This window comes from Poecilia mexicana, unplaced genomic scaffold (genome assembly GCF_051168715.1).
Source record: "Poecilia mexicana isolate PSO_F unplaced genomic scaffold, ASM5116871v1 scaffold_8, whole genome shotgun sequence".
NCBI lineage: Eukaryota > Metazoa > Chordata > Actinopteri > Cyprinodontiformes > Poeciliidae > Poecilia > Poecilia mexicana.
The window spans coordinates 17,413,440-17,701,797 of NW_028263377.1; the positions used below are offsets into that span (position 1 = coordinate 17,413,440).

The 288,358-nt window shown below is 38.4% G+C and overlaps 11 protein-coding genes and 1 long non-coding RNA gene across 16 annotated transcripts; 4 read left to right on the plus strand and 8 right to left on the minus strand.

The window, feature by feature from the left end:
* Nucleotides 1-21,216: 21,216 nt before the first annotated feature.
* LOC148158040 (uncharacterized) lies at nt 21,217-25,204 on the minus strand. The gene is made up of 3 exons (XR_015764118.1): nt 23,782-25,204; nt 23,460-23,550; nt 21,217-23,131 (listed from the first exon to the last, which is right to left on the minus strand). It is a non-coding gene; the product is annotated as an uncharacterized LOC148158040 (long non-coding RNA).
* A 2,373-nt stretch (nt 25,205-27,577) lies between these two features.
* On the plus strand, nt 27,578-31,406 carry LOC106910924 (G protein-coupled receptor family C group 5 member C-like). Its single transcript, XM_014977641.2, has 3 exons — nt 27,578-28,759; nt 30,194-30,297; nt 30,377-31,406. The coding sequence occupies exons 1-3, from the start codon at nt 27,754-27,756 to the stop codon at nt 30,479-30,481; spliced, it is 1,215 nt and encodes a 404-aa protein (XP_014833127.2). The 5' UTR covers nt 27,578-27,753; the 3' UTR covers nt 30,482-31,406.
* Nucleotides 31,407-34,693: 3,287 nt separating this feature from the next.
* On the minus strand, nt 34,694-37,342 carry ccdc137 (coiled-coil domain containing 137). Its single transcript, XM_014977651.2, has 6 exons — nt 37,162-37,342; nt 36,818-36,963; nt 36,508-36,733; nt 36,176-36,258; nt 35,320-35,399; nt 34,694-35,223 (listed from the first exon to the last, which is right to left on the minus strand). The coding sequence occupies exons 1-6, from the start codon at nt 37,230-37,232 to the stop codon at nt 35,026-35,028; spliced, it is 804 nt and encodes a 267-aa protein (XP_014833137.1). The 5' UTR covers nt 37,233-37,342; the 3' UTR covers nt 34,694-35,025.
* A 1,849-nt stretch (nt 37,343-39,191) lies between these two features.
* Nucleotides 39,192-40,370, plus strand: LOC106910927 (retinal cone rhodopsin-sensitive cGMP 3',5'-cyclic phosphodiesterase subunit gamma-like). The gene is made up of 3 exons (XM_014977644.2): nt 39,192-39,688; nt 39,783-39,823; nt 39,910-40,370. Exons 1-3 carry the CDS (start codon nt 39,408-39,410, stop codon nt 39,984-39,986), a joined length of 399 nt encoding a protein of 132 aa, XP_014833130.1. The 5' UTR covers nt 39,192-39,407; the 3' UTR covers nt 39,987-40,370.
* A 271-nt stretch (nt 40,371-40,641) lies between these two features.
* tspan10 (tetraspanin 10) lies at nt 40,642-42,288 on the minus strand. The gene is made up of 3 exons (XM_014977643.2): nt 42,141-42,288; nt 41,458-42,044; nt 40,642-41,354 (listed from the first exon to the last, which is right to left on the minus strand). Exons 1-3 carry the CDS (start codon nt 42,228-42,230, stop codon nt 41,048-41,050), a joined length of 984 nt encoding a protein of 327 aa, XP_014833129.2. The 5' UTR covers nt 42,231-42,288; the 3' UTR covers nt 40,642-41,047.
* A 3,840-nt stretch (nt 42,289-46,128) lies between these two features.
* On the plus strand, nt 46,129-48,823 carry LOC148158041 (uncharacterized). Its single transcript, XM_088008388.1, has 4 exons — nt 46,129-46,736; nt 46,940-47,038; nt 47,122-47,248; nt 47,776-48,823. Exons 2-4 carry the CDS (start codon nt 46,948-46,950, stop codon nt 48,053-48,055), a joined length of 498 nt encoding a protein of 165 aa, XP_087864514.1. The 5' UTR covers nt 46,129-46,736; nt 46,940-46,947; the 3' UTR covers nt 48,056-48,823.
* A 1,104-nt stretch (nt 48,824-49,927) lies between these two features.
* LOC148158042 (immunoglobulin lambda-1 light chain-like) lies at nt 49,928-56,365 on the minus strand. Its single transcript, XM_088008392.1, has 4 exons — nt 56,243-56,365; nt 55,831-56,153; nt 54,193-54,223; nt 49,928-50,404 (listed from the first exon to the last, which is right to left on the minus strand). The coding sequence occupies exons 1-4, from the start codon at nt 56,280-56,282 to the stop codon at nt 50,079-50,081; spliced, it is 720 nt and encodes a 239-aa protein (XP_087864518.1). The 5' UTR covers nt 56,283-56,365; the 3' UTR covers nt 49,928-50,078.
* Nucleotides 56,366-64,978: 8,613 nt separating this feature from the next.
* On the minus strand, nt 64,979-72,880 carry LOC106910925 (immunoglobulin lambda-1 light chain-like). Of its 4 annotated transcripts, none has more exons than XM_088008389.1 (4): nt 72,117-72,880; nt 71,707-72,036; nt 66,303-66,332; nt 64,979-65,453 (listed from the first exon to the last, which is right to left on the minus strand). In XM_088008389.1, exons 1-4 carry the CDS (start codon nt 72,154-72,156, stop codon nt 65,128-65,130), a joined length of 726 nt encoding a protein of 241 aa, XP_087864515.1. In that variant the 5' UTR covers nt 72,157-72,880; the 3' UTR covers nt 64,979-65,127. The 4 variants fall into 4 exon arrangements, 3 of the variants coding, with proteins under 3 accessions (XP_087864515.1, XP_087864517.1, XP_087864516.1); XM_088008391.1 differs by lacking the exons at nt 71,707-72,036; nt 72,117-72,880 and adding exons at nt 67,999-68,324; nt 68,417-68,533 and having other exon boundaries at nt 66,303-66,333; XM_088008390.1 differs by lacking the exons at nt 71,707-72,036; nt 72,117-72,880 and adding exons at nt 66,625-66,951; nt 67,054-67,174.
* Nucleotides 72,881-82,708: 9,828 nt separating this feature from the next.
* lmtka (lemur tail kinase 1 a) lies at nt 82,709-111,637 on the plus strand. Its single transcript, XM_014987802.2, has 14 exons — nt 82,709-83,753; nt 94,490-94,623; nt 100,061-100,202; nt 103,333-103,412; nt 103,857-103,975; nt 104,065-104,152; nt 104,292-104,425; nt 104,812-104,896; nt 104,986-105,107; nt 105,615-105,764; nt 106,358-109,553; nt 109,636-109,783; nt 110,021-110,224; nt 110,308-111,637. The coding sequence occupies exons 1-14, from the start codon at nt 83,672-83,674 to the stop codon at nt 110,334-110,336; spliced, it is 4,713 nt and encodes a 1,570-aa protein (XP_014843288.2). The 5' UTR covers nt 82,709-83,671; the 3' UTR covers nt 110,337-111,637.
* A 212-nt stretch (nt 111,638-111,849) lies between these two features.
* On the minus strand, nt 111,850-166,180 carry baiap2a (BAR/IMD domain containing adaptor protein 2a). 2 transcript variants are annotated; one of them, XM_014987810.2, is made up of 15 exons: nt 165,899-166,177; nt 149,571-149,646; nt 146,445-146,531; nt 133,669-133,730; nt 132,771-132,842; nt 128,865-129,002; nt 122,309-122,461; nt 120,029-120,271; nt 119,607-119,838; nt 119,195-119,396; nt 118,987-119,055; nt 118,751-118,910; nt 118,484-118,521; nt 114,856-114,898; nt 111,850-113,215 (listed from the first exon to the last, which is right to left on the minus strand). In XM_014987810.2, exons 1-14 carry the CDS (start codon nt 165,968-165,970, stop codon nt 114,871-114,873), a joined length of 1,632 nt encoding a protein of 543 aa, XP_014843296.1. In that variant the 5' UTR covers nt 165,971-166,177; the 3' UTR covers nt 111,850-113,215; nt 114,856-114,870. The 2 variants fall into 2 exon arrangements, with proteins under 2 accessions (XP_014843296.1, XP_014843293.1); XM_014987807.2 differs by lacking the exons at nt 111,850-113,215; nt 114,856-114,898 and adding an exon at nt 115,497-116,599 and having other exon boundaries at nt 165,899-166,180.
* A 779-nt stretch (nt 166,181-166,959) lies between these two features.
* Nucleotides 166,960-172,107, minus strand: LOC106918230 (charged multivesicular body protein 6-like). Its single transcript, XM_014987814.2, has 8 exons — nt 170,986-172,107; nt 170,724-170,833; nt 170,511-170,598; nt 169,754-169,840; nt 169,255-169,320; nt 168,983-169,063; nt 167,367-167,442; nt 166,960-167,285 (listed from the first exon to the last, which is right to left on the minus strand). Exons 1-8 carry the CDS (start codon nt 171,049-171,051, stop codon nt 167,236-167,238), a joined length of 624 nt encoding a protein of 207 aa, XP_014843300.2. The 5' UTR covers nt 171,052-172,107; the 3' UTR covers nt 166,960-167,235.
* Nucleotides 172,108-172,959: 852 nt separating this feature from the next.
* On the minus strand, nt 172,960-203,517 carry LOC106918229 (protein tweety homolog 2-like). Its single transcript, XM_014987812.2, has 14 exons — nt 202,988-203,517; nt 199,515-199,687; nt 194,783-194,894; nt 188,156-188,376; nt 186,424-186,519; nt 185,160-185,232; nt 179,267-179,336; nt 179,128-179,183; nt 177,608-177,700; nt 177,402-177,494; nt 175,353-175,495; nt 174,996-175,184; nt 174,823-174,901; nt 172,960-173,607 (listed from the first exon to the last, which is right to left on the minus strand). Exons 1-14 carry the CDS (start codon nt 203,114-203,116, stop codon nt 173,527-173,529), a joined length of 1,608 nt encoding a protein of 535 aa, XP_014843298.2. The 5' UTR covers nt 203,117-203,517; the 3' UTR covers nt 172,960-173,526.
* Between the last annotated feature and the right edge of the window lie 84,841 nt (nt 203,518-288,358).

Below are 288,358 nucleotides of genomic sequence, written 5' to 3' on the forward strand. Positions count from 1 at the left end.
GAGAAAAACATAATAAAGGCCTGAGAGGAATAGTCAGGCTTTTATTTTGAAATTTTCAGTAAGCTTCATTTTAAATGGCCACACTAATCCCATGTCTAACAGTGGTTGGGTTAAACCAGTTCATATATAATGCCCAGAACATTCTGCCCTGTCTGTAGTTATAACATTCTGCTCACCTTCTTTCTGTAATAAGTCAGAGTTCCACCATTATGTACTTCTTAACTGCCAGCTCAGCCCTCCTTTGTAATGATTGAGGGTTCCACCATGTTGACCTTCCGACCTTCTGCTCAGGCCTCTGTAGTAAAGTGTTCCATCGTGTTTAGAACTACAAAGATGGTGTTTTTGTAGTCCTAAGGAGCAGTTTGGCTTTTGTCTGTGTTCTGTTGCTATAGTGATCAAGCCTCCCCCTGTGTTTCTCCAGACAGGGGGAGAAACAATTCTATGTGTTTGAGCCAGCCAGTTTCACTCCAAAAAGCTGTCCGAACAACTCCTTTCCATTCGGGAACCGTGATACGTATTCGAAAACCGTTTGAAGCGTATGAGAGGGCTATTTGTCGTCTCATTTAGTACCGCGATTCATATCTGTAGCTCATTCACAGTAATTGCAGTGATGAGAGAAAAATGGTGTGCGCTGAGCTCAGAACTTTTTGCAGAAATGTATGTAAAAAGAGCAATTACATGATGTAAAAATTGTCAAGGCTTTTATTTTGAAAATTTTCAATAAGCTTCATTTGAAATTGCCACACTAATTTCATGTGTAATAGTGATCAGGTTAAATCAGTTATATAATGCTCAAAGCACAAGTTGTTTATAATACCAGCCAACTCCTCCTCTGTAATAACTGAGTGTTCCGCCATGTTGTAGTTCTGACATGCTGCTCAGGCCTCTGTTTTAACTGAGTCTTGGCCATAGATAGAACTACAGTTATGGCAGTTATGGCTGCTGGTTTGTAGTCCAAACCAGCAGATTTGCCTTTCTCTGGATTCTGTTGCTATAGCGATTGGCCCTCAGCCAACTGCTGTGTGTGTGAGACAGAAAGCTGGGGAAGGATTTCAATCTTTGAGACAACCATGAAATGCTAATGTTAATGAACTGCCTTGCTGCGCAAGGCAGTTCACTATCCTGAGAAAAAAAACATAAAAAAAAGATTTTCATTTTTGCATCGCCTACGGCGATGCACTTTTGTCAGTGCAATTTTCAGAGTTTTATTTTGAAACTTTCAGTAAACTTAATTTTCATAACCACACTAATCCAATGTGTAACAGTGGTTTGGTTAATCCACCTGTATAATGCCCAAAACAGGAAGTAGTTCTAACTGCCAGCTCAGCCCTCCTCTGTAATCATTGAGTGTTCCGCCATGTTGTAGTTCTGACCTTCTGCTCTGCCCTCAGTATTAAAGTGTTCCGCCATATTTAGAACTACAGAGTCTTTGTAGTCCAAACCCCAGCAGTTCTCCCTCTCTGCATTCTGTTGCTATAGTGATGAAAGTGCCCTGTGTGTGTCAGACTTATCTATCTTTATGAGACACCCAGTCAGTTTTAATGGAAAAAGCAGTCCGAACGACTGCTTCCCGTTCGGGTTCCGTAAGTCCGATCTAAAAACCGTTTGAAGCATATGAGAGGGCTATTTCTCATCTCATCTATTACCGCGATTCATATCTGTAGCTCAATCACAGTAATTGCAGTGATGAGAGAAAAATGGTGTGCGCTGAGCTCAGAGATTTTTCAGAAATGTATGTAAAACACTGGGGAGGAACGTCAGTTATCCTGTCCCAAAACTTTGCTCTGAAGCACCTGGACAGAAAACCGTAAGCCCTAGGGAAATTTTGAAAACATTTTACCAGAGCAGGCATTCGTATCAATGTCATGACCGACTTTCATACCAATAGAGCAATTTTTGCACCCATGAGAGCAATTTCAAAATTATTTTGGGGTCAAAATTCCACTCTTTTTCTCACTCTAAAAAGCGGCAGTTGGTTTCAGTTACACTCTAAGGTTTCGGCAGTTGGAAATTTCGCTCGTTTTTCGCTTTTTACGTCGCCGTCGTAACTCCGATCCCCAATAAAAGTAATAGCTCCAATGCCGGGATCGAGACACACGTTTTGATACCACTTTTGTGGGTGGGCACGCAGCGGTACGAGCCGCATTAACGGTAATGGAAGAAGTTGTTATAATAACTAGAAAATTCCGCAGAAATTTTGAGGGGCATGCCAAAGTGTGCCCGTCGCTTTTTAATCAAGCCTTCTGATGCAAAAAATTAGCATTAATGCTAAAGAAAGCTGCAATGTAGTCAATAACCTGTGGTGAGTCAGAAACATGTTGACTAAACTGTACCTGTACCATTCAGTATGTTGAAATTAATGCATAAGCCAAAATGCTAATATTAGCATGAAGACTAATATTCATGTAGGATGTGTGGCATCACTAGCATGTTTTCTGTCATTGATTTACTCCATTCAGTATACTGAACATCGCTAATAAGTAAGAAAATTATCTAATAGCTACCTTTAGGGAAAAGGCTAATGCTAATGCTAATGCACTGCCTTGCTGCGCAAGGCAGTGCACTAGTGGGGGCAGTAAAATGCTAAACTTGTGCTAATGTTAATGAACTGCCTTGCTGCGCAAGGCAGTTCACTATCCTGAGGAAAAAAAATGCGAAAAAAGCTTAATATTATTGCAACGCCTACGGCGTTGCACTACCATGAGAGGAATATGCAGACTTTTATTTTGAAACTTTCAGTAGGCTTCATTTTAACCACCACACCAATTCAATGTGTAACAGTAGTTTGTTTAAACATTTCACATAAAGCCCAAAGCTGATGTGAAAAATATGAAGGCTTTTATTTTGAAATTTTCATTAAGCTTTATTTTAATTGACCACAGCAATAAAATGTGTAACAGTGGTTGGGTTAATCCAACTATATAATGCCCAAAACAGCAAGTAGTTCTAAATGCCAGTTCAGCCCTAATCTGTGGTATCTGAGAGTTCCGCCATGTTGTAGTTCTGACCTTCAGTCATTGTAGTTCTAAAGAGCAGCTCAACTATCATGTTAGTGAGACACACAGGGAGAGAGAATTCTAACTGTTTGAAGCAGTTAGTTTTTCTGATCAAAGCGGCTTACTGTTCAGCATCCATAAGAGCAATCCGAAAACTTTTTGAAGCATATAAGAGGGCAATTTCTTGTCTCCGATGGAACCGCGATTTAAATCTGTAGTTCTCTCTGCACTAACCTGAGAGAAAAACATTGCTAAAATGCTTATTTTAAGAAAGTTTGATATAAATGTACAGCCTTGCTTCGCAAGGCTGTCAATTAACAAGAGTGAAAGAATTGCTAAAATGCTTATTTTAACAAAGTTTGATGTCAATGTACAGCCTTGCTTCGCAAGGCTGTCCACTAACCTGAGAGGAAAACATTGCTAAAATGCTTATTTTAAGAAAGTTTGATATAAATGTACAGCCTTGCTTCGCAAGGCTGTCAATTAACCTGAGTGAAAGAATTGCTAAAATGCTTATTTTAAGAAAGTTTGATATAAATGTACAGGCTGTCAATTAACCTGAGTGAAAGAATTGCTAAAATGCTTATTTTAAGAAAGTTTGATATAAACGTACAGCCTTGCTTCGCAAGGCTGTACAGTTAGAACAAAAACTGTTTGAAGCATATGAGAGGGCTGTTTGTCGTCTGATGCAGTTCACTATCCTGAGAAAAAAAACATAAAATAAGATTTATATTATTTTATTGCACTCACTTTTGTGAGTGCAATTTTCAGAGTTTTATTTTGAAACTTTCAGTAAACTTAATTTTCATAACCACACTAATCCAATGTGTAACAGTGGTTTGGTTAATCTAGCTGTATAATGCCCAAAACAGGAAGTAGTTCTAACTGCCAGCTGAGGCCTCCTCTGTAATAATTGAGTGTTCCACCATGTTGTAGTTCTGACCTTCTGCTCTGCCCTCTGTATTAAAGTGTTCCGCCATTCTTAGGACTACAGAGTCTTTGTAGTCCAAACCCCAGCAGTTCTCCCTCTCTGCATTCTGTTGCTATAGTGATGAAAGTGCCCTGTGTGTGTCAGACTTATCTATCTTTATGAGACACCCAGTCAGTTTTAATGAAAAAAGCAGTCCGAACAACTGCTTCCCGTTCAGGATCCGTAAGGCCGATCCAAAAACCGTTTGAAGCAAATGAGAGGGCTATTTGTCGTCTCATTTAGTACCGCGATTCATATCTGTAGCTCATTCACAGTAATTGCAGTGTTGAGAGGAAAATGTTGTGCGCTGAGCTCAGAGATTTTTCAGAAATGTATGTAAAACACTGGGGAGGAGCGTCAGTTATCCTGTCCCAAAACTTTGCTCTGAAGCACCTAGACCGAAAACCGTAAGCCCTAGGGAAATTTTGAAAACATTTTACCGGAGCAGGCATTCGTATCAATGTCATGACCGACTTTCATACCAATAGAGCAATTTTTGCACCCATGAGAGCGATTTCAAAATTATTTTGGGGTCAAAATTCCACCCTGTTTCTCACTCTAAAAAAGCGGCAGTTGGTGTCAGTTACACTCTGCGTTTCGGCAGTTGGAAATTTCGCTCGTTTTTCGCTTTTTACGTCGCCATCGTAACTCCGATCCCCAATAAAAATAATAGCTCCCTTCTCGGCATCGAGCCGCACGATTTGATACCACTTTTGTGGGTGGGCACGCAGCGGTACGAGCCGCATTAACGGTAATGGAAGAAAAATAAAGATATATACTAGAAAATTCCTGCAGAAATTTTAAGGGGCCTGCCAACTGTGCCCATCACTTTAAACCCAGCGTTTCAAATTTGACATGAAAAATAGATATATGAAGATCTGACATAATTATCTCACCACTACAACACAGTAACTGTAAATTTTGTCAGATATATTGTGACAATATGAGTCACCATTGAAAAGCAGAGTATTAACCCAAAGTCAGTGAAATTCAATCCGAGACCAACGACTATAAGCTTCGCACATGGTGTTCTCACTCATGGTCCAAAATAAAAAACACGAAGAAAGTTGGTAATAGTTAATTTCTAAAAACTATTTCAATTTTCATAGTAAAGATTTTAATTTACACTCAAAAATTCAGACAAGTAATAATTTTATGTAAGCAAAACATGAATAGTCACAGGAAATATGTATTCTTCCCACAATACATTGTGAGATCTGATTCAGCGCTGTGGGATTACTCACTGCCTCTGTCTAGGACCCGTTGCTATGGTAATTAATGATCTGCACCTGGGCTGGCTCTCTCGTCAGATAGTCAGGTTTCTATACTTGTGAGACACCCAGCGTCGGTCTCCAGGACCCTGACAAAAAACCATAAGCCCTGGGAAAATTTGGAAAACATTTTACAGGAGCAGGCATGTGTATCTATGTCATGACCAACCTTGAGATCAATAGGCCTCTATTTGTGCCTGTGAGGGGGAGTTAAACAGAGTTTTGGAGTCAGACCTCCACTGTCCTGTGTGTGTGTGTTTCAGAGAGAAATCTTAGTGATGCTGTGAGTTCCTCAGATTAAAGCTTTTTCGTTTTTTTTATTTATGTCGTCATTTTATCTCAGAATCCCACTAAAAGTAATAGCTCACTTGCCGGGATCGAGCCGCTCGTTTTGATACCACTTTTGTGGGTGGGCACGCAGCGGTACGAGCCGCATTAACGGTAACGGAAGAATAATAAATTATATTTACTAGAAAATTCCGCAGAAATTTTGAGGGGCATGCCAAAGTGTGCCCGTCGCTTTTTAATCAAGCCTTCTGATGCAAAAAATTAGCATTAATGCTAAAGAAAGCTGCAATGTAGTCAATAACCTGTGGTGAGTCAGAAACATGTTGACTAAACTGTACCTTTACCATTCAGTATGTTGAAATTAATGCATAAGCCAAAATGCTAATATTAGCATGAAGACTAATATTCATGTAGGATGTGTGGCATCACTAGCATGTTTTCTGTCATTGATTTACTCCATTCAGTATACTGAACATCGCTAATAAGTAAGAAAATTATCTAATAGCTACCTTTAGGGAAAAGGCTAATGCTAATGCTATTGCACTGCCTTGCTGCGCAAGGCAGTGCACTAGTGGGGGCAGTAAAATGCTAAACTTGTGCTAATGTTAATGAACTGCCTTGCTGCGCAAGGCAGTTCACTATCCTGAGGAAAAAAAATGCGAAAAAAGCTTAATATTATTGCAACGCCTACGGCGTTGCACTACCATGAGAGGAATATGCAGACTTTTATTTTGAAACTTTCAGTAGGCTTCATTTTAACTACCACACCAATTCAATGTGTAACAGTAGTTTGTTTAAACATTTCACATAAAGCCCAAAGCTGATGTGAAAAATATGAAGGCTTTTATTTTGAAATTTTCATTAAGCTTCATTTTAATTGACCACAGCAATAAAATGTGTAACAGTGGTTGGGTTAATCCAACTATATAATGCCCAAAACAGCAAGTAGTTCTAAATGCCAGTTCAGCCCTAATCTGTGGTATCTGAGAGTTCCGCCATGTTGTAGTTCTGACCTTCAGTCATTGTAGTTCTAAAGAGCAGCTCAACTATCATGTTAGTGAGACACACAGGGAGAGACAGAATTCTAACTGTTTGAAGCAGTTAGTTTTTCTGATCAAAGCGGCTTACTGTTCAGCATCCATAAGAGCAATCCGAAAACTTTTTGAAGCATATAAGAGGGCAATTTCTTGTCTCCGATGGAACCACGATTTAAATCTGTAGTTCTCTCTGCACTAACCTGAGAGAAAAACATAATAAAGGCCTGATAGGAATATTCAGGCTTTTATTTTGAAATTTTCAGTAAGCTTCATTTTAAATGGCCACACTAATCCCATGTCTAACAGTGGTTGGGTTATACCAGTTCATATATAATGCCCAGAACATTCTGCCCTGTCTGTAGTTATAACATTCTGCTCACCTTCTTTCTGTAATAAGTCAGAGTTCCACCATTATGTACTTCTTAACTGCCAGCTCAGCCCTCCTTTGTAATGATTGAGGGTTCCACCATGTTGACCTTCCGACCTTCTGCTCAGGCCTCTGTAGTAAAGTGTTCCATCGTGTTTAGAACTACAAAGATGGTGTTTTTGTAGTCCTAAGGAGCAGTTTGGCTTTTGTCTGTGTTCTGTTGCTATAGTGATCAAGCCTCCCCCAGGGGGAGAAACAATTCTATGTGTTTGAGCCAGCCAGTTTCACTCCAAAAAGCTGTCCGAACAACTCCTTTCCATTCGGGAACCGTGATACGTATTCGAAAACCGTTTGAAGCGTATGAGAGGGCTATTTGTCGTCTCATTTAGTACCGCGATTCATATCTGTAGCTCATTCACAGTAATTGCAGTGATGAGAGAAAAATGGTGTGCGCTGAGCTCAGAACTTTTTGCAGAAATGTATGTAAAAAGAGCAATTACATGATGTAAAAATTGTCAAGGCTTTTATTTTGAAAATTTTCAATAAGCTTCATTTGAAATTGCCACACTAATTTCATGTGTAATAGTGATCAGGTTAAATCAGTTATATAATGCTCAAAGCACAAGTTGTTTATAATACCAGCCAACTCCTCCTCTGTAATAATTGAGTGTTCCGCCATGTTGTAGTTCTGACATGCTGCTCAGGCCTCTGTTTTAACTGAGTCTTGGCCATAGATAGAACTACAGTTATGGCAGTTATGGCTGCTGGTTTGTAGTCCAAACCAGCAGATTTGCCTTTCTCTGGATTCTGTTGCTATAGCGATTGGCCCTCAGCCAACTGCTGTGTGTGTGAGACAGAAAGCTGGGGAAGGATTTCAATCTTTGAGACAACCATGAAATGCTAATGTTAATGAACTGCCTTGCTGCGCAAGGCAGTTCACTATCCTGAGAAAAAAAACATAAAAAAAAGATTTTCATTTTTGCATCGCCTACGGCGATGCACTTTTGTCAGTGCAATTTTCAGAGTTTTATTTTGAAACTTTCAGTAAACTTAATTTTCATAACCACACTAATCCAATGTGTAACAGTGGTTTGGTTAATCCACCTGTATAATGCCCAAAACAGGAAGTAGTTCTAACTGCCAGCTCAGCCCTCCTCTGTAATAATTGAGTGTTCCGCCATGTTGTAGTTCTGACCTTCTGCTCTGCCCTCAGTATTAAAGTGTTCCGCCATATTTAGAACTACAGAGTCTTTGTAGTCCAAACCCCAGCAGTTCTCCCTCTCTGCATTCTGTTGCTATAGTGATGAAAGTGCCCTGTGTGTGTCAGACTTATCTATCTTTATGAGACACCCAGTCAGTTTTAATGGAAAAAGCAGTCCGAACGACTGCTTCCCGTTCGGGTTCCGTAAGTCCGATCTAAAAACCGTTTGAAGCATATGAGAGGGCTATTTCTCATCTCATCTATTACCGCGATTCATATCTGTAGCTCAATCACAGTAATTGCAGTGATGAGAGAAAAATGGTGTGCGCTGAGCTCAGAGATTTTTCAGAAATGTATGTAAAACACTGGGGAGGAACGTCAGTTATCCTGTCCCAAAACTTTGCTCTGAAGCACCTGGACAGAAAACCGTAAGCCCTAGGGAAATTTTGAAAACATTTTACCAGAGCAGGCATTCGTATCAATGTCATGACCGACTTTCATACCAATAGAGCAATTTTTGCACCCATGAGAGCAATTTCAAAATTATTTTGGGGTCAAAATTCCACTCTTTTTCTCACTCTAAAAAGCGGCAGTTGGTTTCAGTTACACTCTAAGGTTTCGGCAGTTGGAAATTTCGCTCGTTTTTCGCTTTTTACGTCGCCGTCGTAACTCCGATCCCCAATAAAAGTAATAGCTCCAATGCCGGGATCGAGACACACGTTTTGATACCACTTTTGTGGGTGGGCACGCAGCGGTACGAGCCGCATTAACGGTAATGGAAGAAGTTGTTATAATAACTAGAAAATTCCGCAGAAATTTTAAGGGGCATGCCAAAGTGTGCCCGTCAGTTTTTAATCAAGCGTTCTGATGCAAAAAATTAGCATTAATGCTAAAGAAAGCTGCAATGTAGTCAATAACCTGTGGTGAGTCAGAAACATGTTGACTAAACTGTACCTGTACCATTCAGTATGTTGAAATTAATGCATAAGCCAAAATGCTAATATTAGCGTGAAGACTAATATTCATGTAGGATGTGTGGCATCATTAGCATGTTTTCTGTCATTGATTTACTCCATTCAGTATACTGAACATCGCTAATAAGTAAGAAAATTATCTAATAGCTACCTTTAGGGAAAAGGCTAATGCTAATGCTAATGCACTGCCTTGCTGCGCAAGGCAGTGCACTAGTGGGGGCAGTAAAATGCTAAACTTGTGCTAATGTTAATGAACTGCCTTGCTGCGCAAGGCAGTTCACTATCCTGAGGAAAAAAATGCGAAAAAAGCTTAATATTATTGCAACGCCTACGGCGTTGCACTAGCATGAGAGGAATATGCAGACTTTTATTTTGAAACTTCCAGTAGGCTTCATTTTAACCACCACACCAATTCAATGTGTAAAAGTAGTTTGTTTAAACCATTCACATAAAGCCCAAACCTGATGTGAAAAATATCAAGGCTTTTATTTTGAAATTTTCATTAAGCTTCATTTTAATTGACCACAGCAATAAAATGTGTAACAGTGGTTGGGTTAATCCAACTATATAATGCCCAAAGTAAAGTGTTCCATCGTGTTTAGAACTACAAAGATGGCGTTTTTGTAGTCCTAAGCAGCAGCTCTGCTTTTCTGTGTTCTGTTGCTATAGTGACCAAGCCTCTTTGTCAGCTGGGAGAGAGACACACAGGGGGAGAAACAATTCTATCTGTTTGAGCCAGCCAGTTTCACTCCAAAAAGCTGTCCGAACAACTCCTTTCCATTCGGGAACCGTGATACGTATTCGAAAATCGTTTGAAGCATATGAGAGGGCTATTTGTCGTCTCATTTAGTACCGCGATTCATATCTGTAGCTCATTCACAGTAATCGCAGTGATGAGAGAAAAATGGTGTGCGCTGAGCTCAGAACTTTTTGCAGAAATGTATGTAAAAAGAGCAATTACATGATGTAAAAATTGTCAAGACTTATATTTTGAAAATTTTCAATAAGCTTCAATAAAGCTTCATTTGAAATTGCCACACTAATTTCATGTGTAATAGTGATCAGGTTAAATCAGTTATATAATGCTCAAAGCACAAGTACTTTATAATACCAGCCAACTCCTCCTCTGTAATAATTGAGTGTTCCGCCATGTTGTAGTTCTGACATGCTGCTCAGGCCTCTGTTTTAACTGAGTCTTGGCCATAGATAGAACTACAGTTATGGCAGTTATGGCTGCTGGTTTGTAGTCCAAACCAGCAGCCTTTCTCTGGATTATGTTGCTATAGCGATTGGCCCTCAGCCAACTGCTGTGTGTGTGAGACAGAAAGCTGGGGAAGGATTTCAATTAACATTAATGCTAATGTTAATGAACTGCCTTGCTGCGCAAGGCAGTTCACTATCCTGAGACAAAAAAACATAAAAAAGCTTAATATTCGTCGTGAGTGGACATTGCAGAGTTTTATTTTGAAACTTTCAGTAAACTTAATTTCCATAACCACACTAATCCAATGTGTAACAGTGGTTTGGTTAATCCACCTGTATAATGCCCAAAACAGGAAGTAGTTCTAACTGCCAGCTCAGCCCTCCTCTGTAATAATTGAGTGTTCCGCCATGTTGTAGTTCTGACCTTCTGCTCTGCCCTCTGTATTAAAGTGTTCCGCCATATTTAGAACTACAGAGTCTTTGTAGTCCAAACCCCAGCAGTTCTCCCTCTCTGCATTCTGTTGCTATAGTGATGAAAGTGCCCTGTGTGTGTCAGACTTATCTATCTTTATGAGACACCCAGTCAGTTTTAATGGAAAAAGCAGTCCGAACGACTGCTTCCCGTTCGGGTTCCGTAAGTCCGATCCAAAAACCGTTTGAAGCATATGAGAGGGCTATTTCTCATCTCATCTATTACCGCGATTCATATCTGTAGCTCAATCACAGTAATTGCAGTGATGAGAGAAAAATGGTGTGCGTTGAGCTCAGAAATTTTTGAGAAAAGTCTGAAAATGAATGGTGGAGTGCCTGAAGGTACCCTGTCACTTGATTTTGCTCTGAAGCACCTTGACAGAAAACCGTCAGCCCTAGAAAAATTTTGAAGACATTTTACCGGAGCAGGCATTCGTATCAATGTCATGACTGACTTTCATACCGATAGACCAATTTTTGCACTCATGAGAGCGATTTCAAAATTATTTTGGGGTCAAAAATCCACTCTTTTTCTCACTCTAAAAAAGCGGCAGTTGGTGTCAGTTACACTCTAAGATTCATCGAAGATTGGCAGTTGGAAATTTTGCTCGTTTTTCGCTTTTTATGTCGCCATCGTAACTCCGATCCCCAATAAAAATAATAGCTCACATCTCGGCACCGAGCCGCACGTTTTGATACCACTTTTGTGGGTGGGCACGCAGCGGTACGAGCCGCATTAACGGTGACGGAAGAATAATAAATAATACTAGAAAAATAGCTGTTCCTAGCGAAACAGCCGTGAGAATGCATATTTGCAGAATGACTGCAGCAGAAATGCAAGAAAAATTTGAGAAAAGCGTAAGAAGTAGGAAAAAGCAGAAAAAACTTGAAATAGTTGAAACAGTGAAACGTAGCAAAGAGCAGAAATTAGCTGAAGCAGAAATCAGAACAAAACCAGAAATATTTGAAGGAGTGAAACTTAACATAAAGGGCCAAAGAAGCATATTTGCAGAATGATTGATGCAAAAAAGAGTAGGAAGTTGGAAAAAAGCATAAAAAAGCTACAGTCATATATTGTAAAAATCCTTTGCCCAGTAGTGGAACTTAGGAAAGGTGTTGCAGAATTCAGCTGAAGACGCAGAAGTTTGTGTGCAACCTGAATTATTTGAAAAAGTCAAAAAGTGAAACAGAGCATAAAAAAGACCATAGTTAGCTAAATTATGGTCTGTATATATATATATATATATATATATATATATATATAGATATAGATATAGATAGATAGATAGATAGATAGATAGATAGATAGATAGATAGATAGATAGATAGATAGATAGATAGATAGATAGATAGATAGATAGATAGATAGATAGAGATATAGATAGATATATAGAGATATAGATAGATATATAGAGATATAGATAGACAGACAGACAGATAGATAGACAGATAGATAGATAGATAGATAGATAGATAGATAGATAGATAGATAGATAGATAGATAGATAGATAGATAGATAGATAGATAGATAGATAGATAGATAGATAGATAGATAGATAGATAGATAGATAGATAGATAGAAAATCAGTGATGTGCTGTCAGATGAGGCAGGAGAGCCAGAGCCGCACCTGTCATCATGGAAAAATAATATATAACAATAAAATCATTTATAAAGATTTTTTCACCCTGTTGTTTTGTCCTATAAAGTCCCTATTTATCATTTGACTGAAGTATCATGATGTTTTTTCTTCAAAATCGCTGAATTTTCCCATTAAAATGCTTGGAAGCGAAGCCGGTGAGGCAGCACCGAGCTGAGCCTCACCTGTGATTGCGCAACCTCTCGCTAAGAGCACCGGTTGCCACTCTATGAGAGCAGCTCCTCCTGTCTGTACGTCGCCAATAAAATGGTTAAAAACATTTAATGTATGAACCTATTTTCCATGATTTAGCTTATGTATTTAATGTACTGTGTTTTTATTTTCACCAACTGTGTGTGTCAACATGTTTCGTGTGCTGAGGAGCGATCATAAATGGCATATTATTTGAGACGGCAAACGCCATACAGATTAGAGGTGAGGCAGGCAGTTCTCATGCCTCATCGCTGGGGGCGCTCATGAACCCAGACATTGTGACTCCACAAGTGCAGAGTAAGAGATGGTAACAGCGAGCCGTCCAGCGAGCTAGCCACACAGTAGTTGTGCTGATACAGAGAGCGAGAAAGACGTGGTTTTGAGTTGCACTTTAACGGTTTCTCCCTTTGCTTTTAAGCACAGCACGAAATTAATAATATCTACATGTCTAAGTTTGATTGAGATCACGGAATCATGAATGGCATGTAAAGGAATAGCCTTTTTGCCCTCCAGCATTGTAGCATGCGAGAAATTTCCTTATGTAAACAATAACATGCAGGGGGTCTAGATTTGTAAATCCGATTATAAATAAGTCGGTGCCTCACCAGGTATGAACCTCACCGCAAGTCACTAATCTATCTATCTATCTATCTATGTATGTATCTATCTATCTATCTATCTATCTATCTATCTATCTATCTATCTATCTATCTATCTATCTATCTATCTATCTATCTATCTATCTATCTATCAAATTAGTACAGATCCAGAAATATTTGAAGGAGTGAAACTTAGTAAAGGTTTTGCAGATTTCAGCTGAAGGAGTAGAAGTTTTTGTGCAACATGAATTATTTGAAAAGTCAAAAAGTGAAACAGCGAAACAGATAGTAAAAACCAGTAGAACCAGAAGGCAAAACAGAAAAGCAGACTTGCAGAATGCATAGAAAGAGATAAAAACAGTGGAAGATGAAGGCATCTTCATCTTGAAAAGCTGAAAGGTAGTAAAACCAGTGGAAGGCAGTAGAAACCAGTAGAACCAGAAAGCAAAATAGAAAAGTACACTTGCAGAATGCATAGAAACAGATTAAAACAGAGCACAAGACAAAAATACATTGAAAGAATAGGAGAAAGTGTGACATGGTTGTACTCCAGAAGAGTTTGACAGAAAACAGTAAGACCTAGAGCAATGATACTAATAATTCCATAAAGTAGACACACGTAGCTACATTTTAATGCATAAATTATTTCTCTACAGTGAAATATGTATGAACAGCATCATTTTGTTTGTCAAAAAGCAGAAAAAGTTCAAAAACGGCATTTTACACTCTAGCAACTGACGTCAGTTAGTGAATTCCACCATAGGAATGAATGGGGCAATAAATTTGCACAAAAGGGCAATTATTTCAAAAAGTGCAATAGTGAAGTTTACCAAAAGTCATAGCTCCATTCTCCTGAAGAAGCTGAACATTTTGATATATGAATTAGTGAAATTAGTGAAAGATAGTGGAAGTAGTTAAACTTTGAAAAAGGTACGGAAGACAGAATAATAATAACTAGAAAAATAGCTGTTCCTAGCGAAACAGCCGTGAGAATGCATATTTGCAGAATGACTGCAGCAGAAATGCAAGAAAAAGTAGAGAAAAGCGTAAGAAGTAGGAAAAAGCAGAAAAATTTGAAATAGTTGAAATAGTTGAACAGAGAAACGTAGCAAAGACCAAAAATTAGATGAAACAGAAATCAGGACAAAACCACAAATACTTGAAACAGATGAACAGTGAAACATAGCAACATAGGAAAATAGCAGAAGCAGTAATTATTACAAAGGCAGAAATATTTGAAGAATTGAAACATAGCAGCACAAAAAACATAAAGGAGCAGAAGAGGCTGAACAGTTTGATATATGAATTGCTAAAATTGATTAAAGATTGCAGAAGACCTTAAACAATATTACAACCAGTGGAAGTTGAAGGCATAGAGAAAAGTTGAAAAGCTAAAAGATAGTAAAAACCAGTAGAAGTTGAAGGCATACACAAAAGTTGAAAAGCTAAGATACGTGATTTGTGTGATGAGGAGCGATCATAAACGACGGAGAACAGATGCGGAGTGAGGCAGGCAGTTCTCGTGTCTCATCGCTGGGGGCGCTCATGAACCCAGACAGTGTGACTGCACAACTGCAGAGTAAGAGACGGTAACAGCGAGTTGGCAATACAGTAGCTGCTCTGATACAGAGAGCGAGAAAGACGTGGTTTGAGTTGTACTCTCACGGTTTCCCCGTGAGAATCTATCTACAATCTACAATCTATCTATCAAATTAGTACAGATCCAGAAATATTTGACGGACTGAAACTTAGTAAAGGTTTTGTAGATTTCAGCTGAAGAAGCAGAAGTTTTTTGTGCAACATGAATTATTTGAAAAGTCAAATAGTGAAACAGCGTAAATATATCATAATTAGCACAAGAGGAAATTAGTGCAAAACCATAAATAGTTGAAACAGTTGAACAGTGAAACAGCAATAAGCTTACATTAAGGGAAGCAGAAAAACCAGAAATATTTGAATTAGTAAAACAGCAAAACCAAAAGCAAAAAGGATCAGAAGAAGCAGAACATTTTCATATATTAATTGCTAATATTGAATAAAAATTGCAGAAGAAATTAGAAGATAGTGAAAACCAGTAGGACCAGAAGGCAAAACAGAAAAGCAGACTTGCAGAATGCATAGAAAGAGATAAAAACAGTGGAAGATGAAGGCATCTTCATCTTGAAAAGGTGAAAGGTAGTAAAACCAGTGGAAGGCAGTAGAAACCAGTAGAACCAGAAGGCAAAACAGACAAGTACACTTGCAGAATGCATAGAAACAGATTAAAACAGGGCACAAGACAAAAATACATTGAAAGAATAGGAGAAAGTGTGACATGGTTGTACTCCAGAGAAATTTGACAGAAAACAGTAAGACCTGTAGCAATAATAGTAATAATTCCATAAAGTAGACACACGTAGCTACATTTTAATGCATAAATTATTTCTCTACAGTGAAATATGTATGAACAGCATCATTTTGTTGTCAAAAAGCAGAAAAAGTTCAAAAACGGCAGTTACTAGAGTGTACACTCTAGCAACTGACGTCAGTTAGTGAATTCCACCATAGGAATGAATGGGGCAATAAATTTGCACAAAAGGGCAATTATTTCAAAAAGTGCAATAGTGAAGTTTACCAAAAGTCATAGCTCAATTCTCCTGAAGAAGCTGAACGTTTTGATATATAAATTAGTGAAATTAGTAAAAGATAGTGGAAGTAGTTAAACTTTGAAAAAGGTACGGAAGACAGAATAATAATAATAATAATAATAATAAAGAAAAACAGAAATGCTATAAGTGAGAATGCATTGAATGCATTCTCACTGATAATAATAATAACTAGAAAAATAGCTGTTCCTAGCGAAACAGCCGTGAGAATGCATATTTGCAGAATGACTGCAGCAGAAATGCAACCAGTGGAAAACCAGTGGAAGTTGAAGGCATACAGAAAAGTTTAAAGGCAAGAAGATATTAAAAACCAGTGGAAGTTGAAGGCATACAGAAAAGTTGAAAAGCTAAAAGAAATTAAAAACCAGTGGAAGTTGAAGGCATACACAAGAGTTGAAAAGCTAAAAGATAGTAAGAACCAGTGGAAGTTGAAGGCATACACAAAAGTTGAATAGCTAAAAGATATTAAAAACCAGTGGAAGTTGAAGGCATACAGAAAAGTTGAAAAGCTAATAGAAATTAAAAACCAGTGGAAGTTGAAGGCATACACAAAAGTTGAACAGTTAAAAGATAGTAAAAACCAGAGGAAGTTGAAAGCATACACAAAAGTTGAACAGTTAAAAGATAGTAAAAACCAGAGGAAGTTGAAAGCATACACAAAAGTTGAATAGCTAATAGATATTAAAAACCAGTGGAAGTTGAAGGCATACACAAAAGTTGAATAGTTAAAAGATAGTAAAAACCAGTGGAAGTTGAAAGCTTACATAAAAGTAGACAAGCAGAATGCACTGAAACATATAAAAACAGAGCACAAGAGAAAAATACATTGAAAGAATAGGAGAAAGTGTGACATGGTTGTACTCCAGAGAAATTTGACAGAAAACAGTAAGACCTGTAGCAATAATAGTAATTATTCCATAAAGTAGACACACATAGCTACATTTTAATGCATAAATTATTTCTCTACAGTGAAATATGTATGAACAGCATCATTTTGTTTGTTAAAAAGCTGAAAAAGTTCAAAAACGGCAGTTACTAGAGTGTACACTCTAGCAACTGACGTCAGTTAGTGAATTCCACCATAGGAATGAATGGGGCAATAAATTTGCACAAAAGGGCAATTATTTCAAAAAGTGCAATAGTGAAGTTTACCAAAAGTCATAGCTCAATTCTCCTGAAGAAGCTGAACGTTTTGATATATAAATTAGTGAAATTAGTAAAAGATAGTGGAAGTAGTTAAACTTTGAAAAAGGTACGGAAGACAGAATAATAATAATAACTAGAAAAATAGCTGTTCCTAGCGAAACAGCCGTGAGAATGCATATTTGCAGAATGACTGCAGCAGAAATGCAAGAAAAAGTAGAGAAAAGCGTAAGAAGTAGGAAAAAGCAGAAAAATTTGAAATAGTTGAAATAGTTGAACAGAGAAACGTAGCAAAGACCAAAAATTAGATGAAACAGAAATCAGGACAAAACCACAAATACTTGAAACAGATGAACAGTGAAACATAGCAACATAGGAAAATAGCAGAAGCAGTAATTATTACAAAGGCAGAAATATTTGAAGAATTGAAACATAGCAGCACAAAAAACATAAAGGAGCAGAAGAGGCTGAACAGTTTGATATATGAATTGCTAAAATTGATTAAAGATTGCAGAAGACCTTAAACAATATTACAACCAGTGGAAGTTGAAGGCATAGAGAAAAGTTGAAAAGCTAAAAGATAGTAAAAACCAGTAGAAGTTGAAGGCATACACAAAAGTTGAAAAGCTAAGATACGTGATTTGTGTGATGAGGAGCGATCATAAACGACGGAGAACAGATGCGGAGTGAGGCAGGCAGTTCTCGTGTCTCATCGCTGGGGGCGCTCATGAACCCAGACAGTGTGACTGCACAACTGCAGAGTAAGAGACGGTAACAGCGAGTTGGCAATACAGTAGCTGCTCTGATACAGAGAGCGAGAAAGACGTGGTTTGAGTTGTACTCTCACGGTTTCCCCGTGAGAATCTATCTACAATCTACAATCTATCTATCAAATTAGTACAGATCCAGAAATATTTGACGGACTGAAACTTAGTAAAGGTTTTGTAGATTTCAGCTGAAGAAGCAGAAGTTTTTTGTGCAACATGAATTATTTGAAAAGTCAAATAGTGAAACAGCGTAAATATATCATAATTAGCACAAGAGGAAATTAGTGCAAAACCATAAATAGTTGAAACAGTTGAACAGTGAAACAGCAATAAGCTTACATTAAGGGAAGCAGAAAAACCAGAAATATTTGAATTAGTAAAACAGCAAAACCAAAAGCAAAAAGGATCAGAAGAAGCAGAACATTTTCATATATTAATTGCTAATATTGAATAAAAATTGCAGAAGAAATTAGAAGATAGTGAAAACCAGTAGGACCAGAAGGCAAAACAGAAAAGCAGACTTGCAGAATGCATAGAAAGAGATAAAAACAGTGGAAGATGAAGGCATCTTCATCTTGAAAAGGTGAAAGGTAGTAAAACCAGTGGAAGGCAGTAGAAACCAGTAGAACCAGAAGGCAAAACAGACAAGTACACTTGCAGAATGCATAGAAACAGATTAAAACAGGGCACAAGACAAAAATACATTGAAAGAATAGGAGAAAGTGTGACATGGTTGTACTCCAGAGAAATTTGACAGAAAACAGTAAGACCTGTAGCAATAATAGTAATAATTCCATAAAGTAGACACACGTAGCTACATTTTAATGCATAAATTATTTCTCTACAGTGAAATATGTATGAACAGCATCATTTTGTTGTCAAAAAGCAGAAAAAGTTCAAAAACGGCAGTTACTAGAGTGTACACTCTAGCAACTGACGTCAGTTAGTGAATTCCACCATAGGAATGAATGGGGCAATAAATTTGCACAAAAGGGCAATTATTTCAAAAAGTGCAATAGTGAAGTTTACCAAAAGTCATAGCTCAATTCTCCTGAAGAAGCTGAACGTTTTGATATATAAATTAGTGAAATTAGTAAAAGATAGTGGAAGTAGTTAAACTTTGAAAAAGGTACGGAAGACAGAATAATAATAATAATAATAACTAGAAAAATAGCTGTTCCTAGCGAAACAGCCGTGAGAATGCATATTTGCAGAATGACTGCAGCAGAAATGCAACCAGTGGAAAACCAGTGGAAGTTGAAGGCATACAGAAAAGTTTAAAGGCAAGAAGATATTAAAAACCAGTGGAAGTTGAAGGCATACAGAAAAGTTGAAAAGCTAAAAGAAATTAAAAACCAGTGGAAGTTGAAGGCATACACAAGAGTTGAAAAGCTAAAAGATAGTAAGAACCAGTGGAAGTTGAAGGCATACACAAAAGTTGAATAGCTAAAAGATATTAAAAACCAGTGGAAGTTGAAGGCATACAGAAAAGTTGAAAAGCTAATAGAAATTAAAAACCAGTGGAAGTTGAAGGCATACACAAAAGTTGAACAGTTAAAAGATAGTAAAAACCAGAGGAAGTTGAAAGCATACACAAAAGTTGAACAGTTAAAAGATAGTAAAAACCAGAGGAAGTTGAAAGCATACACAAAAGTTGAATAGCTAATAGATATTAAAAACCAGTGGAAGTTGAAGGCATACACAAAAGTTGAATAGTTAAAAGATAGTAAAAACCAGTGGAAGTTGAAAGCTTACATAAAAGTAGACAAGCAGAATGCACTGAAACATATAAAAACAGAGCACAAGAGAAAAATACATTGAAAGAATAGGAGAAAGTGTGACATGGTTGTACTCCAGAGAAATTTGACAGAAAACAGTAAGACCTGTAGCAATAATAGTAATTATTCCATAAAGTAGACACACATAGCTACATTTTAATGCATAAATTATTTCTCTACAGTGAAATATGTATGAACAGCATCATTTTGTTTGTTAAAAAGCTGAAAAAGTTCAAAAACGGCAGTTACTAGAGTGTACACTCTAGCAACTGACGTCAGTTAGTGAATTCCACCATAGGAATGAATGGGGCAATAAATTTGCACAAAAGGGCAATTATTTCAAAAAGTGCAATAGTGAAGTTTACCAAAAGTCATAGCTCAATTCTCCTGAAGAAGCTGAACGTTTTGATATATAAATTAGTGAAATTAGTAAAAGATAGTGGAAGTAGTTAAACTTTGAAAAAGGTACGGAAGACAGAATAATAATAATAATAATAATAATAAAGAAAAACAGAAATGCTATAAGTGAGAATGCATTGAATGCATTCTCACTGATAATAAAGAAAAACAGAAATGCTATAAGTGAGAATGCATTGAATGCATTCTCACTGATAATAATAATAAAGAAAAACAGAAATGCTATAAGTGAGAATGCATTGAATGCATTCTCACTGATTAAAGAGACATTCTATTAGGTGAAGAACAATAGGTGCCTGCCATGCAATGCATGGAGGCAGTGACTGACCTGCTTCGCAGGTCAGTCACTGCTCTCCTTATGCATTGCTAATGGCATGCCCCAATAATAATATCCAGGCGTTCTATTGGGTGTAGAACAATAGGTGCCTGCCATGCAATGCATGGAGGCAGTGACTGACCTGCTTCGCAGGTCAGTCACTGCTCTCCTTATGCATTGCTAATGGCATGCCCCAATAATAATATCCAGGCGTTCTATTGGGTGTAGAACAATAGGTGCCTGCCATGCAATGCATGGAGGCAGTGACTGACCTGCTTCGCAGGTCAGTCACTGCTCTCCTTATGCATTGCTAATGGCATGCCCCAATAAATAAAGAGACATTCTATTAGGTGAAGAACAATAGGTGCCTGCCATGCAATGCATGGAGGCAGTGACTGACCTGCTTCGCAGGTCAGTCACTGCTCTCCTTATGCATTGCTAATGGCATGCCCCAATAAACACCCACACTGAAAGAAAAAAGCTGTTCAGTTTACTTAATTTTATTGTGTACATCCGTCCCACACAATGCAAATAAGTAGAACAGACATATTTTCCCTCTTTCCCTCAAATACTTAAAGCTTGTCAAATCAACATATTTTATTTACATTAGATTACTTGAAAATATTAAGTTGAAACTACAAACATTTTATCTCTTACCATAATGTAAATATATTATGTATTATCAATAACTTTTTTTATGTCTTAGCAACACTATTATAATGAGTAACACCAGCTTATTTTTCATTGCCAGTATTACTCAATGAAATTGTGTTGGGCGAACACAATTCTATCATGTTAATGGAACACATGTTACAGCTTTAAATCCTACTTAATTTTTTCAAGTTATCTATATACCTTTCTAATGTAAAAAATTAAATAAAAAAGAAAGATCTTTGACAAGAAAGACAAAGAGTGCAAGTGCTGCTGAACAATTGAACTTTATTTAAATGAACATTTCTAAATCACACCATTTTGTATTTAACATTTTTTACATTTAAGACACAGAACATTTTTAAATTGAGTCTTACCTGAAATACAATTTTTATGAACAAACATGTTATTTAAGATATGAAATGATATCAAGTTTTGATATATTAATATTTAAGATATAAAATGGATAAGAAAATATAATAGTTAAGCTTTATAAAACATATTAAACATGGTATAGAAAAGTATTTCAGATTTTAACTATGTTTTTGAACATGTAACATGACATTAAAGCTGCAGTATGCAAGTAAGCAAATTGTTTTTTTTTTACATGTTTGTCAACATTATAACAATGTCATGTCAGTGGAAGACAGCGCTGGATTTCTTCCACAGATTGTCTTGCTTTCCCTCGTAAAAGACGAGTGAAATTTTATACAACTGTTTTTAAAGAACTTAATTTTTATAAGTTACACACTGCAGGTTTAAAGGTTAATCTGGAACATATTTGTACAAGAGATATACAAGATTATGTAGAAAAGTAAGTCGGATTTCAATAACACTATTTGACAGGGTGCCCATATGGCTGACATGAGATAATATGTAAAATAATTTTTTTTAATAAAAGTTACATTTGGCAGCATACATGCTCAAAAAAGTTGAACATGTATGATGCTGATAATTTTCTAAATCATTTTATCTTTTATAGATATGTTAAAGGTCAACCTTTAAGCTGCTGTATGTTCCACTGAGAAAAAAGTTTTTTTTTGTTTAAACTATCACTATATTATTACATTACAAACAATAAAACATCAGACAGAAAATTGGTGAAAAAAACTGAGCCTCGTCTTATACAGACACAACGTACTGATAGTCCTAACTAATATGTAAAAAGAAAGTTATAAAAGTTACGTACTGCAGCATTAATTTCATATTAATACATGTTCAAACACAGTTTGTAGAAATCTGGCTAAGACTTTATTTGACGGGGGTGCACAAGACTGACATGACACTGTCATGAACATAAAAGAGTCTTTATAAATGTCTATGAATGTTGTTATGAAGTGTCATTTGGTAAACAATGACACTTTTAATGCAAAGTTGCTCCAAAAGTTGCATTAAAAGTGCCAACTTTGCATTAAAGTGTCATTATTTACCAAATGACACTTCATAGCAGTCATAGACATTAGTAAAGACTCCTTCCTGTTCATGACAGATGCTATGCCAGGTTTATGATAGGTTTCTATCAACTTTATGGAACATGTACATGCTGCAAAATGTAACTTTTGTGACAATTCTTTTGTACGTATTTGTTAAAATTATGTCAAGTCTGTATAACACAGCTTATTTTTTATATCATCAGTCTCATGTTTTACTGTTTACTATGCAATATCATAGTGACAGTTTAAACAAATATGTGAAAAACCTATTGCTTATAAATATCACATACTGCAACTTAATAGTTGACCTTGAACATATTTCTGCAGTTAGTCATTAAAAAATAATAAATTTGTGTCCTGCAATGAGGAATACAACAACAGAAAACACAAAAAGTGAACATTAGTTCATTAGTTCACTTTTTGTGAACTAATGGACTAAAATGTCCATTTACTCACTCATAGAGGCAGTTTTTAAGGAATAATGTCTTGTTGGACAGTTAACCTCCATCCAGTTCCATTGTTATCTTCTGTAACACCTCAAAAGTGTAGCAAAGGCCAGCAGGGTAGGCGAGGTTCAGCCCATATATCAGTCCAACAAGTATTACAACAGCTGTTGGCACACTATTCAAATTGGACACCACCCTGATGCCTTCATGGACGATCCCGATGTCTTCATGTGATGAAGTCTTTCAGATGAAAAACGCCGGTGGTGGTGGTTCCAATAGCCTCTTCAATGGTAGCTTCATCCACACCCTATGTGAAGTGATGACAAGTTAATCTCTCTTTCTCTAGACCTAGATGCATCTATATATATAGATAGACAGACATTTCTCTATAAGAGCTATCTCTAAAAGGTTGGACAGATCAATGTAATTTCGATGAATATAGATATATCTCAAGTATATCTAAACGTAGAGATAGACATAGATGGATGTATCTATCCATGTAGAAAGAGATATACATATCTAGAGAAATCTAAATCTAGATAGAAATAATTATGTATGTACAGATCTAAATCTTTCTTTATGTTTAGAGATATATATCTATCTCTAGTTGCGTAAATACACATATACATACATACCACATACTCCTGGATGAGCTTGGCTGGATCTTCTCCCATATACATGCAGACTTCCTTAAGGACACTCCCATGCAGCATCAACATCTTCACACTGAAGGAAATTAATGGAATTAGAATCTTTTTTCAAGCCTTATGCTTGAAGTTTAACAATTTACTTTACACAACTATTTTTAAAGTGAAGACATACAGTAGAGGTTGAAGTGAAAACAAGCAGGTGTAAAAGTTAAAGGTGAGAACATTTAACACAAGGAAAATGTAATTTTCTGCATTAAAAAAGTTTATCCAAAAAGATTGATAGTTGTGTTGTGGCTACATCACTTACCTCCTCCATTTGTGCAACAACTTGTCCTAGCATTTGTCCAAGCTGTCCTCCTCTTCTTTTGAACATCTTCATCAGGTTGTCAAAATGGAGATCCAGCTGAGACAAGAACTTTGACTGAAGTGGTATGGTGGTAATTCTCTTAAACTCAAGAGTTTATCTGAAAAAAAGAGCACAAAGTAATGAGCTTCAAATGTTCAACACTTGTAAGAGCCCAACAATCACTGCTGCAGAAGTGAACAGTCAGGTAAATGTGCCTAGACATCTTAGATTAACATTACATAAAAAAAACTAAAAAAAAAACTTGTATAACATTGTTTAAACAAACATACGTCACCATCAACACTTCTTAGTAGATATTTACAGAGGGCACTTTACACAAGACTTGAGCATCTGGAAGACATTTGGATTCAAATAAGATTCTGAATTTATACTCCATACTGTGCTCCAGCCCAGCGCGCTGGAGCATTGAGCCTTGCCCTCCACATAGCGCCGCTGCCGCGGTAGAACCATTACATCAGCAAAACGAAACATGGAGATGGAGAGAATTATTAACGTAGCGCAGTGCACCACGGATAAGGAAAAATAAGGCAGAAAACAGTCGAAGTACTCAAAATCCCTCTTATTCGTATTTTTGTCGCTCAGTAAGCGACGCTAAATGCAGACCCGTTACCATAACACCAGACAATGGTTCTGTTAGTGTGCTTGGGAGAAAGTAACGAGGCAGTTTTGATAGCTCGATAAGCTAGTGAAAAGCCACTAGCTTGCAAAGTGTTCGTGTTGCTTTTTTCCTCATTGCTACTGAGTCAGTTACTTACAAATTTGATCAGTAACAACTGTTTTTTGTGAACTACTTTGATAAACGATGATGTACTGATCTGTACTAGAGCTAAGCCCCGGTGCTAATAACGGTAGCTAGCAAAGTGAAAACCAAAGAATATGCAGACGGTTTACAAATGACTTCTCATACAGAATGATATTTTTTGTGGAAACATTCCCAACTACAAAAAATAATATTTAGATCACTTACCTAATCGGTCCACCTCCAAAGACTTGTCTTGTGGTCTTGTGGCTGAATAGTCAGAAGAAACTGCGCGGCAATCGCGATATCTTTAAAATTATCTTGTTTGACTTCTTATTGGTTAAGATTCAAAAGCCCGCTCTTATTATTGTCCAATCATATTTAATCCTTGTCTTTGTTATATTGCATCATTTCCGGTAATGATGAAACATGATTACAATGGTTTTAGTAATCTAATTTAATCACGTTAAATCAACATATGAAAAATGTGTAGTTTCATTATTGTTGGTTATTAAGTAAATTGTTCTTTATTCAATTGTGTAAATACAAGAAAGATGACTGAATTGTGTAGTATTAACTTATTTTGTTTGTGCAAATTCAAAAACCCCTCAATTCTCATTTTTTCAGTGCAGCCATAACTCCTCCAACCCCCTTTGTGTCACATGTGACTTTGTCCTTTATATCACATCAGCCAATTTTGTCAGGTTTGCAGGCTGTGTGTGCCATCAAAGCATGCTGCCGCATCAGAGATACAAGAGGCAGGACTCAGAATCTGTTTCAGCAAATTATACAAAACATGCATTGGGAATTTCCCCTGTCTTTTGCTGAACTCTGTGTTGTTGTTGTTGTTGTTGGAGTACTTTAAATAGAAGGAAAGTTTGCGTCATATTATCATTTGTGTCAGAAACTGCTATATGATGTATTTCTCAGAATAGATTAAAATTTAAAGATCATATGGTGGTTCTGCTCTGTGTACATCTTTGTATTTGTGCTGTTGCACAGATACAAAAAAACAAAACAAAACTGTGGAATACTATCTCATAATGTTGACTATATATCATAAATATAATAGCTAAATCCTAATAACCGGGTGCTATCTTGAAATGAACAGGTACAGGCCAGATATTTAAATATTGTGGCAGCAAAAATGGACTTTTATTCCATGCAACACCATTCCCAGTAATAATACTCTCCACTAGGTGGCTCTGGTCAAACACACAGCATCTCTTAAGTGACTGTGCCTCTCAGAGGAGGTAGCAGTAACAGGTGCATCGTTGTTTTACGCTGAAAGTTTGTGCCCTTTATTGCATTAAAACTAAGCTTGAAGTTAATGACAGCAACATATACGTATTTTACAAAAAAATAAATAAATACATAAATAAATAAATAAATAATTAAAGGGTCCTCTCACAACTACTCAAATATCAAATGTTTAACCTTTGGAAGTCAACAACCATCAGCTGTCTGGATGTAAAACAGGCCACAGTTTCCAATCATAGGCCTGCAGCCTGTGAGCATGAGGCGAGAGGTGAGTGGTCCCATTGTTTCGATGTAAGCGGCCTCAAACAAATAAGTAGGCCGTTCCTAATCTCACAGAATATGCAAAGCTGCAAACACCACAGAGGTTGGAGCTTAGTTGCTTGGAAAAAAGTATTGCATTTGCTGAATGCTACTCATTTGGAGCTGCTGCTTCATTGGTACCGGAGGTTAATCGATTATGATATGGATGGCTGATTGAGGAGAGGCAGAGGGATGGATGGGTGGACGGAGAGCAGTGGACAGCCAAGTAAATGAGCACCTGGAATTGAAGAAAGAAGTCAAACTATATATATATATCAGGTAAAACTCCAAAGGAAAACTACCAGAAGCATATTTCTTCTTTCAAGCAAATTTTCCTTTTCTTGTATGAAGCTGGAGAGAGGATAAGCTTTTCTAATACTGGTGAGCATGTAACTTTTTAATTCTGAATTCAGCGTTTTGTTTAAATGTCACAGTTTTATCTAGAAAAAAACCCCATCTTACTTTGGTAGAGACTTGTTCTAGGAGTCTATATTAAGGAATGTTTTGTAGAGTTTTAGTGATAAAAAATAGGACTTTAACTTGGCTATGCTAAATTTCTGGAGATACTATTGAGCTTATGAATTTTCAAGTAACAATTGCTACTAATATTAAACAAGCAGGTTTAGTTAAAATCAGTTTAATTAAACATGCTGTGTGGCAATATTGGAGCAGATATGGGTGGAATGCAATATGACAAATTATTCAAATTGTTTTGACCAGACTAAAAAAGACATAATCCTTAAATTACTTTTTTAAGACAAGCACTTTCATAGACTTATTAAAGGGCATCAAAACATTAATAGCATATTGTCTTTTTCAGTTGTTTTCATGAATTTTGCCCACAAAAATGTTATTTATTTTCACTACAGAGACCAAGACATATTTAAAAAAAGCATTTAAAAAAAAGGCAAGAACGACAGTTTAACGTTCAACATTGGGTTTGGCTTACATGTCATGTATCAAAGTGATGACAAAGTCTCTAGCACCAATTTAATCCTTTCATGCATAGTGGTCACTACAGTGGACAGCTATCTAAAAGCCATTTTCTTGTGCTTTGTTGCAAAACTGCTTACTTCATCTTTTTGTGTGCCCACACATCTGTTAGGTCCATTCTAATTAAAAATATATTTTTTTAATCAAGAAAATAGTCATTGTCTTACGTATAACAATTGCTTATTTGAATCTATGGATTTAGATGACTTTATCCATACATAAAATACATCTCCTGTGTTTGAAAGAGGAATGACTTTGTTGTCAAAATTACCTGCCATAAGAAAGAATGAAATAGCAAGTTATAATTTATTTATGCTTCATATTTTCAATCCCTATGCATTTTTTTGCTTGTAACATGTGACTTTTGCCCTTTAAGGCATGTATGAAGTCAAGTGAACTTGTTTTCTCAGGAAATTTGAATAAATAACACCATGAATGCCTCTTATTGTGCGTAATAACTGAATATGGGTAACAGTGTACGGCAATAATAACCTAGCTTGTTTGAAAAACTACAGCAATTTGTCTGTAATGATAAAGTTATATTTAGGTAATGTGTTTTTTTTTTTTGTATTTCTTTTTCCACTTTTGTTGCAGTGCTGCAAAAACAAACCCCTGGAGAAATGGGTTCAACCAGCGCTCCAAAAGGATGCGGTTCTAACATCAGCTCCATATATTACAACCTGTGTGACCTGACCACGCTGTGGGGTGTCGTGGTCGAGGCTGTGTGTGCTGCTGGTGTGATGACCTCCTTTATTCTGTTCATCATTCTCATGGCATCGTTACCATTTGTCACGGACAAGAAGAGAAAGGGTATGGTTGCTCTACAGGCCAGCATTTTAGTCTTCACATTAGGACTCTTCGGGCTCACCTTTGCCTTTATCGTGGACCAGTACTCTACAAGCTGTGCTGCTCGGAGGTTCTTGTTTGGAGTGCTGTTCTCAGGCTGCCTGGCCTGCTTGGTGATGCATGCACTTTGGCTTTCCCTGCTGAAACGAAGTGGACGAGGGCCAAGGAGCTGGCTGTTATGGCTGGGAGCTCTGAGTCTCTGGCTCGTTGAGGTCATCATCAACACCGAATGGCTTGTCCTCACCGTGGTCTGGAGCCCACCTGGAGAAATAGTGGTCCCTGACCTCTCTTGCAGCATTGCCAACAAGGACTTTGTACTGTCCCTCATTTATGTAATGGTTCTGTTGGTTGGTGTCGTTCTTATGGCTTTTCCCTCATTATCACACAAGCACCAGCAATGGCGCCGAGATGGTGCTTTCATCCTGGCCACGGGAGTCTTTACCATAGCTATCTGGGTAGTCTGGATCACCATGTACATCCATGGAAACAGAGTGGCTGGTAATCCCAGCTGGGATGATCCCACCCTGGCTGTAACTGTGGCATTAAATGCCTGGGTGTTCCTCGCCTTCTACATAATTCCAGAAATCTGCCTTCTGACGACACAAGAAGACCCAGACCTCGAGGAGCCCCATGATGGAGAGCATGTTTATCCCGCCAGGAGCCTCACGTACGACTCCACACTGAAGGAGCCGGAGCCGGAGCTGGAGCCGGAGCCGGAGCCAGCGCCCCAGAACCTCTACATAGAGAATAAGTCTTTCAGTATGGATGAAACACCAGAAGGTAGAGCATGCATGCACAATGACCTGAAAGCAATGTACTTATGTAATGCAAGCACACCCTACAACTACTGATTTAATTGATAGAGAATAAAACTTTCAATAGTGATGAAACACCAGCAGATACAACAGCATACATTTCATAAATTTTACTTTAATGTGATGAGCAACAATGGGTGCAAAACAATCTACAACAAACAAATTATCCAAAGATTTGCATCTGTTTCACACACGGCTTAGGTCGAAAACATACACGGTTGGTTTGATTCCGGTAACAACCTGTTTTGCTATCACAACATACATTTGTAACCCAAAGAAGTCATTAGTACGATTTAGCTGTGCAATAACTATAGCATGTTCACTTCATTTGTGTAATGTTTTTACAGCCCGTTAAATTTGTAACGTGAGGCAACGTTTTACAATGTCTCAAAACACTGATGCCTTCTGCTGAGTCGTGTTGCATGGAACTGTTAAATGACTGGGATTCATTTAGTATTGAGACATGCTTTGTTTTTGAAAAGCCTTTTAATTGAAGCAAATTCGCTGACAGATTTGTAAAAATAGAAACTTAAAATGCACTGACATTTTGTTGTCAGAGAATAATCTTATATTTAATTTGAGTAGCTTTATAAGGCAAATAAAACTCAAATTATAAATCATTAAGAATTTATTGTTTTTTTATATAAAATTGATGATGCCCTGCTTATTGAAATCCCTAACATTTATTTTATGAAGATAATGTCTACCTGAAACATTTATTACATTTATACTTAAGGAAATGGTTAATTAATCCATAATTTTATGTTTTCCTATGATACAAAAATGATCTCAGATTACCCTTTCACTATGAAAAATAGAAAAAAAAATAATTTCCAATGCTCATATTAGAGAATGGCAACAAAGAGTGGCATTTTAGAGTCACTAGTTTGCCATAATAATTATGGTATCTACATCACAGCAAGATGCTGAGGAAAGATGCCAAGAAGTTGTATTTCCTGACCTACCACAACAAACATAAATGTACGAAGTTTGGTAAATGCTTCTGACACTTTAGCACCAAAAATATACCTGATAGACTGAGGTTTTCAACATATCAGGACTCTTTAAAAAAATATGTTTATAGCAATCAACACAGAAACAAAATCAACCTTATTGCAATTTCAGTCAGGTTGAGCTGAAGAAAGTTGTGCTCCAGAGAGAACCTTAGATGCTCACAGTGCAAAAGATCCTATATTTCTATATATTATATTTGTAAAATATTGTAGGGGATAACTCCCATAATGGTAAAAGTGGATTATGCTGCAATAAAATAGAACCATTTTACAAGTCTTTATCAGGAGTTTAATGATTAGGGAGAGTCGTGTGGGTATTAAAACCGTCAGAGATGACTCGAACAACCTGCTTCGACTTATATCTGTGTTCAAATATTGTTTAGCAGAACCGGCAAACTCAACGTCTCCATATGGCATCTACAATGGTCAGCTTCGAAGCGGTGTGTACCAGCCAACAGAAATAGCGCTCATCACCAAAGGTCTCACAATGGTGAGTTCAGTCATGTTTATTACACCTCTTAAAATCCTCATCGATTTTAAAACTGTCACTTCAACATTCGTCTCAACAGATGAACCAAGGCTTGATGATACCTCGGGCCAGAGCCCCATCTTTGAATCCGGGGAGTGGAGCCAGGTCCTTGTCTCGTTCACAGGAATCTTTAGCTTCCCAGTGACTGTCATAGAGTTTATGCTTTTTTTTAATTATTATTATTATTTCCCTTCAAAAGATGCTTTTTAATATTAAGGCAACACTCAGAAGGATAATAACTGGTGTTTTCTATACAGCAGTATAAGAGCGACAGTGACTGAAGATTATTCACGACTAGATGCATGAAACAAATATTTACATATGTAAATATTGTGCCTTTTATATCCGTAGATGTTCTGTGAGACAAAAATAGTTCTCCAGGCTATGAAGAGTACCAGGCAGAAACACGTAGCCTCGGTCGCTGAACATTTTCTCTACCTATAGTTGAAACCAGACATTTACATATATGAATAAAAAGACACAAACACATTTTTTATGTCCGAAATTAAATCAGGTCAATCTCCTCGTTTTAGCAGGTGGAAGGAAACCCAAAATGTTTCACCCAAATCATATATTATAAAATGCAGTTTCTCTGATACTGACCAAAATGTATCTTAAACTTTTGAAGTTGAGGAAAGTTAAAAAAAAAAAATTCTCACTATGTTTTCTGGTATTTAGCAAATAGAAATAATTTTCTTAGTTTTAAATAACTTGAAATAAGAAAAGTTTGGTGTGATTTAATTTAAGACTATTAGAACATTTTTTTTTGTTTTTTTTATTTGGTGTATGTAAATGCAGCTACAAAATTAAAACGTTCTTGTCGTGCCTTTCTTTGCAATCAAACCTTTAAAGAGGAGCAATGACTGAAATATTTTTAGATCAAACTGATCATCTTCCAAGATTAAGGTGGGATGATCGTTGAAAAACACAGTGATTCTAACCACAGGCAAATAGTAATGTATTAATTTTTTTATTCACTAAATGTAGCAATCCTAATTTTGTAGAATGTTGGTTTGTTTAAAAAAAAAATCAATGTTTAAAAATAAATCCTAAGTTATTGAATCACGTCACTGAGTGTCAACTCTTTGTAATGTAAAAATAAAAATGAGCAGGTAATTTATGTGAGATGCTGGAAGAGGAACATTCACCCCGATTACTGCAGACATTTACATCTGCCATTCCCGATAAGGCTTATCTGAAGCCACATGTGCTGTCACAGTGTTGTTGGGCTTTGCAATTGGTAAAAGTGGGGAGCCAAGGGCCAGGAAACATTTGATTTCACACAGAAATTATTAATATATTTATAATAAGGAGTACATTGCTTAATCTATTGATATAGCTGCTCACAATATTTAACGAGCAAGAATCGCATGTAAACAGTCTGAATTTTAAATGAAAATATGCTCCAAACTAATCCCATTTTGCAGGCGCTTTGACTTTCAATGAGTCGGCCACTTTTTCTGCATGGACAACTACAATTATTTACATCTAATTTGTCACCCTTTCACTTACAAGCACACACACACACACACACTGACACACACACTTTTCATACTTCAGAGCTTCTGATGAAGCCGTGGCTGCCTAGCAGCAGGCTGAATCGGCTGAATTTCTACCAATTACTCCCACCTTCTCGTTCTGCGAGCGGCGTTGAGCGCTCGCTCGGAAATTAGATGGATGACAAGCTGGAAGTCACACACTTCCAGCTTTGTACAGGGGAACGTCACGGCAAATGCTGAGAAGTGCTTTTTCCTGTGGTGCTTTGAGCTTGCTTCCCCTGGTGCACAAGAGTGATAAAAGGTTTTGCAAATAGACCTCTTTCACGGCACAGATTTTGAGTTGTCATACCTCAGGAAGCACAGGTTAATGAATGATGGTGAAGGGATATTTCAACATCTTTTGAAAAAAAAAAAAAAGTTTGTGAAGGAAAATATTAGTAATGGTTGTCTTTAGGCATGGGCTAATTATTGGTGATACCATGTTTTATAAAAGTGAACTCCATCATTCCTACAGTTTAAAGTACTTTAAATTCAATGTCAGAAAAAAGTGCTGGAAGGATTCTTCCCAAACAACTGCTGCACACAGCCAATCAGCTGGCTGAAAAAAAGGAGTAATTAAAGGTTGATACTGTCTTATAATATTTAATAAAAGCATGTTTATTTGAAAACATCTATAGATTAAAATTGAATATTAATAATATGCTCAATTTATTTTGAGCTAATATGTATAATTGTTACTTTTGTGTTAAACATAATCAGATGACATTATGTAGTTTTATCTACATAAAACTGGTATTTTTACAGTCTTGTTTATCTGCCAACGCTTAGATCCCTCACCTATAAAACAAAAATTAAACTATCCCTTTAAGGAGGGCTATGTTCCTTTTTGCGACTCAGTAAATCTTGACAGAGAGCCAAATATGCAGAACCGCTCCGCTGTTTCCTCAAGTGGAAAACAGTCTCTACACTAACACATTTTGTGCCATAACCTAGCCAAATGTCAACTTTGGAAAGGGTCCATAACATGCAAAGAAGCACTGTCCACTTTCCAAAACGATCTAGACTAAAAGCCCAAAACAAGGAAAAGGGGTCAGGTTTACAAAAAGCCTTTTCACATACTAGTTTAGCTGTTTGTGTGTGATAATAAAACAACATCTGTTCAATTTGGATTAATGAAAAACATTACAGGGCGTTTCAAAATGCATTAGACGGTAACAAGGAGTTTCTGGGTGTGGTAGGTGTTTTGTACCTGGTCAGTGACCCAGATTGGTGCCCAGAAGCGCAGGAAGCAACTGCAAACTTCCTGATAGCACAAGCGGCGGCCTGACGCGCTGCAGCGGGGGCGGATGTGCTCAGCTGGAGGGAGTCAGCACTCCCATCACGTGCACCGGCCATGCATTTCCTAATTACTGTCAGAGGAACAACATTAAAACAAAAAAAACAAGTTCTGATCTAGAGAAGGCAAGATCTGCTGCATAACCTGGTAGCACTGTTGCTATTGTGTAAATAGAGTCAACCCAGTGTTTGCTTTGCAATCCAGTACGCTTTTGAATGGCTAAGCTCTTAAACAACGCTTCTAGGCTTGTTCCAATGTCTAAACAAAGGTCTTGTTCATGTCAGTAAGTCTTTAAATGGGTTACAAAATTAAAAAGCTGCACCAGCCTGGCAGGTGCTCCACTTTTCCAAAGACTAATGTGATTTATTGTTTTCAGAAAATGTAAAACCTCTTTTTTTTTTCAAACCAGAAATGCCTCTTCCTTACTGAAACAAGAGAGAAAAAAACAAAAAAACAAAACTTGATTTCCAAAGGGTGAAGGCAGATTACTTAAACTTGTAAAACAGCAATCGGCCTGGGAAGGAGATATGCTTAGATTAATCTAGGAAAAATTAGAATTAATCTAGGAAAAATTAGAATTCAATCGTTTTTTAAATGATTAGAAAAAGGTACATGTTCTTCTGCTCATACCATGTGGTAATACATTGTTGAGCTGCTTTTGTCTGCTGCTCCGATTGCTGTTGGACCTACTTCCTTACAAATAGATTAAGCCTCGGGAGAGTTGATGGAGAGTGTCTCTAGAGCTTCTTACTACTGGAGCTTGGATCAATCCAACAAATTCTTTTGTTTTACCTCTGGAGGTGTATTATTTTTCATTTAACATGCAGACCAGAACGCTTAATTTTGATCAGACTGGACCGAAGCACCGTCTTCCGCATATTTTCTTTGTCAACAACATAATTTGTGGCAAAACTTTTAGACTTTCTTTTGACAATGTCTTTTCTTATTCCATAAAGGTCGGTTTTGTGGGGTGCTTAATTGATATGTTTTCAATCGAATCTGATCTCTGCAGCTCCTTTGGTTAATGTAGGACTCTTAGCTGCTTATCTTGATAACTTTCTTCATCATAGGTGGAAGGTGTGTTGGTCATTTTCCGGTGAGGACCCTGACTGGTCTGTTGTTGGCTCACTGAAGTCCTAACTGCTTACATACTTTGTTTGGGTCTTTCATGTTATAAAGTTGGTGGTGATGATCAAACCAAATGTAAAATGTTCATTTTTTGCTCTTACCAACTCAAGATAGAGTCAAGGTCAGTGGCTACAAAAATCAGCACAAGATCCAAAAGTTGACTACATGAGGTCATACAAGAAGAAAAAAATGTTCCACTGAAAATGCTTTTTTCTCCATCTAGGTCAACTGTAGACCAGTTTTCAACAAGGGGAATGTTATCCTCAAATAAGCAAATGGAAAAAAAAGAAAACAACAACTATGATTTATGAATTTATGGTGATTATGACGCCACTGGGTTTGCCTGAAGATGGAATATTTGCATGGTGAAGTGAACTTACGCAGACACCTGATGGGAAGTGTAAATGCAAACAAGCATTTATGAGGAAACAACCAACACAATTAACCCATTGAGTAATCCAATGTTTACTCATTTACATGTTTTCCAGTAATTATACATGTTCAATCTCTCTATTTTTTTAATGTCCTAATACCAACTAAACCAACTTTATGAAAGTAGGTGAATCCTGCATATTTTTAAAAATGCGGTGTAAAGTGTTTGCAAGTAGAGTCTCTAAGGAATCCAGAGGAGATTATCATTCTGTCAAGTCTGTATATCAAGGCCTGCTGAAGCCCATCACACCAACTAGAGATGAGCAGTTATATTGATTTTAGTGACGCTAGACGTCACTCAAGGTTCAAGAGTTTTCCCAGGCTGGCATTTCTGGTCTGTTGCTCCTGTTGTTTCTGTTTCTTCAGCAGGCGATAGGCCTCCACTGCTCGCTGCCTCTCCTCCTCCATCATCCTCTGTCTGGCCATGGAGGGCTTCGCTGTGGAGGCCATGCTGTGGCCGAGCAGAGAGTTGAGGAGCAACTCCTTTGACGCCTGTTTTTTAAATAGGGGTGGAAAAAGAATTAGTTAACTACTTTACAAGCACTGAAAGTGGTAGGACAGCAGGTGTTCAACGCAAAGTATGAATACCTGAGTTTTGACTGGAGCTTTCTTTGGTTTGGTGCCCAGAGATGGTGGAGCCATGGAAACTTCACCAAATGGAACGTTATCTACAAAATGAAGCAAATTATTAGAGCTTCACGGAGTTCAAACATATAAAATATTTTTTTTTTCAGATTTAAATCTGATGCAAAACTCTAAACGGTTTCTGTAAAATTTATTCAGATGTTTGTGTGGTGATTGAGTTTTATTATCTATATTAGGCCCACTAAGGACATTTTATTTTTAACCAATTAATCTATCAACACAATTAGTCGATTCATCTAAAAAGTATTCTCAAGAAAAATAAACAGTTTTCCTTTTCAGAAATGAATTTTTGTATTTTACATACCACAATTGTAATGTAAACCAAGAATTGCATTATAAAAGCAGAACTCTGAGGGGCATAAGTAGAACATCCTGGCAGTTCAAAGTGAATTTTACATGTAAAGAGAAAATCAAACGTCATCAATCAATTCTTAATTGCGTCTAAGCCTTCTGAATTGTAATGAAATCAATTTGCCAAAATATAAAAAAAAATAAATAAAAAATTACAATTTACTGAAAGCAGTTTAATAATGCAGAATTAAAGCTAGTAATATAACACAATATGTAGTTATTTAGGTTGTCATATTGTGACTAGATCTTTCTTCGTTGACGAGTATGGTCAGTCTTGACTGACTTTTACTTTTGTTTGATTTATTCTTAATTGTGTCAGTTTGTAAATTATTAAAAGTCTAATTGGTAAATCATTTCTTCGACGTTCAACCACTGGCATAAAACACCATAAATAAGCAGGTGTGGGAGATAATTTAACAGCAGCATAATGTGTACCTCCATTTCTTACCTACAAACAACTCTTTCTCTATTTTGTCCTCTTGTTTATCCAACTTCTTCTGCTGAAGTTTGCTCAGTCTCATTTTCGCATACCTACAGCACCACACAGTAGAACATAGGTGCACAGTTAAAACACACCGATAATATATGAATTAAAGAGATTTAATTTTAGAGTAAAATGTGTGAAAAATAAATCAGCAGAAAGTAACCCAAACCTGCTTTGGGTTACTAGAAAGTCATTTTTACCAGCTGTTTTACTTACAGTAGATATGACAAGAACAAGGCTTTATAAAGGCAGTGCAACATATTACAAATTTCCATGACATGGCATCGTTTACTCACTCCTTCTTCTTTTCTGACTTCCCCTTGGCTGCAGCCTTCTCCTGTTTGTCCGGCTCAAGCTCAGGTTTTCTCTCCACTTGGTTATTTGTGAGGAACAGCACATGTTGCGTCTCATTTTCCATGCGCCTAACATAGGCACCGACACTTTCTGTCTTCCCCTTCCTGAATCGAGGAACAGCTATGTCTCCATCTAGGGCATCGTTTGGTTTAGACTGCAACGAGAGGGCTAAAGAGACACAAGTGCAAATAATTTAAACACATTTAAAAAGCTAAGTGAATTATTATAGACATACAGACTTTAACTGCTCACCTTTTTTTAGCTTTTTGCCCCCCAAAGATTCGTTTTTCATTTTATCCTTGCTCTTCATTATTTCTCGGAGCCTGAAGGGAATGTGTTGGAGGTGGTCCTCCTGTGTGGTTTTCTTAGGTTTGCCATCTCCTTTAATTTTCTTTTTGCTGAAATATGACAGCATATTTTATATTTTAGTTATTAAAGGAACAGGGTGCACTGTGATCGATTATGGCCACTGATTTAACATCTTCTGCCGCAGTTACAGGCTCCAAACTAGATTGAGAGAGCTAAAAACAATTAGCTTAGTTTGCTAGCTAGCTTGCACATTGTTGTTGTTTTAAACGCCAGCTTTCTGGGCTTACCTCAGATTTTGTCCGGTTTTCTCAGCTTGTCTTTTTGACTCCTTGGTTTTACCTGTTTTATTCTTCCCCATGATAATATTATAAATCACTTAGTATCATTATCACACGTGGGACAGCATGTTAAGCCAGGAAACTCTCCAAGCAACCTTCCTGATACAAAGAAAAAAAAAGTTAGGAGATCTCCCTCTAATATTTTTTCCAGTTAGTTAATGTCTAAAAATACTATTGCCTTTTTTCGTAGGCTCAAAGAATATTGAAAAATAATCTCACAAATCTTACTTTTGGGTGGTGGGAAATGATAAATAACTAAATAATGCACTAAGTAAAACGAATCTTAACGTCCATTTAAGTTGCGAAGTGATATACTATAACAACAGACGAGCTTTGATAAAAGTCCACCCTCATTGGCTGAAGAGGTTGTTATGAATTTATCTCACCGCTAGAGGTCAACAAAACATCAGCTTTGAGTTAAAAGGGTTCTTGCTTGGCAAATCTTTTCTGCTTTTAGTTTCTTACCTAACATTTACAAAATGCAGGAAGATTAGATGAAGCCTCATTCAGTTGTAATTACCTCTACTGCTGCTATTACTACTACTACTACCAATTACATTTGATATTATTATTATTAATTATATAATAAAGAGAAAACAATGTAAAGAGCATTATAATTAAAATGTTCAATGCATGGATACCTTGTTGAAGCCACATGTGTAAATATATTGGCACAGAATATATTCTGGACACTAGACTGTTTGGAGGAGAAACTGAACTTCCTCAAATCTCATTGAGAATAAAGAGTAAGGGAAGTTATTAACTGCATAGTTTTTCAATGCAGTATATGTACATGAGTTTGACTCCAGATTAAGAAGCTGCAGCCAATCACATGAATGAACCAGGTATGTGTTTATTCTGGTGGGAGGGAGGATGGAATGGATTATCATGTATAATGCAACCCAATCTGGAAGAATGCTGATGAGAGTGAAATGTCCAGAGATCACACTCGCGTGTTCTTGACGTTGGGTGTTATGTAATGCTTGCTGAGGAGTGGGAAGATAGTGAGCATCGTAGCACATTTCACATATTCATAAGTAATAATAACTGTTCCTTACACGGCACACTTCTGGAAGGTTGTGGAGATATACAAATTATTCCCATTGTTCCTGATTATGACTTGCATGTGTCTCTACTGTTGAGTGTCTCTCTGGGGCAGAAAAGGTGTCCTTAAATGCCCCATGGCTTCCCCCAATGTTCTGCACCCATATGGAATACAAATGACGTGTGTACAGTTTATTGGCTTGTCGCATGTTAATCTCCTCAGAATTTGAAGTGTATAAAAGGACAGAGTGAAGCGCGAGAGTTATTTGACATAAAGAGAGATATCTGTCGGATTATCTGGGAAAATACAGAAGAAGTGGTAAGTATATGAATTAACAACGCAGCTTGTTTTCTGTGGGCTATTTAGACACACATCTATATAGTTAATGTTATATCTAAGCAATTTTAGCATTCTGGAATTTCAAATGAAATCTTGGAAGTTTGCTTGACGTCATTTTTTTTCTATTTATTTGGACATTCTTCCATTTAATTTGAATTCACTTAATTACATTCAGTAATTTTTCTCTACAGTCTGTAAACTAGCTCTCTGTGTGCTCTATTAGGATGCAACAGAATCTGTCCTTAGCTAAAACGGAAACATTTTAAATTTTATTTATGAAACTCAAGATAAAGATGTTTCTTCTGTACTGGCTATACAGAAGAGACAATACATATCCATATTTTTCAAACTTTAGCGATGATGTTAAGGTTACAGATGTGGTAATCATCTGATCATCAGAATAATATAGCTGTGCTCAGTATTCTACCCTCATACATCTTTATTGTACCCTTTAGTCCTGCACTTAAACAAATGCAATCAACACAGTCTATAACATAAAATGAATTAAGTCTTTATGTAAACAAATTACGTATTTGTGTAATATTTCAGTTGTAATAAAAAAAATGTAATTTTGTATTACTTTCACAACAGAAGCTTTCATTAAGAAACAAATCGTTGTGCTTTTTATGATACACTGGGTTCGGCAGTAAATTCAGCATGTCCTCAGAGTAATCTGATTATGAGGGAGCTTTATAGATTAGAGTCATCATGTAGTGTTGATTAAAAACGTGACCATCAGATTACAGGAGCCTCTGCAACCCGTGGTTAAGCACATTGTCTTTATTTGTTTCGACGTGTTCAGCAGAAAGTAATGTGGATAATTCTAGCTTTCCCACAGTCTTATAAAGAGGACTACTTATTTGTCTCAGTTTTTTTATTTTTTTATTTTCATTGGTATTCCCTTTTTGTAGCATTGCAGTTGTCTCAAAACAGAGGCATGAATGTGGACATAGCCAAACCTGAAGCGAAGACTGGCGGCAAAGCCCCTCTCAGAGCAACCGCTCCCGGTTCCCCACGAAAGGGCCCGCCCAAGTTCAAGCAGAGAAACACTCGTCAGTTCAAGAGCAAGCCCCCGAAGAGGGGAGTCATTGGGTAAGACCTCCACAAATATGTTCGTGATTGTCAATAAAGTTTATTGGGAACCAAATAAAAGTAATTAAAGATTATCATTTATGTTTAACTCTAGCTTTGGAGAGGAGATTCCGGGAATGGAGGGACTTGGCACTGGTGAGCACAGTTAAAACATTCACGTCATCTCTAATATGTACTTATTTTTGAATGTTTTTTATTATTAAATACTATTTCCCTTTCAGATATCACAGTGATCTGTCCCTGGGAAGCGTACAGCCATCTAGAGCTACATGAACTCGCTCAGTACGGCATCATTTGAGTTTCTTCACTGTTAAACAGCTTTTTTTTTTTTTTTTTTTTACTAAAAAGAGGATTTAATTCAAAATGATATCCAGAGATTATTTTAAGCATTCATGAATATGGATAACTTCTGTATGGCAAACATAAAGCTAGAAATATGTTAGGATTTTATGTAATACACACGTCTGCATATTGTGTATGCTGTTTTTTTTTTGTATGACAAATGTATTTCCTGAGACTCTCAAGCTGCCATTTTCACGCTCTACAACACCACTGCTGTTCTTGTGTCATTGCCTGTGGCTGCAGACGGAGATGCAGCTGATAGCTTAGTTACTGGCCAGCAGGAGATTCGGTCAGCACTGTGTTTTTATACTCAAAATAAAGCTTTGACTTTTTAACATGATTCGGAGAGTTTGCTTTGTTATCATTACCAAACAGCAGGATTTATCATTAAACAATATTTTTTTTTGTATTACAAAACATGAAATCCAATAATTACTATTTAATTATCAGTTTATAATTTAATAATTTAGTATCTCAGGATTTATTTAAACAACTTGTGCCATTAAGCATAACTTCACAACTCTAATAGTTAACATAAAGCCCAGATCCCACCATCACAGACCTCAGTATAAGCTATTGTGTATTTTTTGGCTGTAAAATACCATTCATACTGCTTCCTGATATATTTAATAATTTATATTTTGTGAAACAATAAATACATAAAAATAATAAAAACTGTTCATGTGCCAAAGGTTGATGAAGGTTAATGACTTTGCCGTATGGATGCAGAGTCAGAAGAAAAAAAGTGAAAAAATAAAAAAGTGTAACCCTTGAGCTCCAAATCTTTCCATAACAAATAATCACATATTTTTAGTGACATCCTTCCTACATCCTTTTATGTAGGAAGAGGAACATATTTACAGTACATTAGATGTGTTTCTATTTCGTTTCCAACTTATAAACCCTGTTTATGCAATCTGAATATAAAACGTGTCTAACTATGGAGCCCAGAGCTGAAAAAAAGAACAAAATACCAGGAAACAGCCAGGACTCTGATGACTTCATGCCATATTTACGTCATGCGTGAACTTTATGCCTGTGAATGTTTTCCAACAGTCTTGTTGCGACGAGCACAGCAAGAATCTGAACCCCAACGACGACGACCCCGACTGTCCCGATCAGGCCCTCATGCTGCTCGATCCAACGAGAGATTCCGCCCAGACAACCCCCCAGAAAGATCACACTCTGAGCCGTAAACTCGTCCAGGAGCTGTGCTCCCACGCCGCACTGTGAGTTCCACACCGTCCCGTTCTCCAAAGGGTCCACGCAGCACGTTGCAGGGACGCCACACGCCAAAACTCCCGGAGCTGAGCAGTTGTAATATCTGAAAGAAAAGAAAAAAAGAGAAAAAAAGAAAAGTTTTAAAATAGATGGTCAACTGAGAATTTACTGAAATAACAAATAAACATAGGTCATACTCCACTCACATGTTCACCTCCCAGTCCCGGTAGGTGTCGACCCCGCAGCACTGCAGACCCAACTGGATCTCATCTGTGATGAACCTCAGGTCCAGATCGTCTTGATAGCCCGCCATGGCGGCTAGCATCCCTGACCGCAGATATCCTTCGATCTGATCCTGCACAGTGTAGGCCACGATTGCAAACAGCACCTCGAACGTGATGAGCACCAGCACTATAACAGAGAACATCTTCAGCAAGCAGCAGTTCTCTCTTAAAGCACCAACACACCCCGTCAGACAGAGCAGAGTGAGCAGAAAGCCCAGCGTCAAAAGTATCAGCATCGGATCCGTGCCGATAGCTCCGATCTTCTCCTGGGCAAACGATTCTTTGCTGGCGAGGCCCCAGATCCCCAAACCAAGAACCACCAGACCCAAGACTGTGAAGAGCAGGTTGCACAGGAACAGGAAGTATTTTAGGAAATAATCCATCAAAGAATAACTGTAATGAGGTCGGATTCTTGTAGGACTGTTCCGATCCTGATCGCTGGGCGTCCCTGTTTGATATTCACTGTCAACATGGCCGAGCTCCTCATCCTCCACTTTTGCAGCACCTGACTTCAGACATAGAAATGAAGTTTTTAATGAGGGCTAAGGCTAACTGTAGAAAAGCACAACATTCTTAAAAAAACGATAAATTATTGAAAGGCCTACCTTTGGAATAAGTGGGCTGGACTCATTCTGCCCATCGTCTCTCCTGGACCAGAGCCACACAAACTTCTTTACGGGTAAATATCGTCGCATATTGTCATCCAGTTGGAGACAACCGACCCTGTGGTTTTAGCTCCTCAGAGTAGCTCAAGTTGAAATGAAACATGAGAATATTTGCTGCAGCGGAAAAAAAACAGAGCGCTGATACTGAGAGACCCTGCTGTGTTCAGCCTCAAAGTGCTGTGAGGCCTGAAATTTTTTTCATCATGTGAGAGTCACAATGAGGGGATTAGTGAGCTATCAGACCCCCAAAACAAGGAGCTTTTCATATCAGGCTATTTCTAAAAAAACTGACTCGAACTGAAAAATTGAAAGGTCAGAGACAATAAGTATCTAGTCTCTCCAACAATACAATATACCAGGAATGAAATGTAATCATAAAAAAACAAGTTTTAGTCATGTTTTTATGCTATGTATAACAAACATTATCATACATATTTGAATGTATGTTTCCAGACAACGACCACACATGCCTAAATATTGTTTGCCGCCTCACTGACCCTAAGAATTATTGTCTCTATGTTGATTTGATTACAAGACTTTGTAACCTTCACCTCAAAACTTTGTCATTTTTTAAATAAATTAAGAAATAAGAATTTTATAAACACTAATAATTCTGAAATTACTTCCTCTCAAACTTATTTAAGCAGAATATCTCACTGTAGATATTCAGTAAATTATTTTATGAATAAATATTATTTTCTTCATTTACTCAACCACCTCAGCTACTCGAATACTCCTCTGTTTTTCCTTTGTTGGGAATGAAAAACAACATGGGCAAAAGTTGTTTTATTCATCCAAGTGAAATAGAAATAATGTTAACACTTTAAAATTGATTTAAAGTATAATCTTTTGGAGTAGTTCTTGGTTTCAAACAAATTTAAATTATGAATCTCAGATTGCTTATCAGATTTCGTTATTTTGCATCATGAAAAAATAAAATAAAACAATGGAAAATATGTCTTTAATGCAACAAATTTCAATGAGCTTTCTCAGAAAGAGTAGAATTTGAAAATATATTTTTTTGTAGAACATACGGGATTTGAGTTAAAAAGCAGCTCATGTCAAAGGTCAAGGCAAATGTTCTTTCACCCAAGTGTAGATTGGAGCCGAAATCAGAGAAAGGCATCCAAATTGACCAAAGTCTATAAAACTCAGAAAAAGAGAGAAAGCTACATAAATAATAATTTCTTTCACTGCGTTACAGATGGATAAAATATTAATGTTTATGTCTATTGAAACTGTGGTTTAGTGAAAAAAAAAGATGGCAGCATTTTCACAAAATATTATTTTTTCATTTTGCATCCTATGTTTATATCTGCTTCGTTATTTCTGATTTTATACACTTTCATTAGTGTATGAAAGGAACCATTAAAATGATGCTGTCTGAATAAAACTCCAGTCCGGACACACTTCTGCAGTACCTCACTGTGACCACTGGATGTCATCAAAGAGTATAAACACACCAAAGTCAACTAGTCAACCACTAACTGCATTAAAAAAAGTTTTAAATGAGATTGTATTATTAATGCGAGGTTTTATAAACCTCGCATTAAATACATGACTGTGACTGTTTCCAGAGCTGTGCTTGACTGAAAAAAAATATTCACAATCTATCAATAAAGGTAAAAAAATAAAGCAAAAATACAACAGATTTTTTTTAACTAGGATAAATTATTTATATTGATTTCCCAGTCTAGTCATATTGTTTTATTGGACAAGTGAGAGTATAGAAAGAACCGAGGTCACAAGAAAAAATAAAGATGATAGTAAAATAAAGCATATAAATATATTAGACTGACAAACTTCCCCAGGATTTCCCTCAGCAGCTTTGAGGGAAAAACATTCATGTATAGTTTGGGGTGATATTTTATAAAAAAAAAATAATGCACTTATTTCTTTGGGAGCAGAAAAAAAACCCTCATAAAAATATTGTTTTTAATCTTTGCTACAATCAACATTTAGCTTTTCTCTGAATTTGGAAGCTGATCAATTCCAGCTGTAACCGTCCTCCACAAGTCCTCAAATAAAGTGTCTTGCGGTCATGTGCTTCCAAGAGACAAGCAGCATCTGATAAAGCTGATGTGACTGAGCTGAAAAACAGAAAGTATGAGGCCTGACTATTTTCCTCTGTGGATCTGTAGCTCCACTGGACTCATTCTTTCCCCTGCCTACTGGACTGAGCTGCAAGGAGCTGGAAGCCAATCAGTGTGTTACTTCAGGCAGACGCCTGGCTGCCTCTCAGTTCCTCAGTACATCTGGAAACATATTTCTATGCAATAGTAAAAACTCACTGTAAAACTAAATATTTTGGAGAGCAATTACACTGGAATATTTACAGCTTCACAGTTACATTTTCAGTAGTATATTTTCAGTAATATGTGTTAAATGAAATATATTTCAATCATGTATTAAGAATCAAGACCAATAAGCAAACATGAAATATACTTGACTTGGAGAAGATGAGTGATTCAAATTGCTGCTAAATATTTATCTTTATCAAATGGTCTTGGTATCTGATAGTTAGTCATTTTCTTTTTTTTTTTTTTTCCACACTGCATTGGGATTTTCTATATACTTGTCTTAACCTCAGGGAAAGTTTGTAAAGCAAACTGGATAAATAAATTCTAAGTCAGCCACCTGTGGTGCAACCGCTCTGGAGAATCGTTGCAAGGACCGGAAGAACAATGCCGCTGATTTTGATGTTCAGTTTAGTTGATCTTGCCCCGACTTCTTGATTCTGTGGGTTGTCTGGTCAGTTTCTCTCCCTTCTCTTCTCTCTCTGCGCTCTTTGCATTCATAAGTTGGAGTAGTGTGTTTCACAAATCTCTGCATATAGTTTTCGAACGGTCTCAAGAGCAGAGTGTGTGATGTAAAGGGTTGTCATCACAAGTCTTGGTCAAGTACATTCACATTGTGGCTTAGATAAAACATTAACATTGGATTCTAACATTCTAACAATGTCTTTATTGAAACCCTGGGACCCAAAAGTACATCAAATATAGAAGTATTTAGAAAATTTTACATTAAAACTTATAAAACTACAGAAATGAGAGCATAAGTGGGAGCAAAAAAAAAAAAGAAGAAAACTGCGGTGAAAGAAAAAAAAAAGAGTGAGTTATTGTTTCTGAGATCCTTTCTAATTCTCTAGTATGGGTTTCTTGGAGATAGATTGATTCAAAACAGGTAACATCTTTGTATTTGGATTGATTTAAACAACATGTAAGCCGTACTATCCCGTCTCTTGCATTGCTGTCAGCACCTAAGATGAAAATCCAGCAAAAAAAAGGAAGGACATATTGCGTAAAGCATTTGAGAGGGTAGATTTCAATTGTGGTTTATGATCTTGTCTGCAGTAATAGATACTAGAGTTCTTTTTAAAGATATTCGAACAAGCACATAAACTTTTGTTAAATCCAACCATGAACTGTTCTAAAGACTTATGTCTTAAATTCTCCTTACACTAAGCTGCAACAACTGTAATGTCTCTGAGTTCAAAGACGGTCCAGATGTTTGGGACTATTACCCAGTTAGCAGAAATGGTCTCATCCAGTTGGCTGCAGATATTAGTAGAATCCCCCAAATGTACTAAAGAATGATCATTTCTGGACAAGAACAAACAAAAGATTTATATTTTCTATTTGCAGTGATTTATATCTTCTTGTCTCTGAAATAACCATCCTATCTCACCTACCCAGATGTTGGAATGCCTTGGAGCATTTGGACTGTAGAGAACAAGTTGCCTCATCCTCCATCAGAAGTTAGATTATCACCACATAAATAATCGTGAATTATAAAGGATGGATAAATGTCAAACTCAGCGAATTTGGTGGAATAAATCACTCAGCAGCTCATTTCGATAAGGGGTGGAAGCAGTTTACGGATGAGAGAGTTTCTCGGAAGTTGTGTGTTTTTGTCTTTAATTCTAACTCACAGATGGATAGAAACGTAAAACCGACCGTTTGATGTAACCGATTTAAAGTTTTCATTCACTTCGTTCTAATGAGTGCTCTTGAGTCAGCAGGTTTCTATCATCCGTGGCGGCTGCAAAAGCCTGATGCTGACTGTGCCTGTCAGCCCAGATGGTTAACAGATTGTATTACAGTAGGCAGTAAGAATGTTAGTTTGGAGCCATAATACTCCATCTAACACCTCCTCAGGATCAGAGCCCACAGGGAGCGCTGTTGCAGGTTGATATGGGGGGAAAAAGTCACAAGATTCCAACAAAAAAAAAAAATAATAATAATAATTATGTGTAGGTCAATTAGCAGTGTAAGAGACGCACAGAATTCAAGAACTTGTGAGGAATCTAAAGTGGAAGGGATTTCTCTGTTTTTCGCTCGGTGCATATGAACCCAGCCCTGTGAACACATGCTGAAATATCAGACTCTGTCACCACCCTTCATCACTGACGTCGGGAGGAGCAGGTGGAGGAAAAGCTCAGAGAGGTTGGAGAGGCAGTAAGAAGAGAGTTCATTTTTCATCTGTGTGATTCCTGAAGGATTTTACTCTGGCCTTTGGAAAGTGCCTCACACAAAGGTAAACCGCAAAAGATACGTGTCATTTTCATCTACTGTAAAGCTAATCAAAGTTGAAATATATGACAGTTTAACATTTATACCTAACTCTGTAATAATGAAGTTAATGTCTTTAATTTGCTTAAACTTAAGAGGTTTATATAGAAAATTGTAAAAAAAAAAAGTGTTTTTCTTTTATAAGTTTAACCTTTTTTTCTGTCTAAGTTAAAACGATGGCGTTGAAGGTTCTGGTTCTGTTCTGCATGCTGTCAACATCTGCAACTCAAAAATGGAAACATGAAACCTCCCCTTGGGATCCAAAAGGCAGGGAATGACCTCTTGTTCTCGTAAACAATTACTAAATGCATTGGGTCAAACACGCTTACACACATTTCTGTGTTCACCAGAACACACCAGCAGAAAGGCTTGCTCCAACCTGACTCAAGTGCTGGACAACTGGAAATTTGCTATAGTAACCCAAGTGAAAGAGCTGCTGATCCATGACCATGCCTCTGTTCTCCCTGAATACACCAGGTGAGTCGCGCCGAACCAAGGCAGCGGGAACGAGCTCTGACAGATAAAGTTTACACTCTGAGTCATCCATTAAAACACTCTCGACAAACCCCTCGTCCTCTTGCAACATTAGAATATTATGCAACATGTTTCTGCTCATTAAATGACCTCAATGCAGGGAGTGCGCCAAATGGAAGAGAGAGAAATGTTTCAGCAACGTGGTCTGCTATGTCTAGAGTTCCTGAAACTCTCCAAGTCATTCCTCCAGAGACAGGGCTTATGACACATCAGAGCAAACAGCTATTTGTTGCTCAACTTTTTTTAAAATCTAAAGAGACGTTTGTTCTTGTGATTCCATGTGTTCTTGCTGATTGTGTGGCTGTTTCTGCTCAGCAGCATGTTATGGCTTACACACTGTTGCCATTTTGTCTTGGCTGTGTTCTTCTCATTCCCTGATATAGTTTAAAAGTGTAATAAAGCCAACAGTCTTGGGCCGCTTATTGAAACAGTGAGATCATTTTCATTAATCCATGTCTCCGTGTGCCTAGGATCCAGCCTCTCTCCGAGGCTCTGGGAGACCTCTACCTGCAGTTTAACTCGCTGAAAGATGAGCTGGGGAAGCTCACCTCAAAGTTTGATGGAGTGGAGGCTTTTGTGGATGATATTAAAGAAGGCAGATTCACCGCGCCTCATTGGTCAGTGTCCAGGACTCCTCCCGGCTTTGGTCTGAGGTCTCCACTTGGAGCGCAGCGGCGGGCTCTGGACAGGAGGCTCATCAATCAGCCAACACTGCTCAGAGCAAGGAGGAGAGGCACTCAGAGACAGTAAAATTGTTGATTGCTAACTATTGTCTGATGCTAACAATAACTATTGTTCTATGCTTTTAGAGTGCTGGATGTAATGGGAAAGGGTTTTCTGGGCTGATCACAAATTACCCGGTATATGAACCACGACATGCAGTGATGGTTGTTCCACTTTTCCTGGTCATATTCTGCCACTAGGTGGCATCATCCACCTGGTTGTTCATTATTCAACTGGTTTGTGTGCCTGCACATTGCTGAAGTATAAATACAAAGAATGTTTCTTGTAATATAATCAATAATCAGAAACCTTTATAGCATACTTTAGACAAATGGAGTTTGCTTTAGATGCAGCATTTTAAAATGCTCATTCTTAATAAGGAGGCAAAATGAAACTATGTGTCAGCACAATTTGACATACCAGTAGCAGCTAGTAAAGAGGAACATAGTGAAACAAAATATCGTCAATCTTGGATGGAACACCTTTACACTAATGGATTGGGACAATCCTTCTATCCTTCAAACTTTTAGCTGCTAATGAGAAGTCTGATTTGTCATAATCCTTTTTCTATGCATATTGATATAGTATTTTTGATTCTGATTCTCAGCATGTATCGTATAAACCCTGCTAAAAGAAATATAAAATGATGTTTATCTGTTCTGGCCTACTACCCTGTAACATGTCTTACAAGACTGTTCCATAACACATGCTTATTTCTGCACAAAGTATTTATAACTCTCATTGGTTTGCACATCATGTTTCTGCTAAAATAAGTATTAAAAACATACAACAGCATGTGGTGTGGTGATTAGCAGTGTTAACCAGTAAAAACCTGGCTGAACATGTGTGGTATAAACACACATGCTAACAAGGCACAGGCTGTTCTGCGTGTCGTTTGGCTGTACTCCTGCCCAGAGTTATGGATGGACTGATGATCTGTGCAGATTGTGACTACTAGAATACATCCTAACCTCGTTTTAACGGTCGCTTTGGGGGGGATCAGAACCCAGCTTTTCCTCAAAAACCAGAGATGACAAGATTTACAAGACTGAGAAAACAAGCTGCTGTTGCCTGATGAAAACAACGTAGAACATGCTTTTATCAGCCTTACAGTTGCTGCATTTAAACAAAAAAAAAGAATATTGTGATTTACAACATCTTCCCTTTTTTTTTTTTATTACAAGTAACCAAGGACATACAAACACTCGAAAAAAGTACAACTAAAAAAGTCAAAGAGGTTGGATGCATCGCTTTTCCTCATAAGATAGATTCATTTTGAAGAGCTGGATTATGAGCTATTTGTTCAGTGCTATGATAAAGGATTAAGTCTTCATTTTTACCAATTGAAGATAATTTTTTTTCGACAATTCCAACATAAAAAAAATATATACACACTGTTAAATTGGTATTAGATGTGTATTTGTTAAACAAGAAGAATTAAAACCTCAGTGTATCTGGGATTGTTCCCTCTGAAACTAGATTTCATTATTTGCTTATAATTTAAAAAAAGCACAGCAGGGCTGCAGGTGTATCCTGTAAAAGAAGAGACAGCGAGAAGCAAAGTGATGCTTCACTGGCTGTAAAAAAAAAAAGGCTCAGTTTTGCTTGTTCATCTCCATCAGACATTATTACTTACTCAGACTCCGTCTTTTATGTCTTTAGGCCCACCAAACTAAGTACTTGAAACTTTACAGAGCATATATGTTTTTTAGGAGTTATACCAGTGGTGGTAAACAATAAACTGTGAAAACATTTAAGGTAATAAATAAATAAACATGATGTATTGACATTTCTTTTAGCTTCTCTGACACCAAACTTCACAAACATCGCATTGTAAGCAAACTCTTTTACTTGGGCACAACTACTCTCAATAATAAATAACGAAACACACATGAACACTTATTTCCAATGTAACAATGATTTATTAATGAAAAATAAAGCCAAGAGAACAATAGTTGTCAAATAAACACCAAATAAGGAAGCAAATTTCCTAAATCATTTAAGAAGCAAATAGAAAGAAGCAGATAAAAATGATGATTATGATCTTCTGCTATTCTTCAGCAGGACATCCTGACTTGTTGATGGTTTTCTCTGCAGCCTGGGAGCCCAGAGACACTTTACAGGCGTAAACCTTGTTCATGTTCCAGTCTGACGTCTGGATGGACAGAGAACTGCTGATGTGGAAAGTCTGGCCTGGTCTCTGAACAGCAGTGCTGGTAGAGATCCCACTGCTCACTGGACTCCCATCAACCAACCAGCTGACATCAGCAAAAGGTCCAGACTGAGTGGACAGACAGAGCAGAGTGGCTTTGTTGGACTGGAGCTCAGCCTTGGATGGAGGGAAGACGGTCAGGACAGGAGGAGGGAGACTGGAACCTGGAAGGAAATGAAGATAATTATATAAATACATGATTAAATCAACAACAAAGCACTACTTGGTCAAAACGGAGAATAAAACTAACTTCAGGCATAGTCATAGTAATCAACTGGCAAATACATTATTTAAGAACAAAAAGAAATATTCATGCAGATGAAAATGTAAGTAATTCTAAAAAGGTTTCTGAACATGTAAATGAATAATAAGAGCAAAACACAGCATATAAAAACTTACATTATAAATGACTGATCTGAAGTTCATTCATTTCAATTATTCATTTCACTATTTATTCATTATTTCTTTGCTCGTTATTAATTTGTTGATCATTTTGCAGGCAGCTTTCTCTTTCTAAATATTATCTCATTTGTTTTATTTAAATACTAAAAACATTTTACAAATACATATATATATATATATATATATATATATATATATATATATATATATATATATATATATATATATATATATATATATATATATATATATATATATACAGTCAGAGTGAAGTACCATCAGAAAGTCTCATTGAAGATGTGAATGCAGCATTGAGAACAATCCCTACCAACACCATAACAGAAACCAATGAGCTGATATACAACTCAGCATCAGTGATCCTTGAAATGCTCGGCTATAAGAGCAACCATGAGACCCAATATCCATCATGGAAAAGACGGTTAGAGGCTAAGATCAAGATAACAAGGAGGGAAGTGAGCCAGCTGTCAGAGCTCCTAAGGGGTGCAATGAAAAGATCAGTACCCAAGAAGTACAGCCAGATGCCCATACCTGAAGCACTCGAAACTGCCAAACAAAGGCTCCAAGCCTTGGCCAGCCGCCTAAAGAGATACACAAGAGAGAATGAAGCCAGGAGGATCAACCGGCTCTTCTCCACCCAACCAGCTAAAGTGTACTCTCAATGGCAGGGTACTAACAGAGCAGACCCACCAAGGCTGGAGACTGAACAATACTGGAAAGGCATATGGGAAAGGGAGGCGTCCCACAACAGCAAGGCACAGTGGCTAACCTCTCTACGAGAGGACCACAGCAACCTCCCTGAACAAGCCCCGGTAACCATCACTGTGGCAGATGTCCAAGAAAGAGTCTCGGGTATGAAAAACTGGACAGCACCAGGGCCTGACATGATCCATGCCTACTGGCTAAAGAAACTCACTGCCCTCCATGAGCGACTGGCAGCTCAACTGAACCAGCTGCTACAAAATGGGACTCACCCTGAATGGTTAACTGAAGGGCGCACAATCCTGATCCAGAAGGATCCCTCAAAGGGTTCAGTCCCATCCAACTATCGGCCAATAACCTGTCTCTCTACAACATGGAAGCTCATGTCAGGCATCATAGCGGCTAAGATAAGCGGACACATGGATAAATACATGAGCACGGCACAGAAGGGCATCGGCATAAATAGTAGAGGAGCCAAACACCAACTCCTTGTAGACCACACAGTCGCCCGAGACTGCAAAACCCGACACACCAACCTGTGCACCGCTTGGATTGATTACAAGAAAGCCTATGACTCAATGCCACACACCTGGATCATTGAATGCTTAGAGATGTACAACATCAATAGGACTCTAAGAGCCTTCATTGCAAACTCGATGGGGCTGTGGAAAACCACCCTTGAAGCCAACTGCAAACCACTTGCACAAGTGTCCATCAAATGTGGCATATACCAAGGAGATGCTCTGTCCCCACTGCTGTTCTGCATAGGCCTGAACCCCCTCAGCCAAATCATCAACAAGACTGGCTACGGATACCGACTTAAGAATGGGGCCACAATCAGTCACCTCCTCTACATGGATGACATCAAGCTGTACGCCAAGAGCGAGCGAGACATCGACTCACTGATCCACACCACCAGGATCTACAGCACTGACATTGGGATGTCATTCGGACTAGAGAAGTGTGGCCGGATGGTTACAAAGAGAGGGAAGGTCGTCCGCACAGAAGGGGTCTCACTCCCAGAGGGAACGATAGCAGACATAGAGCACAGCTACAAGTACCTGGGAATACCACAAGCAAATGGCAACCTCGATGAGGTCACAAGGAAAGGAGCCACAGCCAAATACCTCCAACGAATAAGGCAAGTCCTGAGAAGCCAGCTCAATGGCAAGAACAAGATCCGTGCAATAAACAGCTATGCCTTACCAGTAATCAGATACCCTGCCGGAATAATTAGCTGGCCAATGGAAGAGATGAAGGCCACGGATGTTAAGACTCGGAAGCTACTAACCATGCATGGAGGGTTCCACCCCAAATCCAGCACCCTGAGACTGTACACGAGCCGTAAGGAAGGAGGCAGAGGACTAGTGAGTGTGAGAGCCACTGTCCAGGATGAAACATCTAAGATCCATAAATACATCAAGGACAAAGCCTCAACGGACGATGTGCTCAGCGAATGTCTCAGGCAATGGGGAACAGAGGACGAGGTGCTGGAGGAACCATCATGGGAAGACAAGCCCCTACATGGGATGTACCACCGACAAATAACTGAAGTGGCTGATATCAGGAAATCCTACCAATGGCTGGAGAAAGCTGGACTCAAGGACAGCACAGAGGCCCTCATCCTGGCCGCCCAGGAACAGGCCCTAAACACCAGAGCAATAGAAGCTCAGATCTACCACACCAGACAAGACCCAAGGTGTAGGTTGTGCAAGGAGGCCTCTGAGACAGTCCAGCACATAACAGCAGGGTGCAAGATGCTGGCAGGGAAAGCGTACATGGAACGACATAACCAAGTGGCGGGCATAGTGTACAGGAACATCTGTGCAGAATATGGACTGGAAGCCCCGAGGTCAAAATGGGGGACACCCCCAAAGGTGGTGGAGAATGACCGAGCTAAGATCCTGTGGGACTTCCAGATCCAGACAGACAAGATGGTAATGGCGAACCAACCGGACATTGTGGTGGTGGATAAAGAACAGAGGAAAGCCGTTGTGGTGGATGTAGCAATACCAAGTGACCACAACATCAGGAAAAAGGAGCATGAGAAACTGGAGAAATACCAGGGCCTCAGAGAGGAACTGGAGAAGGCCTGGAAGGTGAAGACCACAGTGGTGCCTGTGGTCATCGGGGCCCTCGGGGCAGTCACCCCCAAACTGGAGCAGTGGCTCAAACAGATCCCAGGAACAACATCAGACATCTCAGTCCAGAAATGTGCAGTTCTAGGCACAGCCAAGATACTGCGCAGAACCCTCAAGCTCCCAGGCCTCTGGTAGAGGACCCGAGCTCAGAGGATGAAAGAGACCACCCACGGAGGGTGAGAGGGGAATTTTTTTATTTTTTTTTTATATATAAATGTAAATTAATATAATAAAATTTTATTTCCATGTATTTACAAGAAAGATCAAATAAAACATGGATCCTGCTGAGATTTCATTGCAAACAACAAACCTAAGAGCAGATTGTATTTGAATCCTTTGTTATTTTATCAGTAACTAGTTTTGGTTCAAAGATGAGAACAACTGTCTTAGACACAGCATGAAGATGAGATCAAGTACAAAAGCAAAATATTTGACAAATAGTGATTTTCTTAATTCACTTTTGACACAAAATATTTTACATCATGACGTTAAATTACTATTATTTACTTAATCTGTGGTGTAACTTGATATTTCTTGTGAAAGGAAAATACAAATGTGATAAGAACATGAAAATAGCTTATTTTAAATCTTTTAGCAACACAAAAGTACACAAAGACAAAAAAAAGAAGTGTAATGAAATCTAAAAATGAAAAAAGTCTCATTTTAAAGTATTTAAATCAAATCCTTACCTGTGACAATCAGCTTGGTTCCCGGTCCGAATACCACAGTGATTCAGTTTGTATACATCGTCGTACAAAAACCTCCTCATTGTTTCTGATGACAGAGTGGAAGTGAAACATCCTGCTGTGAGCAACTTTCACTGAAAACATCTCAGTCTCTCCATCATTCTGCTTTTATTAGAAAACACACAAACTCACTTTGGTCTCTGTGGACACATTTACACAGTGGCAGTTCTGCTTATAGTAACAAATGTGTGTTTTGAACTGTTTAATATTCAGAGATTTGATCAGTTGGATGTTTGGGTTTTTATCACACTGTGTATCACTGTGATACAGCTTCATTTGGTTCATTTTGTCCCATGTCTGACAGAAATACAGACCAGAGTCTCCTGTGTCTCCCTGTATAATGACGTGAAAATCTATCTCTGATGAAGATTTAGAGCTAAATCGATCTGAAGAGAATCCTGTTCCAAACTTGAGTGAACTTTCATGGTGCCAAAAACTCAGAACATACTGAGGAACTCCACCAGGAAATTGTTTGTACCAGCTGACAGAATATCCATCATAACTCTGAATGTTGCAGTTTAGGACAACTTGTTGTCTTGCTGAGACTTTCTTGACATGAGGCGTCTGGGTCAATGTTATCGCTGCATCAACACCTGACAACAAATGGAGAAAAACAGTTGAATTAAAAAGGTTTGCATGTATCATCTTGAAGAGTCTGAGAAGAATCTTACATGTTACAGCAGTGATGAGACTGCAGATGATCCCTAGCATGTTGTCAGTTTGTGGTATAAATGTTTGGTTCTGTCCAGCTGAACGGTGAGCAGGTTGGACTGAAAGGAGGAGAGAAACAGAGACTTTTAAGGACTTTGAGGAGACAAAAAGCAGATTAGAAGATTCATGAATCCAATATTTAGAGTCAGCTTCTGAAAGCTCCATAAGTTTTCTAAAATGCTTGTTTAGTTATTTGAAGTGTGTATGTTATTAATGTTTACTGGTAAATTGATTTGAATTCATAATTGAATTTCAACTGTTGTTTGTCATTATTCTGGCCCTTTACTGGTCAGGTTATTTTTCTACCTTCAAATGGAAACAAAAGTGAACTGAACTGATGGCGAGCTGCATGGACCTTTTTACCTTTTTTTCCATTCCCTTTTGATTATTTCCAGATTGTACTGAGAGGACACAACTGAGCCTTCAACAACACAGAGAACCACAAGAAACTTTGAAAACAAATGAAACCCCAAAGAGATCTGTTACAAAGTCTTGTGCAGATTTTTTCTAATTTAAATTTGGAAGTCCACATAAAATGCTCTGAACATGTATTATTTTAAATGTATATATATATGACTAAGAAAGAAAGTTGTGTTAAGCAAATTGTATCAAAAAAGATCTGCAGCAGCAAAGTCTTGTAAACCATTTTCTTCATGTCACTTTGAAATCTGTCATGAGTGGTTTATGTTTTATATTTTAAGGGCAATCAATAAATAAGGGAGTTCACAATTTGAAGAAATGTATCATAAAGACTGAAACTGTAAAAATATGGAAAGGATTCCTTTATTATTCTTCACTCCAGCAGTTCACCATTTGTCAAAAAGCAGAAGTGTTTGTGTCGAGGTTTTTGTCATGGTATAAATCACTGTGTACGTATTCATCGACAGAGCTGTCGAATGTTTTACAGTAATAAACTGCAGAGTCTCGCTCTTCTACATTGTTGATTGTTAAACGATAATTTGTTGATGACTGATGAGTTGATGTGAACTTTGGAGATGAAAACCCAGAACCATAGTCAGGTGAACTCCAGCCGTGGTAGAAAGAAATCACCCACTGAGGAACTCCTCCTGGAATCCGTTTGTACCAATTAGCAGCATTGTCAGTCCCCAGGTTACAGTCCATGGTGGCTGTCTCTCCTTTCCTCACTGTTACAACAGGAGGCGTCTGGGTCACCACCGTCACACCACTCACACCTGCAAACAACAAGATGACATGAAGTCACAAGAAACACAGACTGATAAATCCAGCTAAGCTTCAGTCTGCAGTAAGTCATCCTCCTTACATGTTAGAGCAGTGATGAGAGCGCAGAGGGTCCCCAGCATGTTGTCAGGCTGTTCTGAGAACGATCTTGAAATGTGTAAAGTGACCTTACTGCTGACAGATGAGAGAGATTAGAGGATGAGGAGAGGATGTGCTGTAAGGAGGCTTTTAATACAACACAAACTGAGAGTGACTGACAGGAGGAGGAGCTCTGAAGCTCAGAGTTTGAAAGACATTTTTGAATCAAGTACATTGTAGCCAATATTATATTTAACATATAGGTGAAATTTTGTCATGTCTTTCGTACAACAAACTGATACATTTTTACGCTCCTTTTGTTAAAATGTCTTGTAAAGTGTTTTACTCCCATTTTTACATTGTCATAAATAGATTGTAATTTTCTAAAATGTGTTAATACAAGTAACAAAATATAACTTTATAGACTTTTATTACTGTAAATTATATTCTTTTGTAATATTTTTTTTAGATTTTCAAATCATACTGCTGAAAGAAAAATACTTGTTTGTTCATTGCTGTACTTTTTAAGTTTTCTTGAAGACACAAAGATCGCTGTGAAAGATGTTGAGACACCACAATCTGTACATGAATAAACAAAATTAGTCAGAATTAGTCTGATAAATACTTACACCATAGTACATGTACCCAGATTAATACTTAATATCATTCAATGTTTTTGCCATGATAAACATTACTAAATTAATTTTATTTGTGCAGTTTTCACAATTTATAGGAAACTAAAGCCTAAGGCTGCAGGTTCGCTGTGCCTCATGTTAACTGAGCTCTGCAGTGAACGGCTTTAATTGAGACTGAGAGTTTCCAACATACAGTTTGATTTCCTTTCATAGGTGACTTTATAACACATTATATAGCAGAAAGTAAACATGTTTAATAAACCTTTCTGCTAGTGTTTTGCTAAAATTAATTATTTCATCTATGTTTTATATTTGCTATTTTTTGCTACATCATTGTAGCCACATAATTGATATTTTTAAAAATCTGAATAATTTAAGACTTGAAGGAAATATTTATACAACATAATAAAAAATAAAAATAATATGGCATGGTTGCATTTAATTTTGCCAAATTAATGAAATAGCAAAGTCGTCTCTTCATTAAGGACTGCCACAAACTAAATAATTTATTTTAAACAAGATTCTTATCCATAAACAAACTTTAAACAAATGTTTGGACATTGCAGGGACTTGAGCCATTTTTCAAAGAAAACTTTGAATTCTCCCTGTTTTCTGCAAACAACATAACATGAAAATTAAGAAAACAAATATTGTGACTCAAATATACAAGTAAACAACACAACCATCAGGAAGACAGATTTTCCTTTCAAACTCGGAATTAAAAAAATACAGGATGGAAAAATAGATTGTCCAGAACATCAAAATAGGACTTACAGGACTTTAAGCTTTTTCTTAAATTGAATTAGAAATGTGAATATAAAGCTAAAATTAAAATCTTAAAAAAAGTAAAGCTTATTTGAACAGTACAGTCCTTTCTCATCAATTTATGTAAATTAGTGAATCAACATATTACAGAATCCTCTCCTCCCTGTTTTCTCCCCTCAGACTCTTTATAAGTCTCAGTCTGTCTTCTTCTTTCACTTAAACAGGTTCGTCTCACAGTGTCACCATAAACAAGATTAAAGTCACAAACTGACAACATGCTGTGGACTCTCTGTACTGTCATCTCTGCTCTAACATGTAAGTGGCTCTTTTGCCTTATTTTTTATTCTTTATTTTCAAACACACATTTATCACTCATGCCTTTCTCTTTGTACGTTTACAGATGCTGATGCAGCCAAAGTTTTGACCCAGACTCCTGCTGTTCACTCAGTTTCTACAGGACAACAGGTTGTTCTCAACTGCAACATTCAGATAGATCAAGGTCAATATGTCAGTTGGTACAAACAGGTGCCTGGTGGGACTCCTCAGTACATTCTGAGGTTTCATCGTTCTAATAGTTCCCCTAATTTCGGAGCAGGTTTCTCCTCTGACAGATTTAACTCTAAAGCCACATCAGGAATTGACTACCAGTTTATTATAAAGCAGGCAGAAACAGGAGACTCAGCAGTGTATTACTGTAGCACATGGGATGGCTCTGCTAGTGAAGCTGTACCACAGTGATTCACACCATGACAAAAACCTCTGACTGATTCACTTCTGCTTTCTGAGACCTACATTTAGCACAATATAAACACTATTATCACACAATAACATTTTAATGTGTATAAATTCTTTCTAGTTTAAAATGTTATAATCCATAAAACATTTTAATCACTAATTTAAAATAAAATTAAAGGATGTTACAGTACTTGAAAAATATCAGTGCTTAATGAAATAATGTTTTATACTGAAATTACAGCTGTATCAATATAATGATTAATAGTAATATTAGCAGTCATATTTAATATATCAATTTCATGTTATTTAAATCAGTTAGTTCTCTAAAGTAATTTTATTTTCTCCTCCCATGAATCTCCTCTGTCCAAACTGCCATCAGTTATTAGTCAGATTTAGTCTGATATATACTTACACCGTTACACCTGTATGCAGATTAAAACTTACTATCATTCACTCTTTCGCCATTATAAACATTCGTAGATTGGTTTGATTTTTGCAGTTTTCACCATTCATAATAAACTAAAGCCTAAGGCTGCAGGTTCTCTGTGCCTCATGTTAACTGAGCTCTGCAGTGAACGACTTTAACTGAGATTGAGAGTTTCCAACATACAGTTTGATTTCCTTTCATAGATGACTTTATAACACATTGAGAGTAAACATGTTTAATAAACCTGTTACAACCCCACCCTAAAATTCCTAAAGTAAATTCTGGCACTGGGCTTTAACATAAAACTAGAAAGTAATCCGAACAGTTGAGTAGCAAAAATATAATTTATTTTACAATCCAGATAAATAAAACAACTACAGGAGAAAGAAAGAACACACAGGGGAGCTTAAGACTTCAGGGTCTCCAAGGCCAAAATAATAAACAAAACACCCCCTTATAACTATAAAATAAAACAACCACTTGCTAAAGGAGAACTAAAAGAAAATACAAAACCTAAACTCCCTTACTAACAAAAAACAGGAGAAAACAGGTTATAACAAAAATGGCAGAGAACCCCTACCAGCTTCCACCTCTGGATAATTGTACAAAAACTGCTCACAGCAAACTTAAGACAGTTCTCTCACACACACAGCTCTCAAACACAGCTCATGGCCCAGGTCAAACAAAAAGGAGAGGCTCTGGCATCTCCAGCTTGCTGCTTATATATGGCGGCTGACGAGCCCCAACACACTTCACCTGCAGCAATCAGGCAGAGCTGAAACAGAAAACACGGAGCTCTCTCAAAAAAAAGAGAGCCCCTAGAGGTCAGTGACCGTAACACCCTCCCCCATAAAATCCTTCATGAAATGAAGACATTTCTTTAGGTTACAAGATCTGTAATACAGTGAGCTAAACAGTCTTATATTCTGGAAAGTACATCAGCAATTATGTTTTCAGCCCCTTTCTTATGCCTGATGTCCAGGTTATATTCTTGGGCCAACAAAGCCCACCGCATTAACCGCTGGTTGTGGTTATACATGCGATTCAGGAAGACTAGTGGGTTATGGTCTGTATAGACTACAACAGGACTTGTTGAATACACATAAACTTCAAAATGCTGCAAAGCTAGTAGCATGGCTAATGTTTCCTTTTCAATTGTAGAATAATTTAATTGATGAGGCTTGAACTTAACTGAGTAGTAGGAAACTGGGTGACTGATGTCATCTGTTCCATCTTGGAGCAACACCGCTCCAGCCCCAGTGGCGCTTGCATCCACTTCCAACTTGAAGGGCTTGTTGAAATCCGGAGCTGCTAATACAGGAGCACTGCATAAAAAGGACTTTGCACAGTCAAATGCATGTTGGCATTCAGTAGTCCACACAAAAGGTTCCTTCGGACTACACAGATTTGTCAAAGGGGCCACCACCACTGAGAAGTTCCGGCAGAAACACCTGTAGTAGCCAACCAAACCCAAAAAACGTCGGAGCTCACGCCTGGTGGTGGGCACAGGGTAGTTTAAGATAGCCTCCACCTTAGCATTCACTGGTCGTACCTGGCCATGGCCCACTTCCTTTCCGAGGTAGGTCACCACTGCTTTGGCAAACTCACATTTTGCCAGATTCAAGGTGACCTACCTCGGAAAGGAAGTGGGCCATGGCCAGGTACGACCAGTGAATGCTAAGGTGGAGGCTATCTTAAACTACCCTGTGCCCACCACCAGGCGTGAGCTCCGACGTTTTTTGGGTTTGGTTGGCTACTACAGGTGTTTCTGCCGGAACTTCTCAGTGGTGGTGGCCCCTTTGACAAATCTGTGTAGTCCGAAGGAACCTTTTGTGTGGACTACTGAATGCCAACATGCATTTGACTGTGCAAAGTCCTTTTTATGCAGTGCTCCTGTATTAGCAGCTCCGGATTTCAACAAGCCCTTCAAGTTGGAAGTGGATGCAAGCGCCACTGGGGCTGGAGCGGTGTTGCTCCAAGATGGAACAGATGACATCAGTCACCCAGTTTCCTACTACTCAGTTAAGTTCAAGCCTCATCAATTAAATTATTCTACAATTGAAAAGGAAACATTAGCCATGCTACTAGCTTTGCAGCATTTTGAAGTTTATGTGTATTCAACAAGTCCTGTTGTAGTCTATACAGACCATAACCCACTAGTCTTCCTGAATCGCATGTATAACCACAACCAGCGGTTAATGCGGTGGGCTTTGTTGGCCCAAGAATATAACCTGGACATCAGGCATAAGAAAGGGGCTGAAAACATAATTGCTGATGTACTTTCCAGAATATAAGACTGTTTAGCTCACTGTATTACAGATCTTGTAACCTAAAGAAATGTCTTCATTTCATGAAGGATTTTATGGGGGAGGGTGTTACGGTCACTGACCTCTAGGGGCTCTCTTTTTTTATCCACTGCGAGTATTCCTTTTTCAACTAAGCTACTAAAGACAACAGATTTTAATTCACGTTTGAGCAGAGACTTAGACACATGGATACCCAAGTATGAAGCAATTTCATATAAATCATCTTTTCTACAGACATCAAACTGTTCCACAGTAGGATTACTTAAAAATTCTTCCAAATTAAATTGTGCCATGTTCAAAAATAATCCCGGACGAGCCCCCACTTATGTTACAACCCCACCCTAAAATTCCTAAAGTAAATTCTGGCACTGGGCTTTAACATAAAACTAGAAAGTAATCCGAACAGTTGAGTAGCAAAAATATAATTTATTTTACAATCCAGATAAATAAAACAACTACAGGAGAAAGAAAGAACACACAGGGGAGCTTAAGACTTCAGGGTCTCCAAGGCCAAAATAATAAACAAAACACCCCCTTATAACTATAAAATAAAACAACCACTTGCTAAAGGAGAACTAAAAGAAAATACAAAACCTAAACTCCCTTACTAACAAAAAACAGGAGAAAACAGGTTATAACAAAAATGGCAGAGAACCCCTACCAGCTTCCACCTCTGGATAATTGTACAAAAACTGCTCACAGCAAACTTAAGACAGTTCTCTCACACACACAGCTCTCAAACACAGCTCATGGCCCAGGTCAAACAAAAAGGAGAGGCTCTGGCATCTCCAGCTTGCTGCTTATATATGGCGGCTGACGAGCCCCAACACACTTCACCTGCAGCAATCAGGCAGAGCTGAAACAGAAAACACGGAGCTCTCTCAAAAAAAAGAGAGCCCCTAGAGGTCAGTGACCGTAACAAAACCTTTCTGCTAGTGTTTTGTTAAAATTAATTATTTCATCTATGTTTTATATTTGCTATTTTCAACATCACTGTAGCCACTTTGTTATTATTGTTATTTTTTATCTGAATAATGTAAGACTTGAAGGAAATATGTTTACAAAATATTAAAAAATAAAAATAATATGGCATGGTTGCATTTAATTCTGCCTAATTAATTAAATAGCATAGTCGTCCCTTCAGTAAGGACTGCCACAAACTAAATAACTGATTTTAAACAAAATTCTTATCCACTGACAAACTTTAAACAAATGTTTGGATATCGCAGGGACTTTAGCCATTTTTCAAAGAAAACTGTGATTTCTGCCTGTTTTCTGTGAATAGCATAACAAGAAAAATAAGAAAACAAATTGTGGTGACCCAAATACACAAGTAAACAACACAAACATCAGGAAGACAGGGAATCCATTCACACTCAAATTTACAGAATTACAGGATAGAAACTTAGGACGTCCAGGAATGTAAGAATAGGACTTTGCTGGAGTCTTTCTATTTCTGAGTCTGAGTTATTGACTGCTTTTCTTAAATTGAATTAGAAATGTAAAGATAAAGTTAAAACAAAAAAAACTTAAAAAAAAGTAAAGCTTGTCTGAACATCACAGTCCCTTCTCATCAATGTATGTAAATTAGTGAATCAACATATTACAGAATCCTCTCCTCCCTGTTTTCTCCCCTCAGACTCTTTATAAGTCTCAGTCTGTCTTCTTCTTTCACTTAGACAGGTTCGTCTCACAGTGTCACCATAAACAAGATTAAAGTCACAAACTGACAACATGCTGTGGACTCTCTGTACTGTCATCTCTGCTCTAACATGTAAGTGGCTCTTTTGCCTTATTTTTTATTCTTTATTTTCAAACACACATTTATCACTCATGCCTTTCTCTTTGTACGTTTACAGATGCTGATGCAGCCAAAGTTTTGACCCAGACTCCTGCAGTTCACTCAGTTTCTACAGGACAACAGGTTGTTCTCAACTGCAACATTCAGATAGATCATGGCAATTATGTCAGTTGGTACAAACAGGTGCCTGGTGGGACTCCTCAGTACATTCTGAGGTTTCATCGTTCTAATAGTTCCCCTAATTTCGGAGCAGGTTTCTCCTCTGACAGATTTAACTCTAAAGCCACATCAGGAATTGACTTCCAGTTTATTATAAAGCAGGCAGAAACAGGAGACTCAGCAGTGTATTACTGTAGCACATGGGATGACTCTGCTAGTGAAGCTGTACCACAGTGATTCACACCATGACAAAAACCTCTGACTGATTCACTTCTGCTTTCTGAGACTTACATTTTGCACAATATAAACACTATTATCACACAATGACATTTTAATGTGTATAAATTCTGTCCAGTTTAAAATGTTATAATCCATAAAATATTTTAATCACTAATTTAAAAAAATAACACCAAAAAGGATGCTTAATGAAATAATGTTTTATTCTGAAATTACAGCTGTATCAATATAATGATTAATAGTTATATTAGCAGTCATATTTAGTGTTTTTATATCATGTTATTTAAATCAGTTAATTTTATTTTCTCCTCCCATGAATCTCCTATGTCCAAATTGCCATCAGGTTTCCTCCAAATGACCTTAAGATATCTTGGCTGTCAGGATTTATTTTGTTTGTTACTGGAGTAAGAAATGTGAATCCATTAGGGGGCCTGGTCACTGATCCCAATGAATTTACTGTTGTTTCAAGACCAACTGTGTGAGATAACTGAGGATCTGGCTTCTGGATATCTTTTTTTTATCATGCATCAAATTTTGCTCACTTTGAAAACTGTTGGCAGCCATTTGACAAACTGTCTATTTGAATGCTTTACTTCTCTCAATTGTTGATAATTATAATGTGAGCTCTCAGCAAGGAGAACTGAGTATAGTTACAGATTTAATTTAATAAATCCCTTTTTTTTTAACTTTAAACATATTTAATACATACCTTATGATGGCACCAGTTTTACTGAGTCATATAAACAATGATAGCAGATTAGAAATGCATTTTTAATCTCCTGTCTTCTATCTACTCCTCCCTATTTGCTCTCAAAGGATGCAGCTCCAGACCTCTCCTCCATTTTCATTATTTGATGTAAGTCAAGAGTTCAAGTTTCAGCTTCTGTGGAACTGTAAACATTTATTTTATGCTTAAATCATCATTTGTGAAGTTTTCTGTGGGTCAAAAACACAAACAAAAATACAACAAATGTGTAGGAGAATGAGGAGAGGAGGAGCTGCAGGAGGTGTCCAACATGAGGCTGAATCTGGAGTGACTGACAGGAGGAGGAGCTGTGATGTCATCTGATCAAATTGTTTTAACATTACAGATTGTTGTTGGTTGCATGTTTATTTTTTGTATTTAAGTTTCAAATATTTCTTTCACCAATTTGCTTCAGTGTGAAGTTAGAACTTGTGATTCATTAAGTTCTTATGTTAAGATTAAAACCTCAGGGAGTGTTCCCTCTGAGACTTGAGTCCAACATTTCCATATTGGGGAGAAAAGCAGAGGAGGCCTGCAGGTGCTTCCTGTAAAAGAAGAGACTGAGTCGTAATGCTTCACTGGGTCTGGAAGAAAACAACCTGTTTCACATGTTCATCTTCTTTCAGACTTTTCTCATCATTATGTGACATTGACACTATGTTTAATATATTGGACTGTTAGATTGCTGTTTTAGGAAACTCAAAATATTTGAAACTCCACAATGTAGAAATGTATTTCTATATTTTATAATATTTAAGTAAAAAACATACAGTGTAAAAGTATAAAAATAGATTAAAGAACATGGTGTATGGACACGTTTTAGTATCTTTGACAGCTGACTGCACAAACATCCCATAACAGGGAATTTTTATTTTTTATTTTGGCACAGCTTCTCTCATTAATGTATGGAAAAATACACATGAACTCACATTTCCACTGTAACTATAGTTTATTAATGAAAAAGAAAGCCAAGAGAACAATAGTTGTTAAGCACACTAAATAGAGAAGCAAGTTTTCTAAGTCTTGTAAAGAATAAACTGAATAAAAAGCAGATTATAAATGATGATAATGATCTTCTGCTATTCTTCAGCAGGACATCCTGACTTGTTGATGGTTTTCTCTGCAGCCTGGGAGCCCAGAGACACTTTACAGGCGTAAACCTTGTTCATGTTCCAGTCTGACGTCTGGATGGACAGAGAACTGCTGATGTGGAAAGTCTGGTCTGGTCTCTGAACAGCAGTGCTGGTAGAGATCCCACTGCTCACTGGACTCCCATCAACCAACCAGCTGACATCAGCAAAAGGTCCAGACTGAGTGGACAGACAGAGCAGAGTGGCTTTGTTGGACTGGAGCTCAGCCTTGGATGGAGGGAAGACGGTCAGGACAGGAGGAGGGAGACTGGAACCTGGAAGGAAATGAAGATAATTATATAAATACATGATTAAATCAACAACAAAGCACTACTTGGTCAAAACAGAGAATAAAACTAACTTCAGGCATAGTCATAGTAATCAATTGACAAATTTGATTTGTTTTTGTTCTTTTATTTAAGAACAAAAAGAAATATTCATGCAGATGAAAAAGTAAGTAATTCTAAAAAGGTTTCTGAAGTGGATTGGCATGACAATGAATAATAAACAAGAGCAAAATACAGCATATAAAAGTGTGCATATTTATGACTGTTCTCAAGTTTATTCATTTCAGATATTCATTTCATAATTTGTTCATTATTTTTATGCTCATTATTAATTTGTAGGCAGCTTTCTCTTTCTAAATACTATCTCATTTTTTCATTTAGAAAGTAATGAAATTTAAAAGCACATTTAAAAAAATTAATCTGATTAACTTTTTACTTTCATTTATTTACAAGAAAGATGAAATAAAGCACGGATCCTGCTGAAATTTCATTGCAAACAACAAACTTATGAGCAGATTGTATGTGAATCCTTTGTTAGTTTGTCAGTAACTACATTTGGTTCAAAGGTGAGTACAACTGTCTTAGACACAACAGGAAGATGAGATCAAGTACAAAAGCAAAATATTTAACAGATTTTGATTTTGATAATTAACTTTTGAAACCACTGAACCTCTGGCATAACTTGATATTTTTGTGAGAGGAAAATACAAATGTGATAAAAACATGAAAATTGCTTTTTTAAAACTTTAAGCAACACAAAAGTACACAAAAAGAAAAAAAAAAGAAATATAAATATGAAAAAAGGCTTATTTTAAAGTATTTAAATCAAATCCTTACCTGTGACAATCAGCTTGGTTCCCGGTCCGAATACCACAGTGATTCAGTTTGTATACATCGTCGTACAAAAACCTCCTCATTGTTTCTGATGACAGAGTGGAAGTGAAACATCCTGCTGTGAGCAACTTTCACTGAAAACATCTCAGTCTCTCCATCATTCTGCTTTTATTAGAAAACACACAAACTCACTTTGGTCTCTGTGGACACATTTACACAGTGGCAGTTCCGCTTATAGTAACAAATGTGTGTTTTGAACTGTTTAATAATCAGATATTTGATCAGTTTGGATGTTTGGGTTTTTGTCACACTGTTTGTCACTGTGATACAGCTTCATCATCAGAGTCATCCCATGTCTGACAGAAATACAGAGCAGAGTCTCCTCTCTCTGCCTGCTTAATAATGAACTGATAATCAATGTCTGATGAAGATTTAGAGTTGAATCGATCTGAAGAGAATCCTGTTCCAAACTCGAGTGAACTGTCATGGTGCCGAAAACGCAGAACATACTGAGGAACTCCACCAGGAACTTGTTTGTACCATCTGACATAATTTCTGTCACATCTCTGAATGTTGCAGTTTAGAACAACTTGTTGTCCTGCTGAGACTGTCTTGATAGGCTCCTGGGTCAACGTTATCGCTGCATCAACACCTGACGACATGCAAAGAAGCACATGAATTAAAAATAAACACATGAATTAAAAGGTTTACGTTTTAAAATATGTTCTTTTAAAGTGTCTGTAAAGAATCTTACATGTTAAAGCTGTGATGAGACTGCAGATGGTCCACATCATTTTGTCAGTTTGTGGTGTAAATGTTTGGTTCTGTTCAGCTGAATGATGAGCAGGTTGGACTGATTGAAGGAGAGAACAGAGGTTTATAAAGACCCCGAGGAGACAAAAAGCGGAGGAGGAGGAGATTCATGAATCTAATATTTAGAGTCAGCTTCTGAAAGCTCCATATGTTTTCTGAAATGTTTGTTTAATCATTTGAAGTGTGCATGTTATGAGTGTTTACTGGTAAATTGATTTGATTTCATAATTGAATTTCAATTGTTGTTTGTCTTTGTTCTGGCCCTTCACTGGTCAGGTTGTTTTCCAACATTCAAATGGAAACTGACCAGAAGTGAACCGAAGTGATGGTGAGCTGCAAGGACCTTTTTCTTTTTTATTCCATTTTGATTTTTTCCAGATTATTCTGGGAGGACACAACTGAACCTTCAAAAACACAGAGAGCCACAAGAAACTTTGAAAACAAATGAAACCACAAAGATCTCTGACATAAAGTATTGAACAGACTTTTCAAACTTAAATCTGGAAGTCCACATAAAACTCTCTGAACATGTATTATTTTATACATATGATAAAGAAACAAAACTGCTTAAAGCAAATTTTACCAAAAAAAATCTGCAACATCAAAATACATTTTCTTCGTGCCACCTTAATATCTGTTATGAGTGGTTATTTATGATTTTTATATTAAAAAAATAAAATCATAAATATTTGATTCATAAACAATTTGTTTTTGAATCAAACTGTGAACAAGGGAGTTCACAATTTGAAAAAAAATACATCATAAAGACTCCAACTGTAAAAATATGGAATGGATTCCTTTATTGTTCTTCGTTCCAGCTGTTCACCATTTGTCAAAAAGCAGAAGTGTTTGTGTCGAGGTTTTTGTCATGGTATAAATCACTGTGTACGTACTCATTCACAGAGCCATCCCATGTTTTACAGAAATAAACTGCAGAGTCTCGCTCTTCTACATTGTTGATGATTAAACGATAGCCTGTTGATGACTGATGAGTTGATGTGAACTTTGGAGATGAAAACCCAGAACCATAGGTTGGTGAACTCCAGCTCTCATAGAAATACAGCACCCACTGAGGAACTCCTCCTGGAATCTGTTTATACCAGTAAGCGTTATAATCAACAGTCCCCAGGTTACAGTCCATGGTGGCTGTCTCTCCTTTCCTCACTGTCACAACAGGAGGCGTCTGTGTCACCAAAGTCGCACCGCTCACACCTGGAAACAACAAGATGACATGAAGTCAAGAGAAGCACACAGATTGATTAATCTAGCATTAACTCCAATCTACAGTAAGTCATCCTCCTTACATGTTAGAGCAGTAATGAGAGTGCAGAGAGTCCCCAGCATCTTGTCAGTGTTATTTGAACTTGTAAAATGACCTTACTGCTGACAGATGAGAGTTCACAGGATGAGGAGAGGAGTTGCTGAAGGAGTCCTTTAATACAGTGAGACGGACTGACAGGAGGAGGAGACTGTTAAATTCTGTAGAGTTCTTCACTTTACAGCTTCAGTAAACAGAAGTACTTTCACTGCTGACAGTGTTTTAGGACTTCTGGAATTAAATCAATTGGTCCATACTGGTCTTGTAGAAGTGGAGCCGTCTGCAATATCTTAATGGTTTCAACTTGCCTCACATGTGTGTGTTTAGACTTTAAGCATATTGGAGTGATGTGATGAAAGATTGAAAGTGACAATTCACTGCTTGCTCAGGTTTGTTTGATTGTCAGCATCTTTTGTGTACAGTTTTATTTTTAAACGGAATTAAATCCATAACTTAAATTTAAATTACTGACAACAAATATTGCAATAATTATGCATATATGAGAATGTGTAGAATTCATTCATCCTATCCCTTTCTAAGTTATTTCTTATTTTGTTGATGAACTGATGATATTTCCATATGTAATTTTCCTAACATATGATAAGTTATTGAAGCTGGCAGAAAAATTGAGGATGAAATCCACGTTCATCTGAGCATAAATAGCCTACTTTTAGTCATTTCTGTGTATTTTAGAATTTACCAAAAAAAAAAAAAAAGTTTGTCAAACACAACATTAATGATCTCTAATTTTGGATGAGACATTTTAACTTGACTCAATTATGAAAGTTGCAAAATTCCACACTGTCACAGTAAGAGATATATTTTCATGCTGAGAAACATATTAGTATAACCTGTACATACCTAAAGCTCCTCCTCCCTCCTGTCATTGTGACATTAAATACCTCCTCCAACACCTCCTCATCTTCTAAACTCTCATCTGTCAGCAGTAAAGTCACTTTACAAGCTCCAAGATCATTCTCTCAACACACACTGACATCATGCTGGTGACCCTCTGCGCTCTCATCACTGCTCTAACGTGTAAGACTGGAGCTCATGATGGAGTCATCAGACTTTGTCAATATTTTGACTGTTTTTTTTTATTGTTTACAGGTGTGAGTGGTGTGACGGTGGTGACCCAGACGCCTCCTGTTGTGACAGTGAGGAAAGGAGAGACAGCCACCATGGACTGTAACCTGGGAAGTGTTACTGACATGAGTGCCTGGTGGTACAGACAAATCCCAGGAGAAGTTCCTCTATATATGCTCAGGTTTTATCATGGCTTGAGTGCTCCCAAATATGAGACTGGCTTCCCTTCTGCAAGACACACGTCCACTCATCAGTCAACATCAGATTACCGTTTGCATATCAGCAGTGTGGAGGAAGGAGATTCTGCAGTTTATTACTGTAAAACATGGGGTAAATCTGCTAAAGAGTGGGTGTCACAGTGATTCACACTGTGACAAAAACCTCCTCATTACCACTTCTGCTTTTTCTCTCCCTAATACATAAACCAGGTGGAGCCACCAGCAATAGCTTCATCCAACACACAGCATATATTTTTTCAGTATTTACAGTTTTTAAAGTTTTTTTTTTATTAATAAATAAAACCAGCAAGTACTGCATGATGTCTACAAGATTAAATACGTAATCTTACATAAACGGTACAATAACAAATATCTCTTAGAGGTCACAAGTATCAAAACATAGATATTGCACAAATCTTAACCTCATATGAAAACTGACTAATGCTAGATATTAACTAATAAACTAAACAGACAAATGTGTAAAAGGCCAAGAAAAAAAAAATAGGCTAAAATATGATTTATACAGATTTTATCAAAACTCCTTAATGGTAATTTAATATCTGGAGCAGACATTATGTTATCATAAAGTTATGTGTTGAAAGTTCCAGATAGAGATGAAACTTAAGTTCTTAATTTACATGACAGTTTAATCATGGAGATGACGTCTGCAGCTGCATCCTGTGAGAACAGAGAATGAAGGTGATGCTTCACTGACAGAGGATGAAAATTCAGTTTCATCTTTTCTTTAAAGTATTTTACACCACTAAACCAGATTCTTATTAATTAATATTTCCCTGTGCTTACAATACACAATTTAAGACTATACTCTACTCTGTTACAAAAACGTTTTAGATTACAATGAGTTAAATTGTGCTTTTTGTTTCTTTAAATAATGAAATCAAAAATAAATATTTGATTTATGATTGAGACAGTTGTGTTTAGCTTCAATCAGCTACATCACATGGCAAAAATTTAAAGCTGTTTCACAATTTGTTTGTCTTTTTTACTATTTTTTTTTCTTTTATATGTTTAGATATTTTCAATAACCTCCACTTCTACATTGCTTTTTAATAAACACTTTTATATAAAGTTCAAATGCTCTGCCTGCTCATCTCCCTTGGTTTACAGATCTAAGACAATGAGAAGTTTCTCCACTCGCAAAATGTACTTGTTTTGTCATCTGCTTATAATGATAATTGTTTATTACATTACTTCCATGATAATTATGTGTTTAAAAATGGTCATAACATTACATAACTTAGAATGAAAACATTTGTAACTTGTTCAAAACAATGTTTAGTTACCAACATCACATTTATGTGAATGACATCAGATTACTTTTTCTAGCAATGAAGTCATAACACTTGGGAACACACATTTCATGGAATTGCCTTTGATAATAAGCACAGTATTAATAAGTTGAATTTAATTATTGTTTGAATGTTTTGTTTTTGTTTGTTTGTTTTTTTACATTTGGTGATGTAAAATCTGAAAAACCAGTTTTGGGATTATTAAAATTGTTACTATTTAATTCAAGATGTCCCTAGTTTAAAATACAAGTGTTTTTGTTGAGTGTATGAATCACTTCAATTCTCATAGACAGAGGTGTCCTCAGTTTTTCAGTAGTAAATTTCCTTCTTCTGTACTTCTGATAATCAAACAATAATCTGGTGTTGACCGATATTGGATGTGTGTCCTTGAGATGGGAACCAGTATCATATTTGGGTGAAACGCAGACAGACACTTTGCCTGTACAAACAAGGGTAATTGGTGTTAACCTTATTGTAAACAAATTGTAATATCTGCTAGTTTTATTCATTTATAGAAAAACGATTAAAGTGTAAATACTGACAAATAACGATGTGTTGACTGAAACTCTTGCTGGTGGCTACATTGTCAGTTCGTGCATCTCAGTGAGAGCAAAAGCAGAAGTGTTATTGAGGAGGTTTTTGTCACAGTGTGAATCACTGTGATACCCACTCTTTAGCAGAGTCATCCCATGTACAACAGTAATAAACTGCAGAATCTCCTTCCTCCACACTGCTGATATGCAAACGGTAATCTGATGTTGACTGATGAGTTCCTGTGTGTCTTGAAGAGGGGAACCCAGTGTCATATTTGGGTGCACTCCAGTCATGACGAACTCTAAGCATATATAGAGGAACTTCTCCTGGGATCTGTCTGTACCATCGGGCACTCTCATCAGTAACACTCCCCAGGTTACAGTCCATGGTGGCTGTCTCTCCTTTCCTCACTGTCACAACAGGAGGCGTCTGTGTCACCACAGTTGCTCCACTCACACCTGGAAACAACAAGATGACATGAAGTCAACAGTAACACAGTCTGATGGCTCAAACATGAGCAGTAATTCATCCTCCTTACATGTTAGAGCAGTGATGAGAGTGCAGAGGGTCCCCAGCATCTTGTCAGTGTGTGCTGAGAATGATCTTGAAACTTGTAAATTGACCTGACTGCTGACGGATGAGAGACTCTAAAGGTTGAAGAGAGAAGGTGATGGAGGAGGCATTTAATATAACACTGACACTCAGAAGGACTGGCAGGAGGAGGAGCTTTCATCAAATCTACATTATAGTTTTTTTTTGCTTTTGTTTTTTTTTTTTTTGTTTTTTTTTACTTTTTAGCATCTTTGAAGAAAATTACATACATTTATTTTGAACACTGTAAGAGAGGGACTGACAGGAAGAGGGACTTTAGCTGTACATTTATTAAATGTAATATCTGGTCCAACTCCAAACTCATTCAGTATTATGTTCCCCTCTTCACATCTATCTATTGCTAGATCATACTATTGTTCCATTTCCAGGCTTCTATTCTTGTTTTTTTTTTTTTTTTTGTCTTTTCTCATTAATTGCTTCATTTTTGGATTTTTGACTATGTCCAGATTGTCTTCTAAACGTTTTCAGACTTGGATTTACTCTGCCTGCAGTCTGACTGACTGACTAGGGATCAGTGAAAACAGCATGTTAAGGACGCAACAGAACTGAGACTGGGTCAGATAAAGACCCTAAACTAAGAAAGTATTTCAGTTTATTCATGTGTTACAATGTCCCAGTTATAATCAAGCCCTGAATTGAAAATGTGTGGCAAGACTTGATAATTGAATAGGGTGAGCTCTTTTAGACAGAACAATGGACCAATATTCTCTAGAAATATGAAGTTTGTAAATTTTTCAGTTTACACTTTTCTGGTTTGTACTTGGAAATATTTCGTAAACCATATATAAGTTGCCTCCCACCTCACAGTGATGTACTACTTTCTGTTGGTCAATCATATTGATTCCCAGCAAAGAATGTCATAAATTGTAACAAAATGAATAAATGTTTGGAAAATATCTCGACATTATAAATTGCCACCATTTATTTTTTATTTTTTTCAAATATTAATCTTAGAGACTGAACATCTAGTATACTGCTGGCTAATGAACACAGAATAAATTCTTTCAGTTAAAATTCAGCTTGCAAGCTTTCACTTTTTGACATTTGTTATGTATATTTATGATATGAACCATTCTGAAAATTTTAGGGTGAATGCATTAACATAACTAATTTATGTTTTTATTTCAAACAGACCACTTTTTACATTATCTGTTCGAAAAGGAGCAGGTAGAAGATACAAGAGCTTATGATTTCCTACTCCTCTCATACTAAATCTTCAAACTCCAGATAAACTTAAATTATTTCCACATTACATGACACAAACATTTCACATTCTCATCTTTAAATGTACAATTATTTATAATTCTTTTTTTATATCATCAATAGCATTTTTGGTCTTTGAAACACTAATCTTATGCAGCATATTTCCCAATAAGCTCCTTTTGAAACATATTTTTAAGCTGGTTTATATTTGTAATTTTTTTGAACTCATCATTTAATCCATTCCATAAATCTAGTCCACAACCCTGGTGAACAAAGCTCTTTTTGGTTGTACTAATACAGTTTTTTTATGTGTCCTTCTCTTAAATTATAACCCCCCTCTTTGTCACAAAACATTTTTTTGTATATTGTGTGGAAGTTGATGGTTTCTTACTTTAAACATGAACACGAATTATACAGTTTTAAATGTCACAAAGTCCCAAAATTTCAGTATATTTGATTTTAAAAAAATAACCGGTTTGTATGTTCCCAATATCAAATTTTATGTATTATGTGGATTGATTTTTTTTTTTTTTTGCATTGACGTACAACAGCTGTAAAATTGTTATCTATGTATTGTTTCAAACTTCAACATAATATGTCAAATGTGGTACAATGACTGCATTATACAGAATAAACAAAGATTTGTAATCCAGGACAAATCTTATTCCCTTCAGAACAGCAGCACTTTTGGGTAGTATTTTCTTTCTTTTTTTTTTTTTTTTTTTTGGTTGAGTGAGAGAAACAAAAAGCTGAGTCTGCTTTTGCTTCACCTGCAGCATAGGCCGTACAGAAAGCAGAAGTTTCTGTGGGAAGGTTTTTGTCATGGTGTGAATTGATGTGATACCCACTCATTAGCAGAGCCATCCCATGTGCTACAGTAATAAACTGCAGAGTCTCCTTCTTCAACATTGCTGATTCTAATACGATAATCTGCGTTTGATTCATGATTAGCTGTAAATTTTGGAGAGGAGAAACCAGAACCAAACTCTGGAGCGCTCCAGCCCTTATAAAAATTTAGAACAAACTGAGGAATTCCTCCTGGGATCTGTTTGTAGAGACGTGGTCCACTAACAGCTGAGTTACACTCCATGGTGGCTGTCTCTCCTTTCCTCACCGTCATGACAGGAGGCTTCTGTATCACCACCGTTACAGCACTCACGCCTGGAACAAATTGACATGTAGTCGACGACAACAACAACAAAACACATAATGATAAACCCAGCATGAACTTCGATCTGCTGTAAGTCATCCTCCTCACATGTTAGAGCAGTGATGAGAGTGAAGAGGGTCCTCAGCATGTTGTCAGTGTGTTCTGAGAATGATCTTGGAATGTGTGAAGTGACCTTAGAGAGTTTAGAGTATGAGGAGAAGGTGCTGGAGGAGGCATTTAATACGACGCTGGTATTTTGAGGAAGAGACAAGAAGGAGGAGCTTTAGACTTCCATGGTTAGGAAGATTTTCTTGACACTAGTGATCTGTTAAAAAAAATATATATTTCTGCTGCTTTTTTAAACTACTAGCAGATTAACTCTTGTCTTCATTCCAATATTTTATGATCACAACTTTTATGGTGACATTTGACAAAATGAAGTTCTTGTCATGTAGAGAACATTGAATTGCCTGTTGCTGAAATGTTTTATATAAATAAACTTTCCTTCCCTTGCAAAAAAGATACAGAAAAATGTAAATATTCCTCAAATTAAAAGTGTTAGAACGAAAAGCAATTGTGCTTTTCAACTGCTTGCTTTGATTTGAGTTAAAATGTTATTGTTCATAGTAAATAGGACCAGAAACAGCAATGTTTTCAATTTTAAAAAATATATATTTTTATATATGATTTTTTTTTTTTTTTTCAAATAGTTTTTAAAAACAACGAAAATAAGTACCCATTATTAGGACAAGAGAAAACAAAACCTAGGACAAAATAATTAGCTTCCAATCACTTTTCTGTGTGAAAAGGAGCAGGGAGAAGTGAACACTTGTTTTGGACTGCTGCACAGCTCCAAAAATAATGTTGAGAGGACAAAATGAAGGTCTGAGTCAGTGATTCAAAAGTATGAAAAAAATTAAAAATTTAACAAGTGAAACCGAGGTTTTTATCCACAGTTAGTGAAGCACCACATCTCTGTTCTCACAGGGTCCACCTGCAGGCCTCTTTTTCTTCTAAAATGCAGGGTCATGTTTCTGAGGTTCTTGAAACGTTGAGGTTTTTTCTGTCAGTTTCTTAACATTTAACATGTTAAAAGTCAACTTGTGAAGAGCCTGAACTAAATAAATTGACAGATATTAGGTCAAGTTAAGGTAAAATGTAATTTTTAACATATAAGGTCAAAAACAAATAGTACTAAAAGATGATTTATTCAGATTCGATCGCAACCCCTCCTTCTGTCAGTCAGATCAGATCAGATTTGGCATTATAACTCCTCCAGAACTTCATACATTCATTCTCCAACACATGAGAGATTATTTTAACTCACTGAAATTTAAATGAATGACGTTGAACCAATTTGATTAATAAACTGATCTCGGGATCAATTGAAATGGTCCGATTGAAATGTCTTTTTTTGTAATGTCTTTTGAGATGAGTTGTGAATTGGCACTATACTGAATTGATTTGAAATGAATGGTTTGAAACTGTTTGCAGTTCCGCAAACGGTTGAGACTTGAGCCCCTCTTTTGCATTAAGGTATCAAAATGAAGGCGACGTCTGCAGCTGCATCCTGTGAGAACAGAGGGAGGCGTAGGTAGGTGATGCTTCACTGACAGAGAATGAAAATTCAGTTTAATCTGCCGTCAAACTACCAAAAGGTTGTCCTCGTTTTACACAAATACTTTTCTCACTTCTGTTTTCCCTCCGATTGTGTTACCAGTTTGAATGCATGTAATCAAATGCCATCCAGAAAGTTTTTATATTTGTGATCTTACTTGATATTTCATATGTGTTTCTTTTTGCAATGCAAAGGAAGAAACTATTACTTTATTTGAGATGGAATTAAAAACATAGTCACAAGTTTACCTCATAACTAAAAGGTCTATGAGTGACATCATTACTACAGATATTTAAAGTGTCGCAGAGGAGCTTTCTGTAACATATTCAGGGTTTATAATACGATAAAATAAGTAAAATGAAATCCTTTTCCCAATGAAGTGATTATAATTTCACTGTTAATAAAATATATTTTAGGATTAAACATTGCTAATCTTTGAAGCTGTAATGATACAAAATTGCACATAATCAGATAAAAGGTGCCACCTTGTGGTAGAAAGTTATAATACTATGAATTGTGGACATTCTGATAAATATGGAACATGTAATGTTGGGTTACAATGCTCTTCATAATCAGGATTTGATTGGTTGTCATATTCTTACACTAAGCTGTAAATAAATCATTTTCACAACAGAAAAAAAGTCAGTAGGCAACAGTTTTACTGTCTCTGAATGCCTCTCCTCCTCAATCTGACCAGCTTGATGATCCTCCCATCTAGAGTCCTCCTCTGGGCTCCGAACAGAGACCTCAGACCAAAGCTGGGAGGAATCGGGGAGATCGGCCACCGAGGTACGGTTAATCCACCGTCTTAAATATCATCCACTAAAGCCTCCACTTTATCAAAGGTGAGCTTCCTGCTGGTAGAGGTCTCTTAGCTTCAGACAGAGGCTGGATCTTAAACACATGGAGACATGAATTAATTATCATGGTCTCAAAAAAATATATATTTCAAAGAACTTCGGCTCTGTTGTGCTTAATCTACCAGGAAAAGAGAGAAATAGAACCAAATCTTAAAGTAGATGAAAGCTGCTAAGCAGGAACAGCCCCAAATTCAATGACGAACATCAGACCAAAGGGTAAATGAGGCTCAAACATGTTCCTCATTTCATTTTGGCTGAGTCTCCACAATGAGATCATTTAAAGAGCAATAACAAGTTACATAATTGTCTCAAGTTGTTACAGGACTTGGAAAATGTGGAAACTTTATTGACAGAAGGAATTTTTAATTAAACATTCCCTTCTCTCAAAAGGAAATATTTTTTTCTATCCATTATGTAAGTTTGTAGATAAGTTCACACTTTTAGATTATTATCTGTTAGAATTTGTTCCTGCTGCCTTGGTGTATCCAGGGAGAACAGAGGCATGGTCATGGATCAGCAGCTCTTTCACTTGGGTTACTATAGCAAACGTCCAGTTGTCCAGCACTTGAGTCAGGTTAGATCAAGTCTTCCTGCTGAACACAGAAATCTGAGTGTTTGATTCAATGCATTTAGTGAATGTTTATAAGATCATGAGGTTATGTCTCTAACTTTAGCCTCTTGACAGGTTTTTAAAGTTTTTGCATCTTTTACAGTCGGAAATAAACAGGACATAGTAATTTTTTTATGAAATGACCTCTCCTGACTTTTTCCTATTCATGAATATACACTGGTTGGTTTGGAGGAAACAGCGCCCCCTGTGGGCTCTGACAGAGGTGTCAAAATAATAACTACTCTCTACTGTAATCCAGTCTGTTAACCACCTGGGCTGAAAGACACAGAAAGCTTTGTCACTGCCAGAGGTGATAGAAACAACAAACAGTCGGTTTAAAGTCTCTATCCATCTTTAAGTTGGCATTAAAGATAAAAAAAAAATCACTACAAGAACCAGCATAAACAAACATCCATCCATTAACTGGCTCCACCCTTTATTGAAATAAGCTGCTTAGTGATCAGCACCAGCTCACTAGCTTTGATATTTATCCTTTCTTTGTAATTTCAGATTATTTATCTGGTGTCTTGACTTCTGATGGATGATAATGAGATTTGTTCTCTTAAGCCTAAATCCTGAAGGAGATTCCAACATCTGCTTAGTTTAAGTAGGACTGTTACTTCAGAGCCAGAGAAATATAAATCACTGCTACATTTGTTTTTCCTTTCTGAATTGAAGAAAAGTTTGGTCCTTTCAAGAAAATAAATTATGCTTTATTATGAATATTCTAAAAATATCCTCCTTCAAATTACTATTTTTTGATTTGTAGGAATCTTGCAAATATCAGCAAATAGACAACTGTAGAGATAAATGGATTCATATGAAACAATCTCTGCTTAACAGGAGCTTAACTGGGCAACAGACCTGAACATCTGTGTCATCTTTGAACCTGCAGACATTACAGCTGCAGCTGAAGGAAGTGATGGCTGCTTTGACTTTTGAACCGATTAATAAACGTGTTGTTCTTGATTACAAAACATGTATAAACTACAAAGTTATGTTACCAATTAGAATAAAGTTAACTGTCTTTCCTCACATGTCAGAAGGGTTATTATTATTATTATTATTATTATTATTATTATTATTATTATTATTATTATTATTATTATTATTATTATTATTATTATTATTATTATTATTATTATTATTATTATTATTATCCCCCAGTAAATGCTAATTTCTGCCGCCATGACTGAAATCTGACATTTTCACAGGGGAAGTTCAAATAGTATTGTTTCTACCAAACAAAACTTATAATTGTAGTATTAAGTTTAGTTTTACCAACAATGGATAGAAACGTGTCACCAGCTGTAAAGAGAGACTGAGGGGCAGCCAGCAGTCAGACTCTGGTTCTGCCTGCAGCAACACACTCATTTGTGTCCAGCTCCTTGCAGCTCCGTCCAGCACAGCCAGAGGAAAGAATGACTCCAGCGGAGCTGCAGAGCCACAGAGGAAGGTAATCAGGCCTCCAGCTTTCTGTTTTTCAGCTCAGAGTCACATCAGCTCCTGAGCTCCTGATGTTATTTTCTCTCAGTATCACATCACTGCGCAAAGACTTTATCAGAGTGGTTTTAAAGAATGTTTCTACTGAACTATATAGATTCATAGACTCAGATTTTGAAGCCAATTATGATGGTAGGGGAGAATGGCTAAGCAGTTCCTTAAGCTTCAAAGAACTATTTCTGACTAAAATTTATCATCATACGTTTAACATATGGTCAAAAACAGTACACTGTCTTTCTTGAAAATGCTGCTCTGAAGGAGGTAAAGATTTGCCTCAGTTTTCCCTGAAGTCAGTGCTTCTGTTTTCATTTTTTTTTCAAATGTTAAAAATACTCTTGTGACAGTCATTCTTTGTTGTTCGTGATATTTCTTCATGATATTTATTAGAGATTTTTGTTTTATACAATTTGTGTGTCAGAACAATGCCAAAAGTAGTATTGATGTACTAATCTTTTAGTTATCAAAGTAAAAATGTACTTTGTATGTACTGGTAGCTGCTCACTTTAAGTAATTCACAGAAAAACAGTCTTCTATCTCCACTATAAGAGCAACATCACAGTAAAGTGCATATTTAAATGTTTATTCAAGTAAAATTATGATGATGTAGCATTTTCTATTTTCTGCTTTGTTTTGAAAAGTTGTATTTAAAGCAAATAATATCAATGGGCTGCTCATTTTATAATGGAGCATGTTACGAGTGACATCTGTTAAACTGGCTCAAGTTTGCAGTTTTATCAATTTGAAATTAAAAATGGTTAAACAATGATCAAATGTATTCATTGCTATCATTATTCTGATTAATTTAAAAGTGTAAATGTGTTAAAAAACAAAAAGATCTCTTTTGATAGTTGCGTTTGATGACAAAGTAAATCATGACATTTTAATGCCCTCTAGTGGTCGCCGTGGAGAACTGCAAGGGTATGTTTCAGGTCTTATTTTAGATGCCATCGTTTTAATGATGACTAAACGCCACATAAATATATAAATTATATACAGAGAAATACACAGAAATATAATATAGTAAGATTAGTTATTGTTGCATTAATGCTGTGAAATGGAGTGGGGAACATTTTTGGGATATTTTGCCATTTTTTACACTAAAAGCATATGAAGCGTGAAGCACATGGGCATGAAATAATTTATGAAATAGCAAAAGAATTGAAAAGAAAAAGATATATATATATATATATATATATATATATATATATATATATATATATATATATATATATATATATATATATATATATATATATATATATATATATATATATATATATATATAAAGAAATATGTCATAAAGCAAACCAACAATGTTATGTTTATTTTTGGCAAATTTAAAGAATTGTATATTTAATTTAGTTCTAAATTTAGTGCTAAATTAAATATATTTTATTCATTTCAAATAGTATTTCATTAATTATGGAGTTAAATAATCACTTCATGATATTTATTTATTGAAATTTGCCACTCTTCACCCTCTCTTGCATTGGAGTTTAGTTTATGCCAAAAAGTGTTGCCCAGCTAGATTAATGATGCATGGAGTGCCACATTTGGCAGGCAGCGTGCCCGCTGCTCCCTCCACTAATAGGCTTTGGACAGGCCTGTGGAGGCTAGCAGTTTCTAGATGTACATTTATTAGCACAGGATTTAACCTCGTACTCGTGTTTCATGTAGGCCAACAAGTGTGATTTAAAATGTAAACTGAGTAAGATGTTTTTGCTAAAACTACTTAAAAAGTCAAAACATAAGAAATTGTACTTATTTATGGTGCAAGAGGAAAGCTTTTTAGTTACTTTCCACCACTGTGCTGTTTACACTGTGGAGAGTATTTCCTCAGTGTTCCATTAAAATGGTAAGCATTGATTTGACCTGAGTAGTTATCAGAGATTTTTATTTTTTTTTCCCCTTTGGCTGAAGTCAACAATACCATAAAATTATATGTTAAATTGTTTAAAGGTGTGTAAAAAGATTGGTTAAGGTCAATACTTCCTGATTTCTTCCCAAATTCTTTAGTTGTGGAGCTCAGTGAGAAGAAAAGCATGAAAATAACTCTCATTGATGAAAAATGCAACATCATACATAATCCCAGTGGTGCCAACCAGACAAAAGAAAAATAGAGCAATCTTATATTACAACATGAAAAAGTCAGTATTCTAATAATGTACAACATGTTTATACAAATTAATATCACATTATTACAATACAAATATTTATCATGTTCTTCCAAAAAAAAAGAACTCCTTCTACTTACAATATATTGTTTTGGCTTGTATGAACGTAATACTTCAAAGTGTAAACCTCAAAAAGAAATTGCTAAACCATGTTTCCTTTTCAGAACAAAAAAAAAAAACATTTCCTGATCAGAAAAATTACAGATATTCCAGTGAGTGTTTCATGGCACTCTGCTAGAAAACATAGTAGTTTTTTTTATCCATGCAGGCTCCCTATGGCTCATCGATGAGAAACGCTGCCACCTCAATCGGATCAGACTCATTCTTCCTCCTGTGCACCCCGATGTGTTGAATGTTCACTCTCATTGTTCGCATGACCTCTTCACAACAATTCAAACTGCTTAAAACCACCAAACAAGTGGTTGCAAGATGTCCTCATAAAGTTTTGTGTTGTTTTGTACATGTTTATATCTTATGTCATGGTATACTTTGTCATGGTATTTTATTCACCTGCTGAGGCCATAAGCCTCCTGTAAGCAAGTCTTAAAAGTTTCATTTCATGTTAAAATAAACGCCAATCAATAAACCCACTAGAAACTAAAGTGATTTTTCTGTGCGCTTTAGTACACTTTGGTATTTTTATGTAGCTGTCATTAGAATGGAAGAGTGAGACCTCTCTCTCTGAGGAAAGCAGCGGAGCGGTCTCTTGTGTGTATTCACTCGCATCAAACCTCTGTCCTGCCATCCCTTTTGCCTCAGGAAATCTTTATAGGTCTGTGGTCAAAGTTGACGAGCTACTGCCGTCAACCTCGAGATCTGAGGCCAAAAACCAGCAAGATGCAGCCAGGGACTGTAAATAGCCAGAGACTGTCTGTACTGGCCTGAGAAGAGGAAAAAAAAAAAACCTGAAGGGTTTATTTGACTATCATTTCAAAAGTCTTTACCAGCTGCTGAAATCCACATTATTTTTTTTTTACAATCTACTTCTGATGGTTCAGACAGACTGAACCGAAGAAAACTTTTCTTTCTAAAATAATTGATCAACAACATGAGTTCAGTCCATGAGATGCATCTGAACAAATTGTGCTTTGTTGCTATTTGCACCAAACTTTGAATATTGGAGCTGAAATAAGGAAATAGGCTATTCAACAATGTTAACTTTAGAGGCCTGTGCAAATTGTAGCTTCAGTTTTATCAGTTATTTTTAACTGTAACTTTTTTGCTTACAAAAATTAAAACAAAAACATGTTTTAATCGAATCACTGGGTTATTACATTCAAAAACAAACAAACAAAAATGCATACTTTTCTTTAACTTTAAAGGAAAGTTAACTCATACTACAAATAAAGAGTTAAAGCCAAATTAATTTTAATTTTTGACCAGAAAAATCTACGTTTTTTTTTGTTTTGTTTTTTGTTTGTTTGTTTGTTTTTTACTGGCTGACAGTAGTGTTGTAGTTACAGTTTTAATCCTCCTGTAGCCTGACTCATCAGCAACACTTATGTAAAATAATACTTAAAGAAAGGTTGAAATGCAGAGCAGTACTTCAAATGTCAAAATGATCCAACGAGGATCCGGAGTGAGGAGTGTTTGGTTGGTCAGTAGCTTGTTAAAGCAAGTCGGAAACAAAAGGAGACAATTTTCAGCGTAAACGAAGCGCGGATCAGTTTGCTTACAAGACGAAATATTTTGAAAGGAATAAACGGAAGCGCGCGTTCTTTAAGCTTCTGCCCATTTGCTGCTCGGTTCGTCTGGACCGAACTGAAACCCAAATACGCAACGGTGACGGTCACATCTCCAAGCGACCCGGCTGTCCAGTCAGAAAGCGGGAGGCAGCAGCTTGTTTGGGCCAACATGTAAACAGAGATTTATTCTAAAAAAAAAACAAAACAAAAAAAAAGAAAACAAAGAGGCGCAATCAGAGATGTGACTGAATCTTTGGATACGGCAGGGATTTTACTCAGAGAACTGATTTAAAAAAAAAAAAAAAAACAGCGGATCGTCGTTTCACCTGGTAACCGACTACGTGCTCTGAATGAAGAAGATGCGCTGAACTGGACGCCGTTGTCAAAGACATAGATGCGATTGAAAATAACGATAGTAATGATGACAACCGCTGTCAACATCTGTCTAAAAACGTGCCGGAGCTGAAGGCGAAGCGGAGCTCTCTCTCTGCGAGGTGCGATGGAAGAAAAAATGCGGCGTTTTAGAGCTTCCTGTTCTTCCTCTTCTTGTTCTTCTTATTCTTCTGCAGGTCATTTGAATCTCCAAAGCCCCTGAGTCAGGAATTTATCCTTCACATCTTCCCCCCCTTTTCTTTTTTCGTTTATAGACTTGTTGTCTTCTGCAGCGCAGTGAGGAGGATGGTGTTTGTCCTTCAAGTGATTGTCATGTCTTCGGCGTTTTTCAATCCCAGCTTCGCTTTCAGTTCCCACTTTGATACAGGTAGGAACCGAATAATAAATAAGGGCGTTTATCAATCTGCCGATGCATGCGTCTCCCCAGTTTCACGCACTGATGGATGTCATATGTTGACTGATGCGACATATTTGTTTTTGAGTTGTTGTTGTTGTTGGTTTATTTTTCCGTCACTGGTGTGACATTGCTGCCTCATCATGATTATGAAGCACCCCAGTCCGCCTGCATAATTAAGATGATTTCAGATACTCTCGTTTTACCTTCTGTCAGGCCTTCAAACCCCGGTGACAAGAGGGTTAAAAGTTGTGTCTGCACGGAATTTGCACAGTCCCCACACAGTTGTGCAGCTGTGCACACGCGTTTCGTGCACAACGCATACGCTATGCAGGATTGTGCATGCTAAGTGACGTGCAGGGTTCAACTGTCTGAGGTGGCTGCTCCCCGCGCTCCCCAGAATGCAGCATTTAATCATCCCCCAGGACGTCAGGGTGATGGGATCTTTGGCAGACACGAGCCCAGGTGGTGCTGCTGCAGTGCTTTGGGACTGCTGAGCAGGTAGATGAGCTCTGACACACAGGCTGTGAAGGGGCTCAGGCTTGAATGGCCGTGTGCACATGTAAACAGGGCGAGAGAGAGTCCTTGCCCTGGCCGCAGTGTGCTGAGCATACAAATGACAGTGAGCTCAGCTGGCTCTCAAGTTTCAAGCTTTATCTGTCCTTCCCAAACTATCCTCTCTGGGTGATCTCTTATCCCCTTTAGTCCAATTATTCCTCTCTCTTCTACCTGCCTGTCCATTTTTCTGCCTTCTTTCTTTAGAAGTCGCAAGGGCTCCAATTAAATCCAATTGCCTGCTGAATTTTTTTGGTCAGTGTGCTTACGGAGCGTCTTTGCTGCATTAATTGTACTGAATACCTATATAAAACTTACATCAAAATCTGATCCATTTTCTTTTCATTTGGAAACTTTGAATCAGAACAAATGGTTGGCTGTTGGTTTCCTGTTTAAAAGAGCAGGTTGTGGATGCTGAGCTGGCTGTCACTGCCTATGAGGAGAGTCCCATGCGAAACAGACCTACTGCAGAAGTGGTTCTTAATTGAATTACAGATAAAACACCAGCTAACCATGACTCTCCTGGGTTGTTTTCAATTTAATTTCCCTTTTGTTGTCTTCCTGAATGAGTTCATAGGTCTGGAAAAATTCCAGCCAGGATATGCAGCGATTTATCTCACTCAGATAGAGGAAAGTTTTTTTTTTTTTTTTTTTACTAGGCTAGAAGGAATGGGTGACCGCAAATAAGACGGTGCATAATTCTTGGTTATAAGAAAGTAATAATCTAGATTTCTAAGAAGAGCAGCGCCTCAGTGGATCCTGAGGCTGTGCGTACTGTTTAGACTTAAAATCAATGTTGCTAAGGAGATTGAGGGGGTGTGTGCGAGAGGGCCGGCCCCTCCTGAGGGGAAGGAAGAGGACAGAGAAACGCTCAGGTCCGTTGGAGAGGCTGAGATGCATTCATATAAACTGAAGGAGTTTGACCTAAAGTGGCACTGTCAAATTTGGTAAAAAAAAAAAAAAAAATGGACATATAAACACAACACAGGTGTTTACTCATTTCTCATCTCAATGAGGAAAAACTCCCCGGCAGTGTTTTGTTCAACTGCGTGTTTTGCACATTTTCACATGAACTCGGGGTTGATTCGATTTCAAAAGCCCACATTCAGACGGGCGGCTCTTGAACTTTTGCGCCCCTCCAGCTAACCTCCACAGCTGCAGTTCCTCCCCGCGCCGCAGGCTGTGTGAGGACAGAGTGTGCTGCACCTCTCTGCACGTTACTTCTGGAAATGTGGGGAAACAACAGTGAGGAAAGGTCCTCGACACACTTCGGGGCATTATGTAAGCTGGCAGGGACGGGGATTTGCTGACTTCGCCAGCATTCACAGGATCGAAATTGGATTTGATGTCTGTGGAATCTGCACCCTCCTCAGCCAGCACCTGGCTCACCATTACTTCAGCACCATGGAGAGCTCATACACATGTTGCGAAGAAGCTTACCTAAAAACCTAGCTCACACTGTGATGGATATTAACACAGATTGCTGTCAAGACAAAACCAACAGCAGAGTGACCTGTAAAAGAACTGTGCTACAGCAGAAAGCGGACAGTGGAGCACCATGGGAGTCCATCTTTCAGCACTCCCCTGCGATGCCTGGAGGTGGCAGTGGTGTCATGTGTGGATTTTACATTGATGCAGTCAAGAAAATATTAAACACGTTTCCTGTCAATCATTCCGTAAGCAAGGAAGACCTGTACGTGGGTTCGGCGATATGGAAACACCGCTGCAGGTTCTACCAAAGGTTGCAAGCAACATCCCAAAAAGAGAAAAGATGTTTAACATGGGAAGCTCCTCCCACTGACTCGGTCAGCCAGTGCATCCACCGCTGACTGTTTGATTATTCATCTATCCATGTGTAACACGAAGCACTTCGGTTGCGTAAGCCTGCCTCTGGGGAGAACTGGGATAAGAATGAAGTGGATTTAGGCAGTGAGGGGGGAACCTTCAGTGTTTCCTCCCTGTGCTGTCTGTGTAACGATGTGGTGGCTGTTGGTTTCATTGGTGCTGCAGATGTTGGAGCCTGGCTGTTCCTTTCTCAAGCAAGAGGATGAGCACACACAATGTTTTGATTCTCCAGACCTGTATCATCTAGTGTTGGTTTAAAATTTTAAGCACCTCAAAAATAATTTTAAGATTTCTCACCGTCATGACGCCTGAATGGTTAGCGTGCTCGGATGTATTATTGATGGATCTTTGGTAGGTTTAACGATGAGAAGAAATGATCTCCGAAACACAGAGTGGTTAGAAAAGCAGAAGACATTTGGACATGTAGTATCGATTGGTAGGAGCGGGATCAGAACAGGCAGTCACATCCTAATGGCTTGCAGCTAATGAAAACCCACAATTTATTTTCTCAGAATATCACAGTACTATATTCGATCAATAAAAACGGAATTTTAATTTAGACACACCCCACGCAGGGTTGGGCGATGTGGACTTAAAGTTTTATCAAAATATTTTGTGGTCTAATTGTGATAACAATGAAAGTGACGATACAAACTATTTATTGCTTCCTACTTTAGGTAACTGTAAAATAAAAACAAACAAAAAAAAAATAATTATCACTCCACATGAAATGAATCTATATGCACACATATCCGCCATACTACGCCTTTTTATGCATCATGTGTATTTTGCTTGTCTTTTCAACACTCACAGGCATGCATCTCCACATTTAAACGCAAACTGGCTCTGTTTGCATCATGTGAGTCTCACCAAAATGTCGTCCTGAGTTCATCTCAAGTGCATATTTGCAGAAATGCTTCTGTCATCTGCAGACCAGTGCCTGCACATGCATCTAATTTATGTTTATCCGCCTGGGGTATAAACAGAGTTCTGGAATGTCATTTCAGAGCCGTGCTCTGTCAAATATGTGAGTGAATACTGATTATTTAGGCAAACTTTGTACATCCGTGACTGTGAGACATGCCTTGTAGGTCCTCTACTTTCACATAAATGGTCACATGAAAAACAAAAAGTGCAATTTTTAACCACTCAAACTTAAATCTTCATTAGACGATAGACTTTGGTTTAAATCTAGTTTTAGTTTTGAGTTGAGGCCTGGAAAGCAGATATATGTTTAGATCCTTGACATTCAGGCGCAAAAACGCATTACAACTCAATATTGATTGCTTCTAAGCTAATAACGCAACATTAACTGGTTAATTTATGCCGATGTTAACTGTCGTTTAAATCAAGAGATTAAATTAGATTTATGCCAAGCAGTAATTCAATGTGTTATCTGTTCACAAACGTTTAATCTGAGCTAATTCTTCATTTACTGTTGCTTAAAAGGGCTGTTTTCCATACTAACTGCATAAATATTAAGTAAGACTTGATTTTCATTAGGTAGATAGTTGATTTTTATTTTTTTTGTACATTTGAGTGTTTTTCACCCGACTTAAGGAGATGACAAAACAATGATGAAAGAAAGCATATCTTTTGTAGATTTTATTTTATTTTTATATAAGGGCCACTGGCAACCTTGACTACTATTCTTTAATCTCATCATTTAAATAACCATTTTCTACAGTCTTTGTTTGCATTTGGTTTTGATTTAAAATGATACCAGAGAAGTCCTTTGAATATAAGGGTCTTAACAGTTTGAAAGTGACTTTTTTTTAGCCTACAAATTGCCATAAAAGTGCAGACTGAGTTCATATTCTTATCCCTTCTTTCCACCAGCATGCCCTGCCTGAACATGTACATGACAGTCCTGTGATGCTGGTAATCCTGAGCTCTCACTCCCAGTTAATGACAGTCATCATAGCTGTCTGCAGGCGAGGACATCCCTCTGCCATCTGCAGTCCTCTACAGAGTGCCTGAGATTCGCAAAAGAGGAAGTGAGCTGGTGGAGAATGCCATATCCTGCCATTAATCATGTCATTCTGCTCCCCTTGGTCACTGAGTGCCCCATGAGTGTGATGTCTCTGAACATGTGTTTGTGCTTGCGGGCTTTGCTGTGACACAACAGTCCTATCATCCTTCTGATTTCTCTATTTCATTTATGTCCTCCTAGGTCTCGCTGTGTTTTTCTACAATTCCGGATGTCTTTTTTTTTTTTTTTTTTTTTTTGTCTTCGTGCATCAACTGCACCACTCATCAAGTATTGTAGTTGCTCTGAACAGAGCATTCCCACTCTGTTTTCATCTCATTTCTACTGTAAGCTAACCACGTTTCCCCAGTCTTTCTCTAACTTCACTATATCATGTATTTGTTTGCCCAGTTAAGGCAGATGGAGCAGCATGTTTGCCCCTAAAGCACTGTCCCAAATGTAAAAGCCTGCTTGGAGTGATGAATAGAGCCTATGCCTCTGCTAAGCTCTTTCTTAGTTTCTGGGTCTCTCTGACATTTATACAGCAGCATTTACAATGTGCTTGCATTTGTGTTAACCCTAACCACAAATTTCCATGCATGTCCTTGTAGTATTGAGCAAGTTTAGGAACTAGACCGTGTGGGTGTGTTGTATAACATGATTTGAGGTGGTTTGTGAGCTAAGATGCGCTGTGCATGTCTGAATTTGCATCCTGTTCACCAAACCCTTAATATGCATCTGGAATTGCGTTCCCATCCTCACCATTTTTCTTCGCCTGACTATTTCTCACAGCAGTTTGTTTGATTGCCGTTGTGTCTAAACTGGCACGGTGCCCACTCTGCAGGTCCCTCCGTCAAAACCGAGAACAGCCCTGTGTGTCGGTGCGTTTATGCGTACACAGGAAGCATACAAAAGCAAAAGCAATTTAAAGGTATAAAAGAGGGCGTACGGTCAGGCCAACGCAGTATATCATTCTTTCTGTTTGGCTTTATGTTGGTGTATACACACATGCGCTCAGGTCTCTACACTGGCTTTGATGTGTGTGTGTGTGTGTGTGTGTGTGTGTGTGTGTGGGGTGGGGGTGTGTGTGTGGGTGTGTGTGTGTGTGTGTGTGTGTGTGTGTGTGTGTGTGTGTGTGTGTGTGTGTGTGAAAGTGTCCTAATCTCTTCTTTCTGCTAAGTGTAAACCTCCTATGTTCAAAGTCCTCTTGTCCTCTTTGCCTAATGTTTGCATTTATTAGGAACATATTTGATTAATACATCACATTTATGCATTTTAGGAGCAGAAGAAGATCCACTTTTGAACAACTTTAGTTGCACAGAAATGCTTTATTCATAAAGTAATATGAATAGCTCATGCTTGAATAGATTATTAGTGCATTTTTTTCTGCTCTTATAACCTTATTTATGCATAAATATGATCAAAATGAAGCCATGCATTCTGCTATTTTTTTTTACCAATTCACATTCATGTGCTATTTTTTGTTTTTGTTTGTTTTGTTTTTCACTCTCTCCTGTCAGTCAGTTCTTTAAAGAAGCAGCATTACACGATGGACTTTTGGTATTTTCACTCGGATTTATATCTAGAGCTTAGAAACTCCCTCCACAGCCTCGTGAACTTGTTCCCATTTTGTCTTGTCACCAACACAAGTTTGTACTTGCATAGAGCTTTATCAAGTCCAGAGGACCCCAGAGCGCTTCCCAGATTCTCCATTGGGTTTGAGTCTGGAATTGGACTGGGCCACTCTAACACATGAGTAAGGTCACTATCCTGATGGAAGTTTCCACCATGTTTTCGATGGTTTCTACCCTGCATTTAACTCAATCCATCTGCCTATTAGCTCTGACTGGCATCCCCCTCCCCTGCTGAAGAATATCATCCATCACTGCATGATGGTGGAACCACAGTTCACCATGGCATGTGTGGTTTCTAACAAACCTCTGAAGACCGTCACAGAGCAGCTGTAGTTTTACTGAGAGCAACTTAAACACACAGGGAACTATTTACTGATTAAATAACTTCTGGAGGAATCGTGTTTGCAGTACATTTTATTCTGTGAGAGAGCAAACAAAGACGAGGAAGAGATTTTTGGAACCTCTTTTCGATTCATAATTACAAATTGCGTTGTGCTCTAAATCCTGATGAAATGCATTAAAGTTTGTTGTTGTAGCATCACAAAAACTGGAAAAGTTCAAAAGAAGTGCTCGTCTTTCTTTCTTTCTTTATTTTTTTTTATATCCTTTGGTGCTTTCTTTACCGAAGCCGGCAAGTTTAACCTTTCGTCATCCATCCGTTTGCCCCACAGCCTCCCCCTAATTGTCAGCCTGAAATGTGGAGGTGGCAGGGTGTTTCCATTGCTCCTGCCCTCCTCTCTGCCAGGACATTACTCATCTCTCTCTCCACAGTCCCAGAGACAGCATTTTAATAAAGCTGGAATGAACCGAGCTTTAAGTGCTTTATTTTCATTTCTCTGTGCGGCTGGTAATGTAACGCGCGCTTCTCGGATATTGATGGAGGAGCCAGGGTCGTCACTCTCTTCACAAAGCCCGAGAGAGGAGGAGAAGCAGCGAGGGAGTGGGGAAGGGAGGGAGAAAGATGGATTCTTCAAATGTCACACTTATGAAAACGATTCCCCTAGAATTCCCCCCTGCACAACCTGCACAGAGGTTTCCTGTGGTGATCTAAGAGTCAATATGCTGTTCCATCTGTTGGAACTTTAACATGCAAAACAGGCTGATGTATATTTCTGAGGGCATGCATGCCTAGCTTGCACCAATAAGCATGACATCAAGAGCACGTGATTAGGGTTCTTGCATACTGTCCCCATTTTCAGACTTTTTGTTCTGATGTACAGAGAATCATAAAACAAATTCAGGTCTGCACCATTTTTCTTTCTGTACCTGGGGAAGCTATAGGTCTTCAGGGTCTTAGAACCTTCAAACATCTGCTTATTTTATTGGCAAGAGGTAAAAAAAAAAAATGAGGTCAGAAGTTATTTTCTTGCTGTAACTATGCTAAAACCTATCCCTAGGGCTAAGATTAAAAGATTTACAAGACTTACTTCTAAAGATATTTTGAAAAATCAAGGAGGAAATTTTCTGTTACAAGTAAGTGACACAAAAAAGATCATTATCGACTAAAATTTTATATCATTTCAAAAGGTTTTTATTTTTGTTATACGTCTCTCAAATGTACGTAGTGGTGGAAGAATATATAAGAATATATAAGCTCTTCAAAGAACAAGACATATTAAACACATACAGAGATAACTTTAAACATGCAATTAAAAGCATTGGAATCACTTACAAAATAAAAAAAACAACAACAAGAACATCATTTACTAATCAGTTTGGTTAATACTTATCTGTCCTCTCATCGAGTTTTGTAATTACATTAATTTATTGTCAGTTTCATTTAACTCAATTTCTCAATTTTCCCAAGTTTAACATGTCAACATGCTAATACCGGAAACTGAAAAAAGCTGAAGTTTGGGTTAGCTGCCGATTTCCACAGATCTCAATTATCTAATTCTGTATTTGAACCTTTCTTTCATTGATGGATTCAGTCTCACTGAAGAGCTGTAACAGTTAATGTTACGTTAAATCAGGGTTGACAACATTTCACGGTGGATGACTTCTTCAAGCCAATACCTTCTTTGTGGGAATGTAATCAGCAGAGGAAAAATAGAACAATGTCTTATGTATATCTGTCTTGCTTAAGTGTATTTTTCAACAGGATAGTAATTTATTAGCTGTAGCTCTTACAGGCCACATCAACCAACCTTAACAGCCATTTCCATATGTATGCTGTATGTTGTGTCCTGGAGTACGCACTGCCTCCCCCATGTGCGGCATGTTTTATTGAAGCTTTTACACCAGCTGCACCATACACACCCTCCTTATTCCCTCCACCATCCACTAATAAATGTATAGCTTCAGTGTTTTACTATCAACAGACAAAATAGTGTTTGTGAACTTGGAAATAAATTACGCAAATTGTTGAAACTTCAAAAGATAGTTGTGCTGAAAGGGTTTAAGATTAGGAACCTTTTTTTGTTTTTTTCCATCAAGCTGCTTGGTTAAGTGAAGAATGCAAGGCGCCCTCTTTGCATCATGCCGTCTCATTACATACTCTCACTTTGCGGAAGGGCTTGCATTGGGTCTAGAAAGAAAACTGCTGGCTTTAGTTTCACTTTTCCGTCTTACAGGCACTCGCACTTGCGGAAAAAAACCTAATCTGTGTCAAGCTCCCACTGCAACCAGAGTGAAACAAGAGGGAACGAGAACAGGCAAAATGTTAGCTGTCTTTTATTGGCGATGAAAGAAAGATGGGAGGGAGGAGGGAAGAGTAGAGGGAGGGGGGTGGGGTGAAGTTTATCGCACAGTTACAGCCAATCAATTTCCTGGCCATCTGTATGTTACCATGGTGATAGGTTATCTGATCATTGCCCACATGTGCAACACTTTCAGGTAGGAGCACGTTTTTGTCTGTCAGCATTCAGTTTTTTTTGTGTTTTTTTTTTTTTTTTGTGTATGCCAGTCTCACACATAACAGGCTTTGTGGCAGTGACCTTTGGGTCAGGCTTGGGCTGAAGCTGTGCTGATTGGGCTGTGGGAGCTGTCAGGTCTGGAACAGTGTGTTCCCTGCAGCCAAATGGGCCAGGACCACAGGGGTCTCAGCCACCGAGCTGGAAACAACCCACTCACATGCCTCACAGACTATTGTCGCCGTGGTACATGGTGGAGATCTGGGCTTGTTTTCTTTCCGTCTCTGTATGCGTTTGGTTTTCACACATAAAAACGTGGTCTGCAGTCAGCAACAGGGCAGTTCAAAGTGTTTAGCATCATAACAAGCTTAACATGTTACTTGGGATTTTATGTGTTGGACAAACACAAAATATTCCATAAAGGTTTAAGGAAGTGTGCTGTGCATTTGTACAAGTAACTGAATCAGTGCTTTGCAGTGTCACCATCTTTTGCTGCAGTCTCAGATGCAAAGTTTTTTGGGCGACTGAACCTCTTCTAGTTTTACACCTAAAATTCTCCTGTGCATATGTTTTGATCTGTTGTAGTTCTGACTGTACTTTTAGGTTCATCGCCCTGCTGGTGCACCTCCTGCCTCAGTCTCAAGTCTTTTGCAGCCTTAGCAAGTTTTCTTTAAATAATTTCCCTCTGTTTAGTTTTTATTCACCTTCTGAGTAGCTTCAACCAGATCCTATGTCCCAGCTAAAGAGAAGCATTTCCACAGCCTGTTGCTCCACCATGTTTTATCATAGGGGCGGTGTGTTCAGGATGATGTTAAGTTTTCAACTAATCTTTTCCTCTTGTCTCTTTATTTTTGCTGTGGTACCTACAGGACTTCAAAACTTTAAAAAAAAGGAGGGTTTTTTTATGAATTTCTTTTGCTCTTGCAACTCTTACATAAAGCCCGAAATCATAGTTAAAGAATAGTTCTTGCCTGATCCTATCAGTTTAAGTGAAGGACCGTGTGTTTGTAGGCTTTGAGTTGTTTCGTAATCTTTCTGCTTTCACATGATGAACTGCAACCATTAAACTGTGGGCTGTGAGACGCCCAACCTGACGATGCGTTTTCAACATTACAAAATAAGAGAAAAGGTCAGAGAGTATAAAACCTTGCAATGCACTGCAGTGAGTAGTCTCCTCTTTGCTTGGTTTTAGTCGGTTTTTATGTGAAAATGCATATGGTTTCTAACCGAAGCAGAGTTTGTCTGTGTGCTGTAAATTCAGACATCTGGCCTCATAGTCTGGCTGGATGACAATCCGACACACATGTGTCTCACATGTCTTAGATAGTTGGAAATTATATATGGTAAGGACCGTGAAGCAACGAAAATGATTAAAGACGCACAATAGGCTGACTGTGAATGGGAGATTCTTAAAAAATACAGTCCGTTCAAACATATGTGAACGGGCGACTTTATGTGGATTGCAGCGAAAAGCAGTTGCCTCATATTAGATTTTCGTTTATTGCCGCGAGGAAAATGAAAATCGGAACGCAAAAGCTACATTCATCACACTAAAGCAAAATGAACTACTCTTTTATTAAATATTAGGCTTCAATTGAATTTCTGGGTTACTTTAATAGTTTTTTTTTTTTCTACATGGCTCAGACTGCAGTGACTGTTACAAGAACAAGAACCTGAATCCATATTACTGACGAGTGATTATTCTTTTATCAAGCTGGCACATTTCATCTCTGCTTATCCAAATCAGCTTTATCTCTACTTAGCTTTTAATTTCCTGCGTGGCTTTTCTGTTTGCCATCTGATCTCCAGATGCTTCGAACCCATTAACACTTGCATGTCTCTCCGATGTTGCAGACGGGACGCCGCTGAGCGAGCTGTCCTGGCCCTCGTCTCTGGCAGTTGTCGCCATCTCCTTCTCCGGCCTCTTCACGTTTGTGTTCCTCATGTTGGCTTGCCTCTGCTGCAAGAAGGGAGACATGGGCTTTAAGGTGAGCTCTCTGCTGCCCCCCGCTGGAAGCATGGATATAAAATGATGCCTTTTGTTAGTTTTTTTTAGTTTTTTTTTTTTTTTGTTGCTTGTTTTCACAAATTTAATGAAAAGCATGTGAAAAAGTTTAAGTAAAGTGATAATTAATGTGTTCAATAAATTTAAAACAGAAGATACACAGAGGGGGGCAAAAGGAAGAAAGAGAGAGAGAAGCAGTTGATTTTTAAAGAGATTTAAGAGAAGAATAAATTATTGATTTGCAGCATTCAGAAACAGCCAACCTTCTAAATCTTTTACAACGCTTCCTTCTTTCAGTGTAAGCGATGTAAGCAAGTCCCTCCACCCCACTCACACACACACACACACACACACACACACACACACACACACACACACACACACACCCCCACACACCCCCACACACACACACGCACACACACACACCCCCACACACACACACACACACACACATGCACACACACACACACCCCCACACACACACACACACACACACACAGCCATCCCAGACTGCCATACATTGTTTCTGTCACCTTTGACAGCCAGCATGAGCGACTCACAGTGTGTCAAACACGTTCACCAAACCAAGCAGTAGATCAGGCCTAGTAGTAATCTACACTGTTAAATACAGAGAAGTCTCCAGAGCAGAATCTCTCAACATGCTGCATGTATGAAGAATTTCAAATGTCCCCCTTCAACGTGCTGCTCCTACCGAGAATGACCATTTAGATATCTTTTAATTTTGTCAAGTCCATTTCCTCATGCATTTTAATGGAGCTTAGAGTGGATGACTTACATTCACAACCCATAGCAGTGCCGACTTAGTTTGAGATTGCTAACACAAATCAGCTTGCAGTCGGAAATACAGGATTAAAAATTTTCGTCGGGGAGAAGACAAATGTCTCGGCTGACTTTTTTCATGGAACGCTGTGCGCAACAGCAAAATTGTTTTTCAGCACAATATGCAAAACTATGTAGCTGTTTCCATTGGTGCCCGGCTGTATTTCAAAAACAGGGGCGGCCAATTAAGGGGAACGCTTAGCATTCATTTTGTTCCCAGCCCCTGAAAAAAACCTTAAGATAGAAGTCTCTGTTTTATGTGTATGTTCCTCTCCAGATGCAATCCTGTAATCTAACACCTCATGAAAGAACATTGATGTTTTTTCTATTAATATGGTCCCAGTGTATTTATGAATACATGGCTCCTCCAGAGACTGTTGCCTTATGCAGGAGATCACGAGTTCAATCCTCACAGAACACTTATTTTGGCACTTTGTTGTTGCCTCGGCAATATGCCAGTTTGTTATGCGTGTCTCATGAAATTACAGCTGGATAAAGTTTGAAAGTAATCTCTACAAAAGAGGTGAGGAGTTTCACATGTAAGAAAAACTTAAATCTTAAATCATTATAGTGACATATAAACACATTATATACAAAAAAATTAATCAAATATTGTTTTAACTGTAACCTGATTCACACTTTAATCCATGAATCTCTGTTTTCCTGAGTCATTAACATGGCATGACACGGATCCGAGTTTATTTCACTCTCTGGCCCTTAGGCTGGACGAATGTTAAACCGAAAGATGAGTGGAGACCTTGGAGCCATTGATTGAAGAGACTTTTTTCAAAATATCAGGGGTATTATTCAAAAAAGCTGGTCAGCAAATAAAACATCAATGCTTCAAAACTGTTTTTATCTTTTGAGAGACATGTGGTTCACTTCACACTAGAAGCAAACTTCTTGACTGAATAAAACTATGTTTTTAGTCCAGATGTCCCACTGGTGTCAACAGTACAGGGGTCAGCTTTGTTCATTTGGTAAAATGGCACTGTTGATTCTTCCGGTGATATTATCTTCCAGTCTTTAAAGTGAACATTTGGCCACCAAACATTTGTTTGTGACTCAGTGTTTTGCTCACGGACACCTCAGGAGAAATGAGTCAAAGCTTCAAACCGCATTTACTACAAGCAGACCTACTGGTGAGTCTAAAATGCACCAAATTAGCAGCAGGAATTAAAGAGAAATACTCCAATAGCTCCAACACTTCATCTTCCTTTCTCCAAAAGCTTATTTGCTTGTGGGACCGGACTGTGGTAAAAAGCTTCATTATTCTTCTCCATCGCTGTGTTCCTACCGGAGCGTGCAGTGTGTGGCTGGGTATTAAGTGCTTTCTAAACTGAAGACTCTCCTGGGATCTACGCACTGCTGACTCACAGCCAGGTGCTCGCTTTCACACTTCACTCAGAGGAGAGTGGCAGATGGTCGTCTTGAATGAGAAGCGCACATACACACATTCCCATGCGCGCACGTTTAGCCACTCAGACACACGCCGAGCAATCCAGATATCCCATCGTGGTCCAACTCGCTCTTATCCCGTTTTCCCTTTTACTTTCCCTGCTTATCTTTAAATCTGCCGATGCTTCAAGTTTTACTTTATGATTGCACATAGTTAGCCGCAGACAAAATGGGCGACTTCACATGATTGAATGCAGCCCTGCAGCTTGATTTCGAAAACCAACCCCCTTCTAAATTAAATATACTAACAATATGTGCTGTAATTTTGAGGGGATCATGTGGTTTAGGTATTTTGGGACATCATGAGTGGCACTGACTCTGAGGGAAAATGTTAAAGATAAATGTCTCCACTCAGCTAAACAGTGCTAGCTCCAGGTTCTGATAAGATTCAAGTACTTATCAATACTGTTTTTAAATAATTTCACTGTAAAACACGAGGAATCAGAATAGTATTTCTAAGCCATTTAATTCCAGAAACATTTGGATGGTTAATTCCTTTGATTGATTTACGTAAGATATGACACATTGATTGCAATTAAATATGTTTGAATAAATAAACCACTTTTAATTGTCATTTCTGGTTGTTATTTATATATGAATAGATACAAATGAAAAGTCCCTTAGTTACTATCACTGGGTGATCACTGCAGGTTTTCTTTAAGAGTGCAACTTATTGAGGCAAAGATTCATTAGGATCATGTGGCATGATGAGCTGATATTTAAATGTGCTTTTTTTTTTTTTTTTTATTAACACCTGGACATGATGAAGTCAATTCAGTTCTGAATATAAAACTAAACTCAAACAGTGTTTTCATTATGTATTTTTACCTTATAGAAATTATTAATAATAATGCCTATGACATTTCGCCCTTCTTTTCAAAGCCTGCAGCTATTCTTTTTTTTTTTCCTTTTGTTTCTATGCCTTTGTTGCAAACACTACCGGCTTTCAGCAAATGGTAAATATTTCACACTGGCTATGTCTACGCACTTAGCAGTGGTCTTTGAGAATTGGATGCATTTTGGACTTACTGTATCTTGCATGAATTTGCATAAAAACGGCTATGTTCTGCCTCTAACTGCATCGATGACACCTCGTTTAAACTTAGAAAAACTACATCAGCACGAAGAGATGCTGTTTACTTGACACCGTAATTTGAGAAGCAAAGGGATAACTTAGTAATTTATACAGACAAAATTGCAAGATATCTTTTTGTGGAAAAACAGCCAAAGTCCTGCTGTGAATCAGCTTGTTAGTGTACCTTGAGAACTTTCTGCTTGAAGCTGTAACCATGAATTTAGTGTTGCTGATACCCTCAGCTTGGGCGCCACAAAGCTGCACATATCCAAATGTAAGTGAGGTTCAACTGCGTTATTTGTTCAAATAAAACAAGATTTATCAGACCAAAAATATATTTAATCTTGATAATGTGGTTCCTTTAACAAAGCTGTTACCTAATGAGACACATCATGCATTCATAATAAAATCAAAAGTGGCTGAAATGACAAAAACATATTTAGTAAATTATAAAAAAGAAAGTGTAGTTCCATCTCTCTAATAGGACTTTGAAAAAAAAAAAAAATCATTAGCATCTACCACAGCCGTAGAGAAAAGTGGAAAATGAACAAACGATGTCGCTGTATTTCTTCTAAATGTGAGGCATATGACAAAAGCCTGAGTTCATCTGTGCAGTGTGACATAATATCGAACAGTGAAGCTGACGTAGCAAATAAGAACCTTCTGGTTTGAGAAAGATTATGATGGGATTGCTGCACAACGGTTAGCGAACAAGGACACTGCAGTGGACCGAGCGGCAGGAAGATTGGTTGTAGAAATAAATCAGACAAAGAGCAAAGAGAAATAGGTGGGATGTGGGGCAAGAGAGCCTCGCAGCTTTTCTACGCTACTGCTGCATATGTGTGTGTTGAAAGTGGAGGGGAGATGTGCAGTAGGGGACAGGCCATTTTTCTACCATGGCTAAATATAGCTCACACTCTTTACCTTCTCCTAATGTAGAGTAGACAGTTAACCTTTTCTTTTTAAAGGTTAGTCATGCTTTATGTAATGCACAGTAAAAGATTTAACTGCAGTCTTGGTTTGGCATGATGTCATACTCGGGGTCTTGTAAAAGTATTCACACTGCCTGAACTTTTGTCATGTTACAACCACAAAACTCAATTCCTTTCAGTGGGATTTTATGTGAAAAACAAAAACAAATGTAACATGAAATTGTAAAGTGCAGGAACATTTTTCCAAAAAAAAATCTGAAACGTGTGGTGTGCACCTTAATTCCTTTTACTCCAACACCACCGCATAAAATCCAGACCAAATGCCTTCAAAAATCACATAATAGTGTTAATTACAGTCCAGTCAATTAAAAAAAATCTTTAGTTATCCCCAAGGAGGCAATTAAAATATAGACTTTTCAAAATATATCACATTTTGAAAATTCAAGCATTATCTGTTTATACATTTTTGGGTGTCCAGACTTAATGTCCTGCCTAGATGGCAGTCAGATTTACTGCTCCGTCACTAGATAAAACATATGTTTTATTTTTTATGCTTTATGTGTGTCAGTTGTTGATCTTCTCAACAAGCGTTTACATTACATAATCTGCCATTTCCTGACTGCACTGCACCTCTTCATTAGTAAATATCAGTAAACCACTTTGATACTTAGTTTTGCACTGTGAAGGTCTTATGTGATGCAGCCCACAGTATTAGCAACGAGGAAGCCAAGTTGCCTGGATCTGTCCATGACTCTCATATTCTGCACTTTTCATGAGTCCACATTGAGTGCTATCAATATTTATTAACGAAATCTTGAAAATCCTTTAAGAAAAGCATCAAAATAGTTGATAAAATACAGGCCAGTATATTTTTCGTTGAACTTCTAATGAAATTAAAGAAAGTCTTTCTTTACACAGTTTCAATAATCATTTGCATTAGTATGTGAGCATACTAATGCATAATCATGTAGATTGTGCACCACAATCTACATGACTAATGTATATGGGTAGGTGAATGTGCCTCAGTGTATTTTAATGCCCAGACAGTTGAGCCATTGTCTCCCACTCGCTAGTTGGGAGCAGATGACTAATCCGAGTGTCTGTCCTCGCAACAGGAATTTGAAAACACAGAGGGAGAAGAGTACCAGGCAGACCTCGCCGCTCTGGCCTCGTCTTCCTCCCAGAACGGGCCCGAGGTTTACATCCTGCCCCTCACTGAGGTCTCCCTGCCTGTCTCCAAGCAGCCAGGCAGATCAAGTAAGAAACTACACCACAGTCACAGCATTTTTTTTTTTTTCTGAATGTGATTACCACATATTAGCTAAGCCTTCTTGACATTAATTTCTAATGGAGGGGTTCATTTCCTCTCAACAGAACATCCTTACACATACAGTTGAAACTAGACATTTATATACAGTACATGAATATATAAGTCCCATACATTTTCTGCTTCAAGTCAGTTAGTGTCACCGACTTTATTTTAATTTGCTAAATGCCAGAATAATTAGAGAAATATCATTTTCAAAAAAATATATACATATTTAATAATAGATCCAAGGTTTTGATTCAAACTCGGTACCATGACCCTACGCATACGGACAGATGAGTTACAAAGTGGCTTAGGAACAACCAGGTCAGTACTTTGGCGGGGCTATCCAAAAGCCTGATCTCAGTCCAATAGAAAATGTGAGGGCAGAGGTGAAAAGACCACAACGGTGCCGTCAGGAGAAATAGGCCGAAACTCGAGCACACTATTGTTCGAAGTTTGTGGAAGGACTCTCGTAGTATTTGTCTCAAGTCAAACAGTTGAAGAAGCAATTCTGCCATTGCTCAATCTTGAATTCTGAAAGTGAACTCTGAATTTGTTTTTAATGTATTTTTCCATCTATGATTATTATTGTTACAAATGTCCAGCAAATTAAACTATCAATATATACAAGCATCTGCTGGTGTAAATGATTCTACTTTATCTTTTTTCTTTTTTTTTTTTTTCTTTTTTTTGCGTAATGTAATGACGTAGTTTTATCTGGGGTTTTTTTCCCCCCCATTTCATCTGTTTATATTTCGTCAGGTCATCCTGTCTCACGTTAAAACGTGCACGTTCATTTCTGTGTCAGCATGTGGCACATCCTCGATTTGTCTCGCCCCTGCATGACTCACGGGCTGTCTGCGCCGAGCTGGGCTCGGTTAGAAAGGATGGCTGTAGCTTGCTGCTCTTCGGCATCCCAGGATGAGAGCGCGAGGAACGATTGGACAAGGCAGCCTCGGGCTCGCAGCCAATCCACGGCCTTGCCTCTGTCCCTCGTAGCGACGGCTGTGTGATTGGTGCAGGTGTTGCAGGGCGAGGAATGAGCAAATGGTGAAAGGAGAGATTGTGAAAGAAAGATTGTTTTAGCCTCAGAAAAAGGAGAAGGAAGGTGATTGTGTAAACACAGTGAAACTTAGTGCTACTTCTAGATTCTTGGAGGATTAATACAAAAGGAAATGTATGTCATGTTTAGGCATTTCAAGTGATTCAGACAAATCTATACATATAAAGTGAATGATTCTAGTTTAGTTAGCCACACATAATTAGTAAAACCATATTAGCAATGTTTAAGGTGTTATTCACCACAGTTACACCAACATGTGCAATAAATTAATAGCTGTCGTAATTACTATTAAAAAATGCTTGTTGAACAGTTTGTACAAATATATATGAATGCTGCTTGCTGCAAAGATCAATTATGAGTCAGAATGGATACACAGCTCAGTGTTTCACATTGATCTGACATCCCTGCTTTCCAATTTGTTGCTTTTATCTTTTATTCACGAGATCAAATTATGCTTTTCGACAGACGCTTCAAAGTGTGCGTGTGAGCTCGTTTCATTCCACCATCCCACAGACCTTACAAGGCTCAATTGTACCATCTTCGTTGGGAATGCAGCGAGCAGGACACAAATGCACAATCAGCGTCGTGCTGTCCAAGTTAGGAATAATACAGCATTTTAATTATTTTGCTCTTCAACTCTTTCGTGAAGGAGTGACGCATCAGTAAGCCGAGGTGGTTGTGAAGTGAGGTGTCAAGTCTGTTATGGCTGTGACAACCTCCATCCAGCGTTGTAGCAGAGAATGGGCCTTGTGTATGTGTATGTGTGTGTGCGTGTGTCTGCTTGGAGGACTAGGTACCAGGAGACACAGCGTGAGCGTATGAGTGAGCGAACTGAACAATAGCACTGCTTTAAGCCGGCTGGCCAGTGGGGGAGCGCAAGGCTGGGCTAAAACGTCCGCGGAACGCACCAGTGGAGGACTGGCATTGTAGGGTGAATACAGTGAGGGGTCTGTGACAGAATGAAGAGAGGCAGGGAAAGGTTGGTGGCATGCACCAGGGCCTAAGAGCAGGGGTAGAGGGCGGGGGGGGGCGAGATAGGGGTGGTGAATGTGTATGACAGAGATCTTTTTTTTGCATTGGACAGAGCAGTGTTTGTTTCATCTTCGGTTGAGGAATGCTGCTGTCCTTGGTTGACAGGGGGGCATTATGTGGACTTTATGTCATTACTGGGTGACTTGAAGCTGCACACAGAGCTTCTGCGTCAAACGGCATACAACCGACATGTGTGACCGTCACACCGGGGTTGATGCACATCCAGAAAAATCTGCGTGCGGGGACAAAGGAGCCATCGGTAGATTGGTTTGGAGGTTCTTCTTTTTCCGTGACGCTTTACAGTAGATTCAGTATAGCACTGTGTCGGAATCGAGGATTTCAGTATTTGCTCAACAGCTGGAAAGCCCTAGAGGGGGACACTGTGCATGTTTGTGTGTACATCCCAGTTGGAGGATGAGCGCGCTACAGATGGAGCGAGGCCGAGTGGTGAGCTTGTTCAGCTGTCGGAGGGCCCGGCGGGTTAAGTCCTGCCGAGGCTGTCTCACACACACTGAGACTGTTGGGCTCTCTGTCACATACACACAAAGGGGGTTGAGATGCCCTGGGGCAGGAGCCGGGGCCTCGGGCTCTTGGTTCTCACACTCTGAACCGGCGCGCCATTTCAGTCGGGGTCATGGACTCAGACCCCGTCACGGTACTGAGAGCGGCTGGCCACTCCGTCTCGCTGTCATTATCGTCTCGACACTCAACCTTGGACATCTCCGTTTCCTGAACCATGAGGATTCAAGGAGGTAATTCGTTTCACCAGAAATGTGAATGTGCTAAACCGTGCTTCCCGTGTAGCGATTTTACCCAAGATGCTGGATGTTGATTTTATTTTTGTGCAGATCAACTTTTTTGTGAATGCTTTATTTCGTCATTCAATTCTTTTGAGACAATTTATTTCTTATCACGTCAAATCAAGTACGCAGTTCTGTCCAGTCCAATAGTAGTTTTGTGTGTTGTTTGTTATTCCTTTTCAGTACAGCTGTTGAAATCTTCTGACATTGGCCGCCACAGTCTGCTGTATCTGAAAGAGATTGGACATGGCTGGTTTGGAAAGGTAATTTGCTTCTATTTTTTTTATTTTATTTTATTTTAACAAAGTTTTCTAATAGAGTCTAGATAAACTGATTCACCGGCCTGATCATAATTAATTGCTACAACTTCTTATCTGTACTATTCTTACTACATTTGATGTTTTTACTCTCTGGAATGTGAAGTTAATGGTATGAAGCGCTGAAGGCCGAGGAAAAATCTTTGGCACTTCTGTCAGGGTGTCAGTTCTGTGGGAGAAAGGAGAAGAAACTCACAGTTACAGTGGATTTCTTGTAGTTTAACACGTTACTGCAGCTCTCGAATTTCTCCTCACACCACTCCCTCTTCCAGCTTTAAACTTTGCAGCTTTATATCGATGTTGTTTCTACTTAATAGTCCCCAGTGCCAGTTTGTCTCTGAAAAAAGAAACTGCTTGGCTGTTCTGTTCTTTCTTTCCATAATCCCACAGGTTTTGTTGGGGGAGGTCACTGCAGGCATCAGCGCCACCCAGGTGGTGGTGAAGGAGCTGAAAGCCAGCGCAAGCGTCCAGGACCAGATCCAATTCCTAGAAGAGGCCCAGTCATATCGGTCAGTGCCATGAAAAGTAACAAACTTCAGTCTAATGTTATTTTTCATTCTTAGAACGGGTGCTATTTAAGTGTTTGTTGTTGTGCCAGAACCCTTCAGCATCCTGCCCTCCTACAATGCCTGGCGCAGTGTTCAGAGGTCACTCCCTATCTGCTGGTCATGGAGTTTTGTCCTCTGGTATGAAAACAATTTAGTGTAAAATGTTGTTTGCTCCCCTCATAAATACCTCCTTATGTCTATTCTTGGCCCTGCATCACTTGTAATCATACACAGTCTGGACACTTAAAACCCTCATTTCCTTTCTTCCTCCTCTCAGGGAGATCTTAAGAATTACCTCAGCAGTTGTCGGGCTACTGACTCCGAGACTCCAGACGCCTTGATCCTGCAGAGAATGGCTTGTGACATTGCTTCAGGACTCCTGCACCTACATAAATACAATTTTATCCACAGGTACATAACAATGGCCTCAGTCTCTTTGCAATTAAACCTGCTTTCACTGCACTAAATGAGCAACGTCAAATCAAAGGCTTTGTGTGCCCCCTGTTGGTCTCTTCCTGCAACAACATCCTGGTGCTGCCTGAGTACTTGACACAAACTCCAGCATCAGTGATTTTGTTGCTGGGGGCGAACCTCTTTCTGTTGCCATGACCGCCATGCTGAAAAACTCAAGATATAAACGAGGTGAGGTGAGATGAAAACTGAATGTTTCATTCCTTGCACAACCAGGTTTAAAAAAAATCAACAACAAAGGAACAGTAGACTTCTACAAAAGATTTTTATCAACACTTGATGCATTGTTTTTTAAAGTTCATCTCAGTATTTCTTTGACACAACAGTGACCTGGCCCTGCGAAACTGCCTTCTTACATCAGAAATGTCTGTGAAGATCGGCGACTACGGGCTGTCTCACAGCCGATATAAGGTCAGCTCTATAATAAAATGTACATGTTTTCTTTTGCATTTTGCCCCCTTTCCATTGATAAACCTCATGCTCTATGTTTGCTCATGCAGGATGACTATTTCATAACTCAAGACCAGATTTGGGTGCCTCTGCGCTGGATCGCACCAGAACTCATAGATGAAGTCCACGGAAACCTGCTGGTTGTTGATCAAACCAAAAGTAGCAACATATGGTGAGAATTTTGAAGGAAGGTTGTAAAATTTGGTCACAGATGTAGCTGCATTAAGGCTATGCAACATCCTTAGATATTTTTTTTTCCTTCTAATATTGTTTAATTTATTGTCAGGACAATTTTTTTTTATTTACAATGCTTTGAAAATGTATTTGCAAGCTTAAAACTTTCTTGTAGGTTTGCTTATTTGTCTCAAAATTTTCAATAGCTCCCTTAATAAATAAAAGAATCATCTGTAAGTGTGATAAAAAAGGAAAAACTGATGATCTCTACAACTAAGAACATACGTTTTGTGGCAGTATGTTGCTATTGATTTTGTCCTTGTTTATATATATATATATATATGTATATATATATATATATATATATATATATATATATATATATATATATATATATATATATATATATATATATATATATATATATATATATATATATATCTTTTCTTTTTTTTTCATTTTGTAGCATCAAGCATCTTGACTTCCATTTCCTCCATTCCTCCAGGTCTTTGGGTGTGACTTTATGGGAGCTGTATGAGCTGGGAAACCAGCCGTACAAACATTACTCTGACAGACAGGTGCTGACATATGCTGTGAAGGAGCAGCAGCTCAAGCTACCGAAACCTCAGCTGCAGTTCCCCTTGGATGACCGCTGGTGAGACATGCTTTCCATGTTTACCCACTTAGGGGAACTACGACATTGATCCCTAGACATGTTAGGACTTTAGATATTCAACATCACCAGGCTTTAGGCCTAACTGGCCAATTGTTTCATTAATAGCCAATGTTTTGTTTCATCCGACCGTTGCAGTGATATTTCCCATTGCAAGTGAGAGCAACTGATCAATAGTCTTCCTCTTCTTTATGGCCCTCCTGGCATAAAGCAGAGTTAAAACACCTCATCCATCTTTACCTGCAAGACAGCTGAACATTGTTTATGCCTATTAATTTTTCACTGTTGTTGTTCAATGAGAAAGACATTTGGCACTAAGCTACACTGACACACAAAGAGAATATTTCAACTGAGTCAGCAGCCATACTGCACCCTCCTCATGTACCCTGCAAGTTATTGGCCAGAGCTGTAAATAAATGCCAGGTGTAGCTGCAAAGTGCTAACCTTTGAGGTTTCTCTTTAAATTGCTTAGCTGTTTATCTAGGATCAATTCTTTAACGTCTCCTCCTCGTCCGGAATACCATTAATTTTGTCAGAGCTGGTAAGAAAGTGAAATATTTTTGCACCTTTTTCAGGTATGAAGTTATGCAGTTCTGCTGGCTGCAGCCAGAGCTCAGGCCCAGCAGTGAGGAAGTGCACCTTCTGGTCACATACCTGTGTGCCAAAGGCTCAAGTGAAGCCGAGGAAGACTTCGAGCAACGCTGGAATGCCTTGAAACCCAATTTGCTTGGCAGCACATCGCACACGGCTGCATCCGCATCCCTGGTCTTCACTCCCACCCCTGCTGACATCCCCAGTGCAGAACAAACTCAGGCAGCGGAGCTGGCCTCTTCTGCCTCTTCCTCCTTCCCCCTCCTCGAGCATTTCTCTGACAGCTTTCACTCTGACACGGGGGATGACCTCCTGACCGTCACCGAGACGAGCCATGGACTCAATTTCGAGTATAAGTGGGAGCCGGCCCGAGCTGAGCAGCCTTATTGCTCTTCCTCCACCAGCGGGCAACTGGGTCAGGAGAACCCACACTACCAGGATATTTACTATTCTAACACAGGGAGTACCTCAGTGGGTTGCAAGGCTGACAGTCTGACATCAAGCAAGTCCCCATCCTATTATGAATCCGAACACACCAGTGTGGTTCCAGTGCTGAGTGCCCACAGTCCCTCTATCAGCAGCGAGTATTACATTCGTATAGAAGAACCTGTCCAGTGCAACATCAAGATCGATGATGACATTGGCGACTATTGCTCAGAACTAGAATCTGCTACCAGAAGGTTGTCATCCGAAAACAAAGCTAGTTCTTACTGGTCCACCACTGACAATACCAGATCAAATGATTCAAGTCCCACCATTCAACTACACACACACCCACTGCTGAGCCCTTCATCTAACAACAGCCCAGTAAAGTCAGGTTGCTCTTACAATTCACTTCCGTCTTATAGCAGTAATGCAATCTACTGTGATGACTCACCTCCACCTAAGACACAGAAGCAATCCTCTCCCCTCGAAAAGACACCAGAGATTCAAACAAACCATCTTCGTGCAGACGGTGTGTTGGAAAACCCACGCAGTTTATCCCAGGCTGTCAGCAGCCCCAGTTTAGGATTCTGCGATCCGTACCTTGAGCCACACACAGGCCACAGCACAGTCAACGAAAGCTGCCATAACATGTTGGGCCCCCTCAGAAAGACGCTACCCATTATAAACCACTTTGATACAGATGTAGGAGAGGATGACGGCGATCTGCAATCCGGTCGACGGAAAAATAGAGAAGTTGAGGATAAAACCAACTGGATCTCAAACCGTTCAGCAAACAACAACAGCTTTGACAGCAGACACGCAGACGGCGGGAATGACAATTGCGAGGCTGTTCGATCTGACACAACAGATGGGTGGGCTTTGACCAAGGACACCACGAGAACCTTCCAAAGTTTTAAGCCTTGTGGCACCTTGGGGGGCAACGAAGAAGGCCCTGAATGGAGTGCATTGTGCATGTCTGTTGGTTTAGACTCTTACATTCAGATATGCCACAAAGAGTCGGCTCAAGAGGAGAAGCCTGCGAGTTTGGATATTTTTCAAAGCAGCAATGCTCTTATCAGCCCAAGAGAGAATAGCAGTGGTGCAGGTGGAGAAAATATTGACCCTCAGACTGATCAAACAGGGATCTTGTCTGATATGCAGAGAAGCAACATCTGGCAGGGAGTTTCAGCTGGAACATCTGTTGGTCTGAGTGGCTTACGGCTGAATTATTCAGAGCCGTCCAAAAGCAGCAGAAACCAGCAACATGCAGTAAACATTAGGGACTCCAGCAGCTGCCTGGTTGAACTCGGTGACTACAGTGAGGATGAGGAAGATGACATGGCCGATATCACATCGGGGATCTTTGCTGACTTCAACCTTGACCTCAGTGAGGTTGAGGAGGAGGACCTCAGCCCAAAAAAGATTTCAGAGGTGAATTCAGATTCTTTGGGTGCCATTAATGTAGTCTCATCTGTGGCAAGCTCCTGCGACCAGGCCTTCAGCCCCGATCCCTACAACACACCCATCCTGCCCAAATCTCTGGACAGTGGCTATGACACAGAAAATAATGAATCTCCAGAGTTTATGTTCAAAGAGCTTGGAGATCCACTGGGTGGTGAAAGTTGCCCTGGGTTGGGTGGAGAATCCGAAATTGCGCTGCATGTTGGTTTAGGGCCAGGTGTCTGCACTTCAACAATCACCTCAGAGCTACATGTGAAGAGCCTTGTTGATAATCAATATAGGGATTCAGCCTACTTCTCGGACTTAGACGTAGAAAGTGACAAGAGTCCCAAAGAGGAAGACAATGGGTTCTTTGCAGAATCGAAGAAACATGGTTCTGACAATACTTTTAACTCTGCAGTTGAACATTCTCTGGTAAACAGTCTAAACTGTGGAAGGAATTTAACAAAACTGAGACAACGCAAAAGTTGTGTTTTGGCAAATCTGTCAGAGGCCAGTTCCTACTTAGCCAACAATATTCATACACCCGAGTTGTCCATGCTGTCACCATTTCCTCCGCAGATGGGTGGGTGCCTCACCAAAGAAGCTGCTCCTGCTGATGACCTGGGGTTGGACACTGAGCATTCAGGGAACGAGCCTGCATCTGAGCTGAACTCCTTCAGTGGGTCAGAACCCTCCTCTTCTCTCCTGGAAGTCTCTGCAAACCATGAAGAGGCTAGCAGGGGAGCAGAAAGCTGCTCATCTGTCCATTCATCCGTCGCTCATTGCTCCCACTCCGAATGCAGAGAAAAACCCCGTGAAGAAAAGGAAAATTTCGAGGAATCCACAGAGGAGGAGGAGGTGCCTGAACAGAGTCACGCCAATGAAGGAAACCAAAGGGAGGGCGGGAGAATAAACGATGAGGATTTTGAGGACATCGACGCAGAGGAGTGCGACAGCCTGTGTGAGGAATCCAACAGCCCTCGGAACCTTTCCACCTCCTCGTCGTTGTTGGAGCTTTGCGGAGAAGACGTACGAGCTCCGCTGGAAGAGGCTGAGGACGAAGACGATTCAGACGAAAGCGAGTCTGACGAAGAGCTGAGAACCTACAACATCCAGGATGAAGAGAGCGAGGAGAGCGAAGAGGATTTCAGGACAGTGCCGGTGGTGGTGAGCGACTGCAGCAGGGCGAGACACCTCCGCAGCCTCCTGAAAATGCCCTCCATGCTTACCCAGTCCTTCTGTGAGGAGCTGGAGAGGAAGAAGAAAGCAGTATCCTTTTTTGACAACGTGACGGTGTTTCTGTTTGACCAGGTATATGGCACATTCACTTACATCAAATTTTGCACCATATTGGCTTCTGAGAGTTTTATGAATGAAACAAGGTACTTTTCAGGAGAGTCCCACTGGAGAACTGGCTGACTGCTCGTTTCCTACTGGAGAGGAGCCCAGTGAGCAAGAAACGTCAAACGCAGATCTCGAAGCTCAATCCGACGACGCTCACTGTTTTTCTAAAGAAACAGAGGGAAACAACTCCGCAGAGGGTACGCACTAAGAATGGCATTATGTTGGTTTGTTTATCCCAAACTTTTAGCTAAGGCTCTGACTGTAAACACCAGTTTCTCTTTGAATAGAATCTCCAGTAAATAACTCAGCTTTATGAGCTTTTGACTTGCTGGCCAACAGTCAGGGCCACTCTAGCTAAAAGGTGTCGTCTTCATGTTACTAATTGATGCTCATCAGTGTAGCTCTAAAATGTACTATGTTTCACCATTACGCAGATGAAAATTACAAATGGGAAGATGAGGACTCTGTGGAGACCTGTCCACCCTCACTCGACACCGTTCCCGATCCCGAGTTCTCACAAACCTCTATCACTGATACACCTGAAGTTCCGAAACCCGTTGCTGTTCCGGTTAACCGTTTCATGGTCTCTCGATTCTCCATCACACACGTATCCGACTCCCACACAGACACAGCAACAGGTATGTAGCAAACACCCACTTACACACTTTGGGGTGCTTCGTCATACACTGCTCTGCATTCAAAAATCTCTTGTGTCCAACAGGGAATACCGAAGAAAACCCAAAACACTGATTCTTAAAGGAGAGACCAGAGGAGGCGGAGACAGAAAAGCAGCATTATTATATTCAAGATGATATACAGAGTTTTATTTTTATTAGTGTTTTGGGACATCTGATTTCGAGAACCTTTATGAGACATTGCCTCATATTGTGGTCAGATACTTTATTGATTTGCACAAACCTTTTATTTCTTGACATAAGTGCAATAGCAGTACGAGTGGAAATTTGATTTTAAGAACTGCAGAATGTGGACACAAATTTGTATAATATAGTTTGGGGTAAAAAAAATAAATAAATAAAAAATCCTGTTTCTGCAGATCTAACATAATTTTGCTTTATGAAGCTGCCGTTCCTTTTTGGCAACAGTTTTTCCGTTTAAAACATAGATGGAAAAATAAGCAAGGCTTCTTAGCTGCTTCTCCCATTGGCTGCCTTTTCACATCCGCTTGGAAACTAGTTCTGGCAACCTTAAGACTGTTATTGATTATTTAATCAAAAGCAGAAAACAGTACTTGACAGTTTCTTCATAGAAAGCCATAAAAGTTGGGGGGTATTTTAAATTGAAATCACATAATATTCACTTCGTGGCACTTTGAGCGAAAATTCAACCGATTGAAACGTAAACGCCCAAGTCAGCATTACCAGTCCTTTTGGTTTACATTGCACTTTGTGTAGCCTTAGTTACTCTTCATCTTCCCAAACTGGAAGAAAATGGGCAAACACAAGATATTCTGTTTTCATTCACTGTGCCAGCTGCAGGTTTGTTTACTCTTGTTTATATTTTTTTTCTTTTTGTTTTCTTCTCAATAGAATCAGATGGATTGAGAGGTGTTTCCACAGAACTTTGTGGTGTCACTGTAAACATCCCAGTCATAAATGTGGAATGTCACTTGTCATGTTAATTTATCTTTTCTAAGAAAATAACTAAAAAAAATGTCTTGTCTACAAATGAGCTGTTACACTTTCGGTGAATGCCTGAGCCTGAGGTGAAACCAAGACATTCAGAAAAGGACATATCTGGTATATTGTATGAATATTATATCAACATGTAGCAGGTAGCTTGAGTATTATTATTAATGCTGTATCAACTGCTGTATTCCCTCCCTTTCTGTCCTCCTGTAGCTCCAAGATTCAATGCCTTTCCCTCTCCTCTCACTTTGCCTTTTAAGTTGTGCAAGTTTAAGAAAAAAATGTTGCCAGTATTTTTGTATGAGCATTTCAAAAATGCAATTCAGGACGAGCGTTTATTGAATTCGCCAAAGAAAATTTGCAAAGCCCATTGGCTTTTAAGCGGCAGATGCCTTTGGGGAAGGTGAGGTTGCTCTATGCACCAGAAGTGACGTCGTTGCGGTTTCCATTCGTTTCTCAGTAATCGCTGTTGTACTCTCCACCCCCCTTCCGAAAATATGAATAAATCCAAGTACGTTTTCCCCCTTCTTGTATTTGTGGTATATTTTATTTGGTTTACATCGCTGGGCTTTTGTGAAACCCTACAGTCAAATGTGAGAGCACAAAGACAAAGTATGACAACTGTGTAAGTTTAAATTTATTTGACAAGATAATTTAAACACATTTTCTTTACAGTATAGATATAGTACAAACTGGGAGAGAAGATAGAAATAAAGACAAGGACAGCTATGTTTAATTAAAAATAATAAAAAAAGAAATTTAATTGTGACGCAAGTATGATCATTTCAGTGTAAATGACTCATGTTAAAAACAAACTCATAATTCGCAGGGCATTGCCTTATTGGAAAGCATTGCAGCTCATTCATCCAAACAATATTTCTTTCTTTGATTTTAACCTCTTTAGTCTTCATCTTCACACATCCTTATTTATATAAAACATGTCAGTGTCTTAGATCAGAGTGCCCTGTAATACTGAGAATGAAAGATTTGAAAAGATAATACTGGAGCTTATCTGAGTATCTACCACTCCCTCAATGCTAAAAAAGAAAAAAAAAAAGAAGAAAAAAGACAGTATTAGGATCTTCCCCATATTCTTGTCATTTACAGAATTAGACATTAATAAAATTAAAATAAGGAAAACAATTGCAATTAAAAAATATTTTAGGGTATTACTGTGAAATTGTAGCTGGACAGAAGCTTGCCCACTTAAAATAAAAATAAAAAAACAGAAACTGAAATATTCCTATTAATATTGGCAGGATTAAAAAAAACAACAACAAAAAAAACAGGCAGAACTTCACTCCACATAATTACCCTTAAACCAATTTAATAGAACAATACAAACAACATTTTTTGTTAACAAAACCAGCAAAGAAGCAGAGAAGGCACAGGAGATTGAAAGTCTGGGTGTCCTGCATCACCACTAAAATATAATCATCTAAATGACCTAACAGAAGCAAAATTGAAGCGTAGTGACAAACTGGGCTGTGGCCCTGCTTTCAGATCCCACTCCTCTGGAAGTATTTACAGTATTAAAGAAAAACTAAGACGGAACTAAGAAGAAAAACTAATATATTCTTTTTTTTAACAGAAAAGCAGATAAAGGAAAATCTCCCTAGCCTTACCTTATCCAGAACAGCTGTGACCTAAATAACTTAATAAATCTATAAACCATCACCTTTAAAAGTTCAGGCAGAGACATTTCATTGTGGTTGAAGCTGTTGGTTTCTAAGAAGTTCAAAGAAAATTTTCAATAAAAGAAGAAACCAAATTTTGAAGTTGAGCAAGCCATCTGTTGAGACGGTCCCACCTCTGGGCCCTCTTGTGGCAAATATAAAACATGCACGTCATGGCTGCTTTTCTCCTCTCACAGAGCAGGTGCCCGTCAGTGGAAAGAAGGCGGCGGCAGGTTGCTAGTAGTAGATGGGTGCAGACCGGTCGTCAGAGAAGTTGGGCCTGAGGAAGAGTTCAAGGGACCGGTCACTGCAGAGAGATGAGGGAGGAGACAAGGAACACTCTCAGTTATTAGTCAGCACGATCCCAATTTTATCTATACACACACACACACACACACACACACACACACACACACACACACACACACACGGAAACACGGTTAGACATTTTAACCACACCCAAGGATAGTTTACTTTTACTGTCTAAGAGTGATCAAAAAAAGTTGCTGTTTTGTGAGATCAAGCATGAGATGAAAAACTTTTCAAACATTATTAATGAAAAACAGTTTGTGATACAGAAGAGGAAAAATGTGTTGGCATCCTAGTTAAATGTGTGTAAACAGCACCCAATCCAACTTTTAATTTCAGCACATTTATCAAGTAGGGGGGGGGGGGGGATTACCAGGTATATATTCAATTTCAGATTTTTTTTTTTTTTTTAGCCAAAGATAAATAAATAAATAGGTATTTCTGCTGTGATTACTTTTGACAAACTAATTTTGCTAGTGGAACAGTACTAGGTTTTCAACTGCAAGATTTTACAAGGTTGGAGCATGCAGAGGGATCTTTTAACCACTCCTCCTCGGTGCTCTTTTTCCCAGCCGTGGATGACATGGAGGGCTACAACAGGAAAAATTTGGGTTTAACAATTTCTGTGTAATTTAGACAAATGTTCAAGATCATAACCCATGCCATCTTAAGTTTAGAAGTACAGTCAACTAACTTCCAGTTTGAAGACGTGACTATGGCATTCCCACTAAAGGTTCTTGCGGTGTTTGAAAGAGAAATAGGTCAACAAAATTACTAATCCTTCATGTTTAAAAGTGTTTATCAAATACTTTTCCACATATCATTTGTTGGCTGTTGCATATATAATGCATCATGAGCATAAATGTTACGTCTACATGTCATTCTGTTTTTTTCCATGTTAAAAGGACTAACTGACCATTGGTGAATTTAATTTCAAGGCTAAGGAGTGGTATCCCAAGTGGTCAGACAGTGATTAACCTAATAAATCAGAAAGTAGGTCAAGCCATCAGTTTCGAGCATAAATTATTCTGAGGAGAATGAACAGTCTGAATAAAAACAGCACGAGATTAAGAATTATTATTGGGTCAGTGCTGCAATGTCAGAGTCGCAGTTAATACGATTCCGTACAACTACCTACTGAATCATATTTGGACATGTTCAAATAAATCTTTGTCAAAATAAAACTCAAGAATGCTTTCTTTCATTTATTTTAAATGTATTTGTTAATGTTATTAAGAGTTGTACAACTGGTGATTTAGTAAATAATGATTTTAAGATCTCCCTCCCCCACCCCCAAAATCAAATGCAATAAAATTAAAGCTTGGACTTTTCCTGAGAGATAAGGATAATGTATTTTAAGGCTTTTTACCCATTCTTACCAGGTGTACAAACACATTTGTCAGAGTCTGTATGTCAGCATGCATGGTTAGTGTCTTATCTGGATGATATTGAAAGAAAAATAAATAAATAGCCCAACCCATGGCCTGTCAGATTGCCAAAACCAAAAAGACCAGTAATTTCCAATATCCTATTCCAGCAGACGTTTAGCAAAAAGAGATGAGACCAAGCGTTCATAAAGAGAAGTAAAACAAAGGTGATTAGTTTGTTGAGAGGCGATGGAGACTGGGGGGGACTTACGGCGGTCCTGTTCCCTCAGAACCGGGACAATTCTGGACCCAAACTGGAAGGTAAAGAGAACCTTGGGGTTTGAATGGTTCATACCTCAAATCATGCATGGAACAACAACTTGTAAGGACAATTGTTAGTCTGATGCAAGACAAACATACTGTACGTTGGTAAGATTTAAATGAAAAACGCATATCAGGAGTGCAACACTTCATGCTCTACATGCCGTCTCAATTCAACACGACCTCAATGGAGACAGATCATTACCATGAACGGACCAAAATCAACTGCGAGAAACGAATCATCTCTTTTAAACCAAGTACAACTCTCACAAGAAAAAATAAAACAAAAAAAACAAGGAATGTGTGCAGGCAAGAAAAGTTCAGTTCCCCACAATACGAATACTGAAAACACAACACCACCTTCACTTACTTCTTCTTTTCCCCCACAAGGACAGAAGGTAGTGCAGATGTAATATGGGTGTTGGGAGGAGGCAGGGATGAAACATGCATGGGACACAGCCGTGACGGAACTACTCACAAAATGTTACTTTTTAGTATGAAAAGAAAAAAATAAAAAAAGCAGAAAGAAACGCTGAAACAAGGAAAATGCCTCGTCAGTGGCAGAACAGATTCCTCGTCAGACCAGAACAGTTTATTAATATATAGAGATGTGTTTTATTTAGAATACCTTTGTAAAAAGTCACCATACATTCAAGGTCAATTTTTAGTGTCACATTTTTCTGGTTTCCCCCTCCACGGCATGCATAAGATAAACGCTTCAACTCATCAGTATGTTTACTATTTTTTCTGGAAATATGTTACAAGGACAGTGTTTATTATTACCTTTTTTTTGTTTTTCCTTAAAAAGAAAAGACCAAAACTGCACAGCCACTCAAGGAATACAATCAGAAGAAAACAAAACAAAAACAAACAAACAAAAAAAAAAATAACAGGGAAAATTGCAGAAAGCTGTGTTAAGTAAATCTCAAGTTATTCACAGCTGTAATTTAAGAATAGTCAACAAAAATTCACTGGAACAGCTTTAAGTGGGGAAAAAAGGAAACAGTATTTTTAATTTAACCAAGATATCTGGCAGTAAGTAAGCCAGGAAAGCAAAAAAAAAAAAAAAAGCAAAGAAATAAACAAGTATGCCTGAGGGTGTGAAGTTTAACCAAGCACACATTTACTTTAGATGGACTGGGAAGAAAACAAAATAATTTATATGTTTGTGTTTATTCAAAAAAAAACAAACAAAAAAAAAAACAAGCTAAGTAAGGCAGATATGACACACCCTCCGGACAGAAAGATCTAGCACTGACACAAGGAAGCACAGCAGGACCTGTGGGAGTTCTCAAAACAGAAACACGGCAAGCTGCTGGACAGCGTTTGTTGAAACAAAGCTTTTTCAGCCTGTCTTTTTTGGTGGGAACTCAACAGTATTGGGGCCCCATGGTGCTTTAAAAAAAAAAAAAAAAAAAAAAGGCCATTCAGTCAGTGGCTTTAAGTACAACGACATTGAAGTCTTTTGGCACTTGAACAGTACATGAACATGTCTTTCAGTTTCTGACAAAATGACACAACCATGTACATGCATGAAAGACGAGCAGTAGCAAAGGCAGTCTCTTGAGAGGACAGTCCGAGATGTGCGGACTGTGATCAGAGAGAGTGTTCAGAGTCCGTATCGCTGCATGCCGAGCAGGTAGGCCCCGCTCGGGATCTCGCGCTCAACGCAATCCTCCACCCACCAGCCGCTACTGTCCACACCAACGCCAGAAGCAGCAGCAGCACCCAGGACGGACAGGAGTAGGAAAAGGAGGGACCCGGGGAGGAAGAGAGGACAGAAAGGAGGGATGAAATTGGCCTCTTCCATTCGGAGAAGGGGTGTGAGTGGAGGCAGAGGTGCAGACAAGTGGACAGGAGGGGGAGGGGAAGAGGAAGGAAAAGATGGGGGAGGAGGAGGAGGAAGAGGAGGAGGAGGCCCCTGTGCTATCCGGAGCTGTCTGTGTCTGTCTGTATGTCTGTTCTCACACAGTCGAAATCAATTTGCCATCAGGACTGTCACTGTGGAACAAAGAGAGAAGGAAGCTTGCCAGGTCGGACACACTCAGAGAGAAATGGAGAGAGACAAGACAGGCACAAGGAGGCACGGTGGCGTTCAGAGGTAATGTAGATGGGGGAGGGGGGGAGGCTCAGGAAAGCTGCTGTTGACCCCACCTACAAAACTCTGAGCACACCTGCCAAAATCATGAAAGACTGGAGCTTCAATTCCATCATCAACACCTCTAAACAGAAATCAAAATCCATTCCCCAAATCAAAGTTTTACAGTTTATGTTTGCTTCTAAGACACAAAACGGTGACACAAGAAAGGAGCTGCTGTTGATGAGGAAATTACAGAGCGACCTCCACAGCTGGAGGGATGTAATATTCATCTGTGAGGGTAAATACACCCTGGAAGATGGTAATACCGGTACAGAATAAATAAACACACACTTAGAGCAGACAGGATTGTGAAAAGCAGCTAAACGTTTGGTGCCAAAAGGCTCCAGGCAGGAATGGTCGAGATGATGTCAGCATGACGTACACTGTCACAACACGTACGTCATAAACACCTGTACAGATACACATCCATCTCAGGACACGGTCCTCTCTCTTAAGCGCACACCACCTGACACACATTTAAGAAGGATGTGCTGGCTGATTAGACAGGAACAAGCACTTCTGTTACCCTAAAACAAACCTAAAGTGGATCAAGAACTTGATTTGAATAAAATTCTAATCGACTTGCCCAACAGCTATTGGGCCATAAACTGGTAAACTGATCCTGCCTGAATGTATTCAGTAAAATAGATTTTGCTTTTTTGTAACACCGGAAAGAGACAAAAATCTAAAAAGGAAGAAAAAAAAACCTAAGTATCCAATTTCAAAGGGTGTTTTATATTCAGTTTTGATCTTCTGACAGGCATAAGAAGAAATACCAGTCGCTTATTGTTGCTGCTGATGGAAGATTTTCTACCAAATAAAAAAAAATTGTTGTCCACCCCAATTTTCATATTATGATATAAAATGTATTTTAAGTAAAAACACTGATTTTCTGACATATAGCCATCTTGAAAGTAAAATACAAAAAATGGCCTTGAAACCAGATAAGTGTCACAATTCCTCCAACACACACGTTAACAAAAAACACAAAGGTTTCCTGCCAAAAAGAAAGACTTACAAATCTTCATTACTACAAAATCTAAATAGTGGTGCTGAAAATACAGATGTTCCTTTTTTGTTTATTGCAGGGAAAACATCGTCCAGCTATTTTTGTAGGCTCTATTGTCTGTTTCATAGCTACTCACAATGGGCAATCACATGACAATGGTGCAAATCAACTGCACAAATGAAACCCTAATAAATTCTAAGATGTGTACAATTTGTTTTATGACACACAGTAATCATATTTTGCTGATTAACTTTATTCCTGCTTGGAAATTAGTAAAAGTGACATTTAACTGGGACAATGTGATCCAAGGATTCTTCCATTAAGAATCTATTTACCATAACTCAAAATCACTAATGTATTATTTACTTTAAAGAAAAAAAAACAAAACATGGACTATAAATTCACGGGAATGCAAAATGGGTTACATACCTTGTGGCAAAGCGGCTGTCATAATCCTCAATGGCAGGCTGGAAATTAAAAGGAATTATTTGTTATTCTGGTAAAGCCCTGTTGTTTTAAAACACAGACACTAGGTGGCAGCAAAAAACTATGCAGAAGTAACTTTTCACATACTGCAGGATTACTCATAACCAATTATGCAACAAAGCCTTAACTCAGATGGATGCTGCAAATTAAGCACACAAGTGCAACAGTCGTACAGTCTGCACATTTCATGGATGTTACGTTTAGTAATACCTGTGGAGCGAACCCTGCCATGCTGTAGGGCCGTGGGCGGGTCTGTGCTAAGCTCTGTGCCAACAGTCGGGCAGTGAGGCCGTAGTCAGGTGTGGGCAGTGATGCGTCGCTCTCCAGCAGGTTCCCAGTGCTGCTGCTTTTACCATGATGGAGACTGGAACTGCAGAAAGACATCAGCCTTAACACTGGAACTCGTTTGAGCTTTTAGAACCGTTCACGAAAGACGCAAGACGTACTTCACTTTGAGCTTGTCGCCATCGCTTTCAGGCAGCACACGTGTGTAGGAGAATGGGAACCAGCCACGCCTGGTGAAAATGAAATCATTTCAAATATGTGACGCACATTAATAAGTGGGTAAGTCCTTGAAAATCTATTTTTACAACCCATAAATTATGATATATATGTTTTTATGGTATGCATTGAGAGAAAATGGATCAGACATACATCTTGTTCTTCTCATTTTCTCCATAGTGCCAGCCATCACGAGCCTCAGGCACTAGCAGGGTGATGACATCTCCCTCGGAGAAGCTTAGCAGGGTACTGTTGTCGCCTGCGGCATGGGAGAAGATGGCCTGGACGCGCGAGCGCCCGTTCTTTTCCAGTCCGGCTGCCATGGAACTGGACCTGGGCAGAGTCCGTGTCTCTCCTGAGGAAAGTTGAATTTTAAATAAAGCAGGATTGGCGAGTAGACAGCTACCACATGGTACGTGACAATCTATTAACGCATTTCAATAATGAAAAAAAAAAAAGAAAAAAAGAAAGATTTGGTAGTCAAACATTTTTGCACGGTTTTGCTTCAATTGTCACAGATCGATGACGGTGTGATACAGTCCAAGGTGTGTCCATGGCAGCTTACCCACTGGGTTTTTATTCTTGGCAGGAGCAGGCCTACGCACAGGGAGGGTGTTGGAGTAGACGTCGCTGACCTGTCTCTGGGGCTGGACCTGGGACTGGCCCTGTGCCTGAGTCTGAGGGGATGCTGGCCTAACTTGAGACACAGACATTGAACCCCCATCTGTCCAGTATTCCTCGCCGTGGACTCCTGTTGTCCCATTGACCATTGACATGCCATCCGGGCCCATCAGCCTCTGGACCAATCAGAAAATAAAATCAGAAGAATTCTGACAATATTTCGATTTTAAATCACAGTAATCACAGATTCATTGCACCGATAAAAACAGAAAGAACGACTCGAGATGCTAATGTGGCTCTAAGCTAAAGTCAGTGCTGTTCAGACAATAAATGAAATATCAGCCATTTTTCTTTTCATTTTCTCACCGCTGGGTGTCCGAGACCGCTCCCCATAAAAACAGCCAGCTCCGGGGGAACAGGAAGAGGCTGAGCCCCCGGTATGGGGTCTGAGATGACCAGATTGGATTTGGAGGAGTGGAGGGGACTTGTGCCTCCAAGAGCAGCAGAACCCATCTGCTGGGCCAGCAGCATGGCTCTGTCTGGCAGTTTGTTGGGATCTGAGCAGGCCTGCTGCCACACCGGGATCTTCTGGGTCAAAAGGTCTTTTCCCTGAGAGAACATAGACAAGAATGTGGAAACGAATACAGAGAAAAAAAAAGCAGGATTAGAAGAAGATGGGCTCAATGTAAATACCGGAAAAGGCATTTTTATTCAGTACTATCCTTCCATATCCAGTCCATATAAATGTTTCTCTGTGTGTATCCTTGACCACTGCCCTTTGTGCAGCTTTGATGATGTGCTGCGTGGGTAAAGCAGACCATCACACAGCCAAGCTGCCCACTGCAGTATTTCCCAGCCTGTGGACACAGCTGTTCTTTTTACTAATGCAGAAATACTGTTTAATGTTTAACAGAAAAGAGTGTATGCAAATAACACACGCACAAGAACAAAATGGGCTTTGTGCTTTTGCATACAATGAAATTAAACTCCCATTTCCTTGGTAACACAGATATCTTGCACATAAGGAACTCTGGGAGAGTGTTCATGAGTTTGGTGAAGGTGAACACTTCCCACATGCACCCCCATGCTGATTAATGACTAGACTTCATGTTGGGAGAGGGGAGGGAAAAAAAAAAAAAATGTGGTCGACACACACCGTCCTCCTGCAGCCACATCTTCAGGCTAGCAGCTCTCACCCACCCATAATCCCAGGTGACTGATGCACTCCATTACCCGTGGATTTAAAATTGCTGAGGAACAGAGAGGCATGCATTTGAAGCATGCGCACCCACACAATAACAAGAACACATATGTAAATGGATTACATTCTTCTTTAACAATACCTTATTTTTCTGGGTCGTAAAACGAGGAAGTAAGTTCGTTAGAATTTCAGAGCTCTTTGCTTCAAATATCAGCATTAATGTAAAAATGATATACAGGGATGAAAACAAGGGTTGTGTACAGGTAGCAGATTTAGTCCAGCCCATAAGATTGTCAGTTTTCAGGCTAAATAGTCTTGAAAAACCATTCAAAACAAACACACAATCTTTATTGTCTTTTATAGGGACTTTATGTAATTAAAAGTACTTCATAACTGACCACGGGAAGTTTATGTGGTTTTCACAATTCCCTGGCCAAACCAATATTGTAGCTTTAGCTGCAGGTGTAGGGTGGTTATTGTGCTGGAGGGTGAACCTTTGCCCCACTCTTTTGCAGTTTCTAATAGTTTTCTTGCAGTATGACCCTGAATTTAGCTCCATCAATCTCCTCCGACTCTTACCAGCTTACTTGTCCGTGTTGAAGAAAAGCATCGCTACAGCAAGATGCTGACACAAACATATTTTGCTGAGAAAAGTGTGCTTAAGGTGACATGCTCTGTTAGATATCTGCCTCCAATAGCATTCTCAAGAGATTTGCTTAGCCTCATCTGACCAGCCATCTTGGTCCATGTGTTCTCTATATTCCCTAATTGATGAATGCAAAACTGAAAATATTCATTCTAATGGATTTCAACAATAGCTTCCCAAAAGGGCAAGAGAGGCAACAGTGGCATAAAAAGGGATAGTGGTCTAAATTTTCTCTGTTGCCTGCTTATTTATCATCCACATGCGTTTGTTTATTTGGATCTCCATTATCTGTTGCCGTAGCAATGGCTACTCTTCCTGGGGACCACATATAACTAAATATTGAATTATTCATTCCATTTGTTCTCAAATCCATTTCCTAGAGAATTTTACAGGGAAATTAGATCAAACAGGCAGAAATCTAAATTGTGAATTTCTCCAGTTAACTTAGGTCTCACATTTACAAATAAATTGCCAAAGCCATTAACCGCATCGCTCATGTCATTCACAGTTAAAAACTCTGCATAATTTGTTCCATTTACCATTTTTAATGATCTCATTTAACATTTTCAACATTCATTGGATGGAAAACAATGTAAAATAGCAACTGTGATGCATTAATTTAAACCAATTTAGATGAAGGCATCGGCTCCTCTGTTTTTAATCTATACTAAAAGAAATTTGTAAATTATGTGTAGAAAACGTTCAGAATTTGTTCTTTTCATTCTCTATCATAAATGATTCACTTCTAAATGGAAATAAAACCAAATGAAATCAAGATTCAAGGAGCATTTTGACTTACCTTTCCATGGTAGGCGCTGCTGTTTTTGGCCACAGCACACTGTCGGTCCACGAGGAAGCAGTATCTGCGGCGTTCCTCTGACAAGGCCGTCTTGTAGCCCTCAGCTATGAAGGTGTCTAGCTCTGTCTGCTTATTGCTAATGGTCTCCACAAACTGAAGGGGAACACACAGTAATATGCAGGCATTAGCATCATTTGCTTTCATATTCAGGTCTTGCTCGTTTATTCTTTTAGTTTTTTTTTAGCACTTTGCCCATAAGAGTTGTTTTTTTTATTAAGGTGCTTAAAATGGCTTATAAATGCATGTATTTGCTATGACTATTTTCAATCATATACAAATGAATAAAAGTCTGAAGCAGCTATGGAAATTCATTTTGTGAATTTGTTCAGCCAGCTTTTCCAAGCCATTAAGCAAACACATTTACAAAGACCAATCGTCTGGTGTGTGGAGGGTGCAGATAAGAGGAAATGTCGAAAAATGCTGAATAAAGAATAAATTAGAATGCTGTCAAAATATATTTACTTCGTTTAAAGTAGCTGCTCATCTCAGAATCTTCAACAGAAATTATCATTTTAAGTACATCACTCTGCATGTCATTTCTCTGCACAGGTTTCACTTTTTGAACCAATTAACTGAGATCAGTTAACTTGTATAGCAATCTCTACAGATGCACTTGTGGGTTGTGTGTTGATGTCTGCACAGGATAATAAAGTAAATGATTCATTTTGTCTTAGGGCAGGCCCAAAAACTATAGACACCATTTCAGGCTCACTGACTATTAACATAGCCAAGCATAGTGAAAAAAGGGTGTGCACAAGAACATGGCCCTGAACAAAACGTACATATTTCAGACACAAAGAACAGGAAAAAATTACTGATATTTGAGACAGACGCTCTTCCCTTATATTCATGTCTGACACACAAGCTCTGCATGACGTGGTGCTCTAAGCTGGATAGCCAATTAAGCACAAAGCGAAAGGGACAGAAGGATTTAGAAAACTTCACCATATTAACTAAATTTATCAAAACAACAAATGTACATACAAGGTTCCTGTCTGGAGTTTGCATATCTTCAGGTCAGTTGTAGATTCTGTATTTAAAAAATAGGTCAAGTGAGTTCTGATTTATGTATAACCGTATGTTAACATGAGTGATCATGTTGGTGAAGATTTTTCAATATTTTGATTAAGTTTTTAAAGTTAAGATTTCTTCCTGTTTTTAAAGAAAAAAATGTGTGTGACCCCAGTCCAAGTGTTGTTTCATTTAGTGACCAGCAGGGCACACTCTTTCCCACTTTTAAGCAACCCAGAGTTGGGTCTTTCATTAGCCAAGTGGTGGTGAGAATCTTCTAATTCCAGATGACACTAATTCAACCATTTTGAGTGGAAGATGCTGCTTATTTTTCCTCAAAAGAAAGCTGCTATAGTTAAGGTCTTTGGACACCATTAGTCAAATGAAGTGGGATAGATAAAATCATGAATAAGAATAATCATATCTTTGTGCTTTTTCTAACGTTTTACTGCATTTCTGTGCCAAAGAAAACAGAAGTGTGCAACTCTTTGTGTTACACTTCTACTATATCGTCTTATAACACATTATCATGTCTGAGTGATTTCTTTACTTTTTTAGCCTTTGCACTTTTTTTAGTGCAAAGGCTAAAAAAATGCGTCAGACAGATTCAAGCTGGTTTAATTAGTGGCTGCAGTTCTTTAATAAATGTTTGGTTAAAACATGAGCATCATGTCAGCAAGAGTGGTTTATATGGCTGCCAAAATATACTAAAAGGTGGAAAGAAGACTTTCATTCCTTCTAATCGTCTCTAAGAACAAAAGGATAGTGATTTTGTTGTGGAATGAGTCATAGTCTATGCAGTAGCTGCAAAGAGAATAAAAAGAGAGGGAGAAAGATGGAAGAGCCCATTATATGCATTAAGTTTGGGGAAAATACATCTGGATGCAACACCTACATGCATTTGTGAACCGATTCTTGGGAACGTCAGAGAAGTTGTCCACTGCAAGGACCCTTTAAAAGATCACAGTCAAAGCGACTGCCCCTCTGTCTCTCTGGTGGAGTGACCCTTTTCGTATTTGCAGTCTGTGACTCACAAGCTGCTAGCCGCTGAAACACCTCTAACCAGAGCTAATAGGAGCGGCTCAGGCAGTGTGTGCTCGCCTTTTGTCAAATCAACATGGCCCCATTCTCCAGCCATTCAAAAGGTCACGAAAGTAACCCAAGACAATGAGTGCAGTGGGAAAAGCACATGCAGACACCTGGCACCATTATTTCCCAGTGACCTCAAGTTACATCAAGGCAAGAATGACTTGTTCTGCGCAGGTTATGGATGGAAACGAAAACTGTGACATGTCAGTGCAGCGTTAACACCCAGGCTTTAAGTAGTCAGTGTTGCAGGTTTTTCTTTGCATGTCTCATTACGTCGACATATTCAGGACGAAATCCCAACACTTCAGCACTTCATTACTCTGCACTCCCAACACATTTTCCAATAATTACAGCCACTGGGATGGATGCTCTCAAAGCATTTCAAAAGTGAAGAATACACCTGGGTTCACAACAACAACACTGCAGAATGCTGTAGTACTGGGAAAATTTCAAAGCCTCCTCCAGCTCCGTTTTAAGCTACTTAGAGCTTCCATTTTGTTCTGGTGCTACATTAGCACTACTCTTTCGAATAAACAAAGAAATACACTTGAGACTTCTAAATGCAAAAACACCTTGAGCATATTCTCATTGCTTTAATGCAGGCACCCTAAAAAAAAGACTATACTGTGGATGTGCAAGTCTATATATGCCACATATCAGAAACTGCTATATTGTGTGAAGAAAGGTGCAGCAGGTCAAACATCAGTGTTATGATAGGAATTCTTAGCTTGGAGTTCCGTCTCCCTCTCCGTTTCATCTTAATAAAATCCTTTGCAGCACAAAAGAGTTTATCTTGATAGAATCCCTTTATATTGTTCCTTGGTACTCTGCATTGTCTACATAATGAAATAATTAGCATTTCATCAGACTTCACCTATTGATGGTGCTTTGGAAGTGTTTAAAGGCAAGAAAGATCAGAAGACAGGGAGAGACAAAAAGACGGTCAAAAGTCGATAGTCGCCTTATTGTCGTCAGTCTCTTTTTCACTGCTAGACTGCACCAAGACACCGACTTGTAAAAAAAAGTAGTCTCTCTCATCTTCCAAAGCATCACAAATGTGGTGGAGGAGGATGAAATGCTGCCCTCATCTCTGCAGCATTTACTCGTCTTTTTCTTGCCTGCCTCCTGCTGATTTTCTATCCGCACAAATTAAACCATCCAATCTGTCACAAGACTGAACTATTTTTCAAGGTGGACACTTGTAATTGTGAAGCACAGGTCTTGTGGGAGTGCAGGGCTCTCGCTCTCTTATTTGCGAGCTTTGCTTCTTGTGGGCTCAGGCACCAACGAGTTGACTTTTCTCTCACACGCCCACAGCTGTGATATGATCAGTGAAAGTGAGCAGACTGAAAATGAGAAAGGGAGATTGATTTTTCTTCTCTCCTGCAAAGTTGCTGTAAATTACGAGTCCACAATATGATGAGCCCTTCACTTTGCACAGATGGGCCTAATTGATCAGTCATGCAGGCTCAGTCCATAAACTCTAATTTATGTTTTAAAATGCAAAGAAATAAATGTTATTCTACTTTTCTTCTCTCTTTGGTTTGAGTGATTCGGCCGAAGTGAGATGTTAGTCTAATAGCTGTTTTCATTTTCCCAGTCATTTACACTCCAAGAGAGATTCTATTTTATTATAATATATTATGTTTTAGTATTACTATTCTATAAATTCCTAAGATTTTATGAGAGAAATATTTAAAGGCTTTTTGGCTTTTGTAAACTTAATTAAAGAAACATCTAACAATTTACAGATAAAATAAAATTGATGTACATTATTGTTAACATTATAAAACTGTGGACTAGTGTTGCCCTTCTTAATTCTATGATTTTTTTTATTTATTTCTATTTATTTATTTATTTTTTACTTCTTTTACTTACCCTTGCATCTATGGTTGTGATGGTAACTTGTGTGTGAACTAAATAGCCATGACAGCAGGATATGGGGGAAGCAATGGAATAATCCCAACTGGGGAAGAATCAATACTTAGAGAGTGAACCATTTTTTTTTTTTTTTGTTCAAGTTAAAATGTAAGATTTATTAATTTATCATAAGAGCAGAGTAAATGAAAACAGAGAGAAAAATCTGCCATTTAACTCGGGTGTGTTGATGAAGAGATGTGTCTAAAAGTAGCAGAATAATGGATCCTGAGGACTTTGGTATCCATGCTTTAGTCTGTAGAAGCAAATGAGACATTATCTTGTTTACTTCTTAAATACTTGTGTTTGTTATGATTTTGCTTGATATTTAAGCAGTGGTGCATAGCAATCGCTAAAGTAGATTTTTCTTTTGGATTACTGCCTCTTCATTATTCTTTTTTGAATCTTTATTTGAAGGCTTTTATTTATGTGCATTGATGCAAAAACGCTCTACTTTAAATTCTGAGAAACGCAAAGATGACTCATTCTTTTCTTGATATATACGAGTACTTCCTCACATGGCAAACAATTTATGCTTCTGATTGATTTCTAATTGATACTGAATGACAAAAACCATAAAAAGTAACATGGCTTAATGTTAAAATTCTATAAATGGGAACATTTATAGAATGGAAACATTTATAGATTGGTATTCCCCTGTTGGGAAATACCAAACAAACAGAGTAAAGGAAGATGATGAGAAAAATCTGACATTTGACTCAGGTGTCAAATATTTCAGGGGAAATATTTCCCCTGTAGAAAATATACAATCTTATAGTCCCCATGCATCTCAAGTGTGTGGAACAACAACTGAATAAGTGTGCACATTATACAATTTAATGCATAAAAAGAACTTAATGAATCAAATTGAAATCAAAAACTCTGCAAATAATTATACTTAAAAGGCTATTCAATCACTAAAGGAAAGAAAAGCACCACTTAAACAGAGAGGCTTCATGGTGCATGTTGGATCTCTGCTCTTTACAGATTTACCGATTCGGGGGCCACAATCAATGCTCCCACTTCAAGCTGTGCTTCATGCTTGACCGCACTGTTGAGCGCATTCTGACGCCTGATGTCTTATGATGACACTTAATACATCATCTCTTCAAGACAGACCTGACACAATGGAACAAACATGACGTGACAATTGAGTCAGATCAATCCAGCTCTTCCACACCACCGGAGACAAGACGGTAGTAGATGCGTGTGTGTGTGTGCAGCTGTGTTTGTGACAGCATGAAAACTGAGTGGACAGAGTGCAGAACTTTTTGGAGAAACTTTAGGAAAGTTTGTATCTGAAAGATATGCTTTACCTGACTGATGACTCCACTTCACAGCAAGGCCACTAGCGGCTCAGTAACTCCGCGAGCCGTGACCTGTTGGTCTGACATCTGTGCCCCCATCCTTTAAAGCAATCTAAATTCCTGCTTCCCAGGTAATGTATTGACCTTTCCTGTCCTCGCATGTGGGTTTTTCTCCCCTGCTTTCCCTCTTGCTACAAGACTTAACAATGAAGCAATAAGAAAACATCACAAGCGATGATGTCTGGTGCAGAGGAATGTTGTCAGGGCTGTTTGTTGTCCATGCTGCAGCTGAACCCTTTCCCCCTGTCATGTAAGCGATCGGGTGAAGGAAAAAAAAAAATAAATGTGACATTATTCAATAAGCAATGTCACACAGTCAATGTTCACTTCGAATCAATCAACATTTGTTGCACATGCAACAATCCAGTGCAGGTTGCCTTGTCATGCATAAAGTTTGTTGAATTGTTGCAAATTGTTGTCTGACAGTCTAAATTATGTTTTAATATTTATCAGAAGGTCCAAACATCTTTGTAGAACACAGAAGTGCAAAGGAGCAAACTGTGCAGACATAATTTCTCAATTACGTGTTGATGTATAAAACGGGTTTATTTCTTGTTGCGCATGTAGACACTGTTAAAATTAATTGGCTCAACTGTCAGTACTTCAGTTACTGTAGCTTGTTTTTAGCTTTTTTATTCCCCTGCTGCCTGGATGAGTGTCAGTGTTTCTGCTTATATGTGTTCAAATGTAATAAGGGTTTCCAAGGGCACACAATTCATAATCAAACCTTCGCCATTTGCCTTCCCACTCAGGACACCATGCCACCTCTTGCCTCCGCCTGGCTGCATTCTCTTTACTTAAAAAGAATATTCAAGTCCTTTTCACTGTTGTTCATAAACCTTGAATCTAATTCTCCCCCACATCAATGCAAACTGCAGAAATTAGAACATTTAGCTTAGCAGAGCAACAAACTGACCTGAGAGTGCATGTCATTTTCATTGATGTTAGTGATTTACCGCCATCTTAGCCATTTCTTCTTCTCAACACGAACAGCGCACATTTTTAATTAAAATGTTACGTTTAGAGTTTCATACTTTCATACAGTTTTGTGAAATTGTATGAAAGGGAATTAATGCAATGTGATCTGAGCTGGAACTCAGCAGGGGGCTCACCTGCATCTCCTTCTCGCCGTACTTTGAAGGGTTCTTACTGCCTTGACTCTTCCTTCGAAGCTTCTTCAGTTCACCCTGGCATTTTTCCAGACTCTCCCCTTTGCTCTTGTGTTCCAGCTGGTATTTTTTCAAGGCAGCCTAAGTAGAGCAACAAGAAGTAAAAATAACATGAAATCACACCTCTTCCAAAGTCAAATCTTTTTAAAAGTTGTAACCAAAGAGACCAAAGGGATAATTTGATATGTTTTAGAGGGACATTTTCAGGCAAACACATTAAATAAATACACATTAAATCTGTCAGTATGTCGTGACAGTAAAACACGAGAAAGACAATCTGTGAAAAGAAAAAGAAAAAAAAAAAACACACAAAGCACCTCTGCTTCCTGTGCAATGCCACTCGGAAAAAAAATCTCACTTCCAGCACAATCTGGAAGTGAGTTAAGGGCTCTCTCCCCTTAACTCGGATCGTTTCCGATAGATTTTTGACAAGTTCAATCAGAGAACACAAGGAGAACTTGTGACCAATTACATTAATTTTAGTTTCTGTGTAGTTTTGGCAAAGGCAGCCGAGAAAGCAAACAAAGCCGTTAGCAAATGGGTAAACTTTTAATCTCAACACAGTCCAAGTATCTAGGAAGCAATTGTTTCTCAACAGCCGAGAGCCCAGACCCTCTCAGCCGATATGGAGCGAAGTGCAGTACAAGCGGCTGGTTTTTAACCAGGCTAGTTTTTACCATTCGCAGAAATACATCACTCCTGGTCAGAAACAGCCAATTAAAGCCAGAAGGAAGGGATTACCCGTTTCAAATATACTTTATACTGTATTTTATAGAATGATGGGTACAAATTTCAACCGCAGAATGTATAGTACAGATATGCAATTAGATCGAAATGTGGTTCTATGAAGTACTGATTATGGAACAGAAAGATATGCACAAAAGTTTCATTTGAAAAAAAGAAAATAAAACATCTTTTGTCATATACCTTCTGTGGTTAGGTTTCTTTTTATTGAGAACCAATAACAAGTGAGAAGTTTTCCCTGATTATTTTCTCACAGAGATTGTAATATCTGGTGCGACAACCATACCACCTATCCCCTTGTAGTGGGCAATATCCACGATATAAGCACCCGGTCTCATGAGAAACCCACAAAGCTCTCCTACTGGTCGTGATGCTCTCTGTTGTACATATAGAGGCATCCGTTTGTGGTGACCTTCACTCTCCGTTTCGACTGACTGTCACCGTCAGCCGCTCCACTCATGATGTCACCACTCAAGCCCCCTGGTGCTTGCTAGACAGGCCAGCTCCTTGAAAACAAACTATTCACTTAGCCATAACTGGTCTACATTTCCACCAAACTCAAACTGACTTATTCGTCTTGGTGATGAGTTGTTTTTTTTATTTATTTTTTTATATACTAGGTAAAAAAAAAAAAAAAAAGAAGAAAAACACTTTTTCTCCCATTTTAAACTGACATTTCAGCCCAACATAGAGGTATTAGTTTGCTTACTTTTAACATGAACCAAAAGATTTAGTGGGACATTTCCAGAGGCAGACAGTATTCCCTTTGAGGCCTGGTGTCTCCGCCCTTCTGAATCAAAGCATTTAAATATTAAACACTTATTGTTCTGGATGACAAGCACACATCATCATTACGTGGCAAAGAGGGTACACGTTGGGATCCTTTCATCTCTTGTTACATTCAAAAAGGCTAAGATACTGCTTTCATGATTAAAGAATCTGCTGAAATCATTTGGCTCCTAAACTCCAAGTCCTCTTAATCTCCTGTGGGTTTTGTTTTGAAATCAACAACGCCTGTGATCATATCTCTGTGAGCATCCACTGCAATCGTCTGTCCCTCTTGTTAGGGAGGATTTTCATCAAATATGAACAATCAGATGTCACTGACTGCCTGGAACAAACAATGACAAGATTGTCAACAAACCCTTAATGAGCCCAGCATTTGTTTAATTTCGATCATTTGGTTTCTTTTACTATTGATTTAATAATAATTTAAAAAAAAACAACAACTTTGTTTTCTTGGCTTTAGCAGCTCTGTTGCTATAGTAACAATGTGTGGTGTGAGAAAGCTCGTGTGGTCTCCCAGTTTGAAAAATTGGAAGAGAAAAGCTTATGAACGGGGGTTCAACAACCGCATTTGCATACTGCATGAAAATGAGCACATATGCAGGTATTCTCGAGGTACTCTGAAAAAGGAGCAGAGAAGGAGCCTCTATTGTCGCACACCTGCAGAAAGACGTGGAGTGTTTGCTCTGCATTGCAGCAAACTTTTAAATAATCACAGATTTGTTCAATACGTTTCAACAGAATGGACCAAATGAGGCCTTTGGACCTTTATCAGCTTTCTAAAGCAATAACAATGAAATTGAATGAGTCATCTGCTCATTTGCTCCTGTTGTTTGAGGTAAAGTGATACAGCCAACACTGGCTGCCTCACTGCTGACATTCAGGATTCATCTCCCAGAAACTAAGACTTATGCTGGAAATAAAAAAAAATAAAAAAAAATCTTAGCTCAAAAGAGGAGTATTAAATACCTATTGTGAAAAAAATTGCTGTTAGTCAGCTGGGTCTTATTGCATAAAAAGTCAAACATGCCTTTTCTTTTTTTCTCTCCATTGTTCCTTGTACTGAAAAAGCAAACGCCAGTCAAGTTTGGTCCAGTTATGAAATATAGCAGTTATTGGTAAAATAACCTCTGTTTAGAAACAGAGGGGTCAGCTGTTGGTTCATGGCCACATACTGACCCCTCCGTGTTTTTAGATCTCAACTAAATCATTTACCATGACAAAATGGCTCTCTTTAGCAGTTCTAGCGTTAAATCACCTAATGAGCAAACGGAGTTAGCCTATGTGAAATACGATGTTGGGATAACGCCAGCTGTTCTGTGATGGGCTCACTTGCTTGTTAGAGAACATTAGCGAACAAACAGAATCACAAAGAACATGCCATGAAGGGCAGGGATGAAGTTGTGCAGAAGATTAAATTATTATTAGGTCTCAAAAAATAATAAACTAAGCTTGAAACATCTCGTGCAACTATATCCAACACATCATACACAAATGGAAACGATATGGAAACTGGTTCGGCACACAAAGTTTTTCTTTTTATTAAAAAAATAAAGCATCCGTCAGTCTCTCCAACTTTACAAATATGCACTATTTTATGTTTGGTCTTTCACATAATATCCTAAAAAAATTTATCAAAGGTTGCGGTGGTAACATGAAAAACTGTGAAAAAAAAAAAAAAAAAGAAAGAGTTCATTCTTATGAATACTTTTTCCCAATGCTCTCCAAGTATTTATTTGCATGAATGAATTAAAGAAATTTATGCAAACAAGCAAAACTCGTCTGGCGTGTCAGCGGTTGCAGTGGGTTTACCCTAGGACGAGAAGCAGTGTGCTTACTTCATTTTTGTGTGTTGAATACAAATTAAATTTTAAAATGGCATTCAAATTGCATAAGCAAGGAGCTGTGAGCTAATGCAGCTCATGACAGGATTCTTCCAACAATACATCACAAAAATGAAAACGTTATCCCATCCCCCAAAACGACGCACAGCGGTATTGCTGTACACTTCGGCTGCTACCCACTCATTCTAAAGATATCACAAGTAGACCCACTCCGCAGCACTTACACACACTCCATGAGGGGCTTATTATAATCCGTGTACCCCCAATAGCTTAGTAGACATAAAATATTACAGAAGTAGACTTGAAACCCAAACTTAAGATAAGCAGCCTGCAAATCTGTTATCACTTCATTTGAATTAGGCATTGTCTGCACCATCGGTACAACATTGCGTGGCTTTCTAAAAATAAACTACTGCAGTGTACGTTTTAGCACCAATCTGATTTAGGAAACTGAGCGACAAATTCAGATACTCACAGTCAAGTACCGAGCATCTAGATCCACCTTCTTCTCAAGCTCAGATAGCAGCTCATTGTGGAAGCATTTAAGCTGAGGAAGACAACAACGAATGATTAAATAAACTGTTAACATTTAACATGATAGTTATAAATGACTAAATAAACAGTTAACAATGCTTAGAAAATCCTTGATGAAAATCTGTGGTTTATATGTTTTTAAATGGCATAGGCAGCAGTGATTGTTACTGATAGAAATCTTTGAGTATACAAAATATTTTCCTCTTTCAGGTGTGGAGCTTAGATCAGCCACTTGGCATGCAAAAAAAAAACAAAAAACAGAACAGCATACAAGCAGTAAATGTAACAAAAATTCTGTTTTAGTTCAACCTGGAATAATATAAAAGTAAAATGTTAAAATTACCTACATTAAAAAAAATCCGTCTGTAAAAATATTTTGCAATTATTTTACAATTTCAAAAGAATTTTTACAAATTTATGGATGCATTTTTGTCCACCCAGCTTCTTTCAAGAACATTCATTTTTATAGATGTACTGGAAGTTAAATTAATACATGGATATCAGCTAATCTTCTTTGTTTCTATGCTGTGATATTATTTCTGATGTTTTCTTGTAGATGATGTATGGTGGACAGTCCTGTCCAAGGTGTTTGAAGTGATAGAAAGGCTGCAGTATTAATTCAAACATAATTTCCCTCCCATGTTGAATATCTGACATTTTATAACATCGGTTTGAGGTGAGAGTGATTTACCAAAGAGCTCACGTATTGATTTGTGTTAACATGAATCAACTTAATTGCATGTCATTGTAGTAATATGTTCTTCTTTTATATGTTTGTTCTTAAAGCATTCCAATATATGAAGTCATTGTAAAGACACACAATCGCTTGAAATACCAACCATTTCCTCTAGCTGCACTTGGATCTGTCTGTGGACCTCAGCCATCTGGAACAGAACGTCCCCTTCACACAAAGAAACAGAGACATGGAGAAAATACATAAATACCTTTTAATATGAACAGAAAAAGGAATGAGGAAGAAACTAGGAGAAAAAAATATATATAAAAGAAACCAAGAGAGGAACAGAAACCCCGTGCACAAACAAGCTACAAACATACACAAGAAGAGACTTAACTGGGGCAATGAGCAACACAATGGAGGCCTGTTACAAGATGAAAGAGACTGAAACAACCTCATGTACAACTGAATCAAAAAAATTTAAAAAAAGGAAACAAGCTGGAGATTAAAACTTGTGTTTTTCTAAAGACATCAAGATGTCTTCTGGACCGTTAACATAAAAAAAATGTAGCCTGTGACAATAAATCAAATGAAATACTAAATAATAAAGGGTTCATGCAGCTAGTGTTATCTTTTTGTATACCTACAGTCTCCCTCTTCTGAAATTGCAGTGCATTGTCAAGAAAAAAACAAGAAGCACATTGAGCAAAGGACACATACAAAACAGAGACCTGGTGGATAGACAGTGATAAATCCAAATGTACAGACAAAAGATGAGGCTGACATTCTCCTGAGTAGAAGACCCAAAACCTCTTTGACATTGTCTGAAATTTTAAAGAGTGTGTATAAACCCTTTAAGGTGAAGATGAAAAGCTCAGAGTCTTGATAGTGGTGTAGCTTTAAATAAATGAGTGGCATGCGAATCTTTTTTAGTCTTAAAAGTCTTATTGTTTCATCATATCTGTGCAATTTCATACCATAATTTTACCTTCAGCCATTCTACTTAGGGGGTTACATTAAAAATGTCCCTGCCAAAGTAAAAATATCTGTCACTTTATGTCAGTATCCATTCAGAAAAAAGGATCATTATAGACCTTAGCAGAAACTGCAAGCTTATGCTTTATGTCAAAAAATTTTTTCTGGCTCATTTCACGTTTTCCTGGTGTGTCCTCTTGTGAAGGATGACCTATTAACAGCACATGTCAGCCCATCTCACAGAGCTTTGTAAGTAAAGTCAGAACTCCTGCAGAAGAGGTTTCAGTGCAAACTTTAATTCTGCAACAGAAGGCTTTGGATATGTCTCCATGTCAGCAGACAGCAAGAGGAGGAGAACATAGGACACTGAAGCGACAAGGACGGAGGGACTTAAAAAAAAATACAGGGAAGTATGACTTTTTTTTAACTTTCAGCAATACAAAAAAAATGCAATATTTAGAAAATGACATATTAGGTATTTAGAGACACACATTAAATCACAAATGTATCATTGCAATATCTGCGTGTGCAATAATCGTATCACAAAGGATCGTTTGGAGTGGAATAATTGTTGGCTAAAGTGGTATGAACTTGCATTTTGTCTTCTCATGTAATGTTAAGTCATTTGGACAGCATCTTGTGGCAGAAGGGGCTCATATCCGACACATGCCCAACATGCAGAAAGTCAAAAAGTGATAGAAGCACTGATGAGAACAGGAGGAAAAAAAAATATAGGCATGTATTACGACTGATATTAATACTCTTGGTATTTTACAGATCCACTTCAGGTCAGATACTAGAGCAAATATCCTAAGTTATAAAATAGTCACTGTTAACTTAGTCACAATACCACATATGTATTTTTATTAGTAATGCAATCAGCCAAAGTCAGCCATGTTTCCTTCATTTCCATTTTTGTATCCACCAATAAATACCATGGTGCCTGATATGCTTTTTATCACTTGGAAAAAAAAAAAGATTATCCAGTGCATGCTTTTTATTCCATGGGTGCTAATTTTATAACTTCATTTTCTATTAGAATCACAACTACTTAGAGAGGAGAACCAGCTGATTAATTCCCTGTTTTATGCCTCATGGTGATTAGAGAGAGCATAGCAGGGAGTTGGAATCAGTCATCTGGATTCAAAGTCGGATTCCAAAAACAAATGGAAATCTGCATCTACTGGGAAAAAACTTGATCGATGCATTTCTAATAATTTTACATTAAAAATAAATTGCATTGTGCCATGTTTGAATGTTTTCAAATTATTCTTTGAAAATGCATAAGTTTTCTCAAGGCCATTGTGACATCACACAGCCCAGCAGCCATTAGGCAGGTGCTACACAAAGACCATCTTTATTCATTCTGATGACATATATTACAACTAAAAGCATGTAATTATTTTCTGAAAAATTAAGGATCTTTACTGTACCTACTTCACTTGATAAAACTAAGGGATTCAGTGACTGTCCCCAATAGTCTCATCTCCCTGTAGCCAAACATGGATAAACATTTTTGCCCATGCTGCAACCTGTCAGCTGATCTTCTGTCTCACAGAAGCACAGAAAGAGGCTAAGGCATCCAGTCATTTCCCAGCAGGCCTTTAAGCAGCTTACACTTCCCTGATCAGAGCCCTGTGAGCTTAGAAACTCTGCCATTCTGTTGGCTTCAACTAGCTGGATCAATTAACTAATGAGCATCATCACTGGACTGCAAAAACAAAAGCAAGAAGATGCATATGTCATCTAAAAATGCAGCAGGACAGGATATTAAAAGGAAGCCAGAAGGCTGAAGAGTGACTGCATCTGTATTTGTCTTCTCTGGTTTCATCACTACAGACTGCACACAGCCAAAGCTTAGAGAAAAGAAAAGATACAGAATATCACACTCTGGCAATGCAAATGGTTGCCATGGCAATTTTAATATCAGAGCACACAACAACAGGAAAATTACGCTGCGACCAACAAGTGAATTTCAGCATCTGATACTCCAATCAGTAATTTGCGCTGAGGCATAATTAGAAGAATTTAAATGCGACGTGCCACTTTAATGTTGTTCCTACAAAAAGTTCTGGCAAATATGACATAACCCACAAGACTCAGTGTAAGAGCTGTTAGCTTGAAATCTACAAAACATGTCAGTGTATCCTGTTAGTTTGATAAGCACAACGATAACACAAAATAAACCTGAGCCATTGCTCCATTAATATTTCCGAGCTCGCTTGAACCCTCGCCTGTTTCTATGGCTGACGGAAAACAATAGTTTCTTTGTTTGAAGGTGAGCTCAGGCTGATCTGCACCTGCAGCTATGCAACAAGCAGCCACATGCCTGCTAGCTTAAAACACTGAGTCAGGTAGGGACGCATGCCTGCAGGATTTGTGTGCATATGGACAGACTCTACCCTGAAGTGTGACATCAGCTTGTGTACTGTGGATGTATTTATTGACTGCTTGTGTAACAGCAGCGATGTTGCACCCACACAGGTGGAGCGAAACAAAAAAAAAAAAAAGACAGAGTGTAACAGAATGTGGGCTATTGAGTAGAAAAAAAAAAGTGGACGTTTGCAATGCTGAACAGGGAGAATCAGAGAGAAGAATGGAGGTGGATGGAGAGACACTGAATCACTAGTGAAGGTCAAACCAGATTCACCAGGGGTTGTCATGGAAGCAGGATAATACTAGGGTTGTTGCCATGGGAGAAGCCATAAAATGAGGAGCAGCGCTTGAAAATGTTGCTACAAAACCCCGTTTAGAAAGCTCCACCCTTACTATCGGCTCTCGTTACATAATACACACCACGCTTCTGATGGAGAAGAATGGTGTGTGTACCCCCACATGCTGAGTCTGTCTTCGGCACTGTGCATGCCTGCGTGCACAGTATGCGTGGCTTAACAGGGATGTTAATACCCGCCTTCCTCGCATTCCAAGAACTAGGGGAAACAAACAAGTGGGCAAATATAATGGCGATGCAGGAAAACGTGTGAGACGAAGGTAATAGCTGAGACTCCAGGTGGGCATGCGAGTGTGACTATACTTTCTGTGACATTACATCATCTAAGTGTAGTTCATCTAGATGTGAGGGGCGTTGAGAGTATATCATTTCTTCTTCACATAAACACAAACAGATCCAGTTTCATAGCCTGAAAGCTAAATTCCGTTTGAACCCTTTCCTCACTCTCCTCTCATAGGAGAAAACTACTGATATTTAAATGACACATTGCTAAAATTGGAAGCTCTGCTACCACAGCTGTTGCTATTTTTTTTTTTTTTTTTTTTTAAACTAGCAATGGTGTCACGCATTCAGGCCACAATGAAGGTTAAGCAACATCTGTGCAGATGCCAAACAGAAGTAGGCCATAGTGCAGTTACAAGTACACTAATTCTGAGGAGATCTGAGGGAATGTGCAGCACATTTAAACAATTTGGGATTAGAGGGTGAAAATTGTGACCCCTTTTAAAACTGACCAAAACCAACGATGCATTTATAATACCAATAAAGTCGCATAGAAATTCATATTGAAGATTTGTGATTTTTTTAAAAATGCATTTCAAATGTTAAAATCTAATAATTTACAATCAAATTATTTTAATACTGGAGATGTTATGTAAGCATTCAACATTTAAACATTTATTTAAATGAAGAAAAACTTAATAAATAAACAAACACATGGATGCTGCTCTTTTTGTGTGGTAAATACTGTTGAGTCATATCAAGAATCCATACCTACTGTTTACAATTTTAGCATGCCAATCAGTCATTTGGATACTCTACAGTTGCTGAAAAGATGTACCACAAATAATTTGCTTACAACTTTCACTTACGACTAGCCAGCTTTCCTTCGTCATTACATGTGCTAATGACTCAAGTCCCAGAGAGAGTTGAAGCTTTTGTCCTTGAAAAACAAAAGTCTCTGTTTTAGTGACGTGAGTGCATTTCAAGTTCAGGATGCAGACTCTGTTGATCATTTATTTGTCTTAGATACTAAATGAGAGGGTCGAGAAGTTTCCAGTTTTAGGATGTAATTTCAAATACTGGAGAAAGCAGTGATGTAGTCTTCAAATAACATTTAAGACATGGTGATAGGTAACCTTTGTATTTTAACCTAACTGACTTCTTTTAAGTCATCTCCTTAGGCAATAAATAAGTGGTTAACACTAGAATGTAGCAACACACTGGTTATGGTGAATGCAGCACATGTCGCCAAAATGGTCGAGGTGCTGTTCGTACAATTGGTGAAGTGGTAGGTTTATTATTATTTTTTTTGTCAGACAATATTAATTTATGTCCATAATGTCTGACTGCCCAACATGTTTTTACAAATGCTGTGTTTGCTGAAAGAAATAGATGTGTAGTAATAAGAAACAATAGGGGGTTGCAAGTAACATCTCCAACGTATAATATAAAACCAAAGTCAATTTATTTCTCTCACATTTTAAGTTTGCGTATCATCTCCAGAGCTATAACTATGCAGTTCCTTGCAGCTGAGTGCAGCTAATAAATAAAACAGTGTAGTCATGTTGATATGTTTAGATTCAGAGAGGAGCTGAGGGAATACAGAAACTGGGCTCCCTCACTGAAAATATCTGAGTGTTTTACCCAGCCACATCACTCACAAATAATTCAGCGACTTTAAACATACATAGAAGGCATTGGTTTCTAATACGCAAAACTGACGAGAAGCCATTCCAAACAAGTTTAAAATTCCAAAAAAAAAAAAAAAAAAAAAAAAAAAACACACACACTTTTGGTTTAAGCCTCTATGGTTGATGCATTTAATCCTGAAATATATTCAGTTAAAACAATGCCAAGGTACTACTTGTCATCTTAACTTTGAGTTCAAGTAAAATAATACGTACACTAGAAACAGCTCTGCAGTCCATTATAAGAACAGCAGACTGACATTAGTTATAAATGTAGTTATAACTATGGAGGTCTAGGTTTCATGTTCAAGGTTGAGTAATATAATATACAGCATATACAGTACAACATCTGTATGTTGACCATCAGGTGCCAGAAGACAAGACTTTAGGAGAAATGGGGGTGTAGTAGATGTAACCTCTGCCTATGGCTTTAAAGTCATTTTTATAAGTCAGTAATTCAGGACTTAGATAATGGATACAAAGCTGAATAATCACAATTTTGTCTAAATATCACTATAATATTAGCATTGCAAAGAACTGATTGGCTAATATTTATCATAACCCAATTCAGTAAGTAAATCATGTTCAGGCTTCCTATGCTAGAGATGCATTTGGTGATGCTTGTTGTTTAATAAACCAACAAATATCCAAGCAGGGCAATATGATGCTCTGATAAAAGTGTTAATCAAAAATATAACTTATTTGCCAAAAGAGCTTTCATAACCAAATTCTACATTTTTAATAAAAGTATACAGTTGTAATCAAGGTAATGAATTTATTTTCCACCCAGGTTAGATTGCTTTCTATCTGGGGTCAATAAACCATAAGGAGAATGATGATGACATTGTTTAATTCCATATGTATTTATTGCCAGCTATATCACTGCATCATTCACAATTCATATTGTGCATTTTCTTAAGGTTGTGCAGCTCTATCAGATACTCATTTAGATCACCAACTACTAAACATTACATTCAAACATTGCTTTCCGATTCTAGTATAATGCACAATACAAATGTAATACGTGATGTTGGATATAGTGTACAGCTTTAGGTAAATGAGTTAATATGCTGTCCTTTGAGCAAACAGTGAAAAAGGACAAAATCTGCTGCAAAATTCAGGTTTATTTCCCTCGCCAACAATCAAGAGCCACCGAGTTGCTTAGCAACATAGTGTTTTGTCTGTTATAACTTACGTCATTTTCAGCCACAGACAGCAAGCAGTTTCTCGTGTTTATACATACCTATATCTGTGCCGCAACCTGAGAATGCCTTAACAGTCAACTTTCCAGATTGTATTTTATTTGACTCAGAAAGTTAAATATTGCAACACCAGCTGATCCACCTGTTTTAGTTCAAATGTTCCAGCATGAAGACTGAAGGGCAAAGTGACTGTGTTAGGCTGGAGAGTGTAGGGGCCACTGGTTTCCCATCATGCACTGTGTGCCTCAGAAATGGAGCACGAGAAAGCAGGGACTCCAGGGAGGGTGGCGCAGAGCTAAGAAAAGAGCTCCTCTGCTCTCATTTAAACAGGGACAGGTGCTAGAGGATGAGCGAGGTAGGCCACACTGAAGATGGAGTGACAGAAAGAAGAGACAGGGAGAGCTGAGGTGTGCACACTCCTGGGTGTTCACTCAAACGCAGCATGTCAGAGTCAACACCTCATCTGCAAGCACTAACCCTTGCTCCAGGTTATTAATTTTTTTTTTTAAGCACCAGCAGAAAATACATGTGAACGTCCCAGACCCATTAACCTAGAAACACATTACTGCGTCATCAATTTGCAGCCCAACTTTCCTTGTGTAACCCTCTTTTATTCCTTTAGATAATAACTGGGAGTGTGTTTAAACCTCTAAGACTGGGAGGGGGGCAATTACTTCAATGTTTTAATATAGTTTCAGTTTTGTTTTTTTTTTTTGTTTTTTTTATTAAAATATTATTTCCCCAGCCACAAATTATTGCTGAAGAATATATTATCTGTTATTGAGATGCGGTGATTAGTGAGGTTCAAAGAGGCAATAAGAGGAGAGAGAGAGAATAGGGAAAATGTATCCACTTTAAATTCTTGTTTGGGTTTCTGAGAAGAGACTGACAAGTTTGTTATTCAAGGAAAGGTTCAAGAAATAGAACAAAAAAAAGCATAACATAGTAAAATATATATATATATATTATGTTTAGGTGCATTTAAATTAACTTTAATGATATTCTATAAGTTAAATATTTCACTAGCAAAGTATTTAATTTCACTATTACATAAAAATATTTGTAATGCAGATATGCTATGACCTACACAACGATGGTAAAGACTGGTTACTTTCAAGCAGTCACTTACAAGCTTGTCAAGGCATGAAAGTCACAAAAGGTCATTGCAAAAGATGCTGACAGTTCAAAGAGTGCTGCATCCAAGCATGGTAATAAAATGGAGTGGAAGGAAAAGTGTATTCGGAAAGGGTGCACTAGAACCAGGTATAGCTTAGCTTTGAGAGGCAAAACTCATTTCCAGTTTGGGGTGATCAAATTGTACTTCCTACCGGGAACTGAAAAATATCCATCATCCAAGTACAAGTAGAGCTCACCACTGCTTCTTGCAAGGTGAACAGTTATCTTACTGATCAATTATTGCTCCTTCTACCAATGTTAGATTGTGGGAACTAGCGACTCCATTCCAACTGACAGTTATGGGACACAACTGAAAAGTTGCACCAATATTTCAAGAGTACTCATGATACTAAAAACTGATATTTTCTATTTAAAACAAAACTCTTTGATGCAGCAGCCAGATGCATAGTTGTCCTTGAAACATAAAACAGATGTCTTGCCATACAGCTTCTGCTGCTCTAACCAACAAATAAAACCATGTGCGTCATTGAGATGCACAGTATGGAACGTCACCCATTTGAGATTGTGATGTTGAACAGCAGTGACAATAAATATATTTTCAATATAATGTCCTAACCTAAGAGGTACTTCCACTTGCTTTTTATAAGTTCAATTAGTATTAGTAATAAAATGTAAGATTTGAAAATGTAAAATTTAGTAGCAAAAGGTAAAGATGTGTAAAAACATTTGACTAGAGTTTAGTCAGATGGGAAGAATTGTCTATTTGGATGACTTCAACCAGTGGTCAAATCAGTGTTTAGACTCTTTAATTAGTGACACCTATGACATTACATTCTGTTGCAAGGCCTGCAATAAAATAGAAGAACTTCTCTAAAACTACACACTCAGCAAAAATGTTTGTAAACTGGCACACTGAACAGCAAGTCCTATTAGAAACTAACATTCTGCTATATTGTGCATTTTTAAATGCCAAAACTAACCAAGTGTCAAACAATGTTGCAGAGACAAATGTATTATAACTGTTCATAAAGCAAGAGAAATAAAACATTTATGCATTTAAAGGCTTGTTTTTTCTGACCCTCCTGCTTTGCCAGCTCCAGTGAGAGCTACCAGCAATTTTGCAAACATAGTTTAACAACCATAAAGGTGTCATTAGTGTGATGATATATAAAATGACTAAGAATTAAAGCAGAAATATATGTCTGCAAATGAATTTGGCTGGAGTTCATAGCTATCCCTTTTCATACCCCATGAAGATATAAAGAGTGACTGGTTTAAACTATCATAAACATTCTCTGCCTAACCAAAAACAAAAAAAAAAAAAAAAAAACATTTCCTTTAAAGGCTCAGAAAGTCATAACTGCCACTGAAGGAGTTGGAGCTCAGATCTTCTACAGGAAAAATACAAGAGAGGAGGGCAGGAGAAACAGTGGAATCGAGTGGGAAATGGAGAGAAAGAGAGAGAGAGAGAGAGAGACTGTGTTTGTATGTGTTAGCATGCATGTGCATGCATGAGTGTGTGGGTGGCAAAGTGACAGGCGATGATTAGCACAACCAGCGGAGGATATGTGGGCGGGAGAGTGTGGGAGTAGTGGGACTGGTGGGAGAAATAGAGACTGTCTCTTAAGGCTGAGATATGTACAAGTGGATTCTAGGAGCACTCAAACAAATAGTTGATGACACATGGTTTATGCACAGAAAACGCACATAAATATAACCATTATTCATGACATGCATGGACTACAGTTCGGCAGGATGGATTCCGGTTGGAACACGTAAGACTTGGATGTCGATGAGTTGAGAATAACCAGCAAAGGAAATTGGTTCACAAGGTAATTCAAGTCCTTGTTTTATGTGTGTCAATGACTAGTAAACAAAAGAAATGGATGAGAAGTGAAGGAGGAGTTGAAAGGTGTGTAGGTGGGACCATTTGTGTTCCGTTTCTTACAGAGCTGCTGTGGCATTAACAAGCTTTTAAAAATAGGTGCGACAAGGGTACAATATTTTACATGCAGCTTTATTTGTGAACATGTATAAATGTGACGCAAGGGATGTTTACTTTAAGCAATCTGTCATGCAATAATGATGTGAATGATGAAGCCAAGCATAGACAATGTGAGTAAATATGGAGGTAAATTAATTTAGGTTCATAGTACATCTGTAAAACCTGAATATACTCACTTGGTAAAGACAAAAGTGAGAGCTAAAACAACATTCATGTATCCTCTTTGAGGACATGTACCTTTTGGATTCATCCTCAAGTCTGAAATGTCAGTTTTGTTAGTTGTGGTGTGATGAGCAAATCTTGATATTTTCCTCTAATCTGGGAATCTCTCTTTACCCTCCTGTCAGTCAAACAGGAAACTGAGCTTTATCCTAACAGGAGGTCATGATGATGCAGCTGACCTCTGGGTGGAGGCTACAAAACGTCCTACGCTACTGACTGGAAAATAAAATACCAACTTTTCCCCCTGGGACACAGTCTACCGTGTAGAGAATTGTTGGCTTTAGGCAGTGCATTGTACAAGTGATGAAAAGGGGCAAACCACAAACCTAAGACCTTCTATTTCTCTTTTTTTTCAAACTGCAGTCTATGAGACATGAGATTCTCCTAAAGAAAACAATACCTTGATTTTTGTAATGGGTTGCTGGATGGATTTGTGTAACATATGGCTTGTGGCTAATTTAGTAAGCGTCTAACAAAAACCAAGCTGCTGCCTCACACTCAGCCCTTTTCAAACAATTATAGCACACAAGCGTTTGGGAAACAGGTGTAATAAAGCACACTTTTCATAAAAAAAAAATATGTGACAATAGGTGCAGTGGAATTGCATATCGTAAAGAAGGAAAATAAATCTTCAACGCATTCAAGAAACAGAATTAAGTTTCTAAAAAAAAATCTTATCCTGACTACCAGGCCAGTTGGCAGCCTCCCACGAGTCCTAGTCAAGATTGTCCAAGATTTATTTCTCAATGCAATATGTGAAGCTAATCAAAGTTTGAATCAAATGTATGATAAATCATATGTAATGCAAGTTTGTTTTAAAAGATGTGTTTTGCTTCATGTGCTAAGGTTCTTCACAATGTAATATAAACAGCTGCTGTGTTACCAAGTAAACCCTCGCATCTGAATGCTTAACATGCACAGTAACTTGGCTGCAGACTTTTGAATTGAAAAATTAGGCCCCTTATATTCAAAAGCATATCAAAGAAAATCTTCATGCCCATATTTCAACATTTGGAGGGCCCTTCCTCCATCAAGGACAACTGACCAGGTGGTCTTCCCCTCTCTCAGCTCGTGCAGGCTACAGCACCACAATGTGGCTAATTCCCAAATTCACCAGGGAGCATTGAAGAATAAGAGTCAACCCAAGATAATGTAGAAAATTAAATAGAAAATTTGCATTAAATTACACATTTTACATGACACAAGTATCATATAAATATTAGAAACAACAGAAATCCTCACAGATGCTGCAAGACAGTGAGATTGGGTCACACACTGAATAAAACATTCTGCAAGCACTTTCATGTCAGTCCCTGGTGGCTGGGCGGGAAGAAACCCAAAGTGAAACTCGGCTCCACTGAAACAAAGGCCCCGTCAAATCAACAGCTACCTCTAAGCAGATCAAGCAGTTAAAAGAACAATCGGTGCAAAGGGAATCTCTTTAACGTGAGCTGATTTCCTATGTGCTGAGGACAACGAGAGCCAATACAGAGTCACTAATCAGCTACAAAGATACTCATATGAGAGGGCGAGGCGTTACTTTTAAAATGACGTGACGATTTCTAGAACATAGACATCCATCTGCTATGTTGTACAGTGCTGTGAACAAGTACTGTGTTCATAACTATACAAGTTTCTTCAATTTCTACCTTTTTTATCAAACTTAAAAGTTTCAGATCAAGCACCTTATGATAGAAAAAGATAATCTGGTTAAATTAAATACTTTCAAGCAATTCCATTTAGGTGAAACAAATCTATTCTAACCAACATGACTGTACATGAAACATGAATTGCGTCTGCTGTCGCAGTATGATCAAAGTGAAAATGGTCAAATATTTTGGTTAAATTTTACTAGCCACATGAAGTATTTTAGATCAGAACACTTCTCTTTTCAGTATATGACATGACCTCTCCTACCAGGGTTCTCCGCTCGCTCCCTTCCTGTATCCTCTATTTTGCTTTTACAAATGGCTACGGAAACACACCACGCTTTTCTGCAGACAGCTTCCTCAGTGGACAAAGACCTTGCAATTTCCATCCAAAACTTTTTAGCCATTCAACAGTTTTTGTAGTTATTTAGTGAAGAATCATGCTAATTTCAAAAGGTTTTGACCACATCAGATAAACATTCCTCAAAAGTAACTAGACAATGGATATGGACTTGTTGAAGAAAACAACATTGCTGTGCGAGCGCATTTCTGCATAAGAAATCGCAGCCATCGTGTCAAATAACACAACACTTTGAACAGAGCTTTGTCAAATTCGTTTGAAGTGGGCCTGGTGTCGAGTTTGGCAGGTGAATGCCTCCGTACAAACAAAGTGACACAATTTCCTCATGCACCTATGTCAATGAGAAGCAATTTCCCACTACAGATTTACTTTGTTTTACATGAAACATTAGCTTAGACGAAAATATATGTCCTCCACTTATGAACATAAAATCATGTTCAACCCACACCTTACTCATTGTTGTTAGAAATGTTATTTTCTGGTTAGCGCTTTGATTGGTATTGAATCAAAGCATAAACAGGTTTAGAACAGAAACCATTCTGGAGAAATTCTAGTTAAGAAAGAAGAAAGACTTCCTTCATTCCACTGACATTTGATTTTGAATGCCATCACAAACAGAAAGCAAACAAAAACGTACACTGATGCAGGTTTATAAAGAGGCAACGCTAATGCAAGCAAGACTAGCACAGAGAGTAAGACAAAGTGCCAACAAAAACTGAGTTCTTCTAAACGATCTCCGTTACTTACCCAAATCTTTGGATCCTTGACTCTCACTGGCCAGCTCACCCATTCGTACCAGGGCATCAAAGTAGCCTTTTGCAGCAAATGTCACATCTGAAGACACGAAGAGTAAATCAGCAGTTAGTTTAAAGGTTGAAAGAAGTATATATAGTTGGTTCAATTTATTTTACAAATAGATTTACTAAGTTTCTGTGTAGGACATCAGTAAAGAATGTATCCATGTATCTGTGTAGATATTTTTTTCCCTTTTTCTTGGTAGTTAGGTATTTTGATAAGTTAAAGAGATAACCTTAATTTCAGATTTCATACTACACCCAGTTCCATTGTTGATATATGAAATATGACCTCTGATTAAACCCAATTCTGAGCAGCTCCCAAAATCAAATAATGGGACTATACAAAATGGCAGTTGAAGACTGAACTATGCAATTGTGTTTCAAAATAACTTGAATATATTATATGGATTCATATGATCTCCACATGTCTGTTAAAAAGACCCACAGCATGAGCTCTTTTGCTAAATTTTGAGAAGTCAATCTTGAAAAGATTAACAAAAAAAGCTAGATTGCAGTAAATCGATTTGGCTAGTCTCAGTCAAAAATCAAATATTAATCAATCATTGCGAGTCAAAAATCAAGCCAAGCATTTTTCCTATGGAGGCTCATTTCAATGTGAGAGCAACGGGTAACAAAGAAATCAATAATGGCTCTAAGAAAACATTATAGCTCTATTAAGGAAGCAGCAATAGTGACTGTTAGCCACATGCTGTTCCCTGGCATTTTTATGTCTTCCTTTTCGTTTAATCTCTTTTGTGAAAAGGCAGACACCCTTACTGGTGGGAGACCACTGATTGAAGAATGAATTACAGCTCATAGAGTTCCTTACAAAGATTCCAGCTGAGGATGGTGAAGATGTGAGTGTAGGGATTTGCCAACTCTGTGGCAAAGCCCCTTCAATATGCTAGACTGAAGGGACTTGTATATGAAAAATGATTTTCTTCTCTGGTACTGATTAAAGTCAGAGACAGATGTGTTCTGCAAATGATTTATCTCCACTTCTGATTTGTGTTTTATCAAATCATATAGAAGCACAGAATTTTACAAACATTTTCAATGAAAATGTCTCAGCAGTGTCTAAAAGTGCAACAAGCTACAAAATATTCATATTAGCTTGTGTTGCTCATAGTAAGTAGCTTGGTCACTGAGCAGTAAATCCCATTGTTTTTCTGACAATCAATTGCAACTTGTTGAGGTGGATCTTGTGCACTTCCCAGATGAAAGCTCAAGAAGGAAGCCAACAGCACTTAATTCTGATTCTGTGTTTTCTGCTTCAGTTTGTAACAGTGACAATACTGGTAGAAGTTTGTTCTGTAACCGACTGGTTGTTGGTCAGTCCATCTCAGTCACCCTGTTCTTGGGCAAGACAACTCATCTGCCTCCAGCAAATATTGAGCAAATGCTGCTCAACTTTTGTTCAAGATTTTACACAAATATATATATATATATTTTTTTTTTTTTTTTTTTTTTTTTCCAGGACAAAATAAAGAATCAGCAAGGTTCCAAAGAACAATAACCAGTTGAATCCCCTTGTTGAAAATGTTCGTGTACTGCCAAAAAGGTCGTGTCGGGTGGATGCAAGTTCCCGTCCAGCTGCCCAAGGGGCTTCTCCAATCTCTGGGAAATAATGACTGCTGCTTTTGAAGGTGAATTCAGCAGCAGTACAGTTGACAGATTGGACCTAAGCCTGGAAACAGCTGTCAGGTGTAAGACACATTTACAACAATAGAATGACAGGGACAGGCTAATTCTAACAGACAGATGTAGACACTCCACCACAGAAGAAGTCTTCTAAGCTGATGGACATATGCTAATGTTGGTACCAGTTACAGCTGGACCAGCTGTAGAGGACGGTATGCCTGCTTCCACCTTTGTTGCACAAGGCTATTTTTTAAAGCCACACAGTTCCTGGGCTGGCCTTGTTGTGGAATGTGTGTATGAATGCATGACAGCTTATAGTGGTATACACTTGCATGCCACAGAGTTAAAACAGATTTTCCAGCAACAGACACTCTTGCTGATGCCTCAACGCCTGAAGAATGTGGAATATCAAGTGTACAATTAAAAGAAAGGCTTCACACAAAGCTTGGACCTATATTAACAGCACCAGCAAAAAGCATGGTGAGGGGTCCAAAACAACAGATGGACAGATGGGATTACCAGACAGTATGAACAGAGCTTGTTTCAAAGACCCATCACTAAACCTTCACTCTGAAGAACTGTAAACAACATTTCAGTCAGGACACAGGCCATCCTTGTCTGGTCACTTCAATATATATTTGAGTATGTGCTTTAGTGCACAGTTTAATGTGTTTTTTAGACATGTTAAGGACTATGTAATTAGTTGACTTTCTGTGGGTTGTAAAAAAAAAAAAAAAAGTAGAATACACCCACCTTCAGATCCTGAAAGCCTACAAATGAAACTCTTTTGGCATTGGCAGTGTTAAATAATTTCAGAGATTGCACCATATGGATAGAAATGTGTCCTCCCAGAGCTGCTAAGTCCCTTGGGTTGAATCAGTTCTGCAAAGTGGGTCTTTAATGGCTCAGCGAACCCCTACCAGTCTGTTCCCATGGCACATAACGGTCAGGATTATTTATTGTACGTGTAAGGGAATAGGAATGCTGGCCTGGGAATGGAGGAAATTCTCTAATGCTTTGGCCAGTTTAACTCGTGAGGGCTGGGGTTGTGTTAAGGTTCAGGGGTGTTTAGAAGGAAAACTCTTGTAGCACTGTAATCCAAGTACAAATCACAGATCTCAAAAGACTATTGCAGAAAGTCTATTGGCACAAATCTGGCTGCTAACAGAGAGCTGTCCTTTCTTTAGCATTTTGTACTTTTTTTCCCCCTTCCAAATTAAAGGACACAAGAAGTGGTAGAGTATAGTGCAACTCATTATAAGGCCTGGCCATAGTGTATGAGGACAAAGATAATCTAGCTTTCATGAAAAACATGAAGACAGGTAGATGAAGTACAGGTACATGAAGAGAGAATGCTAGTGCTGTCTTGGCTGAGTGCCTAAACCTGCAGTGAAGTGCAGAAAAAAAAATGAATGAAGGAAAAGAAAGGACTCACTGGCGAGGGCCTTCTCATAGTTCTTCCCCATGGCAACAAAGTTCCGTAAGCAGGGGTTGAACTGCTCCATGATGGTCTGAAAGAAAAAAAAAAAAAACACCACATTGTTGGAGGATGAAAGCCTCACTTATCACTACAACAGGGTCAAGAGCACAGAGGACGTTTGCCTCGCTCTGCTCGCTTTGTTTCTTTCACTAGCCTCCTTCCTTAAAGCCCACAAAAATCAGTTTTACAAAGAATAAAAGCATTTAAACCACACAAAAGCTGGATCTTTACAGGCTGCATATTAAAAAGGCAATTTCCAACTTGAAAGTATGCTATGGTTTCAAACACTGTCAAATCCTCAAACATTTCCAATAACTTTTTCAGGATTTAAAATTCCTTTTAAAAGCAAAGAATTGGGATTTCTCAAGTTTAATATAGTATCAAGTAAGACTCTCCTCGTCCAACTACAGCTGCATGCTGTCAGGCAAATGTGTTTTTACTGGGTGAGGGTAATCTTCCCAACAACTATGTACTTCTTCTGTGTTCTGGTTGAAACAGAGATTTCAGGTTTGTACTTGAAACATAAACTTATGGTGTTAATGCATTTACCTTTTAAATTTAAATGAAATCTTCATGTACTCTCGTTTTTGTCTTTGAGACACCTTAAATTGTTTAAACTCCATAAAAAGTATGAAACATGGCCTTCCTCAGAGCATGACACCAACTGGTTTTCAACCTTAAGTTTAGAACCATAGACACATAAAACCATTGGCATGAGAACTTAAAATGGCTGATAATGGTCATGCAGCTTAAAAGCCAACACATCTTTATCAGTTCTACATGAAATTAAAACCTACAGGTAAATGTATTGTAATTTTATTTTACAACAGTGACATATTTAATGTTATTTTAACAACAATGATAATAATGCCTGTATTATCATATAAATGAAATGCAATTTAAAATCACAATGCATGTTTGTGGTTATACGTCAGAGCATTATTCCATTCCATGCCTATTCACAAGGACATACAAGCTGTGCTAGAGTCTGAGAGTCAAGTGTACAGGGCTCTGTAATGGTATCCACACCCTTTGTCATTTTTCTATTCTTGAACTCTCAACTATGAAATTAAAATGCAACTGCAAAGAAAATAAGTACAGCACCTTAAATTGGGTATCATGTAGCATAGTGTGTTGTTTTGGTGAAGCAGGATCAACATATTTTTTTCTGAGGTGTTTAATGTGTTGACTCATCAGCGTTTCTTGATGCGATTGCAATTAGCAATAAATAAAACCTATTTAAAGCAGGAGTGGTACACTGCATTGCTGCAGATAAACTGAACTGCAAAAGAAGACAGTCTTGATCCCCGAGAAAGGAGAATACCTGACTCTCACCGCAATAGTTTCCTGTGCTTCTCATCTACCTCTCCTCTCCTTCCTTCTCCTGCGCTCCTCCAGGACTTCTTCCAATTAGTTGGTCCCTAGTCAAACACTCAAGAATAACCCGAGGACAGAAAGACAACCACAATAGTGCTGCAGCAGTAACAGCACCAACACAAACCATCAATACTGTGGGAGAAAGCTTAATCATCTACTTCTTGCCCTGAATCCAGACAATGGCAAAAAGAATATGCAATGTGTCGTCGTTGACAACCTGAAACAACCTCATAAGTTCATCCTCCTTCCTCAGTTAGCTTCAGCACTTTGTTTGTTCCTTTGTTTTTCCTGTCCCCTTTGTTTTTAATGAGAGGCAAGAGTTTGATAAAACCACATGTTTCAGTGTATGCCCACTGTACTGTAAAGAGCTGCAGTTCAGGTGGCCTGAGTGCTGCATAACCCACCTACAAAATAAATATCAATGACTCACACTTTAACAACTCAACAGCTTTCATTAACAGTAAATTGCCAACAGTAACTTCTGTTATGCAGGACCCGATTGTGCTCACATCGAAAGTCCGGACAACACAGGCAGATTAAACTGGTTCACAGAAAGGGGAAGACAATGACCAAAAGAGGCAAAAAAATGAATATGTAGTAACTGAAATAAAACAAATGGACTGGAAGGATAATCAAGTAACCATGTTACCTTCAGTTACAAAAATGGGTAACACTTTATTTGAAGGGGTGTGCATAACACTGACATGACACCGTCATAAACATGACAGTGTTTACCTGTCATGAACATAAAGAAGCCTTTATGAATGTTTATGACAGCTGTCCTGAAGTGTCATTCGGTAAATAATGACACTCTTAATGCAAAGTTGCTCTAAAAGTTGCATTGAAAGTCCATTAAAAATGCCAACTTTGAATGATATTGTAAATAATGACAATTTAATGCAAAGTTGGCATTTTTAATGGACTTTCAATGCAACTTTTAGAGCAACTTTGATTTAAAAGTGTCAATATTTACTAAATGACACTTAATGACAACTGTCATAAACATTCATAAAGGCTTCTTTATGTTCATGGCAGGTGTTATGTCATGTTTTTGACAGTGTCATGTCAGTCTTATGCACACCCCTTCAAATAAAGTGTTACCCAAAAATGTTGTATACATCTTAATGTAACAATTTGATACCTTGAAATTGATTTCTGTCTCTTTGAGAAGCTCCTGTTCTTAAAGACTCTCTGCCTTCATCACGTCATCATAACAGTGCTTCTCATTATGCATTTTTCCATTAATTTATATGATAACCTCAACAGACTCCCAGTTCCACCAACTGTTAGCTAATTGCTGCTGCTGCCTGTCTGGAAGAGCTGAGTGGAGAAGACGTGGGGGAAGGGTGCTGGAGACTTAATTTTGTCCAAAAGTGAATAACAAACAGCTCTGAGATGTGCTACAAGACAAACTATCAGTAATCCACATCATATTAGAAAGTAAATGTAGCTAAAGCTAAAGTTTGCCTAGCATTTCAGCAAATGGCTCTGAATTAAAACATATTTTGGTGTTGTCAATATGTGGATTATTTTAAGCGGTACATATCAGACGTGCTTAGAAACCAAAAACTCTTCTGCAGAAACTCCTGCGGGGACAAAACATCTGTGGCTGCCAAGAAAACTGGCAAACAGAAACTTGAGGATTTAGAACGTCACTGGTAGGCAACTTAATGTTGATGAAACCTATCCTGTATGGGACATCCTTAACAGGAAAGGCAGCATTTTTTCTGTAAAGACAGTGTCACAATTAGAACAACCGTTTCTGCACTCAATGAATATTTTACCGTTTCATATCATGTTTTTTTCTGTTTTGTTTTGAGGCCTTTTGTTATTGTGAGTTTGCTTTAAATGGCCTAATTGTATTTGAGCATCTGTGATTCAAAATCTAAAGAACTTAGATTTAATAAAATCTGAGCTGGATAATTGTATACTATGGAAAAAAAAACAAAAAAACAAACATTTACCATTTGAGCTTTCGCTATGTTTGTGAAACCAGTGAAAGGGGCAATTTTTGACAGTCCTTACAGGGGATAAGAACTACATCAAACTTGAACAGATTATGTTTTTTTTTAAAACACAATGTGCGAAAACAAATAATCTCCAAAAACGTAAGGACATAGCAAAACTCTTGATGAAAGCAATAAAATAATTTTAAAAGGTGGTGTATTTCAATTTAAAAAATGGGGAAAAAAACAAAAACAAAAAGCCTTCAGTTAGGACTCCACATACATCCCATTTATTATCACTATATTATTATCACTTCTATGCAATATTAATATTCCATAGAAGTGCCATAACTCCGACACTATTTATGCAAGTACTACGCATCCAGGCTCTCTATGCCAGTAAAATATGAAAAAAAGGTTTTAGGATAATCTCGCAAAATCTGAATTACAACCCATTTTTCATTTTTAGTAGTTGTCGCCTGATAAAACACTGTCATTAAAACAATGTGGTTCAGATAGAAGTAATACATTCATGTTTTTGCTCAGTAATTTAATAAATTCCTGCCTGGGGTCTACTTTTCAAACAAAAGCATAACATTGAGACAGTAAAGTTGTTATTTATTTATTGCAAGTTATATCGTCATTGCAGGATTTGTATGTATTCGTATCGTGCAGGCACACTTCCACTCTTGATCACAAAATATTAGCAGATGAAGTCAAGTCATCTTTTACTTTGGTAAGAAGTTAGAAATCCAAACATTTGTAATGTACCAGTTGTAATTGTAAAATGTCAGTGTTGATTGCAAAGATCACTATGAAACAACTTGCATTTGAACACATCTCCTCACTCATCTATAGGGGATTTGTGCATCATATTCTGAAACAATCGGAGGACTCCAACTCAGTGGTTAAATGTGCTTGTATAAATAGTAAAACTGATCACAAAAAGAAAAAGACATCCCTTAAAAAAACTTGATAGGATTTTTTTTTTCTTTTTCAAACAAACTCAATGAGTAGGAAGAGACAAAACAGCGCGTGTGCAACACAAATGCACTTATTTAGGCACCTACATTAATACAGAAACTATATAATAGAATGATGTTTTAAATGGGTGGGAGGATTACATAAAAACGCAAGTCCCAGTGAGCCATCATTACAGCACTCTCTCCCACTGAAGAGGTTAAAGGTAGCTGACACGAGCCTTGCTGCCTTTCTTGTGCAAACTGCAAACAGGCTTCCTGATCCTCAACCAGGGAACAAAAAAAAGCACTAATAAATGCAACTACAGGACAAGCCTAATCATACAATTACACGATGGCTGACAGATAAAAAGTATTATATAAGAGACAAAATTACGATGCGTTTTCACATGCCATGCAGTAGAGAAAGGACAAGGAGGCAATCAGTCTTCATTTCCTGTCATTGTTGCTAAATTTGTCATCCCAGTTCTCCTGTACTACATTGTTACTCTAATTGTAGACGCTAATTGGGAAAATGGGGCCAGGAGACACTTGAGGTTGTATGACATGGTGGAAAGAGGAAAGGAAGTGGGAAAAATTAAGAAATAATGTGGAGTATATCCACTTCCACGTCCTTTTGTATCATCTGTCAGTTTAAAAAGAAAAGAAAAAAAAAATAATTATGGCATCCTCCATCATTCCCGAGGATGAAATTCACTTATTAGAACTAAGGTCAAAAATTAAAGCAGACAATTGAAAGAGGGCAAAGAAATGTGTTCTGCAAAATTAATCAAATGATTGTCTCAGTGCTGAGACGTAAAAGAAAAAAAAAGAAAGACATTTCAACTAGAAAGGCTGTAGATACATGAAACGTTAGGGATGAAGCAATTTTACCCTCACATTCAAACTAAATTAATTTGTAAGAAGCAGCTGAAACAAGGTCAAAACATCTTAAGTCAACGACAAATTCAGTCTATGGAGCAGTCACTCCTCTCCGCTCAGTCTTTCTGCTCTCCCCTGTCACACATTTACACCTTCACACACACACAAATATAATGACATGCTAAGGGGGCAATTTGAAAGTAACACCAGCTGATTAAAACCAGGGGCACTCACACACTCAAACAAGCCTAGATCACATCATCTGTTCAGTTGTGCCCTTCCCTCGCTCCTTTTTTTTTTTTGCACCACAGCCCTGCCTGCAGGGCCTGAAAAACCCCCTGATCAGGTGAAGAAAACACTCCTGACTAATATATTTGTCAGACTGCAGAGACCTGTCATGCGGTGAACGGTAAAAAAGGCAGCAGAGGCTAATGAGGTAATTTACAGAGAATGTAAAGAAAGACATTGACTTGCAAATTCACAAACATACAGATCATTTTTAGCGACAGAAAAGAAATGAAAGATCAGAACACGCCTTAAAAGGAAGAGCTGCATTTCCAAGTGACCTAGTCAGCCTTCTTGGCAAAGTGCATTGAATCAAGATCAGACATGTCAGGGCTGCTATTACCATTCAGCAAGACGGTTTGAGGGAAAACCTCGTGTTGCCCGAGCAACTGAATCCAAGAGTAAACACCTCCAATAAAACAGCCACATAACGACAATTTTGATGATGGAGTCTACCAAAATCTGTAGGGCGATATGCAGTTATAAACAAGTATTTAGATACAAAATAAAAGGATTGATTTACATTACATCAACCTAAACTTTTACCGTCTCAGGTCTGTTGGGCTTAACTAAGTTATTTTAATTTTCTTAAATATCAGAATAATGAGAGATTTTTTCTTCCTTTGTTACTTTCTTCAAAGTCAAAAATGTCCATACATTAATTAGATTACTAAGCCCTTAAACAATTTGGGAAACAAATTACAGATTTGTAAGCTTGTGATAAGTGAATACACAACATTGAAGGATTCCAAAAAAAAAAAAAAAACTGTTTAGAAGCCTACAGGAAAATACTATGATGGTTTGTGACAAACAGGTTGAAAATGTAATCCTACCAAAATCTAAGAAAATGCAGGTACATTTCTTACTTAAACAAGTTATATAGATAGTCTTGACAGATAATGAGGAAAAGAACAATTATAAAGGGTAAGTTAAGCTCAAATTATTTACTAAAAAAAAAAAAAACAATAGCAACCCAACTTAAGTGAGCCTAATAAATACTTTAGAGAACTAAAATGTTTAATGCAATTATTACAACCTCGGGAAAGCCGGACAGGCATTTAAAATCTTGCATCAAACACAAAAAGATTCCTCAAGTTAAAGAGAAGGGGAAAATGTAAATATTTTCTAAATTACCACAGAAATCAAGAAAACCAAAAGGAATTCATGATTCTAATGCCTGAAAATCATTCTCTCTGCACCGACAGAGTGCAAGTAACAATGTGGTAATTTAGTCTTGAATAATCTAATAGTCTCAGATGTCTGAACAGGATATGAACTAATTGCTGCATGACACTGTGATTGGATTAAACGGGTTTTAGTGTCCTTCGGGAGGCAGAACGGCTGACTTCAAACTGATAAGAGTGTGGTGGGAAAGGGGAGCAGGGGGGGTAATAAAGTTTAAAAAAAGAAAACCTGACCAGCAACATCTGGAAAGTCCATCACAGAAACTATTTAGAAAAGGAAAGGCATATTGAAAGACAGGAAGCAGGTGATCACACAGAGCATTTATCTGCCACAAGTGAAGTTCAGCTGATCAGATGAACCACAACAAACCACACAGAAGCACTCAGTGAATTAAGACTCCCTTGCTGATTGGTATCAAGTTTAAATATGTTGTTTACAACCAGAATGGGGTACAGATTTTTTTTTTCTTTTTTTTCCAGCTTCCTTGGAGCTTGGAATTCTTTCACGATTTAGGTAATTGATTTCCTACTAATCCAGCTACTTCTATCAAGAAAAGAACAACAATATGAAATGCCAAATGAACATTTCCACTCATTTCAGCATGCACAAATATCAAGCTTGTGGATATCTTTTGCAGTCAAGTTATTTAGCAACTTAGAAATGAACTGAGGGGTTAAAATATAGTTAATTGTCATGCTATTTTAACAACAAGCTGCCCTGAAGAAAAGCAGACAATATGTATAGAGTATATTTGGACTTTGCTAGAGGCTTCTCTGTGCCAAACTTTACAGTTATTTATTTCCATCTCTTTCTTTACCCAAGGGAATTTATTTGGTGCTATGGCCAATACCAGCTGATCACAAATAGTTTTCCCCTCGCTGTCACAACTGATAACGCCAGACTTGTTGCCATATTGGAAAGATGGAACACAGTTTGGAATGGCTGCATTCCTTATTACATTTTGCCTGAGAAAGGATAATTTAATATCAGGACCAGCTCAAAAATAGACAAGTTGCTGCTGAGTTTTCCTTTTATATACGAGCAAATCGCTGAGGCAGCCAATCCAACGATCCAAGATTTACAGGAAGGTTTTTCAGCGATATATTGGAATTTTCAATCAATTATTAACGAGAGAAGGTAGAAGGAATGTGGTGAACAATATGTCTGTTTGCAAACTTAGATTACTCCGAATGGTTTTAGGTACTTGCATTTATCCTGACTAAAGCACACGCAGTTTGCAGTTATTTCACACCAAAGTGGACTATGCACGGTGTTTGATCTGAAAGCAAACATCATGTGAATACGTTGCTTCTTCAACAAATTCAGTCAAGGGACCACATTTTAACGCTGTGAACAGAGAGAAGACATTCCTTCAGAATCACGTGCGTTTTCTTTTGCAGTGGAAAACTACAGAATCTTTCATTGTGTGACAAATTAGTCATGTCAAACGCAGACAGCCACGCGGAAGGTAGACCAAAGACTTTCAGATCTTTAAAGGGGGAAATCTTTAGTCTTATTACCTTACACCTATATCTATGCACATCAAGAAAAGACAAAATGTCAATGTTCATTCAAATCAGTAACTCACTGAGTTTTACTGTGTGCAATATTCATTACACTCAGTAAAACATTTGAAGCACGTTTCTGATAATTTTATTATGATCTATAGAATTCAACTTCTCAGGAAATTTGATTGAAAGATGAAACCAATTTTAAACATATATGTAAAAATTGGATGTTATGGCCAAGAAAATCTTGTGAAAGACTGCTGACTTGACTTGTCCATCAGACACACCTGACAGTAAGAACAAACCACTAAAGGTCATTGCTGCGTCCAGGCATGTTCATGGAAAGTTGAGTGTAGTAAAAGTTGCACAAGAAAAATTGATAACTTCAGTATTGAGAGGATTGTGAAACAAAGTCACATCAATAGACTGGTGGATGTTCAGAAGTTGTCTACTGTGGTTGTTATTCAAGAATCATCAAATTCATATGTGTCTCAAATTCATTCCTCATTCCCTTGTATTAAGTAATTCCTGAGCCAGAGAAAAACCCAGTGTAACAAATAGTCATGTAGCCGTGCCCAACTTGTTGCTGCACTTCATCAGCTGGCTGAAATAAATCTTCCACTCTTCCCTGGTTTACTTAAAACGTCAAATTGTAAATCTGTACAGCAGGGTCATGAAAAACACAAATGATCATGGTGTTGCAACAAGGGAATGGCACAGCACTCTCACAGCTTTAACTTCCTTCATAAGAACACAGAAAGTTGTCATTTCACTAGGAAACAATTCTTCCCAGATGACGATGTGTTATGTCAGGAACAAGTTGCAAGAACTCCCAAATCTAGGCTTCAGGAACCAAATTATTTTTATTCCTGTTGCCCCAAGAGTGAGGTCAAGTTTCTGTTCTTTCCTCAAAGGCCACTATTTATTAAGTGGCCTTTGAGGAAACAGTTTTTTAAACCACAGTTGGCAAGCTACACGTGGCATGACTTGTCAATAGTTGCAAACAGCTGTTAAGCAGCTAGTTACCACACACCCCACTGAGCATACAATTAATATGTATTTTGTTTAATTTTTAACTAGATGCAATTAGTTACGTATGCTTATGTTACTGTACTAACAACATGCCAAAGCTAGTATAATGGGAACGTTCACTTGAAAACTTTGACTTAAATTAATTTATATATTAACTTATTTATTGTTACAGATACATAATCTTAGCTGTTGTGGATAGAAGAAATCACCTCATGCTTCTTGTTAACTTTTGTTTAGGTACTGTAACACCGTGAATCGGTGATATTTTTGTCACGTTTGTCATATGGTGAGCATTTCATACCAGCCCATGACTAGTATTTATAAATTAATAGTTTATTAAAGCTGTTTGCACAAAAGAAGATGTATAAATATTGCTACTTTATACTTCCAGGTCTTTCAGAAATTACACTAGTTGTTCCAATTTGAACATAAATAGAATTAAGATACTGCTTTCACATCAGTTGAGTCTAGCATGACTCTGTGTGCAATAAAAGAGCAAAGAAAACCCCAATGTTGCAAAACAAAGAACAATCTACATCAAAATAGGTTTTGAATAATTTCTTAAAAACATCCAATCTTCTCTTTCTCTGGCAAATTAATTAGCACCTTACACACTAGTTTTTAGACTGTAGAAATGCTGTCTATGCAATCATCTCAGTCACCTCATGACCAGGCAGAATATGCTGAGTTATCACTTTTGACTATCTTTGGTTTACTTTCACTGCAGATTGGTAGCTCCATCTATAAACCGCTCCTAGTGTGCAATAGATCAGTAGTTATGATTTCTGTGGATAAGCAAAACTGTCGTGTTAAAACTGCCTCCCACTCTAAATAGCCCTAAAACTTTCAGCCCTTTTCCTTTTATCACTGTGGAAAAAGCTAAAAGGTACAATTTTAGCTGATTCAGTCACAACTTGACAAAACATTAAACTTTATAAGTGTGTTTGGCCCCAGTAGTCTCAGAGGCCTCAAGTTGAGGAAAAATCAAGTTGCCTTAAAATTTACTTCTATTGTTCCTTCTTCACCTCTTCACCTTTTGGTGCCACTGCACAACAAATTATTTACCCATAAGACCTGCCATTTACTTTTTTCACTGCCTTCCAAAGACAGAGTGACCCCAAAAAACACCTTAGCATCACTCAGCTAACCTAATACAGAAAGGCTGGTATCTATAGCAACCAAGATCCATACTTACTTTAGAGCTTTAGTTCTTTATCCAGAAAAATAAAAAGTCTATTCTGTAGAGGAGATCACAGGATCTCTCTGTAATTCTCTCAAAATTGAATCACCTGACCACTGTTTTTAAACTTCAAAGAAAAAAATGTGGTTCATAATTGATGACTAAGTTTTAATTGTGTCATAGGCAAGACAAAAGATATCAGCATATTTTATTTAGTATGGCAATTTCAAAGTTTTTAGAAAAAAGGTTCCTGTTAACTATGGATGATATTTAAGTCCTTGTAATTTTTTATTTATTTTTATCACAATGCAAGGTGGACAGAAAACGGTTCTAATATTTAACAAAAATTAACTATAAAAACATGAGGGGCTTTCAAGCTAGGCTTCTTGAAGATCAGTCTTTTTAATCAACTGTTCAGTACACTTTAAGACAGCATGAGGTTTATCTAATCCTCAACAACCATCTTTTCTGCAGGTTTTTAATTGTCAGCGTGCAAGACTTATGAAATATTTAAATGTAGTTTCAATTAAAAAAAAAATGCCATAGTGTTTGCGTGGGTATGCATGCAGAATTACCTCCTTTGTGGAGAGTAGCAAGGCTTTTGTTGCTTACTCCACTTGCAAAATGCGTGTAAAATAGTGTGGTCAGTGTTGCCCAAAGTGGCAGCCTCCGTCTCAGACATGGACACAGTTGCCACAGGCATGTTGACGTTCAGTTTATGACCCTTTCCATGAAAGGCCATTGTCCACTGCACTTACTAGAATTTTCCGTCTCTGTTCCTCCTTCAGTCTATAATTATAGTTTCTCCCTCTTCAGTAATTAGGGACTTCAACAAGGATCTGGACTGTCTCCATCTATTTTCCCCCTCTCTAACTTTTTCTCCCACCCACAGAAAAGTGTTATTTTTTTTCAAGCACAGCAACATTCATGTTCGTTATAGTGTCATTTCAGACAACAGCCACATTCACAACGTGACTCCGAATCAACTGCATGCATCGTGATGGTTATGAGGCTTCTTTGCAGCCTGTACACAGTTAGTACTGCCAGTCTCTGCCCTTGAAAAAGCAACGCTGAGTAAAAGAAAAAGAGAAATGTCTCTAAACCATCCGCCCCCAGACGTGCAGAGAAGGGTGGGTGTGTAGAGCAATAGTCCTCTCTGCATCGCAGTCAAAGGCACAGAACAAAATCTGCTCTTCCACAAGCAATGAAGATTATGAAGCCTCCTGCAGTGGATAATGCAATCATCTCAAAGCCCCAGGCTTCAGCAAGCATCAACTTGTTGAAGCACTATATTCTGGAAGCAGATGTTATGGAGCTCGAGTCGCTTCAGACTCTTTTAAATCTTGTATTATTAAACAAGCAGTGTCTGATGTGAGCATACTCTGCCAGAGCAAAAAGCTCTGGGTTACGTCTTCATGCAAGCAACTCCAAACAACTTCTTCATGAGAGTCCACAGGATCAGCACTGTATTTATACAACAGGCCAGCCCTGTTTATATCAGACCCATTTGGGAGCTTTCACGAGGAATTTTAGCATCCTCATGAAATGTCTTCAAATGAAGATGTGCATGTTTGTAAAAGATCAAGTGGTGGCTCCCCAGCACCCCTTCCAAAACAAAGAGTTCTTTGACAGGACAGAAACACACAAGAATAATGGCACATTGTTGCCAAGAGACCGCCTGTTTCGATGTAGTTCTCTTATCAACAAAGTATGGTTGATGTGACAATAGTGAAACTCATGACAATTTTGCAATCAAGACCCAAACTATTACATAATACAGTAATTGTTCACTTCATTAGTAACACCGTGTTGGACCCCCTCTTGGTTACAAAACTCCCTTAATTCTTCATGACAGGTTAAGAAAGGTGGTGGAAACATTCCTAAGATTATGGACCCGTATTGACATCATAGTAACAGCATTACTCGGGTTCTACAAATTGTTGGCTGCACATTCATGATGATTCCACCACATCTAAAAGGGTTCTTACTGGATTCAGATTCTGGTAACTGTGGAGGCCACTGGAGTAAAGCAAACTCATTGCCTTGATCAAGAACCCAGCTAAGATGAGCTGAACCTTGTGACAATGTTATTCTGCTAGAAGTAGACGTGTGAAGCTGGTCGTGAAGGGATGGACATGATCAGCAACAATACTCAGGTGGGCTTTGGTGTTTAGGCAATCCTCAGCTGGTGTTAAAGAGTCCAAAGTGTGGCAAGAAAATATCTTACAAACCCTCACACCACCATTAGCTCATACAAGGCAAAATAGATTAAAACATTCATAGATATATTTGACAAAACTATCCACTGTTTTCCAGGTTGTGTTGACAATCAGGGTGTGGTAATGCATGGGAAAATGTGAGCTGTCCCGAGGGTTGCTAGAAGCGAGTCGCACCCTTCTATTGCCTCACCTGCCGAGGGTGTGTTTAAATCCTGCACTGCATGTATTGGGGATGGAAAACAATGTTTCTTCTGACAAACACTGAGTAAATACAAGAAAAAAAAAATCCTCTACAGAGCGTGTTGGGTCACTTTGCCTCAGTGTAGCCTTCCGTTTGGCTCACCGTAATAAAAGTTTGTGAACCCACACTCAGCCCTATTCTCCCTCCTGAGATTCTGCTTTAATTAATCTGTTTGCTCACTTTAAGCAAGCCAGGTCATCGCTCAGACTTCATCCGTCCGCTTCGTAAGAGGCTTGACCTGAAGCACCACCCTATGCAGACATGACCAGCTGGTGGAGATGACAGTAGTGCAGACACACACCAACAGAGTGTCAGTCCTAAGTATCCGTCTCACCAAGTCAGCATGGGGATAACTAGATGCAAGCCGCCATGTCTGGGGCTGCCTGCCTGCCTACAGGAAGGAGGGGAACTCAAGTCAATAAAGGATCATGCAAAAATTGCTGGGTTTCCCGTGCCAACTCCCTTGCTGATCAAGATCATCTCAGAAAGCTTAGGTGTGCCCAGTGCCTTTACCGAAAGCACAACGCTTGCAGGGAGATTCAAAATCCCTAGTCTCACCCTACTAAACACACACACACACAAACACACACACACACACTGTAAACCGGGCTAAGATGAGACACATCAGCATTTACCCCCCTCATTACCCTGGCGATTACTCAGTATCTTGCCAGCTGCTTGCTGCAACTGCTTCACAGTCACCGCATGTTTTAACAGCTCTCGTTCCTCAAGAGATCTTTGCTTGCATCCTATAGAATGAAAAATTACAGACATACTCAGAATGCCTACATGGCAGAGAAACTGCAAGAAAGCAGAGTTGAAGAACTAATCATTACTTCTTCACAAAATCAATGGTTTTCCACTGTGACTGATTTAATAAAAATTAGGGACTGACTTAGAAAACATTATACAATAAACATTGAATAATTATCAACCTAAAGTGCCTTATGAGACTGAGGATACATCTTCTCCAACATTTAATATAATATATATATATCAAGAAATAACTTTTTGAAAATAAAAAGATATATATAATTCTGCTTGAAATTGTCTTTTAAAAATTTTTCACATTGGATTAAACTGTTTTGAAATTATGGTGATGTACTAAACTAATTGTATAGCTATTTCATTTCAGTGAGAAACTTAACTTTTTCAATTGACTTTTGTCATTTTTGATTTGCAATGAAAGAAATGCAATAATAAAGCCTTTATTCAGGTTTTGCTTCTCCACTTTGTGTTGATCACATCATTGGAAGAACAGGCTCCAAAGATTTCCCTCACAAATTAGGATTTTTTTTTTCTATTTTTAAGACATACCCCAAAATGCAAAATTATGAATGGAATAAATATCAAATAATGCGTTATTTACTCACAATACCCAATACATACTTCCAATTAAATTTTTCCTCCAAAGACTTTATAGAATTAAACAGAGTGGTTTACTACTAAACAAACAAACAAAAGAAAACAGGGTGAAGTAGACACATTTTTATTAAACGCATTTGGTGGCAGTTCTTAGTTACGATGCATGCAGTAAATATGTTGAGTCTGATGTTTTCAGTATTTGACTTGCTGAACACAATCCCAAATGGTCAATTTCTGATCTATGACTAATTGACTAATATATCTCAAATATTTACATTTCTGCTTTGCATAGTTTAGATTTACAGTTTTAGCAACACCAAAAAAAACAAAAAAAGTGCCATGTTTTTTAAAGATTAATCTTAGGGTATCGGTCAGTTTTCTTCAACTATTTGTATCACTGATTATATCTAGAATTCCCTCTTTACTCATTTACTTCCCAAATCAAATTATTTTAAAAAGTTAAATACATTTAACAAGCAGAAAAAACAATGAAAATTAATAATTTAAAAAAAATTGAATCTCACTATTTTATGTTTTTAAATTGAAAAAAATTTTTTTTTTTTAAATCTTGCAAGGGTGTTATTTGCCACTGGGTCAGGTCCCCAGAGTAGGAGAGGGACTGCCTTACCACTCCGCTGCCCCACAGAGTTCCTGCCTGTCAGGGCTCTGACGGGGTGCCTCCTCCCCAGTGACAAAGGTTCACTGCTGCGTTTGCACTTGAATGAACAAAATTTACACAAAACCTCAACTGACCCTAAGAGGAAGACCTATCATAGTCCTCGATAAACCCACATCACTACAAGTAAAGGAATAATCCTTCCAACTCTGGAAGACTGTACGCTAATCAAAGCTTCCAGTCATCAGTCTCAATACCAACATTTGCCATACGTTTCAGCCATTTTTGTTTAATGGATCAGGTTTTAAATGTGCAACAAAAACAGAAAAATTGAAGACAAGGAAGGATGTAGAGCTATATTAAAAATAAAATTGTGATATCTGTTTCGATGGGATCGTTAGTACCTTTTGAAAATAACCTCTACGCAGGTATTACACATGCATTTCACTAAGCCCATATTTCTTAAAATTGTTTTGTTATTCATCTGATGTAAATTCCTAGTCCATAACTGTCCTGTTTTCAATAGATGTAAGGAGAAATTATCATAATTAACAAAACTAAAGGCTTGAAAATGTCAGTGTGTAATTAATCTGCATAATGTGTTTCATAGAGAGCTAAATTGCTGGAATAAATTAACTTTGCAGCAAAAATCATTTGTCTGAAATGATGGATTCAGCCAATAGGACTGGAATAAAGTTTGGACATCTTAAAAAAAATAATAAATGAAAGATACAGGACTTGAATCAAGAACCAGACTTGCTTGGAGCCAAGTCTATGTATATATATATATACACACACACACACACACGATTGTATCAGCCGTTTATACAACTACTCATCAGGTGTCATTCCATGCTGGTTCAAAGATCAGATAGCATACATCAGATAAATTAACTTACTTGACAGGACTTTTATCCTCAAGTCAAATACAAACAACTTTTTAACCTCATTCCTGTGTTTTAGAATTAAACGGTGGCGGTCACCAAGTCCACACAGGTCTTTGTATGAAAATCAGGTTTGAGAGGAAGAGAACAAATGTTTACTTGTTGCAACAGAGACTCAACCCTCCCTGCCAAACACAGTCCTCTGGAATGCAGACTGTTCCCATTTCAAAGAACTAGGCTTCTATAAATCCACCGGTTTACAGGGACTAGCCTAACCGAACCTAAACTGTCATGAGCACAGAGGCGGACTAATTCAACAGGCCTTCATGTAACGAGACGGTGACCCTGATTTTGCAGGTTCGTGAGCAGTTTTGGCTGGAAGGTGTCGCCCTAATTAACCTGAGAAACATGGCTGGACGTCACGAAAATTACTTTTTTTTTTCTTTAAAGACTGTGAATTTGGAATATTGCAACCAACTCAGCTTTTGCGCTTTTTTGGTAGATGTTAACAAGAAAATTACCAGTGCACGTCTACGCATTTTGAATGGCCAAACAAATAAGCACAATGTACGTCTCCAAACTTTGTTCATTAGTTCAGCCTTACCTTATAAACATTTTCCGTCACGCGATGAACCTCGTCAGTGCGAGACATGGTGAAATCTTCAGCCAGGACCATAAACGGTTTTTATCGCAAAAGCGTTTATCCGAGTAAAAAAAAAAAAAAAAAGAATAAACGAGTGAATGTACAGGTAGAAAAAGCAGGCTTGAGCTCACAGGGAGCGACACAAACGCCACCGCAGGAATATGGTTGCGCTCCCGAAACCTACAAACTAAACACACCTTCCTTCTCCGACGCTTGACAGCCCGCTGTTGCATTCACGGACCGAACCCGAATGTCGTGTTTTTCACAATCTCGAAGATATTGGGTGGTATTCAAATACTGTGCGAAGTTATTCTTAACATGACATACATATAGCACATAGAGAGAGTTATGGCTTAACCCAAGGAAATAGCCACATAGCGAATAATAAGTTTAATTTCATTGCAAGTACATCGAAAGCAAAATCCCTACAGTCGTGAATGTAGCATTATCTTGTCAAATTGTAGATTTGGTGACCGCCTCCCACACCTATGACCAAGTGGAGACTGATCAATACACAGAAATTACAAATTTTGATTATATATATTTGATTTGTACTATGAAGTAATTGATTTATGTAATTGTCAAAAAGTTTTCAGTTGGGCTATATGTCTGATTTATGTTCATTGGGTCATTTGGAACAATGTGTTTTAGATCTCGGTATATGGGTAGTTTATCCACCGTTATTAGGCGGCTTCTCCGGTTCCAATATAACATTTCATGTGCAAACGCTGCAAGTCAAAGAGGCTTTACGAAACACCACTGGAATCTTTTTGTGCTGAACTTCACATAAAGTTCAGCACAAATCTGAATCTAGTGCTGTACATACCGTATCCCTCTCCCAAGTAACTCCCACTTTCAGCAAGCTTTTTATTTTTTTGACAATAAACACCTTCACTGCACTGATGACATTATAAAGGGGACGTAGTATATTGTCAAAATGTATTACCACAGAAAAGAAAGCAAACAATGCCCCCTTCTGGATAAATGCATGCTCTACAACTTGATAGAAAAAGTCCAAACTGTTATTTTTTACAGCTTAGTTTATTATGTAAAACGATTTTATTTTTTATTATTTCATGGTCATTTTAAAATCTAAAATCCTATTTTTTTTTCTACATGCCTTAACCAGCACAGTGACTATGAAACAACTCCAAATTGAACAGACAGAAATGCAATATTTCACTTTATGCTCCTGTAAACTGTGTGAAAAGTCTATGTTGGATACAAATCCTCCCCTTGTTACAAAACTAAAGGGGCTTTATTTGCAGATCAGTGCTGGGTATCGCCCAGAAATCCTCTTAGGCTGCCAGCATCTCTCTATCCTCCTGCTTCCTTGCTTCTTTCCTCTCTAAAAACAAACAAAAACAAATAAGAACAAAATTAAGTTTGAAACATTTTGAGATGAGCAGAATAAAAAGATAAAGTCTACCTGTTTCAACATTAGCAGCTTCTAGTATCTCTGGTACAAGGTCAGTGGGAACCTCTGGCAGTGCTACATCTTCTCCCTGAATAAAAAGAAGAAAAACAAAACAAAGCAAAATAAAACCATCTGGAGGTTTAAAGGAATGTTTCATTCACAAGCTAAAAAAAACAAAAAGGTATTTACAGACTTCATGAACACCCAGTTGTTGCTCATCTTTATTCTATTTATTAATAGCTTGAGGCTGAGATAAAAAACTGCTTCATTGAAAATGCTATCATAAGAATCAACCCTCAAGCATCTTGAAGTCATTAGCATAAAAAATAAACCGGTGTGGTATTCCTCAAGTAAAGCCAAAAAGGTCCATATTTTACTCATCCATCCAGAACATCTTCTTCCACAAAACCTGTTTTTATTATTTTCACGGTTCACTGCAGAATGTAGCTGAGCTTGAAAGGTGTGCATTTAAGCTGTTTTGTTTTTTTTCCCTCCTTTTTTGCAGAAGCTGATGTAAAACTATCTCAACTGGAGACAGTGAGATTCTAAATCATACATAAAAGGGTACATGTTTTGGGGATTTTATTTTATTTTTTTTTTTATTTTCAAGCCAAATAATTCCTGAAGTTTGGCTCTTCTTTCAAGAGATAAACTCTCATCTCGGATTGTATCTCCTGATATCTAGTTTAAATCCAGACATTTATGACCAAATCGAGTATAAGAAAAAAAAAAAAAATGATGGGAATATATGATTCTAAGATCTGGACAGAAGATGTTTTTATTGTACTAGATGTAAGCAAATCAAAAGTGCAAGGCAAGTTAAGCAACAGTTTAGGTTTCAGTCAGCATTAACAATTACTATTGCTGAAATTAACCCTGTGTGTGCCATAGAAATTACACCTGCCTGAATGTTTCAGTGTTTTGTTGCTTTTCTTTCCTGGAAAAAGCCTCTGATGCGGCTGTTTAAAACTGAATTTAACTGGATTTATAACTGAAGTTAGGCAATACATGAACTTGTGTGTGTAATTCAAAGCAAAACATCCACAATCAAATAAAACACAGTTTTTGTCAGATATTTCACTCTAACAAAGATGTACTTTGATAACAGATAAGACATTTGTAGGTGATCAAATATGAGGGAAATGTGCTGCTCTTCTCCGGTAAGATGAACTCTACCCTAAATACAGTTATTTTCAATCCACTGAAATCTTTGAGTTTTATTTATATAATAAGAATAAATGCAGTCATTGAACCAGTGTCAACACTCAATTATGAAACATAGTCTTTTTTTTTACAGTCTGACAGAGTGTATCATTAAAAACAATTAGAGCACAATACATACTTTAATCCCCACAAATCTGCATAATTCATGAGCACAATTGTTTCGGTTACAACTTGTAATTAGATTCCTACACGGCTGTGACTTGCTGAAAATCCCTCGGAAACCTATTAAAAATCTGAAATAAAATATGTAAATTAAGATGAATCAGCTCTTCTCCAGAAGACGCAACCAACAGTTCAGGATCGACGTTATGGACGAATTTAGGTGGAGCGGCGAAGGGAGATGTGTGGTCGATGAGACATTTTTTAGAACAAATATAAAGTTTAACATCCATCTTAGAACCCACCTGAGTGATGGCTTCTAATTCTGCTAAAACTGCTTCTTCATCCTCGTGTGTCATGGCTCCAGCCAACATTTCATCTATGTGCTGCAAATGCAAAATGTAGGACTTGTTGATGCATATATGCAGTTAATTACAGACTATCTGCAATATTTGAAGTAAAAAAAAAATAAAATAAAATAAAAAAAAAGGTCATTTAAAAGCAGTAAACAAATAAAACTATCCAGGAAGTGGAATCATTTGCATATAGGTTACTCTGAAGTGATTTTTTTTTTTACCCTTTGATACTCAATTGATTCTTGGGTCTCATCCAGGATTTTTTCCACATCTTCTATTGACATGATCTGTGAAAAAAAAAAAAAAAAACACATTGAATTTTGTTTTAAATTTCAAACTAAAATATTTGTTTTTTTTCACATTCTGTCAGACTTGTGAATCCCCTAAAGCAAGGTCTAAGTATCTAAGCATGTGCAGCATTCAGAGTGATGTCGCCGAGGCTTTTCTTTAATCCTTTAATCTTAAAGCCATGTGCAACAGCTATGTTGTTGTACCACGATCCAAAAGCCTTCTGCGCTGCTCAGACCGTTTTTTTTTTTTTTTTTTTTTTTTTTGCAGGGATCACATTATAGAAAGCATTCCTATCAGATAAAACTCTGACACAGTTACAGTGTACACTGATGGACAGACAGCTTAAGGGTGCATGAATACAACGAATGTGCAAAGGCACATTTCTAAACAGAGAACAGAAAGAAAAGAAAAAAAAAACTAAATGTGTACCTCGTGCATGCTTTTCAGGCATTCATTGCCAATTTTAAGCCCCTCGACGACTTTCACCTCGATTTGCATGAACTCAATGTCTTGAACCTGTTGACAAATAATATATTTTTCAAAATGTAGTTACAGAGTAACTGACAAGCACACCGACAAAACAAAACGGTCAAATCAAAAATGGTGAATCGAGTTGTTTTGTCACATTTAAGTCATTTGTCAAGATTTAACAATTAGCTTAATGTTGCACAAAGATGGGGACAGAATCTGATCATTTTAAGTATGACTTTATATCCTAATAAGTCACTAACATTAGAAAACATAGCTATTTTTCAATATCACTGAGATGTTTAAAACGAAAAATAAATTTAGGATGTTAATTTCAGAGTGTGAAACTTAAAATACCTAAAAGCTAAATACTACAGCAAAGCTGGTCTATTTTGAAGAATTTGACTATCTGTCACAGATCAGGTCATGCTGGATTAGGAAATGGTTTGGAAATCTCACAATTGAACAAAAACTCACTTCACTCAAGGAAATACAGACAGAAAATGAAGTCTACACCTAGTAAAGCTAACTGCATCAAATACGCCAACTGTGTAAAAGTTAAATAAAATGCCAAACATAGTATAAACTGTGACCTTTGTTATGATTTTGTCTTTGTTTTAAAGTGAGGATAAAATCCTGTTTGACTGTCGATAGATTTCACCTCAGCGTAATCAGACAGATGTTAATATATTTTTATACAAGAAAAAAAAAAACTCACCATACGCTCTAGGTTTGAAATCTGACTCTCAGTTTTCTCTAGTAGCTGATCCTGGTAGCGTTTCTTCTTAAGCAACAGCAGTGCTTTTCTGCAACAAGTTAAAACACAAAACGCTCAGCTGTAAACGGCGGAAATAGAGGGAACACAGCAAGTGATGCCACTGGTTGGGATCCGCTACAAACTGCTGTCATTTGCATCTCGAAGTCTGCTTACTCTTTCTTGCCATCCTTTAACAGCTGCTTAGCCAGAAGACTCTCCTTCTCCAGCTGCAAGGTGATTCTCTTTTGATACTGCTTCAGTTTATCTCTCTGCTGCTTCAGTTGCTGCAAAAGTGAGCACAAACTCAGAAAGATATGTAATGGATATAATGTAGCAAGCGGTATTCCGTTTAATAAAGCCCAGATAATTTTTTGTTTAATTTTGTCCGACGATAATAGCCTTGTGCTCATCTTACGGAGCTCCCTCCTCAGCTTACCAAAATGGCTTTGTCTTGCTCCGTTACACGAGAGGATCGGCTCTTTCTCCCAAAGACGTTTCCCATTATTTAGCCACATCCTCCCTTATCGACACACAAAATGTGACTTGTTATAGAGCATTTTGTTATAGTAATAAGCAGCCTCAAATGGCTAGCAGGCTAGCTGCTTACGCCATGCCCGCACGATTTTCGTCTTGTTTCCTACGGCAGGCGAGGAAGGACAAGGCGTCCGAGGTATGACTACGCTTCGGGATTTAAGTTTAAAATTTTTAGGTACCACTTAATCGTATGCTAAGATAATTTCTTACATAGAATATAACAGCAGCCATATGACGGCATCAGTTTTCATAAAGCTAAAGAAAAAAAAAAAAACTGCAATGTTATATTTCAAACGACAGCACCCCCTACTGATTGATGGCTAGCACCCTGGACAGCTCCTTCTTTAATTTTTATTTATTTATTCATTCATTCATTTATTTATTTATTTTTATTTATTTTTTCTTAATGACTATAAAGCATGTTGTGGAGGAAATGACTAGTAGTTCTCCTGTCGAGAGAATAAATTTGTGATTTTAGGTTTGTGACAAAAATTGAAATGGTTCATATGAAAATACATGTTTTTGCAAGTTTTGGTGTAACAGTGTGAAATTGCTGGTGATAAAAGCAAGAAATGGACTATTGTTTTAGGGTTTGTTTGTTTTTTAGTGCCATTAAGAGCAATCATCTTTGCACAAAAAAAATTACCCATCAGTGGTATCCTGATTCCAGTATGGTATTATGTTCAAAACAATCAAGGCATAATTAGAAAGTGCTTCAAAGTGTTTTTTTTTTTTGTTGTTGTTTTTTTAGACCTGGCAGATGTGTCAGAGCTGCAAATCTGTGTTCAACCGTGGTACAAAATCTGGAACTTCTGATTTTACCACATCTTTCTGTTGTTTCTGGCTATCTTTTGTTAAAAAAAAACATGATTACAGGAACAAATCATTGTCTTTACTGTGACTAGAGCTGCTAAAAAAAGCTTCACTATTTCTAAGTCTACACTATCGAAATAGAAAAGTAGCACTATTTGCTGTTGATGCAGCAAATAGTGTATTGACTATTTATTAATTGATAATCAGAAGGTGTAGGCACCTCCATGGAAGCAGGGCTTTGAGTTTCAGTAGACTCTTGAAACTTTGTCTTAGGACCAATGGTTGATCACAGCGAACAAAGCAACGTTTGGAGAAAACAGAACATAGCAGATCAGCACAAACACATCTTGTTAACTTTTAAAGATATTCATGAGGCTTATATATGGGCTTGCTTTGTAGACTTTGGACCTTGATGGATCCTGAAAGAGGTGAGTAGAAACCTTAATGATATGGTGGTATAAAGAAGCGTAAGCTAATGATGCTAATGATGACTACATGACGACATTACGCTGTTGCTGTTGAAGACGGTTCTTCTTTTATAAGAAGGGCGAGAATGTTGTTTTTAAATATATTTTTTAAATGTATTATTGAGAAGTGTATAAATAATTTGATGTATCCTTTTCTCTTAAGCTATAAATGCAAATAGATAATTTTGCATGGAAAGCAGATACTATTTTTCACAATGATTTGTAATCACTCATCTTATTCCCTTTTAGAAGCAAAACATTTTGGCTGATGAAAATAATGTAAATCTTCCAGGTGAATGAATAGTTTTGTCTTCAGCATATATTAAATGGATCATGTCACACTGAATTCTTTTGAAACCAATATTATTACAACTATAGGCACTGACTTAAAATCTGCTGTATTTTTTTTTCTGTAGCTTGAAACATTAGTCAGCATTAAAACAAATAATAAAATTTACAGAAATATCTTTAAAAAATTGTTTCCTTTTAGTAAATTGCATTTATATAAGCCACAATATTATGAGAAACCATTTATTTGTACTGATGCACATATTTTTTTTTCTCACTTGTGACATAATTGAAAAAGATAAAAATAATTAAAGACTTAAATGTCAATTTTATTTCACACATGCGTCTACATCCTCATATGTTGCATAAAACACCTGTGGTATGTCAGTTAAGACTTATTGTAAAAAGGCATCCTTGGCTCTTCTGAGCAAAATTACAAGCTATGATAAAGTTTTCATTACATATGCAAGTAATATTTAGAAAAGTTGATGTTATGTTTTGTGTTGCACCACAGGTCACATTGTCAAAAGTTTTCACATGATACTTAAAAAAAAAAAAAAAAAAAAAAAGATTGGATTATTTCAGTTAAAAATTCTGAATTTGACTGACCGAAATGTCTCAATTTGAGTTTAAGGATTTCCATAAAAGAAACAGATGTCTTTGAGGCCATCTCTTTTCAAAACTGCATTCAGGCGTCTTCAAACACTGCACTGACGTCTTACTGAAGTAACTGTCTCATATGGCCTGCTTTCATGCTTGAGATCGGACAAGAGTCTGTTGTTCCCGTAAATGGGATTATGTCATGAAGACAGCTTTCTCAGCAGGAACTCAGTTGCTCTGACTGATGCACGGAGAAGGGGTCAGCAGGCAGCAGCTTACACCTGGAAGTCAGTCCTCAAGTGTCTGATTTGGGCATCATTCATGGACAGGTATGTGGTCCTCATACTGGGCGAATACTGCAAGTAAGAGACATATGAAGTTAGCTTTAAAGTGCTGTTGATGCAGCTTGGTTATCACATATGTATAAATAATGTAATGTAGATTCAATTTGGGAAGTCATTTTCAGTTCTTCCCTGTTTTTCAGTCTTAAACTCGCATAGTTTGGAGGTAGGTAAACAAAATGTAAAAAGCAGGTAAAATAGAGCATAAGCAAAAGGTAGAGTTACACTCACATGCAACAGTCGGACAGTGCTAGGAGGTCAGAGTTGGGGTAACTGAGTGTCGTTGGGTCAAAGTTACAATGTCTAAGGAGTCTAAGGTGTGTGTTAAAAATATGGAATGAAGATGAATGAAAGTGAAGAGAATGAACATCAATAGAAACTTACAGTTATCAAAGTCTGAGTTGGGGAGTAAAAAAGAAAAGTTTTTCACAGAGCTGTTAGACATGTCACTGACAGACTGCTTGCATGAAAAACAAAAAAGCAAAATGCAGAAAAGCTGACACAGTAAAACCAAAGAGAAAAAAAAATCCAAACCATAACTACAAATGTAGGCAAACTCAAGTTTTTTTTTATTTAGCATGTGTTTTATTAAAGCTTCCAACTTCTCTGTTATGAGCAGACAGAAAGCAAAGATATCTGTAACTGATAAAAAAAATGTGCCTCGCATAGCAACATTTCAGACAATGATTCAGATTCTCGCTTGCCTTCACCCACACAAAAGGTGTTTTTAGTCTTTGGTATGCTGTGAAAGCTGCTCAAGCCACAGAAGCAAGAAATCTTCGCAGGAAGAAAACATCACAGAGCCGAGATGTGGACTGTGGATTTATCTGTCTTCCATCTTTTATCTATTATTTATCACTGAGCTCTGGAGACAAAACACACACTACGCTACAATTAAGTGGGCTTTACTAAACTGAAGCAAAACATATGGTGCTCAACCAGCTCGCACATGAGCGAATGTTTTGTATTAACTAGAGAACAATTCATTATCTTGTAATAAAAAATAAAAACATACTAATAGCAAACAAGAAGGAATATGCACAGATGAGATGCACTTCTACATGTGGCCATCAGATGTCACTCTTCAGTCACTTGAATTGGAACAGAAGTTCCTTGAGTATATTCCGACCCTGTGAGGTTGTGTGCGTTGTACTAGCATTATAACGTTCTGCATGCTGTTGCATATCATTATCAGACTACGGTCACTAGAGCCTCATAAGGCCAACGAACCGAAGGAGGCGGAGATCCTCCCCCTATGAGCGGAACGTTTTCATACCGAGGGGTTCCTCCGAACAGCATGGACTGATTCCTGTTAAGCAAAGAGGGGGAAAAAAAATATAAAAAAAATCTCAGAGGCTAAATATGTAGATTCAAAAACGCAGTCATCCGCTGCTGAGCCTTACATATATTCAGGAGGCTGTATGGTGGAATTAGACTGAGACTGAGGAGGTGGATGAAGGCTGGCCTGGCTGCCAAGGCTGCTGATGTAGCTGCAGAAACTATGCGTGTTGGACCTTCTGGGGTTAAACGACAGCCGGCGCGCCTGTGGGTTGAACGGGTCTTCCTCATCGATGTCGTTGTACTCCTTCTCCCTGGATGAGAGTTAAAGAACCACACAACGAGACAGAAGTACAGAGACAAAACGGAGGGTGAACATTTTGCAAACGTACACGCTGGGCAGTACGCAATGAGGTGGTGGGGGGGGTGTGTGTGGAGGGTGCGGGTGGTGTGGGGGAGGGGGGAGTTCACTCAGTTCTGACCTGCTGCCCATTAATGTCCACAGTCGGAAAATTACACACAGCATGGCAGAGAGTGCGCAGGCAGCCAGAAGAGAACACAAAGAGAGATAGAGGAGCCCCTCCACGCCGTCATAGCACACACCCATGAGGGCATCCAGGTAGTCCTGACAGAGTCCATTTTTAGTTTTCAGAAGAAAAAAAAAACATAACATCGTATCATTTAATGTTCTAAAAGCCATTTTTACTTGTATTAATAAATTGTGTAGCTTTTTGTCAGGCAAGCAAACCTTGAGTGCACAATTTACCCTCACAGATACCAGTCTGAGCAAGGAAGGCTGGCTTTGCATGCTTGATTTGATATGAATCCTGTTGCATTCTTACTTTTTTTTTTTAATTATAAAGCAGCTTAAACACATTTGCAACTAGTGAAGTCCCTGAGCAATGTCGAAACCAGGCTTTTGAACGCAGAAGGCCGTGAGTTGTTTTGTTGATGGACAATAAGCAGTTCCAGTCTTCCACTGCAGAGATAGTAGTCGAGATACAAATCTCAAGAGAAATTCTGATGATATGCATGTTAAGGATGCGTTGCTGCTTAGATGTGCTTGTTAAATCTGCCTGAGAAAAATAAAGTCTTGCTTTAATGTCCAGCATGTGCTGTCAGGGCTGCAGAATTCTCAAACTTTTTTTAGATATAATTTGTCACTAGTGGAGCAACATTTTAGGATATAAACTGTTTTCTTCGTTATGCTATGCTATTTTGCTGTAAATGTACATTTAATTAAGATCAAATCAACCAGACTGAAAGCATGCACATTCCTGTGGTGACATTACAAAACAATTAACCATATATTCTGAGCACAGCCATTTCACATGTAAATACCGAATCATTTCAGGAAACCTTGCCAAAAATAAAACGCACGACCCTGGTTTTAGAAAGCCACCAGGGAAGGAAGGGAAAGACAGAGCTCCCACAGATTTTTGGAGATTATTTTGAGCCAAGCTATGATGAAAACCTTATTGTGTCCTCAGTACAGTCCATTAAGATGATTCTCCAGTCAAAACAATGTCTCTGCAGAACCGCTGCATCAGCCGAAACGATCACCAGGCAAACAGACCGATAATGAGCACAGTTCTATCTGTTAGTCACACACCATGCATGCACCTGCAGTACAGTTATATCATCACTATCATTCCAGTCAACACTGGTGTGAAGAAATAAAAAAAATAAAAATAAAAAAATCCCATCACTTGGCAGTCGGAAGGAGAGATACTGTTTGGGTAAGCTAAAGTGGTATGATTACAGAATGCATGCGGCGCCGAATGAATGGACTGCCAGTTCATGCAACCATGCACAGGGGACACAACCGGAATACGTTTTCTCATTTTGTGAGTGCTGAATATGCAAAAAAAAAGAAAAAAAAGAAAAGGAATCAAATGGAGAAATTCAAGTAGAATCATAAATGGATTGGTACAACTTAGAGTTCTGAGGATGATAGGTGAACACCTTGCAGATAAATGCACTCAAATCGTTGTCAAAATCTGTTAAGTTACTGGCCGGTCAAAGCCACTTTTAAAAATCAGCCAGATTCTTGTACATTTTGTTAAATCGACTTAGTTCAACGTAGATTTAGCTTCTTTTTAATAGTTCAGTTTCCCCAGGTGTGCATTATCAGCGTGCATTTGTTAGTGAGTAACAAATCTACGTTATATGTAACTTAACTGGTGTGAATTTCCGGAAAGCCGGCCTTTCGGTTCAGCATTCTAAAATCCAGCTGACATTTGAATGCGGTCCTCCGTCCAATTTTGATATATGCAAAGCCATTCTTATCTTAAATGAAAACAGGTGAGATAAGTCGAAACTTGTTGGTCTTTTATTATCAGAAGACCGAAATTGGCGAGCAGAGCCTGCCTCTCCCCAACACACATCGTGCAAACTGGCAAAGTGGTGTCAGTACACAGAAGTACACAGAGATAAGGTCAAAAATCAGCCAAGCTGGGCCTCTAAGTAGCTTTGAGCTCTGTTTCAAAGAATTTCTATTAAAAAGTGTCCTAGTCAGACTCTGACCTTACCTTATGTATCCCGCGGCAGTCAAGCAAGGCTGTTAACTGGTGAACATTGAACTCTGTGGAGTTTAGCAACCTCTGGATCCCTAATAGGTCTCTCTGTAAAAGAAAATAAATAAATAAATAAATAAAAAGGTGCACAAGGGGAGACAATGATATGCAACCTTCCACAGCCTGGGGTAATGGTGGGCTGTTGGGGCCACCACTTATACCTGAGCTGTGGGAAAAATGGGCATGGAGAACTGCAGCAGGCCCTGGATCTGGATTTGCATTGTGGTCAGAGAGCGCTGGCAGATCGTAAGTGACTGTTGGGGAGGAAAAAAAAAACAAAAAAAGCACAATCAGTCCTTATGTCATATAGGTAAATATAAAAAACAAAGAAAGAGGATCGTATTAAGTAGAGCAGTGTTTATGCAGATTTAGCCTGTAAACAAATTTGGCTTAACGAAGACCTTAAATAGATAGGCCTACAATATCTTACCACATCAATTATCTTTCGCACTAATAATCTTAAGCAGAAACAAAAGAGCAATATTTATATCAACTGGGACATCAGATTAGGGATTATCTCTTCAGACAAAGCAGGCATCACTTTGCTGCAGAAATGGGCGCCATGATGACAACTAAACATCCAGGATTTTTAAATAATTATAGGTCACGGGTTTATCCTCTCAGAGAGACGTATATTATATGTCTCATGAATGCAGAGCCACTTGAGACCACACCATCTGTCACTGAAAATTTTCTGAAATAGTTATTATAATCCTCCCTCATGTTAGGCACGGACGCGTAAAAAAAAATGGGTTAGTGTTTATTTGACGAGGCTTTGTGACTCAGTCTGGTTTGCCTTGAAAATTATCAGCTTCTGAATAGCAGTTCTGTTTCAAACCTGCAATATTGAACCCGCTTTAATCTGAATGCTCAGCAGCTGTGGCATTTCTGCTGTTATTATTTGGAAGGAGGATGTTAGTGGATCAGCATTTCAAACACAGACAGTTACCTTCTTTTTAGGGACGTGAAAGGAATACAAATGTTCCATTAAAAAGTCATTTAAGAGAAAGTGATAAGGAAACACACTTCAAACACTCAAAAACCCACTGCATTAACACATTAGAACACCATGGAAATGCTATTTCAAAAATTTATTTAACATTATAAAAATACGTTGAAAATGTTTTCATTTGATTTTGTTTGTGAAACAAAATTGGTTATATACAGAATTGCTTAAACAGAGATATATCGTAAGGATTGAGGGCTATTTGTTTTTTACGATTGAAACTTGTACTAATATACCTAAAATGTAGTCTTTTGAGAAATTAAAATACTACAGAAGACAAATTAAACAAAAGGTTTTTAAGACTAAAATGTCAGCTAACTGAAAATCCATGTATTGCACAATGTAAGCACTCCATCTTTGATTACTTTCGGGCTTAACTGTAACCCCAAACAGGTAAAAGCACCAGAAGTATGGGTCATACACAGGAAATACACACACAAATTCTATTGAAACTGGAAACCTAAAATAAGTAATGCGGTAATAATCAATCTTCTGTGACCTGCATTTCTTTTTTTGTTTTTTGTTTTTTTTTTCCCCACAAGTAGGGATTTGCAATAAATTAGCTACATCTAACAAGAAAATTCACACCTTTTAAACCGTAATCTATTTACTAGTGTGTGATTTATTGCGAATGACTACACAGATAAGAAGACAGCCAGTACATTTGGTCAATACCTGCTGGAAGGGGTTTTGCAGATTCGGACTGCAGAACAAATAATAGTGTGCAACGTCTGCAAGGTGAGAGAAACAGGAAGGTTAGTATCATGCCTTAATGTTCAGAGACAAGAGCTGGTGTCTGTGCAAGATAAATTACCCGCAGTGAGGAAATCCTTAGTTTGGTTAACAATGAATTTATTTGGAGACACACAGAAGTCGCTTGTGCCCTAGGAGAAAACAATAACACATTACCGCCATGCAAGACTGAAGTAAATGCATTACAAATTGCATAACGTGCAAACCCAAATTTATGTGAAGCAACAGAATAAAACTTCACTCGGATGGGGGGAGTTACAGATGATGTCTCTGCAAGAGAAACATCTTGGTTTTCAGGATTTTATCCCCTTTAAAGTGATTTGTCATAGTGCATCAGTTTGCAGTAAACTATTTTAACCCAGATCTCTCCAGATATAGAGATGCATACATTTCTAGAAATGATTAAAAAAAAACCGTCAGTGTGCCGGAATACGCTTTGGGAATTGCTGACCCTACAGAAAAGTGCCACGCTTTGCTAATCATGAAAGAAAAGTACTTAAGTTTTCCAACCGTCTCTGATCCATCAGCGTAGAATCGCAAATGTGCACACACACGCACGCACACGCACACACACATACACACACAGACTGACGGCATTTTTCTGTTTATCCTCATGAGACAGGATGGTTTCCTATATGATATCTAGAACCCCCTCCATCACACACATATTTTAAAGATGGACCTCAGTTGACACCAATAAAGCTCAAAGGCAACCAGGAACCTGTTATCGTTCCAGATCAAACGCCCATCTATTTCAAATATGTCCACTGTTGTAAATGTCAGTCACCATCAAGAGGTGTCTTTTTCCAACTTGTCACTGTGAAGTAGGCTCAAAAGGACATGACAGGGAGCAGACTTGCTTTGATTCTACCAACAAGTGATGCAACACACAGACACACAGATATATATATATAGAAAGAGAGTGAGAGTTAAAGAGAAAAAGAGGCGAAAACAAAGCGTAAACCAACAAAATAAGTAAAAGAATGATGTGAGGTCAAACTTAATGGATCGAAATAATGGAACAAAATAATTTTATTTTGTCCTGTAAGATAAATGTAAATAACATCTGACTGTTTTAAGCATTTTAAAGTACACTTTTTATTTACTTTTTTTTTTTTTTTTTTTATCTACTAATGATTAATCAAAAACAAGCCCATCAAATTAAACATTGGCAATACTATGTACAGTAAAAGAAAGTATACTCTTAAATATTTCTAGGATCTATAGGAAGAATTCAGTCTTCAGTAGTTCTTCAGTATTAGAACTTCAGTAAATTCTTAAATGTTAACCTGAAATGCAAAAAAACACAAAAAGAGAAAGGAAGAAACAAACAAACAGCAAAAGCAACAGAAATAAGTATACTCCAAAATCCCCCAGAAGTTACTGGGTGTGTACTTTCTGTTCACCTTGCCCATGAGTGTGTGAATCAGTCTTTTAATCACTTTATAGCAAGATTGTGGTGGAAAATGCTCAGCTTGTTATCCATGTACTAGCATCATTTTAGCTACTCGCTACACTTGTTGATTTCAACATGCAAAAACGTCTACGTTTGTTAGGAAACTGTTGAGAGGACTGTTATTTTATATCTACATTTTTCATCCCTCTTCCATACACTGTTCACAAACGGCTTTGTAACTGTACTATGAAGCAGGATTAGTGGCTCAGGGAGGTAACTTCAGGTTCACATCGGGATTTGGAGTATTACAAAGCAAGTTCTCCTCTTACCTTAATCTATCTCTGTAGTAACTTATCTGGAAACCTCGCCTGAGGTTTGTAGTGGCAGTGCCCTCTTTCTGTTCCGTTATTGCACATATTAAATATTACATCACTGACTATTCCAAGGTTTGTTTTCATTACATTTAAAATGTTTATTTTCTATCTCTTTCAATCTCCTTGGAACTAAACAAATTTCACACATTGTATATTCTATTGTGATTCCTATACTACCTCATAATATGCCTGTAAATCTTCTTATTAACACCTACCTGATATAGGTTTAAAAAATAAATAAAACTATCATATTGACTTTTGAAATGTTTTAATTATCTAACTAATTTTACCTTGTATGCATAGCTCAAATACAGTATTGCAAACTTTTGCTCCTTGATAGATCGTGAGTTTACAGCATTGTTAAGCTTATACTTAAACTTAGACTCAGTTTAAGGGTCGGCAACCTTTAATAAACTATACTGAGAATTTTAGAAGTTACAATCTTAGAACTGCTAAAAAAAATCATTACTCATTACTACACAGTGTAAAAAGGTTCCTCACCCTTCCCCTCACATGAAGAAACAACCTGAGCAGTTTGCATATGTTTCTGTTTATACAAAACACAGGGCACCACTCATTACATTTACCAAGACAACATTTTCTTAACTACAGTACTTTATAATGGTAACATGTTTATGAATTAGCCAGTCATGCAGTTGGCATAATGAATTAACTCGTAATAGTCTCATAATTTCCATAAAGCTGAATGCCAACTGTGTTTATTATGTAATAGTTAAATTTACTTGAAAATGAACATTAAATTTTGTGGGCGATAAGTTGAAACATTCCGCTTACTTTGTATCAACATCAAGGCAACTTTACATAAATGTTACAGACTAAAAGTTCAGTAACACTTTATTTGAAGGGGTGTGCTGACATGACACTGTCATAAACATGACGTAACATCTGTCATGAACATGAAGAAGTCTTTATGAAGGTTTATGACAGTTGTCATGAAGTGTCATTCGGTAAATAATGACACTTTTAATGCAAAGTTGCTCTAAAAGTTGCATTAAAAGTCCATTAAAAATGCCAACTTTCCATGATTTTGTAAATAATGACAATTTAATGCAACATTGGCACTTTTAATGGACTTTTAATGCAACTTTTAGAGCAACTTTGCATTAAAAGTGTCATTATTTACTGAATGACATGTCATGGCATCAGTCATAAACATTCATAAAGACTCCTTTATGTTCATGACAGGTGTTATGTCATGTTTATGACGGTGTCATGTCAGTCTTATGCACACCCCTTCAAATAAAGTGTTACCAAAGGTTCTAACTGTAGTAATTCATGTTATGTTATTTTTAAGCAGCATGATTAATTTGCTTCTTCTCTGTTTTAGATTAAACTAATTAGATAATGCTATATGTTCTGGTTTTACAGCAATACCGTGGTAATTGTAGTGAAGGTTATTGTATTGTGAGAATCTCATCGTGTTTACGGTACAAAACTACAGAAGACCCATATGAGACTCAGCAGGCTCATTACAGTCTGAAGCAACTGGCTCATTAGTATTAGTCTGACACAAATAGCGTTAGTCTTTGAAAGTGAAATCAGTGTCAGAATACCACCAACCTATGCTTTGCCGAACCAGAGACCTTAAACGCTGATCACCACCGTGTAACCTGACTGTAACTTGGCATAATGAGACACTAAAAGGCACTGTTGTAAATGCATGCACATTTCACAGACATTCGTTTCAAAGTGCTGAATCCGAGAAAGTTGATCAAACATGCAAACTCCTGCGTGAAGCACACGCTTGTCCCGATCACATGACGCTGTGTTTTCAACCCAGGACTGCCTGGATGTTGCTCTCCATCTCTGTCTCATTATACTTGTAGGGACATTTTGTTTATGCTCCTTCTCATCAAATATGTATAAATCTGAGGATTTTCTAGGACACCACCATCATCATGCCTCATCTGGGAAAAAAAAAACAAAAAAAAACATGTTTTTTTTAACTAATGATGTGCAGGTGCAACAAGTTTATTTGCTTGTTTTGCATACTGTCCCACATTTAGGAACATGATTTTTTACATATGAGTTGATCTTGCTACCAAAAAAAAAAAAAAAAAAACAACATTAGGACTCTTCTGATCCATCTGAATATTGTATATGGAAGAATGCTAGAAGGTTGGCTGTCTGATGAGGATAATTGTTTGGTAAATTTACCCCAGTTCACCTGTTATTCCACAACGAGATGGATGAAGGAACTTAACACAAACAAACTCTACCCAAGTATTCTAGATAATCTGAGCTTGACATCTCGGAGGTTTCATTGCAGAGACATTTTAAAAAAATATCTGCAGTGCATTGCTAATGGCTCAGCGGATGAGAATCGACAAAAGTCAAAGTAGATGCTTCCAGCTTCTACCCATGGGAAATAGTAAGCCCTCAGCAGTGCTATTGAGAAGCGTTTATTCTTCCATGGTTTTTGTTTGTATGTTTGTTTTAGATTTTTGCTAAATTAATTGCCTTCTTGGAAATCGGAAGAACAGCGAAGACGCAACAAACATTACACAGGCATTAAGGGTGGTGAAAATCTATGAGTTTTAAAGGTTGCAAAAACAAAACAAAAAACAAACAAACAAGGGAAAAATGCTCCACAGAGCCCCCTAAGCTGCAGTTCCACTAAGCAGTTTTACAATTTGCATATACATCCATATTTCTGCAGGGCAAAAAAAGAGAAAAACTTCCAATCAAAACAGGATTCGAAGTTATCAAGACAGTGGATTTGATTTAAATCCCCTATCTTGATATTTTACACATGAGCTCCTTCTAACAACTTTGAACTTGATCAGCTTTAAACTTGATCATCAAAGGGTCGGACCTCAAAATGACATGATTTTGTAGCTTCCTGATAGAAGGTCAGTCACATCAAACGTGGCCAAAGCAATTTCGCCTGCAAAAAGGAAGTCATGTTTTAGGTTGAACATATCTACTGCACCCCTTAGAATATTCAAAAAGTACTTTTGGATCAAAGATGATATGTTGTAGACTTTTCACACAACACACTCTGACAACATATGTTGATCTTGCACCGTGAAATGAAATCAATATGTACTCCCGACACTGGCCAGGCTTCAAAAACGCCTCACCATAAAACACAAGAGTCTTTGAAAAATATCATCTTCAAATTCTGTCAAATAACAGACAACTTTAGGGAAGGTAAGCCTTTTTTTATTTTGTAGCCCTAAAAACAATCCTTCATCAAACAGGAAGTTATTATTTTTGGAATGATGAAGAGTCGGCACACAGCCTCAGTTATTATAGCTAGAAATGAATGATCAGGGCTGAAATCCTGCTGTAGTGATGGACCCAGACCCAGACTTTCAAATATGCATAAAGACAATGACAAAGTCAGCCTTCCGACACCTGATAGACATTTCTAGGAATACAGAACTAATGTCCCAGCAAGATCTATAGAAATGTATCCATGCCTTTATCTGCAGCCGAATTGATTACTGCAGCAGTAGTGTCTTCACAGGTCTGCCTTCAACTTTGGTTTGAAACTTTTGCACGCTCTCTTCCTTTTGTCTTCCTTGAAACTCTGACAAGACGTCAAATCCTTAGGGACAACACACAGATGTGAGGTTTTGTCTGTCGTGGACATGAGGTTATGGGGGAAGGCTGGAAGCATGGGGTTATCTTCTAAACCCCCAACAGCGTTCCTAATGCGAGCACCATTAACCACATAAAACCTAGATGTGCTGAACACATGGTGAAGAGCTCCTAAGACAGAGCAAGCTCTCAAAAATAAGGAACCTTAAAAGAAGCGGGAGAAAAACAAGCTTTCTTTAATATCTCTGTCTTTAAGAACGAGATCTTAAAGAAAGAGATTTTAAAGAAAGCAGAAGCCGCAATTAAAGCTAGAAAGCTCCTTTGTTTGCACCGTGGTTAAAGACTCTTGGATCTAAAAGACTTGGGAGGCGTAATCAGCTTTACTGCGTGGCTGACCTTAGTAAAGAGCTTAATATAAACTACACAGACTCCTATAAAGAAACCAACATGTTTGTTAGTTGGTCCAGAAGTTTATTGGCAGATACCCTCTTAGGAGGAGCTGCATGAGACAAATATAAGAAAGTAAATAAAAAGCCTCTATAATCAACATAATGGGAAACTTTTTTTTTTTTTTTTTTTTTAGGCTGTTTCATAACAGATGTGCCTATTTTACTCACCACAGCTGTCGCGGTGCCACTTCCTAGCGCAGCCCAGCTTAGAACCAAGGATAGTATCACAAAACCAATGATCCTAGAGAAAATAAGAGCATTATGGAGACTGACAGAGTTAAAGGGAGATACAGACATTATAAAAGGATTTTCACAAAAATCTACAAAATACTTTCTCTCCATAAGAATCTACCCCAATTCCAGAACATAAATGTGCTTTTTTCCTCTTGTCCACTGACTGAAGATTTACTCTTATGCTTATAAGCGTAACCCACAATGCTGTGGTGCATTATAGATTAAAGTCAACAAGAAACTGTGGTAACTTTCTACTTAACTAAACTTCAGGAATAGTTTCACAGTCTCCAGTCGGAATCTGCCGGCTTCCAACCCGCCATTAAGGATTGGAGAGACGGATGGTGGTCTAGTTTTATTTAGCCTTAAAGGACTGACAACTGACAGGGCTTTAAAGTTGAGGAGTTGCAAAAAGACACTATTGCACAAAATCTTCCAAGTATTATCAAGATTTTTAAAGTGTCTGCTGGCATGAAGCTTGAGAAAGCGCTCCGAGTGTGGGCTAGATAAGCGGTGTAAAAGGAGGAAAAAATGGCCCTGTGATGGATATAAAAAGGCAGAGGAGGGCTCCGCTGCACTGACTCACTCTTCGGACCCTCTTGAAAGCACCAATAAAGCAGCCTGAGAGCACTTAATAATTAGTTAAGGGAGCAGTCTTATCCTTCTCAGCCGATCAATAGGCATTAGTGGGGCCCCATTAGAGAGGGATGTGAGTAGCGATCCTGAGCATCATCTGGTAACACTGACACGTAGGTTGCACTAAATTGGGCAAATGGGATAGGGAGCCTGAAATGTGGATTTGCCTGTCAGACATCATTGCTGGTTTGAATCACGGCCGCAAATTTAAAGAACCGAGCGTTACTGCGCCGTCTCTGTCGATTTCCTTTAGGATTTTTTTTTTTATATTTGAAGCTTTTTTCAATCAGCTGCTTTGACTAAGGGTTTGGTAGATTAAGCCTGCTGTAATTGTATTTGCAGATGAAGGAGATGCCACTCAGGAGATGAATAAGAGCTTTTTGAAGATCTAATGCTATCTTGTGTTCTGTTAATGGAGGGGGGGTCATTTTTTATGGTACCAGTGAGGCTGGCTGGAGCCCATCCTTACTGTGATCTCTCAATCAGAACAACAAACACACAGAAAACTGAGTCTTATACTGATATAAGAGGCAGACTCCTTTAAGTTCGCATTCATGGTACCTACGTGATCAGCAGACATTGAGACTGTTTTGCTATTCCCAAGCACATGACCAAGCAGATGACCAGGTCAAGGATCAGCAGCAGGAGATAAGTCAGCCATCTGCAAAACGGAAGAGTGCTGCATCAAGAAAAAAGCTTCACTGTTACCTTTCATACACAAACAGCATTCGGTATGCATACGTACAAGCACCAGCGCGTGCTGGCCCGACATTTGTTCACGAATGAGGTGTGAGATGTCTGTATGCCTCGTCTACCAGCACCCTTGTCTCCTACTTAGAGCCTGTCTGTAGCAGGTAATTTCCATCTTGTTGGGCTTAATAATTCAACACAGCCAATCCATGGACATTAATTTTTCATTTTCCACTGAAAATGTCCTTCACAAAAATGGCTGACGGTGAGCTTCGGCTTGAAGTGTGAGCGTGCATATATGTGATCTGGGACCAGCCAAGCAAGTTCCTATGAGTAAGTCTCAGCACCCAGTGGCTCAACAGCACGATCCATTCGGGGTATGTTCGCAGCGTTATTCAAACAGGCAAATTTTCACGACACTATGAACGCACCGTTCACTAGACCGTTCTTTCTGTGCTATATAATTAGTGGCGAATATGACTCCCTCCTGCTCGCAAAGAAGTGCAGAGGTACTCTTGACACAATAAATAATTACTTCACTCACAGAAGACCGTAAATGAATGGAGGCGGTGGACTTTTACTTCGCCTGTGAAAGGAGAACCGCCGAAGTCCTAGACGTAAGTGAATTCAAAGTGAGAGTAGAGAAAACTATAATGCTGGAAAAACAGAATAGTGTCATTTTATTTTATTTTATTTTTTTCCAAGTAGCACTGGATTGCTGTAACATTTTCTGTTCAATAAAACTCTGCTGCAGGCTGTTCAATAGCCACATAAAATCCAATCAAGACCCAGGGGATCAGTGTCAGATAACTGTGGTCCAAAGGAAAATCCGGTGTTGGTGGACAAAGTACACACCATGTGGAGTCATCCTGGGTGGTGTATGAAATTGATATTGGGAGGTTTTAGTACTAATAGTACAATGTGTATTTGTGGATGGTTGTGCCTTGCTTATTTTATGTATATATATATATATATATATATATATATATATATATATATATATATATATATATATATATATATATATATATATATATAGAGAGAGAGAGAGAGAGAGAGAGAGAGAGAGAGAGATATCTCTATATATATAGAGATATATAGAGATATATAGAGATATATATATATATATATATATATAGAGATATATATGTGAGATATATATAATCCCACACATTATATATATATATATATATATATATATATATATATATATATATATATATATATATAAATAAGCAAGGCACAACCATCCACAAATTATATATACATATATATATTCGGATATGGAGATCATTTATGCCACTTTGATCATTTATGACCAAATAGGCACTCTGCCATGCATAATTATCTGGGCAGGGAATATGTGTAAGAACTCAACTGTATGATGGAAAATGAGCTCAATTTCAGCTTCCATTTATTTAGCAATCAGGACAAATAGCTTTTCCGGGTTGAATTTCTCAGGAGAGATCAATAAAATCCCATCTGCTCTGTGTCTCAGTTGTATCTCTACTACTGCTCCATTCGAAGCAGCATGTTTGCCCCATCTGCATGCACATAAAATGAAATCATCTCCATCAAGTCAGTGGAGTTGCTAAAGCCCCACCTACCTGTAATACTCAACGAAAGCAGTCTGGTCTGCAACGGCTGCCAAGTCAATCTTGGACTTGTTGATGTCTGGCAGAGCCGTCAGCTCGCGGATAATGTTGTTGACCATTAGCTGCAGGAAGCGCAGAGCCTGGAGATACTCAAGCTTAGTGGCAAAGATCTCATCCAGCCTTTCTAGGTGCTGTTTAAGTCCAGCTTCCATGTTGCTTTGAGCTCCTTCAACCTAAACAAGCACAAAAATATATGTGTTTCAAAGATATAGGTGAAAACAAAATCATAATACAAACAGATGAAATACACTATAGGAGATACAAAAGCTTATATACATAACATATCTCCCTAACTGTGTTTTACTGGAGTAAATAATGTCAGAATGTAAAAACTAATAATTCTTTGAAGACATGTTATTGCACAAGTCTTTGATTACAGGAGGAGATTTACGAGAAGCATAACTAAAAAGAGCAAATAGATTTTGCATTGAATTTTGAATGAATACAAAGGAAATGAGTTACTGCTCTTTTAATTCACTGACAGATTTAAGACCTCAGGACTCTGAACAAGTGACAGGGAAGAAAATAATAAATGTTTCAATATAGGAATCGTTTCTATGCAATATGAAAAAAAAAAAATGTTTGTCTTTACAGCCATTTTCCTACAACATTAATGGCAAAACATGTCATAAACAGGACCTCAAAGTTTCCCTTTGGTTACAACAGGAAAATGCAGAGGCAGCTCAGAGTCCTATGAATCCTTCCATTATGCCAGTTCTTCCTCAAATGCAAGGAACATCAGGAAACATATCTGTTGTGGCCAAATGTGTGTCCTTACTGCCAACACAAAGGCACATCTGCACTATAAGCTTCAATCCTTTATTCTGTCTGTTGCACCACAGAGATGCATCTGTTCTAGAGATGCAACGAGAAGCTGAATGGTGGCCGACACCGAATGAAGGAACAGTTGACACGATTGCCGGTCAGAAACTAAAAATCATTTTCTCTGTCAGTCAGTAAGCATCTCATATCCAATCTCGAAGAGGTTGCTTCAACAACAACACCCTTTGTTGTGGGAGCTGTTACTAAGGGAAGAAGGCTCAGCTATGTGTTTTCAGTACGGGTGAGATATTTTAAGCACATGTCAAAACAAAAAGCCTCAAGAACAGAAACTGCATTTCCTACTGAAGAATGGTGACACTGCTCTGTTTTATGTTTTGTAAGAGTCCATTTCTATCGGTGGTGGTGCATGCTGGATTTCTAAATGCTGGCAGTCTTTTGGAGATCTTAAGTTGAGTGTCTACTCACTATAGAGAGACTACTGTTTTGTTAGCTGTGGTTGTTATTTAAAAAAAAAAAAAAGTTTAAATTATTACCTCTGCCTTTATTTTGTCTTGTTTTGATGATATTAAAATCCTGTTTTACTGCATAGTTAGGTTTTAACTATGGGTGTTTTTGCCCAATAACCTGGGAAATTTCACTGTAGATATAGATTTCCAATAATGCAGAGAACAACTATGTAATCTGGTCCTGTTTTTGTTTGCTTATACATTATGTGAAGACAGTAATATTTAATTTTTTTTATTTTCCCCACAAAGTAGAAAACATTCAACTTTTCAATGTAAATTATTTGAATTTTTAGAGAAGCCAGAATCAGATCAAATCTACATCAACGGATCGGATGTTTAAAAGCAATCAGGAATCGGAAGTCAGCCACAAAATCTCTGATCAATACTTCTCTCTACTTCTCTAACCCTCTAATTAAACATAGAGGAGTTGTGCACTGAGGCCATCAAGTTGAGGTATACGATTCAGTCGAAACTCAGCTCTGCTAGATTACAGTTTCTCACCAATTGGTATCGAGCCAGCAGGGGATCTTATATTTATTCTCATTTCCCTTATTGGAATCTCTTCCTGAATAAATTTGAGTATATTCTTCCTGTATTTTTCTATATCCAAGTGCCCTCCTTTGTCTGCAATTCGCATCTGCTATTTTCGAACACCCACCATCTTTCTTTTCTGCTTTGTTCGGATTACAAATACGGCATCTTTTTATGTTCACTTTTGAATGCTTTCTATTACCTGTGAATAACATGATTTTTTTTTTCAAAATTCTATCCTAACCAGTGTTTGCGCTCAGTAAAAGAAGTTAGCAGTTTGCTGCACTGAATAAAACTGGCATACTTCTTGGATTTCGTAATTGCAAAAAAATGTTCAGATCCTTGAGAATTTTTAGAACAGGCTGATTAAGAACAGTATTTTCTGCTAATTTTATTGCATTTTTCAAACGTCCTTCTAGTTGGAAGTAGTCGCTGTGTCCACCATGTCCCATGTCCAGCTCATAACAAGTTCTCAGCAGCCTTCTGTCACACGTTCACTTATTTTAACAAAGAACCATGTGTGCAATAAAGTGTCAAGAGCAGCTGATGGCTGCCGGAGGGCAGATATTTGTTCAATTCAGCATTCAAAGTCAGTATTTGTGTTGGCATTGATCTTTGTAAGGTCGCACAGGTATTTATTCCTGATTACTTTAATTTAGTTTCTATTACGTTTAGCAAACCATTTGTTAAAATTAACTTTGCAAAAGTTTGACTCAAGTAAACCTTGACTAATGTCTGAATTATTAAGTAGTTGAAGGGATTTGTTGTGTCTATGATATTACGTAGAAAAGCGTAGCTAGACTGTCCCTTTAAATCACTGCAAACTTCACAACTGTATGGCATTTTATAAAAGATATGTCTTTGAGAGATTTGACTATTATAAGCAAAAACTTGAAGAAAAGAGCAAGGATTTACGTGTTAAAAAAAAGCATGTGTACAGGGTTTGTTAATAATCATGCAATTAGCTTAAATGTTAAACTGTTTGGGATTTTTTATCTTCAAAGACATAAAGAAAATAAACATCAAAGCAATTCAGTTTGAGTTCTAAACTACAACAAATAAAAAAATGATGGTTCGAAGTTATTCTGAACAGATGTTAAATTCTGCAACCCATCATCAGTGAGCAGAAGCTTAAAGTTCTTTCTTTGCATTTTCTCACCATAACTTTTTTCCCCCATTTCTTTAACTCATTAGATAAACTTAGCCGAGACATTGCAGTCCTTCACCATGAAAACGTATCTCAAGGAAGATAGTTTATCAGTCTCCTCAACACTGCAGAAACATCATAACCCTGATTACGTTTTGCTGAGAGATGCCAAGAATGATTCCTAAGTAGGTCCACAGAATGAGTACTGATGTGGAGATGCTGCACAGATTCAGGCCCCTCTTCTACTCAAGCAGTCCCAAAGGGTAGAGTGTTACGATTGCCAGTAACCTGCTCTCACTCCCCACCCCTATGTTCATCATCCCTCACAGTTCCTGCCAGAACGCCTCGGATCTTATCCACACGCCTTCTGCCTGACTGTGAAAAATGGAATCCATCAGCGAGTTGCTGGGGGTGGTCCACATTTCCCTAATCTGGACTGCCCTGTCTCCCTTTAAAAATGGATTATAGCTCTTTTTTTTCCCCCCCACTCAGAAAAGCGGGTCATAAGGAAGATTCTCCATACTGGACACGGCTGTAACTGAGACTCAGCAGCTGCTCTGCCTAAAATGCCAGTTTTAAATCCACGGCTCAACGGTATCCCTTTAATTCTTTTATTTTTGGGGTGACACATCCAATATTTGCTATAAAAAATTAACCGCAGAATTTTAAAGTCAACAAAGGTCAAAGACTTGGAATCAGGTTCCAGAAGAAAGACATTTAATAGAATACGTTTATGAGGAAAAAAGTAGCAATCATTTGGTTGCAAAAAAATCACAAAGAAGCTTTTAACTTTAAAAAGGAAGCAGCACGTAAAAGAGTGTGCGCTCCCTTAAATTGGAAATGCACATTTCGATATTGTGTGATTGCAATGTTCTCTCACCCATTATTTCCTGGCAGCTGTGAAGAGCCCTTAATATTGCAAGCTGAGCATGAGAAACAAGACTGAATTATAGAAAGCGTGTGAACAATCAAAGGCCCCGTTCAATAGCAAAAAGGAGAACGGTCTGTATCTAATCTTTCTCACTATGAGACATCGCAGGCGGCCTGTCAATTTCATTATAGGAACACCCTTAAAAGCCATGAGCAGCGTCAACGCTTCTTAGAGAAAATCACTAACCTAGGTAAAGAACTGTGAAGCAGATATGAAAACAGAAAGGATGACTACGATTAAATTACTTGACAATACATAAAAAAATAAATTACCAAAATGCTTCAAAATAGAGGAAAAACAAAACCGCTCAAACTAGAAAAAAAAAAAACAAACAAACAAAAAATTGTCTTTTTACTCTAAATTGTAAGACTAAACACTACCGAAATCAGCTTCAGCCTTACAGGACAATTCAATGCCCAGGTCATCGGCTCTGTAAGCAGAGTAAGTTGCATCAGCCTACAATTTTGCACACAAGAAAGCCTTTGTATCTCTGGGGAGCATTAATTCTTTGTATGCAGCCATGATATATATCATGCTTTAGGACTGAATCAATAAGAGGAACCTGAGAGGAAGTCGACTGAAAGGGTGTAGATAGAACAATCAAAGTTGCGTCCACCTCTACAGTTATTGTTACACCAAGCACTGAATAATGTAGTTTAAAAAAAACTTTTCCAAAATTGGCTTGCTGTTTTTCTGTGGCTTTGTAAGAAAATGTTATAACTATTATAATCTTTTACTGACCTTTTTTTTTTTTTTTCTTTTTTTTTTTTTTACAAATTTACTTCTCAGTTATATTCCGGATTGTAGCTCAGGGTAGTTATATTAATTGCCACGACTGAAATGTAGAAATACGGAAGCAAAAAAGGAAACAGAAAAAGAGCAAGGTCAAGGCAACAGAGAATAAGGCTGAAAGTTGTTGAAAACCAATGATGTTACCAATCTCAGACAACAATGTACACCCAAAGCAAAGGTGTACATAAAACCCAAAGCAAAGATAGTAAAAGAAAAACACCTACAGCTTTTATTTGAGTTCATAAAATGAAGATTCAAATGATGAAATGTCCAGGGAGGCGGGTAGGAGCCCGAATGAAACAAAGTCTGAGAGCGGTATAGCTTGGAGACAAAAACAATCATTTCAATGCAAAAAAAACTAGGAGTGGTGGAGACATAAAAACGAAAGCATGCTGTAAAGATGATTTTTAACTGACAAACATTATGCTCACAAACAATGACTCTGACCATCTTCTTGGAACATTTGTTTACTCATTTCTCATGCTATTTGTCCAAGCCACATCATAACCTGTATGTATCATGTTTTCCTTGCTAAGTTTTTGGTTTTTCCTTCCCTTGAATTCAAGATTCCAGCTGTAGGGAAAAAGCATTTTGTATAAAAAGTGCTTTTTGTGAGTGAGGGAAAGTGTGTCTGCTTCACTTCCACGGAGGTCGTCCACATTTTCTGCATAAGACGATATCTGTAGCAAAAGTGCTCACTCAATCCTTTACCTATCTTGGCAATAAACAACCACTTTCCCACTTTTCCCTTTCACACCTTCCCATCACGATCATCTTTTTTTAATGAAGAAAACAATATTTTCTGATATTACTGGGAGAGATTTCCAGATGGTGCCATTACACGCTCTCTGCTGCTATCCATATATGGTAATAGGTTTCTCTTTTTAGTTAATTAAAAGACGTTAGCTTCTGAAAAGTGCTTAAAACGTACTTATCTACTTAAAAAAAAGTGAAAATTGCACAGTGTTAAAAATGTGTGTCCTTTAACAAAGCAAATAACATTAGAACAATGATGATCTCAATTTCCTGTTTTCACACCCAGTTTAAAGTGTCATGCAAATCTAAATAATTTTAGACAGAAATAGCAATCTAGTTTTGGATGCTAATTTGTCTCGACGGTGATAAAATATGTGATATGTGAGCACTTCAAGCGGATATATGATACTGACATGTTCAAGAATACGCACGTTCGCCATAGATAGCGGGACTGCAGGAGATGGAGAGACGAGCGGCTTAGCATCCATTAATGCACAGCAGATGGGAGTTAATCCTCTTCTTTCTCATTGTGATTATTGCTTCTTGCGAGGCTGCTTTCTTACTCTCCTACCTCTTTCCTATTCCTCCTGCCCCTAAGCCTCCCAAAATAACTTCCCTGAATGCGGGTCAGGAGTTGCATGGAAATAATCCCCATTTACACATCCTCCAACAGAAGTCACCTAAATTCCCCTGGTGTGACAAAAACAGTGGATACATTCCCACTGCAGTGAGGTGCTGCTCTGAACAGAGTGGGCTCTGTTGTTTACCGGCTGTAATGCCGCGCTTCCAACACGCCACGCAAAGGATCACTCATTTGCTGTTTTCTAAATTATTAATAATGAGAAAAGCATTCACAGCACATCTTAAGAGATCATGTTTTCTAGCTACACTGTTATTGCTTGGTCAGCTTCTTGACTTTGTATTGCAGGTAAACAACCTGCTTTCCTAAACCAAACTACGTATGAAGCTGGCAAAGCATGAAACAGAAGTTCGTTTTCACCTTATAAGACCGATTCTTTTACTTCCAAGGAAAAGCAAACACTTTTAGCAGAGGTGATATACTGATCCGATCAACATGACATTTTCAATATTCATGATGTTGTAAATTGCAGAGGTTGGAGGACTTCTCTCACCAGACTGTTGATGCTATCCAGAGTGTGATTGGCATGGTAGAGGGAGTAGGTCAGTTGGTAGACCCCATCGTTGGTCTCGCTGTTCCCATAGAAACCCACTCCTACAGCAGAACTGCACGATGGAGAATTTTAGAAAAAGGAAATTATTTGATTTCATTATGTGTTACATTTAAACTACAAAGCAAACAGTGCGAATTTGGTGTAGCAAAACAGTAAATACACACCTTGGTGACGCCTTTTCATCGCAGTTTTATGTCTGAATAAATTTACCAACAAGAGTTCGTATCACTTGTCTCTCTGCACTCTGCCGACATATGGGCTAGGATCACACAAAACCTCAGCAGAATGGCAATTCTTAATTTTCAATAGGATGTCTCTCTATCCATTATCCATGTGTTCTGTGCATTACAGTTTAATTTTTCTTACCAAAACATTCTCTCACAGGAGTTAGTGATGGCTGAATCCGTGCCTGCATTCAAACTAGCAAGAGACAAGCTACCTCGGTGAGATACTACACCCAATCCATTATTCTCACTTTCCTGGGCCTCCCGGGACTGAGCACCAGCCTCCACAGTAGGGAGGGTTAGACCAGTTGGTGAAACCCTACTTCTGCTGGTCTGCACTGAAATGAGCAGTAATAACTCAAACATGTTTAATCTTTTAGACAAAACTTCTCCTTTCATTTCCATGATTTAAACGACATTAGGCGTCACAGTTAGAATTGATGGAGGTTATTTAGATTTGCGCATAAAACGGAAAACCTGCTTCGTTTCTCTCTTTTAGTTCTGAAAAGGGTCGAGGGGAGCGCATTAAGAACAATCAAATCTAACCAAAAACAGATGCAATTAGAGTGGTCTGTATAAGTTCAGCTGCACGGTCGTGTTTAAAAAAAAAAAAAAAAAAAAAAATACTAAATTGAGTTTGGTTAAGAAGCCGCACAACGTAGACGTGCTTTATGCTTTTCAAAGCTTCTGTGTTGGAGCTGATATGTGTTGGCCTTCACAATAAGCTCTTCATTAACCCTGCTGCCAAGATGACACATCAGCAACAATGAGGTGCACCTAATGACTCAGTAATGAAACAATAATGAGGCACACTGAACATCATGGGGCAGTTTAGCCTCAAGGGAAGCATTAGGAATTTTGCGGCAGTGCAAAACCTCTCCCCGTAGCAACCAGAGGATATAAAAGGAAAGGAAAGCAATAAAGAACCGGAACAAAGCACAGGATATGTAGATGCCGGGATGTTTTGTTGTGTGAACGAGTAAACAAGAAATTTTGTTTGTCTTCTATGCATGGAGCTAAACAATGCAGCCTCCAGTGAGGGGAGAAAAAAAATACTCCAAACTACATTAGAGGCAACTGAAACTAAATCAAGGGGGGATTTTAAAAAAAAATTAAATTTAATAACTAAATTGAATTTACCCCAATCATTTTGTAAGAATGATGTAAGGGATGTGCTTTGTCTATTATAGCTGTAAATCTAATAAAATGTGCTGACTGTAAAGCTGCATGTAGTGAATAGCACATAAACGGAATTTGGGCTTTGTCCAAGTAGAAAGACATATCCAGTATATCTAACAAACATCCCACCATCTGGCAGCTGTAAAGTTAAGCGTTTTTAACATCTGGGGTTCTCTCCTAACTTATTCATCTTCTTTCTATTTTTTGCTTTTATTAATATTCCTATTTTTATGTGTATCTGCATGCTGCCATTTGCTGCTAGCTTGGCTGTCATTACACAGGAACATCCCGCGTGTTCTTACGGGCCCACTGACAACCAGATGACTTGTGCTGATCTGATAACACTATCAGCCACAGGACCTTATGTAATGAGGCACGTCCTTGTTTAATTATACGTAATCAATTCTGTGAGGTCAAATCGGAATCCAATAATCTACGATTATCTCAACAGCATCAATTAAAGGACGTTTCTGACGTAGATCGGCTTTAAAATCCCATTGATTTGTGGAGTATTGTGTTCAGATGTAGGACAAATATCGCACAGTGTGCACTTCTTTAAAAAAAAAAAAAAAAAATCAAAACCTTACAAGATTTGTGCTGCAATCAAAGCACATTCTACTGCAGTTTTGTAAAGTTCTTCTATTTTGTCTAAGATGTAAAATTTTAACAATGGTCACCACAGCAAACATGGCATAGTAAGGTCAAGAACGACCTTGCATAACAACATCATGCCCTCTTACTTAGCATTGCAGCCGGTCTCATGTGCTGTAGTAGTTGTTAGGTATAGATAAAGGGAGCTAACGAAGTTAAAGCCCAGTTCTGTCACAAGCTTAACTGGATCAGTGCGGCAATTAAATTAAGGTCTTTTTAGACCCAATTTTTTTTTTTTTGTTTTAATTTAGGTGCCTTTCGACAATAAACCGTATGCAAATGTACATTCATATCTTCGATGCAACTCCAAAGCTTCACACCTTTCAAAACATACGGAAATTACCCATAAAACCCAACTATCTCATCTTGATTCCAATACTCTTCTTTTTTTTTCCTCTCTTCAGTTAAGAGCCACAGAGTCATTACCAAATCACACAAGTCACACACCGATATCTTACCCAATTATCCTTATAATACAAAGGTAAATATGCTAAAATAAAGTAGCATATTTAACAACAATTTTGCCAAATGTGTCCTTTGGTATTGTTGAAAGATAAGCCAGCTGCTTAAACAATCCCTTAGTAAAATGATTGCCATAGCGTTAAGCTTTGTGCAGTCAGTTCCCGGAGAACAATTGATAACTAAGGATGTATTGTTCAGAAGTGTGAGTTAATTTATTTGATGAAACACTATCATGCACATCCACTTTAGTGATCAAAGTTGCTGCATAGATCTGAAAGTTTTACGAGATAAGTATTTTTATTGAAGCAAAGTAACATTGCAGATGTATACTATAAAGGAAGATGAATACAGCCGAGCTGTCTTTGTGTTACATGATGCTCCACTCAGAAATAATAGCTAAAAAGAAAATGTTTGCAAGCGTTCTTTCTTATTTCAAGCAATGCACTCAGTGTCCTTTTACATAAAAGGGATGGAAGGTCTTCTTTATATAGTTTGATACTTTTTCCTGCTCAAAAGGTAGTGAATTCATTTATTAAAAGAGCTGATTGATATAAATTGAGTATCGTGTTTCAATTTTGATGCTCTGAATTTTATTTTTGTCTCGGAAAACTGCTAAATAAATAAAGCTCACTCACTCACTTTTACAGTGCTCTACAAGGGCACATAGATTTGTCAGGGAACATTAGTGAACATACAGCATCATCAAATCTAAGGGTCGCAGCAAACAAGTCGGAGAGAAAGTTCTGGAAAGTTCTTTACGCTAAACTGACAGGCTGGGCAAGACGAACATTAATCAGAGAAGCAGCAAATGCAGCCACTCTATTTCTAGAAGTGCCGTGAAGATCTACAGGTTACTTGAGATCTGTTGAGATGAAAACTATTAGTCAAGCATTCTATAAATCTCAGTTTTATAGAACACAGCCAAGTAAGAAAGAGATGCTTGTTTTGTGTAAGAAACAACACACGTAGGGAACACAGTGAAACATGTGGAATGAGGAACTCTGGTCAGATAAGAGCAACTCTGACCTTCCTGGCTAACAAAAGGCTATGCGCACGAACGAAAGCTAATGCCGCACATTGTTGTCCACACATCGTCCTAACTGGAAACATCACAGTGGTCTTTTACAGCAGGTACTGGGAAGCTGGTCAAAGTTAAAGGGACAACAGGGTAAAATACAGGACAATTCTGGAAAAAAAAAACCTGTTAGAGGATATAAAATACTTTAGATTGCACTGTGAAAAAAAAAAACAACTTAATTTTTTTGGAAAGAAAAACTATTTTCAATTGAAAAAACTAAACGTGTCATAGAGGAACAATAAGTTAAGAAGACTCGAGCAATCAAGGTAGTTGCAACCCTAAACTGTATTTTGTGAGGTTTTCAGTACTTATCTCTTTAAGTTATAGGTCATTGCAACAGGTGATTCTGCTGACTTTTGTGTTTTTGTTGTAAAAAGTGAGAAAACCAACCTTTGGAGATGATTTTTGAGTTTGAGGCTGAGAGTGCTACTTACTTGCGGAGGTAGGATTTGCTCTTATTTAAATAGATTAAAATAGTTTTGGAATTTCTTATAAGATATTTGTATATTAGGTAAAGCTACCAAACTAAAAGCCACCTAACATTAGGACACTGACAAACTGATACAGAGCAGACTGCGCGCTCTTACAGTGGGAATCTTTCTCAAAAAAAAAGAAAGATTTTTTTGTAAGCCATTAATCCTGCTTGATGGCACACCTGTCAGGAGATGACAAGCTGAGCACTGTGAGATTTTCAAGTAGTCTCGGCTGCTCTAATAGCACTCCCTATCCACACGGACCGACGTGCACAGAGCAACACATTCTGTGAGGTGGAGGAGTTTAAAACAACAGAAGACACAAAGAAATGAGAAGCAACTGCATCCAAGGTCGTCACAAAAAAGCTTTAAATTTAATGAAGACAACTGTAGACTTCGTTACAAATGTTTACTGGATTTTTGTTCTCAGGCATCAATGACGGTTTAAGAAAGAATTAGATTAGAGGCATTAGTAAATGCTAATCCAGACGAAACCTATCGTGACCTGGTTCATTTGGTGACTGCATTGACCGACATCCTCATCTCTGTGCAGTTCCGGAAAAAAAGACCACGCCCAACAGGATTATTTAAATACGTTTACTTACCATATTATGAGACCTGTAATAACTGCCACCCACGTGACACAACAGGTGTCGGGCCGTTTGGTTTCTTCATCCAGGCTCCGACGGCAGCAGAATAAACACACCAGGTACACGGCCAGAGCTAGGAGGCTCAGACCGAGGCCGACGGCACCAGCACAAGCCAAAACTATCAGAGACTGAGAAAAGTAGGAAAACACAAAAAGATGCCATCAGGGAAATTAATGGCTGTCATGGTCTGAGTCAAGTTTGTCGACAAATCTGGTAACACTTTATTTGAAGGGGGTTGAATAAGACTGACATGACACTGTCATAAACACCTGTCATGAACATCAATAAGTCTTCATAAATATTTATGACTGTTGTCATAAAGTGTCATTCGGTAAATTATGACACTTTTAATACAAAGTTGACGTTATTCAAAATGTCTTTGTTATGACAACTTGACATTAACCAAGAAATCATTACTGATATAAATTTGTTATAAAAGTATTACTGATTGCACTTTAAAAATTAGATAACTTTATGTTATTAAAGGTAAAGTTTAAACAGTAATTATTTCCTGGTTAATGTCAAGTTGTCATAACAAAGACATTTTGAATAATGTCAACTTTGTATTAAAAGTGTCATAATTTACCGAATGACGCTTTATGACAACAGTCATAAATATTCATGAAGACTTATTCATGTTCATGACAGGTGTTATGTCATGTTTATGACAGTGTCATGACAGTCTTATTCACCCCCCCCCCCCTTCAAATAAAGTGTTACCACAAATCTTATGTAAGTGCTGACCCCATCGACCTTGTGGTTGATTCACTGAGTCAACCCCCCCCAGTCAGGTTCAAAGATGTTACTGAGGTTAGAGAGCCGACGTGTCACGCTTGTCATCAGCATTATTACTGCTGACTGTTGACCACAGAAAATTAGGAACAAAAAGAAAAAAAACAGCACAGCTCTTTGCCGTCTTAGGGAAAGTACATCTTAAAAATAATCTCTGACTGCGGCTGAGAGAGAAGGAAAAAAATGATCAGGGCTGTAGGAGGGGAGGGTCATGTGACTTGGTGTCTTTCCTTCGGTCTTGTGATTTCTGAATGTGCTAAGTATTTGAAGCTTGAAGGCTGAGCACACACTGGGGGAAAAAACAAAAAAAAAAACACTGTTCCAGAAAAAAAAAAGAAACAGGAAATTATTCACTTGAAAATGCCTTTTGTTAAAAAAAACTAATAAAACAATGCACATGAAACACATTTCATTACTGGGATCATTTAAGGACTTGAAACTCATATTATCGTAGCACTCGATTAGGTTCAAAGACATGACAAAAGCATGACCCTAATTGTACTTGCAAATAATTTGCTCTGCAAATATCAATGCTGAGAAGTTCAAAGTGGATGTCTGGCTGACTGACAAAATGATTTTACACCTTCATCTCTGACTAATCATTACATTCGGATTCAGTTGGCACTGCGGCTGAATTTAAATTTGCGTAATATGTTTTAGACTCTAACAAAAATATTGGATGGATTCTAACAAAACCACGAAAACAGCAGGCTGCTGCACATGTTTATGTCAAAATTATACGTTTATTCAAACTCAGATCTATGGAAATCTATGGAAGGAAGGAGGGAGGGAAAGAAGGTCGTGAGACAATGAATGAGGAAATAAAATCTGGAAATACATCCCCCCCCCCTCCCCCATGCAATGCTTAAACATTTTTCCCCCCATTTTAATCCAGGTGTTCTTTTTAAAAAAAGACCAAACATTTAAGTTTAAACGCACAAGCTTACACCGACCCAAACAATGAGTAGAGGACAACTGGTCTCATCTTAACTTCAATCAAGGCCAAACTGCTAATCCACCGATTTGCTAACGGTTTAGTGGAGGTCACTGCTGATGAGCCAGAAGTGAGCCCATGAGAGGTTCAAACTGGTTGGATTTTCTGTCACAACAACTCAGTTCGGGCTCTTTACAACAGCGATGCCGCCTCTACTTGCTTCTCTAATTTTCCACTCAATTGTTTGGTAATTACACATGTTGACACTTCAATTTCCACTGCATGCCAGGCCCATAACAAGGGAACAGATGCATGACGGGGGGAGAGAGAAGGAAGACAAACACTAAAGAACAACAACTGAACTGACATTAACCAGAAAATGTCGATCATCTGCGGTGGCAAACGGATGTTAGTATGAAACTGGCTTAAGTGTGTAAGCTTAATTGAATTAAATCGCAAAAGGCAACCACTGATTTATATGTCAGTGAGGTTCTTCTCAACATTTTTTTGTACGTTTCACAAAGATAACTTATAGTTGTGAGAGACACACAAGTTTCACAGAGATTGAGAAGGTGCTACGTTTTCTTAAAGTAACGCAGATTTAAGAAACAACCTTATATAAAACAAGGAATGTTACTTTCATACCGGAAAAAAGAAGGTGTTTGACTGTTTGGAGCAGAAAACTACACTTCTTGAAAGAAAACAGCATGTAATTTTAGGTGCTATATGTATGCTTTGACTCTTAAAGTACTGAGATATTGCAACGTATTCCTGTATGGAAGCAAACATATCAGAGAACAAATTGAAATTGGAGTACAAAACAGATAAACACTACTAAATATATCTTGTGGATTGCAGGTGGAAAACTGACTTCAACTGAGCATGACTTTTGCAATATTTGTTCCATTACAGAGCCCATTTTAACCACAGGAACTGAGCCCCGCGATGGATTGTATAAAGCAATTTATTTTATTTTCTCCAGTGCAACTTATGTTTAAAATGTCGGTTTTAATACTTCACATCTGATTGGATATGAATTACAGGAATTTTTGGGGGTGGGTGGTGGTATTCTCCAAAGCAGTTGTTGGAATTGAAAAATAGAGTAAAAAGAGAAGTTTAGATTTTAGAAATAATAATAAGAATAATAAAAAAAAAACTTGACAGAAATATTTATTGCTGATGTCCAGAATGTTAAGTATAGATTAGCGGAAGAATTGGCATTTTATGAATGAAATAGTAAGTCTGATATGCATGACTACTAAACATAATTTCTCCTGTGGAAATAAAGCTATGACAGTTTCTGATACTTGAAGTGCGAGTGGCATTAAATGTTAAAAGTGCACTTAAAAACAATTTAATTTGTTTAAATTTGAGGATATTTGACGTAAGGGTACAGAAGCACATCATAACCAACATTCCTAATACAAGTCATGAGTTATCTTGGGGAAAATGGCAGTACAGCATGATTCCCCACTTCCTTAAATTAGGACCAAAAATTTTAAAGCGCTACACACAAAAATCCTCGTGAGGGTAGATGAAAAAGATGGAAAGTGCGTGTGAGAGAGAGTCCTTTATTTCTCAACACAGCAGTTTAAACCGCTCTCCACCTAAATATAGGCTGTCTGGATGCAGCATTTACATATGAAAGTCGGTGTTCAGCAATAAAATACGTGCGCTTCTACGCACAAGTACAGTTACCAACCTGCTGATAGCTCGCTTCCTCCGGTCTGAAAGTGTTGTCGACCGACTGGAAAAGAAAATTGAAGTGTGGGAAATTGTGCAGCCAGTATGTCCACCACGGAGCCACATAATCAAGCCGGGCAATGGCCATTACTGCTTGAAGAGTCAATCCAACAAAGCTGTGAAACAAGTTTCTCTCTCTGGGACGCTCAGATGTTCCTTGGTTTGGGAAATAGGAGGGGGGAAGAAAGAAGGAAAGAAAGAAAAGAAAAACTAGGTTTGTTGAAAAGCTGTCGCAGAGAATTAGGAGGAAATTATTCTATTTGCTACAACTTTAAAAAGTGTAGATAAACATGTCTGAATCCTACTGCTGTCCCCATGGCTGCAAAGCATCAATATAAACAGTACATTTACATCCCGAGATCGCGGGTTGTGTGAACCTGCCTCCTTGTCCGTGGAAGGCGTGACAACAACTTCAGTCCTGTGGCCGAGCTGTCTTTACTCCACTCGTTAAAAAAAAAAAAAAAAAAAAAAAACAGGAAGACCATAGCAAACCAACCCTGCTAACATCTTGCCCTTTTAAAACGAAGGGAGGGGGGGGGGGAGTGAATTTCAGCCACAATTTAGAGAAAATTTAAAGCGATACAAAAAATTTCACAACATCTTTATCAAGCTTTGTATGCTTGGCCTGGTCTGCTTTATCTCTCCACTGTCTTCACACCGGGGAAACTCGACTGGGCTCGTCTAAGAGCGAGTTATGAAAAGAAATGAAGCGTTCTGCTCTAACCGGCCTGGAAAACTTTTGTCTGCAGGGAAACGTGCGCAGATAAGTCTTACTGCTATTTATGACTTATGCTGTTTATGTCTGACCTCTTGTGGACAATGAGGTGAACGGTAATGAGTATGTTAATGAGCTTCTCTTTATTTTTTTTTCCCCCATTGTCTTCACTTGCAGTTATATTTGGCCCAAAAGCCTTTGCGCGAAAGTAAAATGAATTTTGAGCTCAGTGCTGCTTGTCATATCGTGGCAAGATACAATAAACAATCCATAAATATGGTTTGGCACATGGCCTAATTCTCTAAGCCACTCGTCAAAGTAGGAAAGACAAGACAACATACCGGTACACTTCAATCGGATGTGTGTTTTTCTACATAAGTGAAGAAATGGCTGCAAGAACATAGATGCTTGCTATATAGTCATAGCGGTAATTATAATGGAATTGTGACTAACAAGTCACAAGGATCCAATTATATTTTACTATGAAGTTAACTAAAAGAAAAGCCTTAAAAAAGCATTTAGTAAATATTTTTATTAGTGAATAATTTTTTATTAGTAGTAAAAAAATAACATAAATCGATGTGCATATATTTTGTGTCCACATATGCAAACATACAGCTACATTTGATATTGACAGAATGTTCCTGGGATTGCAATTCACTCTTAACATGCTACCCACTGTGACAAACCCTGAGTTAATATTATGGTTTTTGTTCCTATTTTCAGCCTCAAAGTCCTTGGAACAGCTTTGAAGGCTGCTGACAGGAAAAAAAAAAAAGAGAGAAAGGAAATCTGAAACTGGCGCAATTACGATTGTGAAATAAATTGGTCTGGACACAGCAGGCAAACATGAATAAATTCAATGTGCCTAATTAAAATGTATTTCCTAAAACCAAAACACTGATATACTTGTTGGAAAAAGACAAAAAAAAAAAAAAAACGCAGGTGTTGAATATTTTACTTGTTGTTGAATTACTTTCTTATTTGAGTTACCGGACGCTGCTTCACCTCTGTTATCGATGAATGCGTCTAAAAGACCTGCATTGTGTGCAATACCTTCACTCTCTGAGCTAAAGTAAACAACCAAACAATGGAAATGTGCCAATTGAAACAGTCCATTGGCAGATAAAAGGGAAGATGAAAAATATGTTGCGGAAATTGTTCTCTGAGGAAAAGTTGTTTTATCTCAAATGGAACATAGGGTGGGTTCGTTTTCAAGCTAAATCATCTATCTTGTGGCAACTGTTTTTTTATTTTATTTTTATTATTATTGGGATGCTTTGATGCACCTCCATGGCCCGAATAGCTTGGAAGTGTGCTTTGGGGCTGAATACTAGTAGGTGACACTTGAAATGTGCCGCATGAATATGAATTTATTTGACTGTGCTCCGCATGTACAAGTAGGTGAATTTGGTTCCAGATAAATCTCTTGTGATTCCCATGCCATTCACTCTCAGTGTTGAAAGTATCAGAGTGGGATCAATGCAAAACAAAGGAAGGAAATGAATCAAAGCTCCTCTGCACGTGCCTGTCCTCTGAAAGGTGCAACATTTGGATCAATTTTCCTCTTATTTGTTTTTGCAGATAAACATGTAATTCCCACACATCACAGATTACATCAAGGGATGTGTACCTTCAGCAAAGCACAGGGATGCCATAATGTCATACAAAGTACTGGATGTCTCCATATAATGCTTATTAATACACTTTATATGGGCTACTTAAGCTATGTTTAAAAACTTTTATAGAAGTGTCATAGCATAGACGCCACTGTATAAAAAGACAGTATGGCACTGCATGTCATACGAGGAAGCACTGTGTGTGTGCTTTCACGTATTTACCTCCAATATGTTTTTAGAGTCATACTAACGTTAATGAAATTAAATTGATCAATTTGAAGGAAACAATAAAAAAAATTTAAAAAAAATAGAGAATCCCTCTCAATATTTTTGGCATTTAGCAAATGGAAATTATTTACAAAATATTTCCTAAACAGAAAAATTTTCCCCGATCTAATCTAACACATTTAAGGAAAAATGTTTATTTTTCTTTTGTGTATGTAAATATCTGGTCAAATAAACTCCTATTAATGGTGAACCATTAGGTGGCAGCCCAACACTTTTCTGTTATGGGTGCACGGACCCCCTCACCCCCTTTTTTCTACTCTGTTAATATCTGTGACGAAGTAGCCTATCATTAGACAGATCTCCTTTGTGCATAATTTTGGCAAAAGAGTCATAATCACAGACTAATAAAGTTTCTGTTTTAATGAACAGCAGTTTACAGATCAGATCCTTTGCTTTCTTGGGCCTTTCATCAAAATCTCAGGGGATCAGCAATTTGGGGCACGATGTTACAGGAGATCCATATCAAAGAGCACTTTGAAGTCACGTTACTGCGCAGTAAATGAAAAAAAAGGGGGAAAAAAACAGTATTGAAGGAATTAAACCATATAGTGGAAGATAAAACTGATGGTCAGTGCTACTCTGACAACTGTATGGAAATTGTGAACCAAATATTCCAGCAGGTTATGCTCAGTCTGCACTTAATTCTGCTGGAAGGATCCCATATGCCAGGCTCCAAATTCAAAAAGCAGGGTGCAAATATCATGCAAACAAGAATTACCTGTAATCCTATAGCACCACATTTTTTTCACGCTACAACCACAAACTTTAAAGCATTTCATTGGCATTCTGTGCGATAAACCGAAACAAAGCTGAACAACATCGGGAAATGGAAGCAGCAGGTCGCACTGTTGTCTTCACCTTTTCTCGATCTGTGGAGTGAAATTATGGAACAAATTAGACATTCAGTTCAAACTGATGATTTCATTCAGTTCAAAAGTGCACACAAGAAGCATGTGTTCCACAGGGAGGAAGTCAGGTTACATTAGGTTGCAGAATATATTAATTATTAATATGTATATGTGTGTGTGTGAAGGTGAATGTAGGCACATTGTTTAATATGTCTTCAGTATAGAGCTTGGTAATGTACATTTCTATTGCAATCATTTATTAGCCAATTGGATATCTATTTCAATGTTGACAGTGTGTAATTATATACCATACATATTGATGCAGTTTAGTGATTCTATATCAATGCATATTAAGGCTATTTCTTTGTATACGGAAACATGTAATATGGCAATAAATTGTAAGGTAGAAAGTGGGTGGGAGTTAATAATTTTATACTTTTTCCTGCTCCTTTTTAAACTGACCTTCATAGATCTAGTTATTTTCATTTTCTCTTTTTCATTTATCCGTGTTTTCTTTTTCCGTTGTTCAAAATGTTGTTAGAAACAGATAACAAGCATTCATTCATTAATTCATTAATTCATTCATTAATTCATTCATTCATTCATTAATTCATTCATTCATTCATTCATTCATTCATTCATTTTTCTATAACACTATTTCATGCATGTGCAATCAACCTCCCGAGTCGACGCTTTGTAGAGTCACCTCTTACTTCAACTATTGCTGCAAGTATTAGGAATATGTGGCTTTTCCAGTTTTGCACAGAGAATTTGTTGCTTGAAAATAGTTCAAGCTCAGTTGGTTTGCGGGAGTAGCATCTACAAACAGCTTTTTTAAAAATTATTTTTAGAAGAAAAGATTTTCAGTTGCATCAAGCTTTGACTTAGATTCTAACACGTGTGCATGCTTTGATCTCGCTCTGGTTGTAGTTTTGGGATTGTCATTCTGCTGGAAGGCGAACCTCCATCCCAGTCTCAAGTCGTTTGCAGCTTTTAGGAGGTTTTCTTCCAGGCGTGTCCTGTTTTGGTCCCCGTGCATCCTCACATTGTCTCTGACCAGATTCCCACTGCCTGCTGTGGAAAAGCATCCCCACTGCACGATGCCACCCCCACTTGTTTTTTTTTTTTTTTTAGGCCCCATGAAGCTGTTGGTTCACTGAGGTTCTCTATACTAGTTTTGAGGCCTTCAGAGAACAGCTGTATGTGTGGAAAATAAATTTACAAACTATATTTATTATTATTGTAGTTTGTGTAGGTATTAGATAACATGACAAAAATGTGAAAATGTTCAATAGGTAAGAATGCGTTCCGAAGACATCGTCATGTTTTGCGGTTGTACAGTTGAGGCTTTCTGCTCATCACATGCTGAAGTGTACTTAACCAGCACTGGATTCACTTCCTGATTGACCGTCTCCATAACAATCACTGGGATGATTGGTTTATTCAAAAGTGTATTGGACAGTCTTGTGCCCTATCACTAACTTCCTACACTGCTGGGATTCTTCCAAGTCTTCACGGCTCAGTGAACGTGGAAAATGCCTTGTATTGGACTTCTTCTTCCCCATGTGGTTATTGCTTTTTTTAGGATTTGTAACTCAAATCCTCTTGCTCTATTTTTGAGTGATTTATACATGAATGAAGATTTATGCCTGAGAGCTTGGCGTGCCGGTATTATCCAATCAAACCGAGGCTGCTCAGAGGCTCCTGAGATTGCATTAAAGTGCAATATCAATGTTGCAATCCTGTGGTTATTGCCACTTTGAAATGCCTGTGGTCCCTCTGATACCATAGCCACATGTAATAATTGTGTCTGTTGAGATAGTGTTTCAAAGGAGATTGCTGAAGTGAAAGAGTGAAAAGTGACCTTGTTTAATTTGCATTATCCGTGATTGGATGGAAAGGACAAGGATTGGAATGCATACCGATGACATCAAAATTGTAAAGTAAAGGCTGAAAAATCAAATTCTGCAACAAAGTAACTCATGATAATTAATTTTTTTCTTTTATTTTCCATTTAATTAAATTGATCTAATGTGATGCTGCACCAGTTCTAGGTGTTCAAAATGACATTTTATCTTTTGGTCTAGAGTTTTTTGCTGTTTGCGCAAAATCTTACTAAAAAGCACCAAGAAATTAAAAGAGAATTCTTCTTAATTTTTAAAGCTTAAGTGTCAGTAAGAGGAGACAAAAACATTTCACCTTTTTTTTTTTTTTTTTTTTTGCTGCCGACACAAGCTTTCAATATAAAACTGTTTTATTTTAAACAAGGGTTGACTTCCTAATTCCAAACTGTCTGGTATATATAGCAAAAGACAAATTTACCGACTCGTAAAACAAAACTTTCATTCTTGGCCATTATTTGATGTAGGTGCCCAGCGCTACAAGAGCTATTCCGCACAATAATGATTTTTTTGAGAGGAGAAAAACCTGAACTGACATCAGCACCCCTCCTCCCCCTTCCATCTCCCCACTGGGAAGTGGCTTTCTTGCTCGCAATTTATCCAATTACGGATTTACAGCAGTGCAAAGTCGACCATACGATACAGCCTAAGTCTATTTTTCAGCCTTTGGAGCAAATCCAATCATTCCAAATGGTTGCTGATGGTAATAATTGCAACAGCATTCCATTGATCTAGTGAGTCCATGGAGTGGAAACAAACAAAGCTGAAGGGGGGACACGCTCTTTGCATGTAAAAATATTTAGTTTGTTTATTGGGCCTTCATGGAAATATAATATAGGGGCATTAGGAAACAGGCCTTAATTCTTTGTTCCTTAAAAAAATAAAAAATCTCCAAAGTGCTGACCTTATTTGCTTTATTAAGTCTTTCACTCTAGTAAATGTGAAGACTGACCCGGAATCTCTGAATTTGAAAAGCTGGAAGATTTGGGAAATCACAAAAACGGATCACATCCAGTCGTATGCTACTTCTACTCCACACAATATGCTCTCAGGTAATTACCAACAGAAAACACCAATAAGACTGCTTTTCGATATCAATTTCACCACTTTATAAATCACCTCTGAAGCGCATTTAAAAATCATCCATTAAAAATAGCAAACGATACTTCACAACCATCTGTGAAGGGTTTATTTGTTTCCACTTATTAGTTTATGGCCAGTAAAGACTTTACCAGTTTGTCAGTTACAATAAAGTAGTAGATGTTAGTTCAGCGTAGAAAGCTGAATTTTATTTTTCCACTTATTTATTCTGTCTTGTACGTGTTTATTTGCTGCATCTATTTCTATGCATTCACTCATTACATTCACCTGATGTTTTGCTGTAAAGCTTTTCATCATTCAGTTTACCGTGTTGATGTGAGGCATTGCATCAGTATTGTTTTATATTGTTTGTCTGGTAGTGAAACATGTAAAAAAATAAAATAAAAAAATATTTTTAAGAAGATTTCTGCCGTCAAAACGACTCTGTTTATTTCAGTCCTGTTATGTTTTTTTTTTTTTTAGAGTATTGCTACGGTGTTAGTTCTCTTAAATTCAACTTCAAGTTTTCTACATCTGTAAAAGTTTTAAAACCATCTCAAATCGAAGCAACATGGCACATAATTTTCTTTACTGTTTTATTTCACATATTTACATATTAACCAAAATGAAGTTGAAGTAATGCTTTTTCTAAAGTTTTAAACTTATGTCATCATTTGTTACTTGCTACACAAAAGCAATATTATGTTGAAATAGCTTATATGCTGTTTTTTTTATTGAGAATTCACAGATGAATCTTTTAAATCATTTGCCGCATTTGTCAAAAGTTATGTCACAGCTGTTGTGTACACTTGTTTAATTTTTCCGTTTTTTTTTTTTCCTTTTTGAAAACAAATGTCAATCGTTCACATTCGTCTCACTTACTGTACAAAGACACTTACACATTTGATTTAAAAAGCATTTCCGCATGGACAGCCCCCCCTCACAGCTTATCTGATTGGAGAACCGCTAATGGAAAGACAGAAGGAAATTGCCACTCGTGAAAATAAAGCGCAGCGAGATTTCTGGCAAAAGTGCCACCCTTGTTGACACTGGTAATGAGTCCGCTTCCGAGAAACCGGCCAAGCATCATGCATGGCTGACTGGTGAGGACTTAAACAGATATCACCCTCATCTTTATGTCAGTGATGCCTCTTAAGCTCAGCTGTTTTGTTCCATGTTGTTGCCAAAGAGATCCTTCAGGCCTGGCACGATTTTCCAGCGCCCTCGACTAAATAGGCGAACACTCTGAAGTTAAATCAGACAAGAGTACAAATGGGAACGTTCACATAGTGATGCATTTCAAACAGTGGACAAGCATTACACGTAACGGCTCCTAGTAAGGATTGGCTATCAGATTCCTTCTTATATTAAGTGCCCTGTCTGAGTGACAGATAGGAAAACACAAGAAAGTGGGTTGTGGTCCAAGTTATAAGAACAACGTAAGTCGCAACTCACTGTAGAGAATGCAGTGCGAGAGTAAACATGCTCAGATATGAATGAGGGGAGATGCCATGTGTTGAAATGAGTGATTGGGAACTGTGGATATGAATTATTCCATGGTAGATATGTGCTCTCAAAACTGCTGACATACTTCAATGAGCCTAATCTTTGAATTTTAAGTAGTTTTTGTCTTTGTTTAAAGCACAATGCATTGTATAATTTGAAAAGCTAAGAACCCAAATCAATGGAGTGTAAAGTCAGTAGGTAATTAGACAGATAGGGATTCTGGCAGAATAATGTCCAATTGTTTGCAGGATGTGGAGGGAATCTATGAAGCTGAAGTCAAATGAATGGATAAAAGCAATGTCATTTTAAGGAAATCTATTTTCATATTTTAAAACAATACCAAGAACGGAATGGAGACAGCAATGTCCCAGGTGGCAAATTATAATTTGAGTTTTTTTTTTTTTTTCCTTTTCTCACTAAAAGGTTGTAGCTTTTATTTGTCCATGTGAGAGAGAGAGAGAGAGAGAGAGAGAGAGAGAGAGAGAGAGAGAGAGAGAGAGAGAGAGAGAGAGAGACTGATTTCATTTCAGCTACATGTCCTGTTTTTGTCTCTGGAGTTGCAATTTAGATTTAGGAGGGGCGTGGGTGAGGGGGCTGCAATCAGAAAGAGGTGGTAATCAATTTATCTTGTTTATGTGCGAACGTGCATCTACAGCTGCAGAGAGGAGACCCAAAGCTGCTGGCAAATGCGAGCAGCTTGTGATAGCCGGTCTGCTTTTACTCACTGGTGCACAGGCACCAACCCGTGCTCTCCACATCCCTCTGCTGCTTTTATTGCAAGCTGTAGATTTTTATTTCGTCTTTCGCCCTTACCATCCATCATAACCATAATTAATTTGCCATGCTTAAATGTATCTACTATATAAAGCGAGCTTTTATCTTGAGCCTTCTGTGTTAACTACCTGTTAACACTCGCTTTTTATGTGCATTCCTTTTCGTTACATGTGATTTGTTTCTGTAAAGCAGGCAACACTAATCAGAACGTGTTGTTTTGTTGTTGTTTTTTTTATAACACTTTGAGGACAGTTGAGCTAATTGGGTCTTCATTAGTTTCAAACAACAGAATTGTTTCCTACTTTTTGACAGGTAATGCGCACAGGAAACCCTTAGCACCACGATCGCGTGCACTGGCAGGTTTTGATATGCGAGTTATCGCTCACTCCCTTGATTGCTGTTGTGTGTGGTGTGCACTACGTACAGCTTTTTCTATTTTATTTCTTTTGTTGTTTTGCTTCCATCTTGCCATATTCTTGTAAACCCCAAAAGGATGGACGTGGCAGTGGGCGGCGTTTATGCTGGAGCCACCAGTGATCTTGTAAATGAGAGAGTGAAGACAGATAGGCATACAGTCAAGAGTTAGTTTTCACCTTGAGCACACCATCAGTCTTCTTGACTAATTGAGCCTGTACATTGGGGTTAAAGCACTAGTGCTTGACAGAGTAGAACATAGCACGTCTGGCATGCAGCTAAAAGATCAATCAGTAAATCACTTTACTATATGCAGCGTCTCAGGGAACCGTAGATGGTTTCTCTGCACTTGTGGGGCTGGGCGACGCTTTAACGCCTACAGTAAAACTTAAACAGAAACAGATAATTAAAACCTTGGAAAGCTGATTCTCTGTACTTCAAAAACAAATATGAGAAAATGTGTTGATTTAATTCCTTGCTTGACCTGAATTAATTGAGCTGTAATGAGTTCAAATGCTGGACGGACATGTTTGCTGGAAGATATGCTGTGGGGGCGGGGGTTGGGGGGGTGGAATAAGCCAAAACCTGTGGCTGCTGGCAACCAGGCGCACTACCAGTCTCCACAGTGAGCAAAGTTTGAGGTTACACTACGAGCCCCAAGTCTGCAATTAATTTCTGCAACTGTCTGGCAGATGAGCTGTGCAGCAAGTGAGAGGACGCTTCTTCCATCCTAACAGCTGCATGTAAAACGGAGGTAGCAAGCAAACAGCTGGAGAATGAGTTCTCATTAAAGATTTCGCAGCGACGTGACACACGGCTTTATGCATTTCTCTAAAAGATCGCCGTGCTGCTTGTTTACTCTGCTGGGCTTGATCACGCTGCCAATGTCCAGTCTAATAAGACGGGCCGAGCTAAAACCGAGATAAGCCGTCAGAGGAAGTAAAATGGAGAGACAATAATGCGAGTCCCAGATGTCAGGCATCCCTTTTCCGCCTCTCATTAGAGCAGCTGTGTGGTCCACGCTGGGACAGATTAGGGCGGCCGTTTTGCACACAGCAGATAAACTGGACAGTGGAATAGGCAGGCTGCCTGCAGACTGTGGTTTGGGAAGGGTAGATGTAGATTACTGTGTGTGGGGATGCGATTGGGCAAACTGATTTTCATTTAATGGCCAGCTGTGTGATGTGGACTCATGTGGGCGCCATCTAAAAGCACTGGCTTCTACCCAGTGGTGGAAGGAGTTAGGGATGGAGGGCTAGGTCTACGATGAGAATGTCCGCACTCAGCCTGGAGGGATAATTAACTGTGGTGTGTCTCACGCTGACTTGAATTGGAATATTAGGCGAGTGGGTGTGTGGGAGCCTCCTTTTGGAGAGAGGAAATTATTCCGCTGTAAAATATGCCTCTGCGGCTTCTCAGCATCACCACATAAAGTTTTGATTTTGATCAATAAAAATTCATACAGATGTACTTGCAGTGGAAAAAGTAGTTAGCATTAAACTAAATGATTTAAAAAAAAAAGCACCAATAATTCACTGTAAGCTTTGTTCGGGTTACCTGATCACAATATCAAGTTGATGGAACCGCCAAAACTAAACTGGAAACTTGCTGAAACACAAGAGAGGCAGGTTTCACCTCATACAGAGAGTGCCGATCCAAAACCAATACGTTCTAAATACGCTGCACTTTTTGGCTCCCGGCAAGCCAAATACCTTCACAAGCACCTTTTAAGTTTTATGTTCAAACAAGACAAAGTTTGTAAGTTTTTGACCATCATGAGAAGAAGTCTGCTTGGACGAGACGAGGTGAGGCTTTGAAATGAATTAGTACTATAGCAAAGTCAAGCAGTGGAAACATCGTGCTGTGAAGTTGCTCTGCTGCTCGTGGTGCACTAACACAAAGCAGACAAAAACGTCAAGGAGTTTTAAACAATATATCGTGTTCCGATGTGACACAAGTAAAGTCATGTGTACCTCCCAAACACGCACCAAAACTGGTTTTGGTGAGTTTACGTCACCATCAGTAAACTCACCGATGGTTACGAAAGCACGAGGCGGTTTAATCAGTCGAGAATGTGTTGATCTGAGTATGTACTTAAGAGGATTAGAGAATCCCAACATTTATCCCAAACTGGCTTTGAAAGTTCAGCAAAGATGTGTGCTGCCTCGTATTTTTACATTTAAAAAATGAAAAGTTCAAACAAACTCATAAAGCACAAACTTGAGGACGTTCAATGTCAGGGTGAGTGTATGTAAACTTTTGAATCAGCAGTATAATTTTTACCCAGATTTGACAAGCAGCAGCAGCAGAAATGTTTTCTATTATTTCTGATCCCCAACTCACAGCAGGTTAAAGAACCATAATATGCTGTTTGTTTGCTTAACTTGGGAAGGTTTCACCTGACTTGCATCTGCTCAGATTACCTGCCCCAAAATATGAATTTGATCTATTTGCGTACATCAGATTAGGCCATTAGGCTAATCTAACGGCCATTAGACAATTCTAATGCCCTTCTCGGACCATTAGACTTGTCTTTATAATACTTTATGACCAACACAAGTGCAGAAAGTCATAAACCTCCATCAGGTATGCAGTACAACACCCTCACAGTCTAATTATGAGTGCAATAGAATAAAATATTCATTTTAACAATGCAATCTACAAAAAACAAATACAAAAATAGTTCTTACAACACAATCTAATCTAAATAAACAAACCTCTATATGTGTAATTAGCATAAATTAACTTGACAAGCTAACTCTTGCTTACTAATGAGCTAACATATAATCCTCCGATGCTTAAAGCAATTTAGACAATTAGGGTTTGCATACTTGCGTACTGTACTGCCAGTTGGTATTGAATCAGCTGTCAGGAGAAAATTAAAAGTAATTTATTCTTCTCTGCAAAAAAAAAAAAAAAACAGAAAAGAAAACCTTTTTACAGCTGTTAACACGAACATAGCTCAGCAAAGGAAAAAGTCAATCATGAAATACTAGTAAAACCAGTTGAAAATATCTTGTTTTTGTAAGCGGTTGCATTCTTAACCTTAGAGAACATTGCAGACAAAGAACTTCACAGGTAAACACGAGGCATCCTTTGAATGAAAGAGTATTAAAGGATTTTATAGACCAATAAAAGAGGCAATAAAAAGTGAACTCAGTCAAGTACTGATAGCAGAGGCAGAATATCTTCCATAAATCTAAATATAAAAACATTAGGCTGGTAAGAGGAACGAGGAACTTGTTAGCCACCTGGCACAATTAGAAGTTATGAAGAAGAGACACTCATAAACCTTTTTTTTTTTTAGAAAAAAAAATATATATATCTGGATTCATCCTTTTAAATGTATCATATCAATTTTTGGGATATTTGTCTTCTTTTCTTTTGGTCACTCCACTCCACAACTAAAATGTTTTCTGTAAGCTGTATGGGGTAAGAGCTTCCATCATTCAGCAGACATTCCACAACAGTGCACCTAAAAATCTATATCCAGACTACACCCACACTTGCACACGCAAACGGTTAGAAAAAAAAAAAGTTAGATTCTTTTAACACTCTAATTTCCTTCATCTGCTGCTTGACTGAAAGATTGATATTTTATGCTCGCTCTCTTTGTGAGTCATGGTATTTACACATGCAGAGCAGCACACAGCAGAGTTACATACATTGTGTCTTTCAGAGCTTGGCATAACCGACTCAATACTTCACTAATTCAATATAAGAAGTGAAAGAGATTAATTTATTACAGAAAGTGTAACGTGTTCAGAGCATTTATTTCAGTTAACTTTTGAAGGTTAACACTAACATCAGTTTCTCAGAAAATTAGATTATATTCGACCACTTAAACCACAAGTAAGATTTTAAGGCAGATATCTCCTCCTAATTATGAACCGTATACGCATTCAATACCTGGTGAGACCTCTTTCTATGTGAATAACTAGTGCAGCAGCGTGAGGGACATATGAGACGTTAAGGGAATCCAGACTGATTTATTAGCTTCTCCTGGGTACATCTGTGTGGTGGATTTTGGAAAACTTACTTTCTCCAGAACTCAAATTCTATAATTGGCTTTGTTTAGGGAACCACACACAGATGCCATTATTGCTGTCTGTAGACACCTGTTTCCATCACAATTTATCCTTCCCCTCAACTTTCCATAAATGTACTTGTATATAGCACTTTATGAACATCCAACATCTTTAGCAATGATCTTTTGTGGCTTAACTTTCTTGAGAAGGACTTTAATGTTCACTGGACAACTCTTAACTCACTGCTATACACATAACTGTGTTGGCAACAGCACGGGCTTCATGTAATTTTTTTATTTTTTGAATTTAAAACCCTATATATATACATTTTATTTTATTTTATTTTATTTTTTTTAAATATGACAGTAGCCTGACCAGCTTACTGTCATATAGAAGCCATGAATTTTACTACGGGCTGCTCATAAGCAAATTAGACCCTACAATCTAACAATGGTTAAATAAATTGTTTTATTTCAATAGATACATTAAAATAAGAAAGCCTAAAAACCCATTTCTGACCATTTCTTTTGAAAACAAAAATACAATATTTGCCAAAGATGGCCAGGGTGTTTTGTTGTTGTTGTTGCTGCTGCTGCGAATAAGACCTTTGTAAACCTCTAGCTTCAACTGTATCCATTTTACCTTCTTTGGCATTACATAATGTTTTCTGATACACCAAAAATGCAAAGCGAAGGTTTCTCAGTGCTGTAACTGTGACAGCAAAGAAACATCACAGAGTCAGCTGGGTGATATTAACACCGCTGGTTAGAGTGATGCGCAGCATTCACCGCCTGCCACTTTACAAATGCATGCCATTTCCACTCTGACTCCCTCCGAGGCGCATCAGAGATGGATCAACCTCAACCCCCCCCCCATTCTGTTGCTGAACTCAAACACAAAACATCAGTCTGAGTAAAACATATCGGATCCCGCTTGATATGTTCTACGTGAAAAGATCTATGGACAGAACAGTTTTTTTTAAAAAATTGCTGCTTTTCACACGGAATTTTAAACACAGCGCAACAATATCAGCAGAAAGATGGAGCTTTGGTAACAATTCCCTTTTTTAAAACCAAAGAAATGTTTCTTATTCTCGTGAAGATCGCATATGTCCGTCTGCAACCCTTTATCTTGAGATTGCGTTATCTCTTTAAAATACAACACTTTGTCTTCATCTATAAAAACATTTTATTACTGCTAAAAAAAAAAAAAATCAATTAAATGGCCTTTTCTATACCCATCTTCGTTTATATGTTTGCTGTCACGCCAACAAAGAAAACAAGACAGTCCTTTTGGAGCAAATTGCTTCAAGTTAGCTTGACAACTATTATTTTTGACAGTCTCTGAAAGGTGGTTCACTCTTCACATCCCACCCATCTTCATTTTTATCATCTTATGAGCGTTACGTTCAGTACATTAGACCGCCTGCCACCAGGTGGTGGCCGACTGTCAGTACAGAGTGACACTCTCTTGACCAGACCGATTCCTTCTGGTGTCAAATCTTCCGGGTCTTCCCGGCGGGAGTGGCGATGGTGGGGTACTATGCAAAGAATTGCTGGAGGTGGAGGAGTCTTGCAGTACCTCTGCTCATTTTGATTAATGGACCTCTCTCTGCCCCTGAGTGAGCAATTATCAGAGGGTAGGCAAAGTCGTTCATCACTGTAACCAAGCAGCAGGTTTCCACCACTGTCGAAAGTTACACCTGCAGGGCAAAGCGTCTACCTCATGCGATATCTTGTTCTCCTCCTCACCCTCCTACTTCTCCTCATCAGCCATGCAACTGCTCCTTGTCTGACCACCAGGATTTGTTGACAGAAGGTCAGACAGGTAGATGCTTAAAGGTGCTGTGCCGCACACCCCGTGCTGTTTACGGGCAGATCAGATTTCCCAGAGGTAATGTAGTAGCTGCTGTCTTTATTCCCCTCACCTTTATGAAATCCAGGCATGCTTGTTTTCGTGAGGTCCTCCGAGTCCTGGTGCAATGTCCCTAAAATTTAGTCTGCAACATGATGGAAACGTGCAAACAGCTATTGTTTGCCGTTTGTTTTACATGCAGCTCCTTGCGAAAGTATTCACACACTTCAAACTAATTTATATTTGATCACATCACAACCCCAAACTTCAATGTATTTTAGTAACAAACCATAGATTGGGATGTTATGTGATACGGCAACAGATAGTAGCATACATCTGTGAAATAAAAGGAAAATGATACGCTTTTCACAGTTTTATCTCTTTTTTTTGTATTTATTTATTTATTTACTATATTATATTATGGGCTGCACAGTGGCACAGTTGGTAGAGCTGTTACCTTACAGCAAGAAGGTTTTGGGTTCAATTCCCAGCCCTGGTCTTTCTGCATGTAGCTTGCATGTTCTCCCTGTGCATGTGTGTGCTCTCTCCAGGTACTCCAGTTTCCTCCCACAGTCCAAAAAACATGTCAGGTTAATTGGCCTCTCCAAATTTGTGGACATGTATAAAAGAAAGCCATAAGAAATTCTCTTTGCAGATTACCTGGTCAACTGAGAATAAAACTGAACTTTTTGACCAACAGTACATCATACAGAGTCCTGAATGGAAAATGGGAAAAAAAACAAAACAAAAAAACTCATATTGAAGATCACCCTCAGTACATCATGCAAATGATGAAATGTGATGGAAGTATCATGGTGTGGTTTAGCTTTTTTCAGTAGAACTAGAGTAGCTGACTAGAATAGACTTAATACAGGGGAAATCCCAAGGAAATAAAACTGTTAAAGCCTGCAAAAAAAAAAAGAACTGACAGAAGTTCTCCTTCTGCCGGGACAAGAACATACAGCCAGATATACAATGGGAAGTTGAGATCTCTAAGCACTGCTGCATGCAACAATGTGAATTTGTTTTTGTGCATTTATACCGTTATATGAAGAAACCATTGTAGTTCTATATACCTAATGAATGCAAATGAATCAGATATCAGGAAAATACAGGAGAGCTGAGATTTTACAACACAAACAGATTCACTAAATCTGATGAGAGGAGTGAACTTAAAAAAAAAATACTGAACCGGAATCAAGAGTTGTTTCAACACAGTATTGTCTTAAGGGTTTAAGATTTATTCTTAAAACTAGTTTACTTCTATCCAAGTATTTGTCACTTGAACTGGGCAGGATGAAAGTCATATGAGAATAATAAAAATGATTTTTCAAAGCCTCATTTTTACATTACAAAATCTGATATTTTAATGGGAGTGTGAACACCTGTTAAATCCATAAGGCCAAAAACCAAAAGACTCTGTGAAGAAAGAATGAAATCAATTCATTGATGTAATCTGACTGACCTTTCTTTCATTTTTGTCCTATCTGATCAACCCGAATCCTTTAATCACGCACATTCCGCTTTTTAAACATCATTAACAAAGCGCCATCTCTGTTTTTGTTATTCTACACCCTCCGTAGGGCTTTCAGCTTTTCCTGTTGCAACAATTCAGTACTCAAGGTAATGTGCCTGATGTGCAGTTGAGAGCTGGGAGGGCATGTTCTAAGAGAAAATGGCAGTAATAGGACAGGTCGATTGCTGGACCAGTCTCAGTGCTGTCATTTCTGTTACACACCTGTAATCCCTTTGCGCACTTTTAAAAATGCAATTAACAAAACTGTTGCTTTTCCCAGAGACCAACAATTTTCCTAAATCAATCGGTCAATTACCAGGTTGTCTTCAGGTTGACCCCATCAGCTAATGGCTTTTGGGGGGAGGCCAGAATCTGATTTTGTTTTAACAGGGCCTAATGGGCTGTCAACCCATATATTATGAATGCAGACCAACAGCACAAACACACGTTCCACCAGACTATTAGGCTTCGGTTCTATTCATTGATTTCACTCTTTACTTTTAGCTAACGATTTCGCCCTCCTTTTTATGCATGCTGTTCAATCAGTTAAATACTCCATTGTTGGAAGAGCACTGGAGATGCATTTGAAGTACAGACATTTTTGTTTGACTGTGCCGTTATTAAATTGCTGTGTGCAATGAATCAAAATGAGCAATGGCATTGTCGTAGTTTTGTTCTGTCCACCTGAGAGGACGAAGAGGAAGAGGAGGAGGAGGAGGAGGAGGAGGAGGAGGAGGAGGAGGAGGAGAGCTGGGCTATGGAGGCTGGCTTTGTTTCAGCTCTGCCCTGTTTTGAATTCTAAGTGGATCCAAAAAGATTTTATCATGTTTTTGGACTGTTTTTGGCATTTTTTTTTTTTTTTTTTTCATCTGTCTAAACACTTTCTTTATAAACCGCTAGGTGATGCATACGTATCCAGTATTTGGAAGTAAACTGTAGTTTCTCGTCACGTGAGGGAAAGCTATCACAGGTAGATCTAGGTGAGACATCTGCAGCCCTGAAAATGGTGAAATCAGTGTGCTGCCACCATGTCCCTCTCCATCTCACACTCTCCCCAGTATCTCACCGTCTGAATCTTCAGCCGTTCCCTTGCCCTCTTTTTTTTTTTTTTCCCGCGATCTTAGACGGCCTTCTCCATCAGAAGCTCACATCTTTATATCGGTCCAATTTTCACATGGTGGGATGGAAATTGAGTGGGAGGACTGGGTTGCAGGATAAGATGGCGGTTTCTGAGTGGTCAAAAAATAAAAATCCAATTTAAAAAAAAAAAAATAAAAAAAAACATCATACACTCTTCCCCATCCTTTTTAAGTCTCACCTATACATCTTCAGAGTCGTAAAAACCCAACACGTTACAGGAAAGCACCATGTTCCAATCCATCTCCACTCTCTGACAGATGATTTCACTTGTTTCGCAGGTGGTTATTATATAGGGGAAATGTGCTCAAAAATACAAAGATTCCAGAAGTGAAGCCTTTAAATAACTAAACAATATCAAGGATGGAAATAAGAAAACAATCCCTCCAGGGCTTTCTGCTGCCTTTGTTTTTCCAAATTATTTTGTAGTAGTTTGATTTGGACATAAAGGAAGCAAAAAAAAGAAAAGACAAACCCTCAGACAGTCTCACTTGAGATCACCGTTGATGTGGTAAGTCTTGTGCATCTTTAATCCTAAAGGAGTCTTCTTTCTGCAATAATATTAATTTCCCTGTCACAGACGAGCTCGTTCCATTTCTCTGCGGGGAGAGCGATGTATATCACACAAAGCAATGTCTATCTAAACTGTCAGGCGAGTGAGGGTGTTGACAAGTGAGGAGAGGATGCTGTTTGATGCTAAACAAATACAGTGGAAATGGTTTGAATAGCATCTATTTGATTTCCTTTTGCTCATTAGATCAGAAGATATTTGCGAGCTCAAGATCAACATGTGCATGGAATCAGAAAAGGGAGCTTTGCAGGATCTAATCTAATTTTATCTTTAGATTTTCTCGTTTTGTTTTGTTTTTTTGATATCACAAACCCCCGGAGTGACAAAAAAGGAAGACATCTTTAGACATATCTGGCCAGGAAGTTGGGAGCCATCTACTTATTTTTGGAGAATGAACAATAAAGACCCTCCCTGTGCTGTAATCTAGTTGACTGACAGCAGCACACAATGCATAGCATCACTCCAAACTCCAAACCAAGAAGACGTTCAATGAAGGCAATGAAATTCATGAGAGGAGATCGCAGATAGAAAAAAAAAAAAAAAGAGGTGAGAGGAATCTGCTCAAACACTGAGAGATAAGAGAGAGGCAGGAAGATGAAAGACGGCGAAGTCAGGTAAAAAAAAAAATTCCCCACTGGATCAGAAATTTTCTTCCTACTGCATGTTTTTGAGGTACATTTGGAGTCATTTGGGGCCTGCCTCACCGTGACTTTTTTGTTACTGTTACCACTCTGTGCAGATACATTCTGCTGGCTGTGAATGAACACGTGTGTGTGATTTTTTTCCCCCCCCCCTTCTTGTTGAAGTACACTTGATACAGAAAGAATTATCTCTCAGCTGTTAGCAAAAGACAACATGCAGATTAGTTTGCCACAAATATGAAGCAGTATGTATTTGTTTCTTCCTCTTCAGCATTTGTTAACCAGATGACATTCCTACTCTAGACAAATCAATCCTCAGATTTACTGGTTTAATCCCCAGTTTTCATGTTTCACTCTGTCCTTTATCTGGATCCTATTTTAATTTTGCTACACGAGGACAACACAAAGTAGTCCATAGTGTTGAAGTAAATTAGCATAATGTATAGTTTTCCGGAAAATGTAACCTGTATTTGTGTTTGGCCCACTTTATGCTGTTATTGATGAATAAACCCCAGTGCAACGTTACAGCATCTTTGGAAGTCAACTAAATAAATCAGTAAAAGAGTCAACCTCTCTGTAAAATAGTAACCTACAGGTAAAATGCTGCGTCGCAAAGAACGCTGAACATAACGGTCAACACACCTTTATTATGACGAAATGTGGCAACATCATGCCATCGTCCTTTCGTTAGCAAGATTGGTCACCATTCATGAACGGAAGCGACTAAAAGTGAATCCCAGAAAAGAAATGTCTCCAAGCTTCCAAAAAGTTGGAGATTTGGGCAAAGATTCACCTTCCAGCCAAGCAACAACCGTAAAGTTAGAGCCAAAGAACCAAGTGCATGGTTTAGATCAAATCATATTCAAGAATGACGCAGTTAATGTTTAATTAAAGACATGTGGAAAATCTTAAAAAGCAATGCTATTTTCCAAAGAATAATGTCAGAATGGTTCTAGATGTGCTATGCACAAAAAGATTTGTAGCTGGGATTGTGATGAAATACTTTGACCCTGTCAGTCAACAATCAAATAATGCACTATTTTGACTTGATATATAAAATACAGTTACAAACCACTGGCGATTGTGGTTGTAACAAGACAGAATGCGAAAATATGTTTATTAGTATTTTTGCAAGGTATTTGCTTATTAACTATGAAATACATTTGCCGCTTAACTATAGACAAGAGAATGCTGTTTTAGGCTTATGGTCCCATTTTAAATGACTAAATTTAAGGTAATAATGCTCATATGCAAGGCTATGTATGTAGCCTACTACACTTACGAAACCTGCTTTGAAAAGTGATTCCTAAAAACTAGTAAAAAAAAAAATCTCAATTCAAGATTTCTTTCATCTGCCAGCTACTAAAAATGCAAAATACACAAGGTCACTTCAAGGAAGGAGCAGGCCATGTGGTGAATCTGATGAATTTTAAAGGGACCCTTACTTAGCACTGGACCAGACCAACTGCACTTCAAAGCCCAAAGGAACAAGAAAGAGGAGAAAACAGGTGGATGCGTGAGGACTATTGAGGACACAATCCAGTCTTATATATATATATATATATATATATATATATATATATATATATATATATATATATATATATATATATATATATATATATATATATATATATATATATATATATATATATATATATATATATATATCACTCTGTGTATGTTAGATTTTCCTCAGTCCCTGCCTCTTTTGATGCTCGGGGCATGGCTCACCCAATCAGCGAAATTACCATAAACTAGCTATTTTGTGAAGGATAATAAAAAGGTTTAGTTCAGAGGAAGAGAAATGGTGCCTCGTGGCCTGGGGCACTCTTTCCTCTTTAAAAGATATAATATTGTGTGAGTGTGAAACCAAATTATGTTTTTGTTTTCTTCAAAGTGCTGCTCACTCCAGCTGAAATTTGAGTGCTCTGAAGTAGAATATGGGTAAAAACCTCAGTCTGTTTACACACTTTAAACTCCCTTATGAAAAAAACAAACACCACATATGCACTCTATATTAAGTAGCATATTTATAATAGTATGTTAGTTTTGAAACAAAAGTAAGAATGTATTCATAATACAAAAGCTCCGATTTAAATCCTTTTTCCAAACAAGATTTTACAGTGATGAGGTGGAAACAAAGAGATAAAAGTCCAACATCCAGTCTCTGCCATCACTTGGGTATGATTCGGGAAAAGAATGTCATTTTCATCAGATAAGGAAAATCTCACTTCTGTTCAGCAGCTTTTTGTTCGGCCATGATGACAACAATAATCCTGAGCTCATCGCAAGGACCACTGATCTGGAAAGACAAAGCAAAAAGACATTTATAATACCACTTTCATTCCATCATATCATGGCACCAAGCTGCGAATTTCACTCTGCAGAAAGACAGAAAGTGGTTATAAGACTCTCGCCGTGACACATGGGATCATGTGAAGTTGCAAATTCGCACGTGTACGCACTCCCCGGCACTGGGAAGACAGCTATTTTTACACATGTTGTCAAATCTTCTGGCCTTCTCATCTCCGACCTCATCAGACCTGCAGCTCATGCCTCGTCTTCGCAGTCTCTGTGAGAGGAAGCGGTGAGACTCTCTTCAATACACACTTGTCAGTCAGCCTGAGCGACAGGGGAGATAAACATCCCACTGACCATTTTGTTATGTGCAGGTCGTCTGCGGGTCATGCTAACTTTGAGTTCGTGCTCTCCCTTTTTGCTTACAACTCGTAATTCACCCCGTTTAAGGTGAAAAAATAAAGAGTAAGAAAAACGGGAAGCTGTCAATCTGTATGACACATGGCACTGGCCAGGAGGCATATATTATTAAATCGCTCTGCTTGACTTTGTGAAACATGGCAGCAGTCTTTGGGAATACTGAGCTACCAATCTAAGGATTAGAAACCTCTGCACTGAGAGACAGAGCAATAAAAATCCAATATAACAGCAGTGTTTTGTTAATTTGCACAGATGCAGTTGTTGCTGGTGCCACTGATAACCTCAGGTCATACAGGACCGGTTCTAAATGAACCAGCTCGCAAGCTAAAACAGGAAACAGGAAAGCAAACTTAGCACAAAAAGATCCCTCATTATTAGTGCACAAGCCAAGTATTTCCGAATTTCAAACAAGACCACAACTGCAGAAATGAACAAAAAATTTGGATGACTAGCTTCCTCGTATTTTTTTCACAAGATGTTAAGACTTTCTTATTTTTTAGAATGGTAATGCTCAATAGTTCTTATGGCTTTCTGAAGTTCTTTCAGTGTGTTTCTTGAGATTTTGTCTGGGTATTCATTGATTTTTGTTGTTGTTTTTTTTTTATCTGGACATAGCATCTACCAATATATGGAGAATTATGGGCTTGAAAATTTTCAGATAAGGGAGTATCAAATATACAGTCTAAAACCTACTGTGTAAAAAAGCAATCCAATTCAAGATATTTTGATAACCCAGCACTATGTCAGATACGGCGTGATCAAGGTCTGAGTTGATGAATACAATTGGGTTGAGTTATCTGTTTATTTTTTTAAACCTCCCAAAAAGGGGGTAATATGACCAATGTATAAATATCATTGAATGTCAAGTTGTTGGAGAGTCTCCATAAGAGGAAGTGAGATTCATGATGGGGATGAGTTTGACCAAGAAAACCAAAGTACGGACAGGACAGATTGCATCAGATACACATTCTTGATGGAAAACAACAAAAGCATCAGACACAGACGCAACTTAAATCCTGGGAAACCTGAATAATTGCATACAAAATAGCTGAGAAAGAAGCAGGGAGGTAAAAATATTACCAAGTGAGTTTTAAGTGAGGGGTGGATGAAGTTACACAGAGAAATACCAGAAATAACTAAACAGTCACTCTGCAGACCAAAAGTGACTCAAAAGGCTAATGCAAAAGGATGACAAAGAACCCCAGAAAAAAGAAAGTCAAGCAGAGCAGAAAGTAAACTAAAGCACAGTGCACAGAATGAACCAAACTATATTAAAGAGAAACAGTAACTACAAACTCCCACACAGCTTAGGTACTAGAACGTGCTGTAAGGACATGTATTAGTTCCACAAATCTGGGTGTAATGTCACAAAGGGAAGAATATAGGCCACTGTCGATAGAAAGATAGAAGTTATGTTTACTGTTTGCCACCTCAACATATGGATCAAAGAAAAAAACAAGTATAAGAAGCTGTTTTGGTCAAATGAAAATTGGACTTTTTGACCTATATTCAAAATGTAAGGTGTTGTAGAAAACTACCACTGCACATTGCCTTAAGAAAAATGGTGGTGGCAGCTTCATGCTATCTATGTAGCAGGGACAGGAAAACTGATGAGAGTTTATGTGAAGGTTGATGCAGCTGAATACAGGGACATTTTCTTTAAAATCATAACAGCGGCACAAACGAGATAGTGGGGCAAAGGTTCCCTTTCCAGCACAACCCTAAACATCCATACAGATCTACCGCCAAATAATCTAATCACTCCCATATTCATGTCAGCATCCTGATCCAAACCAAATAAGAATCTGTTTGTGGATTCAGAAATTCACAGGAAGTTTCCTTCTGATTTGATTGACCTTGAGCTCTTTTGCAAAATCTGGTAATGATAGAATTTCATGAGTTATTCTACAAAACATTGATTCAGTGAGTCTACACAGAAATGGATGCCAAACTTTTCTTTGTGAAATCATCTTCTTCCATTTCATGACTATATATTTGTGACGCTATCATGCGAAATCTCAGAAGTCACTGCATGTTGTGGTTGTAAATTCACAAAATTAAAATGCTCAAAGGGTTGAACTATTAGAAAGTTTTAACACGTATTTCGCAAATTACTAAATCTATTGTCATAATAACACATTTGTGTTAAAAGCTTTACAAGACCGTTTTCTTTTTCTTTAACTTGTGAACTTACTGATTCTTTTAAGAAATGTAATAAATAAATAAAAAGCTAGGATCTGTAATGACTTCGGCAAACAACAAAAATAAAATGATACGCCAAAGCTGTAGTTCACTTCTGATGGAATTCACGCAAGTTACGCATTTACAATGGACGTCAAGGAAGGTAAAAAAGAAAAAAAAAAACCAGCAGTACCTTCATAGCACCTCAGAAGTCTATCAGCATCCCTCCTAGTTGGGAGTCTAAACTCGGACTGACTCCCTGCGGTGCAGAGCCCTCTTTAATAGTCACAATATCCGCCCAAAAGAAGAAAAACAAACACACACACAAACAAAAAAAATGAAACAATTACTTCTAACTTGAGTAAACTCTTATCAAAGTATACAAAATAAATAAAAGCAATCATAACACAAAAAAACACCCCTCAATTTAATAGAAAAAAACTAAATCAATAGGACGTTCTGATGACGGCATCGCGTCGTCACGTGACTCCCTCCCCGCGCGCTTTAGTCCGGAAGTAGTCTTGTTTGAACATCTGAGCCGGGAAAATGTTTGACGCTGAAAGTTTACAAGCCAGGATGGACATGACAACTGAAGCAGGAACACCGCGTGTGCACCCACGACGAGCCACGCCAGTTGGTGCTGAAATTAAAAAGTAAGTTATGTTGGGTGTGTTTATCTGTGGGTGCTTTTAGTTTGGCACGGACATGCGTCCCGGCTCGTGATGGCTCCTCCTTCAAACTCACTTAATTGATTTCTCCGCTTTTATATTTTCTTCCATTTATGGTTACCTGGAGTTGCTGTCAGGTCTAACAGGTGGCTCACTGCCTTCAGTATGAATATAGTGATCAAAGAGTAACTTTGACTTTCAAAACATTTCACATTTAAACACAGCACCCTGTGTGAGTACATGAGAGTATTTTAATATTGATGTGTTGGTGATTGTTTAGACAATGACTTGAGTGTCATTCTTGGACTACATTAATGACTTAAGACCATAAATGCAGCTTATTTGAAGTATACATGTTGGGGTAAAAATAAAAAAGAGCATTTTATTTACTCTCACTCTGGAACTTTTCTGTGAATCAGGCTTCCCAACTTTTTCTTGATGTTAGCATTTGCCCGCTATTTTTATTGACAAATTTGTTATGTGTAAACAGCGTCGAAAGCCTCTGGAGTGCAGGATCCGGTTATGTGCATATAAGCACAACAGTGGTCCTCCAAGGCAGAGCGTGATGTGCATTTGCTTTCAGCCAAGCATAAAAAGAGAAGAAAAGTCATTTTGTACACATCCACAAAACCTCAGTGGGTTTGCCACGAACAATGAACTGCGATCAAAACCTTGACACTGCATTGCTCTTTTTGCTTCACTTTCTATTGATTCAACCTTCTACAAGTCTGTCAGGAAGCAAATTTCAGGTGTTTTCTTCCTGCGGGTCATCTCGGTATTGCTGAGGACTTTCTGCTGTTCAGGTACAGATAAAACCTAATCTTTCTATGCAGTGTAAAATAACACAATCACATTCTGTATTCCCACTCAATTTCTTGTTTTAAGCCATTTAGAGGGTTGACAATATCATTTCTGTTTGCAAAATGCCAGAATAACGAAAGTGAGAATCTGCTGAGAATTTTATTTTTACTTCTTTCATAATCAGAAGTTTAGATGGGCACATATTTTAAGCCTTTTCAATAACAATATTTCACAAGAAATAAGTTAATATGTCAAGAAGAGGTAACCATTTCCTCCTTACAGTGTAATGTTGATCTGTCCAACATGTTTTACATGCAAGTGTAAACATCATGGGGATGTCTAGGTTTGTGTCCTAGAGATGCACAGGTTTTAGTCTGAAATGTGTATTTCAACCTCTGAACAAAAGGAAAAGGTCTTGTGAAGATGCTGGCTGAAACTAATTAAAGATTCATTATTCAGAGTAAAACGAGCCCTGCACCAACATGGACTGAAAGGCTATTCAGACACGAAGAAGACATTACTCCAAAAGGAACATAAAAAGCTAGATTACAGTTTGCCAAAATACTAAGGGACAAACCTTGAGAAATGCCATGTTGTCTGATTAAGAAACAAACGACAATGAAAAGGCAAATCGGAACCACAGTCCAGACTGATTTTAAGCTCTGTCAGGAGGAAAAGAACAAAGTCCCTGTGAAGTCACTGGGGAAGCTTGTGGAAGAACACTAAAACATGTTTGAGTCGCAGCTTAGAAGGCATTTCTACCAAATACTAAAGAAATATGTTAAAACTGCTGAATTTGAAGAAAGAAAAAGACCATTTGTCATTATTCCAGCATCTGGCAAAACAAATCATTTCTAAAAGACAACAGGTTAGTCCTATTTGATGTCTGACAGCAAGAATAAAAAAAAGTTTTGTGTCTTTTTATTTTGCACGTAAATCAACTTTCAGATGTGAGTGGTCCTGGCGTTCTATAAAGTCTTTGTGAAATTAGCCTCACATCTTCTGAAGAACTGCAGTTCTTTTATCTTTAAATGGCATTTGCAGGTGTACGATATGTGCGGCAGGATGAATTCTGTGCCACTCTTGGCTGAAAGTTTTTGAGCATTTGCTCGCGTTTAGTAGCTCAACTGAAAAATCTTTTCATTAGAGACAGTGCACTTGAATTTCCCATTTATCTGTTTCTTCGGGAAAACAAAGGACCGAGTTGCATTAAGGCCCCGCAGCTGTTGCCAGGACTTCAGAACAAATGCAATTAATGCTGCACGGCTAACTATGTTTCACCTGTGAGTTATTTCGAGGCTTCTGGTCACGCTTTTGTCTCCGACACTCAGCTATGCAAGCTGTTCTGGGGTTGCAGCTTCCAAAATAGATAAAACATTCAGTTAGCTAGGATAGAAACACGGTAATTAGTATAACAGCTGCCTTATTACAATTCTACTTACGCTGTGCCTCTGATGTTTCACTTTGTCGGGAGGTGAAAAGTAAAAGGCAGTTCTGCGCCAGAGCGAGACAGACCGTGCAGAAGGTATAACTGCAGTCTCCTGAACACGAGCCAGAGCACAGGTCCACGCACATCTGGCAGCAGACGTCAACCAACAGCAGTCGGAGCAATATCTCCAATCCTCACAAATACAGGGGCAAACACCAACCGGTATGCATTCCCCTTTGCTTTGTAGACAGCAGTTGTAAGGCTTGCAAGACTGTAACCCCATGGGAGATCCTGCTTTGGTGTTTAAAAAAACATACACACACACGCACGAAAAAGGCACCGGAAGATGAGATATTGGAAGAAATCACTGTCTGGAAAAATGGCCTCCTTTTTAAGTCCCAAATCGGAATGGAAGATGTACAAAAAAAAGGAACTATGTGAAGAAAAGAGATGCTGATAATTGGCTGTCAGTCTGTCATGAACGTTGGGTGAGCTTTTCTATTTCAAGCCGCATCCAAAGTTCTTGCCATCTGCAGTGTTTGTTCTCCGAGCAGCCTGACCAACTTTCAAATGCACTCGCTGATATCAGACTTTGCTCTCCCCCCGAGGCCTCGCTTCAGTCATCATCTCTGACGTTCGCGAGATGAGGGACGAACAGAGACGAAATCTCCCCTTTGAAACAGCATGACATCCTTAAATGCAACTATAAACAGACGTGTTCTCTGTTCTTGCAAAGTCAAAACGTTTGCTAGCGGAACAGAAGCGATTTTTTTTGTTTTGTTTTTTTTTCTGAGTGTGAAATTACACAGAGGTTCTCTCTGAGGCTTTCTTGTCATGGGACCTACAATATGGGGACAGTGGTACAGCAAGGATAATGAACCATGCAGAACAAATGAGGAAACAATTATTTGATTACAACTACAGCAATAACCTTGTTAGTCCAGGGAAAATGAAAGAAGATGGCAACAGTTTCACAAATGGCTGCTGTAATAAAAAGGACAAACCAATTATTGGGGTGATAAAGGTTTTTTATCGAGTAAAATTTATAAAGACGCAACAGGTTTTCTTTTTTTTTTTTTTTTTTAAAGAGCTTACCTATTTCCCTCTCCTAAGACTGATGCCAAATCAAAGCTTTGTAAACACTCAAGAGAGACACTTCAATGTCACTCTGATAGCAGCTCTGACTACATCAATCAAGAGCCAATCACAGTGATGTCAGAACACACATCCACTCGGTTTGTGCAATCATGTGAAGGAAACTGCCATTTAAAAGCAGCTGAAAATGTATAAACAGCATTTGTCAGTGAGGAAAAAGTGGGGGGAAGTTTTGGACTGAAACTAGATTATTGAAAGGAACAAAGATAAGGTAAGTAAGGGGAGTCATTTCAAGACGACAGCCTATTATGCGAGTGGCACCAGAGGTAACTTATTGCAGCATGGTGGGAATATAAATGTAGCTTCATAAAAACACATTCAGCTTTGTGCTTTTGGAAAACTGCAGTAGCAAAATAGTAACTGCACAGCTTTTTGCAGAGTTCCCATTTGGGACTGGAGCTCTGATAGTTGTGGATGGGGGAAGAGAAAAAAAAAAAAAAAAAACTCCCTTCTGCACATTGCACCTTGCAGACTACTGTGTTCACAGTGGTCATTTTCAAATGAGTGAGTACTGCTAGTCAGAAAGCAGGAGGAGTCCTTCACCACTGCTTTTTACGTTGGGGGGGAAAAAAAACCTATTTCAAGATCACAGAGACCTGCTTCAGACTGACTGAAAGTAATTTTGCAGAAGTCAATTCTGCTCTGGCTGAGGTTCTCTCTCCATATCTTCTCTATAAATTCATCTTCAGTCGACTTTGTCTGAAAGAAATACTGATAGCTCTCAGACTGAGAGCGCCAAAACTCCCACACATGGTTTAAAAAACAGCAAAATATTCAACCTCTATGCGCGGAAACAAATTAATACAAACAGTTCATCTTAGTCTGAGGCCCGATTAGAATCGAAGTAGCTTTACAGTTTGTAAACATCGCATACAGCAGTTTTTTTTTTTTTTGCTAAAACAGGACTAGTGCAAGCAAAACATAAGCAAAGAGAGATGATTTCCATAATATTGTCAGGCGCCTTTAACAATCAGAGCAGGTCCGTTGCAAAAGCAAACACTTCTATTTTGCCACGGGTGATTGCCCCTTGTTATTACACTGAAGTTGTTACAGTAAGCAGCTGCCTATAATGGGATCTTGGCTCAGTATGGCTTTGATTACAATGACATTCTTTTTGTTTTGTTTTGTTTTTTTCGGTCATTGTGAAAAACCCAAATTCCAAAGCTAAAAAAAATAAAATAAAACAAAAATCTTAATGGTCTCCAAAATATGATGCTGGATGTTGCACTTTGTGATGTTCTGTTGGATTAGATTTGTGGGATTTCAGTATGTTTCTACCACATTTTATAAGGGTTGACTGAACTTTGCAACAAGCTATGTGCCAAAAATGTTTTAGTGTTCAGTTGTAGGTTTGTTGCAAGTATGATACATAAGATACAAAATCTGCTTTTGCTAAAGGACACTGCTATATCTAGTCATGCATCTCTGTAATTGTTATTTGGTACTAAATATGATGCATTTAGTATCATCAAAACTAAATAAATATGACTTATGTAGTATTAAAAAAAGATACTAAATACTAAAGAAATGGTTTTATGTGAGTAGTTCAGAGGCATTAATGAAAATTATGTATATACTGCAGAAATTATTTAGATCTATTGTTGCATTCATCTAGCTACCTTTAGAAATGCTTCCTCTGATGATGGTTCAACAGAAGTAAGGGAGATGGATGTCTACTGAAAAATGTGTTAGTCAGGTCTGAGAGGACACCAGATGGTGAAAAATAAACTACTACTGTTGAGTCATTCACAGATTGAAACCAAGCTGAAACAAGACTGACTGACTGGGTGAGTAAGTCTACATCCCAGCAGAGTGATGGAGTTTGAGGCTAACCTTTAAAGCCAGTGTGGCTGTGGATGAGTTCCAGCCGGAGTTTGACATGAACACGCCCGTGTAAAGCTCTGTACCTACGAGGAGGAAGAGGAAGAGATGTCTGGAGACAGGAACCGTGACAGCAGTGCTGGTTTGTGTATGATGACAGTGATTCGAGGAGTGAACAAACCGATGAAGCGACCGCTGACCGTTGTTGGGATGTACTGTCAAAACTATGGTGGTTCCAATGCATAACAAACATTCAAATTCGTATTTCAGCAGCAAAGCAGTTTGCAATTTATTAAAGTATTTTTATTTATGGAAGAAAAAAAAACGTATAATGATGTTGAAATTACTCGTTTGTAGTCATGTAATTTTACCAGTTCTTCAACTGTCTTGTGAAACTAATTAGAAAAAAAAAAAAAAAAAAAAAAAACAGACGCTATGATTAAAAATGCTCCCTGGGAAACAGATTGCTCTTATATTTTTTCTTACATATTATATCCTCATTGGGGCCACACTCATCACAGTTAATCAAGGACAGAGAACAGACTACATCTGTTCACATGGCAGCTCTCCTGACATTTTATTATTTTCTTTCCTCCTCCTCACTGTCATTTCATCTCTTTCACCGCTCTTCCCTCTTTTCTGCAGAGAGACACACATTCCCTCTTGTTCCCAGTAACACAAATGTCAGCAGGCTGAACGTGACAGGTGAACGACAGCGAAGTAGATTTGACCTTGACGGCAATAAAAGGCCGGAGTGAGCTATTGTTGGCCCTGGGGCATCCATTAATGAATGACATGAAACAGTTGTGAGATTCAGTGGGGGGGAGGATGAGTGGGGGGGAGCAGCGGAGGAGGAATGATGGAGGGTGGGTGACAGCGGCCCACACACCGCCCTCACCTGTGCTGAGCACAGCCATCACCTCATGTGCGCACACACACACCGACGGTCACAAGCTTCCACTGATGAGCATGGAAAGTGGGTTGTCAGAAAAACATGCAACCACCTACAGCCACTCAACATCAGGTGACATTCTGTCGAAAGGGAGTTTCCTGCACTGTTGTATAAATTACAGCCAATTTTCTTGGTCTTATTTCTAAAGGAGACCCTTATATGCACCCATATCGCACTTAAACATCAATCATGCATATATAACAATCACAGGGACTGTTAAGTCTAGTCAGCCAGAAGATTGCTGTCAGGAAGAGAGGCTGGTGCACAGATTCATGCATCCTAAATTCAAAGAACCAAAAGTAAAGCAAAGGTTCGGTTTCGTAATGTGTTTGTCGTTTCAGATTATATCAGGGATAATTATATGTAATGAATTGAGGTGATGAGTGTCAGACGACTAATGGAAAGCAGTACTTAACCCTCATAAGCCCCTCGCTTAGAGTCTGGATAATCAGATTACAGCTGTAGATATGTTCTTTACTCACAGACACTGACCTCCGCGCACAAACAAATTTACGGTGATTGTGTGCAGGACCCATCAAACATTTGCGAACACATTGACACGCATTATCCGAGTTCCGCCACTCCATCACCGGCTCCACTGGTGCTTGGCGAGATGTTTACAATGGGCTTCCACAGCTTGCCTTGGGAGGATGGGTCAAGATAAGCTATGAGTAGGACTTTAAGCAGTAAAAACGGTCAGAGATTTACAGGACCTGTCACTGGAAGACGTAGCAGAACGCTGTGAATTATAGCAGGAGTTGGGAGTGGGGCGGGGCACTTGCCATTGCAGGGTGTCAGTGGGACCAGTAAAACTCTCATATTTTTCCCCCCCCAAGTCATACATCCAATTCTTTACGGTCCCTGCTCCTGCATCCTGTATCTCTGCATCAGTCCTGTCAAGTGGGTGTGAAGTGAAACCTAAATGGTGAAGTTACTGATGTAAGAGAAATGTGTGTGGGGGGGGGGAGGGATCGAAACAGGATAATTGCGGATGTTTTGTACACATAGTGCCTTTCAAAACTGTACACACCTTTTAATAAAATGGTTTTTGTTTTCTAAAAAAAAAAAATTATACCAGTGCAAATATTTTCCTATTTGCCAAATGTTTTTTTTTTACACATATGTGATGTTTGTCCTTCACAATTCAGCTGAAAGTCAAGCAAATCTGCTAGCAGATAAAAAAAAAAGAACAATAACTTGGTTGCACGAGAGTGAACGCACAGTAACTTATATTTTAAGAGTTGTTTTGATATAATCTCAGTATTTAGTGTCGTTTCTGTCAGTGTTTCCCCATCTTGACTTGGAGGCTCTTAGAGTATGGAAATGCCTTTTTGTCCTCACCCCAAAATTTGAATGTTGTGATAAAGTTGAATATATTGCTGAAAGTGACACTTGCATACTGTATTTTATGAACTCATTACACATGGAGTGAAATATTTCTAACCAGTTTTGATCATGACTTGGAGATAACATCCAAACTTTGCTGTCTCAGAAGATTACATTACGTTGAATAAATAATAAAAAGTATATTTCAAACAGAAATGTCAGCCTTCTGAAATTTATTTTTATATAGTCACGACTTGGCCTCGGAAGCTTTGCCTGGATTTATTAAGCTTGGAACAACCTAGCTAAACTATGAAGCTAGCAAGTAAGAACAGCGTCGATTGATGACTGCCAGTGGTCTACTACAGCTGTCCATTAACAGTACAGAAACTACAGTACTAGCAGATCTTTTAGTTTCTACCTTTAACATTAGCAGCGCTTTAAGCTTTTGTAGCATCCTGAATAATCGTGAATCTCCAAAACAATTTCTCTACTAATTTTGACTGTAAATATTGACCAGTGAGTTTTCTTATTTGCAATTTGTTTTGTTAATGTCAACAGTGTCAGCCTGATCAGTCTCCCCTTCCTCCCACACCCGTGGAGATTGACCGTCATTCGTTTCCTCCTCTCGCCGATATGAAGGACCTGACAGTGCGAGCTGCGACAAAGCGACAGCATGACAGGCTTTTTATAATGACGAATAACATCTGTTGCACTTTCATTTTGCTCTGAAAGTGATGAACAAATGTACAGACTTGCGGCAAGGGACTGTGTCATCAAAATGTCTGGAAAGCTTCAGGCACTCAACGATCCAGTGGGCTGTCTCTTTCTCTCTTTTTTGCTCCTATTGAGGCAAACAAATCAATTATGATTGGACTTCTGCAAAAGAAAAAAAAGTCAAGCTGCACGATCAACTTGATGAAATGTGTTGAAATGGAGATCAAGTGAGCCTGTCGAGGCAACTTGTGTTAATGAAGCACAAAATAAGCTGACTTGTTCCTTGTCCTTTGCACCAGACAACTAAATCTCCACAACATGGTTCTCCTTTGAAATAATTCCCTCCAAAGTTTGTTATTCAGAACTGAATTCATAGATAAAAGATAAGTAAATTCTAAGATGAAATGAAAAGTGATGTTTTCTCTTTCCAGGGTTTCATTCCAAATAATGATGTTGATGTCCAAATGAGACTTCATTTGGACAACAACTATTAGAAATTACACACAATAACAAATTAGCATAAGAGGCAATTTTCTACCATACAGAATTCCAGCAGGGAATTAAAGTTGTTAAGAAGCCCCTTCTAAATGAATTTAATGTATACTGTAATTCCGTCTGTGTCTGTGTTTGTGCGAATTGCACAATCTGCTGGAGTTTGCTCGGCTCGGAGTGCTTTCTCCTGCCCATTCATCAAAAGGGGCCAGTGGTCTTGTGAGTGAGAAGATTTATATACTATAGAGGAGAGGTGGAGAATTAGCACAGATTTATGAGCACGAACTGCAGTAGCAAGGCACTGGCAGCTGCTGTTTGACATTTGAACAGAGTTCGTGAAGAAGCATTGGAGACAAGGAAACAGGAAATTAGAACAACAAAGAGGCAGAGAGGACCAAGCAATAAATGGGACACAGGCCAGTCCAGAAAAAAAAAAAAAAAAAAAAAAAAACAATGTTAAGGAGACATGGAAAAGGATTGGGTAAGCAATCTTCTTTTTTTGTTACTGATATGGTGAATGTTCGGAAGAGGATTAGGGCCACTGGGAAAAAAAAAAAAACTAAGAAAAAAGTCAGAATTCTGACTTTAATCTCAGAATTCTGACTTCTGAGATTAAAGTCAGAATTCTGACTTTTTTCTTAGTTTTATTAGATTAGATTTTTGTTTTTCTTTTTTCCAGTGGCCCTAATCCTCTTCCGTATGAACAGACCAAAAAGAAAAACTATATTGACTTTGATGGAACATGCAGCCCCCTCTAAAACTATTGCCTATTATTAAAACTGCTAAAGCTTAGGCAAGATTTAATTTAATAAGGAGGAAATTATAAGAAACATGTTAAGTTCAAATCGTGCAGTATAGTTTTCAAGATAGACACCTACCAAAAAGAAGAATAAAAGCACTTAAAATTATATATATATATATATATATATATGAGTACTAAAAAGTACTCAGATTATTTTGTTTCTGAGAGTATATTGAGATATTGAGACACCTCTAACAATGAGAAAATGTCTCAATTTTGGAGAGGAAAAAAAATCTCTTTTTATAAAATTTGTGAAATCAAAGTAAATTCTTAATAATCAATGGAAACAAATTTATTTGCAGTACAACAATTTAACTGCAGAACAGGTATATGCATGGTATTTTGACTGTCTTCGGTGAGGAGCTCCAAGTTGTGGAAATTGGCAGGCTCTGGTGCCATTGCCCTAATCTTTATCTCCCTCCGCCAAAAAGGTTCTCAGAAAGTGTCATACTATGCCCAGTTAAAAGAAATGTGTTGGTCACAATATCTCTAATTTTGCAAGAATTATGAATATGGTTGGGCTTAAACGTAATAAGTACCCCATCCTAATGTCTATAGAAAAGCATTTAGTCAGCTATTTAGTTTACTTTATACAAAGTTCCAGCATAAAGAGAAGGATTCATAAATATTCCTCTTTCCCCAACCTCAGACAATGTATTCCTTGAACACAGAATACAAATAAAATGAATAAAATACACAAATGTATTAAAAACAGATAAAACCGTCCAAGTAAGAAAAACTACAATGAAATAAAAACAAACTAAATTTAACACATCATGTGGTAACAAAAAAAAAAAAAAAAAAAAAAAATCAAGGTGAAGAGATACGTTTTAAGAAGTGATTTAAGGACAGAGATGTGGTCAGGATGAAAGCCACTCTGCTATTTCAGAATTCAATCACTTGGAGGCTCCTTTCCAAAACCGCAGAGAAACTCCCAGGAAAGCTGAGAAAGCCTTTAGTTATTGACATCTGCACTCCAGTCTACTTCCCTCTGTACTGGGATCACCACCCTGGTTTTTCACTCGGCAAGTTGTGTCGACAAGAGGCAAACACTTGCATCAACTGGCCGAAAGTGTTAGAGCAGTTTTGACGTGCATTCACCTCGTTAACTTGGTGTGTTTCGGCATTTCACTAGTTGTCTACAAGGACGCCTCTTATCCATTTTTTTTTTCCTTCTCATCCATCATGTGCCATACAAATTCAAAGACTTGGATCTGAACATAGTCCTGAGTCTTAACAGAATCTGCTGATCTTAATGAGAACAAATATATATATATATTCTCAGTCTCTAATGGCCTTCTTACCCTTACAGGAACATACACTCTGAAATATTCTAAAAGAAACGGTGGGTCAAAATGTGGAAGCTAAGTACAACAAGTGCTGTTCAGAAAGAAAAACAAAGAACCTGCCAGGAAAGCAACGGGGAGGAAGCGTTCCTGGTAGGAGAAATCCCCTGAAACCCAAAACAAAAATTTTTTTTTTGAACAACTGCAGTATTGTTTCTGATTTTTATTTTAAGAATAACAGGGCGAAACCTTTTCCAAGACAAGCTGACAAAATGAATTCGGGCAAAATTCAAAGCTGTTGCGATTTGTCTAAATAACAATAAATGCATGTAGATGTAGAAGAATGAAGCATTATTACTGACGTCATTTTTGCAGTTAAAGATTCTGTAATGTAATATAGAGCAGAAGCGAAATAGGAAGTCCAATATTTTCGCACCACAGTTAAGCTTACATGGATAATTCAATCAATATAGAACAGAACTTCCTCTGTTATTTGCTTACATTTTTTTGGTTCAACCAAAAAGTTAAAATGCTGGGCACAAAATTTACAAAACTAATACTTTTTAATGTTATTTTAACTCTCCCATTAATTGGAAACCATTTTTTAGGCTTTTAGAAAAAGACGGGGTTTTTTTGTTTTGTTTTGTGTTTTGTTTTGTTTTTTTGTGGCAGGAAGCAGAGCGTAGACTTCTGAAACACACCGAGGAGATTTGCCCTTTTACCTGCATTTATAAGACATGCCAGCCTTGTGCTGTGAGATCAGAAGCGACAAAAAGCATGGTGGTAGCTTTTTTTGGCTCTGCCGCATATAAAGTCACATCCACTAGAGGTGAGTTGTGATGAGGTGTCACAGAGAACCGCACGGGCCAGTGGTAGCTTCCCCTCCGGGCGCCGCATCTGCATCCTAACTGAAACCCAAATCTGACTCACACAAAGTCGGTGTTCAGCTTCCATTAATCTGCTGTTGACCTGCCCTCTGTCCAAATAACTCTTTGGGATTCTCCCACATCCTGTCATGTACGTAGGAGTGAGTTTGCGCGTGCGCGTGTGTGTGCATCTGTACAAACACTAGACAGGCCTCACTCAGCCCCTTTCACAACCGCTCATGCTTGTTTTTGCTCGATGGAAGGAGCTCCAGGAGCAGCTACTTGGCATCCCCTGCCATAACCATCTGGGAGCCACTGTCGAGTTGTTACGGCTGACGAAACGGAGTTGGAACAGGCTGGCAGCCAGTGGAACGTCTTCATCGCTACATGTTTATGTAAACAGGAAGATTAGAGGAAGAAGAAGAAGAAAACAACATTTTATAAAGCTTTTTTAAAAGTATTTTTTGGTTTTCATGCTAAAGTTTGATAAAGTGGGCAAATATGAAATGGGGAGATTAATCTGGTGTGGAATTACTATTTAATTTAAAACAAAGCTCTAGTTTTCTAAACATTTATTTTGAAAATTAAAAAAAAACTACCTATGCTTTTTTATTTGTAAGCCTATAAATATTAATAGAACCAAGGACGTTGATAAGAATGTGTCAGCCTTGGGTACAATTTCCAAATGTTCCAAATTGTGTGTTCAGACGATCATACACAAGCGGGATTTAGAAGGTTGAGTTATTATACTGTTCAGGACAGCAGAGTTCTGTGCCTCAGAGATGATTTTTTTTTTCCTTTTGCAAAATGTGTTTATCAACACACTCAGTGTGTCAATGTTCTGGGTGGACTGATCACAGAGCCCTAAGGTGTGTGTGAGAAAGTCATCCCACAAATTTGACAGGGTTACACCTCTTCTGTCAGGAGGCATGCACCAACATTTTCGCAATCTGTCATGAGAGTCTTGCAGGACGAAGCTGTTAAAAATGTAATTCTAACTACCAAGGGAATCTATAAGTTTCAAGATTAGAAAAGAGAAAAAAAATCTGTTTCTAATTAAATTAGAAATTATTTTGGTAATTGGAACTGACCCACAGAAGGAAAGGTTCGGTTGTATTCCGTTGGAAAGTGGAGGAGGGGAGGAAAAAAAAAAAAAAGCTTTCTTCTGTTTCTATGCTGTGTACGTAAATATCTGGGTTCAACTATGGTTGAGAAATAACAATGATAAAGCTGTTTCTGGTGGATTTGAGTGGAATCACTTGACAGCTGTAAGTCCCAAGTTCTAACACAAAAGACTGCACTTTAGGGAATACAGATAAGAAGTCAATTGTAAACTATTGAAGCCGCTGAAGCCCAGGGGGGCGTTCTGCTGGGGGTTTGGATGGCTGTAAAGATTGGAGAAAGTCGTTGCATCATCAGGAGATAATATCTCACAGTCCCTATCTTATTGCCTCTTGGCAAAAAAAAAAAAAAAAAGAAGAAAAAAAAAGCCCACATGAACCTGGAATGTGCTCAGTCTCTTTAGTCTTAGATTGAACTCGAGAAGACAACGGCGTGCTTGCTCGTTGGTGAACATTTAATGGACTTAAAGGACACAATTACTGGTTGTCTCTGAATCAATTTTATAGAGCAGCAATATTCAGTGTCGGGATAAAAAGGTCTGGCTCCATGCTCTTAATGACAAAGATGACCTCTCTCATAAGTGTGTGTCTGGCGAAGTTACTGCAGCTGACCAGTCTCTAACACAATGCCCCGACGTCACAAGGACACCTTATGTTTTTGGCACAATCACCCAGTAAGAGCTCCCCGTGATTAGCTCAAGTGGCTTCTCTAATGAAAATGATGACTTGCTTTGTTAACCGCGTGTGGCTTTGGCACTCTGGTGTTAAACAGCTGAGGACGTGGGCTGCATATTGGGAATCAGAAATTACCTGAGAGACAATAAACCCCTTGACATGAACTGCTCTGTCAAATTTCAGCAGCTTTGATGTTTTCTATGGCAGGGTTTTGTTTTTTTTTTGGTAGGATGTTTTTCATTGTTCCTTTATGAAAATCAATATGTCAGCTTGAGGCAAATCCCATAAAAGCTGTCAATAACAACAACCGCAAATTTCCCTGCAGAAAGACTAATAAAGGACGCCTCCACTCTATAGTTTATCTCTCTTTTTTAATTCAGCTGTAGCTCTTGAAAGACCTCATTTGCAAAATGCATCAAGCCACCAAAGTTGTAATGTCTCCAGTAAATGTTGTTTTCGTATTTTGACACGTATATGTGTCTCCATTATGTCTCACCAAATGTTTGTATGTCAGGGTCTGATGTTGTATTGTCATCTTCAAGTCTAAATTAAAATCAGTCACTTTTCTTTGACTTTAAACATCTCCTACTTTTAAATATAAAGACACATGGTCTAACTCAGACAAGTCACTGTTTTGTGTTTTTTTTTTTTTTTGTTTTTTGTTTATAATGTTCTCATTTCTGGAAATTACAAGGATTGGGTGCAAAGCATCTGAATTTAATCTGAAGTTTTCTTTTTGATGTGGTTTAAAGATGAAACCTTCCATCAAATCCACATGAGAGCATTCTAAAATTCTGGAACATTCATTTAGATTGTGCTACCCCAAGCTCCTGAAAACTGCATAAATCACCCCGTCACAGCAAAGCTATACTTGGGCCAATCAGTGTGCTGAAGTTTCACCGGCTAATGTGCTATAATAATAATGATATGGCATCCGTACGGTACAATAATTCAAACCTATTGATCTGATTACAAGCATTCCACCCTATAATCTTCAGCGTGAAAAATTCATCTAACGGATCCAGAGTGAGCAGACGATCGTTTAATTTCTGTGGAGCCGGCACAGCTGGGTTAAACATGCTCATTATCTCTTTTTTTTTTTTTTTCTTTAAAGTCTATTCTCTCAGTCTTGGGTTTTTCAAAAATCTTTAGATCTCGAATATCTTTGCACTTTCAGATGTCAAGCGACAGTCGCCACTCTGCCTTGGGCATTACTTATGTGCAACCTTCAGCTTTTCCAGACTGTAATGAACATCTGGCACGAGGCACCACAGAGACCCGGAACATAATGCTATTAAAACCAAGTATGGGTGTGGATTCTGTTTTGAACAGATGCTGTTCTGAGCAGGTATTGCTGCGGCGCGCTTAAACATATACTATACAGTCTCTGGGAGGAATTTCACATGCTAATACCAGTGTGTAATCGAAACAGTCCTCTGGCATTTAAACTGCATTCATCCCAGCTAATCTTTAGGGTGCCCAGGGTATCTTATAATGCCATAACATACCATGGCGAGGCTTGGCGGCCAAAGGATTTAGCAGCATGATGCCATTAGCCAAAAGATAGCGTGAGGAGCTAGAAGGAGCAACAGATTTTTTTTTTTAGGGTTACATATACAGTAACTCTGAAATTACACACAACCCTATTAAAATGCTGCCCTGTTTTCGTGATGTAAAAAAAAAAAAAATGAGACCATAATAAATCACTTTAAACCTTTTTTCACATCACATGTAATGCAAAACATGGCTCTTTTGGTATTCGTCTATCTGTATCCCACGTCTTGACATTTGTTTTCTGACGACATTTCTTGTCCACAACCCCTCAGGAAAACCCCACAGAATTACTTCTGGACTCTGGGCGCATCATTCTGAACTTCAAATCTTTGATCTTGAAACAATCCTTTAGTTGATTTGGATGTTTGAAGTATAAAAGCAGTGTTATATTACAACTTTCCAGAAGAAACCTAAAGAATTTTTCATCAAATTATGGTTAAATAATTTATGTGAACTGCTTGGAATCTTATCCACCACCAGAAAAAAAATGTCCATGTGAAGAGAAGGAGCCCCAGATCATAATTCTGCTGCCACCATGTTTCATTGTCAGTTTGGTTTACTTTTGGTAAACTTAGCTTTTAGAATTGCGGCCTAAAGTTGAAGTTTAGCTTTATTAAGCCATGGCATATTTCCCCCAAAAAGGTTTAGAAGATTCTAGCCAGACTTGGATATTTACTATGAATGAAAAGGCTACCATTTTACATTCACACCTCTTACATATGCAGAAAAATGAGATTTGAATCACATGTAGAACACATCAGCTTAAATACAACCGATTTGTTTGTTTTTGTTCAATTATACTTGATTTAAGTCACAGCAAAGGTGGACTCACTGTCTCACACAAACGTACCATTTTAATATGGCTGCCCACACTTTTGAGGGCTAGTATACAAGAAAGTGCTCTGAATTATTTTTACAGAGATATAGATCAAAGACAAACTCCAGCTTTATTAGCTGCTGATCTAAAATGATCAGAGTTGAGATGTCTGCAGATTCACTTTGTCGCATTCCAACTTCAATACCATCTGTTTGTGATTCATGAACGTTTTGCCTCGTGCAAGAAGAAAAAGGTTGTTGTTATAATCGACCAGCTAAATTGATTTATTCACAACAAAAAACTCATATAACTGCAGTAAAGTGTGGTAAACATTGATTTCTGCGTTGTGTATGCAGAGCTCAAACTCAATCTTTACACTTTTTTTTTTTAAAATTCGACAACAACGATCAGCAAGAAGCATATTGTTCTTTATTAGATGAGAGGAAAAAACAGAGAAACTCTAGCTGCAATGATTTCTGTTTCAACCTTACATTGCGCAGCACATCACGGACTTGGAGAGCCAGTTGAAACAATAATTGTCAACTCTGAGTCTTGAAGGTCACGCGGCGTGACATGGAAACACAGCAATCACTCAGCAAATGTCAAATTGCTAAAGCATAGCCGATTTGTGAAAATAGCCCTTCTGAGAGCAAACACCGGCAATATGTCGTCCAGCAGCACAAGGCAGATTTATGCAGCAACCGCCTCACTCGGTGGTGCATCAAATGTAACATATGCACGTAGGTGCATGCCATTTCTGGAGCTCGTTTCCCTCAGCGCATGGCGGACAGGAATCGCTGCTGGGCAAGGTACAAAATCAATCCAAGTAATGTTGCATCTTTCAGGTGGCTGCAGCCTCTCTGACAGCTTGAATGAAATGCGCGTTTCACATCTTCGGTTTGAGACATTCAATTTCCAGCCGCTTCTTGGGGCACAATTCCACAGAGAAGGATCAATGCAAAATGAGTGGAAAATTGCTAATGTTATTTACATCAAAGTGAGACTGGAGGAAACCAATTATGCCAGTGATTCAAGGCAATATTCTTAACTGAGTTGTCCCCTAGGAAATAGTGGAATAATATTTTGATATTGTTAATATTCTGAGACCTTCCTAATATTGCTTTAAACAACATATACAGTTGCATTAAACAGTATTTGCTCCCTTAGAGATTTCTTCTGTCTTTGCTTTTTTGTCATTCTTAATTATTTCAGTCCATCAAACAAAAACAAAAAAAAAACTTTTATTAAGAGAAAGAGACTATCCACACCATTGTGGGCTACGTGAACTGGCCCCCTCGCTCTACACTCCCCTTCGTTAAATTGTAAATTAACTTTAGTTAACCTTGCTTTTCAGTTCAGTTCCCCTAACTGCCCAGGCCTTTTTACTCCCTGACAAGTGGAATGAAGAAATCACTTCAACAGAATCAATCTGATGGCATAAAACAAACTACAGTATCTCTAAAAGCAATATATTGCAGCCTGATCTCAAGAAATTCTAGAGCAGATAAGAAGCAAAAATATTGACATCTAAGTCAAGTGTTACAAAAGGTTTCAAAACCTTTTAGGACTCCAGTGAACTACAGTAAGAGACATTATCTACAGAGAGACGAAATATAGAACAGCCATGAATCATCCTAGAAAAGGGAGGCCTACCAAAATTACTGCAAGAGGGCACAGCTTACAAAGTCACAAAAGAACCTAGAGCAATATCTAAAACACTTCAAGTCTCATCTGCCTCAGTTGAGGTTAAGGTTGCTGACCAAAGAAAAACACCCAAAGGCCAATCTCTTGTTTCTTGTTTATGGCATAGTCATAGTTTGAGGCAAGAGGCATGAACACGAGCATTATATACAGTGCTAAGACCCTCCCCTGGGCTCCGATTGGTTGTTTCTAGTTAGCAATGGGGCCAGGCAGAAAAGCTTGATTTTTTTTTTTTTTGTTCACATATTATCTGTCTCATATTTTACTGTCACAACATAGACAGTTCCAACAAATATGTAAAAAAAAAAAAAAAAAAAAAAATATATATATATATATATATATATATATATATATATATATATATATATATATACAAATATATATATATATATATATATATATATATTTTTTTTTTTTTTTTTTTTTTTTAGTATTTTATAAAAGTTGCATACTATAGCTTTAAGATCTTACAATGTGGTAGAGGCGTACGTTCAGAATCATTTCCTTTTACAAACTGATCAGGATTGATGAAGAAGAATGCATTTAGGTTTTGCTGAGGAGAGAAAACAGATCTGAACATGAGTATATGATGCTTTACACTAATGTCTTTTGCTCAGAAACTGTTATTCATCTTGCAGCAGGAGTTCGGATGTGTTTTTCATGTTTCAATTTGCAGCCATACCTCTGTCTCAGAGAAGGAGCTGTGAGGTGATCTGTTACTGGGCATAAATCAGATTTTATCTGTGAGGTACTGTAGACGAGGTGTCATGATTGATGCAGCAGCCCCGCGCAGTGTGCGTGCAATCTGCTGGCACTTGTGAGAGAACGCTTTTTCATTTACAAGAAAGAAAAACCCACAACCATGCTGCAAAATCAGCAACATGTGTGCCAAATGATGGGCTGTGTAGAAGAAAAAGAAAAAAAAATAAGAGGAAGAAACAAAGGTGGGGAGAGCGATCAGCCTGTTTTCTACTTTAAAAGAGACATACTCCATGGAAACACAAATGTCTACCCCCACAGATGAAAAGCTTGCTATTTCATGGTCACTTCGTTTCCCTTAGCACCTTTGTGCTTGCATGCATGAGTGAGGCAGCACAGGGCCAATCTTAAACAAAGCTTGTTTAAATCAGCTCATTTCAGATGGTGCAAGTTGATAGAACGAGAGCAGCTTTCAGAAACCGTAGAGCAGTTCCCATCTGGTAAGCCAAAGGAAACAGGAATTGAGCTGGTTTGCTATTTGAAAATTGTTGTCAGTTTTGCTGATGTTAACCTAAAGTAATCTGGCAACATGTTGTCCAGCAAGCAGTCAAAGACACCCTCTAATAGATGAGGGTAAGTTACAAAAGGCTTCTGCTGAGCAAGTTGTTTATACAGCTCTGAAAGATACAAAATTGTGAAAAGGGGGAAGATTTTTTTTTGTCTCCTATTTCAGAAAATGAAACTCGTAGTTGTACAGATTCATTGCACATTGGCTGAACTATTTCAGTATCAGAAAAGTAGAATATTAATATCAGGATTAAAAAAGTAAGTAGCAGACAAAGTTCTTAGAAGGAAACATTTCCAGTCTAAGTCTTTTCTTGCATGAGGGTCAGTTGAAAATTTGTTAGAATTCATTGCATCAAAAATACATTTTGTTTTCCTACGTAACACATTACAAATGTTATTATTTCATTGTCAAATTACTTTCTAAGCAAGTGAAACGAAAGGTCCAACAACCAGCTCAGCCTTTTTTTTTTTTTTTTTTCTTCAGCTACTGACAAATTTAAAGACATGGCTAGAGAGAAAAAAAGAAGGTTGAGCATCTGAAATCCCTCCTCAGCCAAGAATGGGAAAATATTTTGTTTTTAAGTCTACAGCAATCGACCCCTTCAGTTCCCAAATGTCTACAGACTGAAAGGAGGGGTGATGCAACACAGAGGTAAATATAAACCTGTTAAAAGTTTCATGACATTCTGCCACATCAGGCTTCAATGAAGTAATGACTTGGTTTTAACCACTAACAGAACAGGTACTTTTCCTAACGCTTTGAACAGAGGCAGATTTTGCTCTGGGTCTTTTGCAGTGGACAGGATAAGAAAAAGGGGAGTCCACAGGCAACAGATTAAAATTTATTATTTACTTGTCAGTTGCCCCTTCAACAAGTTTTCTATTGCTTTTACACACGGGGAGTTGGCGGCACAAGCATGCTGCTAAGAAAAGGGAGAGTATTTTGCAATCTTTGTGCAGGACTGCTCTGTAATTTCGCTCAACCCAAAATTTTGATGATTTCCTGAATTTTAATTAGTTAGGGTGGTCGCAAAAGAAAGGTCTCACCCAGAGCGGCAATTATGCGAGGACCATTAATGGCTGTGAAAATTTCCTTGAAGACTTGGCCGGATAATCAACATTAACTGAAAACGTCAAAGCTTTAAGAAAAGTAGGGGGGGGGGGAAATATATATATAAAAGACATTTATAAATTAGTTAGTGCTGAGGTAATTTGACTGTCCAATTTCAATTAATTTAGGCCATAATTGGCTGCCGAGATAACTTTTGGTCCACCTATTTAGTCAATAATGTTAATTTAACCTACTAAGAGGCTTAATTTGCTTAATTAAGAACACTATAGTACATGATTTCTGGCATTCATTAAATAACTTAATGGTGGTTTTTATGTTAATAGATGCAGGGGTCATTTTTCCCAGCCCTGTTTGCAAAACCGTGAACCGTGGTGTGTCACTTGGCAAATGAAAATACCTATTCAGAAAGCATGCATGCCTAAATGTCAGCAACACAATGCTGTATTGTTTGACACCTGCCTGTGGTGCCCCCACAGCATGGCTCGTAGCATCAGGCAGCCTCTGTTTCCTCTGCAGCAGAGCAGTTATGGAGACAGAGACGGAGCACCTGCCCTCATGCCTGAGCGCTGTTCCCAGCAGCTTGCTAATGTCAACCTGCCTGATACGCGCAGCAGGGTGGGGGCTCCAAGACAGCAGCAATTTTCCGCTGCATGCGAATGAGACTGGAGAGCAATCTGCCGGCCTAAGAGCCTCATAATCAGCACATCATTATCAGTAGGGGTTGGAACATGAGGTGCAAGTAGGTTGAGGAGAGAGGAAATAAAAGGAGAGAGCGGGGAATGGCACCAAATGAGCTCCTGTTGACATTGAGAAGTTGGAAGACGCTGGGGTGGGAGGGACATTTGAGTAAAAGGACATCTGAACAATCTCACAGCGTGGAGGTAAGAAGAGAATACCGCCCCTGTTTACACATGAGAAGCAACGGCAGACTTTATTTAGCTTGTGGTAGCTCAGATGTTCCCTGTTAGTCTGCGTTACTGCTGGTCTTTTAACTCGCAGGATCTAATGGCAGACGTACAGATACGCTGTGACAGCTCTTTGAAGCTTACCTTCCCCGCATGCATTTTTCAGCGAGTTCAAAAGGAGCAAGGACAACAAAGCTGGTATCACAGCTCGCATGTACCCTCGCCTGTATTTCCGAAGTGCCCAGGATTTTCTGTGTACTCAAACATGCCTTTAATCCTTTTGTCTGATGAGAGAAGAAACATTTTAGGGGTGGGGGGAGCAGTGTTAGGCAGTCCTTCTTGATCTCAGGCTGCTTCCTGAATCACATCCGATTGCTCAGGTGCACTCTGTCTACCCTGGTTTGTGCAGCTTATGACATAGAGCCACATTGAACTGCAACCAACGCAAAAATAAATGTATTTACATGACAGAAATAGCACTGACTTTTGGAGCCCGTGTGACCCAGTTCATGATTTCTTCAACACTAGGCAGGAGGGGGGGGGGACAAACGTGTTTGGACAGATTTAGTTGTCATCAGGTTGTTTTTGTAATCCAGGCTTTTTGGTTTTAGTGTGTCAACAATCAATCACAGCTGTCCAAATGGATGTTTTCTTCTACTTTCTACCACGTGGTGGCAATAGTGCACAGAGCTCTCGGGCTTGACATTACTTGGCTCAGATTGTGCGTGGCTGACACAGTCTATATGGTGCTCAATTCATAAAAGGGGGGTTGTATTGAAAATTGTCTCTTTAAATCCCAAAAAGAAAAAAAGAAAATGTATTTGACCAGGTTCACCAGCGCGCGCGCTCACACACCAGAGAGAGCTAAAGACATTGAATTTGTCACTGTTTTATTACTTAGACTTTCGCCCTCAGCTCGATATGAAAACAAACTGTTATCTGTCAAACTTTTGGCCGACATATCGCTTCTCCTCATCTCTCTCTCTTTTTTTTCGTGAATGATATTTCTGCTATTAATCTAGAGTTTATTCAGGGCTACAGTAAAGACATGATGTCGATACCCGGTCTCAAATACTTGACAGCCGGGCAAATTCAATTGGACTGACTCCGCCTTGCTCATGCGGGACTTGTCCGTAGGATTTTTTTTTCTCCCTTTCTTTCTTTTTTTCTTTTTTTTTTTTTTTTTGTCATTCCTCCGCGTGCCAGTCTGCGTGCCCCGCGCTCTCCGGCGGACTCTGTTGTCCACGCTCCCCTCCGGTCACTCACCCCCCATCAGCACCGAAGAGCATTCTGACGCACAGGACCAGTGGCAGCAGCGGCGGCAGACGGAACAGGAGCAGCAGGAGGAGCAGCAGCAGCAGCAGCAGTCAGGACACTTTTAAGGGGAGTCTGTGGCAATCACCGAGCAACATGTTCCCGGCGGGGAGACGGGAAATCCGCAGCTGGGGCTCGACGGTACCGCCGCGGAGCATGTTTGGACCTGGGCTGAATGGACAGGTGTGGATGTCCTTTTGGATTCTGCTCTTGTCGACTTGTATCCCAAGCGCTCAGGCACAAGGTAAGATCCGTAACTCAGTTTTATTGTACTTATAGAAAAAAAAATAAAAGTGTGATAAAAACGAATTAATACAACGCGACTATTATGAGGCACATAAAAACAGCCCACAAACTATATTTGGCTTTAGAAATGCTGTATGAAAGCTCAGGTCAGGAATTAAAAAAAAAAGAATAAAAAAAAGGTAAATATGGATTTAAAGTGAAATTAAGTGTCAGTTGTGCGCATAGTGTCACAAAACCACAACCTGAGGGAGAAAAAAAACATTTTATTGTTAAAATTACTGTTGTCATCGCAAGCAGTTTGGGTTGTTTCTGCATCTCTCCAAATGCATGCATTCAGATCTATTCGGTATTTGCATATTCCAGATTGGCTACTTTACTGCATCTTAAAAACCATTTGGATTATTTCACTGGTTCCCTTGACCTGTTGTGAAATATGTGAACGAGTTCTCTGGTGATGGAAAGCTCTGACAGTTTCACTGCTGCTGCAGATTAAGCTGCCCCTCTTTTGACTCCCCCTTTAAATATTCTAGCAGAGATCATTAACTTGCATGGTTATGACTACAGTGTGGAAACATTAAAAGGGAGCAGTTGTTTCGGGATTCTGAAGCACTGGTTCACTGGAGAATGTGTCTTGCAGAATCCATAAATCACAGCGAGCTGGTTTCATTTAATGACCAGCTCGCCCAGAAACATGGACAACACTAATCATACGGTTACTATGGAACTGTGACTCCTTGCTTGTCATCTATCAGCTGCTAACTCTTTGGCCAGTGAGAACCTAATGAGATCTGCTAAATAAAGGCAGAAAGCCGTGGAGAACAAGTATGACCTGCCGTCATATTTCATGAGTGGAAAAACTGTAACTGCTGGTTGTCACGAGAAGTGAAGGTAAGTTAACGCAGGAATAAGCGCAGTTTGTGGAAATGCTGAAACACAAATCTTCCTTTCTGCTTCGTCCCAATCTATTTTAGTAACTTCTTATTTGGTTCTCCTTTGCAATGCCACGGCCTTTACTGATGAAGTAAAAAAAAAATATGTCTTCGACGCACCAGACTATCAAGCATTTCTTGGAGGTCCCAGGAAAAAAAAAAATGTCTTCTTCAGATATTGATTCATTTGAGAGGTGCCTTCTCTATGCACTTCCCGTTTCACAATCGCACTGCTCGGTACACAGGAGTGCTAAAAGCAGCATAATCCCTGCACTTGTTTGCCTTTGAACAACTTACGTTGCTCTAAAGTGCTCCCAACCTTATCTGAGAAGAGTCTCTGGCGTCTCTTATTATGCAAGGCACAGTTCCTCTAGCTGTTATTAGCATCCCTTTCTCAAGCCAACAAGCCTGAAGTATGTGTGTGTGGATCTATTGAGCGCCACCGGGCTACTTCACTGGGATTTTACCTTTCCTCCTTGAAATAGAACCATTTTTTTATCCCTGCAGTTCCTTTTCTGTTCTTGTGAGCATTTCTGGTGGTGCATTAGCATTGGTGAGAGGTCCAATCCTTTTGTCTGTCTCCTCTTTCATTTGAGAAGGGCCTCCTCTATGATGCATTGTCTATGCTGTTCGGTCTTCGATGGGGATGCTGTTGTACCCGTTGCAGACAGGCTTGGGGGGGGTGGTCCTCTCAGCATCCAAAGACACCTTGTTCCTCTGAAGTAGAACACAGCTCTTATCCTCAAGGGGGGATCTTTGTTTGCAAATGAGCGGCATAAAAGCAGTGTCTGTACAGAAAGTTAGAGATGCTGTAGTTATTCCCTGAGAGACAAAGACCTCTGAGGATGACAGAAATTAGGCGACACATAGCCACCTCCAGGGAACAGGTGCGATGTAGCCGCTTGTTTTTCAGCAGGTTCATATTGAGGCACCTGCTGTTTTTAATACAGATGGCTCTTCGATTGCACAAGAGGATATGTGGCTGATCCACAGGAGGAACCTTTCTGCTGGTTTTACTCAACAAGCCATTTTAAGACTCATGCAGATCCCGTAATCAGAATGCCTGGTAAATAAATGTGAGGTTCTGCTTTTATTTTTCTCATAGCTGCCTTTGTGTTGTCTCTTTTTCTCTCTCTTCCTCAATAAGACTGCAGAGATTGATGTGTGTTTGTGAGTGACTGTGTGTCTGCTTGCATTTTTGTTGTGTGTAAAAGTGTGTGTGTGCACAGTTGCCTGTGCTTATGTTCCTGTCTATTGAGCTTTAATCTAGATAGCAGCATTGACATTCTGCCAACCGACAGCTGCTATAATTTTCTGGACGTACGTTATTATGCAGCTTGACAGCTGTCAGCCATTTCCAAATCTTTAAATCTTATGATAATCCTCAGTGCTTACACACAAAAAAAAAACATTTGTTTAAAACACTCTGAATCTGTGTGTGATTAAAGCTGCCTGCTCTAATGCGGGCCTGCACATCATAATTCATCCCCATTGGTGACACACAAGCAAGCACATGCACTTGCAGGCGCATCCACAGATAGATAGAAAAATCAATATGTACAAGATTACACAAAACAAGTATATTACAGTTTTAATAGAATTACAGATGTCCTTTCCTATAAAGACTGCTGGCAAACCTGTTAACCTCCACCTGCATGTGCAACTATAAAAGAAATTTAATACGTTAATACTCTAGTAGATCTGGATATTCGTACTAAAGTCACATAATTTTAGTGCTAAATCTGTTGTAACTGTGTCGCCCGTAACAAACAGTGACGGGAATATTCATTTAACTTTAAAACTGTGCAAGTGCTGACACAGAGAAGTGGAGGTGTTACACGTGTTTTAACAATGTCATGTCACAGCTATTCTCTGTGCATTTATATTTACGTATAAATAGTTTAGTAGAAGGCCGTTAACTAAACATGTTGCCAGAGAGAGAGAGAGAACAGTTGGTGAAAAATGTGACTTTTTCTTTGCAATACGGCTCTTGCCTGAAAAAGCCCCAGAAGTGACTCACCTAGCATCAGGAGTTTCTCTTTCCAGATTCTGACAAGTTTTACTTGTTAATCTGGAGCGTTTTAAATGAAGGCAACTGGACTCATCTTGGTAGAAGTCCAGTTGCCTTCATTTAAAACTCAATTTTAATCATGTCCTGGATGACTGAGAGTCTACACCAGGGTTTATCCAAAGTTGGTATTCAAGGAACGGTATCCTGCATGTTCTTTCTCTGGTTCAACACACCTGAATCAAACGCAGACTCACGAGCCGGGCTCTCCAGAACATCGACATTCTGAGGAGGCATTCACTGCCAGTGTTTTTAACCAGGGAAGGAACTAAAACATGTAGGATACCATTCCCTGAAGACTGACTTTGGACACCCCTGATTAGTCCAGTTTTTTCTTGAATGCATCATATAAATGCACCTGCTAATGAAACCCCTAACCTCCAAATGACTGTATAAGGACTCATATGATTTCTACAGGGAGCTTGTTCTCGACTTTAGCATGTTTTCTCTATACCTTTAATGTTTACAGTATTGAAAAAAACTGACATAAAACTTTTGGTCAATGTTTCTTTCTTTATCATCGCCGTGGTTGAGGAAAAAACTTATAATGCCGACTCTTTGCTTTCTTTTTAAAGTTAAAGCGAAGCTAAATATATAATTTCACACTTAAGTTCCGCCAGTTAACATTCTGCATATGTTCAGGTTTAAAATAATTCTATAGTCATTCAGTATGGGAGCGTATTGAAACAAAATGGTTGTGCCAAGTATTCTCAACAGAAATATATGTACCACTAACATCCCTTTTATACACTGTTATTTTTTATTTTGATACATGTACAAACAGAAAACTTAGGTTAGTGTTTTGACAGTTGCTGTCTATTATTTTGCATATGACTTATGACATTAGCAATTCATTATTAAATTCTGTTCCATTAACAAAGAGCGGAATGTCCACACTAATACCAAATTACTTAACGATTAATCATCAGTTCGTAAGGTGATGAAATGATTGTGTTAATGTAATCTTGTCTACTAATCCTAACTTGGTAACTGTGCAAGTGTTGTGTTGAACTGCTTTTGTGCCAGAGATATACCTGTTGCCTATTTTGATACGCTTATGTATCAGTGTTCAGTAAAACTGAGTTATGTTCACCGGAGAGAAATCGTCAACTTAATAACTTTATTTCTGTGTAATATGGTTTATGTCAAGAACATTTATCTTCTCTTTCAACCTCAATTTCCCTTTCCCTACTTAATTAAGAAAATCACCCCCATTTCATTATACTGCCACCACCATGTTTCACTGTGGCAGTGGTTGAATACAACGTAATCTACTGTGTTAGTTATCCGTTATATATTTGGGTGATATGTATATTCACTCAGCCACGAGTAGTTGGCTAGATACAGAGAAATAATGACATCTCTACGCAAACTGGAAGTCTATTTTTTTTTCTAATCTGATGAGCTTTGACAACTCCACACATCCCATCACAGTACTGTGCGAGTGCCATACTCCAAAGCCATCATACATCAGCTATACTTTGTTCATATTTATGACATAGTTTCGTATTTCAGTGCTCAGTAAAATGCAGTCAGTGAAGCATATTCGCCAGAGAGAGAACAGCCGCTAAAAATTTGGACTTAAATGCTTGTTTTCTTTGCAATATGGCTCATGCCAGGAAAGCCCAGCAAGTGGTTCGCCCAGCCTCAGGTGAAATGGTGTCAGCTTCCCTATCAGACTCCCTATGTGTCTTCTGTGGCTGCCTCCCATATTTGGTTGGTTGGCTGAGATTTTTTTTTTCCTCTCTCCTTCCTTTTGCTGCCAAATGCTGTCTACACATGTTTATTCATGCTGCCACAGGAAACCTCATCCTGCAAGAGGCAACATCTCACAGCTCAAGTAAGAAAAAGTCTGCTCGCTGGCAGTAGCAATTAAAGAAAATTAATGAAAAAGCCAACATTTTTTTTGTAACAATGTCTTTCCTTTTGTTTGGAAAATCTAAATGCTCCGAAAGGTTTTTAGGAGTGACAAATGATTGCAATCAACCTCATTGTGCAAGAACAAAAGAGCTGTTTTGATGTCAGTGTTCCTTTTTTTAGCTTCAGGAAGTCTTTAATTGGCTCAGTTGAGCAGTAAAACTGTGTTTATAGTTCATAATGCAAATGTAATCAAAATTAACTGCAGGGTTTTGGCATTCTCCCTTTGCTTAGTAATTGCCATTTGCCCAAAAGGCAGTGGTAATAGCTGTTTGCACAGGGCAACGAGTCCTATCACGTCTGCGGATTTGGGTAACTATTGCTAAAATCCTCGCTTACTCTGAAGAACGCACTTTTTTCTTTTTTTTTTTTTTTTTTGATCTGTTGATGTTAGGCATCATTTAAACCTTTGTTGTGAGTTGTTTGTTGAAGTTGTCGCAAAAAAATGGTAAAAGCATAGGAAACAACAAAATCAGGCTATTCAGACAGATTCCTTATACCTGTAGAGAGCAGCATTGGTGTACGGAGTCAAAAAATACCGTTCGAATAAGGCACACTCAGATGGAGTTTTTTTTTCAGTAATAACAACATTGATTGTCAAGCAATTTCTTCTTTTGGGGCCGATTTTAATCACATAGCCCGCGAGTGGTTTTGTTTCCATATCTACTTGTTTACTGATGAGACTGAGGGGGAGAGGCGCTGCAGGGGGGAACAGGGAAATTCTTCACATATTAATTCTCCTGGCTAAACGTCTAATCAATCCAACGCAGGGCTTGGAGGCACCTCAGCTATCAAGAAATAAAAAATGTCTCAGAAGAGGCCTTGAGCTGAGCCAGAAACTGAAAGCAGAAAATGACCTTGGACACCGCATGGAGGGGAATGTGAAGTGTGGCACTATTTGTTTGTTTTGTCTGATATAATTTTGACTAGGGAGCAGAGATGCTTTGCATGCTGCTCTTTGTAACGGCCTCCTTAAAATGAGGCATTTGAAGAGCCCTCACAAATGGTGTCATTAGTTCCATCAGCGCGAGTGAGGGATTTGACTCGAACCGCGTATTGGAAACGTACATGTGTCTTCGAGCCTCCGAGCTGTTGCATGTAAACATTTAAGAACACAAAGGCAACTCAAGGAAAGCTGTGTTGAGAAACAATGCCTTTTATAGCATAATGTGCCCACTGAATCTCCGCTCACATCCAGCATGCGCCTCCTGGGGACTGCTGAGTGTATTCTTGTGTTGTGACTAAAATGGCAAAAGGCACAAGGAGAGGAGGAATGGAGGAACCGCTTCGATACCGTGGTGGTATGGGTAGGAGCAGAGTTTTTTATTTTATTTTGTTTGTTGGTTTTTCCCTGTCTATGTCCTAATGAAAACAGCTGGTCATAGAAATCCTGTTTACTTTGAACAATGAGGTGAATAAATTCACATCTTGACATTCTAGTCCATTCTTGCCCTGACCTCAAACCAAGACACAGTGACAACATGAATAGACACACCTATATTTTTATAAACATAAAGAAGGTTTAGGAATGGATCTCAACCTAGCATAAGTACTATTGCTGGTTTCGAGGCTAGGCTGTCTTTAGACTGTCATCCCTCTGTTGTATATCTTTGTTTTGTGCTAATAAAATTTAACAACCTAAAAAAAAAATCTAAATTGGAAAACTTTCAAGAACTCCTAATTCACAGTGAACTAAAGTGGGTGACAGTGAAGCAAGAATCAAGGAGCGAACCGAGAAGGGAGTGCTGCCTATTTTGAACGAGTCATAAAACTTGCCAGAGTGAATACACTTTTTTTTTGTTTTTGTCCTATAGCTATAGTGTTGAATTTTGGCAGAAAAACCTAAAACTTTCTTACCAAGAATTCCAGCATTCCAATTATTTTTTTTTTCCAAATTAAAATTCAGAAATTTCAGCTTCTGAGTGCAGAGAAGGAATAGTAAATCTGCATCTGTCAACCAATTAGACAGTTAATTAGAAAAAAAAAAAGATGTTTGCAATCTTCTACTGTGATATTGTTGTAAAACATCTGTCATCACAGTGCTACTTGGAAGCCTCTTTGGTATTTGCAACAAAAAGTTTGAAAATAACTTATTTAAACCACATTTTACTTTTCAGCTCTTGTTTGCAACTTTTCGTAGAGGTTAGCCAGTTTGAGACATAGGTGATTCCAAACTGAGACATGTTTTTTTTTTTTTTTTCTTTACAGGCAAATTCTTGTATGCAAATGTGCAAAGCTGAGCTAGCGGTCCTGCTCAGATTGTGCTTGGCAGCAGGCCCACCAGACCCTCCGGGGGGGGAGCTGGCAAAATGCCTCTCACTGCATCTCAATACCTTGTGCTCTGTATTGATTACAGCTTGAACCGCCTCTCTTTCCCCCCCATTGTCTTGCTCTTGGACACATGGGATTTGATATCATGTTTGATTTCTGTTTCCAAGCACCTGCTGTCTTCATCTTCATCATCCACGTAGTTTAGACCTTGCTCTCAGGGCCCCCCCACTGCTGTCACAGTTTGACACTCCACCATTGCCACAAACAAACGTGCAACAGCGATACCAGCAGATATCAGCGTGGATGTTAAAAGCATTGAGTGAGATACACCTACAGAAATCCATACCAATCGTCTCATCCGGGGATCTTTTGTTTGTTGTTAAGGCGTGCGTACGCAGCAGAGTGGAGCCGGTCGTCATTGAGGCTCGGCAGCACTTTGTGTGGTCGCATAAGCTTTGATTGCTGTCCTTGCCCATAACATCTGCCGTGTATCAGTCAAGAAATGCGATGATAATGTGGGCTGACAGCAGAAGTGTCGGCTCCTTCTTTATGGCTCGATGTCAAATTTGGATCCTTGGCCCCACGTGAAAGTGCTTCAGGTTGGCTACTAAGAGCTGGATTCAACCTCAACAAAGGCTGGTTTGCTTTTCAAACATGAGCCTATTCAAGATTTATGTTTCTTGTCGTTTATGCTGTTTTCACTTTCAGGCTGTCATTGCAATATTTTTTTTTTCTTATTGCAATAAATTAGAAAATAATTTAGTCCATATTGAATGATTAGAATGTAAGCTACATTGCATAAATAAATGAAATACTGAATATGTAAAGGTTGCAAAAGAAAATAAATGAAAAAATAAGTTTGACCAGTGCAATTAAACAAATTATGCAAGCATACCGTACATACAAAAATGAATAGGCATTCCACAGTCTGTTGAAATGATTAAATTGGAAAAGCAGCGCTCATTCTTGTATCTGCAAGCAGCAGTCATAAACATTTACTCCTGGAGAGCCAGTGTGTGACAAAGAAGCATAAATTTGCCAATATGCAAGTCAAACCCCTTCGTGTTTTTTTTTTGTTATTTTTTTTGCCTTAAATGATTTCAGAGCAGTTTGGGTGAACAACCCAGAGGTTGAATGAGAAGTGTATGGCACACTGCGCCTCTGAGAGCAGCCAACACTGACTGGGATGAAAGAGACCCTGCGCAGACAGATTTGCCTACTTATTCAAATTTCAAAGACAGCCTGAAAGAGGAACCCAATGAAACTTCCTTTATTGCTCTAATGCATGCTAACAAATGCACAAACATGCGCGCAGCAGCAGCGTGCACAGCTCCTAATGCACATGCACGTTTTCTTATTCCGACGCGCGCGTTGGCACAAATAGAAGTAGATTGTTTCATTATTGCTAAATGAAGCTTTCTCAAACCAGCGTTTGAAAGAAACACTGTAATTTCACATGAATTGGCAAAATCAGAATCAGCTTTTTCAGCATGAATCATCTGTTCATGTCCTGATGGCCCTCTGTGCAAAACAGTTTCCAATTTAACCTAACTCCCTCTGCCACATCGCAGTCACTGCCAACTGCAGCGACGTGAAGTAGAAAGGGGAACAAAAAAGAGAAATTAATATTGTTAGGGATGTCAATGGTGGGCCCTGGGCGGGATATTGATGGAGGAAAGAAAGAAGAGCACTGCAACACTGGGGCAGGGATTGCTGTGGCGTACAGTAGCACAAATCCTAAATTCTGTGCTGATCCAATGGTAGCTAGGAAACAGCTGACAGTAAAATGGGGGGATCAAAGGGATTAGTGTGCCCAGTTTGAGCTGAAACAGTAACCCTTGCACTTCTATGACTGCCAGCTTTTTTTCTACATGCATTTCCTTTTATTTCAGTTGTTTTTTTGTGGAAAAAGGGGGAAAACAGGAGTTGTAGACAAAAAAAGAAAATGAACAAGTTAAAACAAAACTGGCACATTTAAACCATGTCCATACCATTTTCTAGAGAAGAAAAAGCTCACTTATTTGATGTTATTTGTTGCCTGTAAATTAAAATCAAATAATATTAAAAAATAATGATAACAACTTAAGTGTCAAATTTGGTGGTGACTATTATGTTATAAGGTGCACTGCTGCAGGAGGGACTGGTGCACTTCAGATAATGGATGGCATAATGAGGAAAGAAAATGTGTAAATGTTAAAGTATCTCCAAACGTCATCCAGGAAGTTAAAGCTTGGGCACAAAGCTTAAATGGACAACTGGCCTCGGGGTAAACCCAAATTAGTGAGTGGTTTAAGACAAGAAAATGAATGTTCTGTCATGGCTTTTACAAAAGCCTCTTTTCGGTCCAATAGAAAATGTGTGGGCAAAGTGTATTTGTGTGTGAGCAAGACTGACTTCAAATCTGACATCAGCTCTCAAAGGAGCAATGGTCCAAATTTTCCAGCAAGCCATTTTGAGAAGCTTGTAAGGACAATCAAAATATTTGTATGACTTGTCCCAAGTCATACATTTTAAAAGTAACTTAAAATAAATACTAGTGAAATGCACACAGGCTGGAATGAAGTAAAAATTATTTTATTTTGTGATTGTTTTGCCAGTAGAACAGTAAATGCTATGATTCTAATTTTTACACGTTTTTTTTTCACTCAAACAAAATATGTTTAATTTGTATCCACGGGAAGTTTATTTACTGTGGAAAACGCGCAACGGCACCACCAAAAAACTCTACCCTGACTTCCCAAAATTGCCATTGCCGCCACGCAGGCAAACAAGACAAAACAAAGACATGCCATCTGAAGGAAGAGGATGCACCTGTCACACGCAATCAGGGCTGCCTTTTGTGATCTGAGTGAGATTTCCTGTCACAGGGGCTCGAGACGCAGCCTGTTTAATTCTGCAGGGGGCTCCCATGTCCCAGATGCCTCGGTCACTGTCTCCTCTTGTCACAGAGCCCGAGTTAAGTAACAAAACAAACGAGCCCAGGCGTCCCCTGTTAGGGACATGTACCGTTGTGCACTGGGAGGCCTGCTGACAACGATGGTCTCCCTGAGGTCTCCAGATGGAAGGTACGGCGGACATGTGAAGTCACTCTAGGCTGACAGAGCTTTACTCCAGAGATGAAAGCCAATTTGGATCTACATCACATGTGACATACAGGAGATATGATAGTTCAATCTGATTTGCGATGCCAGAATTCATCAAAAGTGTAACGCCAAAAAGCGTTTGCTCCTCAGCAGATGTGGATATGTTAAAGCTTGTGGTGCCGTTCCAGAAACCTCCGGCTGCTTCCCATCATCACTCTCCTCGAAAGTCTTTCACAGCGCTTGTCAAACTGTTTCACTTTGGATATGAGCCTGTGTAATTCCCCCAGTTCCACGAAAGATAATGTTTAAGCACATCTGTTGTAACAGTGGGCATGCTCTTTAAGCCTGCAGGGACTGCTGAAATTGGAGTCATATCTGTTTAATGAAGTTGCTCTGGTCAATGTTTAATTTCGTGAATTTCAATTAAAAGGCCCCATTTCCATTTCTGTGATCACTCAAGGGGTTGTCGTGATGAGATTTAAAGAGGGAAATGTGTAAAGGAATGACCAGTCAGAAATGTGTTCTTTGAGTGCTTTGTACATTGATCTATTAGTACATTGATAATGAATATTTAGCTTCCATAATGAGAGAAGAGGTTCCTCTTTACAGGTAGAGAAACAATGAATCTTATAAAAAATATGATTGGGTTCAGAGTCTATCAGAGGACTAGAGAAAGTATGCAGATCTTGGGAATAGGCCTACTCTCTCAGGAACTCCAATTTTTACTTTTTCATTCTACTTCGGGGGCTTCTCCATTCAGTACCTCTCTGTTAGAGAGGAATTGTGACAAAGAAGAAAAGATGAATGACAATGGGGGAAAGAACGCCAAAAGCCTTCTTACACCCAGTCTGCAGAGCTGGCACATGTAAACTCTGAGGGGTGGCAGTGTTTAAAAGCTGTAATCACACCGCTGCTTCGTTCCCATTCTGCATCATTGAAAGCTTGTTTTATTAATGCTGTCCAGAGTGAAGTATGGCAGGGTTTGCTTTGTGTTCTTGATTTAAAGTGGGGTGGAGCAGAAACAATGGGCATGAAAAAAACATGGAAGGCTGTGAGATGCAGCCCACTTCCATTACCCTGAAAGGCGACTGCAACCGGAACGCAACGCAAAGAAGTGGATGTGTACCAGGCCTTAAGCATGAAAACCCCATGGTTTAGTTCTAGATGTGCTGGGAGTCTTAGAAAAATAGTCTTCCTCGGTTTAATTCAGGGAAGGTGTAATGTTAGTTGTCTTTGAATTTACTAGAATTAGTTCACAAAGTCGTTTATGTGACACATACAAGCCAATAAAGCCAACAGATAGCATCTTTGAGCAAGATGGTGAAGTTACTGTGAGTCTGTTGCCTAATTGCTCTCATTAGCAGTTCACATTGACATAAGTTATTCTGCACAATTAACCCGGCGCCACCGAGATGTTAAGAGGGAAAATATTACACTGGGTCAAGGGAACAAAAAAAAGGTTGTAATTAATTCTTAGTTAATTTAATTATTTCATATTTCATAGGCTGGTACAATGGCTTTTTTTTGTTGTTGTGCTTTCCTCAAGGGACACCAGTGACTTTTTCAACTGTGTGTCTCGTAGAAATGAGGAAGTGCACGCGGTTGATGGAAATCAGGAGCCATTGTTGTTTGACAGAAGGCACCTTTGCAGTGATTGCCTGTGTTATTAATTTGTGCGATGAGAGGAGGCAGGCTTCTCCGGCCTGTGATGGTTACCCGCCGCATTAAAGAACTGCTGCTATGAATGACACTCAGGACTAATGAATATGAATACATTTATAAAAATAGGCACAGGCTCCCCTCTCAGCGCAGATTGGGAGTGACAGCCACATTGACTGGGCATGCTTGATGAGAGAGGGAGCCAGTGCCCCTGGAGATGCAGCATGTTGTAGGCATCAGACATGCAACCATCGCACACACACACACACACGCACAGAAACATTGCGATTGTTCATAGGCTAATGTTACGGTATGATTGCATTCAAGAAGGGTCCGGCATTAAGAAAATAAATAAATATATAAAGAGATCTCATTACCCTATTAACTTACTGGGCACTATGTTTGTTTATCAAAAGAATGCGTCTGCCATACTAATCTGTCAACTGTCATCGTATCCATCAAAGCTAATTCCATCTATTTTGTGGAGGATATCACTCCAAAAAGATCATTAAATGCTATCTGTGGAATATCGAACAGATGGGAGGCTTGAAAGAGGATTTATTTTAATTTGGAAAATCCACAGGTGTTCAATTGTTAGCGAATGATTTATGCTGCACAAACACATTTACATTGCTTGTCAGCCAACTTATAGATTGTTTCCTGTGGAAGCAAAGTGCTGTAATTTATTGTCATTAACATACAATTCATTCTGTTGAGGCTGACTTTGGGGACATGAAGATGCATTAATTTATCTCTGCGCTAACAGTTTGGTATTTAAGAACAGTCATTACTTTACGTGGCTATTAATAATGAACCACTGTTGACTGAATGGCTTTTATCGCACTGCCTATGTCTACAAGAACAAGGAATAATTTAGCTTTAGCTTACTTAATAACAACACTCACTTGAACCATTTACAGAAATTTAGATTAGAAAGTGAATGTCTTCTTTAGTTCCATTTTCTGCACCCTTCTACGGTTTCTGGAAAAAAATAAAATAAAATCACATTACAGCAACACACTTCAGTGCTAGCACAAAATTACATTACTGAAAATGACACATGGTTTCCAAACCAGCTTGCAATTAAAATCTTAAAAGTACAGCATGCATAGGCTTTTAGTCCCCCTAAGTCAATATTTTGTAGTCATTACTTTCGCTTCAGCTGCAGCTGCAAGTCTTTTGTGGCGTTTCCTCGCTTTACACATCATTAAACTAAACTTTTCTTTTTTTTTTTCCTCATTCGGCTCTGAAAAAGCCAAATGAGACACAGATTAAATTACACACAGGGGGGTTTTGTTTATTTATGAAGGTAATTGATCGTACAGAAAATTATTTGGGGGTATTAGAGTAAAAGTGGTAATGCTTGCCATACTCTTCAGATTTTTTGTTGTGCACAATGTTAAGCCACCGTTTTCCGATTCTCTTTTACTCTGTGTTGGTCAGTCATGTAAAATCTCAAGGAAATACGTTACAAAGTTTGTGACTCAAATGTGAATTCAAGGGGAAGGAATACTGTTGCAAGGCAGTTTATTTTTTCATCACCTCACCCAAAACATTTTCCCGTTTCTCCTTTCAAACTTGTGTCATGGAGTGCTCAAAAGGATTTCTTCCACTGAGTTTGTCCTTTACCAAATGGAAAAAAGAACATGCTAATATCTTCATCTGTTTTCCTCTGCGTGTGACGATCCTAATTGATTAATTGAAGATCTGATTAGCTGCAGATTAATAATTCAAGATGTTATTTGCCATGCTGTTAAGCTCAGGTGCAGGAGCGTGACTGGCTGAGCCCCAACCTCGCTTTCAGATTTTCCAGCAGAGTTGCCGTCCTTGTTTTCCTAAGCTGAAACACAGGCAGAACCGATCCCTCAAAGTTCTGTGAAGGACTTTGATTGAGATAAGTGGAATATTCATTGCCTCTGACAGGCATAACCTTGGTGAAGTGTTCTCTGGCAGCCACTTGAGGAGCGTGGCAGACTGCATGCTCTGGACTTTGGGCACGACTTACACCATGGTGCTAACCTTGAGCCAGGTTCCTGTAGAGCTGTGGCTTTGCATTTAAGGCGCATAGAGAATCCATTGAGGAGCTGACTTAACTAGGTTAGACAGCTCTAATGGATTCAAGCCATCAGACTTTGCTAATTAATGGCAGAAGCAACCTTGAAAGCAGTAGACAAAAGTGTATTAATCTTGCTAAGTAGTGTGCGCAGTCATAGTCAATTGGTTTTCACCTTAAAACAACAATTATTTTGTCAAATTTAAAGTTGACAAAAAAAAACGCTATCTTTGAGTGTTTACTGCAGGTTTGTTTATTTCACTGACTTTTCTTTTTAATCTGAATTCCTATGTTTATGTCATACTGAATGTTTGTGTTTTCTTTTAGCATTTCTTTGTATAAATTAAACAAGACATAAAACAACAACAACAACAAAAAATAGCTGTCAGCCTGTACCTCTTGAGCAAGAGAGCCCCAGGGATTCTGTTTGATTTCCTCCTGATTCAGCATCACTGCCATTTCGTCCTGAAGGTAGTTCAGTGCGAGCTGTTCCTGGGGGTCAGGGGGCAATTCGGCATTATTGAATAATAAATAAACAGAAATGTGTTTCAGCCAAAGCTGATCCCTGTTGTTTCTTCTCCCTCCCCCCCCACTTACTTTCCTGAGCGGACAGAGAGCAGCTGGAGCCTTGTATTCTCTGTAATGGCCTGTATATATGCAGGGTTTCATATTTCAATCACTGCCACGGCAGTTGAAATTGGTGCTTTAAGATTAAGTTGAAATTGGAAAGTGGCTATCGTGTCTGCATGAGGAAACACATTTGAATTTGAGTAGAAAAGGTGCTCGGTGTTGCATCTGGACGGCAAAAGAAGTAGTTCTTTGGAGCAGACTTTACCTCCGAGCCATAAATGCTGTGGGGCTCTTTGAGCTTCAGTCAACTGATTCTTTTGTGAGAAGCAACGATGGAGACATCGAATGGAAGCATTTCACAATAGAGCCGTCGTCAGTGATTCAAAAATTTTATACATTAATGAGATATAAATGATGCATTGGTTGGATAGATCTGCAATCAGATTATTAAATATCACTGGAGCGTTCATTCATGCTAATGAAGTTTGTAATAATTAATATTTTGCATTTGACTTTAAGAAGTCAAATGTGTGAAAATGTGTGAAAATGTGTCTTCACTTCTTTTTCAGTTTCTTGTTAAAGGTCCAGTGCTGTGAAAATAAGGTATTTGCTCCCTTACACATACACACTTTTCAGATCATCAAGTAATTTCAGAAAAAGAAAGTGATAAACGGCCTAAAACAACCTGGCCCTCGTAAGCTAACAACTGGTTATGCCACTCTATGGCTGCAACTCACGTAAAAACAAGTTTGTTTGTTTTTTTTTTCAATGTCAAAACTACTAGTTAGCAAAAAGAACACAAAAGCCCATCTCACTTTTGCCAAATGGGGTAATTTTTGGAAGGCATGGGTCTAACACCACCACAGAAACAAAACATCATGCTGACAAGCAAGCATGGTGGTGGTAGTGGGATGGTCAGGGCTGCTTTATCCCTGCAGGACCGGAACAATTTTCTGTAACTGATGGAACCATTAATTCTGCTCTCTGCCAAAAAAAAAATCTCAAAAGAGACTGTCGGGCCATCTGGTTTTAGCTTTAGCTTCAGTGAACTTCGGTGATGTAGCACAACGATCGAAACCACACCAGTCAGTCCCACATCTGAATGTTTTAAAAAAAGAAATGAAAGCCTCAAGTGCCCTAGTCAAAGTCCAGAATTAATTGCAAATGAGATTATATAGCATGACCTGTGGTACTGGCTTGAAAACCATCCAATGTAGCTCAATTAAAACAGTTTCTGGCCTCCTCCATAGTGATTTGAAAGACTCATTGCCAGTTATAGCAAATGTTAGATGACTGCTGTTGCTGCCAAATGTTAAGCAACCAGTTATTAGGTTTAGGGGGCAATTATTTTTTGCGAAGAGCCAAGTTTTTTTTTTTTTTTTTTCGTATATATAAAAAGAAATCATCATTTGGAGAGAACATTTTGTATGTATTTGTATGTCTTCATTGGACTTATGTTTGTCTGACACTTAAATTTGTTTGATTCTGAACATGCAAGTGCGACAAAAATGCAACAACAGACGGAATATGTAAGCAGGCAAACATATTATCACAGCACTGTTTTACCTATCGGCTCTTGCGGTCACCTACTTCTTTCTCTTGGTCACACAGTCCCGCTCTCTCTCTTTGCTACATTAACTGAATATTCATTATGTGGCTAATGGTGGCGCCTTTGAAGAGGAATGATCATATTTAATTTTCTCGCCAGAGAAGGAACAGAGTCAGTGAGAGGCGAGTGAAGGAGAAAAGCGTATGAGAAAGATAAAAAGGGAGGGAGTGAGAAAATTACATCAAGCCATGAATGGAGCAGCACTGGGGCATGGAGTTTATGGACAGGCAGCGATGGGGCAGATAGAAGGAGATGAGATGAGTCTACAGATTACAATAAGATTATATCAGTCTATCTTCTGATAGTATTGATTGACCTGCACCTGTAACTCTTTTGTCTGTCAATGCAAACACAGCGGAGGAGGATGTGGGGGGTGGTTGTTCTTCTCTCACCCACAAATGCCTTCCTGATTTGGAAAAATGTTTTTTCTCTCTCTCTCTTTGATAGAAAGTATCCATTTATGAAAAAGACAAAAATAAAGACAAAAAAAAGAAAAAACAACGAGTGGCTGCAATGGTATTTCTTTGCTCTAGCAGCTGAAGTCCCTGAGTGTGTTTATTGCTTTATCGATTACCATCACAAGGCAGTAATTTGCCAGGACTTGCAGGGACATGATTAAAGATCCGCTAGCGATGCACGGTGGCTCTGGTTGTTGCTGGGGTGTCATCTTGATGAACACGTGCTGACATGCAGCGTACATATGCGGACACTGACACAGTCGTAAGCGGGGCTGTGGGTGTGTGGGGTGCGTTGCTGTCACAGACATCAATGGCTTTAAATCTCCTGAGCTAACCTTTTAATGCTCTCAGATCCTTAAGGCTGGCTGGATAATTGATTGTGTTTGGTCTAATGGGATTAAGAAGCACTAGAGGCCTTGAGTTGGACACAGTGACAGCAATGGCACCGATGGTGGTGCATTGGAAGATGGTAGGTCGATGTAAAAAGTGTGAAAAAGTGGGCAATGGATTGAGAAAGAAGTGTTTGTGTGAAAAAGAGAAAGATTTGTGAGTGAGAGGATAAAAAAAAAGGGTGAAAAGATAGCTTTGGGTCTGCTTCTCAGTCCATTCCTAATTAGCTGTATGAGAAAACCAGAGAGCTGATGGTATCCCCAAGTGAAAAGCTTGTTAGCGTAAGAGATGCTATCTGCCGGCTATTGGTTTTGGCTATGTTTTGCTCACTTGGTGAGTCACAGTGCCCGTGGTGTGCAGCACGATGAAATCGGTAGAGACGAGAGCCAAGGTGGGAAGACCCATCCCCCCCTTATTACTCAGGACAGAGACTGTCCCAACCTGACATTTCTGCAACCGCTGTGCGTTTGCTTTGTCACTCTCGCCACAGCTTGTTTGAAAGTGTCAATCTTCCAGATTCCCTTTTTCTTTCCCCCCTGGATTATTTTTTTTTTACCTTCTTTCCTCTTTTGGAATGAGATAAAAGCAAAAGTTTGTGTGGGAGAATAGTGAGTTATGATTCTGCAGTTAGTATTTTTTTTTCCCCTCTAAATTTTACTGACTTCTTCATGCCCAGTATACTGCAGCTGTGTGTCGGGAATCCTTAGTCTCCAAGCACAGAGCTGTTTCCATCAATGCCAGTTTTTTTTTTATTTATTTTTTTAACGTTGCTCCTTTTTCAACTCTGCTGTATACAGCCAGGCAGTAACTCATAGCATAGAGGTTAACAGGGTCTGTCATTGCTGGATTGCTGGCTCTATTCACAAGTCCAGCCAGCCAGATTATGCCACAGATCCAGGTTTTGTCTCGGGTGAATAGAGGCTGTGGCAGCCCACCGGCCCTTTATACTGGGCCACGTTTTCACTTGGGATCGGAATATGCCAGGTCAGGATAAATGTTGCCATTTTGCCAGCTTCCTCTGGCAAGAGTAGCGAAGCTAAAATGTGTCATTGTGAATATGTTTATGTGTGAAACTGTGATGGTACAAGTGTCAGTTAATGAAAGACAAAGGGAGTAGAGCGAGCATAGCACAGAACAGCAGGAGGGCAAAGGCAAAAAAGGCAGATGATTAATCTGGTGTGTGTAGAGGAGGCTGTGTGTGTCTGATTACTCTCTGGTAGAAACCTGAGAGAGAGAGTAAGGCACTATGCCTAACATAGAAAATCGTGCTGCATATTTGCTAGGTTGAGAAAATGTGTCACTCTGACCTGGCTGTCTATTGTTGTCGATGAGATGACAGGTGAGGGGTTGCTATGGTTACCTCAAGTGGGGCTCGGGTTGAAATTAGGGATTTTTTTTTTTCTTTTCCTTTTGGTACGACGGCCTCACAATTTCACAGTTCAAACTTTTTTCATGCCTGACATGTCCCACTTTTGTTTAGGTGATGAGTGATATTGTAGCACCTTATGGGTGCAGCAGGTGTTACTATTAGGTGAGTGCCAGTTGGTGCACATAGTGGGTGTTAGAAAGAGCTATCACTTAGCCCCTTTTCTTGATCTGTGGAGACTTCCCAGAGAGCAGTGTGTCCTTACAAGGGCCAGATGCTGCCTTGGTGTGCTCGGCTTCCATCTTTTCCACTCTTCCCTCATTCCCAACCCCACATCAAAGACGTGCAGCCCGTTTTCCCCAACAGCTCTAAATCTCTTTAATTCCATCATCTGTTGCCCATTGAGGGCTGCAATTTAGGCTTTCACAGAATTTTAGTATGCTATTAAAAAATCTTTAGGGTTGGTGGCCAAGCCCTGTAGCAGTGAGCAGGGCAGTCAGCAGAATGTGGTTCTCTCGCTAACCTCTGGATTAGTGTCCCTGGGGAAACATTTAACCATAAAGACAAGTCTTGAAGATGTAGATAATTCAAAACATATATGACTTCAGGATGTACTTTTTGATCTAATATTTTGTTGTAATGTGAATGTTTTCACCATTTAGGCAGCTTTTGCTTTGAGAATTGTAACATTCGTAGCTCCATGAGCTCAATCAGCACTTTTTAAAGTGCAGTTTGTCAGGTTTGAAACACTTTTCCGATTCCCGAATTGGATCCCGGTCTGGCCTCAGAATTGTTTTATTTGTGTTTGTCATAGACTGAACAAGGTGCCTGATATCTTCATATAGACATTATAATGTTATGCAGTTGATTCATCTGAAGGATCCTCTACTGGAGGAGTGTCAATACACTCATTTTCATTTTAGATCATATCATGATCATGGATGCCCTTAAAGGGCCAGTTGTGGGGAAATGTATTGATGAAGCTACTCATTAACTGCTGAAATATTATACTGGTAGAATGTGCTGTAAAAAAAAGGGATGAACATGTTTAGTAACAACACTGAAGTAGGCGGTGGAGCCATGCTGTATTGTCGTCTATGCTAAATTATGACCCCGCAATCTAAATGTTGCAGCTGAGTTAGATCAGCCATTATATTTTATCTTTTCCTGTTGTCCAATTTTGGTGAACCTGTGTGACCTGCAGCCTCAGTTTTCTGTTCCTGAAAACTGAACAAGAGTAGCACCTGGTCTGGTCTTGTTCTGGTGTAGCCCATCAAAACTTTTATATTTATACTTGTCTTTATGTGTGTAGTTTTCTTCAAATTCACCATTACGTTTTCATCAGATGTCACGTTGCTATATGACTTTTCTAGTGCTTTGATGGAAAGCTGCACTCTTTCATAAAACAGTGAAAGAAAAATACTTTGCAAACTAACTCTCAGTATAATGTCTGTAGGAGTTGTTTATATTATTACAGCAGGAGTTCTCTAGAGTATTCCAAAGTTGTTTATGCTCACAATCAAGGGTCTCCTGGGGTCAGGTTTTACTGACTTACTCCAACTAATGGGGAGTTGGTTAAAGCACTGTTGGCCTTCTGGCAGCTGTAGAAAGCCTCTCTCCTCCTCCAAGCTGAGAAAGGGGGGCACGTCCTTTGCACACCTGACGTTGACTCTAAGAATGATTGACCTGTCTTAATCACTGGTGTGCCTTTGCAGAAGCTGAGTGTCCCTGCTTGGAGCAAATCTAACTTGTTCCTCCACACTACTGTCCTCCGCACATTCTGATTTGCAGTGAATGTCAAGAGGACTTCCGTCAGCTTTCACTGCTATTACTAGCTAAATCAAATTAATACTAAGGGTAACAAATATCTTTTAGACTTTAAGTCTTGTTTGTTCTAAAAAAAAATGCTGTGTAAGCCACACACAACAGCTGATGACTTGCAGTTCGGTCAGTGTGACAAAAATGAGAGATCATTGTCCCTGACATGCACAGCATGACACAGGTTCTCTCAAAGATTACTACTGCCATCTGAGATACTATTGTGGACAATGTTCTTTCAAGGAGACAAACTTTAATGTTTTCATCCTGGAGAGATGAGAGGTCTATTCCAACTAGTCTAGCATATTAAAAGGATTGTTTACTTTTGATAAAAGGGAATCTTCATTCAGCTGTTTGATGAGATTATTATCAGTAAATAGTCCCTGTTTGTCTGTTTACTCTAGATTCTCACTGGCAATGCGGTTCTCCCATCTGGAAGTGTTTTTTTCTTTTGTTTGTTTGCTATTTTTTTTTACCCAGTATCTTGCAGACAAAGATAAACAGTAGTGTTGTTTGCTGACAGGCCAATGTCAACACCGGTGATGTCACTGATATCCATTGTAACAAACAAAATTGCAAAACAATGATACCGGATTAGTTCTCTGACAATCAGGGACAACCCAAGGGTAGCACAGAGATATGAGCCTGGAGTAGGGCTTTAGTTTCGCACATCTCCGGAACAGCTGTCTCTCCACATGTCAGCAACAGCACAAATCTAATCCAAGGCCTCGTTGCCCATTAAACACAGAGCGATTTTGACGGAGAACAGCAACATGACCCCCCCCCCCCCCCTAGCAGATGAAATGCTAGGTACTGGATTATTTGTGGTGTGGCAGATCATCCCCAACCCTTTCACCCACCCAGTCAGCCACAGAGGTGGATTAGAGGTTTGCTAATCTGACTATGTGTGGTGACACATGTCAACCATTGGATGTCTGCTGTTGGATGCTTTGGGGGTAAGGACAGACATGACTGTATAATCCAGGATACACAGTGTTGGAGTTTTATTTTACTCAATTTTAACACCAATTAATCACACATACACACATTGCAGACACAACTGTTCTGGGCTTTGTAGGCTTCCTTGTTATTACTAAACAAACATTTCCTCAACCGCTAAAAACCACCCAGGGATTCTTGTCACATTTTTCTATGGGCAAACCCTTATTTTCATTTTGGTGCAGCCAATGGCACTGTATAACCTTTTCCTTCACTTCTCCCCGTCTTCTTCTCCTCCTCATCACCGTGTCAATCATCAAAATTCTGTCACTCTGGATATGTCCATGTTGTCTCAGAGACAGAGCTAAGATCCAGACAGAAGTCAGAGACGGAGGCACACCACCACTTCATTTCCTACTCTCTTGGAACTGTAACACACTTTTTTTTTCTTTCCCAAATTATAGTTTTTCCTTTCTACATTTTTTTTTCTCCACTGATCTAATTTGCAATATTTCCACATGTTAGATGAAGCCTGTACATGCGGAACAGAGTACACATGGCCAGGGAATTGAGAAGTGCAAATAATTCCCTCATGTGGAAAGGCTGCAATTAACTGGGGATGTCAGCCTTTGTAAAATATAATTGAGTTCAGGACGAAATGAACGTCTCTAATCCGGCCGACAGAGCACTGTCAATCAGTGTTCTTCGCATCCCCAAAAAAAGTAAGTGTCATGCTTGTTTATGTCTGTCTGTATAGTGAGGTTATGGACACTGTTTAGACGGCTGCCTCTGTTCAGTGTGTGGGTGACTGAGTGACATTGCATGCCTGGTGAGAGTGGGATGTTGCTCTGTAGAAAAAAACACTGGACTTCTGTTTTTTCTTGCAGAGTTGTGATAAAATTGTGCGCTCAGGCATGAAGTCTGACACCTGTGTGATTGGAGAAATATTTTCTCCATTATTGAGCTTAAATCGCCCCTTGTGGCGCGCGGAAGGGTGTTGGTAGGAAATACATCTATTAGCATGGCATGGCTTCACCTCAATTCTAAGGGTCAAATAACACTAACATCCTCTTCTTAGTCGGAGGTCAGCCTACATTTTTCCAGGTTTTTCAGTTTTTTTTTTTTTTATCACTCTTTAAGTGACACTAACAATCTTCAAGAAACCGCACTGGAAATGTCAACCACTTAACAACATTCAGATATTTCTTGGTATGACATAAAAAACTGTGTTGACCTTAAACCGTAGATAAATGAATCCACTTAGGGAGTACATATTATGTTCTCTATAATTCATTTCCACCTGTCATTCTTGCTGCTGTGTCCACTTTGGTTTTGCTGCTGTGGCCCTTCCTCTAATCAACCCTCTTACAAAGACACTTTAGAGCCAAGAAACTTATTGGGTGCCAAAGTGTCACTCAGAAAGTCATTTGTATGGTGTGTGTCAATCTGTTTAGTTTTTGTGTTTCTGATAATTGCCTTTCAAGAACCTCCTTAGCAACCCCTTTGCCCTCCCAACAGACTGCCTGCAATGGATTAATTACAGGGAGCTTGACAAATGGTTGCCTACAGTTGTTGTGGCTTTGTAAAGTCTCTTGACTAATCAGCAGAAGACAGCGCCATGGTCACTCAACGCGACCTCATCACCAGAGCAACACTGTAGCTGTGACTGAATGGCCCCAAGTCAAAGATTAATTGTGCTGAACCCTCAGTGGCATGGACTAACTGACGGCTGTGTTGTTCTTGTTGATAAAGGCGGTGTTTCTTCACTGGCACCTGTAAATTTAGTGTGAATAAGAACAAATATGTTTTCCCCATTGCCTTTATCTACAAACAAACAAACAAAAAAGATATTCCGGTGAAATCTATTCAGGATTGATTGGACCTCGCTTTAGAGGTTTACCATAAATTTCTGAATTTGTCAAGTTCTGTGTTCCTTTGAAATTACAAACGAGTTATATGCAAAATAGGGATGTACTGATGCAGTCAAAGCTATCAGAATAGGGTCCCAATCAAGGCATTTTGAAATAATTAGTAGAATAGCTTAAAAAAGGCTAATGAACTACAAGTAAGTCTATATGAATCAAAGTATAGAACAAGGGGCTGGCTTTTACCTGGCTATAATGATATTGGTAGTGAAAGATAAATGACTCCTGCACTTCCCAGTCTGTCTGCCTTATGTGACTCAAGTGAAGATTGTTAAGGCAATTTGCCAAAAAGTAGATTATTTTGAAAGGGCAAAATAACCACTGGCTATATATTTTCCTTTGTAGATTTGCATAAAAATGTAGCATGCAGGAAGAGGAAGAGATACATTTGTTAAAGACTATGTGTTTGGACAGTTACATCTTTAGTAATCTACAAGTGAGTTAACCTTGTGTTTGAGCAGCTTGTTAATGCTGACCTGCATGGAATCCAGATGGAACTAAATATCTGTTGCTGCCTGGAAGAAAGCATTATTTCAAACAACACATGATACTCAGACCAGAAACATCATTTTCTGATCACCGACTTCTCCTGTGTATGTATTAGTCCTTTTCCCAATTGCCTGCAGCTTCATTTTGAAAATGTCTATATGAAACTTTCTATATCCCTAAAGTGCTAGAAGACAGCCAATGTGATCAATGTACTGATGCTTCTAAATGTGCCTTTGTGAATTAGTACATGTGAGAAAATATGTATTTGTAAAGGTATGTGTTGTTTTGTGGGGGCTTGCACAAGATAATAGATGCTTGTGTGTCTTTGGAAGCCACTTGCCTTGGAATCAGATGCACTCCGTCCTCCTTAAGAAAACACTAGGCTTTACAGGACTCCAAACTGCATGAGAGTTTATTTTTTCCTCATTTGTTTTCTTTCCCCCCCTGGTGAGGATGGCTTTTTTTAACCATTCTGTGCACACAAAAGAGTCTGCCATTATCACAGCTGTAATCGACCGTTACAGATTCTCTCCCACTAGAGTGCTCGTTAACTGCAGGACAAAAAGCCTCCAAAACAGGCAGCACATCCTGGTGCAAACAACAGGGTGGTTCGTTGTGCCAGCTTAAACCAGCAGCTTGTAAATTGAATCCTGTGGCATACAGACAAGTGTACAGTGTTCAGTGGAGCTTTGCCACTATCGCTAAGCCAGCAGAGCCCCGAGCTGACCCTGAGGCTCCACAACACCTGGCTCCTCTCTTGTTAATCATGGGCAAAGATCCAATCTAAACACAAATGCCTGTGCTGCCATCGCATTTCATTTTCAGACATAAAATACATCCATCCGTTGTCTGAACCCGCTTATCCTTGCAGGTGGTTGGCTGTGGGGTGCGGGGTGTGGGGGTTGTTGGTTCCTGTGTTCAGCAGTCATTAACTGAGGTGTGGTACACCCCAGACAGGTCATCAGTTCTTTGCAGGACAATAGAGGGGTACAGAACAACAACACACACATATAGGCCTGTCCCAATAAGCAATGAATCAATTCGTCACATAATAAATTCAAACAAACTCAATAATTTGCAGGATTTATCATTTTTCTCTCTTTCTACCAAAAATTGGATGACAAAAATCTTCAGTCTGGTGCCTTGGTTTCAACTGGCCCCTTTTTTCAAGTACTTTTTTTTCCTTTTTTTTTTTTTTTACCGAGACTTCATAATTCATTATATTTGTTGTTTCTGTTTTTCTGTTGCTTTGTTTATTTATTTTAGATATTTAAAAAAGTCTTTCAGTTCCAGTGTTAAATATTGGTTTATTGATATTTGAGAATGTGTTCCTAGTCTAAATATTATAATTTATCTCAACAAGATAAATTATTATTATTGTGACAGACAAAAACACACGCATATCAAATAACAATTTAAGAGACTAGTTATCTTAACAGTCATGTTTTTGGACTGTGGGAGGAAGCTGGAGGACCCAGAGAGAACCCACGCATGCACAGGAAGAACTGCAGACCGGGATACGAATTTGGGACTGTCTTGCTTTCAATAGTGCTACCATCTGTGCCACTGTGCAGCTCACATAAAGTACACTTTTACATATTGTCATACTTTAAAACCAATGATTTCATGATGTCCATGGATTCATTGTCTATGTCTGAAAGGGATGCATTGAACCTTTTAATTTACTGCACTCCTCGCTCTGTCTGCTTTCATTTGCAGGTTTTTGTTCCCTTTGTCAAAGTTTATCATTGACGCTAATGAGTCCAGATGCCGTATGTGATTGGAAGTGTCACCAAGTGGATAAAAATAAAGGCCAGGCAAAGACAGAGCACATGCTTTCAAGTGTGCATCCTCATACTCTGTATTTGGGGACAAGTTGTTGCTGTGTGAGTGCTGCTTTACCTACGCATCAGGTCGCTCGTTCTGGGGGCACTCTTATGAGGAATATCCAGTCGTGTCAAAGAAATTATATGCGACAGCATTCACTTCACATCCTCAGATCTTAGCAGATGGAGCGTACTATACTGTAACATAAATACTGGAGAATGTTGCACTGGCAAAATCACAGCAGCATGGCAGGGGGAAGGGGCAGGAAATTGTGGAGAAGAAAACAACATTTGGCTGAGCTTTGTTCTGGGTTAGTCACTGTGTTGATGGACTTAAGGTAGAGAATTAATCTCTTGATTAAAGTAACATTTTTGTCCCACACCATGCCATCCATTAATTTCAAACATTTTATCTCTAAATCTGCTTTCTAGATGTTTTCCTTTTTCTGATGCATTGTGGTCAAATGGGATTTTCAAGGACAGCACCACATATGTCCTGTCCTGTTCTCTCTGTCACTGTTGGGGCATGTAATCCTTAACCCCCCACAACCTTCTGCCCTGCCTCATTATCAGATGGCCAGTATGTTTCAGTCCCCCTTGTGTCACATTACACACAGAACTTTATAAAGACACTCTGTAGCTGTGCATTCTCCTCTGTCTTGCCTCATTTCCCTGATATTGCAGCTATTATTATGTTTGATGTACTACATTTGGTGGACGACAGCATTGGATAGAATGGACTTGGAAAGAGATTACAGTGAGGGAAGTAGAACAACAACAATGTACTGATTACAGGCAGGATTTGTGTGAGGAACACATGATATCCTCTCTCATCCCTTTATCAGATTGGCTGTGATGGAAAGGGAGTTTTAACTGCATGAGACCAGAGAGGAGTAAGCTTAGATTCATTAGGACAGAGCCAGGTCAAGACCTTGACTGATAACTGCTTTTCCCGTTTAATATCATCTTATCAAATACGACTGTTTTCCATAGAACGTTAAAAAAAAATATTTCCAAACCAAAGAAGAAATAGTCTCTTTCATCAGATAACAACAGTAATCTCGGATAAATTGAATTTAAGTCAAACATTAAACTTTTCCTGGCAAGAGCACTAATCTTAACCCTCCCGCAGCCTTAGCTCAATGCTCAGAGGAGCGCGGCAGATGTCACGGTCGGACGGGGTGGTAATGGGGGTGGGGAGGTCGTGTCCCCGCAACCGGCACTCTTGCACTTGTGCACACAGGGTGTGAGCAGCACTTACACAACTGTGCTAAGACATGGAATCTGTGTGTTTCTGCAGGTCGCAGTAGGATGAGTGCAAATGAGCTTCTTTTTAAAACATATTTGTCTTAAATTTCACTATCAGAACATAGTGACGGTTTTAGAAAATATGTAAAAATAAAAATGTTTACAAAAGTTACCTATTGCAACTTTAATGTATTAAAACACTACAGTTATAAAGTACACAACAGGGCATGAGAATTATTAATAAGTGAGTCTGCCAGTCATATGGATGGCAAGTTTCAATTATAGCGGGGACAATCAGTTGTTTGGGTCAGAATTTTGCATAAACAGCAAAAATATATGCAGTTGTTGGAGGAGATTTTCTTGAGGATTTTTTTTGTGGCCCCTCAGCACTAACCGCACACAGTTTAAAAGCCACAGCGAGTCTCGGTGTTGGTGCTGATAATGGCCATCCCTTTATCCTCCAGTGTACCCATTTTTTGATGTCCACATCCAGCTGGATTTTAAGCACCATGTCACAAAGCTCAAAATGATCAAACTGGTTTCTAGAAAAAGGCACAGAGCTTATTGTACTCGAATGGCTACTAGGTCTTAACCCAGAAGAGCAACTTTAGGATACAGAAGAGCAACATATTTTCTAGAATTTTATAAGACACGATGTAACATTCAACTAAATTATGTTTTACGATAGCTTTTTTTTCTTCTTCTTTTTTTTTTTTAGAAATTAAACTATAATCCATGAAACCTTGGTTTATTTGTTATATAAAATGGTGAAAACTAAAGTTTTATTATTTTTGTCCTAAATTTGACAAGCTTTTGAGCCCACTGGCCTTATCCTTTGTGTGTCTCTTGCAGAATAAAATGACTGTATGAGCTGCACCTATAAAAAAGGTCTAAAGCGATTTCTCAGATTTTGAATGTCGGACTCTTATGTTTTTTGTTTTTTTTAATACAGCTTTTCTGGTAGCACTTTGTAGGTTTACTATGGAAATCCGCGAAAATGACCCTGATAACTGATTGTTCTCACTCTACATAAACCAGTTTGTAAAAGACATATTCTGGAAAAAGTCAACTTAATGATTAACTCAGTTAAAAATATTGGCTTAATAAGTTTAAATCAACAATAAATCTATTCAAAAAAGCAATTCAAATCTCCAGATCCACTCTTAGCAGGCACAATTAAAGGTAGTCTTCTACTTTATTATATTACCAGTTTGGTGAGAAAATCCTGGATCTCGTTTCATTTACATTTTCTGGTATTCAGTGGTTCAAAACTTGCTTTAGATCCCACCAAAGAATTTGAATCGGTTTCAGGTCTGGATTGATTTTCTTTGAAACAGAATTATTTCCTTTTTCTTTTAGACTTTGTGGCAGGCTAGCAAGTTGAACTGACAGATTGTCCTCAGATCTAGTTGACGCTTATACAATATATTTAGCTTTCACCAAACGTAACGGTGTATTTTGTGGCCAAGCATCTCCTCCTTGGTTTTCCACAAGTGGTTTGTGCAGATGCAATGGCATACATTCACCATGCAGTTCAGTTCTTTTACAAGAGAAGTGGGCGTCTTTTATCATTCCTTCCAAGCAAGCAATTCTTCCATCATTTTAACGTAACTCTGTCATAACCTTTGACATCAAACAACTGATGCTTGTAGATTCTTTTGTTGCCTTTTTACCAAGCATTGCACTGCTCGACCTTTCGCTGATGGACTCTAATTGTTTAGAAAAGGCCTTGTAATCCCTCTCAAACTCAACAGGCAGAAACACTTGTAGAATCACTACTGATGCATTTTCTTCTCTGCGCTGATATTCTAAGGATTGGCTCAGGCTAACAAACTGCGATAATGCCTGCTGTTATCATAAATGTGGTAATACTCTCTGATGAACAAATAATCATTGATTCGATTTGTCACCACCTGGGTGTTAACCAATGGAATAGTGTGAAAATAGAAATATTTCTGATTATTTGCTGGTTGTAATTTGGTTTACAATTTGTTGGCCAATGACATTATTAGGAATTCTATGTTGCTGCTCAACTTTGTTTCAATGTTTGTAAAAGTATGCAATGAAATTCCAAGTTGATCTTTGTTCAACTTAGTGATGTCTAAAGATAACAGGACATGTTTTGGGCCCAAACCCGATGTGTTTCAGCCTATTCCTTTCCATCTGAAACTAGATCAAATTACAGGGAGAAAGATAATGTCTGTATGACTGCAGAAATACAGCACATGACGGCCATTTTGAGTTCTCATTTGGAGCAATAGAGATACTGTTCACAACATTTGTTACTAAGAGCTCTCAAATACACATTGCCTCAGTTACCAGCAGCAATGTGTGGGTAACCTTTGCTTCTGTTTGTTAGTAGGGAACAGCGAACAGCAAGATATATTATACACTGAGGAAAGACGTAAACAGCCGAATTTAGACCATGTCCTCTGGAAATTCCTGCTCCGACAGCAGCAAACCAACAAGGATGGGTCCATCACCAGTCAGGCTGACACACCCTCTCACACTGCTGTCCTCCCACACTTTTTCCCACTACTCATCCCAATTATCCCTTTTTTCTAAGAATCACTGTGCATGCGATGATGGTAGAGATAAAACTCGCCGAGGATAGATCTTCTTTATGGCTCAACCAGAATGCCAGAAACAGAGGGATTTCAGAAAGTGAAAAATGAAAGAACAAACAAATGAATTGACAGTGGGAGAGAAGGAGGAAGGGAGAGAAGGGAAAAGGAGCTTAGAAAAAGTGGAGTGAGAGCAATGGGGATAAAAACAGATTGAACAAGAGAATGCTGTGACAATTATAAGTAACAGACCCCCTCTCGTCAAAGTGGAACCCTATTTCTGGGAGCTGTCTATTCTCCCCAATGTGAGACAGTAAATACCTTGTTTCTATCTTCCCCGGACGTCAGTGTGACCACCAATGGCACAATGGAAACCCTGATGAGGAGCACATGCAATTGCTCTCTCTTAATAAAATCTCACAGTTCCCATTACACTCCAGCACAATGGGCCCCTCGCCTGGCCGCTGATTGAGTTCCTACTTTCCGAGAGCTATAATAGAAGCCAAGACACTCCCTCTCACCACCCTCGCCCATTTTATTGCACTTTGCTCCTCTTCCTTCCCCAGCCCTCATCCAAGTCCTTCATTGGCTCAGGCTTGACATAAGTGAAATTGTATCCTTTGGTGTGCAAATATTCACCGTGTCTTTTTTTATTTTTATTTTTATTTTTTTTTTTTACCTTTATTTCTGCATTTTCTTTGTAACCATTTCCTTTAGCAAAAATAATAGATGACTTCATCAGGTGCTGCTCATTTGGTTGACTGATAAAGCTCATTTTAAGAAGCTAAGCTATGTGAAGCACCAGGGTGGGGGAAGCATTTCTTCTATTTGACTGTTTTTTTCACTAGTGTACATTTATTCGCTGTATCTTTTCAGACTGAGATTTTAAAACTTAAATATCCGATTTTGAAATCAAGGTGGGTTGGAGCTGACTCTTTGTTTTTCTCTAAAATAATGACCCTCACGCAATGGACAAAACAAGTAGAGAGCTGTGGTGCGTCACAGCCTGTAGGTTACAGTCTGACTGTAACCCATCCCGCTGTAGCTAACAGCAGTTCTGTCCCTTTGGATGAAATAGCAGCTCCTGAATTTAATTCAGCTCCTTGAAAAAAAAAAAAAAATTTTGGCCTATGTGTCAAGAGGGATGACTATAAAGGATTTATTCAACTTGTATTAGAACAATGGTTCTCAAACCGTGATACAAGTACCACAGGTAGTACTTGTGCTGCCCTTAGTGGTTCTCTGAAGAAGTTTTGGTACCAACTTTAACACAAATTGACTGTGATGGGTCGTTCAAGCACCCTGATTCTTGCTTTTAACATAAAATACTCAAAAAAGAAGTGCAGTAGAGAATATCTGGAGAACCACTTGTTGGAACTGAATGAAAGACAATGGACCAGGAACAATTGTTTGTGCCTACTTAAGCTGTACTTATGTTTTTCCCATTTATCTTTGTACTGTATATTGGAAAAACTGTTGGATTTGTGGATAGTTAGTTACTTAATTAGTTAGTTAGCTAACTAACTAATTAATTCAGTCATATAATATGTGTTTAGATGAAGCCCGTTTGCCAGATTAAAAGTGTATTAAACATTTATTTTTAAATGTCATGTTTTAATTACTTGTAAGTGGAAAATCACTGTGATTAATAGAAATAAAGGTTTTCAAGCATCCATCAGTGTGTAACTAATCTATATAAAGTGTTTCATTTAGTGATGAAGTTCCTGAAATAAATGGGCTTTTCAATAATAATTATAATTTATTGAGTGGATCTGTACAAAGACAGTGCCGTTTCCTCCCGATGCTATATATTGCTGCTGCTGGTCCAGCTGGTCAGGCGGTTTTTGGCAGGTTCCTTCTCCCCTGTGCTAGGCGGTTCTGCTGTTTGAAGCTTGTGCGGGTGCCTGGTCAGTGGAGTGACCAGTTTGTGAACTTGGCCTGCACTTGGGGATGTGGTTGGGAAGGGGAGTGTTGTTTTTCTGTATCTCTTCTTGTGCCTCTTTGGTCTGGGGACTTCTCATCCTGTGCTTTGCTGCCAATCTGCCTTTGTGTCAGGTGTATGGCTACTCTGTGGAGGTACTTGGTGTCGGACAACGTGGGCCTGCTGCGGCCAGTAGACTCGGCTCCCCTGAGAGTTGAGCCTACTAGCCATTAGTTGCTCTTGGGTGCTAAATATAGTCTCACCAATGTGAAATCTTTATAATTCCAGGTGGCAAATTAGCTCACACACACACCTGCTCTAAACATACGTGCTTGTGCGTGCGCGTGCATGCACACCCACACACATTATCATGCACAGTCACACTCATGCACCCATACAAATAATCCAGAAGCTTGAAGCTCATCCAAACACAATTTCATTATTGTTTTCTATTGTTTTCTATCTTCTTGGATGCAGCTTTGATTTAATCAAGTAAAAAAACACAATTAGCATATGATCTTCAGATAGAGCAAAGCTACTCTGGGATCAAGAAAACCAGGTTCTTCCTTTGGTGTACCAGAAATATCATGACAGGAATTGTGAATTAAAGAAAATTAAATTAATAATGTTTTTCTAAGTGTTATGAGCTTTTGAAGATTTGTTCATTAAAGAAGGTCATTCTGTGTTAAAGCTAAGAGTTTTCCTAAGCTGTTCAAATTAAAATAGCCTATTTCACTGCACCAGTTGCACTAAATGGAGCGGTTATGCTGCTAGACAGCAAATACTATTTGCATCTATGTGCATATTTTTTTTTCTAAATATATTTGCTATTGATGCTCTAATGCAATCAGAAGTGAAAAAAGTAATCAACCCCAATACTATTATATTTTTGGTGTTTGCAAAAGGCATTGTCATCATTATAAATCACAATAATTGTCACAATAACACTTTTTTTCGTAATTGCGTATTATGTTTGTGAACTGAAGTTATGTACGTTGCATTTGACTCCCAAGCTGAATAGTGCATTTTACTGGGATCAAGGCTGTAGAATTCACAGTTTTGTGCTGCAGCAGGACCTGATACGCTACTTTTGGCTAGTAGCAGTCCTTCGTGATTGTGCTGCTTCATACAATTGCATTTTGATATTATGCTGCTATAATATAATGTCAAAAGCTCAGTAATGCAGTACCAAAGTATTATTTTCCTATAGCATCATGTTTTTTTTTAATTTTCTGCAGCACTGAAATGAAAGGCAGATATGCATCAGTTACTGTAGTAATAAAGCTGTGAGGGTTGTGAAATAGCTCTATCCCCATTAAAGACACCTTTTACTAGGACATTCTTTAGTAAGTTCAGAGACAGTCTGTCTAGGCAGTCTCCTGACTATGCAGGATTTTAAGAAGGTTTACAGAGAGAGTCACAAGGTGGGATGAATTCCTTTGCTTGGGAAAACTCCAAAAATATTCTCAAAAGTGGGTTACATGGTGGGAAGGGGATTTATTTGGTCTAATGGCCTTTTTCCTTCTCTGTAGTTCTTTACTCTTTCATACACAGGGACCCAAATTAGAAACAAAATCCATATGCATCAGTTTCATACTTCTGATTTTCAAATTAAAATTAACACTATGAAAGCTTGCAGGGTTTTTTTTTTTTTTTTTGCATTCCAACTCTTATGTAGGCAAAGTCAGAAGATATTATGCTTGCATCTCAAGATGAAAGCATAGCCTGGCATTATACTCTGCTCTGATTTGAAGAATTGAGTCATAGATTGTCTGATCATGGCCTCATCTAACCTCTGGAACTTTGAGCAATGGCTGTGGTTGTTGACTTGCATCGGTGGTCAGAGTGATACCATGGCTGCTGCAAATGAAAGGATGAGAATGAAACTCAGATTTGATTTACTAACCACTACACATTTACACCCACTTTGAGGACCTTAATAGCACAGCCCACAACCACTTTCGCAATGATCAAAGAGTACATTTTTGCTTCTCTTGTTGACTTGAAATGATATAATCAAAACAATTTATGGGCCAAATTATGCATGCAGCCTCATACATCCACACATACTGACACGGCGCATAAATACACGCAAACACACAGTGCTCGTCACAGGTGGTAACCCAGGGGACCCTTTTGATTAGCTGTTTTCAGAATGTGAGTCAGGTAAACTGAGGCACTCCCTGCTGCTATGTGATGCTAGTAAAGGTCAGCAGCTGGTGGCTTCGCTACTGTCTGCACAACAAGGGCTCCCTGAGCAGGGCTCAGTCACCCTGGGAGGGAATTGAAAACAAAACAAAAAAACAAAACAAAAAAAAAACAAAAAAAACAAAAAAAAAAAAAATATATATATATAAAGCTTGTATTCACTCCCAGGCTCCCTGTCAGGGTCATGCATGTATGCTCCACAGAAAACATAACAAATTGTAAACAGATTTGTTTAACTGTGCTGCTTTACGCTCGTCTCTGTAGATGCAGGTTTTATGCTTTTTCTCCCAAAGACAATTACAGATTTCGAATCTTAAAACGATGATAAATGCGACAAGAACCGAAATAAAGAACTCTTTATTTCTCCGCTGCTCACTCTGTTGTTCAAGTAAAGCTCTCTCATTTAGGTCAAAGCTCTGGGTGTCTCCAGCATCAACTGCGTATGTCATACTAATTTCATGTGGACCAGTGGATGGGCAATCTTTGATGTACTCTAGATAGATTTTTCTTATGTGTTGCTTATTTGATCCAGTTGACTGACTTGTCTGTGTCTGACAGGACTGATACCATGAAGATAAGGGTGTCAGATCAGTCGGGTGCCTTGCTTTATTTCCTCCGCGACGATTTCACCAAAGTCCTCACATCACGTCTGTGCACGGCGGTGACAGCGTGATGGGAGCAGTCCAGCCTGACACACAGCAACAATAGGCAGCTCACGCTGACAATAATGCCAGTGCTTCTCACACTGAAGAAAGCCCATCTCTTCTCATTTTGGGAAGAAATGGAGAAAGATGGAGGGATGGGAGAAGAAAGGAAAGCAGATTTGATCTAGTAAAGAAAAAATGTTTTTGTTTTTTTTTGTTCACCTCCCCTCCCCCTAATTAAGCTATACTCAATGATAATCTTTCAGGAACTCAAATTTAACATACAAACTAGTCTACACACACAATCAACTTGGTGGTGAGAGACACTTGATCAAATTAAGAGTAATTGTCTCCCATCACTGAGTGGTACATATACCACACATCCTCAAATCAGCTATATTTCCAATATTTACTGCACTTGAGATGAGCATTACCACTACAGTAACATTTTGAGAACCTGAAAGTAAAAATTTAACAGTGGAATATTTATATGTTTAGTTTTTGTCCTCTTGTTTCTTTCCTCATTTCTGTCCCTTCTTCCTTTCCTGTTTTTTTTTTTCTGTAATCCTTCCTTCCTTGCAGTTTTTGGTTCCATACATAAAGCCTGCTCAATGCAGAAACATCTACTATAAATAGTGAACTTTAGTATTTCATATTTGAATTTGGAAGTTTTACATGAATAATGTCTAGGAATCCTGTTTTTTTTTTTCTTTTTTCCTAGTGTTATTAATAACACAGATATAAGTATATGACATATCTTCTCAACATATAGATTCTTACATTATAGCCAACATTTCAACCGTGTTGTTGACATTTTGTTTATACGTACTTAAAAGAATCCTGCGTGGCATTTAGATGTAGCTCTGCGGTTCTATGACATTATCCAACAAAGTGTTTAAGATTAGAGATTGAGCTCTTACTCTCCTACTGCACCAATATTGACCACTGAAAATATTTTCAAACTGCTAAATTTGCCTTTGAAGCAAATGTAAGGGCTTTCTTTCGGCTCGCATGGTTCAGCTACTATTGGGGGAGGGGTATATGTTGATACTGGAAACTGGTCTCCTCTCAAAACATCCCTATTCTATCTGTTCCATTGCTCTGTGCTTTACATTTTTAAGTGGGCTACCTATCTTTTTTTTTCATATTTATGGAAAGTACTTTGTCAGGTGGCCTCATTCTGCAAAAAAAAAAATAAAATAAATAAATAAATAAAAAAAATCCTTTAGAAAACTTTGATAATTTTTTTTTTCCTGTTTGAAAATAGAAGAAATATATATTTCCTTAGATTTCAAAATAAAATATATATGTATATTATATTTACTAAATCTATCCTTTTGTGTGGATCTAGAGAAAAATATTTGTAGCATTGGGGGCTAAAGTGGGTTTTTGAATGTAAAATCTCGCTGACCCCTGCAGCCAAATCTTCCTAAAGGTCATTTCTAGACAGTGATGTCATTTTTCTTCACAGATGTTCTGTTGGGCAGTAGCGGTTTTTTTTTTTTGTTTGTTTTTTAACTCAACTCGACACGAACCGCTCCTGTTAACATCGATCTTTTAAGCGCATTACAAACTGAAGTAATGGCTTCCTGAAAAGACTTTTCTATCATGTTTCAACTCACACCTGCATCGCCTGTATCTGCTGATGGAAATATTGTTTTGGCTTTGACAAGTGTTTGGAAAGCCTTACATTTACTTGTCTTTTCCAAAATAGCTAAATGACAGTAAACAAACCACAGCTCTAACAAGCTAATTCATTTCTTTCCAAATCTAATCTTTGTAAAAAAAAAAAACAACAAAAAAAAAGAAAAAAGAAAAAACGAAAAACTAGCTTCTATTTATAGAAGCTAGTGTTACTTAAACTTTAGCAGAAAACTAAAACTCAGAGCCTGCTCTTCAATTCATAAACATGACATCCTCTGTTGATATGCATTGGATGAGATCAGAGTGGATTAGAGCAATGTGGAGGCAGGCTGGTGAGAACAGATCACCTAGATTGAAAAGGGATTTCTAACACTTCTAAATGAGATACGGGCATGGATTCGCGGATAAGACGGCGCATATGAAAATGGGTCAATTGTTCTGCAGGTTTAGATCGTGATTAAGAAGATTACATGTCTCCAGCGGACAACAATGGCAAAGTCAGGCAGTAGCCCAGTTGTACTTAGCCACTTCGTCAGCCGGGCTGATCCCTGCTTCTTCCTTTCACCAGCGTTCAGACTTTTTATGCTTTGAGCGATGGGTCTTAAATTCTGGGGCTGTGGTTGTCACACGGCAGATTTACTGCTGGAAGGGAACATAACAAAGCACAGTGTAATTTGACTCATACCCAGACCAGAGGCTGTTTTAATGAAACAGTGCAAGAGCATGTCTGGTGCCACCACCCCGTCTTCCATTTTTCAGTGGAGAGTGATTAGAGCTGGGGCACTTAGGCTTGAGTTAGTGGACTGCTATTGATTGATCAAACCTGGCTGGTCAGACCTGAAGAGGAGGGAGGGCCTCTACGTGGCCTTCTATCCCGTCCTAATGAAAGGAAAGCAAAGCTCGCTGGGGTCTTTGATCCAGAAAGGATTACAACTCTCTTGCTTATAGAAGTAAAGATCAGAGCTGTCTCAGTGTCTGTCTGATGCATTGCTAGCAAGGGCACAGCTCTCTGCAGAGATACACAGGGATGGCTTTGCTCATGTTGTCAACCAAATCACAATCTGATGTTTTTAAGCTCTGGCTACCAGCATCAGATTTCAATGATCAATTCCATAATCACTCTTTAGCAGACTTTGGACGATGTGAATTATGCCTTAATCTGCTCTTCTGCATTTCCTTTCTTATTCCAAATTGCTCGTGCATTTTCTCGTGCTGCACATTCTGCTCAGCCAGTCTGAGAACAGTTGTCTCTGTGACGCATCAAAGCCCTTTCATTAAAGGCAACAGATCCGGAGAAGAAAACAGGTTGAAATTAATATGATGACACTGATTTGCAAAATGGTACTGTGGACAACTATTTGAAGAAAATTGCCTGCAAAATCACTAATAGCGGATAAGCTCGTTCTCAATAATTAAAACCGTTTTATTTATTTATTTACTTATTCTGAGAGAAAACATTTATAAGGCAGCCAATGAGGTGGAGAGCTTTGATTCAGCCTAGATGCTTTCATGAAAGTTTTAGATGTAGAGAAAGTAATTGACATTTCTAGCAAGTTGGCAGCCAGAACCACAGATGCTAAGTGGACTCTCAAGTTTTTGCAGCCGGTCTTTTTTCTCTATATGCTTCTAACTCCTTTTTTCCCACTCACACAAATAGACTTGCCGGCAGTTGTGTGTGTGTGTGTGTGTGTGTGTGTGTGTGCGTGTGTGTGTGTGTGTTGCATTTTGAGTTTGATCTGTTTTATGGATTTCTTACACGGCTCAGTAGAAAAATTTCAGTTAATTGAGCCGTGGTGTGAAATATCTATCACATGAGGATACAGTCGTTTTTCAGAGTGCGGACCATGCCGCATTCATATCTGTGTGATGCATAGAGTGCAAAATATAAACCGCGTGTAACAGCTGATTTATGCACGGATGAGCCTGATTTATCTACGTTGTAACTTGCTCGCAGCCGGGCTGGCGCTGTAGGCAATGAAGCAGACGATCAGGTAGTTTTTCAGCCCAGGGGCAGTGAAATGCAGTGTGATACAGCCAGCCAAACGTGGCTCCACTTTGTTTATACAGCACTCTGAAACCTGTTCTCGTTCAGTGTGATCCATCTATGCTAATGGTGTCTTCCCAGGGGGGTTTGTGTTGTTTCCAAGTGTACAGACTAAAGAAAATGTGTACACACCCCTATTAAAAATTCCAGGTCATCCCACATCTTGACCTGGAAAAAAGAAAAAAAGAGTTAAGCAAAGTCTGTCTAATTATATGGTCATCTCCTCACTCTCTTGATTATTCTTTTGTTGATTTGGATTTAGGTTCTGTCTCATTTTGAGACTGTAGTGTAAAATTATTACTTTTGATGATGTGCGGTGCGGTTTTTGTGCCAAATTTTATTGATGTATTTTGTTCATTCTGTTTTTTTCTGAGACTCTTAGTTTTGGGTTTTCGTTACTTGTTTGCCATAATCTTTAATGTACAAGAAAAAAAAATGCTTAAAATAATTCACTCTCGAGTACAATGAACCCATCAAATGAGTGACAAAAAATATTGATCATTTTCATAATATTCTGAGCTATACCTGTACCTTCATCTGGTATTCATTCTTTTTAATCACAAATTCCTGTGCAGACATTTTATCTCCTTTGTTATGTAACAAAGACCAAAGGTGGAGATGATGATAATTTTGGTTGTGTTCTTAGAGGAAAAGAAAGAAAGTAGCATTAAAAAGAGAGAGAATTCACCTTCCTGCATCCTGTTTTCCACACCTGTCCCTTATGGAAACGGCGGAGCTGCGTGAGGCCTGGTAGCTGTTCGAACAACAGAAGAAAAACTTGACATAATCGCCAATTTATCAGAAGCTGTTGAAGTTGTCAGCGTGCTTCTAGGCATCAATGCATCAATAAATCAGGAATCTCTCTGGGTGTTCTCGACTGCTACTGTTTCCTGCCACCCTCACACACTTT

What these genes read in the sequence shown, in the direction of transcription:
- LOC106910924 (XM_014977641.2), top strand. Translation starts at nt 27,754, where the DNA reads ATGGGTTCAACCAGCGCTCCAAAAGGATGCGGTTCTAACATCAGCTCC. An exon ending in TATGGATGAAACACCAGAAG is followed by an intron (nt 28,760 to 30,193) that starts GTAGAGCATGCA and finishes ATTGTTTAGCAG; the next exon opens with AACCGGCAAACTCAACGTCT. An exon ending in TCACCAAAGGTCTCACAATG is followed by an intron (nt 30,298 to 30,376) that starts GTGAGTTCAGTC and finishes TCGTCTCAACAG; the next exon opens with ATGAACCAAGGCTTGATGAT.
- ccdc137 (XM_014977651.2), bottom strand. Translation starts at nt 37,232, where the DNA reads ATGGGGAAGAATAAAACAGGTAAAACCAAGGAGTCAAAAAGACAAGCT. An exon ending in GGGCAAAAAGCTAAAAAAAG is followed by an intron (nt 36,734 to 36,817) that starts GTGAGCAGTTAA and finishes GTGTCTCTTTAG; the next exon opens with CCCTCTCGTTGCAGTCTAAA. An exon ending in AAGCTCCAGTCAAAACTCAG is followed by an intron (nt 35,224 to 35,319) that starts GTATTCATACTT and finishes TTTAAAAAACAG; the next exon opens with GCGTCAAAGGAGTTGCTCCT.
- LOC106910927 (XM_014977644.2), top strand. Translation starts at nt 39,408, where the DNA reads ATGTGGATAATTCTAGCTTTCCCACAGTCTTATAAAGAGGACTACTTA. An exon ending in CCGAAGAGGGGAGTCATTGG is followed by an intron (nt 39,689 to 39,782) that starts GTAAGACCTCCA and finishes GTTTAACTCTAG; the next exon opens with CTTTGGAGAGGAGATTCCGG. An exon ending in AATGGAGGGACTTGGCACTG is followed by an intron (nt 39,824 to 39,909) that starts GTGAGCACAGTT and finishes TTTCCCTTTCAG; the next exon opens with ATATCACAGTGATCTGTCCC.
- tspan10 (XM_014977643.2), bottom strand. Translation starts at nt 42,230, where the DNA reads ATGCGACGATATTTACCCGTAAAGAAGTTTGTGTGGCTCTGGTCCAGG. An exon ending in CCAGCCCACTTATTCCAAAG is followed by an intron (nt 42,045 to 42,140) that starts GTAGGCCTTTCA and finishes CTATGTCTGAAG; the next exon opens with TCAGGTGCTGCAAAAGTGGA. An exon ending in CGGGACTGGGAGGTGAACAT is followed by an intron (nt 41,355 to 41,457) that starts GTGAGTGGAGTA and finishes CTTTTCTTTCAG; the next exon opens with ATATTACAACTGCTCAGCTC.
- LOC148158041 (XM_088008388.1), top strand. Translation starts at nt 46,948, where the DNA reads ATGGCGTTGAAGGTTCTGGTTCTGTTCTGCATGCTGTCAACATCTGCA. An exon ending in CTCCCCTTGGGATCCAAAAG is followed by an intron (nt 47,039 to 47,121) that starts GCAGGGAATGAC and finishes TGTGTTCACCAG; the next exon opens with AACACACCAGCAGAAAGGCT. An exon ending in GTTCTCCCTGAATACACCAG is followed by an intron (nt 47,249 to 47,775) that starts GTGAGTCGCGCC and finishes CCGTGTGCCTAG; the next exon opens with GATCCAGCCTCTCTCCGAGG.
- LOC148158042 (XM_088008392.1), bottom strand. Translation starts at nt 56,282, where the DNA reads ATGCTGGGGACCCTCTGCGCTCTCATCACTGCTCTAACAT. An exon ending in TCTCATCACTGCTCTAACAT is followed by an intron (nt 56,154 to 56,242) that starts GTAAGGAGGATG and finishes TGTTGTTTGCAG; the next exon opens with GTGTGAGTGGTGTGACGGTG. An exon ending in AACCAAGCTGATTGTCACAG is followed by an intron (nt 50,405 to 54,192) that starts GTAAGGATTTGA and finishes ATTTCCTTCCAG; the next exon opens with GTTCCAGTCTCCCTCCTCCT.
- LOC106910925 (XM_088008389.1), bottom strand. Translation starts at nt 72,156, where the DNA reads ATGCTGGGGACCCTCTGCACTCTCATCACTGCTCTAACAT. An exon ending in TCTCATCACTGCTCTAACAT is followed by an intron (nt 72,037 to 72,116) that starts GTAAGGAGGATG and finishes TGTTGTTTCCAG; the next exon opens with GTGTGAGTGGAGCAACTGTG. An exon ending in AACCAAGCTGATTGTCACAG is followed by an intron (nt 65,454 to 66,302) that starts GTAAGGATTTGA and finishes ATTTCCTTCCAG; the next exon opens with GTTCCAGTCTCCCTCCTCCT.
- lmtka (XM_014987802.2), top strand. Translation starts at nt 83,672, where the DNA reads ATGGTGTTTGTCCTTCAAGTGATTGTCATGTCTTCGGCGTTTTTCAAT. An exon ending in ACCAAAAGTAGCAACATATG is followed by an intron (nt 105,108 to 105,614) that starts GTGAGAATTTTG and finishes CCATTCCTCCAG; the next exon opens with GTCTTTGGGTGTGACTTTAT. An exon ending in TTCCCCTTGGATGACCGCTG is followed by an intron (nt 105,765 to 106,357) that starts GTGAGACATGCT and finishes CACCTTTTTCAG; the next exon opens with GTATGAAGTTATGCAGTTCT.
- baiap2a (XM_014987807.2), bottom strand. Translation starts at nt 165,970, where the DNA reads ATGGTCCTGGCTGAAGATTTCACCATGTCTCGCACTGACGAGGTTCAT. An exon ending in AAGTGCAGCTAGAGGAAATG is followed by an intron (nt 132,843 to 133,668) that starts GTTGGTATTTCA and finishes TGTCTTCCTCAG; the next exon opens with CTTAAATGCTTCCACAATGA. An exon ending in GCGGTCTCGGACACCCAGCG is followed by an intron (nt 119,839 to 120,028) that starts GTGAGAAAATGA and finishes TGATTGGTCCAG; the next exon opens with AGGCTGATGGGCCCGGATGG.
- LOC106918230 (XM_014987814.2), bottom strand. Translation starts at nt 171,051, where the DNA reads ATGGGAAACGTCTTTGGGAGAAAGAGCCGATCCTCTCGTGTAACGGAG. An exon ending in GCCTGAAAAGCATGCACGAG is followed by an intron (nt 169,321 to 169,753) that starts GTACACATTTAG and finishes TTTTTTTCACAG; the next exon opens with ATCATGTCAATAGAAGATGT. An exon ending in AGCTGCTAATGTTGAAACAG is followed by an intron (nt 167,286 to 167,366) that starts GTAGACTTTATC and finishes GTTTGTTTTTAG; the next exon opens with AGAGGAAAGAAGCAAGGAAG.
- LOC106918229 (XM_014987812.2), bottom strand. Translation starts at nt 203,116, where the DNA reads ATGGCCATTGCCCGGCTTGATTATGTGGCTCCGTGGTGGACATACTGG. An exon ending in TGGACATTAATGGGCAGCAG is followed by an intron (nt 175,185 to 175,352) that starts GTCAGAACTGAG and finishes ACTCTCATCCAG; the next exon opens with GGAGAAGGAGTACAACGACA. An exon ending in GAGGATCTCCGCCTCCTTCG is followed by an intron (nt 173,608 to 174,822) that starts GTTCGTTGGCCT and finishes TCTTACTTGCAG; the next exon opens with TATTCGCCCAGTATGAGGAC.